The following is a 242,810-nucleotide window of genomic DNA, read 5'->3' as shown; positions in this document are numbered from 1 at the left end:
GATCAATTTGTAGTCATGCTTTGCATGGTGATAAGGTAACAAAATCAATCTCTTACTCTAATCTTGTGCTGCTATTTCAACCAAAAGAAAAATATTGTAATGACATTTTTCAATTGCTATTACTTAAAGTCATCTACAAATTGTTTACCTTAATTTATCCATACGAAAATAACAAAGAGTGATCCATGTAATTAATACACACTAGTACAAAAATCGCGTATAACGTCCAATATTTTGGGCTTTTAACGGCAAAATTGCATATCAGAAGACGTTAAATTGATGTCGAATTTAAAAAATTCGACGACGTTAATCAATTTTTTTAATTAATTGTAATCATTTTTTACAACTCTACGAAATCTTAAAAGTAGAAAAACAACAAATCTCAATTTTTGATATTTTATAAAGCATGAACTATGAACGTGTAGTGTAGTATCAACAACAAATAATAATAACCAACAACAAACAAGTTCAATCAAAAAACAACAAACAAGTTCAACCAAACAACAATAACAAACAAGTTCAACAAAAAAAAATAACAAACAAGTTCAACACATAAGTTCTTCAAAACGAAAACTAACCTTCAAAAGATGGGTTCATCGGAATAAAGTTTCGTCACCAGTGAGAGAGAAAGCAGAATGCGCCTATGAAGAACAAGAACACGAAAATAATCGGTTAAAACAAACAAAAATCATACATAAAGTAGTTAATTAACATGCATTTGTATCAAATGAAAGAAAGATTACATGTGATGCTCGCCAAACTTCGTTCGAGAAAAATTTGAGAAGAGAATAGGGTATTGCGCGCTAAGATAAAGTGAATGAATTTTCAATCTCCCGCTCAATTTTTTATTAAATTCACAAACCTTTTGACGTCGAATTTAAAGGGTATTTGACGTTTTATATCCTTTTAGGTCGAATTACAATTCTAAACACGTTTAATAATATTTATTTAAAAAAATGTCAACGCTCATTTTTAACGTTGGCTATTCAGTGGTTGGACGTTGAACGCGTGACGTTATACGCTGTTTTTGTACTAGTGTCATAAAAAAATGGACGATAAATAATATACAATGTACAAGACAGAAGAAGGAAACAATGTTTTTGGAGGTTTAAATTGGTTATACGTTGATAACAAATTACTCTCTCCTTTCTTTTTACTTGTCTTAATTTTATGAAAAAAAAAATTACTATAAGAAAAAAAAACTAGTCACTAATTGTGATTGGGGTGTTGCTCCCTCCACCACCATCCCTTGCTCCCTCCACCACCTCCTTCCTGTTTTACCCCTCTCTTTATTTTCCCATTTCTATTTTACCCTTAGTAAAATTTTAGGGTTAATATCTTTTAACCTCTACCCACTCCAATCATCTACATGTATGCAGCGAAAACTCTTCTTCCTCTTTATCGTTCGTCCTCTCATTGTTTCATTGTGTTCTTCTTCCTCTTTTTCACATTCCACTTCTTCCTCTCATTCTTTAATTATAATAGAATTGTGGTCTTAGAGTGTGGTGGACTTTCATTAGCTAGTGTGCTTAGTGAGAGATTGCAAGTGGTAGTGGAAGTAATTGATCAGCCATGCCAAGATCAGTGTGTGGTGGTGGTGTGGTGGCGCTTGAAGGATTCGTCGTGAAGGTGTGTAATAAACCCTAAAAAAATAAACGTATAATCTTTAAATTGGATGTGAGCATCCCTCAGCGGATGTCAACCTCCGTTTAAGGGAAAACGAATGTCGATATCCGTTTTGCCTTAAACGGATGTTGACATTCGTTGACGGATGCTCACATCCGTTTAAAGTTACATGTTTATTTTTCAGTTTATTTTGATTAGTTTATTTTTTTATATTAATTTTGGAGATATTTTAATAATGTAATTTATATGTTTTGATGTATTATTTTTTAATATATTTTTGATGTATTTTAATAATGTATTTTTGAATATCTTTATTGTTATTAGTTTATATTTATATTTTTTTGTATTTTGCAGTTATAATTAGTTTTTTGTTTTAATGTTTTTGTATAATATATATTTTTTATATATGGTTTTTGTATTCTTTAACAATATTATAATTATATAAAAAATTATTTATTAGTTTAATTATATGAAATATATAATTTTATTATATTAATATTTTTGTAATTAAAACAAAAGGATGTGATGGAGTTGGGGGATCTGAAAAGAGAAAGAAGGAGAGTTGGGAGGTGGGACTGAGTGAAAAGCAAAAATTGGGTAGAAAGATAGGGTTTGAGTTTAAAGTAAATAAATAGGGTTAAAAGTAATAAAATATTATTTTTGTAATTAAAATTTTTGTGTAGAAGGTTGGGGAGGTGGAGGGAGAAGTAGTGGTGGTAGAGGGAGGAACACCCTTGTGATTGAAATAGTCATCCAATAGTTGTAGTCGCAAATTAATGACTTAAATAGCGACTAAATTGGTGTATAGTAACATTTATTATACGAGGGTCAAAATAATGATAAAAAAACATTTGATCAATGAATCTAATCTTTTAATCACCAAATTAGTAATTAAAATAATATTGTATTAGCTAGCGATAAATTATTGGTCGTTACAAAGTAATTGACAACTGATAATGTGAAAATTAAAAAAATTATTTTAGAAGTGATAATGTTTTAATAATGATTTTCTATTATTTTTAAATATTAATAGAAATATCAGAAATCGGTCTTATTACTTAAAAACATTTCATCTCTCTATAAACTCTTTTCTAAGAGTTATTTTTCTTCTTTCTAAGCTTTTTCACAATCCTTTTGAAGATCGGATATTGTAACACTCCAATTTACGATATCACAAATCAAGTATAACGTATTTATGAAAATTTAAAATCAAATAACATCTCAAAAACTAACGGAATAAAAGTCTTAATTAATTGAACGTCAATTAAATAAAACATAAACAAAAATTTAAAACTTCCAAGTAATAAACTAAAATTGTCACATAACATCTAAATAAAAATCGTTTAAAATAATAAAAAAACTCCCGAACCTCTCTTCAAATATTGCTACTTGACTTATTAATTATGTTGAATATGGTAAAAAATTATATGTGAGATTAATCTCCTTTGTGTTGAATATATATACATATTATAGTAGAAGAAATATAAGTAAAGCCCAAAATACAAATAATAAAAAATCAATTAAAGATAAAAGATAAAGATAATATATCTAACAATCTTCCTGAAGCTTGTGCATGCAAATTGTATGTACCAATTTTGTTATAAATATAATCAATTCTCGGTCACCTCAATACCCAAGAAATATCTAAGTTTATCAATATCTTGCTAAGAGAAAATCATTTATACATCTAAACACTTTCATGTTTTGAAGTTTAACCAGATAACATTAAACGAAATAAGAATTTAAAAAGATCATAGGATGAAACATAAGACTAGGCTCAAGAATCCCCAACATAGAAAAAACTTAAGAAAACCTTTAGGATAGTAGAAATCATAAAAACACCTAAATCAAAATATCCAGACGCAATATTAAACGACTAATACGCTAAATGAGTGAGCTTACTATACTCAAGGGGTATTTAGTTGAACTCTCGAAAAAATGAAAAATGTCAAGACAGTGTATTCGAAAAAAAACTCTCTAAAAGCCTAAAACCTAAAATGCAAAAGAAAACATAACATGTTAAACGATGTTGCTCTGAAAAGGAGAAAATAACAAAAAGTGTTTACATCAATCTAAACGATATCATGAACTAAAATTGCTACTTTGTCCAACGATGAAGTTCTTTCTCAACGCTTGATATCTTTAGAAGAAAAACTTAATTTTTAAACGCTACCTTAACGATAGAAAATAAAAAACACTTTGTTGTTCTGAGCAAACATTAAATAACATAGAAAGATGACCACTTGTTGCACTTTCATTTTTAACTTGTATCATATTCCTTTTTGTCAAAGAAGAAGACTGTATGTAATAAATGAATGATATTTACAGCTCTTGCTTTACTTGTCAACTATTTAGGTTTCGTTTAAGGAGAAAAAGGAAGAGTTATTTGAGATGGTATGATTCACATCATGAATTTCTTTTTTAATAATTATATTTTCTTTTCTTGGCAAGATGACACGGTTCTTTATACTTTATTTATTCAACCAGCTTTTAATTTTTTCAAATGTTACTTTAGGTTAGCATTCTTGCATGGTTTGTGTGAATACTAGACTCGGAAGGTTGTCGGTTATTCAGCCGATCTTAACATTATCGGCAAGTCTGAAGTTGATAAGGTAATAACATTATTGTCTTGAAATATGTATTTGTTCTTTTTTAAAATTTATAATTATTTTAATTTTGTTCCGTAGTTTTTGGTATGCCACTACAATTAAAGTCAACTCTTTATTTACTTGTTAGCATTGGCAGTATACTTATAAATGTCTGTAAATATTTTTTATATTTTATTTTTTAATTTTAAATAAAATTATTTGAAAGTAAATTTAAATAAAAATTAATTTTAAAGTACAGTGCAAAAATCGTTGTATATTAAATATCAATGTAAGTAAATTTATTTTTTAAAAGAAAATTTAAATGAGTATTATAAATATAATTCAAGAGATTAATTTTGTAAATATTAACTTTTATTTTAGAAGTATAAACAAAATATAAAAATATATAAAATCAAACTTTAAAAATTTGTAAATAATTAACATTTTGTTTAGTAATTTTAGAAATTCTCAATTCACATATTTTAAACTATGATATCGCTATCCATTTCATCATAAAGAAATAATCAAATACAATTTAACACTCATTTTAGCTCTTTGAGAGTGTATTCTTTTTTTTTTTTTGCATGACATAGAGTTCACGACAACTATTTTTCATATCTTATTGGTAATATAATTTTTTGGTGATAAAGTTTACTTATGAGTAGGGATCAAACAAAAAAAAGGCTTGGGGTTGACGAAAATACGGTCGCTCCTGTTTTGATTCATGTCCTTCATCCACCACCCTATCAAACATATGAAGTTGTCGTGGAGGATGAAAAGTTCTTCTACAAGAACTCCTTAACACCACTGCAACAGAAAAGACCAACATGATTCAAACTAAGAGTTGTAAAACAATGATCAAGTGTAACAAGACAAATAATCTTTTAATTTGTCTCGACTATAGTGTGATATATTAGTATTTGGAAACTCCTAACTTTATTTATTATTATGTTTGAGTATTTATCAAGACTTTATTTATTAGTATTAGACATTTGTATTTTATAATATTTAAATTTTAGAGCTTTTATGTATGAAATTTGTTGTATATTGTCATTATTTCACTAGTGCAGCGAGGGGCTTTTACCGCGGTTGATTTTCACTATACGTCGCGGTTCTTGAACCGCGGCATATTCAGCCGCGGTAGTAAGTCAGACACTTTATGCCGCGGTTCGAACCGCGGTATATAGGCTGCGGAATATGCCGCGGTTGTCTAGGGAACCGCTGCCTAAATTCATTTTTTTAAAAAAAAAAAATTAAAAAAAAAATTAAAAAATGCACTATATGCTGCGGTTGTGGTTAGAATCGCGGCATATTCCCCTGCAGTTTTTTAAAATTGCAGGTCTGTTTTTGTGATATCCACTACCACAAAAACAGACCTGCATATAAAAACATTTACAGAAATTCAATTTCAACATAACAAACACATGTTCAAATGTATTTCAACATCAAATAAAGTAGAGAGTCTAAGAAAATTCTATCTAATCAAATGCATTGTTTAAATCTAAATCTAAGAACTACAAGAACTACAACACACATTACCAAAACTATAGCAAAAACCATATCATACATTACCAAAACTATAACAATTTCATGCACTATCAAAATTAAAGCAAAAATTATACCAAAACTATAGAAACTTCATACATTACCAAAACTATAGCATTATGCAAAAATTAATGAAGAAATCACGTTAAAAATGCAAATGGACATAAATACCTGGAAGAGGAACGGCGGCGGAGAGGGTGAAAAACGCAACACAACGGCGGCGGAGAGGGTGAAAAACGCCAGGAAATCACGATTTTGAACGGCTAAAACTCGTTTTTATCGTCAAAAACGAATAATGACCGAACAATTTTGAGTTTAAACGGTTAAAAACGCAAAATCTGAGATGAAGGGTGGTTCGGAGGAAGAAGAAACGCGAAAACAGAGAGAACGCGCGAGGAAGACGATGCACTGTTCCAAGTTTTGTTTTTTAACTCTGAACGGGAGAATCTACCGCGGGTTAACCCCCAACCGCGGCATATACTAATTTAAAAAATTATCAGAAATGGCATTTTTGAAATTATTTTCAAACTATATGCCGCGGTTCAGCGGGCAACCGCGGCATAAACCTCGAAATATTTCAAATAAACATTAAATTAATTTCATATAGGAGAATATGCCGCGGTTCCCCAGAGAACCGCGGCATATACCCCTGAAACGTGTTCAACACAACTGTCTCCCCAACTGCCTTTCACAGAATTCGAAAAGTTACAGGGGGTATATGCCGCGGTTCTCTGGGGAACCGCGGCATATACCCCCTGTAACTTCTGAAATTCTCTGACTGGCAGAGAAGTTGAGACGTTACAGGGGTATATGCCGCGGTTCCCCAGAGAACCGCGGCATATACCCCCTGTAACTTTTCGAATTCTCTGACCCAGTCAGCACCTGCAATAAATTGGCAGGGTATATGCCGCGGTTACCCTTAGAACCGCGGCATATACTCTGTTATTTAATTTTTTATTCATACGTGGCGTCAAAGGCAATGGTTGACTAGGGTATATGCCGCGGTTCCCATTAGAACCGCGGCATATAGGTTCGTTTTATTTACAAAACTGCCACCGCGCACCATTATGCTGCGGTTTTCGTTGAACCGTGGCATAATGTGCGCTGTAAAAACCCGATTTTTTACTAGTGTTTATTTAATAAGTATCTTTTAGATATAAATTGTTTGTTGTTTTAATAAGTATCTTTTATATATAAATTGTTTGTTGTTGTGTATTCCATTATGTCATAATTGTTCTAAAAAATAAATTGTTTTATCTGACGATTATGTTACTTATAGATTTTTTCATATATAATTACATATAAATTTTACCTATGGACTTATCCGTATGTAATTACTTACAGATTAATCCTTATGCAAGTTTATTTGATTGAGGTCGAAGGTCGACTTTATTCGTTCTGAAAAGATTAAGTTGAGTTTTCTTAGAAAAAAGCTTGTACGGTCAGGTCGAAAGTCAAGACAAGTCAATGTAAGGTAAATGTTAAGTTGATTCGACATAGGTTGAAGGTTAAGACAATTTAGAGTAGGTTGAAGGTCGAGCATATTTAGCCTAGATTGAAGGTCAAATTGATTTGATTGTGGATAAATAATGAGCCAAATCCTTCATGGTAAAAGATCAAGACAAGTAAGTTGGGCTAAAGGTCCACACAGATTAGCATAGGTCAAAGGTCGAGACAAGTGCACATGGGTCGAAGGTCGAGAGAGGTTGACTAAGCAAAGGTCGAGACGAGTTGGCATGAGTCCAGGATCGAAATGAGTCAAGTTGAGCCAAAGGTCTGGATGAGTCAGCCTTGGACCAAAGGTTGTGATATGTCAACTTAAGCCAAAAGTCGAGATGAGTCGGTTAAGGCAAAGGTCGGGATGAGTCAACCTGAGTCGATGGTCAATACAAGTCGCCTTGGGCAGAAGGTTGATAAGTCAGCTTTGCTCGAAGGTTGAGACATGTCCATCGTGTTGAACGTCAAAACGAGTCAATTTGAGCTGAAAGTCGAGACAAGTCATTTTGGATCAAATGGTAGTGTTGATGTTTCAAATATTTTTATAAAATATATTTTTTCCTTAAAAGAACAATTAAATCTCTTTATTTAGATAATAAAATTAAAATCTAAAATATTTTAATTAGTGCATCCAAACAAACTATTTAAGAAATAAAGAGAACGAAGAGAATTCAATTATAAACAATTTAAACACTATGTATTTCAATAAGAAAATTTCTAAAATTTCTTATGTAAACAATAATTATTATGATTATAAATGGATAATAAGCTCTGAATTTATTCAACGTGTAATTATGATTCTAATTATGATTCCAACTTACTCCGTTATACTTAACAATAGGAAATCATATAACATAATTAACACTATATTTTATTTTAATAAAAAAATTAATGTAACTTAACAATAGTAAGTCATATAACATAATTTGATTTTAATTGAATAAAGAATTTAATAATTACATGTGCGACATATTATGTAATGTAATGAATGAATCTTATTATATTATTATATCATATTGAGTAATATTAAAGTTTTTTAAAATAAGGTAAAATATATTTTATTAATTTTTTTTCGTACTCGTCATTCACAAGATGAATTATGATTATGCTTATAGAAGATATTTTGACGCTCAAGTCAACATTTCACATCTAACAATATTAAATATGTAATTGATGAGAAATGAATAAAATATTTGACTATTATGCTATTTATAATATAATTTATTATGTTTGTAGATCCTTACTTCGATGGCTTGGGCCTAGGTTCAATAAATTGACAAGTAATCGGTTAAGCTACTTAGTGGTAGAAATCATGGAAGTTAGATATCTTTAGGTGTAAACACTTAGGATATATTGAGTTGTGTTTTTATGTTATATCTTATTAAAACGAGATCAATATTGATATGGTTAACGAATACTTGACCATATACAATATAACTTATATTATATTATATGTGAAATATATCTTTAAGGAAAAAAAATGTATTTTACTAAGTATTAGCATTCTTGCACGGATATGTAATAGTATGTTGTTTGATTGTTTCTCATAAAAATCAAACTAAACAATAAATTAAAAGTATGATTTGATTTTTCTTTATAACAATCCATTTATGTGCTATTAAAAAAATATAAGAACATATATTAATTTTTTTTCACTAACTTTATTCTTAATTATGAGTCATTTGTTGAGCTCAAAGAACATTAAGTGAAATATATTAATATTTTGAACTTTTGAAAATCTAACTTTATTTTTAGAAATAATATTTCGAAAAACGTATTTCTATTATTCATATACACAATCAACGAAATTAAAACCATAAAAATGTAAATGATGAGATATAGATAAAGTGAATCAAAGCTAATGATAATGTTTTTAAATATCTTTAGTGTCGGAATAATTGTGAATAAAAAACATATAAGTTTATCATAAAATTAATTTTATAAATTTAATGAATTGATTAAATTGTATAAAATTTAACAAACGCGCAGAAAAAATTATTACAACACTGTCCATTGCTAATGTTTGAATGCATGTGCAAAACAAACAAGGGTTCGCTAAAAACTTGTTTCCATGTATTTGGATTAATAATTAAAAGTTAACTAATAATACTACATCAATTAAATGAAAATAATTATATATATATATATATATATATATATATATATATATATATATATATATATATATATAAAATGTTGGGAACGCAATAAAAGATGCTTGTGTTTGTATTGTGCAACTATTGCTAATTGTTTTGTCTCAGAGTTGCAGTTTGGCAGTTAAACGTCTTTTCTTCTCTTCTCTGCATCGATTTTCAGATCCAAAGTTTCTCGCGATACGGTACGATATGTTTCGATATCTCGTTCCTTCCGTAGCTCTTCGCAATAATCTAATCGCTTTCCATGCTAATTTTGTTTGATTCGTTGCTGAATTGGGAGGGGGTATTGATCCATGTTATTTGTATTGGAATCAATTGGGTCCTTACGATTATCTGCGAAAAAAAATCGGAAATTGTTGGTGTTTCGCTTTAGTGACAATATTGCAATTGTGTGTGGTGTGTAGAGGAAGCAATGTCGGAGGCTGAGGTTGGCGATGTGAAGCAAAAGGAGGAGGTTGGTGATGATTCTTCTAAGAACGAAGTTGACTGTGAAAAATCTGTGGATGATCGGAACGCTGACAACCCCATGCCCTCGTCCGAGGAGGAGGTAATTGTTATTCAGTGGAATGGATTTGTAATAAAAAATTCAGCATTTGAGAGAATAAGGTTTTAGTTTGGGGATGTTAGCTTTGGTTAATTGGTGTGGAGATGCTAAAATAAATAAATTGGAACACCCAATTAATTTGGGTCTGGCAGCCAAACATGATAACAGTGTCTGAAAGGCTAAAATATATCTTTGTTTTATGATGATGCTGTGTATTCCGATTCATGTAAAGTTTCATTGTTATAGAAGTGTAAAGTTGTATTCTTCTATGCTCACAATCCTATCCTTGTCTCGTGATCTTTTCTTTCTGTTTTTGTGGACTAAATGATCAGTATATGTATGAGAAATGTTTTAGACCTATCTATAGTGGGTTTTGTTATTATTGAATATTGAAATCACTTGAGCATTTGAACATATAATATGGGCATGTGTTGCTGTGTTCGGGTATCATTTCTGTAAATTTGTGTTTTCAGGAGCAAGCTATTAAGAAAAAGTATGGGGGGATGCTGCCAAAGAAGCCTCCACTAATATCCAAGGTTGCTAACCATTTTTTATCAGATCTTGCTTCTCCAATGCTTCTGTTCCTCCTGCCATCCGATCATCTGTGTGTTTGTTTGAAATGTTCTTTTGAAACTCCTTTTTCTTCTTGGCCAATCTTCATTTTGCAGGATCATGAACGTGCTTACTTTGATTCTGCTGATTGGGCTTTGGGGAAGGTATTTTCTGACCTTAGGCATAAGTTAATCATTATAACATGAACACTTATAATTTACCATCAGTACATTTTAAACGCATGATGCCTAATATATCTGCCTTTTCTTCTTGATTTTTCAAATAGCAAGGAGCACAAAAGCCTAAAGGACCACTTGAAGCACTCCGCCCAAAGTTGCAGGTACAATGCATTGTGAATGTTTTCTGTTTTCTGTTCTCTGTTTATATGAAAGTCAGTGACTTTATTTTGCTATATTGAGGGTGCTTTACATAACTGAGGTAATTTCATCTTTGTTTATCGCTTCCCTTCATGTCATTTTTAAGTTCTTTTCCAATAATTATTCAAACCTCCAAATAGATTCAGATTAAATTGCAGAACCATTATGTTGAAGAATCAGTTTTGCTGTTTGGAGTACATCTTTGCAATGCTGCAAATGTGCTAAGTGCTTGATGCAATTAACTTCGATGGGAGATAGTGTAATAGTCATTCTAGTTCCTTGTATTGCAGTGAAGGTTTTTATCGAAAATTTTGGGCTGAACAGGGAACAGGATTCATTATTCTTACATGTTAATAAAATAATGATTGATCCTCTACATGACTACATATGCATTGCAGTAATGTTGCTATTCTTATAGTTGAAATTTGAATGAATTTTGTTGACATTGATTTTTCTGTTTTCTTATCTTGTTGGGGTCGTACTTATATTGGTAATCAGCCAACACAACAGCACGCTCGTTCAAGACGCTCAGCTTATGCTCCAGCAGATGATAGTGAAGGTACTTTCTTTTTGTTCCAAAAGTTCAAATCTGTGTTAAAACTTATAAATACTAAAGGTGTCTCTGTTTTGACAGGTGAGGGCGGCCACAGTAATACATCAGCAGAAGAAGAGAGTGCCACTGAAGATGTTGGTGGTGATGCTCCTCAGGAACAAAGCCACCGTTAGTAGCGCATAGGTTTGACCTATAATTTTCCATTTTGACACAGTGATTAGAGTTGCTTGTGCTAAAAAACTAGAAGTTGGGGTTTTGAAGCAGTCGTAACTATGAATTAGATATAACTCTTCGCAAGTATGGGATTATATTATATGACGTGCTAGAATTGCATTGAGAGATCTTGATCTCTACATTCATTTGCGAAGGCACGATTGTGCCATTTGTAACATTTGACATCTTACAAAATATAATCATCTGCAATAAGATTGGATGTGAAACTTGACAATAATTTGTTTGTTAACTATCAACATGTAATCATATTCAAGACATATATGAGTAACTGATAAACAGGCCAGAAGAGTTATGTTGAATCAACAGTAAACTGATAATCATGTTGGTTTTGTCAGAAGGATTACCAAAAGACAACAGTGTCATTTCTATAAAACCTACTTACACCCCCTATGTTGTCCATGTTCTCTGATTCATACTGATCCACTAATGTTTCAATTTCTCATTGCGTTGTTTTTAATGGTCCATCTTCACACACCGACACTGTGTTGTTGCGACTGACATGTGTAGGTATCATGAGTGAGCTGCACCTGCATTTTATAAATGCATTGCATGGGTTCGTTTACCCAACAATATCTTGCGAATATGCAATTATCGTGCACCATTTTCACAAGGTTTTTCTTTTACTTCTCCCTTTTCCCTCCTTTCTCTTCCTTCCTCCATTTCGAACCATCCTCCTTGCTTCCTTCCTTCCCTCTCATTTTTCATTCATTTTCTCTCTTTTTCTCTTTTTTTTTTTTCTTTCGTGTTCATCATGGAGACGCGGTGGGGTTGGAGGGTAGTGGAAAAACACTTTTTATGGTTGGGTAATTTCCGATGTGGTGGTGATGAGATCGCCGGAAACAGTGAAAGGAGAAAGAGGAAAGAGACTAAGCAGGGGAGAAGAGGGAGAGAAGGCAATAAGATAAGGAAAACTTTAGTTTTGCCTGAAAAATATATCTCTAGGAGGAAGAAGTTTAAATATGATACAATGGGTAGGGTGTCTCTAGAATCATGCCCTCAAATCATGCTACAGGAGTCGATGACGAGAACAATGTCTTCGTGGGTGAGGAAAGAGCATTCAACGATCATAACCTAATAGCTTTTTAAGTTTCTTATTACATTTGGTTTCTTTATTTCGGTTTTGGAAGTATAGTTTTTTTGTTTTTCTGTAGTTTTGAAAAGGTTTCTATTGACTTTATAGATTTTTATATCCAATTTTACATTTTTTTTACCCTTTATCTCCTTTTCTTCTTTATCAATACTAAATTTTATTTGCCAGGCGGTTGTTGGGGTAAAAGAACATTTCCTTTTTTGAAAATAGATATCAACAACCATCATGTCAAATAGAAAAAGACAAGATATGAATGGGTATGTCGGAGTATGTTAAAGACTTGACATAAATTCAATTTTCCTTATACGAAAAGATAGATTTTGAGGAATTTTTTTTTTCTCCAGATTAAACCTATTTCGCAAAAAATATCCAAAAAGAACCTAATTTTACTTTATTTTCATGATTATAACATTTTATGTATGAGATAAAATCATGTTAATAAAACCCCATTTTTGAATTCAAATATTTTAAAATAGAAAATATTATTTATCGCAATTAATATATTGTATTAAATAATTGCTTAAATGATATCATTTAATTTGGTAATTTAGAATTTGATTTTTGAAAATTTGAATTTCAAACTTTGATCGAATGTTATAAAAATAAAATCAGTTTAAAATTTGGTTTCAAGAAAATGTAATTTCTAAAATTTAGATTTTTAAAAAGTGATTATTTTAAAAAATGGTTTAAAATTATTTTTCCTGAAAGTATTATTTAAAAAATAATTATTTGAAATATAACAATTTAGAAAAAAACTATTTGAAAAAATGATTATATACAAAAAAAATGTGCTTTAAGAATAATTTATTTAGAAAAAAGATATAAATAAGAAAAATTTATTAACGAAATTAAAATTTATAAGTTGTTGATTTTTGAACACAAGACATAATAATTAAAATATTTATTAATTATTGTTGTAAATAATTACTGAAAGAAAAGTAAAAATTTATGAAAATAATTTTTCCACAAAAAACACTATTCTCTATTTTTATACTGTTGTTATTATTATGATCATTTTAATAATTATGTATGTGATTAAAAATAAAGTTTAAAATTATATAAATAAAAAATTGAAAATTAACTTAAAATATTTTTAAAATAGGATTTATTTTTACATTTACAGTATTTATTTAAAAATAAATAACTATTAATATTATATATTTTAACTCAATAGAAAACTAACTAATTACTTCTCTAAATACTCGATTTTTTAATAAATTAAATTTCCACGTTTTTTTATTTTCCAATTGATTAGTTCTTAAAATAATTACAGTAACATTTTATTTTTAATAGTATAAAATTATTAAATAAAATGTTACAAAGATGATAATTAACAAGAAAATCTAAAGATTTTTTAAAGACAAAGTTTACACTTAATTAACGAACACCTAACTACGTAGTTGCTTTGCCGTCCACCCATGCTAGATCAATTGGAAGGACGTTCCCCACAACTCACACCATTTAAGATGATCATTGCAAAAAAGAAAAGAAATACACACATAGGCAAATGATAGCAATCCTCTAACTAGAACAATCCAAATATAGAAGGAACCAAGCCATGAATGCATGGTTTTGGAATGCGAAAATATGTGGTGGGGAGTGGATGATTGTGTCAAAGTTTTAGGTGTTTATAAGGTGTTGGATGATGTGTTTAAGGGTTCTTTAAAAGATGATGGGTCAACTCTTAAAGGAAGGTGGCGACAAGAGGTCACTTGGGTTGTTCTAGCTTAGGATGACCTTACTAAGAGTATAAGTGCACAAAATGACAGCATAACATTACTTTATTTCAAAGACGATTACATGAAAGAAAAAAAACTTATATTTACAGGCTAAGGTGTCTCAAAATGGGCAGGAACTTTAACCTAAAAGAGTTACCTTGATTGGCTTGGAGAGCAAGGAGAAATCCTCTCCAATAGGAGGGAGACAAGTAGTAAAAATCCTCTCAAATGAGAGGGTGACATGTGACCACTACCTATGGAAAAACTCTTATTCATAAAGTGAACATGACCACTAACTAAGAGGAAAAACTCTCCAATATGGTGCCTCCACATGTCAAGGCCAAATTGCTCCCTTGGTCTTCAAGCTTGGCCAAAAATGTTGACCACTTGATCAACTTTCCCTAAAGGACGTCCACCTTGGTCAATGTTGGGCTTAAGGTCCAATGTTGATTTAGGCGGTCAAAACCCTACTTTACTTGATCTAAAATACAAGGCCAATTAAAATGCTACACTATTAGGCCTAAATACAAAGCCCAAACACTATTCAATGATGGCCCAAGAAAAAAGAGCTTAACTTTGACTTCACCTTCTTTGGTTGACTTTTCTTGTATTTGTTTGGTCATGCTTCTTATGATTGAAGTACCTGAAAAACACTATAAGGGGGTTGAAAAGTGTTAATGGAAAAAATCTTTTTGTAACCCTTTTGATATAGCACGTGATCATGCTCTGAATGTACCTTATAAAAGCTTAAACGCTCGACTTAATATAAGTTGTAAACGATAGTTACTTTTAACGTGCTATTCAGAATGCACATTATAGAGTTTTATAAGAACTTCCTTAGTTGAAGAATAATTGTTTAGCTTGGAGAGTTCTTGTATTTAAAAATAAAAGCACAAATGTAGGTTTTTATAAGAGAAGCATTTAGGTAAGAGAAGAGATAAATACACAATTATTTTTATATTGGTTCATTATAACTGAGCTACATCTAGTCTCATCCGTAGAGGGCTCCACTATCATCTTCACAAGATTACAACTGAGTATTCTCACCACTCCTGGTCTGAGTATTTGCACCACTCCTGATACTAAACTACCGCAACAATATTTGCCTTAAGTATTTGCACCACTCTTGGTACTAGACTACCGCGCCTAGATTTCCTTTAGTATTCACACCACTCCTGGTACTAGACAATCTCCCCTCGATTTGCTTGAGTATTCACACTACTCCTGGTACTAAACTATCGCACCTAGATTTCCTCGACTCAAAAGAGTTCAATTGCAAGTGTTTTAATTCTCTCCAGAATTGCAATCAATGATTGCTTACAAGTCGTTCAGATTATTACTCTCGCAAAGAGGATTGAATACAATATTAAGCAGTCTAAACACTCACAAGTGTTTCTCTCTTTTCTTTCTCTCTCTCTCTCACACAATTAGTAAACAATACAACAATGAAGCTTGAGAGTGTTTCTTTTCTTCTCCTTTTCTACTCAGATATGATCTTTTTCTTGAGCTCTTTCTTTTCTTTTCTTTTGTACGCTTCTTAGGAAAGAAACCTCGTTGTGAGCTTTTCTTATTCTCTTGTTTATCCTCTTGATTTCTATTTCGAAAGCTCTTATATTTAAAGGCTCCTTGAATAAATGTTCGTTAGACTTAGCATTTGCCTTGATTTTTGTGCTTTCTCTTTCTTCGTGTACAATAAGTCATTGGATTAGAGCATGCAAGTTTTTTTAGTACTTTGCTTGAAGTAGGTAGTACGTCCTTTTATGCATGACTTCAAGTGAAGAACATTGTGTGAATATCTTTTTTGTCTCTAATGTTCATTTTCTGATATTTGATCTGAAGCTATGTGGATGCGTGTAGAATAACTTATCTACAAAGAGTAGAGTAAATTATGCATGCACTAGATACATCTTTTCTTATCACTTTTGTTATTTTTGAACGTTGAATATTTAATGTCATTTAATGCTAACTCAAAACAACAAAGTATTTTTTTTATTTCCTACCATTAAGGTAGCATTTGACAATTAAGCTTTTCTTTTAAATATACCAAACGTTGAAAAAAACTTCATTCTTGGACGAGGTATCATTTTAGCTCATGGTATCGTTTAGGCCAGTAAACGCTCTTTTTGATTCTTGTCTCTTCTTTAGATAGATAGTGTTTAACTTGTTGATGTTTTCTTTTATATTTTATCTTTTAGTCTTTTAATCTTTCAAAGTGTTTTGTCAAATTCATCGTTTTGACATTGTTTGTTTTCGAGAGCTAAATTGAATATCCTTGGGTAGATAAGCTTTCAGGTTATTTTCTCGTTTTAATGTTATTTGGTTAAACTTCAAAACATTAGAGCGTTTAGGCGCATAAATGATTTTGTCTTAACAATGACGAGACTTCTTCTCTATGTGGCGAGTTGAGTTTTCATTACTTTTAGGTGACTTTTAGTTGCCACAATTTTAATTACAATCAACCAATAAGTAACGAGATCATTATTAACTCATAGGTATCATTATTAGTTTAAGAGGAATGCAATTTCAATTAATCATATGTTGTAATTTTGATGGTTTAAGCTTTTATATAAGCAAAACCATTTTGATTAAATAGAGAAGAAGCTGAGTTTTATTCGAAAATCTTAGAGTTTATCTCTTTTATCTTAGTGAGAGTTATTCTCCCAAGTTCTTGAGTAATTTAAGATCCCCTTGGCTATATTAAAGGACTTTCTCATCCTTTGTGTCTTGCCTTTTGTGAAAAGAGTGATTTTTTTCTTCCACCTTCTAGACAATTTTTTTTTATGATCATAACTTTATATCAACTTGACCAAATTAAGTGGTTTTGTAGCCTAAATTGAGGTTTAAAACGAGAACTTTCACTTTATTTTCGAATCACCTCAATTGGAGTCTTACATCTCTAGATATTAATGTTTCCTAAATATTGTCTAAACCTAATGTTTGAGCCACTTTACGATCTACCTTCTCATTAATTTTCCAAATTTTCCTACAAAGTTTTAACCCTAAAGATGTTAAACCCTAAAGATGCTAACTTTTGGTTGCCATGATTTCACATGTGGTGGCACAACGATTTCATGGCAGTTTGTGAAACAAACCATAACAGTAACATTGTTAAAATCATGGAAAATTTTAGCATTATATGAGGTAAGTCATGAATGTGTTTGGTTAAGGTTTATTATTCAACATGTGTGACACACTTGTGGTCTATCATTGGGAAAATGGAATCAACAACCATATATGAAGTCAATAATGCTTTATTCAATTGAAAGGGTTATATAGAGATCCAAAAGATTTGTTCATGTGAGAATTTGACAGATTTATTTACAAAGTCTTTGTCAAGGAGACCTTTTGAATTATTGGTTCACAAGATTAGACTCTGTCATCTTAGTGATGTGAGTTTACATATGAAGGGGGAAAATAAAATATATGATGAACAATTGAAGAATAAAGAATAATGTACTCTTTCCTTTACTATATTTTTTTCCCAAAAGATTCTTCCTAATAAGGTTTTAATGAGACACATTTTTTAGTCAATGTACACCTAAAAGGGAGTGCTATTAATAAACGATGTCCATTGTTTTGTTACAATTACTTTTTATGAGGTTTAACTATTTTTGTTAACCCTTGAGTTGTATCCTTTGAAATATAACTACGACTTAAACTATTATATTACACAAACTTAAACTATTTAATTGATTGTTATATCTAAACTTAAACTATTTAATTGATTGTTATATCTAAAGATTGATACTTGATTGATCCTATACTACATTTTATAGGAAAAACTATTATTTGCATAAGCTTGAAGTGACTAAACAACATATCAAATATATAACACCAATGTACCATACTGATTTAATATATCAATGGTCCTAAATAAATTAAAACAAACACTTGTCAAACCAAGTCTTACTTTTAGAAAGTCAATGTGATCTCATTAGTTTAATATTCTTTTAGTATATAAAGAGTCTTTAAAAATTAAACATCTTATTAAAATTATTTAAAAAATAAAACATAAATAATAAATAATAAATTTTCTATTCAATTTATTACAATAGAAAATAAAATTCATTCTGTTAATTGATTACTAAATTTCATTAAAATTTACTAAAATAAGAAAATCAAATGACGTGAGAGCCAATAACTTGAAATATTTAGGCATAATACCCAATTTTGTCCCCACTTTGATTCGGAAATCTCAAGTTAGTCTCTTTATAGAAAAGTGAGTTGAATGGATCCTTACTTGTAATTAATTGACTCTAATGAGTCCCTTCCGTTAAATAGAAGGAAACAGAGTTAGTGGACTGATGATGTGGCAGTTGTCTTTGATGATGTGGCAGTTGTACCTCACTAAAGTATTAGCTTTCTTGAAAGTTGTTTGTGGGTATTGACTTTTTGCTCTTTGCCAAAGTTAAGTGTTTTTTTTTTTAAGGGATTGGGTCACGGTGGTTGTGTTTTTTTTTTCTCTGAAGAAATTCGAGCATTGCTTGTAGAAGGGTTGATCTGAAAATTGAAATTTTTTGTTGATGCTTGATCTGGGGTGCTGTGTCGAGTTTGTTTCTGGAAAGCATAGGAATTTGGAGTGATGGTGGTTTGAGAAAGTATCAGAGGAATGGTGATGGAAGTGTTTAACCAGTACATTTTGCTTTTGAGGGAAGATTTGTGTCGTGATGGCTTCAACCAACCCTTCTCCAAATGCTTCCCCTGTTGCAGTGCCTCCTGTTCTTGGTGGTATTTTATCACCACCACCTTCTTCATCTTCTCCAACCAATTCCTCCAACCCCCCATCATCTCTCAATTCTTCCCAGCCCCATCATCACCACAAAAGAGAATTAAAATAAATTAAAGAATGTAATAATCGAGTAAAACCTAAGCAACGTGGTTCAGAAAAAAAATGAATGAGTAAAAAGAGAGGGGAAAATGTTCGGTGGTGATGCTGGAGATGAAAGAACCCTTCTTAGAAGAGGGAAAGAAAAAAAGGGAGTGGTGGCGTCGGTGGAGAAGCAAGCTCCGGCGAGGGCAGCGGTGAATCTGGGCCGCGAGCGGAGAGAGAAGAAGCGTCGCAGCCATCTAGGTCCTGGTGACGTGCGGCGGCGTGGGATCCGTCCGCGGTGGCTGAATCGAGGCGCGGCAAGGATGGATTCGGAGCAGATCTGGGGCGTACGTGAAAAGCGAGGTCCTCCCTCGCACGCGAGAAGGAGGGGCTGGAGCGGCGTCCGACGATGGCCGTCCGTGGGTGTCGGAGATGGCATCGATGCCGGTTGGAATGCGGTGGCCATTTTTGGTTGGGAGGCCAGCGAACTGTAGGGAGAAGAAAGAGACTCTGGGTCTCATCCCGTTGGAATGGCGCGGAGAGAAGAGGAGAACCTGAAGCTTTCTGAACCACGTAAGCACGCAAACAATTGCGTATTGACACCTCACCAAAGATAACTGCCACATCATCAGTCCACTAACTCTGTTTCCTTCTATTTAACGGAAGGGACTCATTAGAGTCAACTAATTACAAGTAAGGATCCATTCAACTCACTTTTCTATAAAGGGACTAACTTGAGATTTCCGAACCAAAGTGGAGACAAAATTGAGTATTATGCCAAATATTTACTATCCAAAAACCGGGACTTTGGCGCAAAGTATGAGTGAGTAACAGTACACTCCTTTAGAGCACTTCCTGTTATCGTTCAAAATCCTTAAAGCCCTACACACTCTCACTTTCAAATGGTTCAAACGGCAACCCTATGAAACCCTCCCCGCTCCATTTCCAGAATCCCAACCTTCTCCTCTGCCCTAACCCTTTCTATTCCATGGCATTCTCTTCCGCGTTCCGCTTCCTCCGCCTCTCTCCATCCTACCCTCGTCTCCTCTCCCCAGCCCACCCTCGTCTCCTCTCCCCATTCCAACATCGTCTCATATCCGCCCGCGCCCCTCGCCCTCCGGCGGCGGCGGCCAGGGCCGTTAGGCGCAGCGACAGGAATGACAGTGTGACGGCCATAACGGATAGCGGTAACGGTAGTGAGGGAAGGGTCGTGCCCACGGAACTTCACAAGGAGGCCACGGAAGCTTACATGTCGTATGCGATGTCGGTGCTTCTCGGTCGGGCGTTGCCGGATGTTCGCGACGGCTTGAAGCCCGTGCACCGAAGGATTCTGTTAGTTCTCCGTTTTAAGTTTTTATTTTTTGCATTTTTTTTAATGTTTTCATTGTCTTCATCGAGGGGTTGTGGTTTAGGGTCTGTTTTGACCAAGAAGAAAAAAAAAGAGGAAATTAGCTTCTCACCAAGTTAAAATTTTGTTCTTAAAAAGCTTATGTAGCTTCTCCAAATTTTATTTTTATTTTGTGCATGTAAACTAATTTTAGTTCGAGAAATTATTTTTTCATATCTTTCTCTTCTAGTAGTCCTTATATCGTCCGTAATTTGAAATTAGTTCATTTGATGTTTTACTTGTACGTTTTTTCTCTTCTTTTATGAATTAAGGGGGAAAATTCAAAATTTATTTGGTTTTGGGTTTCGGTGGTTTTCTTTTGAAGCGTCTGTAGTTTACTAGTCGAGGGTTACTGGAGAATTTGAAATTTGTTCATTTAATGTTTTGCTTGTTTGATTTTTCTCTTAATTTATAAAATAAAGCGGGAATTTCAAAATTTGTTTATTTTTGGCTTTGAGTCTTTTAGTTGAAGCGTGTTTGTGGGTTGATAGTCGAAAGATACTGAATAATTTGAAATTAGTTCATTTGAGGTTTTTCTTGTTTAATTTATTATATTCAAACTAGCTCGTATAAAAGTAAAAATATAGATATTTTTCAATAAATTGATATGTGTGCATCGGTCAAGTGTCTGATTTGGCTAGAGGTAATAACTTAAACGCTCCTGCTAACAAAAAATAAATTTTTAATGGGACATGTTTGCGTCGGGGTCGGAAACATGTTTGACTGACATTGGTGATACTTCGTACTTCAGAATTTTACGAGTTTTCTTTTACTCTTTAAACTTCCAAATTTTCTTTCCCTCACCTTATGTATGAGAACATTGCTGTAACTGGTTATTTTAATAACAATGGATGAAAAAACAGAAGTAATTTAGTTTTTTTTTTTTTTGTGGGGGAAGAGACAGACTTATAATGCATTTCTGCCTGTATTCCTCGTGTCTCTGGTGGATTGTGTTTGGAATTCGGTATTAAATTTGTCACTTGCATTAGTCTGTCACTGTTTGACTTTTGCCATGTGGGAGCTTATTATGCTTTTACCATGAGTAATTCTATTGTGTGAATTATTGGTTCACAATATTAATGCAGTTCAAAATTTTAATACTTATTGAAACAGGTCTTTGTCATTTGTAGTGAATTTTCTCAATCATAACATCTTTGTGCTTGTCCTTCATGAATTGTATTTGTATTAAATGTTGCATTGATTCACGTTTAGTTTAAGCCCATCATCACTTCTTTTCATTATGTGAAGTTTTTGAGATGGTCACTTATAGTTTAAAGTGTAGCGTTAACAAAGTATAGGTTGTATTCCAAATTGTCTAATTGTACTCTTCTGTCTTCACTAGCCACTTTTAATAGTAATTTTCTGAATTATGCCAGTTAAATGGGAATAAGAAATAAAAATTCTAATTATGCTTATCTGAACACAATTTATTGAATAGAGTGAAATCTAGGAAATGTAATCCTAAGTAATTAAAGCTGATCTTGAATACACATATTTGGGAATGTGAATCATCCCACTATTCTAATATTGAGTTGTTGCATTTTGACAATTGTAGTTGAGATTTGATTTCAATATAATCTACTATTTTGAATTCAGATTTGCAATGCACGAGCTTGGTCTCTCATCCAAAAAACCTTTCAAGAAGTGTGCGAGAGTTGTTGGAGAGGTGACTATGTAGCCCTTGACGTTAAATTCTTAATGTTGTTGAATGATTTAATATGTTTGTCTTGAAGCAGTTTCGGACTACTCATCAAATTATTATCCCATTGCTATTTTCTTTTTGTTTGTTGTGGTGCTATATGATGCTGTTATTTGTAGGTATTGGGAAAATTCCATCCTCATGGAGACACTGCTGTATATGATTCCTTGGTTCGAATGGCCCAGGTATACATTTACCTTTCACTTTCCAGCTTCATACTTAATATATTGTTGCGTATGGCCTAGTTGTGGAGAAACATTTCAATAATTAAGTATGTTATAGTCGATTATTGTTATAATCATTAATTTGAGCATTTTTTTTGTTTGTTAAAAAATAAAGAAGGTGATTTTAATATAAATTGTTAAATCTAAAGTGTTGAGATTGTTTAAAAGTGTTGAGAATTGGAGAAACCAAGAAGGCATATGATGAATTCCATATGTTATGTTAAGACCACTAAGGAGCTATTTGATTTCTATGGAAGGAAACAATTGCAAAATTTCCCGTTATCATATTGTTGGCTAATAACATAAATATAGAATTAATCTAATTAATTCTAATCTCATGAATTGATTCTTATATCATGAGTTACTATATGTATAATATAGGATTCTACAAGATTATAAACAAAAAGAACTTCATTTTTATGTAAAATTATAGTAAAGGGCATGCATTATGGAGTTATTTGTAAAACTTAGTTTTGTACTTAAAAAATACATTTTGAAGATACAATGAGAAAACAAAAGATAAAGAGACTTAAGATTGAAACTGTAAAAATTCTAGAGGGCTTAATTGATCCCTCTCACAATCTTCTATTTATAAGAATAAATTGATACACAAATATATGATAAATAGGGTAACCCTAGACACAATATAATCATGATAAATGGAGTAATCCTAGACACAATATAATCATGATATATAGGGTAACCCTTGACACACTATAATGATGATAAAATAGGATAAATATCCTAACAACTGGCAACATACTCTCTCACATTCTCTTTTGAACACATCCTATACTAATGGCCAAAATTTATTGGAAAGCATTTAATTTTTACCATTTAACAACTCTCCTAATTTTGTAGTTTCCAATATTTTCTTAGGAATAGTGAAGTGTGTGTTAGAGAGAGTGTATTGCCAGCACTTTGCATGTGATAGAAAACCCTGTTCTACAGAAAAAAGTTTTTTTTTTTAATAGTATAATTTTTTTGGTACACATTATATTGATAATTTTTCCTAACATCAGATTTTTTAAAAGTTATTCTGCAAAATCAGTTTCTTCCCCTGAAATAGGTGCATATGAACATGCTAATATATTCTGGGCCGTTGAATGTTTTCTGTGGTATCAGTTAAGGTGTTTGATGACTGATAACTTATGGTAATTAAGTATTTTTCCCTTTGAAAAGTTCTCTATAGAAAGTTGCAAAAAAAGAAAATATTTTCCCATTATTGGCAATAACTGTTTCTTTAAAAACTTACTATTTTATTTGGATGAAATTTGTTTTTAACCCATGTAAATTTGATAAAAAATGGTTTATTCCTTCTTTTTTTCTTTATTTATGGTCCGTGTAAAGTTTAGTTTTTTTTTTCTTCTGAAAATCTTCTTTGTTATCACTAGATGGTGATGTGACCATGGTAGTAAGTATTGCATGATACACTATTTATATCTCACAATATGATATGAGTTGCAACCCCAATGATTTAATACTTTAGAAAACTTGTTTGTGCTCCCAAATTGGTGTAAAAAGACTTAATATGGTCTCTTATGTGAAATTGATGTTAACATTGTTTGAAAGTGTCACATGCCAAATTCTAGGTTTGCTACTTGTCAAAATCTGAGTAATTTTCTACCTTGGAACCTCTTTGATTTTGACATGTGGAACCTTCCAAGTAGGTGATCCAAATTTCTACACGTGATTGACCCATATGACATGAAGCACTTCCAAACGACATCAACGTTAATCTAACTGACGGGGTCTTTTCTACAAAAGTTGGTACTCAATTGAGTCTTTTAAAAAGTAGGTACTCAATTGAATACGAAAAATATTGGGATCAAAATGAATTAAAGACCTAAACATAAGGATCAAATTACTAATTAAATCTTATTTATCATTCCTCTGGAGTGTGAGATGGATTAGACCCTATGGTTTGGGTTTTTCTTGTATGATTATGACCTTAACCTTTTTGAGATTGTAGTTAATTTTTATCGAAGTTATTGTTGTTAAATGTTGGTTCCATGGAGGAATGGCATGGCAAATTTTTGCCCAATTTAGACAATTTGTTAAGGCATCCACTATGGCAGATGCCATAAGCTGCAATGGCTTGTTTGGGTGGCAGATATTTGGCCCTCTGCCATTATTGATAACAGTTGATTACATTTCCATTGCATCAGATGCTCAATTGAAGACTTGATAGCTATTTACTAAAATATGTCTCTAAAATGTTTGTTTTGGTGCATTAGTGTAATTATTTTAAATAAGCGCTATATTCTTGTTATTTTAGTTTTCTTTGATATTGTTGAATAAGGAAGTAATTTTCCTGAGACTGTCATGGTATTTTAGCATTACAAGCTTTCTTGATCAGCCTACCTATCTGTATATGTGTTTCCACTAAATTGGAAATGATGAAGTTCCTTTCACCTAAAGTGCTATTTTACATTTGTCCCTTTTGAAGGAACCATTGACATTATTATTTTATGTAGTTTATTTTGGGATATAATGGGCAGTTGTTAATTTGAAGTGTTGTATTCCATTTTAAAGTCTTTGTTTACTCTCTTTTCCTGTTGTCATGATGTATATGCTTTTCAATTTCTTTCAGGATTTTTCCTTACGCAGTCCTTTGATCCAAGGTCATGGGAATTTTGGGTCAATTGATGCTGATCCGCCTGCTGCCATGCGTTATACAGAGTGCAGACTGGACGTAGGTTTTAACATCTGATTTATTATTTTTAATCTAAACTGTCCAATTAGATCACTCTTGCTTTTATATCAGAAAGTGTCCATGCAATGTATATGTTTATATTTTTACTAAAAATTTGATGTCATTTTGGGTTCATACAAAGACGAGGAATTGTTTGCTTCAGAAAAAGATGAATGATTTAGTTTATGTGATGGATAACTTGAAGTTGAAATGTAGATAAATTCGAAAAACTGTCACTCTTCCATTTGGTGACATTGAATTAGATTATCAATGGATAACTGAAGAGGCAAATGATGTTGTTGGGATTGAGCAAGCTAAAGTTGAAAATGATGGTGAAAATGTTCACTTAGATGGAGCAACAACAGATCTTGCTCTAGATGCTCTTGATCTTGATAACATAACATTTGGGAACATTACAACACTTTCATGAGGGGAAGAGTTGGACGAAGAGGATGACGTAGATGATGAGGCCATTATTAGAGGATTAGAGGATTATACATAGACATTTTTGACATTTCAATTTTTGGTTTACAATATTTTTATAAACTTATTTATTTGAAGTTATATAATTTTGTGGACTTATTTGAATTAGGATGTTATTTATATAATTTTTTTTTCTTGTGAAGTAAACTCTTCTATGTAAACTCTCGAGGTTGACAATCTTAGTTTTATCTCTACCTGATATGAAATTTGGATTCTTCCCTATACACCACTCATGTCAAGCATTATTTGGCAAGGTATATGGATAATAACATGGCAGGTGACAATTGTTAGTGAATCTAGGATAAAATCTGATACCTTACATTTCATAAAAGAAAAGGAGAAGAGACTTTTTTTGGAGAAAAGTATGATATCATTAGTTATTTTGACTCTGTTACATCAATGAGCTTTATAGCTACCCTTAGAGTACTGAGAGAAAAGTATATAGTTTTATAGCTTCATACTAGAAATCTGGCTTGTAAAGTGGGGTTGTTATCCATTTATATTCTCTTTTAAGACATTATCTCTAGCAGATATAAGATTTGGATTCTTCCCAGTGTACTACTCGTGTCAAGCATTATTCGGTGTGGTATATGGATAATAATATGGCAGGTGTCCATTGTTAATGAATATATGATTACATTTGATACCATGTTACAGTTCATACAGGAAAAGGAGAAGATAATTTCTTAGAGTATCATTAATTATTTTGAATCTTTTACATCAATGAGCTTTACAGCTACTCTTAGATAGCTGGGAGAAAAGTATAAAGCTTTGTAGCTTTATACCAGAAATCTGGTTTTTAATATACACTTCTTTTAGGCTTTATCTCTAGCAAACGGGAGATTTGGATTCTTCCCATCACACGACTCATGTCAAGCATTATTTGGTATCGTATATGGGTAATAACATGGCAGGTGACCAGTGTTATTGAATCTAGGATAACATCTATACCATGTTACTTTTCCTAAGAGAAAAGAAGAAATTTTTTAGATAAAAGTTTGAAATCATTATTTTTTTTGAATCTGTTACATCAGTGAGCTTTATAGCTACTCTTGAAAGCAGTTAGTGACAGCTGTCTATTGGTAGCTGTCACAGCTGTCTTCCAACTACCCACTCTAGCAACTAAGTGACAGCATCCATAAGTAACTCCTAGCTACCCATACTAAGGACAAATGGAAGCTATTTACAATAATATATCACTTAGAAGCACCTTGTGGTCAACAAAACCCAATAACATGTACTCATCATTGGAACGTTTCTATGGGGGCCGTTTTAAGTGCTCTGTGAATACTGATTTAGTTATTAATTAAATTTGGGGTTAAGATATCAGTATGATGTTTGATTTGATCTAAGCATGTTGTTTTTTTTTCTTTTTTTCGTTCTGTTGTTCCTTGTTTGTTGAATTGATTTGACAAATTGAAAGATATTTTGATGGATGTTACTTTGTTTTTGTTCTGAATTTTCAGGATCTGACTGAAGCATTGCTGTTGGCAGATCTAGAGCAAGATACAGTTTGTCACTGCTGTTCTTTGCACTGTGATTTCTGTTTTTTCTTAATTAATTTAACATCCCTAATTGAAGTGCATTTTATGTTCTTATATTCCTGATTGCAGGTTGATTTTGTTCCAAATTTCGATAATTCCCAAAAGGAACCATCACTTCTACCAGCTCGTCTTCCAACTTTATTGTTGAATGGTTCTTCTGGCATTGCGGTGATTTTGGGTTTTCTTTCAAATACCTGAAACATGTGTTTTCTTGACAAATGACACATATACTCATGTGGATCTGTCCATCTTTTATCTTCATCAGGTTGGCATGGCAACTAATATTCCTCCTCATAATCTTGGGGAAGTTGTAGATGTCCTGCGTGTGTTGATTCATAATCCAGAAGCTACCGTGAGTGCTAACTCTCTCTCTCTTAAATGGAATCTCTTAAGACAGGAAATACAAAGGTTGTTCAACAGAACAATGAGTTCAGTTCTGTTAGAAGTGGACTTTAAGCTTAACTCAATCCCACAAAACTGGCTTGTAGGATGAGGTTTGCACCCACTTATAAACTATGAATTGACCTTATCTCTATCCAACACACCCCCTTCACGCCGAGATATATACATCTCGAGCGTGGGACTAGACATTTTTAATGGGTGGCCTAATAGCGGTCCGATAGCGGGTGAAACAATATGTCCAACAAACAACAAATATCGCTACGATAGGCTCTAACCATGACTCTGATATCATGTTAGAAGTGGACTTTAAGCCTAACTCATCTTCACAAAACCGGCTTGTAGGGTGAGGTTTGCACCCACTTATAAACTATGAATTGGCAATATCTGTAGTCAATGTGGGACTTCCAACAAGTCCCAAGGGATTGATAATTTAAGAACAAACGTGTGACTGACTCTAAACTGTTTATTACGCAACCCAAATATTATGTGAGTTAGCCTCTGAATTTGCAGCAACCATTACTATTAATCTTCTTTGGTACTGCTGTCCAGACAAGAGTTATCAATCCCTGAACGAGCTTTGGTTTTGCAAATAAATTTACCAATGATAAACTGTGAGGGGGCTAGGAAATATCTAGGAGGATAGTTTTTCCAAAATACTCCAAAAATAATAAATCATTTTCACTGCGTCCAACCAAATCTGGCATTGTTGAAGGGGAGAAAATGTAAAGGGGGATTTTAGCTCCCTCATTTCCCTTCCCTTCTAATGCATTATAGGTTAAGGTTATTCACTATTCGTGGGTTCTGGAGGGATTGATGAGATTTCTGAGAATTGTGTGTATTTAATTTTGGGTGATTTGTGATGAGCTGTAGGGAAAATTTTGAAAGAGAAAATGGAGCATGAAATGAGGAGTAAGTGATAGATATACCCTTGTATCTAATATTCTATTTTTAATATAATTCTATTTGTTGTATTTTTCTTTAATTTTTTATACTTATTATTGACTATTAATATATTATCTTTTTCGAATATATAATATTTTGTAAGATATTCTTTTTTATTTTTCTTTCCTCAACTAAGTTTTTTAACCAGAAAATGTTTATATTTTTAAAAATAAACCCAATGACAATTTTGACATTATACTAAAAAAACCCTGCAAACCTTCATTAATTGAATCACCCATATCAAGAAACGTTCTCTCAAATGTACTACTATCTTTGCATCAAAGGTATTTGCCTATTGTTTTTTTCTTACAGTGAAGTTGTCATTGTCAGTCAAATCTTTTACAATGTTCATAAATTTTTTCCTTGAAATTGGTTTGAAACATGCATGCGAAAGTTAGTGGAACACAATTTTCTTTTGTAAGTCAACTTTTTTGTGTAAGCTGTTACGAGATTTCAGTATCATTTGTGAGTACACATCAGTGCAAGACAAAATTGACCACTTGAGAGAGCAGAAATAGCACAGGACTTTTGAGGGGCCTTGTATCTCTCCCTCCAATTCCTCACTTGAACATTCCGTCCTCATATACTTTGTCCATAATATCCTCCTGGGATTCTAGGGATTCTAATACAATACACAGATGCAGTTCAAAGTTAATAAGTACTAATTTTCTTAAAAAAAAGTGGAGGAATTTCTGTGTTTTTTGATTTTAATATTCAACTCCCTTCCTCTTGTTTAATGTCAAACCTGGATTGATTTTGGTGTGTTGTAGTTGCAAGAATTGCTTGAATACATGCCTGGACCTGATTTTCCAACAGGAGGGCTGATTATGGGAAATCTTGGGTAAGTGTAACTATTTCACTATTCTTATTTATATTTTTTTTCCATTGTTCACTGGCCATTTTACACCATGTGTATACTACTGAAAACATTGACGATGACAATTTAGTTTTGAATTGTTTACTCATTTAGAAAAGCTACCAACAAACTTTCTTATCGGCTGAAAGTTTGTTGGAAATCACAAGAGATGCGGGTCCCACCCATACTTATTGAATCTCACTCATGATTTTATAGTTTAATATATATTTTAGCCAATAGTAGAGTGTATGATATATTTTGTTGCTAGCTTTCCTCTTTACTTTTTTGTGACAACATCAATCATCATGGGGTGTGTTCTGGTAATGGTATATGGATTGTTGATATAATTCATAAACAATTATATGCTCCTTCATTGCATGGACTTTTTTAATTAAGAATTGTTGATTACGTAGTAGAATGAGAAATTTAGGATAATAAAAATGATGTCACTTTGAATTTGAATCTTTATAACCCGTATTACCATGCTTTTAATCATTCTTTTTGGCTTCAAACATTTATAACCACTTGATATATCATTAGTTAGTTTTATTAGTTTTTCCTATGATCATGGTTATCAAACTTGCGAGTTATCTCGTTAACTCAGACTGAGTTTACATTCCTAGACAAAGCTTCTGTCTTAACTTGAAAGAAAACATGTTTTCGAACTAAAATCAGTAGAATTGTGTGTGGAATCGTTAGAGTCGTGTGAAATCATGAGTTAGCAACATTTTTGCGAGCTTGAAAGGAGGATAAAATGTGCAAAACAAGGTCATATTTAGGGGGAAACATGACCTGATTAGGGCTTTGATGTTAAGACCCTTCGTTTTTTTTGAGTTGCTGCATCGTTGTCTCTGGCCATCACATTACATCGTGTCGTTGTCCGTTCACCCTATCCCCCTTGCGTCAATCTCTGTGGCCATCGCACTCCTCTTTGCGGATCATCTTGCTGTCGTCCTTTGTTGCATCACTGTATGCGACTTTCACGCTTGCCGTCGGCCACCATCTCGCTGTCACAGCTGGTTGCGATTCCTTCTTTGGTCGCTCAGTCTAAATTTTGCTCCTGTGTGCACTGTTTGTTTGTGTAAGCAAATTTTTTTTTTACTGTTTGTTGGCCCTTTTAATTTGTAAGCTGCTTTGCACTTTGTAGTGAAAACATAGACCATTTTTTCTGGAAATGCATCAGACTAGTTGATACTAATCCAAGTGCATTCTCATGTGTTAAAAGTAGAAGTAAAAATGGTCTGAGAAACTGATTAGATATTGGATGGAAACACATGTTAGATATTAGGGACAATGGTAGAAAAGTTAAATGTAATTATTGCTTGTAATTATTGCTCAGATTGTGAGAGGAGACATATTTAGATTTAAACATGATCTTGTTGGAATGAGGGAGGATTCTAAACTTTGTGCTTTTGTTTGGGAAGAAGTGACAAATTTGATGATAAAAATAGTTGTAGAACCTAGGATGCTTTGTTAAAGAGAAAAAAGTTAAATATCATTGATGAAGACCATGAAGAGAGTGAGTGTGTTGAAGGAGGACATAAGGTCTTTAGTTTTAAAAAGTTGCCACTACAAGTAAGAATATAAAATAATTTGAAAATTTTTGAATTTCATTTTGGTAGAGGACTTTTTGGAATGGTATATGCAAAGGAATGCATGAAAGCATTAAATCCTAGTGAATGGTGAGAGATGTTTGGGGATGGAACTCTAGAGTTGAAGAGATTTGCTATTCAAATTCTAAGCTTGACCTGTAGTTTTTCGGGATATGAGTGTAATTGGAGCTCATTTGAAATGGTATTTTAAATGGTTTATAACTTATAATTTTCTTTATTAGGTTTATATTTTTATTGAAATTTGATATTTAATTTTAGGTTCATACACTTGAGATTTCTAGAGGACTTAATTGATCCCTCTCATAATCTTCTATTTATAAGAATAAATTGATACAAGAGTACATGATAAATAGGGTAACCTAGACACAATATAATCGTGATAAATGGGTAATCCTAGATGCAATATAATCATGATAAATAGGGTAAATATTCTAGCACTCCCCCTCAAGCTGGAGCATACAAATTGTATGTACCAAACTTGGAATAAATAAATTGAATCCAACAAAATCAACTTGTCTAAAATGTCGAGACAATAGACGTGGTAACTTTGGCTTCGAACAAGATACACACATATGCTTCAAAAATTGAACTCACAATCCAGCATAGCCAAAGAAACCCTTCTTGAAATATAGGACTCGTCTTCAAGAGTGTGCAGCAAATCGATGATAATGGTCAACGGATAACAAAAGTGCAAAAACACAGATTGACAAACAACTCACATCAGCTTAAGGAGAATAATATTGGCCATCAGTGGACAACCACAAAACTTCAACTAACACTACGAAACTTTAACAAGGATGACTTTGATAAATGAGATTTCCATTAAAAGTGGATAACAGCCAACAATGGTAGACAACGACAAACTGTAGGGACTAAAATACCATCACTGACTGATAGGGCCTGTAGTGGCGGAAAGCGACAAAACTACAGGAACTGCCATCACTGACTGATGAGGTGATGGGGGCCTGCAATGGTTGAAAGGACAAAACTGAAGGGACTGACATCACTGACTATGGGACATGCAGTGGCTGAAAACATATTGCAGTGGCTGGAAACATACTCCCCTCACGTAAACGACGAAAATGACGACGTGTCGATGACAAATCGTGAAGGTGGAAGATCATAATGGGCTCATTTATTCATCAAAGGATCCAAAAACAGATCTGACAAGGGACTGATGAAATTGTTTGACTAAGATTCTGAATCTTGATAGAAATAGACTCCCCTCATGTCATGAGGAACCTTCAACCTATGACTTTGGTGTTGAAATTCTTTGGTGTTAACCAACTAATAGCACTGACTCTCCTCGGAGACTTGTAAATAAATGACATAAGCCATTCGGAACATTACAACTGCTACAATATGCAAAGCTAAACACACATTATGAAAGAGGCTAAGGAACAATGCTGAAACATAGAATATTTTTTTCTTTTGGTCCAGCGAGACAGTGACGTGGTATGATTCTGACACTGGGAAGGTGACTTGTGACAAACACGCGTTGGAAGATGATCGGAGAAAAGTCGTTCATGACAGTGCGTGTGGAGGAGAATGAGGCACCGACTACCAAGGATGAGTCACGCTCCTTGAGGGGACAAAACCCCTAACTTTGTCGTAGAAAATGTGACGGTAGCGGCAGACGTCTGACAGATGTGTCGCACGTGGCGACGCTAGCATGAGAACTAGCCCTTGACACAAGCAGGGTTGACCATCGCTCAAGGAGGCAATCCAGATCCATTGGTCGCCAGACTAAACTGTGGCGGTGGCGAGCATTAGCGGACAACGTCAGAATGATAGGAAATAGAGGTTGATGGTGACAAACTTATGTGGACAGCTCCTCACAGTGGAAAAATAGTGCCAACGATAAATGGCACCAGACAGCGACAAACGACACCAGACAGCGGCAAATCGTGCCAGACAGCGACAAATAGTCCCGGACAATTGCGGACAACAACTAGGGTTTGGAGACTAGATAGAAACCAAAACAAGACTGCTCATTGAGGTATTTAAGAAAAGATGAAATTTTTAAGGCCGCCGGTGGCAACGGCCACTGCCACCGGCGACAACGGTAGAAAAGATTCAGACAACCTGCTCTGATACCAACTTGAGATTTCTAGAGGGCTTAATTGATCCTCTCATAATCTTCTATTTATAAGAATAAATTGATACAAGAGTACATGATAAATAGGTTAACCTAGACGCAATATAATCATGATAAATAGGGTAATCCTAGACACAATATAATCATGATAAATAGGGTAACTTTTAACACAATATAATCATGATAAATAGGGTAACCTTGATACAATATAATGATGATAAAATAGGATAAATATCCTAACACATACAAAGAGAAGAAATTGTTTGCATAAGAAAAAGATGAATGATTTAGTTTATGTGATGTATAACTTGAAGTTGAAAAGTTGACAAATTCAAAAAACGGTTGCTCTTCCATTTCATGACATTGAATTAGATGATGAATGAATAACTGGAGAGGCAAATGATGTTGTTGAGATTGAGCAAGGTGATGGTGAAAATGTTCACTTAGATGGATCAACAACAGATCTAGCTCTAGATGCTCTTGATCTTGATAACATAACTTTTGGTGCTAATGAAGATGCACAACTTTCATGAGGGGAAGAGTTGGATGGAGATGATGTTGCCATTAGAGGATTTTACATTTTTTTGAACTTATTTATTTGGTTATATAATTTGTGGACTTATTTCTATTAGGATGTTATTCGTATAATTTTTTTTTATGTAAAGTAAACTCTTACAAGTTTACTGGGCCTCATGAGTTTATGTAAACTTTCAAGTTTGTCAATATTGGTTTTGATACATTTTTTTTTCTTCTCTTTTACTTTGTATTCCTTTTTGCATTTGTTTTACTATGTGATTTTTGGTTTGATATATTCTCTTTATTCATAAGGATCTTAGAGGCATATCGTACTGGTCGAGGACGTGTTGTTATCAGAGGGAAAACTGATATTGAATTACTTGATTCTAAGACTAAACGGACTGCAATAATCATAAAAGAGGTGACGTTCTAGATTATACAAGATTATACTAGATTTGACATTAGAAAATTTGTTATATTTGCTTTGTTTTCTGTGGAAGATTGAATACTGATTTTATTTTATGATTGGAGTAGATTCCTTACCAGACCAACAAAGCAAGTTTAGTTGAGAAGATTGCTGAACTTGTAGAAAATAAGGTATTACCGTGTTGCAGAAAAAGATTTTCTCAAAATACTGTAATGTCAATACACTTTTATCTTCTTGAAGTTGCATGCTTGTATACTTTTGTGATAGTTAATGATATATTGAGAGGTGGAGGAGTGGTGATTATGGGGTGTTTGGAAACTTCTTTAGGAGTCGACATTTGGATGGTGTTAGGTTAGTTTTTTAATTTAAAAGTTTTGAAAATTTTATGGTCCTTATGAACAATATCTCCTCTGTTTTTGTCATTGTCTCATTCTCCCTTAAGATCTATAGTGGTGGTTATTGGATAATATGACATTTCTAAGTAGCATTAATGATTCTAGTGTTGAAGAAGCATAGTATTTTTTTGAATTTAAATAAATATGAAAACAGGTTATATAAAAACTGTTTTAAACAGTTTAAATAATCTGATGTTTGCTCTTTCATTTATTGAAATAAGGATCACATACGAAACTTTTCCCTAAAAGAGGGACCAACAAGTGGTGAAATTTTTTGAGGGACTAAAAGTGCACATTTTCCTATTTGTAAGGACTAGAAATAGAGTCAACCCATTTGAAAAATTGTATTATATTGATTCTATTGAGAAAAAGTGAAAGAATTTTTCTGAATGTATTTTCCACCTACAATCCTGTGAATTATATGCAAGTGTGTTACAAGTATTGTGAATGTCATAATTTACAAGTAGGGTGTCACAACTTCCCAAGATGCCTTGAACTCATCAGACTAAATATCTAGTCCATTTGGTGAAATAGATATTTAAGAAACTCTTATCTCCCAGATCATTGTATTTTTTACAATTTCTTTGATGTCTGCTGCTATACTATCATTTGGAGTTTTTAATGAAGTTATGGTTTTATTTTCTTATGTAATATGTTTGAAAAGTGATTCTGTTGGTGATAATGACTTACCTTTGGGAACATGATTTGGTTGGTTGAATATTACAAGGTTTTACGTTGAATCATTCATGTGTACACACACACACACACAATTGGACAAGCAGATAGCTTGTAAGTTGTTTCTCATACTTATATCTTGTGAATTATATGCAAGCATATGTTACTTTGAGCTCAGGTTTGATTTTTGGTTTTATGTTTCCACTTATGAAGTATTTTTTTTTATTCCAAGTTATTCTTTTGTTTAACTTGCATACTGCATCTATTATGCGTATTTTGTAATCTAATTTTGTTTTTTATTGTTTAACAGAGTCTAGACGGTATAAGTGATATTCGGGATGAGAGTGACCGATCTGGAATGCGTATAGTCATTGAGGTATTATACATAAATATGGCTCTACTCCTCTGCTATCTTATTGAATAGGCACATACATAAACAGAGAAAAATAGGAAAAGGAGAAGAGACTGTTGGGTGGGTGGGTTGATATAACAAATCTCTGTCACTGTGCAGCTGAAGCGGGGATCGGATCCATCGATTGTTCTGAATAATCTTTATCGCTTAACATCTCTGCAATCTACGTTTAGCTGTAATATGGTGGGGTAAGTTGTTTGTTGTTTACACTATTACACATGTTTTTAGATGGTGAATATACTGTTCTGAAATGCTCTGGTCAATGATACTCATTGTGGTGACACTTATGATGCTTTGACGGATCTCTATAAGATTTGTATTGGGATAGATAAATATATTTTACAAATATTTTGGTCTTGGATCTCCTTGGAGGCCTGTGAATCTTACTGGTACATAACTTGTTTAATTTTTGGTTTGGATATTTGTTGGTCGAAATTTGTCAGATGTCAAAGAGGGAGAAGTAATATAATTTTTTTGAAGATTATGTAATTGAGAAGAGTTACATTGTGACAGAAAACAGTATTTATACAAAGGGAAACCTAAATAGCTTGTAACTGAGCAAGCAACTAACTACTAAAGCTTAACAAGAAGGAACTTAAACTAGCTTGGGACAGCTATCAATTTGACAGCTATACCTCCTCTCTCCGAGCTCAAGCTGGGGTAATCAGTTGAAGCAGCATGCCTGTGAACTTTCACTGAAAATGCAGGAACTGTATTCAAGATAAGGGCTTGGTTTTCTGCAATGATCACATCATGACTTTTCCTCTATGATCTTGCCAAGTATTTTGCATAATCTTCCTCTTTGATTCTTCCCTTCTAACCTTAGTAATGGAAAATACACATAAATATGGTAAATTTAAGATATTTTTATATATTGTGACTAACAATATCTAACATTATCTTACAATATCTAAGACTAAATTTTTATATTTTTATAAGACAATCTATACTTACATGACAGTATCACTTTTTTGAAAGTGTCAATACACAATTGATAAGCGCCCCACTCAGTGGAGTATTTAAGCGCTTGGTTCTTCCTGTTCAATATCTAGCTTTTGAGAGTGAGTTTCTCGAGTGCTTATGATTTGGTAATTGAGCTGGTTGTCGGTTTTTTGAAAAGAAATAATGATGAAGGATTCTGACTGGAGGAGAGTTTTGACCTGCAAGAGAGTTGAGTGAAGTGTTATAGAGTGAAAGCCACTGAGACACCAACTCTTAGTGTGTGATTGGAAATTGGGTATTATGTGGTGCCTATGTTCGACATGGAGTTGTATGGAATGCTTGTTGGAGTGTGTAAGTCTTTGGTTCTCAAATAGCTAGCTTGCTTTTGAGGGTGGGTTATCGAAATATAAAACTTTATATTTGTGTGAAAACATTGATCTAAAATTATAGAGGGTGTGAGAGTCATTTATCTAGATTTCATAGGATGTGAATGCAATTTTTCCCAATAGATATTTCGTTTGCATTCTTGCAAATATTTAAAAACTCCGTTTTATTATTATATGATTTAGTCAAGGATTGAAGGTTGTGCAACTAATTAAATTTAGTATCGTCTCTTATAATTATTTCTATTCATCTTGCTAAAAAAAGAGGGATGCAGGAGGGGAGAAGTGGGAAAATAGTTATAGAAAGAGAAGAATGTAAGGGAGGAGAGAATGAGTGAGTTGGAAAAACTTTGTGGAACAGAAAATTGATAAAGTAACCTTGGACCATACATTTGATATTTCTGTTAATACTTCGTAATATTTTTTTAATGATGTTGGTATCTCATTGTTGGAGCAGAGGGCACTCTAATATTCATTAACATCAATATTAGCAAAGACATATTTGCCAAATGCATATGGTTGGTTCTTGTTCTATAATCTGAATTCAATCAATTTTTGGTCATCTTATTGCTTTGTTCTTTCTTATGTTGCTTCTCTAATTTATTTTTTACTCTTTAGAAGCTACATGTCTTAATTTGAATGTTATTTATTGACTGATTTCTTTGAAGCATTCTAAATGGACAACCTAAACAAATGGGGCTGAAGGAATTACTCCAGGTAAGTCCTTACTTGCCCAAGAACTCTATGGTGTTCTCTTCATCTCTTGAAATGTTTTTTTGAAAGACGTTCTTGATTTTTATCAAGCATAATATTGGTTTTCTTGTTAAGAACTTGTTGATATTCTTCAATAAATTTCTTGTCCCTACGAAAAACAAACCTTTATCCATGTACTGATTCAGAACAACTAATACGCCTTTATTTTTTAAATAAAAATAGATTCATTGTTACTACATTATTATTAAATCCAGAAACGGATTATGAAGTTTTTAAATTGAATTTCATCCTTTTCCTTTTATTATTATTAATGTCCCTTTTTGAACCCATAATATTTTTTTAATTGAATATAATATCTATGTTTTATTTCTCTCGGAACTGCATGAAATGTGATTCTAACAAGAATCACAGCGTGATTTGTGGGTGAAACCAAATTCTGGTCTTACTCCGAACTGGATCCCTTGCTTGACCCGGTTTAGGAAAACCCTAATTTGGTTTCTTTTATTGTGTGAATTGATCAGGAAGAGATGCATACTAGTTTGTGCTTTTCACTCCAACTAGTTCGTCCTCTTCCTTACTACGATGGCCATGAATGGTTCCCTTTAGCAACAACATAAGATCTTCTATCAAAGCAAGGGCTGCCTCTACTAAGCTCTAATGACTTTATTTTGCATTTTGAACCTGTAGTATCTTTTTAATTGAATACAATTTCAATTTTAAAAATTAGTATATTCATAATTCATGTCTTTTTGTCAATTTCTGTCTATATAAAACTCTAGTCTTGATTTTCTACACCAATAGGATCTAAGAAGATGTGTGGAGTAAAATATGTTTGAAAGGTTTACCATAGTTATTCTAGCCGGACTGGACTGCCCAGTCTAACTTGTCATATTGGGAAATGTGTGATGACTGATCTGTTAACTAACAAAACCTGGAGGATTTGAGAACCGGTATGAATAGGGGAAACTTGCACATATGATAGGAAGTTGAGAGTGTATGTAAGGAGGAAGAGAGGTTAGTTAACAGTTAGAGGGAGTTAGTTGCCTAACTGTGTTAACAGTTAAGAAGAGCGGGAATATACCTTTGTATAAATTGTTGAGATGGGGAGAGGAGAGGGACTTTTGGCGATTCAAGTGTTTGAACAGACTGTTTAGTCTTGTTGGGGGAGATTAGGCTCCCTTATTGCTTCGTTCTTGTGTTCTTGTATTCTTGTATTTGCGTGTGTTAGTTGGGTGAAAGATAAGGTTTCTTTATCAGAAACCTCTCAACATAACTGCCCAAAACTAATTTGAACTAGCGTTTATATTTTTTATTTTTAAAATTTTTGAAATTATTTTGAATTAATTTATAACTAAATAAAAAAACATATGTAATGAAAATTACAAAATAGGTGTAGATTATTTATTATTTAAAAACTATCCATTTTCTCGTTTTTATAATGTTTATAATTTTTTAAAACGTCATTTGTTATCATTTTATATTATATTGGTTTATAATTTTATTTTATTTTATAAAATTTAAATTTAATTATTATATGTTAGATTTGAACATTTATACATTTGATTGTTGTGATCTTGTAAAATGATATTTTATTATAGATATTAGGGATATAAATTAGCTTTACTCTACCTTTCAGGCATTCTTAGAATTCAGATGCTCTGTTGTTGAGAGACGTGCATTGTTTAAGTTATCACAAGCACGAGGGAGAAGACATATTGTTGAGGTACGTTACAGATACAACAAGATATATCTGTATATGCCTCTTTTAACATTTGCATTGAATGTACATTCATACATGTCCCAATGGTAGAGGTTGTATTATAAATTATTTGTGGTTTAGTTACTGTCAATGCAATAGCTGTGGAAACTAGTTCAAGAAAAAATTGTATTTAATCCCCCTGATGAAGCATGTTTTGTTTCTTATATTAGTTATGCTGATAGTGGTTACTGTAGTTAATAACAGGTCTACTTTATCACGACAAAGTGGAAGTGTCTAAGCTTGATTTTCATGAAAGTGTTTCATTGCATACTCAACATTGTTAAAGTACTTGCCATCTATGCTATATGGTTATGTTCCTGCTTAAGCTATTGGAGCTGATAGAAACGCTCAAGACTAATCTCTCTCTTTAATTTTGATGTCTTCTCTCTCTAAGAAAAGCTCCCTCTCTTTTCTCAGAATACCCTTATATTTGTAGGTGTCGACCTCAGTTAATTTTGCACCACTTAGGCTGTTATGCAGCCCATTAACCATTATAATAACTGTCTCCTGTGATTTGCGGTGCCGACATAGGGAGTGGTGTAAACTGATGAATGTGGGTAATGGCAAGACAACCAACTGCTATCGTCCTAGTTGAACACGGGATCCATAGCCCATCAACCGATGCTTATTAAACTGTCTATGACCGGTACATATCCTGTATCTTATTGACCTATATCTCATATACAGTCCACAGCCCGGCAGGCTCCAGCTTGCTATGACAAGCAAAGAGCTGAGGGGTAGGTGTCGCCCCATATCCGATATACAATATTTAATGCCCCTATTTAGGTTACAAGCTAGCATTACCTAGCTCGGGCATTTAATCATTAAGACGGAACATATTTGATTGTTTTGCTCGAATCTTGTTTCGAAATCAAACTGTTCTAGCTAGATCTGAAATGATACTTAGGCCAGAAACATTTGTTGTATTTATATCCTTTAGTGATAATGTAGAAGTTTATTTATAGAGGTAGAAGCAATTATTGTCCACTCTCCACTCTATTGATTAGGAGTTGTGGGGTGGTGGAAATGTCATTAGGGTTTATTGTTCTAAGGGGATCCAAATCTCATCAACTTTTTGTACTAGTCTAAAGACATAGATTCATTATCTCGACGGGGCAGTTTATATCCTTGATTGTTAATTTTTTTTCACTGGGTTTATTATTCCATTGTTTGCACATGTGCAAAGCAACTGTTATGAAATGTGAACCCAACTATTGTTTTTTACCGAAGGATATTTAAATGTACACTTGTGTACTGAAACCTAAAGTCTAATTTTAATTAGGAGATTGCAAAAAAAAAGTGGTAAAGTTAGTTACACAGAAGGAGAGAATATATCTTGTTCAGTTGTTTTTAATTTGTTATGGGTGCAAGGCCCTTACCTGCTTCTATTTCTATTAACTTACACTAATAGTGCCATATCCCTTGTTTATAGAAACATCAAATTGTTCTTAAAATTTGAATAAAAGAAACAAAGAAAAATAGTGTGCTTGAGGCATAGACAATCACATTTCTCGTCCACTGGTATTTTCTATTTGGGACTCTGTAACTAATTTAGGAATTCTGTAACTAACTTAGGAATTATGTAACTTGTTCAGTTATTGATAGCTATATCTATTGTAGTCAGCTTCCGAATTGTTGTTATACTCCTATATTAGGAGCACCTTTGTAAAGGTGACTTTTGTAATTTCTCTCACCGAATGAAATTGTGTTTTTTGTCGTGTCTAGAGTGTATATATTAAGTGTATTTAGATTCTTTATAAATAGAGTATGCAATTCAGTGGTTTTTGCTGTATATTTTAGCTAAAATAAACCCCTTTGTTACAACAGATGCTATAGAAACAAATTGGATTTTGGAAAATTGTATGCTCTAGGATTGAATGAAATGATGAGGCTAATTAGTGTAATTTAGTTTCTTTTTTGGATCTAATCTTATGTTTGCACGAATTCAGGGTATTCTTATTGGGTTTGATAATCTGGATGAGGTGATTCGCATAATTCGTGAAGCATCGAGTAACTCAGCTGCAACTGTTGGTTTGCGCAATGGTAAACTCTTTTTTAAATTTAATTTTTTTATTTTTTGTGATTATATTTCCTGGCATTATATGAAGAAGAGGATGCTTCTGATTTCCCATAGTTTGATACCCAGTTGGAAACTTTTCATTTTGAATCCCTATCTTCTGAACATTGTTATTGAAATGAAATCCATGTAATCATTGCTTGAAATTTGGTATCTTCAACCATTTAACGTGGGTAAGGAATATCCCTTTGCAGCATTTGGTCTCTCTGAGAAACAAGCTGAAGCTGTTTTGGACATAAGTCTAAGAAGATTGACCCTTCGTGAGGTTCTGATACTGAGTCCTATAACTACACTTGAATAACTCTTATGTTTCCTTAACAATATTTCTATAAATAATTAAATACATATTTGATGACAGCATATGTAGTATTATAAGCTTTGTATGGTGCAGAGTGGAAACTTTTTTGCTGAAAGTAAATCTTTGATGGAACAAATTTCAAAGTTAGAGGAACTGTTGTCCAGCAGGAAAAATATATTGGAGGTATAGTTTCAGTTTAAATCTGTTTCACTTGCTGTTAGTGTACACCGTTAATAGTTGATTTGTATCTAATAGTTAGGGGTTAACTATACTATGGTAAATGGTCAACTATAGTCAATAATTGACCATATTGTAACTCTACATCTTGTAAGTTGGTATTGTGAGCTTGTTTTCATTGAACTTGCTTCCGCTTCTTCTTGTTCGGCTTCATCTTGTTCGATGCTTCTTCAACCATTGGTTCACCGCTTTGTCCTTCCTTTGTGATTTCAATTGGCACCTTCTTCTTCAACCACCCTTTGTCGTTTCGTATCGTAATCATTCTTTTGCTGTCAGCGGTTTGGTGCAATCAATGCGTTCAGTGACATTTTTTCGCTTTTGCTTTCATGCATCGTGTTTGGTTTGTTGCAGTGGGTGCGTTCAGTCACACTTCTTTCGCAATTGCTTTTGAGCTTTGTTTTCGCTCCTATCTTTGCGTTCGGTGGTGCAGTCCTTGTGTTTAGTGTAGTAGTTGTGCTCATGTTCGGTTCTCTCGTTATGTGTTTTCGTTTCACACTATATACTTCTTCTTTGATTGTTCGCCCTTCCTCTTCTAGTTTCCTTCATCGTACTGCTGCAGTTATGACTTCCAATTCTAGTTTGTTGAATTTTCCAACCTTGCTGAAAAGTTATATGATACCATTTATCTTCAGTGGCAGCAGTATGTGGAACCAATATTCAAGTCTCACAATTGCAACGTTTTGTGGTAAATCCGATTATTCCTTCTAAATATCTCACTGCACATTATAGAACACTTGATATTGTCAATCTTGAATGCAAAGCTTGAGAAGTTCAAGATCATACTTTACTTGTTTGGTTCAATCAACTCACTCAAAGTCTGTTCTGTGCTTGGTGCAACTCACTCTTATGAAGTTTGGGACATAATTCATGAATATTTTGGTCTACAAACCAAATCTTGTGCACAACAATTGCACTTTGGAATGCGTGTTGTAGAAATGAAGTCTAAAACCATGGAAGAGTATCTTCTTAAAATTAAAGTTGATGTTGATGAACTTGCTGGTTTAGAAATGCCAGTTCGCAATGAGGAATGTGTGAACGTTCTTCAGTTATGGTAGGCAAGAAACATTGTTCATCCATCGCTGAAATTGAAGCTCTTCTTTGTGGACATGAAACTTGTCTTCCTCACTATGCTTGAGAATCGTGAAGTGTACTTTCACCTTCAATCAATTACACACTCAATCCTTTCGGTAGAGGTGTAGTGATTCTAGATGTGCATTTGGAACATCCTTTCACTGTGGTTAAGGATGACAACGGATCGGGTCGGGTACAGATAGTGTCTACCTACTACCCGACCCACAGAAGAAAATCGTACCCACTACTCATCCCGCTACACGGTGGATACTTGCATAAAAAAATTCTACGGATCTTTTCAACCCGCCGATACCTGTTTTCTACCCGTGAATATTGTTATAAAAATTATTTTATGAAGTTTTAAATGAGATTCAAAATAAATTGCAGAAAAATCACCAAATAATATTTAAAACATACATCTGATTAGAAGTTTATGACAAGTAAATAAAACTTAAAACATAAATTGAAATTAATAGTACGTAAAACATATATCCAAATACAAGTAATTTAAAAAATAATTCTTCTAAAAATGACACTCTAAGATCTATGTTTGCTCTCCAATATACCAACAAATGACATAGTGACATTATTAATAAAATTACATTAAAATATTAAAAAGAAAACTACCATCATTAATTATCTCTTCTAGTTTTGTATTAAGCTTCATGTTATCCACTTTCAATTCTGAAGAACTTGAAAAAGGAAAATAAATTCATTTGTCATACCCAACCATTCATTTGAATGAATATAAATATGTTATTTGAAGTGTTCATTTAATTACCTTCTGTGTCGTTCCACAACCAATCTTGAACGCATATCAATGTCTCTAAAGCGTCTGGGTGTAATCTACTGTGATGTGGAGTAAGAAATCGACTACTAATACTAAGAGAAGATTAAGAAGCAACGATTGAGATAGGAATGACTAGAAAATCTCTTGCAATTTTTTGTAAGATTGAATATTTTAACCCATTAGTCTTCCATCAAACTAAAATGTCAAATTCTTAAAGTTTATATGTGTAGATAGGTTTTTTGATACTAATATTTTTCATTTTTGGGGCTGACTTGTGTGACCTCAATCTCATATATTATTTAGCTTATAGAAGAAGAAGCAATTGAACTCAAGAATAAGTTTGCCAATCCAAGACGTTCTATGTTGGAGGACACTGATAATGGTCAACTTGAGGACATTGATGTTATTCCAAATGAAGATATGTTATTGGTATGTCACTTTTCTTCAATTAATAGGTATTGTTTGGACTCTTTTAATTTTATTTTCTTTTACTTTCAGGCACTTAGTGAAAAAGGTTATCTGAAACGGATGAAGCCAAGCACTTTTAACCTACAAAATCGTGGAACAGTTGGAAAATCTGTAGGAAAACTACGAGTGAATGATTCAATGTCTGATTTTATTGTTTGTCGTGCACATGATCATGTCCTATATTTCAGGTTATTTTTTATAATCTTGAATGAAGTAGTGTTTGCTGTGAAAATATCTTTTAAAACACTAAAATACGCTCACAGACCAGCCAGTTGGTCCACTTTTTAGCGGGGCCTGAACAGGCTTGAATGACATATTTTTCCATGCTTCGAAATTTAGTGTGGCGTGTTTAATGGTAGGAATATGAAAAAGACTGTTGAATAAGTCTTCTCTAATTGTTTAGTTTCAATAGATTTGTACGCCTAGAAACTCAGTCAACCATGTACGGAAACTCTAATCCTTGACATATTGCTGGAATACATGTTTCATTTCATTGTTAAACCATCTGCAATGAGGTTTGCTGTCACAGTACACTTTTGAAATCTTCATTAATGGGTGAAATCCAATTTTGATCCATCAAAATGCACTTGATCCATTCTGTATTAGTGGGGCTTTCAGCATGGAATTTCTTCAACATTAGTATTGGACTTGGAGAGAGTGTCAAAGCATGTTTTGATATTTGTTAGCATTAATTAAGAAAGAATGCATAGGCATTATTTCTCATCATGATGTGTATAGAACGTGTAGTTAGTTTTAATTTGGTGTTCACCTTTTTCTAGAGGATATTGCAGCTGATATAGTTAATTTGAATATGACATGGCTTGTGAAAATTTTCAGTGATAAGGGAACAGTATACTCAGCTCGTGCATACAAAATTCCTGAATGTAGCCGAACTGCTGCTGGCACTCCTCTTGTTCATGTATATCTCTTTGTCCTTTCTCTTTCTCTACTCATTCTTATACTTGCTAGATAAATGGGAATAGAGATTATATGAATGAGCTGTCTTCACTTAATCACTTAATATAATTGTTGAAAGGATTGGTGACATAGAGACAGGTAGTACCACTCTGGTACTGTGTCGAGAGGTGAAATACAATAATAGAGAAGAACTCTGTTGGGTACACCATGAATATTCTTATTTATAATGGAGAAGAAATACAATAATAAGGAACAAAAATCAATATCTAATAATAGAAAATATTTGGCAAGATATTTCCCTATTAAATCATATCATGACAATGTATTAAAGTCATATCACTAGCATAAAATCGTATCCAATGAATTAAAAGAAAGTATGTCCAATGAATTACTAATTACAATTTATTTTTCATATAGAGATAACTTTTTCTTAGGTATGGGTGACGACTTAGAATTCAGAGAAAATGCAATAGGACGGTATAAAAAGGGAAAAGTTAATTCTTATTTTCTCAATGATCAGGGAGTACAAATTGAAATTTCTAGTGTCTAGGTTGTTACAAGAGTTACTAATACCTGTGTCAGTAATTTAACAGCAAACTAAGATGTAATAAAAGCAAAGTTAACCAACTATTGAAAGATGCAGAACAGCCTCTGTTCATTACTACTGTAATAGAGACAGTGGAATGGAAAAAGAAATAGGCATTTGGATAAAAGATGGAAGTTTGTGCTGGTGGAAGCTCGTGCCAGAAGCTTGAAAAACTGCATGATCTAGTGAAGGATTTGGCCCATTATAGGTTATTACTAAGAAAGTAAAAGTTAAATGAAACTCAACATTATAAAATTGACTTAGTAATGAGAGAAATTGACTTAGTAACGAGAGGTTTGCACCTTATATATATATATATATATATATATATATATATATATATATATTATGCTTTGACTACATTTCTATATTTGATTTGAGATTTCCAATGCACCTCATCATGTCAAGGACTAGATATCTTTAGTGTGGAGCTAGGGAAGAAGAACCTGATAACATAGACCTAATAAATTTTACTAGGACAGAGTATGAATGACACTGGAAACATTTTAAGAAAATAGCATTTAAGCTTAACTCAAATCCACAAAGTAATCTTAGTAATATTCTAATTTGGATACATTTCTAGCTGATGTGGGATCTCTGAAAATTATATTGCAAGAGACTAGTTTCACTACCTTCTAGTCACGTGAAAAATAACAAATTATCTTCTGTTTGTTTTGTGTGATCCAGATTTTATCTTTATCTGATGGTGAAAGAATAACATCCATTATTCCTGTGAGTGAGTTTGTGGAGGATCAGTTTTTGCTGATGCTAACAATGCAAGGCTATATCAAGAGGGTATCCTTGAATTTGTTTTCATCCATCAGGTCTACCGGAATCATTGCTATTCAGTTGGTTTGTTCCCTTGTTTGAATTTCCTCTGTTTACATTACTACATTGTTAAGTTTCTTTGTTAACATCTTTTCCTGAGTGTTATTGATGCATACTGTTTAAATTTAAAGGTTCCCGGTGATGAGCTGAAATGGGTCCGTCTTTGCACAAATGATGACTTTGTGGCCATGGCTTCACATGGTGGAATGGTCATGCTGTGCCAATGCAGTAAGGCAAGTTGCTGACAGTTTCTATTTCTATTTCTGTAGTTAATGTTCAAATTCTGTAAACATAGAAATACAAGTGACTTACAACTCAACTAAATATGGAAATAAATTAATTAAAAAAATAAAAGCATTGAACTTTACTGCTTTGAAGTGATATCTTTCTACTTTTGTTTAGAATTTTTTGACGGGTTAATCCTGAACCTCATGCGATTAATGTTTTTTATAATTTACTTACTGGTTGTTAGCTAATTGATTTTGGCTATAGTATAAATAGTAATGAAGTGTGATACAATGTGTGAGAAGTAAATTTTCAAATTCAGCACCATAATATTTTGTTGTCTTGCTTTTCTCCTCTGCTTCTGTGTGTATTCAATATATGTTATAACTAGTGATATCAAGAGGTATCTTGCTTTCCACTAGCTTGAGCAGGACAAAGACTGTCTAAGAAATAATTTATGATCTTGAGAGCACTTCATGATCCCAAACATGTTCTCGACTTTTACTACCTTGCAGATCCGCACACTAAGTAGAAATACACGGGGTTCACTTGCAATGAGACTCAAAAACGGGGATAGTATGGCCAGTGTGGACATTATACCAGCGGCCATGTGGAACAACTTGGAAACTTTATCAAAATATCCTGATAACAGGTAGTAGTGATATAATCCTGAATACTGAATCTGTTGTTTTGATAGCTGTCAGTATTAAGTCTCAATTTATTTTTCTTTCATGTCTGGTGTTAGATTTGATCTGAATGAGAACAATCTCATAGGATTGTGTAATTCTATATGAATCATGTTCTTACCAGCTTATAACTACATGTTTCCTTGATGAAAACATTTAGCATTGAACGAATAAAATAATAGATTAAGCTTTGTCATGTGTTTTATGACTGCATCCTGTCTTTTCTGAAATTTGTATCAGTAATAATGAGAAGCGTCCAAACACTTGCTGAACCACCCTCAAAAGCTAGCTATTAAGTGAGAACCAAACTCATGTACACCACCATGCATCCCATGCTACTTGATGTAGGACTTTTTTTTCTGACACGGTAAAAGCAGCTTGTTAGCATACTATAGTTGACGTAGTTGACTTGTCTTAAGTCAGATTGTTTGTCCAGAAGTGAGATTATTTTCTTTCCTTTATATGTACAGCTGTAAGTTTCTGTTAGTAGAAATACCTATCTTGTTCATACTTCAAACTGTTTAGAAAGTAAGAAACAATTTCTATTATTCATACTCTCTCCATTCTCTTGTTCGAGTTCTCTAAGATGTTATCAGAGCCTTATTCAGCTTACAAACTAAGGACTTGTTAGGGACTTAATGCGAATAATGCAAATATTGACGGGCTTAACCACTGGAGAAAAGGTTTCATGAAAGTTAAAACCATCAAAGTCAAAACCATGAACTTGGTTGGAGATGCTCTTAGGCACCCTATGATACCCATGTCTCCTCTATGACCATATTATATTTTTGATGTTAATGACTAATGCCCTCCAATTTGAGTTCCTAGTAGATTTAAGCATTTTTAAATTGTTGAGAAATTTCGTCGGCTTGATTAGGCCTCTTGTATATTTTACAAAAGATTTTTGAGATCTATTTCTTTATTTTTTGTCCTTTATTAAGATATTTTTATCTAAATTGGGAAGCTATAAACTATAATTAAAAGTATTGTATATACGTTTATTCTTTCTTTAGCTCTAGAACATGACTCCAGATTAATGGACGAGAAGTCTTTTGACATTGTGATGAGTATTTTCCTTTTGAAGGCATTATGTGAGCAGTTTATGAGATATGTCCTTATTATATTCATTTACTAAATTCCCAGTGGAAAGGGCCAGAAAGGCCCGTGGTTGTTGTTCGTGTCTGAGAATGGTCATGGAAAGCGTGTCCCTTTGAGCAGTTTCAGGGTATCATCTTTGAATCGTGTTGGTTTGGTTGGATACAAGGTATTTTTTATATTAGAAAATTCCTTCTTTTGGCAATAATAGATGTTCTTTTATTTAAATGTTGGCATTCCATCCTGTGTATTCAGTTTTCCGCAGAGGATCGCCTTGCTGCTGTTTTTGTGGTAGGATTCTCACAAGCAGGTATTGTCTAAATGCTATGATTAGTTAAGTAACTTCAGTTACTGGTCTTATAGTTACCAGTATTAATTTTTGTACGGATATTAAATTTTTAGTTATTATGAGTTGTAATATATCATCATTATCTCTAACAGAGGATGGTGAAAGTGATGAACAAGTAGTTCTTGTAAGCCAGAGTGGTACAGTCAACAGAATTAAGGTTCGCGATATTTCAGTACAGTCTCGATTTGCAAGGTAAAACTGAATTGCGTCCTGTATGCATAGTTGCTACTTATTTATTCATTCCATGATTTTGTTTTAGTGCATAGTATAAGAACCTAAGTTTAATCTTCTATGGATATTGTTAGAATAATTACATCTATGTATTGTCATTAAGTCTAAGGTGTAGTGTGCTAAACAATTGATTAGTTGTATCTAGTTCTGCACCTAGATGTCTAGTGTAGTTCCTTAGTCTTTCATGTACTCTTGTATCAATTTTTCGTTATAAATAAAAGATTGAAAGGGATCTCTCAAGCCCTCCAAAATATATTTCTCTATTTTTAATCTTAAGTTGGAATAAGAGCAATATTTATTGCTTACTTGTTGTCACAATATAGTCTCATAGTCTTGGAAGTTCCACATCAACTAGAGATAAGATCAATTTATAGTATATAAATACGTGTAAACCTCACCTTACAAATCGATTTTGTAGGGTGGTGTTAAGTTTAAAGTCCATTTGTTAGGTCTATTGTTCAACCTGTTATCTGGCCGTTATTGAACGACCAATTAATGTTTAGTCCCACGCTCAAGATATATATATATATATATATATATATATATATATATATATATATATATTTGCAGGAATGGGGTGTGTTGAAAGTTCCATATTGACTAGAGATAAGTCTAATTTGAAGTATATATATGAGTGTAAACCTCACCTTACAAGCCGGTTTTATAGGGTTGAGTTATTCTTAAAATCTAGTTCTTAATACAAGCGTCTTCCAATTATCTTTAACCATAGTTTCACAAATCCCTAAAGCCATGGCTATAAATTCTGCCTGTGCACTTGACTTAGTCACAATTTTTTTTTTCTTGCTTTAGCAAGTGACTAAATTTCCGCCAAGTGACTAAATTTTCTTGCATCACAATCTTTTATCTTCTATAGAACCTGCACAGTCAGTGTCTGGGTAGGCTTTTAACATCATCTCATCATTGTTTGTAAGTAGAGAACTCCTTTTTCATGAGTTCCTCAAGTTCTGTAGAATGCGATAAACAACTTCGAGATGAATCTCCTTTAGATTATGCATGAAGTGACTTACATCCCTACAACATAGGCAATGTTGGGCCTAGTATGAGACAAGTAGATCAATTCCCTTACCAGCCAATGATAAGGTTGCCTATCCACAACCACATCTTCAATTGATTCACTAAGTTAGTGATTTTGTTCAATAGTTGTCTACTATTTTGCATCCTAATTTACCAGTTTCAACCAATAATCTAGTAGATATTTTTGTTGAGAGATGAAAAACCAATGGGAATGAGCCAACTATATCATCTACATAGTCAATAAAAACTTAGTGAAAATATATGGTTGTGCACTTGAGTGACACCAAATTGTTAATGATTTGTGAAGATAACATAGAAGAAGAAATACCAATCCAGAAGATTCTTGTTTAGCAACAAATTTGGAAGGTTGCTCCATATAAATCTATTCTTACAAATTGTCGTTGGGAATACATTGTTGACATCTAGTGGATAAAATGACCATTGTTGAAGAGCCATCTCGGCAATACTTCAGATTAAAACAGAAAAATATATTTCTAGAGGGCTTAAGAGATCAATCACTATGTTTCTTACTTTTCCATGAAATAATGTTTCCTCCAAGGAAAACACAATATTCAGTAGTAGATCGTTTGTTAATAGGCAAATATGTCCATTTTGCATAATAGTATCCATAGACCTGAATTCTTCATTTATCTTCATATAACAACCCTTGCCCAGAAGTCTTTTTGACGTTCCTTAGAATGCGAATGATAGCATACCAATGGCCAACACATGGAGCCTGCATGAACTGACTAACCACTCAAACTGCAAAAGATAAATCTAGCCTTGTAATAGTGAGATAAATCAGTTTATCAACCAACCTCCTATATCTCTCTAGATTGGAGAATAACTGACCTTCTGTCTGTTTCTTGTAAAATATCAAGAGCCTACTTCCTTTGGGAGTTTACAACTCCATCTTTTGACTGAGTTACTTCAATGCCTAAGAAGTATTTAAGGCTTCCAAGATCCTTGGTTTGAAAATGTCTACACAAGTACTCCTTCAGTTGAGATATTCCAGTAGTATCATTTCCTATAATGACTATATTATCAACATATATTATTAAGTAAACACATTTCCCGAGAGATGTATGGTTTTAAAAGATCGAATGATCCCTTTCACTATGTTTTAGCTCAAAGTTTTGAACAATGGAGCTGAATTTTTCAAACCAAGCACATGGTGATAGCTTGAGGTCGTATAGAGATCGATGCAATTTGGAAACCATACCAGACTCTCCTTGAGCAATAAACCCAGTAGGTAGGTTGCTTCAGATAAACTTCTTCCTCAAGATCTTCGTGGACGAAGACATTTTTTATATCTAATTGATGAAGTGGCCAGTGACAAATTGTTGTCATTGCAAAGACGAATGGTAGTCATCTTGGCCATAGGAGAGAAAATGTCACAATAATCAAGGCCATAAACTTGAGTATACCCTTTTGCAACTAACAGGACTTTGAGCCGATCAATTTCATCATCAGGATCGACTTTAATTGCATACACCTCCATCAGCAACCAACGACCTTTTTGCCCAGGAGAAGGGGCACGAACTCCCAAGTATTACTATGGTCAAGAGCATGCATTTGTGCAATCATGCCTTGTCATCCTGGAAGATCAAGTGCTTCTTTCACATTTTTGGGTATAACCGCAAAAGACACTGAGGATAAAAGAGAACAATAGGAGGGTGTGAATGTGTGATAGCTATGAAAATTATAAATGGGATGAGGGTTTTGAGTGGAACAAGTACCTTTTCTGAGAGCAATGGGCCAACCTAACAAGCCGTGGTAGGAAGTGACGAGGAATCTCTTAAGCCCTCTAGAAATATATTTTTTTGTTTTTGATCTTAAATTAGCTGTGGTAGTTTCAACCTTAGAGATATTGATTGTTTTTGAAGGAAAACCATGCAAGGAGTAGTAGTTTTCTTGGGTGTGACCCATGTTTTACAGTATGTGCACTGTAGACACCCTCGACCTCCACGTCCTCCTCCTTTAGTGCCACATCCTCCTCTTCCTCCTGTGGCAACCATGATAGACGGTTCCATTGGTTCATGGGCTTCCTGAGACTTAGGCATCGGGACACGAAGAAGGTGTGTGGTTAAGGTTTCCATGGAAGGGACTTAAAGACTGGTCAAAATTAATCTTTGATATGATTAAAGTCTAGATGTAAAGCACAAAGGAGCATCACCATATAATATTTGTAGAGCTTCTTCTTGATGTCCTTTGAAGATTTGACTTCCAAGAACATTCTTAGCTCTTTCACAACTCCTTGGGCTCCTCGGTAATAAAGGAAACCATATCATGGTGTGCCATTTTGAGACATGCAAGCTTGTTTACCGTATCATAGACACGTTGAATATAGTTAGCATAGATGTTGAGCTTTCTTCCAAAAAGAGTGACATATTTTGAACGCTCTAAGAGATATCAGAAGTCGTGGTTTCACAAATTGCGACAATAGGGCACACAATTGGAAATCTGCCAGTTTCCATTATTCAACTTTTTCAACAGGTACCTGGCTTCCATCTTGCTCAAGGTAGTCATAATGTTCTTGGCCAAGGATTCACTTTTCAACGACAGTAGACCAAGATAGATAATTTTTCCTATTTAGCTCTTCGGAAGTAATTGAGGGACTTTCGGAGAAGTGTTATTTATGATAAAAAGAGGTGATGGGAAACCGCAACATCATGGAGAGATGAACCAGATCTGGTGGTTGTCGGATGAAACTGTGACAAGGGACGACGACGAAACAATAGAGAACAATGGTTGATAATGTTGGACGATTACAAACTCTAGTGAACAGCTGCAAATAGAGGTAATGAAAATACAAGAGTACATTGAGAGATCCTTTTTACTATCTTCTAGTTGTAATGAAAATACAAGAGTACATTGAGAGATCCTTCTTACTATCTTCTATTTGTAATGAAAATACAAGAGTACATGGAATATTAAGGGACTACACTAGACACCTAAGTGCAAAACTAGGTACGATTAATAAATGATCTAGCAAACTACACCGTCCTTAGACTTAATGATGATACATAGATGTCTTTATTTTAACAGTTATAAATAAACTAACAAAAGTCATCCTTGTCTTTGGAGAAAAAACATATGGACGGGTCAAGTGCACTAGTGATATAAGAGAGGTCAGAAGAGACGGTAACGGAAAAAGTCATGGATGAACAGGAGACTGAAATCCTAAAAACTATGGAGAATAATATTGGACAACTATGGATAACCACGAAATGTCAGTTAAGATAACTTTGACAAAGGAGATTACCATCATGGACAACGACTTGCCATGGGCGAAAGTGACAACATAAGACAAACTTGGTTGTCATCAACAACAGATGATGGCCTACAGTCGTGGACAACAATAGATTGCAGGGATTAGATTGCCATCGATAATGGATGAGGCCTATAGTGGCAGGCAACGATAGACTACATGGACAAGATTAGACCTTATAGAACCAGACTCCCCCTCATGGCGAACGACAGAAGTTACGACATGCCGATGACAAACAGTGAAGGTGGAAGATCTGACTTTTAAAAAAAAATGGTCTCCTTGATTCATGAAAGCATGTAGAAACAGACCCCCCACGGGGAATGACGGTGGACAGTGGCAACCGACAACAAACAACATATCTGACTCTTCAAAAGAATGGTCTCCTTTGTGCGTGCTATTTCTCCTCTCCTTATCCATTTACTTGGCCTTTAAAACTTTGTTTATTGTAGAAATTTGCATATGTTTATTTATATTCAATTTTTTATTAATGTATTCTTAATTTAAAAAATAATGTTCGTATTTACGTGTTGTGTTCCTGTGTTGCATCGTGTGTATGGGCGTCATAACTTGCAGAATTTCATCATGACCCAAGAAACGAGGGATTTAGCTAAGCCTACAATTATGTTGACAGATAAGCAAACTCAATAACACAAGACAAAGAAGTATAAATGTTACAACTAAACCCCTATGATAATCCTCATGTTTTTTTCTACCCATAACAACTCTCCTAGAGTTCTTACTCGCTCATAAAAACCTAGTTTCATACAAGAAAAATCCTTTTAACCAAGAACTTCCCTTTCTATTTGAGACAAAAACTCATGATTGTCACGTAGAGTTCAATATGACCATGTTGACCATGTTGTTTGGACAAGTGTACCTGGGTAGCATAACAGCGCTTCATACTAGAGGACATGTTTAATAATGTTAGAGATCACACATTGATTAAAGATATGATCAAACAGTATATAAGTAGATATAAATCTTATTTTACAAGTCGATTTTGTAAGATTGAGATAGAATTAAAGTTTACTTTCTAAGATGATACCTCTATTCTAAAGGTTTGTTAGGCTTATCGGGCAACCTGATATTGGACTGTCTACAAATATTTGGTCCTATGTTCTGAGATGTCAATTTTTCAATGCAAAAAATGTGTTCAAGATTTTACATTAACTATAGATATAACTAAATTATAGTGGCATTAAGAATGTGCCTACAGATAACATACCTACAACCCACACACCATCATACCTCCTAGGCACCGACACACACTAATCACTACTTATATAAATTCTTCGTATAGTACACCTTCCAAACCTGTTCCCTCTCTATTGGTCTAACATATCTTGTGTTGATCGTTTGACAAATGTTTTAAATTAATGTATCTGTTGTAGCAAGGAGCTTATTAGACTGTCTTTTGTAATTTCTACAAAACAGGTGTTATATTCATTGGACCTATTCTAGATGCTAAGTTGTGAAATTAATGGCAATGTCGATAAATTGAACCCTTCTGTTGACATATCTCCCATAGCAGGATCTTTATAACACTAGAGTGCCCTTATTTTTCTTTTACACCAGGGTTGGAATTTAATATGTACTGAGGTCATGCTAATGAGAATTTATTATGACAGGGGAGTTATTTTGATGCGACTTGATCATGCTGGAAAGATTCAGTCTGCTTCATTGATCTCAGCAACGGATTGTGAACCGGAGGAAGTTCGTGCTACTGCTCAAGGCTAGTTGTAGAAGAACCTCCATATCTAAAAGAGCTTACCTTGTTCATTTGCCTTTGTTAAATGCTGTTGCTTGATCCTTGAATCTCTGTGCTTGGGTATGATCTCTATTGAAATCGTCCTAGTTTTTCTCCCTGCTCCGTTTATATTTTGTATCGGGGGTGCTTTTGAAAGATGGATGGGAGGTCTGTAGTTTATTCTTGATGCGTCTTGTAAATTATAGTAGGAAGGCAACTGAAAATCATGGACGGGGCGAAATGCCACATTTTAATCAGCTCTACATTTTTGTAACAGCTACATCATTAGGAAAAGGTTAACCATTATTTCATAGGTTTGAGTCTTCACTGTGATTGAGAATTATCTTTCCACATCAATTTTGCAATGTTATGTGAACTTGTTCTTAGACTATGTAGAAGAAGCCTTACATTTTATTATTGAAACAGATTTAATATGGCAATAGCGTGTAAAAAACGATGATAGACAAAATTGATCTTTATGCATGGATTGAGAAGGAAAGAGCAATTCATTTGTCCCCAAGATATCTACTGTATGGGCAGACTCTTTCCATCATCACCTCTTATTGTAATAATGAAGATAACAATCTTCATGATGTTTATTACAATTCCAATTAGATTGGTACCTAATTAATATTAATTATCTATTGTACGTGTTATCAATAACAAAACAATACCAGTGGGGAATTGGTGTGCAGCATATATTAACATGAAAAACAGATGGACATGAACTAATAGTTGAATCTCTCCAATGATAATATTTTAAAATACTTTTATGCTCAGCTTAAAGTCAAATTCTTCAATGAAAGTAATAGAAATTTATATAATCATATAAATAAATGAATTGAAGGAAAATGTGAAAACATAGAAGGGAATGAAGAAAATGCGATTAATAATATTACATTATTGTTAATTTCATACTTAAGTGGCAGAAATATAATGCCTAATTATAAAAATAATAATATAAATATTATGTGTTAGTTCAAGGGTGTAACGATTTTGAGCAAAAATACAAACACATAAGTGCAAAACACAACAACAATCATTGATTGTTGTTAATTTAAGACAAACATATTACTCATGATTAGACATTGTTTAAATATGAGAATTTTGCCAAACACATCGATGGTTTGGAGGATAATAAAAAATAATGTTTTGGTTATCTATCAAAATTACATAGTGTGTATATATTGCTCAAATATGTATGATTGGACGTAAGTCTTAGGTGCGGTATGGAGAAGAGTCCATCTAATACAAATATTAGAGGCTAGCCAACAATGCAAGGAAGATAAACACAAATCATATTAAAACTTTGGACTCAAGATGCAAAGATCATACGAAAGCTTACAAATGCTCTGGACACAAGATGCATACATTACACTTGGATTATTTCCAAAAATCTCCCCTCAACTCTTTCATATGGTATAATTTTCCTCAAGTATATGGTGGCATTTACTTATACTATTGTTGTGGTAGGTACGGGGTTATTGTGCTTCTGTTTTTGTTGCTATCATAATGATCTAAATTGGTCACCAAGATAAATAATTGGGTTTTGAAACCATTGATGAAAATTTTTGTGCTTTTTGAAAGCATTAAATATGTTTTTGTTCCCATAACTTTTAGTTGAAATTGAAATTAGTCTCTCTAAAATTTTGGACCAATTTAGTCTTCCATCTTTAGAACTGCATGTACTTAATTATTTTAACTAAATTTTATTAGGTTTATTTGATGTTTCAAATACGTTTATCAGATAACATTGAAGTATAAATGTGTTAAACAGTGTAAACAATTCAAATGCTATCATGAGACGTGTTTGAAACTCAAATAAACCTAACAAAATTTTATACATTTGTGACATCTTTCTTTTCCATATCTAAAGTTTTCTTTCAAAACTTCTTGAATATATAATTTGCATGATGGTTTATTAATAAAATTGTGCCTTTTAAAAATTTATCCTCTTTATAAAATGATTTTATAGAAAAAATCAATTCTTTTAAAATAAAAACAACAAAGATAAAGAGTGTAAGAAAAGAGAAAGTTGTACCAATAATTTTATACAATTTCGGTTAAAAGACCTTATGCCTAATTGTTAATTTCTCTAAAAAGGGATTAATTCTAAAAAAATCGTAACTTACAATCATAAAGAGCATATCAAATGTTAGAAAACATCTCTCTTGAAAACCTCCTAAGAGATAAATCACACCTCCTTTGACACACGAAGAGTGAACAACACCCCCTTTACACACAAAGGATGAACAACTTTTCTTGCAAAAATAACAACTCTCAATCATTTAACACACACTCATTGAAAGTTATTGTTCTACCCACATTAGGTTTTTCGAAGCCTCTTTGCACAAACACCGTGTTTTCTTTTGCAGCACAACACTAAATCTCTAAATGATAAGTTATCTTTGAAATTACATTTATCCATATATATATATACACACACACACACACACTCTTATTTTGAAAATTAGGTTAAAAACCTAAAGAGTCTTTTCACAACTGTCATTGATAATTAATTATAATTGATATTCAATTATTCTAGAAACTATTACAAAAATTATTTTGTTGTTGTGATATTCAATTACCAGCCGTGGTAATCTATTATTCCATAGGTTTTTATGAATAATAAAACTTTTCCTAAATGCACTTTTGCTTAAGTTTTGCTTATTGACTCTTGGTCTACAAATTTAAATAAAAACACATGTTACACTACTTCAACAGCTAAATTCTTAAGTTTTCAATGTATCTCTTGAATCCAAAAATTATTTAAATCTTCAACACTATTGCATGAGTCATCATTATCAAACTCTTTATTGAAATAAAATGTCAATCTTCTTTTTTTTTGTCAACAAATCCCAAAATTCTCAAGAAGATATCAAGATTATATAAGATAAATAAAAGATAAACTATTCCTTGTAACATCATGTGTTTCAACCAACAAACCTATAAGAGATTGAATTATAAATAATGATCATATAAAGCATATGACTCGATCGAGAACTTTCTAAGGAGTTCAACAAATCATATATTTCCCACAAGAATTTTTTCATAGTCTATATTTTCATAAAAAATAACATGAATAAATTATTCAATAGTTAAAGTTCTCTCACTAAAAACTGTATATACTTTATTATATGATAAGTAATCTATGAATGTAGTTTCGTAAACCTTCATAGATTTACCTAAGTTATTCTTAAAATTATTTAAAATAAAGTATTTGAAGTTAAACACTCTTTTTTTGAATGAAAATGTTTAAAAAAAAATTCATATTACACCAAAAAGAGATCAAGGTTGCTGCTCATAGTATACATAACAATAATGTTGTGTCTTTAATATTTTAATATTTATTTTATTTTATACAGTTTGAATAAACAATATGTTATAATTTTTACAATTTTAATTTACGCATATTTTTAAATAAAATATATAAACAATGTATAAAATGTAGAAAGTTAGAAAAAGATAATCAATTTTCTTAACGCAAACCTTTAACCTTAATTTTTACATATTACACTCCAAATACAATGTATACACAGTTCTTAAAAATTTTCTGAAGGCCAACAAATGAATCCAAGACATATACGAGTTCAATAAAAATAATTATATATAGAGAGAGATATGATAAAAGTCGAATTTTAATTATCTCACTGAAAGTATTCAAGATTTTGAGTTCTAGTTCGAATAATTTGAGCTGGTGTTGAATAAATATTAAAAAAGAAATCCAGTAATCTATTTTGTTTAAAAATTTTAATTAACTAAATTTAAAAACATGCAAAGTTGTTAGTTCTTAAAAATATCTCTGAAGACCAAGTACAAAAACTATTAAGTCAAGTCAACCCTTTTACAATAATAAATATAATAAGATGTTTCCTAGTAATTCAGAAGCTGCTGATGTTAGTTCATATCAATACATTGATGCGCAAGCAACAATAAATTACTAACAAATGTTATATATATAAATGTGTAATGGTTGAGTAAATCATAACCAAGCACATCTTGAAGAACATAAACAATTAAAAGTTTCATATCTAAGTTCTCTCTTTCCAAGAAACAAACATTTTTCTTGGCTTAGTTTGCTACTTTACAGAAATGGGGTTTCGACATAATCTTAGAGAATTTTTCTCTGCTTGTGGCAAACCAAAGGAGAAACTTGTTCCCAAAAAGGTTTTTAACTTGTTTCATTTTACATACACATATATCTTGCTGTGTTTTTTTCTTTCTTTTTTCTTCTCTCTTATGAAGAATCTGGTTTTTATAGACAGTTAATATCAGGGTGAAAATGGACTGTAAAGGTTGTGTTAGAAAGGTTAAACATGCAGTGGAGAAGTTAGAAGGTTAGCATCTCTTCATTATCTCTTTATTGTCTGTTAGCATTTCCACTGTCATATATGTTTCTTTTGCTGCTGTATTTCAGAAACTTTGTTTATGAATTGAACAAGTTATAACTTTAACTGAATCAAGTATCTTTTCAGACAAAATATCTTATCTATCATGTGTTTAGGGTTTAGGTTAAATTGCATATTAATTACACCAAGGTAGCAGAACAATATAGATTCATTGTTTCTTTTTTCTCTTAAAGAATATGGTAATAATCAAACTTTTTTTCACAAGCTAAAGAAATATATAATAAAAGGTACCACAAGTACCAAAGTACAAACAAAGATCTTGGATATACCCAAAAGTTAAAATATGGTAATAATCATATTATTTTAAGAATATGGTAATAATAAAAGCATTAAGCAATAAATATTTTGAGATCAATAGTTTGGTAAAAACAAATTTCTCTTCTTCCAACTCATTAAACTATAAATCTTGTACATGATGCTTAACTATTCTCTCTCTCTCTCTCTCTCTCTCTCTCTCTCTATATATATATATATATATATATATATATATAACATTTACTATAGAATTAAATTGGGTGTACTAATTAAGAAGTTCAAATTTGTCTACTACGTTTTTGGTGCTGATTCTTTTGGATAGATACTATTTTAAAACATATTAAAAACTATTTTATTATAGAAATATCATTTTAGTTTAAAGGTTCAACAGATAATCAGTACCAACAATAATCAATATACCAATATACCTATGTAATGAGAAAAAGAATTGTTTCAGGAGTGGAATCCTTTGATGTGAACCAAAAGCTACAGAGGGTAAGTGTGACAGGTTATGTGGATGAAAAAGAGGTTCTAGAAGCAGTGAGGAGCACAGGCAAGACTGCAGACAATTGGCGACTTGTTCCCTACAATTTAGCGGCATTTCCTTATGTGCAAGGGGCATATGACGTCAAGGCACCCTCTGGTTTCGTCAGAAATGTCCCTAACCTAAATGGTGACCCTGAGTCCCCAGAGATGAAGCTTATGAGGCTCTTTGATGATGAAAACCCAGATCATTGTTCTATCATGTAAACAAATTCTTCATCATAATGTCTTTTCTTTTTGTATATGTCCCTTATGTTTCATAAACAGAAAAAGAAAAAATTATTTCAAGTATCAACTTTTCTGGATCAAGATATGTCTTACTTTCAAGTGTTATGGGATTGATTTTGTGATAAAGTTAGGAGCGAATAACGAAAAGATTACGAGTTCAACTCTACGTTAAGAGAAAAATTGTAATTTTTAGTAAGTAGATTAAGAGAAAATTAAATATTTCTCGAACTACAACGAAAATTGAAGTGTATCTAATGCAATATGCAATTGATAATATACTATTAAAAAAATACTTTTTGTACTTATTATTTATATTAATTATAAGGTTTAAGGTTGGTCCTTATTTTCGTCCAGAATCTCAAACAGGTCTCTCTTTTTTTTCGGCGTCTCAATTGGGTCTTTATTTTTGAAAAATTAAAACAAACACATCCCTACCGTTAAATTGGGCCTAACGGTGTTATTGTTAAGTTGATATGGCATTGTCATCTTGGTTTTTAAATGACGTGGAATTCATTATATTCTGACATGTCTTTTTTATTTTTTTTTTCAAAAGAAATTGGCAACCACCATGGCATTGTCGTCATCTCCTCCGCACTGCCACCCTCTTTGTCACACACACATAAATCACAAAGCATAGAAACTCTCGCGCTGTTCATCTCCATTGCACCACTGCTTATTCTGCAGATCGGGAAAGATGTTTTTTGAATCAGGGTTTCGCCCATTCATTCACAGCGGCCAATAGTGGATGCCAAGGGTCTCTCATTTTGCGATTTGAAGGCACAGAGATGACTCTCTGATGGCTCTGTGGTTTTTTTTAGTTGTAGGGTTTCCTTGGAGGCTTCAATGGTGTTTGGGTGGCGGCATGGTGACCATGGAGGCTCGCGACTGACAGTAGGTCGATGGTGGCGTTTCGCGAACTAGGATTTATCGCGATTAGGGTTTAGGATGAGCTCTTTCTGATTTTGTGGTTTGCAGCTTTGAGCTTGGCGAAGGTGATGGAGGTGTGCAGTGGTGATGCGTTGAAGAAGACAAGGATCCCAAGGATTTGTAGTGCACGAATCGCAAATATGAATCGTCGATCAATTCTCCATCCAACGACAAAGATGAAAACTCAAAACTTGGAAGCACCTTCAATAAATACCTGTATATCTCCCTCCGAAAAATCATTTGAAATCTTAAATCAAAACAAAACCCTAAATTTTCTAGTTCGATCGAAATCCTTCTCTAGAGTCCCGTTCTAGTTCCAATTCAGACTAGCAGAAAACCCTAAATCCTCAAAGTAGATCTCTTTGAGTGCGAAAACTGTTGAGAAAATGTCTGGTCGTGGTAAGGGAGGAAAGGGATTGGGCAAGGGAAGTGCGAAGAGGCACAGGAAAGTTCTTCGGGACAACATTTAGGTAATGACGAAACCGGTGATTCAATGATTGGCGAGAAGAGGTGGTGTGAAGAGGATCAACGGATTGATCTATGAAGAGACCAGATGAGTGCTGAAGATATTCCTAGAGAATGTGATTCGTGACGCTGTGACCTATACCGAGCACGCTACGAGGAAGATTGTTACGGCCATGGACGTGGTGTATGCGCTGAAGAGACAAGGAAGGACTCTCTATGGTTTTGGAGGCTGATCCAATGCTTTGATGATTTCCTTTTCTTTGAAATTGTGTTGTAACATAGGTGTTACTTACTCTCTTGAAATCCTTGTGTTGTTCTTTTAAATTGTTGAAGATGAAATTGCTTAAGATGATGATGCTGTAAAGAAGGATCCCAATTTTTTTCTCAATTTTTTAATCTTAAAATTACCCAAATCCACGTCCTTTAGCCACGTCAATTAAAAATATACGTACCACGTCAAGTATATATTAACGTCGTTAGGTCCAATTTAACAGTAAGGGTCTAATTGATGTAATTTTCACAAAATAAGGACCCAATTGAGACGCCGAAAAAGAAGGGGACTTATTTAAAATTCTTGACGAAAATAAGAATCTATCGAAACATTAAACCTAATTATAATCCATCATATATAACAAATGGCGTAGTGACATAAGTGTAAATAAGATATCACTTTTTAAACCAGTTGTATTTATAATATGTATAGAAAGTAGATGCAATGACATTTTTGTAAATAATTGGTATAGAAAGTGAATAGGTGGTTTTTTTGTAATGAATAAGAAAACTTTCTATATCGGTCCAATTAAAACTGATATAGAAAGAATTTTTTATTATTTTATTTATAAACACAAGGTTACACTCAAACCCTTCAACTTTTGAAATCCTTATGACATAATTCTAAGATTCTCATTAGCAGGTCAGCGCACAACCACCGTGCATCACCATGGAACATCGTGAAGTAGCACCTCTAACAACACGGTCACTCGAACTCTAAAACATAAATCGAAGCATGCTCCAGAACAACTACGCATCTCCATTGAAATCACCACAGCTTCGTTGAAAAAGATATATATCCACCACACTAGAACAATGTAGCCACCACGAGTGCACTACTCGTGAAATCTAACCTTTGTGAGATCTGCACGCCATCATCGTTCATAACCAGATGCACACAACGCAACAACACTTCGTCAGTGTTCATTCATGCTCAACCAAAGACGCAACCCACCATATAAAAAATGCAAAACTATTAGCCTGATTTGGAACCAACTTAGATCAACTCTGAAATAGATCTAATGATAAACATTTTACTTTCTATACCAGTTTTGAAACCAGTATAAAAAATTAATACTTTCTATACTTTATACTTTTATACCCATCGTAAAATCGATATATAAAATAATTTTTAACTTATATAAAAAGGATGTTATACACTAGTGATAACTATTGTAAGAGTTGAAAGTAAAAGCAAACGTGATTTAGTACGTAAAATATAACTTTAATATACTTTTCTTAACTTTATTTCTCAATTTTTAATGACATAATAAATAGCCTAACTCTTTTATTTTCCTAAAACATGCATATGTACATGGAGTCTATGTGATGGCAATTGAAAAAAATCAATAAGGACACTTTTTTAGTTGTGATTAATGCATGTCATTAATTCATGAAGAAATCAATGATGAGTTAAAATTCTTCACCGATGGATTTATTGTGTTGATCATTAATTGGTGTATAGTATGACCGTGTGGTCAACTCAAGAACTGGGTGGTCAACCAGCCCACGATCCCATGTGAGTTGGTTGGGAAACTGAACAGTCGGACTAAAATACAAAATTAGTGTTACAGACAGTTATATTAATCATAAGCTAGATCATTACTGTTTGGACCGTAATTAGGTCAACACTAATCAGAAACTCGTCCGGAAATCTATAAATACAAGTTTATGATATTCAGGTAGTTGGTTACATTGATTACGCATTTATTGTCAACATTATCATACATTCACCGACTTTAGCATCGGAGTACCTTTTGCAAGTAACACCTTGGTTCGACCGAACGACCACTAGCCTGAAGTGAAGAAAGAACTTTGACCCGAGCTTGGAGTTTGGAGAAGTAGACTTAATCTCCACCCCTTAAACTGAAACAAATGGTTATCATAAAACGAACTAAAACTCATATTTATGATACAATGGTTGATGTTTTAGTTGTCATCATAACATGATAACAATAATAGTTATTAATATAATCATTGTTTTAATGTAATCTTTTTTTCAAATAATTGTTTTATTTTATGATTAATCTTGATTCGTGTGTATATATATTGAAATTTTTTTACACAATTTTAATCATTTTTAATTGAATTATTACCTCACTTTTATATTCATGGTGTGATCATATCTTAGAAAAGAAATTTTTTAATTTATTGATACATATCAATTTCAAACAATATATTTTAAATTTCAAAAAAAATTTGTCAGTATTTTGCATTGATCTTCAAGTTACACAAAAAGTGATCATCAATCATAATCAAATATGCACATAAATATCAATACAATATACAATTGACAAATATTTATGAATTTTAAGATATATATATATATATATATATATATATATATATATATATATATATATATAATTTTGCAAAAATTAATCCTTGTAAGCTTCGATCATTAAAAAAACTAAAGCACCTATAATAAGTCTTAGTTCCACTAAAACTTAAAGTCTAAACCTCTAAGTTTAATAATAATTTTGAAATTTTGTTAAACCTTTAAACTTTGACTATATAACAATTGAAGCTTTAACGTTTGAGTTTAGTAACAATTTTGAAATTTTAATCAACCTTTCAATCATTGTTTTGTAGAGCAAAACATATGTATGTCTTTGGTTGTGCAAAGACCAAAGCCTATAACTATGTGCCATGGTGAAATAATTAAAAGAAGTAATAACAATTAAAAAACTTTACACATTTATAGCTCGATGACTAGGGAACCAAAGTCAAACATGTGTATGATTTCAATTTTTTGCAACCGAAAATTATAAGTTTATAAAAATTTTAAAATTGTCACTGCATCTTTATATATATATATATATGTTTCGTATGTTTTAAAATCGAATCATAATTTTAAAAAGTAAAAACTGTACAAGTATGTAGACTTAAAGGCTCTAAAAAAATGTGCAGTTAATGTTGAAAATGTAGTTGATATGAAGTTTTGATATAAGGAATATGTTGAAGATTCTATGTTAGAAGTAAAATAAAATTATATTATATGAAGTTTTTTTTTAAATATATATTAAAAAACTCTCAATGTCAAGTATAATTTTATTATATAAATAGTATTGTATAAACTTGAAAAAAAAATCTTAATAAATTTAAGAAGACTCACAAACAAACAAAAGACAATACCTCCAAACATCACTCCATGGAAAATTTACTAAGTTTCTGTTACACCCACCCTCTAGTTGTACCATTAAAATAAACCTATTAAGAGTAAAAAAGTTGAATGTAATGCTTGTCTCACTTGCATTCTGCCTATAAAACTATTTCCTCTCCTTGACTCGTAATACTAAACAAAATAGAGAGATAGAGAGTTTTCGTTTCAAAGAAACTTCCCAAAAGTTTCATAAAGAAATTCAAAGAAACATCACTGCATAAATGTCATATCTTCCACCTCCGTCCATTCCTTCGAATCCATGGACACCATCTTTCCCAACATTTCCACCACCCACGTCGTTTTTCGCATCATCCGATGATGATTTGGACTCGTCTTCATCGTCCACATCGACCTTTGGCATCATCATCGGAGTTTCTGTTGGCGTGGTCGGACTTATTCTATTGGTCGGAATTTGGTACAAGTATCTCAGGAAGAAGTTCCGCAGTGACTCCTGTTCAAAGTAATTTATTCATATATTTCTTATCATTATTTCCTTTCAACAGCAAATGATAAAGTTTGGTTTCGTCGTGTGCACGTCAAAATGTTCATGACGAGGGACTGTGTTCAAATAAATTTATGATTATCGCTTGGTGAACATTGAATTTTCTAAGATCATTTGGCAATTGATGTGTATATATGTTCTATCTTCCATGATAATTTCACAATTTATAGGAAGTGCTTCGATCTTACAAATTCATATTCTTCTTCAGTGACGAATTCATTCTCTCCATCTACTACTTTCTGGAAGTTAAATTTTCTGGATAATTATTTTTTTAAACTCAAAGAACTTCATGAAAGTTAAAATAGATAAATAAATAATTATTCCCATCTTTATTTTTAATATGTACGTCTACACACACATATATAATTATAATTATAATTATAACATTAGCAAAATAAATGAATTCTTACTTTTGATATATATAATCCTTACTAACTTTACCTTTTAAATAATTATCATTCATTTTTTAACTTAGATATTTTTTAAAATTAAAATAACTAACAGTGCGTACATATCTACAATGAAATTGTTTAAATTATTTACATTTATTTTAATACATATAATAGTTATTATCATTATTTTTTATAATAAGAGAGAGAGAGCAAACACACATATGTAGGCAACGAAAAACAACAGAGAAAAAGTTTTCATAAATTCAAATTAGAAAGTAAAAACGTAAATAATTTTAAAGTTACACAAGGATAATATTACAATTTAATTTATGAATAAGTTTTTTTTAAATAATGTTTACTTCACTATAAATACCGACGTTGACTCATCGTATAATCGTATTTATATCTCATGTGTACAATATTACTGTACCATAAAAATGAAAAATGAAATACAAAACATTAGAAGTATAAAAATAAAAAATATATATACAAAAACATTAGAAGTTAGGTTAAAACCATGCAAACAAATCATACAAACTTATACATCAAGCCATTCAAATATATATATTAATTCAAATATATATATTTAAAAAAAGCTTTTTTTTAATATAGATTATTATGAGATATTTTAAAATTTATAAGAGTATATGTGGTTATTTCATGAATCCAACTTTCTCTAATATTCTAGGACCCATTATAACTTGTGAAAGTCTTAACATATATGAAAATTAAGTGAAAAAGTAAATGAACTTGGTGACGTGAAAGTAACCCGGCTCAATCTATCAAAATGAATGATTATTATGAAAAAGTCTTAATATGAGGCAATTCATCTCAACCTTTAGTTTTGGATAAGTAGTCTCAACTTTGGATCTATCCACTCCTTTTCGTCCTATTGTTTGGACCGACACGTCTCGATTTTCATCCCAGACCAGTTTGTTTTCACTTTCGGTTTGAGTCGACCTATCCCAATCTTTGATATGAGTAGGTTCGTCTCGATCTTTGACTTAGACCGATCTGTCTTAACGTTCGACCTAGGTCAACCCATCTCGACCTTTTAGTCTTAACTAGCCCGTCTATTCCAAAAGATTATAGATATTGATATTTTCTTAATTTTAACAACCATTTACTATTTAAATAATTTTTCGAATTTAATGGTAATTGAACTTTAATATTAAAATTTACTAAATTTAAATTTCTTTTTATCTAATTTGAAAAATAAAATAGTTTGAAATAAAATCAATTCAAATTTAATATATTTAAATGTTTTAAAAATTATAAAATCTTCTATACAAACACGTGTTACCTATAATTTTTTATTATTTTAAACCAAGTTTCTTTTCATTTTCTTAGAACAATAATAAGTTAATATAGACTTTTTAACAATATTTTAATGCATAAAAATATTTGTGTGAAAATATCTATTTCATATTGGTTTATTATTGTATCTTTCACCCGTACAAAACAAAGCCTGAATTAAGGATGGTGACTTGTCGTTTGATCGAAATTATTAAAATTTAAAAGCATGACTTGACTTTGTAACGTGATAGATGTTGACAAAATGTCATTCTTAATTAATTAAAAGAAAAGTAAATAATTTTTGGTGGTTGACAATAATGCGAATAATTTATACAAGGTTGTACATTTAAAATAAACCCTCTTTGTCATTTGAAAGCTCAGGTTAATATTTTACTTAGTACGAATAAATATTCTAAAATTTTAATCATTTGTTAGTTAAATGATTGATCAATTATGAGTTGCATCTATAACTTCGAATTTTCCAAGTCAATGAAGAACGATTAGTTTTGCAAAGATTTTACTTGTGTACACATCTCTAGTTCCTGAGTTAAATAATTTCAGTAAATAGTTTATTATATTTAAAGACTGGGGTCGTGGAATCGGACGAAATTCAATTATTTACAATAGCTTCCAAATTTCCAAAGCCAAAAGTAATATATATTTATATATATAAAATAGATGCCCTTTTTTCAACCATAAGTAGAACTGCTTCACTTCTTTTTCATATTTTTTTAATGAAACAGAAAAAGAATTACAATAGTTAATAACAATTTTCACAAAAGGATATTACTATTTTCATATAAGAGATAATTGTACATGTGACTTATTAATGCAAAATAAAATATTTACGTTTTAGAATTATTATATTGAAATAAAACATTTCTTATTTTAATTTAATTATTTTAACTCATATTTTTCACTTTTTAATTTTCTTTCTAACTCGTCATTCACCTAATTGCAAGAAAAGGATAGTTAAATAAAATAAATATTTTAAGCACTTAATATAACAAAATTTTCTAATAAGTACATAGTTAAAAATATCTAAATTTTAACTAAGCCAAAAAATCAAATTGTATAAAATTTAGTATAATTTAGCATAAGTTATATTAATAAAATTTCATCCTTCTTTTTTATATAGTCAAGTTGAAGACTGTGTCTTTTGGTCTACGTGGAAGAATATGAAGTAGTATTCTAAAGTCAAGTCTTCGTTTGCTCTCCAAGTCTATGTTGGAAAAGTATTTGTTAAGGATTTGGTTAAAGAGGCATAATTATATATTTCAAATCCATGAATCTAGGTGTTCAAAATGAGCAAGTAGGTACTATATCGTATAACCATCCGGTCAGTTATAGATCAGGCGGTTAATTATTGTTGAAACACACAAACAAACTTTCATCAGGACTAGATGATAGAGAAGTTGGATCGATCGGTTAATGTTTCAGGTGATTAACTTTAATGCTGAACAACTTAAAGGTAAAGTGTGATTACTAACAATTGGGTCGGTCAAAATACCACTTCAAAATCTATATATATAGGTTTGAGGTAAGAAGGTATGTGTTATGCATTTACTGTGCCATTAATATTTGAACTGTCAAACGTTGAGTTAACTTTGACATTGGAGTGCCTTCTGCAGGTACCCTTCGAACGGTCTGGACGAACGACTACAAGAGGACTTGGAGTTGAAGACTACTTTTGACCATTTAGCAATCTACTAGGCATTGGACCATTGACCTTGATCCTATACCTCGAAACATTTTGATGCACACTGTAAGACCGAGTATTCAACAACCAACAAAACCCTATGGTGACTCTAAGGAACATGACAAACAATGTCATGGCTGAAGTACTTGAAAAACACTAGAAGGGGAGTGGGGGTTGAATAGTGTTAATGAAAAAAATTCTTTTCGAAACCCTTCTAATATAGCACGTTGTAAAGCTTTATGATTTTCTTTTAAATGTTTAGACGCTCTACCTAATAAACGATTGTTTCAAGAAATACTTTTTTTGTACTATTCATAATGTACACTATAGGGTTTATAGGACTTACTTTGTTTAATAGTAATCATTTAGCTTAGAAAGTTCGTGTGTTTAGAAATAAAAGCTCAATTGCAGGTTTTGTTAGAGAAGCGTTTCGGCAAGAGAGGAAGTAATTGCACAGATATTTTATACTGGTTCACTCCAACTGAGCTACGTCCAGCCTCCTTCGTAGAGGGTTCCACTATAATCTTCACAAGATTACACTGAGTATTTGCACCACTTCTGGTCTTCTCAGTCAATAACCTCTTATTACCCTAAACTGTATGAGTATTCTCACCACTCCTGGTATCCTCAGTCAACGAATAATCTCCTATTACCCTAGACTGGATGAGTATTCACACCACTTCTGGTACTAAACAACCTTACCTAGATTTCCTTTAACTCAACTGAGTTTAACAAGTATTTTAATTCTCTTCAGAATTGCAATCAACGAGTCGTTCAAACTATTATTCTCATAGAGAGGATGTAATTATAATACAATTAAGTCTAAACACTCGCAGATGTTTCTATCTTTTCTCTTTCTCTCTTTCTTACAAACAGTAAGCGATATAATAATGAAGTTCGAGAGTATTTCTTTTCTTCTCTTTTCTCTTCTTCTCTTTTTCTGCTCAGATGTATTCTTTTTCTTGGGCTCTTTCTTTTCTTTTTGAACACTTCTCAAGATGAATATTTCGTTGTAAGTTTTTCTCTTGCTATCCTCTCTTTTTTTCTTATTTGAAAGCTCTTGCATTTATAGGCTTTTTGGAAAAATTTTCGTTAGACTAAGCTTTTGGTCTTGATTATTGTGCTTTCCCTTTGTTCATGTACAACAACCTTTGGATAAAGTCAACTTGACCCACTAAACTTCATTTAACCTCCCACCAAAAGGGTGACCCACTAAACTTTCTGCCAAATTGTGATTGTGATATCCATAAATGACCTTCAATATTCATTCGTCGTCATTAGAAGATGACTTGCCCCTTAACTTAAAAGGACACTCAAATTTTCGAGTGTCGTATATACTAGGTTGAACATTAGGCTTGTATTTCTTATACTTTTCACTTCTTTTACATCTTACTAATCACGATAAACCCTAAATGATATGCAACCCTTATGACCCATTCAATCAAAGCATTACAAGAGAAAAAAATTTCATTTGTGGTAAAATTATTTGTTAGATCTCCCTCTGCCACTACATATATAAAAGAAGAAAATTTTGATATGAAATTAGAATTTAGTTGAGAATCTATATCATATGAATATTCTTCCATTTTATATAATCACAAAATATTCACTCATGATTATCTAACATTATTCATTATAATCTACAACTTTATTAAAAAATATATAACAAATTTTAAATAAATTCTAAATAATAAAACACCAAAATAAAATAATTAAAATCTATCTAATATGCATTAAGAAAAATAAAACTTAAAAAAAATACACGCATATAAAAATACCAAAATAATTAAAATTATAAATAAATACTAAAAATTAAAAATTAAAATCAAAATATCCGAAAATTCGTTCGAAATTGAAGGATCCAAGATATTTTGAAATTCGTTGAAAGGTATTTTGATTTCCTTCAATAAAATTCAAAAATCGTTGAAAATCCAAATATAAAAACAGTACACCTTGTTCAACGAAGTGAATTCAACACCATAAACCACCAAAGCACGACCAACCATCAATGAAGAACACCTCCCACACAATGGTCCACCACGAGAAAGAAGGAACAAAAAAGAAGGTTCACCACGAGAGAGAAGAAACAAAGAAGAAGGACCACCAAATGAAAATGGAAGCCATGGAAGTAGAATGGACCACACACCAAAGAAGAAACAAAGCTTTCAAAGAATTTTGGGAATACAGAGTGTATAAAATCGAAAGAAGGTTGTTCGAAGTTGGTGCAGTTGACCAATCTCATTTACTGAATTATCAAACTCATTTACTTAGGGGTGTATATCCAGTACTTGTACTTGGAAGTGCAAGAAAAAGAATTTGGAAGTGCAGGAAGAATTACCGAACTACAAAACATGAGTTGGGCCATGTGACCAAAACTAACCCAATCTTACACCTACATAGGGTTGTTACTCCCTCCACCACCACATTTTCTCCCTCCACCTCCCTAATTCTATTACATATTTTTTGAATTACAAAACTAACCTTTTATAATTACAAAAATAACCTTTTTCCTTTTTAATCCTAATTATTTACTTTTATAATTAAACTAATAAATAACTTTTTATATAATTATAAAATTATTAAAGAATACAAAAAGTCATATATAAAAATATATATTATACAAAAACCCTAACTATATATAACGTGCAAAATAAAAAAAAATCTAAATATATACTAATAAGAATAAAGATCCTCAAAAATACATTATTAAAATACATCAAAATATATTCAAAAATAATATATCAAAAAATAAAAATTATATTATTTAAATATCTTCAAAATTAATAGAAAAAAACTATAAAATAAAAATCGTAATCTTTAAACGGATGTGAGCATCCGTTTAAGGGAAAACGGATGTGAGCATCCGTTTAAGGGAAAACGGATGTGAGCCGAGAAAACGGATGTGAGCCGGGAAAACGGATGTCAACATCCGTTTAAGGGAAAACGGATGTCAACATCCGTTTAAGGGAAAACTGATGTCAACATCCGTTTAAGGAAAAACGGATCCGTTTTTCCTTAAACGGATGTTGACATCCGTTGACGGATGCTCACATTCGTTTAAAGATTATACTATTTATATTTTAGGGTTTTATTACGCACCTTCACGCCCTCTCACGCCTTTGAACCAGCACTTTGAAGTACCACCACAGTCACGATTGAAGATGAATTGCTTTTCCCACTTTCAATCTTACTAAACACAAAGTCCACCACACTCTCACGTTACAATTCTATAAAAGAGAAGAAGAAGTGGAACATGAAAGACAACCCAAAGATAGTGGAACGCAAGAGACAACCTGGGAAAAATAATAAAGAGAAAGAGGAAAGAATGATAAAGAGAATGAATGTAAGTGAGATTTTAAATAATATTAACCCTAAAATTTTAATAAGGGTAAAATAGGAATTAAAAAATAAAGAAAAGGGTAAAAGAGAAATGGGATGGTGGAGGAAGCAAGTTGTGGTGGTGGAGGGAGTATCACCCCCTACTTAGTCCAAAGGTTTGATGAAAAAAAAAAGCTAACTAAATCCCAATATCTTACATAACTAACGACATTTCCCGCCAAAAATAAAACTAACCCTGCCATCCTTTCCTTTCTTGGCTCACAATTCCTTGGGTAAGGAGCAATGGCTTCTCCCACCACCTCCTTCCTCACTCTCTCTTCTCCTCCTCATTCTCCTCCCTTTCTCCTCCACCGCCTCCACCACCTCCACCACCCTCCTTGACGCCGTGGAGTTCCTCTCCTCCTCGGGCTTCCAATGCATGGCCCTGCACCTCGAACTAGCCTCCCAAACCCTCCAACCACACCACTCCCTCATCATATTCGCCCCCACCGACGCCGCCTTCGAACATCACCATCTCCATCAACAACGTCACCCTCGTCCCCTCCCGCGTCTTCCATCACCCCAACCTCACCATCTTCCCCACCACCAACTTCTTCGACCCACGCTTCCACCTCACACCCCCACACCCCCGTCCAAAACCAAACCCTCCCACCATCTGCGCCCCTTCTCCCCACAACCACCTCTCCCGCGCTGCCCGCCTCCTCCGATCCCACCGCTTCTCCCTCGTCGCCTCCCTCCTCGACCTCCAGCTTCCCTTCGCCTGCAACCGCTGTAAACTCACCCTCTTCGCCCCACTTGACAAGGCGCTGAGTCACGCCGCGCACAACCTCACCCATCTCTCTGCGCTTCTTCGCCACCACCTCGTCCCCTGCAAGATCGTCTGGCGCGAACTTGCAGAGCTCAGGGACGGAACCTTGATTGGGACCTACGAGAAAGGGTTTTCTCTCAATGTCACCGTGTCCAAGACTCACACTTTGTTGCTCAATGGTGTGCAGGTCGTTTTTCCCGACATGTTTCGCGGTGACTGCCTCGTGGTCCATGGCGTTCAACACGTTTTTTCGCGTCACAATGTGAAACAACATCACCATGCAAAGCACGACACGTATTGGGTTACGGATGCACAAGATTACGATGAACATGAAGTGTCTTCTCATTCTCCCGAGTTTGATGATGACAACCGCCACGGTGAGGGAAATTCTGCAGGGCATTACCACTTCTCTGTTTTTCATTAGCTGTGTGTTCTGTGGTGTTTGTTCTTGTAGTTTTATATAATTCGGTCTTGAATTGTTCTTTGTTATGTTTTCTTTTTTTCTTTTTTTTTTACTACGTGTTTTCTAGCTGACACAACATTGGTCTTGGTGAGTTTATTTGGAGAAGAAAAGTATACTAGTGCTGCATGAAATGGGACTTATACATGAATTGAATTGAACGTGCTTCTGTCACAATATAGCAGTGAATTAATTTACATGTTCATTGTGCTTGTTACTAGTAATATTTGAATAAGAGCCAAATTCAATTTTGTTGTCTATAACTATAAGGTTAGTTTCCGAATGGTTTTAGAGAATGTATACTTTTAGTTAAGGGATTACCGGAAGATGATGCAATTACTACATAATGATATAGATTCAGGAACTTACTACATGGTATAATGAACAAAGGCACAAAGGGGTCGCGCATTCTTTTGTTAGCTTGCTTGCAACAACGACTGAGTTTAGGTGAATTCTTTGGATAGAAAAATACTGGTGCATTTGATATTTCATGAAAGGGAACTTGGCAAGAATTGAATGTTCTTCTCTTACTGCAGATATGAACTTTATGAAATGGAGCTTCTGTTAACAATGAAAAACACACACACTCTTCTCTAGCTACTAGTCTTAAATTATCCATATTCCACAGTTCCAAATTTTGTTTGCTTCACTGTACACAAATTCAAACAATAATGACAAACAGTGAGCATGCATTGATCTCACAAAATGTTTCAGTTGACCTTAGGTGTCAACCTGTTTCATCAGTCTATCAATTTTTAGAGTCGCATATCAAAAGCCTTGGACAACAATATATTGCATGGTTCCACATAAATTGAAGTCTTACGGGTGTAGGATCTCCTTAACTTCTAATGATCCCGTAAATATACGCACGTCAAAACATCTGGTATCAAAACACTGTAAGTTATTTAGTTGGGTTTGGGAGTGTAATAAACACTTGAGTGTAATAGTCATTCCCTTACATGTGGAATCAAAGAACATGGACAAAAAATGGAGGAAACGGGTAGGCTTTCTGTACGATCTTACATGTCACAATTTTGAAATTTGATCAAGAGCTAGAAATGAAGATTCAACATAATAGCAACAGTTCAATGCAAGTTTACTGGACTTTCGATATTTTGGGGTGAGTTGTAAGCAGAGTCCGTGTTTCTCCCTCCATATTCATAAAAATGTCTTTGATCGTAACCGTGGTCCAAAGCAAATGTATCCAAAATATCAAGTGGTGCTAGGGAAATGAGTGAGAGCGTGGAAAATGACAAGCATATCCTATAAAGAATGAAATTTCTGTTCTAAAAGTCTAAAATCCCAAAGAGGGTGAAAAGCATACAGTACATACAATAAGATAATATTGGAAGCAGGGGCTGCAAGCTCTCATCATCGATCAAATGGGATGAAGACATCAGAGGATCCACTGGAAATATCAAGACCCCAAATCTCTAACATACTCCCTTCCCCGCCACAACTCTGTACCAGACTCCCAATAACTGCCACGAGAGCCTCATCAACCCCCTCCTTAAAAATTGAATTGCATTGGTGATCAAAGAATGTGCCCCATTAATAGCAGCTTCAACTGGTCAATGAAACGAGGTGCACAATAATGCATACCATTCCAAAGATATTTCTAGTCTTGTGTCTCTTCATTGGCAGTAAGACACTGATTCGTGTGTGAGCTCCAGTCATCAAGAAGGCTCGAAACAGAATCCTCGAGCTTCTTAGCCTGAGGACCTGGCTTCAGAATATTGACATCCTCACCCCATTGTGAGCATGGATCCACCCACCAGCTCCTCCGGCCTGAGCACCATGCACCTGGCACAGCATGATTACTCCCACGCTTAAGTATCTTTCTATCAATCATGTCCAAAACTGGGTCACCTACTTCAAATTGTCTAGCAAAAGCAGCACCACTTTCTGCCATCTGGTCATAAACAGATACATTAAGGAAGAGCGGCTCCATCTTCGGAGGATTGTCCCAGATCATATATCGTAAGTCAGCATTTACTGTTGTGTTCTTGAATTCCGGTGCATTGCAAATGACTGAGTGAAAATAACCTTCTTGGGATAACTTGACGTTTGTAAAATACATCAGGAGTGTTCGAGGTAAATTATCCCAACCAAAGATGCAAAACTCCAAGAAGGATCGGCTCAAGATGACCCATGGGGAACCTGCTAGGAAAGGAAAGAATTCAACATTCATTTGTCAAAGTCCATAGATTGAGTTTCTTAGACATTGTATGAAAGAATAGATTTGCCTGTGAAAAGGTTGAATGCATCAGGTGTATCCCGCTTCTGTGTAGCATGAAAAATTTGACTTCTCCTAGCTAAATATAGTCCTGGGTCAACTACAATAGGCTGGAATCTGTCTTTTCTGCATGGGTCAAAAAATACAAAAATATATGACCCAGAGCTTAAAATGTAGAATAACGCAGTATCACAATGAAGAAGCTAAAATTATCAGTAGTTCTCATTACTCTTTCCATCCAAGGTCACTCGTGTGATCAATGAAGTTGAGGTCCCTCTGAACAGAAGAGAAAACGTGGGCCAGATCTGATACAGACATAACATTATGGATTAGAAAGTTGGAAATTCTGCAGAAAGATAGATATATTGATAACTGAGAATATCATCAATGAGTTGTCCTTAAAAAGAAACATAGCACAGCATTATTCAGTGAATAAAGTTCAAAATATTGCAGTCATATACAGCATTTATTCACCTGTAAGATGATGTCCTTAAAAAGAAACATAGCACAGCATTATTCAGTGAATAAAGTTCAAAATATTGCAGTCATATACAGCATTTATTCACCTGTAAGATGAAATAAAATAATGACAGGAAATGTTCTTGATTTGGAACAATAAAACCATTACATGTTTTTACATCAGCTGTATATCTAAGTTTGTTTACGAACAGGGTTACGCCAGGCCAGATAAGTATAGCCAGTAAAGAGGTTTTGAGATTCCCCAGCCAGATAACAACATTTTCTAAGATTGCTCATCCCTTCCTTGTGTAGTAAGTCTTTAGCATGAACACTAACACTCGGGCGACAAGCACTCCATTCCTATGTCTAAATAAAAAGTATTTTCTATTGGCTTGAACATGCTCAAGATAGCTGAGGTATGCCTTGCACCCGGCCACACCTAACAAAGGCTTCTATAAGTCTGGACATTTGTATAAGTGATGTTGTTTGGATTGATGGAAAGAGAAGAGAAATCAGTGAAAAGTTTCTAATTAATTTGATTGATGAGATAAAATAACAAATTAAATTAATTTGGTAATATAATGAATGGGTATGAATTAAAATTGAAAGATGATTTAAAAATAATTAGATGAAAATATAAACTAAATTAACATGAATTTTAATTAAAATAAAATCATGAAATCTGAATAAATAAAAGGTCATATTTTATAATAATAATAATAATATTAAAATAAAACATTTATTATAAACTTTTAGTAAATAAAAAAATGTATATAAAATAGCAATATTAAAATAAATTATTTCATAAAGTACCAAAATTTGAATTATTTAAATTAATAAAAATATTATCTCACACACATTATATATACGATTCCCTGCAAATCTTCCCATGCATGCAAAGAAAGTAGGAAATGGGAATTTGATTTTGTTCTTCGGGTTTTCTAGCCATTTTACATTTTGTTTTTCATGCTTTCCCTTCTTTTCTTTGCCATCTATGTGTCTGGGCAAATCCATCACTAGAAACAAGTTTGTGCACTAGTGACCATGGTGGATTTTAAGCTCTTCTAGTTTTTTAGCTATTGGTGGGTTGCTCCTAAAGCTTATAGAACAGGCACAAAGTAGCCCTAGGTTTGTTTTGCATCCAGGGTCCGTGTTCGGGTCTGTTTTTTGTTCCATGCATGGTTCATGTTTGTGTTATGTTTCATCAACGTCATATATTGAAAGTTTCCCCTAAAAGAGATTGGGTGTCTTCACAGATTGCCTTATTCTATCATGTAAGAAGGATGAAGTTTATGAATTATTTCTGGAAATCCAAGGGAAGTTGTGTTGCACCTAGATGAAATTCTCTTTTGTTTGGTAACAAATTATTGCTACTCAAACTACGGTTGTTAACTGTGTGGTCAAGGTGATCTAATTGGTTGTCTTGTCTTGCTAAGAGGATAATATGTGATTGTTATAAAGTAATGCATACTGCTGAGTATGCCTATAGTAGTGTTATTAATAACTCAACTAGTAAGATCCCATTTGATAGTATCCATCATTTACTCCCTTGTGAGCTCACCAACCTGATGGTCTGATGTCTTCGCTTTTTCTTTGATTCTTTTGGACTCTTCCAAGTGTTATGTTACCCATATTCATGAGTTGCATGACAACCTTAGAGTTTTAGTGTGGGTTCAACTTTGTAGGGAAGCCTAGATATATCACACAAAATTAGAAACCCCATCTCCCCTCTATTTTTTATTAAATCACTATGACAAAGATTAATGTTTCTATGTTAAATCATGAACTAATTAAAATACCATACAAATGGAAGATATGATTTTCTTGCTTGTGAGATTAAAGCAACAAAAAACAGATATCAAGTGTTCATGGAACACATTACACATTCAACTCACAACCAATCTCTTCATCTACATCAAAGCATTTAGTCAAACATGCCAGTCCAAATCATTCTATTATTGTGGAGTGTGAAAGGTGTTATCAAACAAGATAAACAGCAATCACAGGCATAAAATAACCTAAAACATTCCCAAGTACAAGGAATCAAACCACACCAAGAACTTCAGCTTTGTTAAATTGGTCAGCCGAGTTCATTAGGTGCACCGAGGGAAGTGTTTTACAAATATGTAGCAACCTCAAAATACATTACTAATCTCTAACAAGAGGATCATTTCACATCCTCCACTCCAAACACCCTTGAACCCCAAATCCCCAATCCCCAAACCGGCCTTGAACACATGTTGCTACTAACTCAACCTCCACACTCCTCTCACTATTTGTGTTCCCTCTATATTAAACCTCTCCGTTTTCAACTCCAAACTTCTTTCCCCTTTCTTCGGGTCCTCTCAACTCATGCAAGGTTATATAACAACACATTATTTTATTAAGTACAACCAATCACCTAGAAATCACCTCTTTTCGCCTGAGTCCAAAAAAATTAAGACCAAAACGAAAGACCAGCAAACCGTCCACACAAACTTTCCAATGTTCAAAATCATCATGCCACTAACAGACAAGAACAAACACAACAGTTCACTCCCAAAACAAGCAACTCCACAGAGCAAACAAACCCATGATGCAAAACAGAAATTACCGTATTGGCATTACCATCCTGGGTGACAAGGGGATAATCCCGCGCACTCAAAGTCACAAACCAGTTCCACCCCCCATCAAGTTTCATCATCACAGAAGCAGCCCTCAGAGTGACAGCCACATTGGATGACCCCAAGTAGGTCACATAGTCAGCCTTCCCCACCACATCCACGTTCCGGAAGGCCCGAATCGCCGGCACCGACATAGCAGCGGCGCCAAGCTTCTGCCTCTCCTCATCCCTGGCATCCATTCCAAGGTGGAGCAGGTAGCGGTTTCTGGGGTGATAAACTGCCAGCAGCAACCGGAAGATCCGGTCACCGTCCTTGTTGCCACCGGATATGAAGTAGGCAAAAGCAGGAGGGTGGTGAGGACCATGGAGAACAATAGAGGGAAAGGGCATAGGAGAGGTGAAGCAAGAGAAGGAAGAGAACATGAGAATGGAGAGGGAGAGGAATGCTGCAGAGAAGAGGGTGAAGAGCCATTTTTTCTCAACACCCATTAATGGTAATAAATGGTAGTGCTGAAAATGGGAAGTGTGTGGTGTTGGAGCATATGGGTGAGTTCAGAAAGAAAGGACTTTGGCCGAATTCTGGGGTTTGAGATTGTTGGGGTTAATGGGTCAGTGAGGATCTTGTGCCTCTTTCATCAATGTGCATGAAAAAGGGAAAATTGCAAGTGTTGTGTTCTCTCTGTCACGATTTCTGTGTATGAAAAGAGGCCTGAGGATTAGGGTTTTTTCTCAGGTTTGATTTGATGTGATGTTGTTGGGGTCAAAAATGGAGGGGGAGATCAGCGGTTCTTTGCCTCCTTCGCTTCTATTTCTTTCTTCAGTTTCGATCTCAACCATTATTACAAAATCGGGTTAAGCATGTTTCTTTACTTTTAAATATTTTTAAAAATTTTGTTTGTTATTAAACTAAATTACACATTTATCTTTACATTTTATAAAAATCATATAAAACATTATTTTTAACTAACGGCGCATGAAACTAAACCGAATCCAATGATTTGATACGAGGTAAAACTATACCAATAATATGCTAATTCAATATTATGTTAAAAATTTTAAGTTTAACTTAATTTCATGAATTTTATTTATAAATTAAAATTTATACTTACTTATATAATTATTTTATATCTAGCGTGGGTTTTTTAATAAAAAGTCATAGATTTACATGTCATTTACGAAAAACAAAAACAAAAAATATTAAAACAAGATAGAAAATAAGTATATAATTTAATTTTAAAACAAAAAAAATGCTTCAACTTAGAAAAAGCTAACATCTTCTAAAGAATCTTGTTACATCTCTTTTTCACTATTGATTGTTTTCTTGTGTGTTTAAGGTTTATTAGAGAAGTTTTTAACATATTTTTTTATTATATTAATGATTTACATTTTATTTATTTATTTTATTAATTTAATTACTTTTAGTGTTATTAGTAAAAAAATTCTCATAATTTTTGTGAATAAGTGATTTTAATATTTATAAAGTTCTTTTTACATGTTTAATTTGTCATTTTTTCAAGGTTAAATAATTTTAATTTATTGTTAATATATCATCTTAAAGTGACACTAATACTATTTTCTTATTCATCAAGACATTAATACTAAAATTTAATAACAAATTTTAACACACGACTTTTGACAAACATTATAACACTTTTTCTTGAGAAGGGGCTTATACAGAATAGAATAAAATTATTTGATTTTAAAAGGATTTTTGGAGCATTTGTATGACCTATGAGATGGATTATACCACTTAAAATGATTAGATTACTATAAAAATGTGTATCAATATACACAATAATCCAAGCTTTTTAATTACGAGGATGCAATTTCCTTTCAAAATTATTAGAATTAACAAAATTTTGAACTGAAGTTATACTATTGTACTTTAGAAGATATATCTTTTGTATTTGGAAAGTTTGTATGAAAGGATTGTCAGTTTTTCGCTTTGGTCTTAATTTGTTCGACTCAAAAGAGGAAAGAGGTGATTTCTAGGTGATTGGTTGTATTTAATAAAATAATGTGTTGTTATATAATCTTGAATGAGTTGACAGACCTAGAGAAAAAAAGTATGGAGTTGAAAATGGAGAGCTTTAATATAGAAATTTATTGCTCTTATCGAAATTTGGAGTATGGTCTTTAGAGAGATGATAGGAATTGATTGGATTGGAGAATCCAAACATATACTCTTAAAGGTTGAAAAAGAGGAAAAAATCTACCTGTAAAAAGACTTTTGCTCAAGTTAAGAGAGTGAGATCTTTACATATAAAACACTAAGTATGAGTTTTATTATCCTTTTCTGATGAAAATGCATACGTATTTATAGGGTCTCAAAGTCCTATATCATTTATGTGGTTTAAATAAGGATATAATAAAAGACATATGTTTGTTAGAGACAAACTATTAAAAAACATTTAATGGTTTTTTTAAAGGATATAATAAAATTTTTGAGATTTTAATAATGGACCCTTGTTGGATCGCGCCACTTGCATATTTGGGTCGGGTATCTACATAAGCCCCTTCAGTCTCAGAAATTTGATTTAGACTGGTGGATTGGCCATTCGATCAAACATTGCCGACTTTGTACAGTTTGTAGGTGGATTGGCCATTCGGCTAAACTCATATATCATTTGGCACTTTGGTCGAGCTTGTTGGTGGATAGGCCATTCGGCCAAGCTCATATATCATTTGGCCCTTCAGCCGAGCATGTAGGAGGATTGGCTTTCAATCAAGCTCATATGTCGTTTGACCATTCGATTGAGCTTTGCTTGTAAACTGATCACTCGACCAAGCTTGCTTGTAAATTGGTTATTCGGTCGGGCTTGCTCGAAAGTCGTGATGTAAGAATAACCCTTCCATCTTGTGTTGTTGACTTGAAGAAAACTTTATGCTAGACTGTCAACATAGGCAGGTTCAATTATGTGTTGTCAACTATAAGAGACTTTTGTTGGGTGTTGTTAGTTTGGGCATATCCTTGTCTTCTCTTGAAATTGCCTACTGTAGAAGGAAGTGAACGTGACCAAGGTGAAGATTGGTCGACCAGGCCAAAAATTGAATGAGCAAACACCTGAAGGTGTGTCAATTGAAAGGGATCGAAAAAAGATGTTAAAATGAATCCTCAAATGAAAGTGACCAAAGTGAAGATCGAGATAGACGTCTTGGTCAGCTTGTGTATGGAGGTCGACCAAAAACCTGACAAGTTTGAGAATGAGAGGTGTGCCCTGTTTTGGGTCTCTTTGATACATACCTTTTTATTAAAACCAATTTATTTGTGGACCCGTGTCTTAAAGAGGGTAGGTTTTGTTTTTTTAAAATGAAAATTGGGCTTGAGGGATGTGCTACGTAATTTGGTACGTGTAGGGTGGTTTTAAGAGTATTGGTGGACCATGTGGGGTCCACTTGTGAGATTTTGTTAAGATTAATTATGAGTTTTGGTAAATTAAAGAAACTAATGAGATTTGTGTTTAAACCTAGTGATTGGTTGAGTAATGCATGTTATTGAAAATGTGTATGGAATTGTTATGTAAATATAAGCTACGTAATTTCCTTGTATTTTCATCGGATGTGAGAGTTTTTCGTATTGCGATGTGATAAGGAGTTTTGGTCTCACGTGGAGACAGAGATTCGAGTGTCACTCTTCCTCCTGCATGAGAAAACGAAAGGGTTGGATGTCTCGTCCAATAACTTCGACTCGTGTTGAATATAGTTCACCGGTGCATGTAGTATAAGTGTTTTTACTCGTTAGTCCTTGAGAAGTCAGAGAGATAGGTTTGAAGTTACGATAAAGGATAACTCGAATCGTCCTATTTTGCGAAACAGGTTGGTACGACAAAGTGCAAGGAAAAGACATTGGTTTATGAACGGTTTGGTTGTAATACAATTTCTGTGTTGAGATGTGATGTTATGACTTGTTATAGTCTGTGTTTAATATTATTATATCATGTTATATGCTATAATGTTTTTTTGGTTATTCACACTTGCATTTTGTGGCTGTGGTTTCCACCTGCGATGATCATACTTGTACGAGAGTAGATGAGGTTGCATGACGCTGGTTTGCAGTAGCTTGACGAGAGAAAGAGAAATAATTACTTTGGGGATTTGCTGTATTTATATTCAAATTTAATTTCAGACTTGGTGATTACTTTAAAATTTACGTTTGGAGTTTTCATGTTTATAAGAACATCGTTTATGTTTGTGATTTTTGCTTTCGCGATAGTATTTAAATAAAGATCTTTGAATATACGAAGAGTATGTCCTATCTCTTCCAGTTCACAAGATGTCACAAGATGTTCTATCTATACCTAGGAACAACACAAGCACAATCAGAACACACCATTAGAATCACTGATGAGTAGAGACTTATACATAAAAAAATTGAAAAAATGGACTAAAACTCAACTTACACAAATGAAGAAACTGATTAGTCCAAATTGGAGAGCTAGTCATAAAGATCAATTCTACAATCTCGGTTCTTCAATCAGACGAACAAAGATAAAGAGCTCTTAAAGAGAAGTCAGAAAATTTTAAAAAAGTGATTTTTAAAGATATGGTGTATTTTAAAATAATGAAACTCATCCATAACAAAATTATTTATTTTAAAAGCTTTTAATATTAAAATTTATTGAATCTCACCATTTTTAAATTATTGTTACTTTTAAATGTCAAATTCTAAATATTTGCATGTAATTTTGATGATTATTTTAATTATAAAAAATTTAATGTGAGACGTGAAAATTTACAATTCCAACCTTCACAAATATAATATTTTGTGTAATGTGACCTTTTTATTTTATAGCTTTCTTATATTTCTTGATAATTATATAATATACGAAATGAAAGGTTTGGTGTCAATTTTTGTCAAGAGTTCATTTGACCAGTCTTTTTGTATTACCGGTTAATTTGGTATTTTATGGTATGTTTAGTAAAAAAAACAAGGAAAGAAGTAAAAAATAATTAAACAAAGAAATGAAGAAAATATATGAAAATAAAATTATTCGATTGAAAAGAAGTAAAATGAAAATGATCTCCTGAGATTATTTTGATTTAGAAAAAAAGTAAATAAATTTACCATGGTAAAGTACATAATAAACTTGTTCAAACATTAAAATGAGATCATTAACTCAAATTGGCACACAGATGAGCGATTCTCCCTGCACCTCACCGGCTTCGTCCTGCACCTCCAAAACATATTTTAATTCTGAGGATACCCTTCGTCTTTTCACACAAAGACAATATGCCGCATCTCAAACATCTCAAACTCAAACCCTACACCCCCCTTCCAAATCAGTTCTCATTCTTTTTCTCTCCCTCATTCTGCTATTCTTCTCTCTGCCGTGTACCAGTACCTTCCATTTTTCTGGCGTCCAGGTTAGTACCTTCCATCTGCTTTCTTTGCGGTTCTATGCATGTGCTTGGTTGGGTGCCGGAGGTTAGTTCGTATTCGTCGGAGAGCGTTTGTTGGAGTTGCACAGGGAAACCGCAGTTGGAAGTGCGGTCAGGGAAACCGCATTTCGAACTGCGGCAAAGACAAACCGCAGATTCACGAACCCACTCACCGCAGTTCGAAATGCGGCACGGAGAATCCAATTATTTTTTTGAATTAGTTTTTTTCTTTTGTTAAATTTTGTTGAATTTGTTATTTTTCAATAAATTTAATTTTCATAATATATTATTTATTATGTATTTAATTTTATTTAAGTATTTTAATTTTTTATGAAATTGAAATAATTATTAAATTGTTTATTGAATTAAATAATAATTATTATCTGTATGTTAAATATTATTTTGGATTTATTTATAATAATTTAATTATTATATATGTAGTTAAAATGCTGTTAAAAAAATGCGGTTAAAAAATAAAATCAAAAAATAAAAACCACATTTTCGCACTTCGAAGTGCAGTTAACATAAAAACCATATAAACAACGCACTTCAAAGTGCGGTTACAGAGAAAACGCACTTCGAGGCCACTAGTTTGCACACTTCGAAGTGCGGTTAAGAGATTAGACATTAATTCTTTAATTAAGTTTGACTTTTTATTAAATGAAGGGTAAAAAAGTAGGAGGAAGGAAGTGAGGTAGGGAGAATCACTCCACACAGATAATCCTGAATTTTATTTGTGGGGGCAACATTATAGTCTTATTATGTGTGCATTATTTGATGCATTAAATTTCAGCATATTTGTGCACACACCTTTGTTCTCTATATAAGGGAACCCTTTGCTATAATCTGCCACCACCCAAAAGCTGGTCCTTCACAACAACATAGAATCCCTTCTTCTCCTTCAACCCCTCTCTTAGGACTATTTTTTCTTCTTTGTTGACAGAACCAAAGCCATGGGAGTTCTTGACTATATTTCAGAATTTTTCTCAGTAGCACCTTCCACCGGAAAGAAACGCAAGCCAATGCAGGTTTGCACTATATTTTTATTGTTATATATATGTATGTATATTTCGGGGTGTGCCTTTATGATTTTCATGTTTCTGATTTCTCTTGCAGACTGTAGAAATCAAAGTGAAAATGGACTGTGATGGCTGTGAAAGAAGAGTTAGAAACTCTGTCGCCCACATGAAAGGTGAACAACAATTTGGTCATTCTTTAGAGCAAGAAATGGAATACTAAACCAAACTATTTTGTTATTTTTTTTTAAATAAAAAAATAGTAAACTACTTGAATTCTTTCATCTCTGACATATTTTTCATCAAAAATAAGCAAAATTGTCTAACATATATAGCACTTTGTTTGCTTTATCATGCTTTCATCTCCTGATAGCATGACTTTGTCTGATATATATATATAGGACAGTAATTTAATGCAGTTCAAAGAGTAGGTCTTTTAATAATGATCTCAGGCTCTCCTCAGAAACAACAAAACCAAACTTCTATGTTTTTGTTTTTCAGTCTTTTCTTGTTTCTCAGCTGTTCATGATCACAAGGTGGAATAATAAATGCAACCTGCAGGTAAACCTAACAGTGGTTGCCCTGCAATTTAATATGTAAAAAAAGGATTATATTTATTATTTTTTAAGTTTAAAAGATAAAATATATTAAAATTTAGGACAAAATTTACTTATAAAATATTCTTCTTATGATGTAACGGTGAAAAGATAAGTTTTTGAGAGGTGAAGTAAAAAAGATAAAAAGAATATTGCAGGTGTGAAGCAAGTGGAAGTGAACAGAAAGCAAAGCAAGATAACAGTAACAGGTTATGTGGAGAGAAAGAGGGTGTTAAAGAAGGTTCAGAGCACAGGAAAAAGAGCAGATTTTTGGCCCTACATTCCTTACAACTTGGTGGCTTACCCTTATGTGGCACAGGCATATGACAAAAAGGCTCCATCAGGTCATGTGAAAAACTCTGCACAAGCACTACCTGCTCCAAACTCACTCGATGAAAAACTTACCTCTCTCTTCAGTGATGAAAACCCCAATGCATGCTCAATCATGTAAACCATTTTCAACTTCATAACAATTTTGGATCAAATGCTGTAAGAACTAGATTTCCAGATGTAAAACATGCCTAGGCACCAACTTTGTTATTGTGATACAAGACTTTCATATTGGCAATGGGTAAAGTGTATTTGCTTCCACCTTGAAGAGTAGGTGATGAACACAATCATTCACAGTTGCACTACGAGTCAATTCCAGAATAAAATTCCCTGGGCCTCAAAAACATATCAACCATACCAGCTAATAAAGTTTGAAGTATCCCACACCATTTCAAAATTATATATATATATATATAAACTAATTTTACATGATACTTATTATTTTTATTTTATGTTAAAAAAATAATTTTAAATTTAATTTAATCTTTTAAAATCAATTTAGAAAAATGTGAGATTTAATACTAATAAGAAATATATGAGACTTAATACCAAGTAATTCAACAGCAATATGAATGTGAAATAATGAACTTAATAAATAACTTAGAATAAATTTTAATTTATGATTCTCGTATCATATTAAAAAATTGACTTAAAATATAATTTAATTTTATAAAAGTAGTTAGTAAGATGAATTTTACATTTTACATGAAATAGTGAAAGTGGTGGTCATTTTCCATTCTATGACCTGGTTCTATTAGGGACCACCTATGGCCTTCACAAAGGACCTTAATATATTCACTAAAGTTGCTTAAATTCTATTATTCCATTCTTTTCCAAAAGCTTCAATCTTGTACAAAATGGCCCCAAAAAAAACTCAACTTTTCACATTCAACAATCACTATATCATGATGAGCTCAGGTTCCTCATTATAATGTAGAGAAAAATAATAGAAAATATGTGATAAATTAGTGCATGTAAATGTTCTACATGCATCTTTTCTCTATAATTTTACCTTGAGATTTTTAAACAACAAACTCAAACTCTCACTTTAACTTTATTAATATTAGAGGATATGTTTTTTAATTTAAAATTATTGAATATGATATAATTGATGGTTTTGTAGGAGAGTTTACTGAAAAAAAAATCAAACTTAAAATAACATAATGACATCCCTCTGATTAAAAATTATGTTAACAACTTTTTGACAATGAATTACGTATTACTATTTTATTGGTCTGTATATTTGAAAGAGACCAATCACAAACTACTATATAAATAAAAAAATTGTTAAAGAAACATTTTTCTTGAAAAAAAAAATTTGTAATTTTCTTTTTACATGTTACTATTTTTTTTATTTATATTTAATGTCATATTTGAATTTCCAACAACTATTTACATCAACATGTCATAATCCCATTGATACATTACAACTTATAATTTTATCAATTTATGGATAATTGTTAGTATTAGTAAAAACTATTTATCAACTTCTGATCATATATTAATTCCAATAAGATAATCTATCATTAGTTAAATTATTCTTGTTAACTATTTATTTTATTCACAAAAATTCAAAAGGTTTACTTAAACCAGTACCTCATTGATTATACTTTTAGAATTTGATTTACTGTTAATGTTTCTGACAAGAACCACTAGAATGCTGTTCTTTTTTGGAGTAAAATTCAGCATTATATACTTAAACCTTCTTAAGGTGAGAGTCTTGAATTTAAGATTTATTTTTTTAAATGAAAATTTCATTGCAGTAAGTTAATATAATATAATACTAATTAGTAATTTGGTTCTATATATTTAAAATTCCGAATCTTGTGAGTAAAAATAATATTTCAATACCAACAACTATCTTCCAAATATTTAACATATATCCAACAATTGTTTAAGTTAAATAAAAATTATAAAAAAATATATTTCAAACTATTTAAAGGTGACTAAGTATTGTAAAATTCGTTTGAAGTAAAATAAAACATCAAATAACATTTTATATGTATATTAATCAAATTACATTGATATAAATTGTATTATTGCATTGTTTATGTTATAATTATATGTCAAAATTAAATAATAACAACAATAAAGTGATTTAATAATTTTTATTATATTTTGAAAATCTTATATTGATTCAATTTTAATTTATTCAAAAGATCTAAGGGGGTCCATTTTCTTTAGAGTTTATATTCCATAGGGTGAAGTTGGAAAAAGAAAAAAGATGGAATATTATGTGGCACAGGATCCCATGAGATTAGAAAGAACCTCCCAAACCATTCTTCTTCTCTTGCCATTACATTGCATGACTTCATTTTTCTTAGCAAGGAAGAAATTTCTTTAGGAATTGTATGTGGTCACTCCAATTTCAACATTATTTAAACATTAAATAATGATTTTTTTAACTCATTAGTCATCCATTTATATTACTATTAGTCATTAAAATATCATAAATCTCCAGAGGTTCTAATCTAAAATGTTGAGGAAAATTATTTCGCTTTCTCGTTATCAGAAAAACAAAAGAAAAATGACAATAAAAAATTATCCTAGTTAAAATAAAAAAAATACTGATTACACTTACTCCAAAGAATCATGGATTGGATAATGGTAGAATATATATATATATATATATATATATATATATATATATATATATATATATATATATGAATAATGTAATAGAAAAATAAGATTTTTAAGAGTAGATGATGTGAACCATATGGTTTGACTATTTTTAGAATTAAAACCTGGAAAGAAATTTCGAAATTTAGTAAAAAAAAAAAAAGAAAGAAATGGGAAAAAAACTTTCAAAACTGGTAATATCTTAAGTTACAAAACTCTAATTGAAGTGTTTTCAGAACAATGTCAAAGATCACGATTTGAACTACAAATTAGGTTCAAGAAACATTCAATTAGATATGTAGAACAGTTATGAATATGAGATAAAACTAGACAAAAATTAATATTCTATAAATCGAGAAGAAGAAAGAAAATAAAACAAAGAGACAAAGATAAATAGAAAGAAAGAATCACTCATATAGAGGAAGCAATACACAAAGGATGAAAAGTCCTTTAATACAACCAAGATTCTTGAATCTCTCAAGAACTAAGAAGAATCACTCTCATTAAGATAGAAGGGATAAAACCTGTAATTTCTCTGCACAAAAAAAATCTAACTTGTTCAATTGATGAAAATAGTTAAACTTATAAGGGCTTATGTCTAAGTTTCCAAATTGGGTCGTTATTACGACTTGAAAATAAAGTCAAATTAAAACCCACTAATTGATTGGCTCACATACATAATTTGGTCAGCCAATTTTACAAAGTTTGAGCTAGTTTTAAAACAAACTAACTTATAAAATAAAACAGCAACAAAATGGAGTTTTAGTTATCTTCCATTTGGGTCATAATGCAATTCACCATCTTGGCCTTTTCTCCTCTAAATTTAAGCTTGTATTCAATTAATATATGGGCAACACTTGTTGAAGAGCTTCCTTTACATTTTTTGCTTGAACCCTTGTCATAGGTCCTCCAAGTCCTTGTTGTTGCTCATGGTCACATCCAATCATTGGTTAGATTTACATCATACCCTCCTTCTTCGAGAATATTTGTCTTGAATCTTAAAGCTTTATTCTCATACTATAGGAGTTTGTTATGTCCTTGTAAAGGATTTTATTTTTCAACAACTTGAAACAAATTCCTTTCCTCTAGGATCAAATATAATTTGAATAAATGTATATTTGTTCCTTTCCAATGGTGGCAATTTATGGAGCAACTCTCTTGCCAACACACCCTCACCTTCATATGTGACAACAAATAACTCCATGTGTCGTGTTTCATTATCTTCAATACTTTGCTTTTTATCAGCAAACTGGATACATGATAAAGTACTATGAACAAGCTTCCTTTTCAAACATGGGAGTTGGTGTATTTCATTCACATGTCCATCATTTTCTTTCTGTAAACTGACACCATAAATAGTATAAGAAAAATCATTAACAAGGAATTTTATATGGGTTGAGACAAAAAAAATCGTACGTCTAATTATTAATCACTCTTAAAAGAAGGATTAATCAAACACTAAATTAAATTGAATCTTACAATCACAATAGGAACATTTTAGAAAAAAAAACACCTCTCTTGAAGTCACAAGAGATGAAAGACAGACAGTTTCCTTAAATCCACAAGGGATGAACACCTTCTTTGAATTAAATAAATAATGAACAACTTTCTTAACAATAACAACAACACCTTATCACAAAAGATCAAAATTTTAGTAAAATTTACATATTATACCCACACTAGGTTTTTCAAAACTTTTTAGAGGAAGTTCACAAGTTCTATTATTGTCTTCCTTAACATCTATACAAATTGCATGACTTTAGAGGAAGTTCACAAGTACTAATTTAACTATCTTAAATAATATACAAAAATTGCATGACTTTAATAATATTATCAGCACATAAAACTACATCAATAATATTATATACTTTCAGTAATTTTATGAAATGAAGGCATGTCCAAAAACTATTTGTGACAACTCTTGATGTCTTGTCACACATACTTTAGTAGTGAATATACATGTCATGTCCAAACAAAATTATTAATTGTTGCATTCTGGTTCTTGGTCTTTATGATATTTGATATGCATACATTCCATTATAGACTTATTTCATAGAGGTGACTTTGTTCTCTTTTTAAGATTTTCCAAGTTTCACTAAATTCTTACTTGGTTCAACTATCCCAGATTGTTTATTAGATTTTAATCTTTAAACATATGAATAACATGTAAATGTACAATTATGATTATGATTCTACGTATTCCAATGCATATAAACTTTATTTTACATTCTACTCTAAAGTTCTAAATCCATTTCTAAAAAAAACAATCAACATTACCTCTTTCAATCACATATACAATTTTCAGCCACAAATTTCACCTTTAAAAAAGTATAATTTGAAAGATAAAAATTATATTTCACATTTTATAATCCAAAAATATCATTTTCAAGATTCAAATTACACAATCTTAAAGTTAAATTTATATTCTAGATTATAAATATCCAATCAATATTTTCAAGGTTTTGATTATACAAATAGAAAGAAGATACTGAACTTACATAAATGAGCTGCCACCTTCAAACTCTACAAATGCTTGCTAAATGAGCTGCCACCATACAAACTCTTAATCTTCAACTAATTCTTTTGCAAATTGATGTTCAAAATAACAGCTCCGATGAATAAAAAAAACATGAAAAATGGAGTTATAAAAGCTCGATACACGTAGAAAGTGTAAATGTTAGGTGTTAATCGAGAAGATATAATACTAATAAGATATAAGATATGAATTCAACCTTACAAATATTACATTAAAATCTTAAAATAATAAGTGAACGAATCTTATATTTTTATATAATACTATATTTTTTTTTGAAACTACAAAATATGAAATGAGAAATTTGAAAACTGCAAGATTGGGTGATAAAAGAAATTTGTTAGGAACTTAAGTGAAAGCCTTTAGTATCCCAAAGTTAAGAGTTAGTTTTTTTTGTTAATTTTGGTAAAATATGCCAAATTTTGTAAATAAGAAAGGAAATTGCATTATAAGTGTAAAAAAAGTACTGAATTCATACTTAGAACATTTTACATCCGTTTATTTTTTGTTGTTGTGTTGAGCGTGGTGAAATGGCAGTCACTCACACCCTTTCAACTCTCTCTCCGTCACTCGTCCGATGCTCCAACTCCAAACCAAAGCTTTCATGCTCTCTCTCTTCTCAATCTTTCAAGGTCTCTATCTCTTTCTCGCTTCTACTTTTCTGTTGCTTTAAATAAATTAATAAATAATAATCAGTGTTGTGTGGTGTTTGAGAATGATGCAGTGCAAGAGAGAGTACACCACCGTCATGATAGTGCCGACGGGGATTGGCGCCGCCATTGGAGGTTATGCCGGTGACGCTTTGCCTGTTGCTCGCGCTCTGTCCTCCGTCGTTGATTGCCTTATCTCTCACCCTAACGTAACCCATTCTCTCTCTTTTCATTCCACTTCTTTTTATCTATACCAGTCATGTAACTATATCCTTTGTTTACTATTTTGTCCTTCAAATAATTCCGCCATTCTACACTTTCGGTTTTTTTGTTAAAGGTTAATTGCATGTTTAGTTCTCTAATTATTCTAAATTAAGTCATTCTAGTTCACTTTAATCGAAAAATTTAATTGCACCTTGTCAACATTTTCTGTTAAAAAGATGACACATAAACAATGACTAAAATTACTTAATTTTAGATAATTAAATTACCAACTGGGCAATTAATTTCTTATAAGAATTAAAATTCTACATTTAACAAAAATAGAATTAAGCAAAAAATTATATAGATAAGGCACAAAATCACACCCTCTTCACTGTACTTTTTAAAAATGCTAAGTGCATAATTATGCAATCTTGTAGGTTAGCCTGTCTTGAATGATAGAAAAATAAGATTAAAATTTTGCAGGTGCTTAATGCTGCAATGCTATACTGGCCGATGCCTAATGCATTATACGTTGAAGGTTATGCTCTTGACCGTTTTGCAGAAGGGTTGTGGGCGTTACAGCCCGTTCACCAAAACAGGGTATGACTCAAACATATGTATATTCTTTTTTTTTTCTTTGATACTGAGAGGAAAGAAAGAGATATGTACATCCTGAATGTTGCTTTCTTAGTCATGCTATTTCATTCCGTTTAAATAAAGTATGTACCTAGTTTTATCTTGTGAAGCAGGTGGGATTAGTTCTTGATGCAGGAATAGAGGAGGAACTCCGGGTTCGCCAGTTACAAGTAGCTGATGCTGCAAGGGCTTCCCTTGGATTACCTGTCGTGGAATATACTGTCACAGACACTCCGTTGAAGGTAATAATAAATCATGTTGCATTAACTATCATAATGAAATATAAAGCATCCATTAAACGAGTTGAGTCCTCTCAGATGATGTATGAAGCCGACCTCACCTAGGGAGACAGGGCTCCTGTTGTAATGAAACTTAAACAATCCTATATTTTCTGCCAATTTTCCATTCACTAGACTTGTGTTTGCTGATAAAGTCTTAAAGTTTGGAATTAGTGATTTGGTTCTTAAGCCAATTGTTTTTTCTACAGTAAGAGTGCATGTGAGTGCTGTTGATCTTTTGGGGCATCTTGAAGTCATATAAAGCATGTGATGTTCCGCAAAAAGAATAATCTTCCATTTTGCTAGATTTTGTCATAATTTAATCAAACTTGTTTGTGTGACAATTGCTTATTTTGGATCTGGCAAGGGTTGAATTTTTGGTGGTAGGGATAAATTCTATTCAAATTAAAGTTATCGGATCTGTAGTCGTGAAAATTTGACAAGATATTCTATGTTGTGCACTAGAAAGAAACAAGTAATAAGAGTTTTAACGGGAGGAAACCTTGCCAGTTTATCTTATTGTTGTATCTGTTATATTTCTATATCTCTTAATTTATTTTGGTCTAGTTAAAATTGGAACACTTTTTGAGTCATTTCAGAATGTCTTATTCTCGTCTTTCAGACTTGATTATTTTTTAAGCTGGAGGTAGAAGTCTTTATGCAAGCCGATTCTATAATTTCAAGCATCTATTATCATGATCTGGAGCCATATAAAATACCTAGCCAAAGTTAGGGTGAGCTGTATCCAATTTAAAGCCTGAATTTGACTTGCATTGCATCAAATTTTACAGGTAGAGAAGTGGGAGGATCCAGAAACTGGCCAATCAACTGGGAGGATTAAGCACCCTGATTCTTTACTTAGAGCTGTGAATACATTAGTGAAGAGGTCGAAAGTGAATGCCATTGCTATTGTTGGACGTTTCCCAGATGATGAAATTGATGATGTAGATGACTATCGGCAGGGAATGGTATGGCAATAAATCTAGAAGATTATAATTTGATTCATTGTGCTAGTTCTATTAGATTAAAAGAAGTCATGGATGAGGTTGTTTCTTTTCCTTGGTTCTTTCATATTCATCATATTTGTGGTATGTGTTCTTGAAATGTAACCTGATGTTAAAAGATTCAGTCTGCATCTTATCACTGTCCTCTAAATTCCAACAAGTGTTTGTTCCTTTTTTCCTTAATTGTTCTTTTGAACATTCCTCAGTCATTTCAGTCATTCCTTTGAATAGTCAGCAGTTCAGGAATGAATCTTGTATTTGGTTACCAACACCGTGACACTTGCTTCCCCCTTTTACCTTGTTTAGGGAATAGACCTATTAGCGGGAGTTGAGGCAGTCATAAGTCATCAAGTAGTGAAGGAGTTCCAAATTCCTTGTGCACATGCTCCTGCAATGTCTCCACTTCCAATGAGCCTATCTCTTAGTCCGAAATCAGCAGCTGAGGAGGTTGGTAAATTCTAAATAACAGAGCATTTGGCATTTGTTTCAACTATATTAGAATGGTGGAGCTACCACTTTTAGAACTAACTGATAGGTTAAAGTATCATGTTAAAACAATTCATCTATGAATTATAATTTTAGTTATTACTTTGAACTGTGTTTTTCTCTTATCCAAGACGTATAATCTTTTAACAGAGTATGATTGATTTTTTTAGTGACTAGGCAAACATGACCCATGTTTAATTTGCTATTGATGTGATAAATTTTCCGAAGCATCTGTTTTAATCCATTTTTTTCATCCGTTAAGAGAATATGATATATTATAGTTTAGTGTATATTTTTTAATTAAGCTCAGCATATGTGTGTGTAGTGTAGATTTTGTAATTATGGGGTCGATAATCATACCAAAGCAAATAGTATTTAAGATTTTTAGTGGTTAGATTCTCAGTTGAGCATTAACAGTTTCAATAATGTAATTTATCTATGTCTGCACTGTCTGCTGATGGGAGATCGCATCTAAGATTCAGAACTCTATACCTTAAATATATCATACTGGTCTACTGTGTACTGTGTTGGTGGACCTCACTTATTTTGTGCTTTCTGAAAATTTTCTAGCAATTTAGGATGAATATATTTTCCACCGGTTTCAATGATTCGTGCTGCTCCTTTCTTACCTTCTCCAATAGATACCGGTTGTTGGTTTGTCTTGCGTGTGTTTGTATGAGTATATAAATTAATTACTGATAAATGTTACTTAAAACTCTGAAAACTGAAGATAACTTGAGGCTGTATAATAAAACTAGTAGGAAGTAAGGTAGTTTACCTAGTTCAGGATTTCTTATGTTTGTTGACTGTGAAGGTGTTAGAAATCGTCAAGCCACCTGCTTTGTTGAATCTGTTTTGTTTCAAATCTCTGTCCCAAAGTAGAAAATTTTAAAATTTTCAGTTAAGATGATTTTAAAATTGTCTTTTCATACACTGTTTCAATATACAAGAATTAGAAACTTTAATTCTAAGAAAAGGAAAATACAGTTATAAAGTATAACGAGGACAATACAGTTATAAAGTATCAAGAAAATGAAGATCCCCTTGCTTATTCCAAACATGGGCACAATTAATAACTAATCCTCTTCTTACTATTATTAGTACGGTGCAAGTTTGGGTAAATGGATTAGACCTGCTCAAAAACCAAATTTTAGTTAGATAAAGCCATTTTGAGTAACGTTGCTTTAAAGTTTGAAACCGTTTGCATTAAACTGTTCCTCATTCTTCCCCCGCTCATTTTACTGGATTTTTTTTTCCATGTCATTCATTTTCAAGATTGATGTGTCCATTAAATGAATGAAAGTTTAACATTTCTAGTAGGTGCTTTTTAACATTTCTTGTATTAAATTACTAAGACGATTTTGTTCTCATTATCAATTGGGGATTTCTCATTCTGCGCATATGATGGATAATAGTACTTGTGGATAACTTGCTCTTGTCAAGTAGATTGGGTACACTTTCCTACCATGTGTGCTTGCTGGCTTAAGTAATGCTCCGCAATACTTGGTCATGGACTCCAAATCCTTCGATAAAGGTTGCATACTGGCAAATGATGTGGATTCCGTAATCCTTCCCAAAGATGCTTGCGGAGGGGATGCATGTCTTGCTTTTGCTAGAAATAAAAGCAAAAAGGTATACATACAAACATATTATTGTTGTTTTGCCTTATTTTTATTTTTTGGTTTGATTAAACATATTAGCAAAAGCAACAATTATCTTCATATGGTAACTTAGCTTTCATCCTCGGCAAATCAAATTGTCCAACTAGAAATTTTGATGACACCATTATTTCGTTATACATGACGGTGTACAATTTTCTTGCAGCCACTTATAATTACTGTGGAAGAAAACGAAACTGTTCTTAATGATACTGCAAACAAACTTGGTCTTGAAGTGGTACGTGATTTTTATTCTCTAAACTTGTTATTGTAGGTGTGAATAAAAGTTAGGATCTTTATCTGTTTCATTTAAAATTCTGGAGAAATCAATTGACAAGAATTCAAGTTATTATATATACCGTTTGCTCACCAAAGAAAAAAAATGTGGGTTTGGACAAAAGTTAAAATTAGATAGATGCATAAGAATACAAGTAAAATGATAACATCTCCGTTTTGGGCCACTAAGTGCTAGATTTTTATTGTTGGTGCTAAAAGGAAAAAATAAAATTAAGTTTAGGCACCATCGAGACAGTCAATTTTTCTTCTATTACAATTGAAATGAGAACATTTTGGTTGATAAAATTATCATTCCGCAGCTGCATGTATCAAATTATTGGGAGGCCGTTGGAGTTATTGCAGCTCACAAGGCAGGGATAGATCCATTTTCACTTAGACGTGATAAAATTCTCAATATCGGGTGCAGTTCCTTCATGTCTGTCAATGGTCACTCCATTCCAAGATAAAGAATGGTTTCCTGATTAACATCTGGTCTAGTTCACAGGTATCTGTAGAGAGAGACAATTTTGTTTGAATCAATAGACTTATAACCATTCACAGTATAATACACGGCTAGCATTCCCAATGAAGACATTTTCCTGATTAACATTGGAGAGTTAATGATAATATATTGCTATTGTTATTAATCACTGGAGGCAATAGTGTATTTGGATTCTTGTATAGCCAAATGTATATTTGATTCACACATTTAGGTCCACTAAATTTACCTCGGTCAGTGTACTTAAAAGTTTGGTTTTTTTATGCCTATAGCTTTATGTTTTTTTATGATTTCATTCAATAGTTTCATTTTATTTAAACAATTTTGTTCCTTGTATGTTTGGATGGTAGTCTCTTTCAAGAGTACATGTGGTGACAAATTGCTGGTGTTAGTGACCACAATGCACACTTCTATTTCAGGGAAGGTACTGGACGTTTTAACTTCTAACTATCCTCTAATAGTGTGGGTCAGATTTGAGATATATACCTGAATTAGTTTAATGACAGGTTTAGCAGTCAGTGCAATCTGAAATCGGACTTTTATTTAGCTCTCTAAAATGTTTAGACTTTATTTGTTAAACCTGAAATTCAAAGCTTTACAGGAGGAAGATTTTCTACTCATTCTTGTCAAGCTGCTATAAAAATCGCCCTTTCCATGTGAAAATTAGTATCTCTTTCTTTTTCCTGCGATTGTATGGTAAATTAACTAATTTTCAAGTTGCATAAAATAAATAGTTCGTAGTAATTTAAATACACAGGATATGGATTTTGAAGGATGGCGGAAATTTGTACGAATTATTATTACTACTATAGATGACTCATTAAGTGAGATTAAATTATCATTTTTTCCTTCATTATTAGCTTTAAGAATTAGTTACTTAAGTGAAATTGATTTAGTAATAGAAAAGTGATGTGGTTTTCTTTAAAGAAATAAAGAACAATGACGTCTTTTTGCTACAAGCAAGGTATGAAGTTTTACCTCTTTTAATGAGGCCTGTTATTTTTACGTACGGTGAGGTTTGTTAAGGCTATTTATATCTTCTTCTAAGCTATTGCTTTCTGCAGGCCCTAATTTGTACTTGTCCCCCTAGTTTTATTTCAAACGGTCTCCTCTATGGAGACATGGCCTTGTAGTGGTTGCTGAACCTTGAAAGGGATCATTCCAGCAAGGGTGGTGGAGGTCGTCGTGATTTTCTCAAAGTCACTCAAGTCTAGGGTAGTTAGTTTTTATTGTTTTGTTGCTTGAAATGGTTTGCGGGTGTAACTAGAAATCAGAGCCTAAAAATAAGCTTTTGGAACACATAATTCGGAATGTGTTAAGATAAGAAGCATCAACTTTCGGATTGGCTATTCTAGAAGTGTGTTAGGAATATTCTATGGTACAAGCTCACGAAAACATGAACAAAAATTGACTATTGAGGTGGGTAAAATCATTATTATTAAAAACTTATTTGCATGACAAGTCATTCAAGAAATAACATGGAAATTTTAGGCATTTTCAAAGAACTCAAAACTAGCAATAAATAATTTAAAAGAGTAGAGAGTCTAGGATTCATGGAAAGAAGTAAAGAGAGAAGAGTAATGAGAAAATGTGTGTTTTTGGAGGAGAGTGAGCAATCTATTTATAGGTTAAGTATGGGGCACAAATCCCTTGATCAACATCTACAAAATTCACAAAGAAACCAATATTTGTGGAGTCCCGAATCTTGCGAATGAGGTACCACACCTTGTGATGGCAAGCTTTTAGTCAAGGGATCAACTAGAAAAAGTATGACTAAGCGCGTTGAAGAAGAGTTGGAATCATCTATAAAAGGTGAAGCCAAACTCTTATTCTCCTAGGCCATTTGGAAGACATCTATAATGACTCACTAAGCTTTTTCAAACTCCAACTTCTCGATATTACAAAATTTTCTTATCATTAGGAGGTACAACAAAGATGACACATCATCCAATGTCACCAACATCTTATCCATCGGGAAATAAAAAATGTTGGTCGCAGAGTGTCATCGCTCAATGAACGCCAACAATAAACCTTTATCAGTATAGTCATATGAAATATCCACTAGAGGCATCAAACCGAAATTCAACACAAATTATTGAATTCCCTCGTCACATGGTCCAAAATTATTTAACTTTTTTCATGAGACATCAACTTGATCTTCCCTCAATCCTATACAATAACATTTAATATAAAATTTATTGAAAGTAAATAATAGCCATTAAAATTCAAGTTTTGCACTAATTTGGCTATAAGGCATAAGCGACATGCTCAATATAATGAATCAGTAAGGAAATATCATGTGAACTTCTTGGAAATCCACCAACTTCCTCTTCTACTTGAGGAACATCCTCCATCTCCTCCTCATCAACATCATGTTGCTTAACTGGATGCTTCTCAACATGAACTTCAGTATCAATTTCTTTGTCTTTTACGAATTGAAGGTGTAGGTCATGTCCTCCTTTTACTTTGTGAAGAACTCTCTCCTCGATAAGTAGTGTATTTCGAGTTTTTGTCATATCAATAAAAAATTTATTCATGAAATAGAACACAATTAAAATATTAAACAACGTCGTAAATTAAGTAAATTATACAAATAAAAATTAATTAAAAATAAAATTTCATAAATTAAATATATTATAAAAACTAAATTTAATTAAAAAAAATTCGTTAAAGACCTTAACAGATTTCCATCGAGAACAAATTTCAAAATTTATTAAGATTTTTAATGGATTTCGAAATCCATACCTAAACATTTTCGAACCTATGCCTCTTCATACATTCAAACCAATTTCAAAGCATTTTCAACCAATGTTCAATGATTTTACTCCAGATTTCAAATATTTCAAACAAGATTCTCATATCACATCATACAAAAATCGAATGTTTAAAGAGAAGAAGAACTTAACTTAAGGTCACCACGGATGGGGATATTGGAAAAGGAGTCTGGACTGCGCGAGAAAGCAAAGAGAAAAAGTGAGAAAAAAAAAAAAAAGAGGTGCACGAAGGGTGGTGCGGTGCAAGAAGAAGATAGTTTTTCATCTTCATACACATTTTTTGTGTGTATAAACTGGTTTTGTTGTTGCATCCAAGTAAAGCTAATTATTTGAACACTATTTTTCAGTATATTTTTCCTCAAAAATTACTTATAATCACAATCAATTGTAGCTATTTAATTATATAATTGTTATTAAAATAAGGTTTGGATTATTTTGGGAATCATAAATGTGTAAATTTTGCATTATATTTAATAAACTTTTGTCACGTCTTGATCCTTGATAAATATTTTTTATCTTGGTTTTGTTCTCTATCATCTTTTGTATTAGCTAAGTGGTATGTCCGTGACATAGTAGAACTGACATGTGTATTTTATTTCTAGTTTTAGTCTTCAATAAATTTTACCAATTTCCTTTTGTTCTCAATGATTTTTTTTTCCTATTTTGGTCTTCCATACAAAATTTATCTATGTTGGTATAATGTAAATAGTGTCATTTTTCTTCATTTAGAAATTACGTTCTCTAATACTTCTGATCTTTACTTTTGCAAGATGAAACCAAAAGATAATAAAATTTCATTGGTATAATATAATAAGAGTTGATATTTTTCAAGGTAGGCTGATTTATTTCTCGCACTATTATCTCAAACACAATTTACTTTGCAAACAACTTATTGTAATTCGATTTTCTATAAAATTTAATACATAACATATAATTACACTTCAACCGTTAAATAGATTAAATTTTGTATAAAGTTATTATGATGTATTGACATAAACTACATGGAACGACAGTAAAAAATTTCATCCTTAAAAGATCTGGCTCTCACCAGTTTGTACAGACAGCAACAATCCATGGGAAAATTTATTGTTAATGCGAAATATATGCATATCTGAATAAATGTAAACATAACAGTAGCATGGGAAAAGGAACATGAAAAGGGTTGAAGAATAATATCACCAAGAACAAGTAAGAATAATCTACACAAAGATACACATCACTTTTCCTCCAATCGCCGCAGCACTAACTCAGCAAAGCTCTGTTGCCTACAGATGCATAATAACCAACAAGCTTAAGTAACATCAAAATCAAATGAACAAAAATATACATTATATAACACAAAAATCCTTCTATATGTGAAATTCTAACAAACGGAATTTGTTCCAACTTGCAAAATATCATGTTTCTAGTATTTAACCAATCCTATAAACATTATTGGAGAAAAAATTTAAGAGGCTCAAGTAATAAATTTGACACATCAAACTTGTTCCAGAAAATATTGGTGATCAGCAATATGCACCACAGCTAAGAAACCAAAACAACAATTTCTTCCAATTAGAATTCAATATGTATTAAGTCTTTGCTAATATTATTGTTCTAATTAGTCTTAAATGTGTTCTAAAATTTTGTTAATGTTATTTTGTCTGGTCCTGTTGAAAAGTTATGCAAATTGTCTATAATCAATGTTGTTAGAAACAAAAATGACACTACAGTTCAGCCAATTATCTGGTTTTGTTGAGAATTTATGATTTATGTATGACCTGTGAGAAACAAAATACATACAAAATAATAACAGAATTAATAACAGTTCAGCCAATTGTCAAGTTTTGCTGAGAAATAATGTAGATTTCCTATAAATAAAGATATAATATAATCCAACTTGTGAGAAACAAAATAAATATGAAATAATAACAAAAATGGATAATAGAATTCAATTATGCCTCCCTGTCCGAACTGCTGCAGACATATGAAATAGCCACTAACATATCAACATATCAGCATAACTATGAACAACATATTAACCCTCTGTGTGTGTCCTCCTAAGATGGAGGAAACATATCAACATATCAAAATATATATTTATAATTTATTTTTAACAGATAATATGTAAGTATTTTTTATATTAATTTTGTTAAATTAACGACTTTTAACTAAATATTATTTAAAAAGATAATTACATATATATCGTATTTATAATTTAAAAAAATTAGCAATACAATATATTATGACAACTACTTTTGAATTCTGCAAGTATAGAAAAAATAGTAATTGCTATTATTATATTATATTATATGCATTCTTCAAGATATTATCCTTCCTTTGTCCCCTCATAATAGTCTTTTAAAGCTTTTCACTCAAACCAAGAAAATATTTTTTTTTCTATTTCTAATACAATTTTAAGTCATCAACTATTACCCCTTTCAGTTTTCTTTATCATAACTAATATTTCAATGTACACTTACGTGTAAGTAAGTCACCTATTAAACACTAAAGTTAATGTCATTATATTTTCTCTCTGTTATCATAACTAATTTTACCCTTTCAATTTTTCTTATGCCAATTTTATTTGTTAAAAACTCGATAACTAAGAGAGTACTAAGTAATTTTCAAAATATAAAACATATTTTAACTTTATTTGTTTTGTCTTTGAAGATAAAGTCATTGTAAGTGATATATTAAGAAAAAAAAATTTATATTCATTCAAAATTAAAATTATAATATCAAAAGTAACATATTGAAAGTAAATTGTAAGTGTCTAAGTAAATTATATTATATTATATATACATATATAAGTACAATATTAAAAGTAAATTATTATAGTAAAAGTTACTGAATGAAAAGTAAGAATAATATTAAAGACTTAATTAGTACTTTAGTCCTATAATTTGTTGATTTGATCTATTTTAGTCTCTTTATTACTTTTGGCTTTAATTTAATTCTCTAATTTTTTAAAAAATTCTTTGGTCATTTCCGTGAAATTGATGTTAACTCGTAATCTTATCACAAGTCAATTAATTAAATTTTCAATTTTTTAAAATTTTCTTAACAATTTTAATTTAAAAAAGAAAACATAAAATACCAAGTGTCAAGTCATGATGCAGTAACACTGACACCTAACCTTATCACCATTCCTTGACACGCAATAATTTGTTTTTTTTTTAAATTAAAAATATAAAATTAAATAATTTTTTTAAAAAATTAACATAGTGACAAGTACGGATACGGTATTAACGTCAATAAAAATAATCAAAATGAACCTTTTTAAAAAAATTCGAAAACTAAATTGAATCCAAAAATAATCAGGGATCATAGTGAACCGAACTAAAAAAATTATAGAACTAAATCACTAATTAAACCTATAAAAACCATAAAATAGACTGTTGATAATATATTAAAAACTAAAATTAAGTTATAAAAGTAAACTATATGTAATTACCTTATTCATGCAAAATAGTAAATACGTCATTTAATTGAAGCTAAAATAATCTAATTATTTTAATTAAAAATATTGTCACCTTAATTATCTTAATTGGTAAATTTTCTGCTTTTATTCTAAAGTAGTTATAGTTAGAGGTAAAGATTAAAAAAACAAGGGCTACAAAGTGTCAAGATCTAAAAATAACATTTTTTGCAAAGATTAAAACAAAAAAATATATTATTTTTAGGAACCTTAAAACAGATTTAAACCTTCAAACTACAACACCCTAGTGACAGACCATATGACAGCAAATAGCACACTAGGGAAAAAGAACTCAAGAAATTTAACTTACTTCCTTTCTCTGTGCTTTGGGCTAGGACGAGAATATTTTAGATATCCATCCCAAGGAACCTTTTTAAGGCCAGCACGCAATGAGATTATGTCCCTCACCCTATATAGTTAATTAAACAGTGACTATCTCAAGACCAAGATAAAGCCAAACATATATCTCCCAGCATACAATCAGGATCAACATTATTTACCTTTCTGCAAACTCAATTGGTGTCTCTCCCGGCTTCAGATTTTGTGGCTCCAAGTACCAAACATCACAAACAACTGCCCAAGATGTCATTAGCTGCAACAAATGCATGGTGAATGATTGCCTGAAAATGCAGGAAATGCAAAGTCAAAGGCAGAAGTAAACAGCATTGCAGAAACATTTGATGTGAGAAGCATCTTCTTACTTTCTACTATTCCAAAAGGCATCAACAAAAATTTTATTGTACTTGATTGCAACTGGGCAAACTGTGCAGCCGAGTTCAAATGCACCCTAGACACCATTAAAAATTAGAGAAAGCTTCAATACAAATTTATTGAGTACAGAAACGGGAATAGAAGTCAGCAGGTACAAAATAGAAGAATAAAAAATCTATTCCTAAAATAAGATAGGAGAACATAGGCATTTTAAATGGACAGCAAATGCAAATAATTAACACACCTTCTTGAACATGACTGTATAGTGATTATTTACACAAGTTCCTTCAGGAAATATTAGAAGGGGGTTGTTATCAGCTCCCTGGACATGATCCCTCAATCTGAGACATGAAATATTGTGTAAGTAAAAAGGAACTAGATTTGAAATACATTTTATAACAACTTTATTTATACTCACTTCTTTGCAACAATTTCTCTATCCTTTGCCTCTGCACGGTTGAACCAGATGCACCCTAGACTCTCCAGAATGGTACTCTGCAACAATCCTGTACAATAACTAATTTTTTAAGAAAATTCACAAATAGTTTGTTTAAGATAAATTATGATACTGATTCAATTTTTTTTTCTCTCAAAAGATGGAAGTTTTATTAAATCATCCCTAATTGTTCTGCACTTTCACATACCCTATTCTTCCAGACAACCATTTAGACTGCCCAACAGCAAGTTTTTTTTTTCATTTAGACTGCCCAACAATTTAGAAGGGATATAGTGCTTAATTTTTCTTTTTTACGAATATTTTGGTGAACTATTTACCTTCTGTTTGTGGCTAGACTGTGTAATCACATACAAACATCAACGTACCAATGATTAGGAGTTAGTATATACAACTTGTTATGGATGAGGAAGGCAAAAGTTTGTGTATCATACTTCTATAATAGATGTCAGCTCTAAATGCTTACCAACCCATCCAGGATGCTTCTGCATAATAACAGCAAAAGCGGTCATCTGTTCTAAGACAATGAAATCAATCATGGATGTATGGTTGGCTACAAAAACCTGCTCAATAAATGAAGGGGAAGCTCAAATTAGTACAGATAACATTTACTCTTTCTTGAGTACATAAATAATGATAATACAACAACATTAATCAAACCTGTTTTGGTCGCCTACTAGGCCTTGGTCCATGATACTTAACAACCCCAGTCCAAGATGCAACAAAGAAACTGCACATCATCTCTACCAAAGACCTCTGAAGGAAATGAACAATTTACAACGTGCCAGTGTTAATACTCAGCACAGGGAGAAAAGAGAGTGTATGTCAGAGAGACCATTCCCAATTCATGCCATGACAACAAAAATAGAAAAATAACATGAACAATGTACTCCACTGCATACAGCATCTGTCAATCAAGTAAACCAATACATAGAGGAAAAATTCAAATAATGCTTACAAATAGAATGGCTAAAAACTATGGAACTTCAACGATAAAAGAAGACACCTTTACAGTAGTAGTTTTCAATTTCAACATTTAGCATCTATTTGTTGTCCCATTTAGTCTAATTAATCTAAATCATTTCAATTTTAAATTGTGGTCATTCAATATATTTTTCTTTTCCAACAAACCTGACTATTAATTGGAATGCTGATATTCTTCTTCCAAGAGGAAGAAAATCTTTCATTATTTACAGTGAAAAGGCAAGACCAAGTTTTCCCAAAAGATGAGGCAACATGTTGAAGCTAGATAATAGATACTTGAAACCAAATGCATAAGGCATCTGTCAATCAAGTAAGCAAATACATAGAGGAAACATTTAAATAATGCCTACAAATAGTAGTTTTAGTTTTCATCATTTAGCATCTATTAGTTGTCCCATTTAGTCTAATTAATCTAAATCATTTGAATTAGTTGTCCCAACGTCACAAGCTTATTTTCAGTTCATGCAACTAAGCTGCCTGAATGGTCATCAATTGTAATCTTAGTAATAAGATGGAGACCATTATTAAGCAAAATGTCAAACGGAAAAAGATAGAATAAGTTGAATATGCACCTCAATACTTCTCCTTAACTTGTCATGTCCTTTCAATAGGAAGTGCACTGGAATGAAAGATGAAAGAAATATTATCCATCCTAGTGTTAACCCTATAACCCTGCAATGTCAATGAGGTTGGCATCACTTAGACAAAAGAAAATGACTGCAAAGTAACTCATTAACTGTATCTCCTATTTAGAGAAAATATCTTCCATTCTGGTCTGTATATTTTCCCAGTTTCTTAATATTAGATACCGTAAACCATCTACTTATAGTTAGTCATGCTAAGGACTTCCTCAACCAGTTCAGAACAGAAAATCTTTTCATTATATCAACATGGAAAGTAGTATAGATCGTCAGACAGATATATAGACCAAATAGAAAGGGTATAACTCGATGTGGTCAAAGACAAAGTTCAAATTCCTAATAATAATATTTCTGAGACAGCTAATCTCAATACCTAATTCTACAAATGAAAAAGAGAATAATGTATATATATATATATATATATAAAAGAATTAAAAATTTGCTAGGAAGATTCCGGATTTCATAGTTATTATATGAGTATGATACATGGCACTTAGGAATAAGGCAAACCTGATAGGGAACAGAATCAAGTATCGAATCACAACTCCAAAACACCACAAAGGAAACAGATATAAATTCCAATTCCATGGTTCCGGAGGATTAGACTTGAAGCACCTTGTAAATGAGTCCTGCCCAACATTAAAAGTTCCAACCAATAAGCAAATCACCCAAGCCAAGACAAGGAGCAACACACGGTAGCAGGACAATGTTCAGCATTTAAAAGACGTAGAATTGATTATATAAGTTCTTGCTATAATAATACTATCAACATTAGTTCCTAATTTGGGTCTTTGAAAGAAAATACTGACACCTCAAAACAAGGAAAGAACAAATAAAAGATCACAGCAAATACTTACATCTACAATAGCACCTGCTGCCTCAGATAAAGTAGGGGATATATTGAGTAAATCATGCCTGACAAAGTATCAGAAAGAAAACTGGGAATATTAAATGATGCCTGAAAATTTCTTCTCTAACAGATCTATTGAAGAAAATACTGTTCTTTCATTTCAAGCTTATATTCAGTATCAAGTAACAGTACAAGCAACACAAGGAAATAGTGATAGCATACAGAGAAAGCTTTCCATGAGGTTCTTGTTGAATGGTCGATCCAGAAGGGAGGTAATCCTCAATGTTTGGTCGATCAAGGTCTAGTTCAGAACTAGAAGACTTGAGTCTCCCTGTGTTATTCATCCGCGCTGTGATATTACTTCTTCCAGCGACTTCTTGAAGGGACAAACGAGGTCAATATACACTTTTGATCCTGAACATTGATCCACTTTCCACTTTAGTTACTAAAAAATTAATTAATTCAACTTGCAAAAAATTCAGAAATTTCAGGTCCAATTCCAAAACAAAATAGTCAATTGGTAATTTATTTCTTACATTCAGAAACCAATTACGCATAAAGTTGTGATTACATAGCAAAATAATTTCTGAAAAACTTATTTTTCAATGATGATGACTGATTGGTCATGTGTTTAAATCCAGACACATCCTCTTTGCATATGCAAGGCTAAGCTGCATAATACAACCCTCTTTCATACCCTTACATAGCAAGGACCCTTCTGGCACTGGGATACACTATAGAATATATTATATTACAGTAGAGGGAGAACATTTTTAAACCCCGAAACAGCTGCCACCACAGTCGTTTGCTGTGAGAAACTGAAGAAAACTCACCTAATGTAGGATTTCACTTTTGCATCAACTTTTGTGTTCGTTCTTGGCTTAATCACGTGTTCCCTTGCTGTGCTGATGTTCACTAGCCGCTCGTCACACCACCGTCGCTTCTCACCACTCTATCACGTCTCACCGTGCTGCAACATTTAGGAGAGGAAGGAAAGTGTCACGTCACACTGTTTAGGAGAAAGAGAATTTTATTGTGGTGTTAAGCTGCAATTTTTAGGAGAGAAATATAATATAATATATATTATATTATCTATAAATGATTTTTTTAATTGAATTTTATAGTTAGGAATTAGGGGTTTCAGTTTAAGATTTTAATTAGGAATTATTTTAATTAATTAATAATTATATAATATGTTTCTAGTTGAAAATTGAAACTAGGGATCAATTTAAAGTATCCTTGGAAATGGATACAATTCAATTGAAAGCAATTGTACATTCTTATATATTAAAAGTAGAAGTAAAATTGTTATAGAAAATAGGTTACATATTAGATGGAAACACTCGAAAGAAGAAAAGTGGAATTGATTATTGGTCAAAGATTCTGAGTAGAAGAATACTTAAATTCAAAATTCATCTTGCTAGAACTAGGAAGAATGTTTTGGTATTCAGATTATGATTAATCATTCTATTGTAATATTTGAATTTATAATTTCTTTTTCTTACGAGTTTACAAGACTTCCACAAATTTACATAAACTCTCAGATTTGACAATCTTGGCGGGGATAAGATATCCTATAAAAACAGGAAAGTTGAGGAAAGTTCATGTCTTATTCTGGAGAAGAAAAACTACTAATTGAAGAAGGAAGAAGATAGGGACCAAGAGTCTTACCAGTCATCACTCAACATGATGATAACTCACTCATTTTCTTACTAAACTTTTACGGTTATTTGTTGTTTTCTTTTTGAGTTTCATAGAAAGAAACTTATTCTACTGTCCATGCCACCTGTTCCCTAATGAGCTGTGAGCCTCTTGAACATGGCATGTGGGTATTAGTTGACTCTCTCTTACTTATGGAACAGTAACGTACACTTCATTTTATACAACCAAAGGTTAAAATGTAATCGGTAAGGCATTATTAGTAACAGAAGGGAGTCTCAGTTATTGCAGCAAAAAGCTAGAGAAATTAACCTCCTATATCCAGCATAACAAGCTCCTACTTCCCAAAATGACAGAAAAATACTCAATGGTCTCTCTCTACCCTCAGCATCTGTATCTATAACAAAATGCTGTGCAAGCAATACCTACCAGACAGCCAGCACAATCCTAATGAAGATGATTATTGCATTATACATAAAATAACTGTTGAAAGGCTTTTTGGCCCCACAAAAAGTCAACAAAACCTAGTTCCCACTAATAAAGTATAGGGCTGACCAGGGTATCAATCCAGAGACTCAACAAAATTAAGTTTAGAAAATGTAAAGCTAATATTGCTTTTATTTACTACCTAACTAAATACTAATGCAAGGTGGGGACAGTAAAAAAATGAAATTAAAAGGAAAAGAATTAAAATTAAAATCTGTTTAAAGAAAGACAAAAAATAAAGTGAAGTAAAAGAATAGGAAATAGAAATCTAAACTACTACAAAATGAACCTGTAATGTACAATGAAATGTGATATGAAACAAAATTGAAACAACACTTAGAATTAGACAATAACAGAACCTAGTCAATACCTCTACAAAATAAGATTCATTACTCAAAAAATCAAATTCAATTGAAAAGAAAATATGAAATCATTACCTAAGCTAAACTAATCTACAGTGTATTCATCAAGTATAAAAGCTAAGAAACTAACTAAAGATGGAATCAGAACCTGAAATCAGAGGCAAATGCACATTAGTTTGGATGAAAGAGTCACAAATGCACTTACAGGGAAGACACCTGTTAAAATTAAAATCCACTTTGGGTATTTTTGATTCATATTCCAGAACCTAAGTTGGCACTTTTCAACCATTCATCCAACCAATATACATCACACCTAATTCCAAATTTTGATTGAAGAAACAGTAAAATCAGCAAAATACTAGTAACAGTATGATCTAAAATACAACTATCCAGAAAAGACAAATTCATAATTCCAATTCAAATTACACCTAAACTAAATCAACCAAAGCATCATAAACCAAAATCAGATTCAATTATTACTATCAAATGCAATTAAACAAAATAAAAGTGCAACTAAACTAGAAACATAAAAGACATTGCATAAAATTCCTAAACGGAATCAGAATTGAATGTAAAATAGAACAAATGCACGAAACTGAAAAGCACGATCGAGACGTCCACGGGCTGTCACCACCGTTAGCCTCGATCAACAACCAAAGAATCCAGCAGCTACACTAAGAAAAGCGCATAAACCCTAAGTACTTGCAATCACGATCTCAAAGTCTCTCGAGTGGAGTCTGTCACCCTCCACAGTTACAACACTCTCGCGGAGCCTCTCACCCTCTGCGTTACAACTGTCTACTACTGTAGATGTCCTTTTATAGGGTCCAAAAATAGAGGGAAAAGGGAAAGGGGGAAAAACCTAACCCTTCGACCCTTCGAGCTTCAATCCAACGCTCCTTTTTATTCTTGCTCGCAATCCACGCATCTCGGCCCTCCGATCATCTTCGACCTCTCCACTGATTCAATCTCCTCCGCACACTCTGGTCCACAATCACGAGCACAAGCCAAGCCTCTTCCTTTCTCGTTCTCTTCTTTCTTTCTCACTTTTCTCTCTGAAAAACCCTAGCATTGGGTTCTGTTTTCTGCCAAATGGGAAATGAAATGAGTCTTCGAACACTAGTCCCTCCAATGGCAGCAATTGCTAACTAAACTAGGCGTTTCATAAATCCCAAACGGCGTCGTCTTCTGTAATCTGCAGGCCCAATCCCAGCGGCCCAGAATGTACACTCAATGAGAGAAGCTCCCTCCACCACCTCATATTCTCCCTACACCTCTCTAAATTTTTTAAATTCCAAATTTATTCTTTTTACTTTTACTTTTACCAATTTTACTTTTTATATTTTAAAATCATAATCTTAATCTCCTCTCACTTTCACTTTCCCTTTCACTCTCAGTTGCTTGCAAGCCCCATCCGTTAATGGTGCGTCGTTCGGTGGTGGTTCATGGTGATTCGTGGCATTTTGTGACGGTGGTGGTTCGTGGTAGTTCGTTCGTGGGTCTCCAACAGGATAGTGTTTGTTTCGTTATGCATGATAGATAATATATTCTTTGGTGTGTTATGTGTTGTCTTTGCTGTGATGTTATTGGTGTTGTTATTATGTACATTGTATATGCCACAGTTTGAGTTTCTGGCCTGAACAAAAACTACGAAAGCCACAACAAAAGTCAAACCGATATCCGACATCCGTTGTACCTTTGGGTTGTTTACTTAATTTTTTATTTTTCTTTACTAGGTTCTGTGTTTAATTTTTAATTTTTAATTTTAGATTGAAGAAGAAGCCAACTTCTTTTAGGGAATAAATAATTTGGATAATAAATTATATATATTTTTACGTCCAGATCTGCCTGATGCAGTATCCATAACTTGTAGACTTGTTATTCTGCTGGATACTTTACAAAAGCATTGCAGAGTATTAAAAGCATGTTGCTTTTGTTTCTCTTTATAAAAACATGCAGCAATAATATGGGTTTTGTTTATTTTCCCTCAACCCGAGAGATTTTGGTCACATTGAATATGAAAATAATAATATTGAAGTTGGCATGCATATTCTTTTCTGTCATTTTCTCACACTACACCACCACACTTTCATCAAACAAAAATTAGAGGGAGAAGAAGATTGAGAGGAATTTCGTTCAAGCAAAAGCAGTACCCTGTTGTGGAGGTGCATTGATACATTGGTGGGAACCATTAATGAAAGTGGTTGATTGTTGAATAAAAATATAAAAGCAGAAATTAAATATTACTGAAGGGAAAAAAATGAACGAAGAGATACAGGTAGCAGTGATGGAGGGAGTAACAATTGCACTCAATTGCCAAAAACACAACCCACTCATATATGGTTCAAAATAGAACAGCCCAATGCCTCTTCTGCTGACCAATGGTCCAGTTGACCAGGTTTCAAGCACATTTGACCAAAGAGTATGTCATCTTACATCTTCAAAGATTTCATCCGACACCTCTAAATTTTTTAAAATACGTATTATGCTTCCAATTAAAATGTTATTAATTTTTAAATAACTGAAAAGAATTTTGACCAGATTCTTAACGGTTTTCTCTTCCTTTCACCCTCTTTTCTCGCATTTCTTTTTCTCTTTAGATTTCAACAATTACCAATATTTTTAAGATGGTCCAAATATTTATATTTGAGAAAAAAAAGTTAAGGTTTGATATTTTTTATTTATTTAAATATAACAAAACGTACAACTATATTTATAATTTAGTTACTGTTGAAATAATTAGAATGATTAAAGTTAAATAATTGAGGTACATTCTTATTTGAAGTGGTATTTTTATTGTTCAAAATTTAAGAAAATGAAAATTAAAAACTGAAACAAATTTCACATAAAAAAATAAAATAAAAATAAATTAATAAATATATACTTTAAAGTCATTTTGTTTGAAGTAGTTAATAATTCGAAAGACTTAATAAAACATTAAAATTTAATAAATATTCAATTAAAAATTTCGAAAACCATATTTAAGTCTTTATAATTAAACATGTAAACTTTATTTGCTCTTTTGATGCATTTAAAAAATCTACTTTTTCATTAAAATTGATTTCATTAATATTATCAATGTATGCTTTTCAGTATATAAAACTAAATCATTGAAATTATTGTAAATTATAAAAATAACATTGAAGCATCGGATGAAAAAATCCGAATTTGACAAAACAAGCATTGGATGTAGAAAGTCGAATGTCACTTCATCACATCTTGATATCTGATATGTAAAATGTCGAAATTCGTTTTTCTCTCTATGGATGTGAAAATTCGATTTTCCTTTCATTGACACGCGATGAAGGATAAATCGAATTTTGATATTCGATCTAAATTTGATATCTGATTGAGTTTTCATCGAATTTCGACATCCGATTAAATCCTATAAGTTTTGCAATTAATTTATGTACTTGTTTGACACGAGAAGCTTAGAAAAAATCATTTATCAACTCTAATGGCAACTACCAAGACAGCAACACTTCCACCACGTGCCTAAAACACTTCTAAAAGAACAATTTCTCTCAAATCCCTTTTAAGGACCATGAGAAAGGAGAAAATAAAAAAGGGTGCAAGGAGATACATAAATGAGAAATGAAAGGGTGCAAGACAACAAAAGTTTATAAACTTCGATGTGGAGGGTTATTAAATGAATTTGTTCAACCACTTAATTCGTTAAAAATCATTTACTTTTGACCAACCTCATTAATCACACGAGGGCAATTATGAAAATTGGAGGTGCAGAGTCAAACTTTTGGAGGTGCAAGACGAAACACCCTTGACCAAATTCAATCAGCCCAATCTTTCTGCAATTAAATAAAAATGAATTAGGACCCATCAACAATTATAAAAGGACATTTCAACAATTAAAAATATTAAAAACAAAATAAAGAAAAAAACTTTTTATAAAAAATATTCAGAGAAAGATTAAATTTTCTACTTATTTACAAAAAAAATACTAAAAATACATCTAAAAACCTATTTTTGACTAAAATTCTTCAAATCTAAATATTTAATAGAAAAACCTAAAAATAACTTAATTCTAGAAACTAAATTGGACTAACATGGACTTTTAAGCACAGAAAAAAAATGATAAATTGGGGAGTTATCAATAATCCTCACGAAATCACCGTAATTAATATCAGAGCATAAAAAAAATTAAAGTGTTTTGGGAAGCTTTTCTACCAGAAATAAAGAACATTTTTCAGTAGAGAAACCCTCAAAAGCACTTCTAACTTTGAAATTAAACATAGATACCCTAGCTCATATTGTGATACCCTAGTCAATGTTGTATTTACCATTTAACATCACTTAGGCTATATGTTGACTTCAATAAACCAGGCAAAAAGCAAATGTCAACCAAACTGAAGATAAAAATCCTATTTAAACACAACAAAATATTCAATTGATAACATAACAGTTGTGTTCTAGAACACCTAACAAAACAAACCGGTTTTAGTTGTCCAAATTGAAGAGTGGAATGACAATCACTATCCAACAATGCAAAGACACTATTTTTCTCTATTGACTCTGCAAAAGCAACTCAACAACCTTCAGTAATGTAAATTCCCAGGTCTCAAAGGTTGTACGAGATCATCTACTACAGGGAGATAAAAGTGAATGAAAGATTGCCCCAAAAAAAGCAGGAAAGAAACACTTTGTCAAACCATTACTACAAGAAACTGTTGTTATAAACTCAGCTTGCACAAAAGACAAGGTACCAGTCTAAAGCCATTTTCTTCCAGCAACTCACAAATATAACATAACAACGATATTTTCAGTTACATCTTCCAAATGAATTAACAAAAAGCAATGTAGCACACACCAAATGCTAAGCACGGAAACAAGTTTTATAAGGAGTCTCCATGATATAATCCAGCAAAATTCTATTTAGATAAATTTCTCCAAGCAGAAAAATAGAAAACAAAATAAATCAAACTTTTTTTTAACTACCATAAGTTTGGGTAAAGTTAAATCAGAGACCTATGTAAAAATTGAAATAAAAAAGATAATTTTAACATATACCACAGTTTAATTCATTCTAGCTTTTCGTTTTCTTCTCCACAAAGCATCTATCCGACGAATAATGTCCAACAAATTCAAAGTCGAAGACACTTACTTACATGTAATAATACAACAGATTCTGTTTCAACTCAACAGATTATCCATTTTACATATTATTATTCTCATATACAGTTAACCCTTGTGCTAACTGGGTGTAACCTAAATCTCAAACCCTCTTGATTTTTACTTAGATTTGTCATATTATTTTGCCTGCGAGAGTTCTTTTCATTTGCTTTCATGGTTTAGTGCAACTTCGAGCTAGATTCGTGTACGATTGAACCAATATTAATTTAGTGGCAGATATGAAAACGAAATTTGAAGAGAAAGATCAAATTCATATCAATGAAGGCTTATAAAACACTCAAAATCATAGCCAGTAAAGAAGATTAGAAGAAAATTTACCTTTCACGGGTTGCGATTTGGGAGCTTCTTACAGAGGTTGGAGATTCGAGATTGAGTTGGAGTATCAATGAACCAAATCCCTCTCTTTCACCTTTTTTTTATTTGATTAGTCAAGTTAATCTTCTTCCAGTACATTTGTTTTCTACTGTTTGATTAAGAAAGTGACAAATAAAAAAAATATTTTTTATATAAATTTTACAGACAGAATAGATTTAATAAAAAAAATCTTATAAAAAACACGACAATTGTACCCTAAAAATAATAAATATTAGAGAAGTAGACTTCTTAAATTGATTCAGAATATAGGAAAAATGTTAAACTCACTAATGATAGTAAATAGAATAAAAAAATTATTAATCTTTAAAATTATACCTATCAATGATTGCATTAGTTATAAAACATTATTTGTAAATTAATTCCTTGTATTTTTTTAGGCAAAAACTACCCTTAGCTAATATTTGATAAAGACTAATTTTATAAAACACATAATGTTTTAATCCAATCTAAATATATTATTTTAGTGTTTACTTTTTAAAGACTAAGTTTAACAAATTCATAAAAAAGTTTAATAGTATTGATCGTTGAACAAAATTGTATATACTTATATATTTTATATATAAATAAAGTCTTCAACATATATTTATGTATATTTTATATAAGTTTATTTTCTAATTAACTTCTCGTTTAAAAAAGAATTTCTCCCCATGTAATATTTAAAAATTATCAATATATCCTTATCACAAAATCTCAATTAATTCAAAATTATATTCTACCAAGTTTAAAATACTCATGAATTATACACTTTAAAGATATTTAGAATATATTATGAATTATATAATGTAGAATAATTATACTAGTTGAAAATATATTTCAAATTATATAATTTATAATTACAAAATTATATACATATATATATATATATATATATATATATATATATATATATGAGTTATGTAATTTAAAATATATTTTGGATATACTATGACAAGAACATATTTATTATAGGTTTAATCACGGTACAAGTTCTTATTTTGTATAACTTTTTCCAAACGACTTCTTCAGTTATTTTTTTGTCTCAATTAGATCTTTAATTGTGAAAAATTAATGCAATTGAGTCTCCACCATTAAATTAGTTAAACTGACGTGGATTTAATTATGCATCTAGAACAATGCTTCTAAACATTTATTCTCATGTGACCAGTAAATTTTGTTTTGGGTGTTGCTCCCTCCACCACCCGAAGTGTTTCTGTACCTCTCCACTGTTTTCTTTTATTCCAAAAATACTCTACACATCCCCACTATTTTCTTTTATTCCAAAAATACCCTACATCTCCCCACTATCCTCAACAATCTTTCTGTTTCTCTCTCCACATTAATGGAGCATTCATATGGCTTAGATTTAAACTTGTGATATATTGCAAAATTTTATTTACTCTTTCCCTTAAATAAGTTTGATTCAATCTTATTTTCACCATTCAGTATATTTTTTTTCTTCAAATTACTTAATAAATGGTAAAATTTTGTTCTAAATTTCTAGAAAAATGTTTATATATATGTGTATTTTTTTTTAACATTATATTATGTTTTAACTTACCGACATGTTTGACTCAAATAAATTGAATAAAGTATTTAATTTATTAGATAAATAATATAAAAATATTATTAAATACTTAAAATATAAAAGAAAAGTTATTTGTTAAAAATTTGGAATTTATTTAGTTCTTTCATCATTATAAAGTTAGTATATAATAATAATAATATATTATTTACTATTAATATTATTATGTTTATTATTTTGTATTTGCATCTAACTTTTAAGTTTATAAAATGGAAGTGGTAGAAGCACTGATATTGAAGTTTCCTCTATATTTTGCAATATATCACAAGTTTAAATCTAAGTCATATGAATACTCATTAATGCAGAGAGAGAAAGAGAAAGATTGTTGAGGATAGTGGGGAGGTATAGGATATTTTTGGAATAAAAGAAAATAGTGGGAAGGTGTAGAGTATTTTTGGAATAAAAGAAAATAATGGAGAGGTGCAAAAGCACTTGGGGTGGTGGAGGGAGCAACACCCTTTTGTTTGAGTAAAGGTTTTATAAACTGACCCATAAGACCTCCTCCATGATAACAAGTTTCTTGATGGATCCTTGAGATATACAAATTTTTTCTTTATTAAAAAGATAGAATCCATCAAAAGGTTTCTTAAGACATAATGTCTATGCGGACACAAATGTTTCATCATGCTCATACAACTCTTTTATGTCATCAAACCATATTATTTGAGATCCTAAGAAAACTAATAATGTGTGTCTCTTAAACAATGGATCAGCTACAACATTATTACTTCTTTTTGTGTTTGATAACATAAGGGAAGTGTTCCAAATACTCCACCCACTTTTCGTGTCTTTTATTCAACTTTTTACGCTTTTAAATGCTTAAGTCACTCATGATCAGTATGAGTAATAAATTCACTAGTCACTAAGTAATGCTCTCATACGTTAAGGGATACAATTTTTTTATCACAGGTAGGATAGTTCAAGGTACATCCTCTAAGTTTTTTTACTAAAATATGCGACAAAATTGAAGTATCTGAAAAAATACTAGAAGGGAATTGAATATTATTATAGGAAAACTTTTTTCAAAAGAAATAATATAATAGTTTTGTCAAGGATTAAAAAGTTTATGCAAGTTATTGAACGTCCAACCTTAAAGATCACTTTAAACCATGAGTTCTAGTATTTTAATAAAACTAGCTTTAATAAATAATTGTATGGTAAAAGAATTTTTTTTAAAAGATATACTAAATTTTAAGTCATTTCTGGATGACTATTTGAGAAAATTTGGTATTTAACTTATTTTTCTACTATAAAAAATAGTGGATAAACTAAAGTGCTTTCTAAAAATCTCAGAGTATTGAAGATTTCATTAGTCATGTGAATTTTGTCCATGGGTCATAAACACCATAAAAGCTTTTTTATGGATTTAATCCTTTAATCTTTAATGATTTGTTACTTTTTCCTACTAATGAGGCGATAATATGTAGTGGTGTGGCTAAGAAAGCAAAATCAATGAATGATGTACCATCCAAGTTTGAAAAAATAAAAAAAGAAGGCAACCTACTAATGCAAAGTCAACTAACAAAAAAAGAAAATCATCTTTCTACTAAATAATTAAGTCACATTTTAGGAATGATAAACTTTCTAATAAAAGAAAGTCAAAGATGGTAATTTCCAAGTTCTAGAAAGGTTAAACGATAATGCATACAAATTAAATTTTCCTAATTATATCGTGAGTAATAGTTTGAATGTAAATGACTTATCTACTTGTGATATAGATTTTGCAATTTTGTTGATGAGTTCTCTCCTAAAAGGAAGGATAATGAACATGATAGAAGGATAAGCAACTTAAGGAGAAAGATAAGGCTTTGGAGGGAAAGAAGTTTCTCATATAGTCTCTAAAGAAACATGACCAAAGAAAGGAAAGATGATAAACTAATAAATAAATTCAAAGAAAAACTTACAAGGGGAAAACTAAAAGGTTTAGAAGAAGAAATCAGAAAGTACAGTAAATTGTATATTTTGGAATGTCCTGTAATGTTGGCATGTGTATATGAAAGAAGTAGAAAAGAACATACAAATGATTAACTAACTCATGATGAAAGCACGTTGCAAAAACATAACTACCTCTTCATACAAAGGTTGTAACATGTCACTTTCATGACATATAAAAGTTTTAACTTTTTTTATTTATCAACATCAAAGGTAGGTTAATGATAAGTGTCTAGAATAAATTTATTTTCATATGAATTTAACACTTATCATGCATGGTAACTAGATTTACATTATTTTCTCAGTTTAATTTCTAAAATATATATCTAGCAATGCTTACATTTTAGACTAGCTAGTGCTAATAATCCTTTTTTACTCAATAAAAATAAATAAATAACATGTCAAACTATTTAAATAAATAACATTAATTTAATCGCTTATTTCAAAGCAATATCAAACTTTTTTTACGTACGTTAATAACATTTTTTTTGTTTCTTCAATTAAATGTAGATTATGCATTCAATTTATTTTGAGTATAAAAAGAAATTAATAAAAAATACTAAACAAACCTTTAAATATGTTTATTAATATTTATTTACTATATTTTTGTTTGAATTTATACATTCTATCATTCCACCATTATTAGTTAAATAAAGAACAGAGAGCAATACATATTCTTTTAAATATCTCATGATAAAAAAATTGGATAAGTTAAATTTTGTTTGTTTGCATGTATCTTTTAAAAACCATTGCACACAAATGTAAAACAATTCGTAATTTAAACGATGAAAATGTTGTAGGTTGGTAGAAGCAAGTATATAGTTTTGTGTATATGACACATGTTTTCCTTTTCAAAGAGACTGTTAAAATTTTTGTGATGCAAAATTTGAGAAAATTTGTGTTTGTGCTAAACAACCTAACGAGTAGAGGAAAGAGAAAATGGAGATAGTGATAGAGGTTGAGCAGAAATTAAGGGGCTATGACATGCATCCCCCAAAAGCTAGAATTTCAGACGGCATGCAAAAATCTCTCAGAAGCCATTTTGGAGCCATGAGATTTCTCTCCTCCAAAAACAATGTTCCTTCATGCTTTTGCATTTCTCAGCCAATCTAATTAACCTCTTTCACGGTTGCATGCAGGCATACATGGAAACTGGTGTTCCCATAATTCTCCACGTACAATAATAACAAAAGAAAAGAAGACAAGTGCATTGGCGGAGATCAAACACTTAAATGTGAGAGAAAAACATTGGCAGAGATGAAAGGTTCATCAAATTCTTCAAACAAATCATCCTCTGCGGGTGCAAAGCAACAGCAAGGAGTGAAATTTACAAAACGTACTTCAAGTGGGAGGACTATGAGCCTTTCAAGAGATGATGACATTGACATGTCTGGTGATAATTCAGGCTCAAATGACTACATCAATTACACTGTGATGATGCCTCCCACCCCAGATAACCAACCTGGAGCCTCTGATTCCAAGGTTGATGGTGGTGCAACTGGGACCTCAAGGTTTGCTGCAGAATCTCAGCAGGAAGGAAGGCATGGCTTGAATTCAGTGAATAACAAGTCCATGCTTTTGAGGAGCCAAACTCAAGATTTTGATCACAACCGATGGTTGTTTGAGACCAAAGGGACTTATGGCATAGGGAATGCATTTTGGCAGGAAGATCAGAACACTTTTGAAGAAGGAGTGAGCATGGCAGATTTCATGGACAAACCTTGGAAACCACTAACTAGGAAGATTAGAATCCCTGGGGCTATACTTAGCCCTTACAGGTATACATCGATCATATATATATATATATATATATATATATATATATATATATATATATATATATATATATATATATATATATGTTACCATTTTTCATCATACCAGCAGATTGTGTCTTCACATGTTTCTCATTCTTTAGGTTACCACTGGACCATGTTGTGCTGTTACGAGATTTGAGACATGCATAATGTTTCTTTTGTTCAAACAACTTTGCTTTCTTAGACCTTAATTTGTAAGAAACGTTGGAACCTTTTAGAGTCCTTACATTCATTTACATGACAGAGGAGCTATATATAAGGTTAGTCTGGTTGTAAAAGTTGGAAGAGAGGATGGAAATGATTGTGAGTTCAATTTTCTCACTAACATTTGACAGATATAACATTTGAGAGATATAAGGTTGGTTTGAAAAGTTTGGAAGAGATTGTGGATTCAATTTTCCTATTAACAAAAATTAAGAACTAACATTAACTGAAAAAGAAAAAGCATTTTCATGAGGGCATAAAACTTTTGTAACAGTTTAACATTGTCAAAAATTGTTACTTGGTGTTATCAACAAGGATCAAAACTGAACTGCTATGCAGGTCTGGACATTAAGACCTATAATTTTCTTGTGCATGGAATAAAACATTAAAATAGAGGGAATTGAAAGAATTATATACTAATAATTTAACCTTTTTCATAATTATAATCTTATAGGAACTTGTGGGATGGAGACTTTTGATAATTTCCATTTTCTGACATCCTATTCCAATTTAAATCAGCTTTTTCGAACTGTATGTGATATTAATTAAGTCTACTACTTCAAACTAGTTTTGTAAATGACACGGTATCAGCAATTGCTGCACTTTAGTTTCTGCAATTGCTGATGCTACTCAATTTTAGGATCTTAATTAGTTGCAGGAATGATTAGCATTGGAGTTCTTATAAAACTTTCTGCAACATGAATTCTTTTTTGTTCTGTGAACAGGTTGTTGGTGGTTATCCGTATAGTAATCCTAGTTATGTTCTTAACTTGGCGAGTTTCGAACCCTAACCATGAAGCTATGTGGTTGTGGGGAATATCAATTGTGTGTGAGCTTTGGTTTGCTTTCTCTTGGCTTCTTGATATCTTACCCAAAATGAACCCAATAAACAGAAGTGTAGACCTTGGTGCATTGCATGACAAGTTTGATCAACCAACTGCTTCCAACCCAACTGGTCGCTCAGACTTGCCAGGGGTTGATGTTTTTGTGTCCACTGCTGATGCTGAAAAGGAACCCCCTCTTGTCACAGCCAACACCATTCTTTCCATTCTTGGTGTAAACTATCCAATTGAAAAAATAACATGCTATATTTCAGATGATGGTGGAGCCATACTCACATTTGAAGCCATGGCTGAAGCTGTCAAATTTGCTGAGGTCAGTTTACAATTTTTTTTTGCACTGTTTATTTACTCTCTTTTTTTTCAAAACAATTTTTCTTTTCCAACCATTTTTAGTAAAATGTATTTTCATTTTTAAAACTTGAACATCCAATTCCTCTCATTCAGGAAATGTCTAAAGTACGAAAAGATGCTGACTTGAAATAAACTTCCATCATTTAATTAAGGATGGATGTAAACTTTTCTACTTTATAATATAGTATTTTTGCAGCTAGATTTTGCAAGGTCTAAGTTGGTATTTCAAAGATTTAAAATTTTGAAGCAGAAGATTTAGGATAAAAAATAAAGATAATTTAGGTGCTGAATTGATCTATTTGATATTAAGTTTCATGTGTGGTGTACCTTGCCGACCAAGAATAAGATGACTGATATGTAAGAAAAATGATAAAAAAAGTTAATTTTATTAAGAAGTAGATTTTAAGCCTAACTCAATCCTACAAAATCGTTTTTGTAAGATGAGACTTCCAATACACTCTTGATATCGAGGTATATACATCTCAAGTATGAGACTAAACATTAATGAAATGGTTCGATAATGGATGGAACAATATGCCCATAAATAAGAAATCTCGCTAGGATGGTCAACCTACCTTAGTTGATCCTCCTGCAAGTTGGTTTGTTGGTGGGTGCATAGGGCCTCAAGCTCAAATGTCATGTTGCCTGCATTGTTCATAATTCTGTTGTATGAGCATATGCACTTGTTGTTGAAGGGTGGCGACCTAGTTGACTTCCATCTCATTGCACTTGCTGTTGAAGGGTGACAACTTAGTTGACTTTCATTTCGTGGGAGAGTTGTGCGGATCTTCGAGTGGTGACCATAGGAAGGTGAGGCCTGGAAATGTTTTATCAGGGTTTATGGTGAACGCCAAATGATCTTACCAAGATCTTGAGCATGGACTTGCAAACAGGTAGCAAGATCCTAACCATGTTTTTAGAGCTCTCGTCATCTCGAAAATGCCTCTTTGCTATTGAGACGAGGGAGAGAGATCTACTTGCAAAAGACTCTCTAATGCTCAAGTCACTAAAAGAGTTAGTATCATTGTAAATTTTAAGTGTATCAGTGTTTATCAAGTTGGTATTCCTTGAAGAATAGTACTTACATAAGGAGATGAGTATTGTATAATAACAGTGTAGTAAATAATAACATATTGATAAATAATAACCATCACACTAAACTATCGAAATTTAGTTAGAATATGTGAATATGATCTAATTAGGTGTGGGTTTGGGATTTTCCACAATAAAGAAGTTTAAAAGACCTTATTAAACTGTGTTTTTTAATATGTTTATTGGACTGGATAAGAGCAATATGTCATAAAATTTTGAATAAAGGATGTTACATCAAACATGACCAAACAAGTTTTTATTCAATTTAGGTTAATTATGAGATAACATGAACTATGTTCTTGATATGCATATACACAGGTTTGGGTACCCTTTTGTAGAAAACACAACATTGAACCTAGGAATCCCGATGCTTACTTCAATTTGAAGAAAGACCCCACCAAGAACAAGAAACGACACGATTTTGTGAAAGACCGTAGATGGATCAAGAGAGAGTATGATGAATTTAAGGTCAGAATCAATGGACTTCCTGAGGTAATACGTCAAAGAAGTAAAACACACAACTCTAAAGAGGAAAAAAAAGCAAAGCAGATAGCTAAGGAGAAAAATGGAGGAACTCTACCATCAGATTACACCAGTGATGTCCCTCAAGCTACATGGATGGCCGATGGCACTCAATGGCCAGGCACTTGGTATAGCCCTACACCTGATCACTCTAAGGGTGACCATGCTGGAATCTTGCAGGTATGTAGTCCTTACTTTTTTCTGCTTCTGTGTTTGAATTCAATTCAAATTTGGTGAAATTTGGTTTTAATCATATTAAGTTTTCACTTGTTAGTTTTGATTCTCATAAATTTTAACAAGTATGAAATTAGCTATATGATGGCATGATATCATTGGCTTGTTATTTACCTTACTCATGCCAAAATAGTTAACAGTATTTTTCAAAAGAATTGAAAGAAAAATTGTCAAATAGATGGACCGAAGAAATCATAGTTCAAATATTTTTTTAAACTTCAGGATTGATTTATACACTTTAGGAAGTTTGATTTCAAGTTTCTATAGTTTCTTTCATGGTCCAGATTCAGTAACCAAAGCCAAAGCACATGTAAACATGATAGTAGGGTCAATTCTCTAGTAGAAAGAAACTACATAGATTCAGTACTACATTTGTAACCATAGAAACAAAAACAAAATTTGAGAAAGACTATAAGTAAAACGTAGTTAAACCTTCTTTCTTCTGTGTACTTTGTATTCATATTAACTTGATTACATGGAGTTGGTCATAGATAATTAATTCTGAATGTGCATGTTTATTATATACAGATAATGAGTAAGGTCCCAGATCATGATCCTGTAATGGGCATTGCAGATGAGACAAAGTTAGATTTCACAGGTGTAGACATCAGGATTCCAATGTTTGCATATGTCTCAAGAGAGAAGAGACCAGGGTATGATCATAACAAGAAAGCAGGAGCCATGAATGCTATGGTTCGAGCCTCAGCCATATTGTCTAACGGACCATTCATTCTCAACTTGGATTGTGACCACTACTTCTACAATTCCCTTGCTGTGAAGGAGGGAATGTGCTTCATGATGGACCGTGGTGGTGATCGCGTATGTTACATACAGTTTCCGCAAAGGTTTGAAGGGATTGATCCTTCTGATCGATATGCAAATCACAACACAGTCTTCTTTGATGGTAAAAACAACCCTGTCACATATATCTTGCTAGCCATTATTCATTTGAAGCAAACCATTAAGTTTAGATAGACTTTTCCATAACGAAATTCTCTAATATAGTTCTTTTAAAATTTGATTTTTAACTTCTGCATAAGTTAACTTATGCAGAAACTTGTTTCATTCTTTCTCTTTTTGAAGAAGTTATAGTTCTGACACGATCATAGTGATTTGTCACTTGCCATGATTTCCTTTCCTTTACTAGGATGGACTTGTATTTAACAATGTGTAATTCATCAGGAAATATGAGAGCACTGGATGGTCTCCAAGGTCCAATGTATGTAGGAACAGGTTGCATGTTTAGGAGGTATGCACTGTATGGATTTGAACCACCGAGATTCATTGAGCACACTGGTGTGTTTGGAAGAGTGAAAACCAAGGTGAACTTTAAAGCACCACATGCAAAAGCTGACGATGACACGCAACCCCTAACATCTGATTCAGAAATGGGTTATCCAGAAAAATTTGGAAGCTCAACAATGTTCACAGATTCCATAACTGTGGCTGAATACAACGGAAGGCCACTTGCTGATCACAAATCTGTGAAGAATGGAAGACCACCTGGGGCACTTCTCACACCACGTCCACCTTTGGATGCCCCCACCGTTGCTGAGGCTATTGCTGTCATCTCATGCTGGTAATTTCCTTCGCTATTACCTTTCTACTTACAAGTCTCATACAGCAATTTTCTCATAAAACAATCCATCCCAAACATGTTTGTGTATAAGTCAAATAACTTATTATCTTTTTCCTTTCATGATATCATGCACAATGCAGGTATGAGGACAAGACCGAATGGGGGGACAGGGTAGGTTGGATTTACGGGTCAGTAACTGAGGATGTGGTGACTGGTTACAGGATGCACAACCGTGGTTGGAGATCAATTTATTGCATTACAAAGAGAGATGCTTTTCGTGGCACTGCACCAATAAACTTAACTGACCGTCTGCATCAAGTGCTGAGATGGGCCACAGGTTCTGTGGAGATTTTCTTCTCAAGAAACAATGCCTTTTTCGCTAGCAGACGCCTCAAGTTCTTGCAGAGAATTTCGTACCTCAATGTTGGCATCTACCCATTCACCTCATTGTTTCTGGTGGTGTATTGCTTCATTCCTGCACTCTCCCTTTTCTCTGGACAGTTCATAGTGGAAGGCTTGAATGTGGCTTTCTTAACGTATCTGTTGCTCATCACCATTTGCCTCACTCTCATATCTCTCCTTGAAGTGAAGTGGTCAGGCATTGCCCTTGAGGAATGGTGGCGCAACGAGCAGTTTTGGGTCATTGGTGGCACCAGTGCTCACCTTGTTGCTGTCATACAAGGTTTGCTAAAGGTTGTGGCTGGCATAGAGATTTCCTTTACCTTAACGTCTAAGTCAGCAGGTGATGAAGAAGACGATGAATATGCCGATCTTTACATTGTCAAATGGACAAGCCTCTTCATCATGCCACTAACAATTATCATCATTAACATCATTGCTTTGGTGATGGGGTTCTTAAGGACTGTGTTCAGTGTGATTCCACAGTGGAATAAGCTCTTGGGAAGCATGTTCTTCAGCTTCTGGGTGCTGTCTCATATGTACCCTTTTGCTAAAGGGTTGATGGGAAAGAGAGGAAGGGTGCCCACAATTATTTATGTCTGGGCAGGAATTCTCTCCATTACCATTGCACTGCTTTGGATCACAGTTGACCCTCCAAGTGACACTGTTCAGACATAGAGATGATACCTATGAAGATGCATTTGGAAACCAGCATAAAGGTCTATCACAAACACTTTTGAAGGAACATCATGACAAAAATAAAGGATTGTGGAGCCTTTATCTTCAATTCTTGCTGATAAAAATGCAAAGGGAACATTGCTGACTCCTCCTATGAAAGTGATGAGAAATGTACAATATCCAAGTTCTTCTGAAATTGCTCATGGTCTGTACAGATAATTTTATGTTTATTTATAAATCTGTAAATTTTCATTATGAGAAAGTATATACAGAAATAAAGAATAGATGGCACCTTTCACTTCTACTTGTATAGGTAGAAGTGCACAAGGAGACATTACTATGTAGGTGGAAAATGTATAATAGAAAATGAAGTTCTTTTGCAGTTGCTTATGTCCTGTTCAAATATTTAAATCTTATTTATATACACCAGTACTTTTTCAAGACTACACAGCAATATGTACCCATATGGAAGCAAAGTGTAAGACTCATCAATCTTAAAATAAGCAAGCAAAGTGGGCTAATTGATATTTGAACCAAAAGATCTATATAACTTAGTTTTACTTTCAACTCTGAAACTTACTGAATGTATATAGATACTAATAAATCAGAGTGTTGGAAGAGTAAAAACTATAATTGATGTTAACTTTTTTACTCTGAAACATTAAAATAGAAAACTCACTTAAATAATCATAAATTTTGAATTTTCTTTATATAAAAAAAAATCAGCATTGGGCAAACAGATAAATAATATATAGAAACACAGTTGTGCAGAGAAATGATCCTTTCAAATAATATGTCCAAATATAAGGGAAGCAAACCCTCTGAAACCTCAACTCAACAAGAAAAGGACCTGTTAGTTACAAACAAAGAAATACACGTGTCTTAATTATTTTAACTTTTTCATGTCCCTTTCCTATCACCTATTTTAAATTATTTATACTCTCTATAATGTTTCATTAGGGTTACAACTGGATCAAGATTATCAAAAGAGGTACTCTAATTTTTTTCTTCATGTTAGTTAGCTGTGCACAAAAGATTCCATCAATTCTGAATGTAAAAGGTGCTGTTAAGAAGAAGAAAGCTATTTAATGAGTAGTTGGTAGTATAATTTTTTGTATTTTTTTCAAAAGAAAGAATAAAAAATAAGTAAAATAATATAAAAAATTTATGTAGTATATTTTTTTTTAAAGTGTTCTCACAATCACTTTTAGAAGAGAAAAGAAAAAGAAAAAAACAAGTAAATGTCTTTATTGTTAAATTTAATCTATACACAGAAAATTAGAAATAGTATATGAAATTTTTATTAATTAATTAATTTAATTTATGAAGAAAATATTTCAATTTTTCTCCTTAAAAATACTTTGGAGAATTTTGCTTTATTTATACTAAAACATGCCATATTTTTCTTCTTAATAAACATAACCGAGTTTTCTTCTAATTAAATATAGCCGATTTATATATATATATATATATATATATATATATATATATATATATATATATATATATATATATATATATATATATATTAAGGTCATCATAATAACTATTTTACTTTTTGATATTTTAAATATGCAAAATTGTTTCCATAAGCATTTGTCAGGGTTGTCCTGGCGCCGGCAGGACCTCATAAGTCAAGGGTGGTGTTTTATTAATTTATAAATTCGATCTTTCCAATATATTCAATACAAATTAATTTATAATAAATTTGAGATAAAGGAAGGTTTTGATTTTTGGTTTTCTTCTTTCTTTCTCATTACTTGAGAACACAAGTTGCATAGAAGAAGCCTCTGCAATTTTCATCTTTGGGTCCAAAAAGTCACAAAAACAAAAGGTATGCCTTCTATATTTATATTTATGTCTATACATATTCTATATATATATTAAGAGAGTTTACATGAATTACATTAATTTGAATCATGGGACGTTTGTTTGATCTCTTAATTTACTTTTTAATTTAAAAGAATCATTTTTCTTAGGACTGGACAACCTGAGGCAAACAAATAACAAATTTTAAATGTGTTTTTAATATAATATTGCCATAATCCTAATTATTATAAATAAAAATAAGAATTTCCATTGTTGGGAATGGGTGAGAAACAGAGGAAGAAAGAGTTTATTTTGAAACAGTTGAATTTATTCTAATTTAATTTCTATATGCTAATAATATAGGGCAGAACAAAGTTAGCATGTAAAATGCATGAAGAATATATACAATTGATAAAGTTAAGAGCATATTTGGTGAGAGGAAATTTTGAAGCTCTGTTTTGAGGTGGAAGAACGCATTGAATGAGTTTTAAATACATGGTTTGTTTTGGGAGAGAGATAATTAGAGTTGGGTAAAAATAGAGATTGTTGAAATATCTTACTTGAATAACTTGTAAATTGGATTTGGAGTAAAAAAGAAAAGTGTTTTTATTGACTTAAATAGAAATAGGTCATTTCTAATTTGGAATCTAAATAGATTTACACTTTCTCTATTAGATTTTTATTGTTATTTTTAATCATAATTTCAAAATATATGTGTATATTGATTTTAATGTTTTAAAATATATTAAAAAGTTTTTTAACATATTAAAATTAATATATTTTGAAGATATAATAGAAAGAAAATATTAAAAAATCAAGATAGAATGGATTAGGTTTGAATTTATCCTAAAATTTATTAACAAATGTGTTTTTAAAAGTGATAAGGGTAATTTTAAAATGTTAAAAATAATATTATTTAACACATAAAATTTATGTATGAAATTATTGTAACTAAAATTTAAAACTAATTTCATTAATATGACTTAAATTTAAATAAATAAAGTATTTTTCAACTTTTCAGATTTAGAATTTATTTTTTAAAATCAGATCAAAGTATATATTCATTTAGTCTAATATAAGACTTGGTTAAATTATTTAGTCTATTTAAAACATTAACTTCATCAAAATAACTTGTTTTTCCATATAGAGATAATGTAATCATAATACAGATTTAACCTCTTTTTCTTTCTTTTTTTGTAAAATAGAAGACATTAAATAAATAAATAACACTTGGTCAAAACATTAGACTAGGTACTGATGTTGAATAGATTAAAATTAACTTAATAATAAAGTTAATAAATTCTCTAAACTTATAAAAATATAAGAGAAATACAAAATAAAACAATTACGAGAAGAGAATAGCAATATGGCTAATAATAGATATCTTTTTTAAAGAAGACCAAAGTCTTCATAAGAATTTAAATGCTTTAGTAATGAGAATGAATTATGTCTCTCCAGTAATGAAAAAGCTACACACATTTGTAGTTGAGGTTTATATGTCACAACTCTCCTTGCAAAATTAGTGAAAAATTCTCACTAAAATCAACATCCTATCTTTGACTAAAATCTTTTGTCACTAATTTAGCATTGTACACAACAAACACAAAATTTCTCTCATACTAAATCCCAATAAGTCCACCAATCATCAAAGGCCCTCTTAACCTCAAACAACTTCACCAAATAAAATGTATCATATCATGTAAGGATCATGTATCATATTTCTCATCTTTAATATTCTAGTTTTTTTTTTCATACCTAAATTTATTAACCGACAACTATCATATTTTAACAACATTTTGAGAATAAATTATGTGTGAGTGTATTATTGATTTGTACATTTGAATAAGGAGAATCACGAACTATGGTATGGTGACGTTGGTGTAAATTTTTTTTGTTAAAGACACTTTTTCCTTCCGAAAACTGCAACTTGTCTATGTACATGGACAGGGTCACCAACATCACTTTCTAAGCGAAAAGTATCTCAAGAAAATGCAACGAGGTTGCTAAAAGAGTTCTACACAATAAATTTTATTAAATTTTGGTTGGTAATGGTGCATCAAGTTATCTGTTTTCGTGGAGCATGCAGAAGAACCAATAATGGAGGGAATCGACGAGAACAGAAGGTACTCTGAGGCTGTCACGTTGGAGTCGTTCGAGAGCTTATCAAAGTACAAGAGAGCGTTGTTGGCGACGCCGTGGAGGCTAGTGGATCGAATGACGGGTCGGTCGATGGAGGACGTGGAGTTGGTGGAAGTCAAGCGGCGCAGCCACCATGAGATGAAGAAGACTCTTACGTGGTGGGATCTCATATGGTTCGGAATGGGCAGCGTCATAGGTTCCGGCATCTTTGTCCTCACCGGCTTTGAGGTCAGGAACCACGTCGGACCCGCCGTTGTTTTGTCCTACGTTATCTCCGGCGTCTCTGCCATGCTTTCTGTCTTCTGCTACACCGAATTCGCCGTCGAAATTCCCGTCGCTGGTATCTTTCTTTCTTCTTCTTTGCACGTGTTTTTCAAACCTCACCCAGGTATATAAATGGATAATTATTAGGCGGTTCGTTTGCGTACCTGAGAGTGGAGCTCGGCGATTTCGTGGCGTACATTGCATCCGGCAACATCCTTCTGGAGTACGTGGTGGGCGGCGCCGCCGTGGCACGCTCCTGGACCTCCTATTTCGCCACTCTCTGCAACCAAGACCCCGACAAGTTCCTCATCCATGCCCACCACCTCTCTGCCGACTACAGCAACCTCGACCCCATCGCCGTCGCCGTCCTCTTCATCATTGGCCTCTTCGCCGTCTCCAGCACCAAGGGCTCCTCCCGCTTCAACTACCTCGCCTCCATCCTCCACCTCCTCGTCCTCCTCTTCATCATCGTCGCCGGCCTCACCAAAGCCAACGCCGCTAACTACTCCTCCTTTCTTCCCTTCGGATCCCGCGGCATCTTCCAGGTAAAGAAAACTTTGATCATTTGCATGATTCAAAACCAGTTTGAGTAGTTGAGATTGATTAGTTGATTCATTATCCAATTCTTTGGAGCTAGTTTTACTGTAGTTTGGTTGATGAATCTGATCCATCCTACTTGCAGGCGGCGGCGGTGTTGTTCTTCGCGTACGTGGGGTTCGACGCGGTTTCCACGATGGCGGAGGAGACGAAGAACCCTGGCAGGGACATTCCGTTGGGGCTGATAGGGTCGATGACGTGCACCACGCTCGTGTACTGCATGCTGTCGGTGACCCTGTGTTTGATGCAGAGGTTTTCAGAGGTTGACGAGAATGCTGCTTTCTCGGTGGCGTTTGAAGCGGTAGGGATGAGTTGGGCGAAGTACATAGTTGCATTTGGGGCGTTGAAAGGAATGACAAGCGTTCTCCTTGTTGGTGCTGTGGGACAAGCCAGGTATCTCACTCACATTGCTAGAACACAGTTGCTACCTCCATGGCTTGCTAAGGTACGTAACAACAAACAAATGTTGCCAAAATAACACAAACACAACAACACAATATAGACTTCTCACAAACAACCCTTTTTACTGCAAGGTAAACGAGAGAACTGGGACACCCATCAATGCCACGGTTGTCATGCTTGGTGCCACTGCCATTGTTGCATTCTTCACAAAACTTGATGTTCTTGCTAACCTTCTTTCGATCTCCACTCTCTTCTTGTTCTCCCTTGTGGCGCTGGCCCTGTTGGTTCGCCGCTACTGTGCAAGAGGTGTAGCTACACAAGCCAACATTGTGAAGTTCGTTCTCTTCGTTGCTCTCATATTGGGTTCTTCTGTTGCATCAGCTGTTTACTGGGCCAACACCACGAAATGGGTTGGTTACACCATCATGGTGCCGCTTTGGCTTGTGGGAACAGTGGGTATTTGGCTTTTGGTTCCGATGACGAAGAAGCCAAAGGTTTGGGGTGTGCCACTGGTGCCCTTCCTGCCATCAGCTTCCATTGGCATCAACGTTTTCCTTCTTGGTTCGTTGGATAAAGCTTCGTTCAGAAGATTTGGATTCTGGACTGCGATTCTGCTGGTGTATTACCTGTTCGTGGGATTGCATTCCTCTTATGACATGGCACAGATACTGAAGAAGGAGAAAGTGGAGAGCTTGACTGAATCAAAGTTGGATGAAGAAAATGTTGTTCCATCTCTGACAGAGTCTGGTACAAAAAACGAAGATCATCATAACTTAAACAATTGATTTGGCTGCTGTTTATATTCCACTCTGTTGTGTTGTTTTTACAGAAGATATAAAATCAAGTTCTTTTAAATTCCCTGTAATAAAATGAAGAAGTCACAAGACCAAGTCACTTAGTTTTGTATTCGGAAAAATCACAGGACCAACTTTTTTTTTAATAACCTTTAAAAAAATAGAATATGTGTCACTATTTAGTATATTTAAAATAGATCAATCATGAGCTACTAGCAGTTATAAAAAAGAGTTATTAAAAAACATTTTCCAATCCATTAATATCATCTCCAAGGTGCACTATAGAATTTTATAAGTTTTAGCAATATTGTTTTTTATTATATTTATTAAAAATGTTATTGTCTATATCCTACTACTATAAATAATATTAATTAATTTTTAAAAAATATTATCGTAGATAAATTAATTTACTCTATAATAGTATTTTACTAAAATGTTACTAACACTGTAAAAAATTAATTAAATATAGACTAATTTGAAAATTGATTATAATATTAGTTATTGTAGTAACAAAAAATTATTTTATAAATTAAAAATTATTAGTATCTAAAATTATTATTATTATTACTAAAATTGTATAATATAAATTAGATATTATAACTTTTGCAAAAGAAGATGAAAAAGATGGAGATTTTAATAATGCAGAAAGCTCGGACATTGTGCTCCTAGAAAGGAGACCTAGGATTGGATAAGTTGGGTTGTTTGAAGCTAAGCATAAGAAGATCGGGTTGTTTAAGATTGAGCAAATACATATCAAGGTGTCTAGAGTTGAGCAGTAGAAGATTAAGTTGTCTAAGGTAGAGGAGATGTTTTATCAAAAGCTAGAGAGTAGCGTTTAGCTATCATATGTGCATATTTAATAAGATTAAATATGTTTTTAGTCCCTAAACTATTGGCTGTTTCTGATTTTCGTCCCTCTTTCAAAATAAGGTACAATTTGGTCCTCATTTTTTTCGAAACTCAAGTTTTAGTCCTCGAAACTTTGGTTTTAGTCCTCGAAAACCACCACATTTTTAACGGTGTTAGTTTTCGAGGACTAAAACCAAAATTTTGAAAAGAATGAGGACCAAATTACACCTTATCTTGAAAGAGGGACGAAAACCAGAAACGGCCAATAGTTTAGGAACTAAAAACATATTTAACCCTATTTAATAAGATACTAAGACAATCTTTTAAGCTTCAGTGTTTATCATTTCTTGTTCATAAAACGCTAACTTATTTACTTATATCATCTATTAGATGATTCATTTTGAAAAATGTTTTCTTTCCTTATACGTTATTCATAAACTTTGTTCATTAGACAATTTAATTTAGAAAATGTTTCGGTAGATACTTTTGGGGACCGAGAGACTAACCTGCTGACGTGTTTGGGCCGCTCGTTCGCTTCCAAACTCCAGCTGTTGGCCGATCGGTGTTGGCGCAAGCCGATCGGTCTCCTTTTGGACGGGGGTGGATGTACCTGCAAAAGATACTCCGACGCTCAAGTTAGGCGTGTGATTTGAAGAGCCTCGGCTCTTGGTTGAATATTTAGTGAATAGTTATCACTATTGAGTATTTGAGAGTAGCGTAGAGTGAATAATGCGTGAGTGGAACGTACCTGGCTTTCGGCCCTGCCTTTGTATTTATAATTTACTCATGGATCCTAAGCTGATATAAGCCCAATAAAATATAAACAAAATAAGATATAAACAGATTACCTGAATATCCGGTTGGTTGTTTGTAACCACTCGGTTAATATTTTATACTGTACAGAAAACATTATCACAAACTTTATTATTTGTGTAAAAGATGTTACAAAATATTTTTCTTTTAGACCTAATTTCTTTAACATGACTTTTTGTAAAAAACAATACTTCGTTCAATGTCTTTTGTTAAACTTCAAAACTTGAGGTGCTTAGGCAGTATAATCTCTAAACGATCTTGTTTAAATACAATTTGGAGACACTTTAAGCCTATAAATAGATATATCTTCCCCATGTAAATTAACTTTGAGGTTAGTATTGTTATGCTGCTAATTTATTGTGTCATCTTACTTGCCTCTAAAGTCATGGCTAGAGCATCCAATGTGGTCTCTCCTCTAGCCATCTTCCTTGAGAATTGACCCAACTTCTCTTAAGAGCACCAAACATCACCATTTTCCACCCTTCTAACATCTAAATCGAGAGCATCCCCACTATACAACCCTATTTCTTTCACACACTCACCTTCATAGCTTAAGGAGGAGGCTATCAACTCTTTATGGTAAGAAGTGCAGAACACCTTTGTGTTACTATTAGATGGAGAGTCCTTATTGGTAGGACCCGAGTTGATACAACAGACCACATAGAAAGTAAGGTAGATACAGGGTAGAATGAAGGCATCACAAAGACAGAAGTCTTATGATGATTAAAGAAGAAGACATTTGGATTTGTAGTTGGGGAATATGTTTTTCTGAGGGTGACTCCTTTCACTAGCGTGAGAAGAGCTAACCATTCTATGATATTATCTTCAAAGTTCATTAGACCATATCAAACTTTTGGGAGTTTTGGTCCACTAGCTTATGAAATTGCTCTGTCTCCTCCAGTAGAAAATCTCTAGAGTGTGTTCCAGATATCTCAATTTAGAAAGTATGTGTTTGACCCTAGTCATGTGTTAGAGTTAGATGAAGTGCAAATAAATGAGAATTTTTCTGTGGAAGCTTGGCCAATAGAAATTGTGGACCATCAAAGTAAAGGTCTTATGAGATGCTAGATCAAATGATTCTACATGCTAGATAGTAAAGGATATGAAGAGAGCATATCCCTCACTTATTATCTGATGAATAAATTTTCAAGTATTAAAATTTTTTGAGTTAAATATATTTTTATTCCCTTAACTTTTCAATAAAATTTATAATTAATCAATTATTTAAACTTTGTTCTAATTTTAGAATTAGTCCATTGAGTTTATTTAAAAAATCTTATTATCTCTCTAGAAAAACCTTTCTCTTAAATCTCTTTGTTTTTTCTATAAAATATAAAAGTCATCATTAATGTGTTATTCAATCAAAGACCATCTATCTCCCAAACTCATTATTTCATTTATCCTTAATAATATATTTATTGTATAGTTTAAGAACCTTATACGTAAAGTAGCTTCTCCGACATGTATCTTCCTAAAAGTTTAACTTCAACCTATAACAAGACTTTCCATTTTATATTTTATGTTTTGGTCAAATCATCTTCCTTCTTCAGTTTTCCACCTACCTCACTTAAATCTTTTCACTACCTAGACATATATTGCTTTTTATTATTTTCAAGTCTCTCTAATTCCTATATTTTGATTCTAAAATATCTTTTTATATTGGATAAGATTTTAAAATATATGCATCAATTAAGGAATAGGATTATTAGAGTCTCAATTACCATTTGTGTTACTATAGGCTTATAGCCGACCAAACGGTAAAGGTGCAAGAGAGCCTCTAAGTTATTTTGAGCTCATGGCCGACCGATGGTACCTCTTAGGCAAATGAATTGAGCGGACAAACAGTTAACCGCTCCGTAAAATGGGCTCGTAAAATGGGCTCGCAACCAACCAAACGATAAATGAGCAGAAGAGTCAGCAGACTGATGATACCTCTCAGGTCAATAAACCGATCGGTAAAAAGAGCCGTTAAGGTAATCAATAGTAATAACTATCGTGGAGTTAATGAAAATAATTGTCATTTATTGACAATTAATATTGTCATTCGTTGGTGGTTAATGAGACAGACCTAACGATAAGCTCATTATAATTTATAAATATATTTCTGGCAAAGAGACAGGTAACTTAACTTGAACTGAAACTAAGAACTCAGATAACTAAATCTTGATTACAAGATTATTACGCAAAGTCACTGACTTGAGCGTCGGAGTGTCTTTTGCAGGCACCATCCCCCGCGGCTCGGACAAGGAGAAGAGTGAAGACAACACAACTGGACATTGGAATAGACAACTTTGGATGTTTTGGATTAGGGTTCTAAATCCTGCCGAAACAATTTGAATATTTTTTCTTGTTATTATGTATTACAAAAAATCCACAAAAAGATGTACAATTTAACAATTATAAGGTGCCCAACTAAAACCCAACAACCTATTGGAATAATTTGATCAGTTAATTTTTGAATACAAATTCTGGAAGTTTCAGTTACACGAATATAAATAAAAACGATTGTCAAAATAAACTATAAACTATGTTGTTTTTAATACCTACTTATCAACTTTTCTACTTTTATGCTAACTTTTAAAATTTCTGCAATGCTTGTGTTTAATAATAAGCTGTGACAGCAAATGTTTCTAGTCAAAATTTCATAATGTAACCCTTATAGGACTAATTTATATGGGTTGTTTAAAATGCATAGCAAAACTGCTCTTCGTCATTGATTCCCATTATGGGAGATCCAAACAAGTAATATAATTTAATATTCAATTTTTAAATATTTAATAATTATCCATTTATTGGATATGTTTAATAAATACTGGTTAATGAAACACCATTTTTAAGCATTAAATTAGTGCATGATATCTCGATGGTATTAAAAACTAGCAACCCAACAAAATGAGCAGGTGAGGTTTGAAAATCGGTTGTTGTTGGTGTGAGTATCTAGAAGAAATATAATAATATATACTTTTGTTTTCGTGTGAATTATATTATTATTATTATTATTATTTTAATTTCTTACGTAGTAATTTTAGTCTCCCTTATTCTAATTATTAGGTCAGTTATTCCTATCACATATATCAGTTGTACTAATTTAGTTCCTTGATTAATTGAAATCTATTGATGTCATGTACACTCACTTGATAAAAACTAAAATTGCACCTTTGAATATTCGGGAATCAAAGCAATATAGCTAAAGTCTGAAGAATAATGCTTGAAAACAAACTTAATTTTGGTATACCCACTACCTAAAAAATAAAAATAAAACATATTTAAAACACTAGAAAAAAAATTCAATCAGTATAGTTGAGTTTCAAATATAAAAATTGTTTACTTTTTTATTAAAGGATGACTTATTATTATTATTATCCTGGTCTAACATATTTTTATTTGGCAACCTTTCAATATTTAAGTTTTCGATTTACTTATTTATTTTGGTTTATCCTTATTGAACACAATTTTGTTTTTATTTCCTTTTCAATATCACTTTCTTTTTCAATTTCTCAATATTATATTTAGATTTTCATTTTTTTTTTGTTTACTTTCATTCAACAAGACCACATTAATTTTGTATCAAGAACAAAATTACATCATTTAATATTAACACAAAATAACATATAAAAAAATTAAGATAATATATAAGTAGTTATGTAACTCAGTTAATAGAAAAATAAAAAAAAATCAACTGAAAAGTTATAATTTTTTAATACTTAATAAACAAACTAAATTTATGAAAAACATAAAATTTAATTAAACATAAAAAAAATCACATAATTACAATGTTCTTTTTAAACCCATTAAAGTGTAGGAGGAAATAAAACTATAGCAGAAATTGAAGTTGAGTTGGCTATGCTAAATTACCTTTTGGAGCGTGTTTGGCTTTGGACTAAGCATGCTTCACTTTTGAATAAAGTAGTAACAAATTGTGCATTTTATTCCAAACACGTGCTTGTTCTTTGCCCTCACTTCTTCCTACATGGAGAAAAAGGGAGGGAGGTTTGTGTCATTTTAGAAGCTTCCAATTATAGATAGATATAAAGATATATAGATATGATTGTTTCATGCACAGTGAGTCAGCCAAAGAAGAAAGCAAAAGTGTAACTTTTCAACATGAAGTGAAAAAATTCACACTTTGCCTAATATAATGTTTGACTAATGCACCACTTCTAATTTCATCAGCCACCCATCAATTTGGACTTCACCTTTGGACTTTAGTTTCTAATCAAACTTTAAATCATTTATTTATTTCAAGGGTAGTAATCCTTTTAGTACAATAAATACTAATATATTTCACTTTAATTTTATATAAATTTTGTTAATAGTTAATAAAAATGAAGAAGCTTTTTGTCAGTAGTTATTATGTGTTTACTAAAGAGAAAAAAATAAAATTATTGTCATTAAAATTGAATGAATTTTAAATTTAGAAAGTAAAAAATAGAGGACAGAAAGTTTCTTTAAGATGAATTGTATTTTAATTTTATTTTTTTAAGATATGTAACAACTACTGTTTCGGTTGAATTGGTCCGATGGTCGGTCGTTCTTGATTAACCATTAGTGCAGTATATTTTTGGACAATATAATCTGTCAATCACTCACAAATACCATATATTCGTCTTTAATATATGGCCATTAAACGTATTAATTGGCCATTAATGATATTTACATTTCCTGATTAATTTGTATGACAGCCGGTCGGTTGTCAGGTATAGTACAATTACTAAAATTAATGAGATATTTAATCATTTGAATAATTGATAAAAGTAAAATTTTATACTAAAATTGTAATATTTTTTAATATATTTGTTCTTTCTGATTCACAACTTTTTCTTTCACTTTGAAAAAATGTCACACATTGCTCTTGAAATTCATGCTTACTTTATTTGAATTTTGGAAGCACATTTCTGAATATTGTGAAGAAAGATTGATTTGAACCTAAATCACTTTTGAACTACTCTCAAAGCCCTTTGGTGGTGAAATTTAGAGTGTTCCAAAGATACCTGCAAGAAAAAGGTCAACCAATCCACTGCACATGTATATCAATTAAAGTGGAATAATTGTGTTTTCTGTGTGGATGTTTGGTTTGAGTTTTCAAAAAATCAACACGTTTGCAGAACCGACAAATTCTAGCTTCTACTTTGATTGCATGACATACATTGTGAAAACAAAACAAAATGAAATCTTTACTCAATGAAGATATGCTATGTAAAGAAACAAATTTATTATATCCTTAGAAAAATCACAAATAACAAACAAATCAAATTTGATAGACTTTCCTGTAAAATAAAATAACATATTATATATATATATTTATATATGTGATGAAATGTTTTTTACTAAATTAAAATTAATTTATGCTTGAGTTCATTTACAAAATTTTATATTGTTTCTTCAAATTTTATTTTGTTTTGAGTGACATTAAGAAGGTATCCGTGGGAAATTTGGTTCTTGGATTTTTTAAATTTTTTTCTTCTCTTTTTTTGTATAAGGGTTGTGACAACCCAATTATCTCTCTTTAATTATATTTGTTATTATTGTGGTAAAAAAAAATTAAAGAGTTAAACACAACATCAACACCATATTATATTTCATTTGAATAAAATTTCATCTTCTTGTGTTGATCTAAGCATGGTGTTATTAGAAAATTTGTTTTGTTCTTCCGTGATTGGCGTTTGTGGCCTCGTTGAAGAGATAAGAAGATGAAAGCAGAGTTGTTACAAAACAACCAAACCCCAACCCAGAGAGTCTCACTGTAGCAATTCTTCTATTTTTCTCTTCATAATTTAGTGTTTTCCATTTCACAAACATTAATCAATCATACAATAAATTATACAATTAATTTTAATTTAGGTCCATTTATAAAAGTTGTTTCAGAGCTAGTATATTGGGTCTGATAATTTCCTATGTATGCTTCAATACTTATTTTCATAAATAAGTAAAAAAGATAAAATTAGATTTACTGTGAGATGAAATTAGTGCATACATAAATTAAAAAGATTTACATTAAGAAATTATATAAATTAGTTTATGTTTTTGGGGAAATTTATTTCAATTTCTCTTCTTTTTTATGAAAATAGTTAAATATATGTATAATATTTAAAACATCTTCTATATTCATAATATTTCAATTTTACTAGCAATGTTTTATTTAAAACATATTTTGTATATCTTTACATTATTTTTGCAAGTTATATTAAAATAAAAATTTAGTGAACAGAAAATCATGTTTTTAGTTGATAAAGTTATGAATAATTGTTTTAAGTGTTTGCTAAAGCAAAATGAGTTAAACAAGAGAAATTCAAGCTTCACTTTTTTAGGTTTAAAGAAGTTGAAACTTTTAATAAAGTTGGACTATATAAATAATAAAAAATTTACTTTGACTCTTTAAGTTGTTTTATAGGAAAAATCCAAAACTTTTAACAACTTTATTAGTTTACACTTAGATACCTGAATAATAATACTATCAGAGTTTTACGTTCATATGACATAAGATAAAATGATTATGTAAATTTTTATATTTAAAAAAAAGTAAATATAATATCAAATAGATGTAAAAAATTTAGGTGTGTAAAAAAAATATTTTTCTATATACCTGTATTCATATCGAGTTTTCTTTTAAATTTTTCACCTTTTGATCAAATTGTATATATGCGTGTGTGAATCCTTAATATGAAACCGAGTTTGACCTAGATAATTGAGTGTAAAATTACAGTGTAACAACCATGTTATCGATTATAATAAGATTTTCAAAAGACAGCCTCATTTTATTGACCAAACATTACATAAATCTACAACCACCCACGAACACATACACATACACATACACACTCACACCCTCCAAGTCCAACTTTCAACACAACCACCACCTCCCACATGTGAGTCTTCCATTGTAATCAAATAATCAAGCTTTCACTTCATAAAATTCCAATGGGGAATGCCTTGGCAGGAAAGAAAACGACCAAGGTCATGAAGATCGACGGCGAAACCTTCAAGTTGAAGACTCCGGTCAGAGTCTGCGACGTCCTCAAGGACCACCCGGGGCTCGTGCTGCTGGAATCCGAGGCGGTCAAGCACTACGGCGTCAGGGCCAGGCCGCTCGAGGCCAACCGGGAGTTGGCGCCCAAGAGGCTTTACTTTCTCGTGGAGCTACCGCGCGAGGCGGCGGTGCTGCCACGGAGGGTGCGGTCCGGGATCAACATGAGCGCCAAGGACAGGCTGGAGAGCCTGGTGCTGGCGCGGAGGTCTGCGTCGGACCTCACCATCATGAAAGGGCAGGGGATGGAAGCGGCGGAGAACGGCGCAGTACGGCTGAGGATGCGGGTGGCGAAGGCGGAGGTGGAGAGGGCGATGCGTGGGTGCGAAACGGACGCGGAGGCGGCGGAGAAGATCGTTGGACTCTGCATGGCCAAAAGCGGCGAGGGTTCAAAAGCTCGTCAGGTACGTTATTCTTCATGCAAGTAAAATGTAAAATTATTATAAACATCTGTATTTTTTTTTATCTGATGTGAAATTTTTTAAATTAGTTTAATTAGTACCATTAATTAATTTTGATTGACTGACTCTAACCTAATAATAGCAGTCTGTGTTTTTTAACTGAATATATCATTTTAAGACATGATGATGTAATTTTAAGTATGAAATAAGTTATTGATTATTTTTATGGATAATTAAAAAATAATTTAGTCAGAGTATAACAAATACAAGAGTTAACTTAAAGACAGATAAATTTAAAAAAAAAAACTACGTTAGTAACAAAAGTAATGCTTCTTCATGTCCTTTTTCTTGTGCAAGAAACACGAGTTGATTTTTTTTTTTCCATGCAAGAATATATTTTTAAATGTATTAGTTCTTAATATGTAGCATTATTGAATATTATCACTGTTTAATCATTCGATTTTATCTGTATTCTCGAACAGATTAAATTTAATGGACTTGAATATAGGTTTTTCTAGTATAAATCATCGAATTTTGTATTTGAATTTTTCATTTTGTTTTGCTGATGAAAGCATTAACAAATTTTCCCTTATTTTACTGTTTAAAATCTTGTCTGAAAAAATTTAAGGAGAAAAGTGAAGTAAAAATAAAATTTGGTAATTTGTCAGCGACAAAAGCATATCTAAGTATTATTTAAATTATTGAAATTTATATCAGAACATAAGTATTTATATAAGTATTTATAAACTGCTTTCAATAATTTCTTTATGAAATTACTTATAATTTAAATGAAAATAATCTGTCTCTACTGTTTTGAACAAACCAACCTCACTTATGTTTTTACAATAATTTTACTTTTAGTGATGTTGTAATATTCTTTTGAATCATTCATGAACCAAATTTCAGATTAAGCAACGTCTTCTTACCTTAGAAAGTTTTAGAGAAATAACTTTTTATTTATTTATTTATTTATTTAACAAAATGGAGTTGCATAACATAAACTAAGTATATTTTCGTACATTATTCGACCTGTGACGTTAGGGTCAATGCATGTAGTAGAATTGTTCTGTGAATAAGTTGACGTAGGGGGTTCAATCGCCTTTTATATTATTAAATGGAATTTATTTATTTTTCTTTTATATATCATTATTGCTGGTCACATGGTCAACGATTTATAGAAAAATCCTAAAACGGACAAAAACATAAAGACGTTTTTGTCAATCATTATCTATATTTCGCAACAAAACAACTTTATTAGTATTTATTGATTTATTTATCATTAAGAACATTTCTTACTTTAAACATTTAACTTTTAGTACATAAAATTATAATTTCTATTAAAATACTTGCAATTTTTATATACGAAATATTAATTGATCATGAATGACTAGATGTAATAAGTGACAAGTTGTATTGGTTTCACTATAATACTTACTCTCACGTAATTTAGACCTTTTCTTTATAAACTTTTTACACCAGCAATCATTTTAGGACTTTCCTTTTCTTATGAAAGTTTTTGAGATATTTTATGAATATATAAAGCTAACTTTGAACATTTTAGCTATTAAAAATAATATTTTCGTTAATATTTGTTTTTATTTAGAATATTACAATTATAAATTCTTTCATCAAGCTAGATTCACGTACCCATCAACTAAAATTAAAATTAATTTATAATATATAAATAGAAACAATTCTAATTTTATATAAACTAGTTTTGTGATAAAGATGAGTTAAACTTAAATTTATTTTCTAATATAATATATGAGTATATCATAGGTATATATCATGATATAACATGATTATTATGTTGGATATCTCACGTTAAACAAAAATAACATAATTTTATAATGATGAATTAAAGTTATTAAACTCATTTCCTAAAAACAATTTATAAATGAAAGATAACACTTATATTTTACTAAAAAGAATTATTGAATTTGTAAAAGTTCAGATATATACTTAAACTCTCGTATACTAGAAGGGTTAAATATGTTTTTAGTCCCTAAACTATTGGTTGTTTCTGGTTTTCGTCCCTCTTTCAAAGTAAGGTACAGTTTGGTCCTCATTCTTTTCGAAACGTTCGTTTTAGTCCTCGGAATTTTGGTTTTAGTCCTCATTTGTTGCTAAATGAGGACCAAATTTTTAAACAGTGTTTAGTTTTTGAGGACTAAAACGAACGTTTTCGAAAAGAATGAAGACCAAATTGTACCTTACTTTGAAAGAGGGACGAAAACCAGAAACAATCAATAGTTTAGGGGCTAAAAACATATTTAACCCATACTAAAATGGTTAGGTTTATCAAATCATTATAAGACCTGTAACTTTATTGTTCTTACCTTAAAGAAACCTAAATTCAAATTCAAACAAAATATATATATATATATATATATATATATATATATATATATATATATATATATATATATATATATATGATAAGATTTTATATTCCCAGTTTTTATAAATTTGAATCTCCATCTGTGCTATGTAATGTATTGAACATACATCATAAATGAAAGAGCATGACATATATAGTTGTAAGAAAACACAAGAAGAGATTCCTCAGCATTCACATTGATATAGTTGACGACAAGCAAAACAGAATGGATAAGAAAAGCAGTTTAAACATCATTTCATGCGAACAAAAACTGATATCAAAAGGGTTAAGCGCCATGTCCTTTTCAAGTTGTTGGGTCTGCACAGAATAAAGATTTTTCCACAGATATTATATATAACATTTGCTTTAATAAACACAAACTTCCATGCTGACTATCATTCTTTATCAAAGAGTGGTTGTCAAAATTAAACTATTCCATGCAAGTTTGTCTGCATTTTAAATTTAATTTAATCGTACAAAACTTACTAATAAAATAAACTTTTTACACTAATTTATATATTTAAGTAAAATATCTAATACATTTTCTTAGATCAAGTTATATGTATTTTAAATTGAAACTAATTATTATTAATGGTCCCGTCTTATTTATTTTAAGTGGGAAATTTATTATTAATAATGATTCAATAATAAGTGATGAAATAAGTCTAACTAATAATAAATATGGCTATGATGATTCTGATATTATTTTAAAAAATAAACTTTAAATTTAATTTAATTTTAAAAAATAAACTTGTAAATATTTTTATAATATAAGAATTTATCTTATTTTTTTAGTGAAGGTTGGATTATGAATTGAATGTTTGGATGATGAATTGTTGCAGAAAAGAGTGAGTTTTATGGCAATCAGTGAAGGAGGGAGTCCTATAATAGGAGTGGCTTCATGAACAGTTATTTTACATGAATTAGCCTTCATGAGAAAATGAGCTTCACGGTGCTTTTATTATTTAATTATAAGACTGATATTGTTTACATTTTCTTGCTATATATATATATTTTTGTGTATGAGTCACAAACTGTTGCAATAATTATATATGGGTGTTTCTTATAAACAGTACCTTTGTAGTTGTGAATAACAGTAGTGAATGTACATCGTTTCAAATAACACCTCGTCGTTTTTCTTTCTGCATCTTAACATTTTCAGAATTTATTTTCCAAAAAACAAAAACAGTTCTTGAAATTTGTAATTCTTTGGTAATTAATTTGTCTTTGGCTGATGACCGGGGGACAAAAACCCTCACTTGAGAGGTACTCCATAACCATAACTTTATATATATATATATATATATATATATATATATATATATATATATATATATATATATAATTTTAAATTGGTAGGTAGGTTTAATGTTTCAATAGGTCCCTATTTTTGTTCAGAATTTGAAATAGGTCCCTTTATTTTTTTGGCGTCTGAATTAGGTCCTTATTTTTGTTAATTTGATGCAAATAAATCCTTTCCGTCAATTTCATCAAACGGCGTTAATGAATGTGTGACATGGCCTTACACGTGTCAATACTGTCCTCAGGCCACGTCACACATTCATTAACGCCGTTTGATGAAATTGACGGAAAGGATTTATTTGCATCAAATTAACAAAAATAAGGACCTAATTCAGACGCCAAAAAATAAAGGGACCTATTTCAAATTCTGAACAAAAATAGGGACCTATTGAGACATTAAACCTTGATAAGTACGTATAATATTACATGATTCAGTATATAATCGTAAAACTTCACTATTTGTAAAGGTATTTGCTTATGCTAAAATGGGACGAGATACCTCCCCGTACCATACTTTTACCTTGGATGAACATGTGTTTTTTGTGTCAAGTCAGATTTTTTTTTGGAGGTCTAAAATAATTCGATTATGAAAAAAATCTCCTTATCTCGAAATTAAATCTCTATTTATAGAGTCTACAAAAATATGATCAATTAATTTATTTTTTAATGGTCATCAATACCAGCTTTAACCATAGTTATCGTAATGATTGCGCTTTAACTCTACCAACGGACCGACTATGAAATTTTTTCGGTCCATTTGACCCAGCATGCAGTTATGTCTGACCGGTCGAATCTAATCCTATAATAACAATATTGTTTTTAAAAAGAGTTTGAATATAAGAAAGAAAAAAAAGAGATTAAACTTACCAAAGTTAGTATAGCACATTTTTTAATATTTAAAAATGTTTAAATTTTGCAATCCATATCCATTTCAAATTATACTTCATTTTACTAAACTTTTAAGTTTAATTAATTGGTCCCATTTTCATAGACCACATTTTTTTTTTACAAAAATATATTGTTATTTGACCATGTATAAATGAGTGACAAGATCTTCTTACAAATGTAATACAGCGTTAAACATATCAAATTTGAGGTAGATATATATTTCTGATAAAGTTAAAACAACTATATTCTAAAATTCAATTTGTGTTTGTGATGTGCAAAGACAGTTGATACTGTGAAGTCTTAGTCCGTTTTCAATGAAATGAATTTCATTTTATAATAAAAGTAATATTTTAATATGATTCCATAAATATGGGATGTTTAAACTATAAGAAGATTGTCTATACAAACAACTATCTTTATAAAATATTAATGAAAAGGAAACCATATAAATAATTATTATTAGAGATACCCTATAGATCTTAGTTTACTTGTACATTACATTTTAGTCCGTATAGTTTGCATATAAAAATTATTTTGATTATATATAATGTGTTTGGTTGTTGATTTTATTATCCTTTAAATTTATTTTTATAATTGGCTAAAATTTAGTGAAAATTGTTGTAAAATTTTGGGAGCCTCCCTTTTTATTTAATAGTAATTTTTTTATTTTTACTCATTTCAATTGGTGATAAATAATATTATAGTTTGTTAACACTCCTAAGTCGCCTCAAGTCAATTTCATAAATTTTAATTTGTTTTCAATGTATATTTTTTCCTTATTTAAAAATTTATCTCACTTTTCGTTTTAATTTTTCATAACATTTTTTTCAAAATGATAAATGAAACTGTAAGCTTTAATCGTAAAACAGATAAACGATGCAAATTAATTTTACTGTAAGAATACATATTAGTCAAACAACATTAACATATTTTTTTCCCATGCTCACAAACTATATATTAATTGCAATTTTAATAAGAATAATTGATTAAAATTATTTAATGATAGAATTATGATATATATATATATATATATATATAAGATTATGATGTTCAAACCTTATTATGTAGGAGTGTTGACTTAGTGTTTTCATGGCTGTTTTTGTTCTTTTAACAGTCTGACTGATAAAAAAAAATTGTTAAAGGTATTTAAATATTTTTGATACGGACAAACCGTAAATAATTTTTTATATTACTTTAATATTTTCAATACATTAATATTTGTTTTAAAATTCACAATACCAACACTATTTAATAGTGGAAAAATATTCATTTCACATGCAATCTGCTTAATTTGACTTGATAACAAAAATACAAAAAGGTTCACCTAACCATTATCATATATGAATTAATATCAACTTGTCCCATTTAAAAACTTTTACATTATATATATATATATATATATATATATATATATATATATATATATATATTATCAATATAACCATTAAATGTAAACTCGTTAAGCAGAAGAAATTTACAAAATTCTTAATTTTCTCCACCACACTTTTTAAAAACATAGCTTACTATTTGACATGCTGTTGCTTGTAAATGTACGCTAAACCTAAAGCCTAATCTTGACAACACTAAATTTTTAATACATAGTTCATGTCATTCACAACCTTTATTTGTTCTTTTATTGTAACTACTATAATTGAAGTATTAGATTTAACATGAACTTATTATTGGGAAGTATTAGACTTGTATGTAAATTCAGAGTATTCATAACACTAATCTTTCTTCCTTTAAAATTTAATCACATACTTTTCTTTAAGAAGGTATATGCAAGACTTGCTTCACTTCTCTCTGAAACTCAACATAACTTACTAAGGTCATGCAATAGACCAGTTTGTAGAACTTTTTTCTTTTTACTTATTTACTATTTTCCTGAATTTGTATAAAGAATTCAAAACAAAATTTAAAGTATTATATTAAATAAAAGTGGCCGAAATAAATAATACATAAAAAAAAACTTAAAATTTTAAGGTAAAAATGATGTCATGATTTCATATAAGATTAATTCATCATATTACTACTTATATATCTTTTTTATACAGAAAACATTAATTAATGTCATTTGTAAATATATTTAAGAAGTAGATTTTAAATTTAATTCAACTTTACAAAATTAACATGTAAGGTTCATCTCTCACATGGAGACCTATAACCTTATAATACCAACTTGTAAGATAAGAGATTCAATAGAGAAACACATCACTAATAAAACCTGAATCCAACACATATAAAAAATTAACACCATTTTTAACTCAATTTTAAATTAATGAATTTATAAGTCTTTATCTTTATATAATATTTAACTTTCTTGTTTTTACTCAATGTGAAACTTATACTCATACTTGTATGTTTAATAATATTCCACTAAGCATATTAATATGAGTTTGTCACTGAAACTAACTATTAACCTCATTAAAAAATAAACTTTAAATCTAACTCAATCTCATGAAATTGATTTGTAAGATAAGATTTTCACCTATATATCATAAGTTGACATTATCTATATAATTGATATGAGATTTATTACGTCACATGGATTTGGTCTGATTGTGATCAGGTTTATACTCTACATATACTAAGTATATGATCTTCTGTTAAGAACATGTTTGAGTACATAATATTTATTGATAATCCGAGTACAATGATGCTTCGTCATTTCTAATATTTGTAATAAAAGGTACAGGAATAACAACATGTTATAAAAAAAATATGGTTTTAATCTCTAAATTATTATAAATAATTGTGTTTTCTCCTAAAATTAAATTATAAAGTATTTCATCCGTGTTTTATAAAAATCATGTAAAACATTCTCTATAACAAATAGCACGTAAAAATTATATTATAGTCCAATATAAAACTCCATTTCTCACATTAGAAATACTCTACATATAGTTTGTTGAGAGGATATTTTATATGACTGTCACATAATACAAGAACTAAATACTTTATAATTTAGTTCAAGGACAAAACATAATTTTTTATAATAGTTTGGAAATAAAAAAAAAACATATTTAACCTATATGAAAATTACTCTATTTCTGATATGTTTTTATGGTGTAATCTAAGCTATCTTCAATTAACACAAATGTTTTCAGGACAGGAACCACTGATACATTGTTTTATTTGAGAAGCAATTCGTTACTTGAAAATTCACAAAATAGAAAAGAAAAACTGATACAAAAAATACATGCAACAGAATGAGAACCAGCTCAAAGAAAGCATACATGTATTGATAGATGATAACAACGTAAGAAGAGACTAATCAAGCTCGTCCAGTGCGCTTTCCAACTTTGAGTGCTAATTCGGTGTCTATTTTGAGAGAGATGTCTAGTGCTTTCACTGAATGAGTCAATGAACCACTGCCACAAAACAAGTCACAAGCATGGTAAATTTTCACTTTTAGGAAATATTACAAAAAGTTTCTTAAACAATTGCAACCATGCTATACCAAAATAGAAAACAACCATAGTAATTATTTTGCTTGAAAAATGCAAGAAAGGGATTCCCACATACATGATGCAGGAGATTGTAATTTATAAGAACAGGATATTTGTTCACTCATTGGCCAAGATTGTTGAAGAGTTGAACCCCATGTATTATTTATATTAAGCTTAGATATTGTGATCTTCAAATATGATTTTTTTTAGATTGGATAAATGGGTCAATCTTGTTTTGGTCTACATATATATGGACAGGGTTAGGCTAACCTGCTTTCTAAAAAATAGTTCAGATGTGAAGTAAAAGGAACTCATTAACGGAATCAATCTGAAACAGACTACTTGAGACACAAGTTCCAAAAACAGAATAACTCTGAATGAGGTCATAATACCAGATACTATGAAATGATGTGGAACTACCAAACTTAAAAGTTTACCTAGAAATGTAGGTCACTCCACTTTGCCCGATTTTATGTACAGTATCTAGTGTGACATTGCCTGATGCCTGAGATCACAAAAATGAAACTAGAAATTAGCAACTAGAATTATCCTCATCCAAAATTTATGGTATCCACAAAATAACTGAGATTCTGAAATTATTAAGTAGTCCAAATTAATAATGATCCCAATAATGCAAAAGAAGCTAACTAGTTCAAAGTAAATATGGATTATGACTACGCAAGCTGACAACAACCTAAAGAATATCTTTCACAGCATGAACCCATAAAAAAATTTACCACAAGGTATAAGTGTAAACCCTTAATTTGTTTTACATATCGCTTAGCATATTCCCATATATGTCTTTAGATGATCAGACAATTGAGAAAGCATGCCGGTTCATCAATAACTTGACAGAAACAAAGAAAAATGATAGAAATAAAAAAGGATATAAAATCCGTACCAAAATATTGTGCATTGTTTTTTCTAACAAATAATTCAAAATATACTGTAAAGATTAACTAAGAAAATTTAGTCGTGATCGTGAATACCTCAGTCTCATATCTCCCATTGATCAACTGCACAGCTTCTTTAAGCATGGATATGTCCACGTCCCCATTAGGTAGAGGTACAACCATATTGTCTAACATAATTCGAGTCAAAGAAGTCTTTGTTTGGGATGAATAATGTAACACTTCTTCCACTTCCTCAAGAGTCCTGGTCTCAACCTGGAAAAAAACACAAATGGGACACCCTTGAAGTTGCGTCAACTGTTATAAGACATCTTCCCAAACCTTCACATTGATAAGACGGTGAATTTTGGATGAGAGCATGTTAGAATATAAGAAGGGGGGAATTAGTTACGGTAGTTAGAATATAAATGAGACAGTTAGTTAATCAGTTTGAGGGGTTAGTTAGATTTAAGTAAAGGGGAGAAGAATAATAGAGTTTCTGATTTGTTGTCATTGTAAACTGAGCATTGACATTTTGTGAAGGGAATTAGAGCGTTTCTCTTCTATTCATTGTTATGTTCATCCCTTTGAATAGAAGAATATTTCTTCTTTCTTATTTCAAATTTTTGGTTCCTAACAGAGTATCATTACACAGTTACAAAGGCAGTAAGGACAAGAATTTCAATTGTAACAACTACTCATGTGACAGGTAGGAAAGGAGACAACAGAGCTGTGAAATCTGGTAAGGGAAATGATAAAAGGGCTGGCTAGGGGAAGAAAGGAAACCGATCAATCATTCAATAAGGAGTTATGGCACTAGGGTGGCACTAGACCGTCAACAATCCCCAGGTATTTCTTTTTATCCATGTTTTTTTTGCTTTTCAGTGTGATAAAGCAGGATTTTCCCTTTTGTGATGATTTATCTCCATTAATACTTATCAGTAAAATATGGCCCCATCATATTGTTTATGCATCAACAAATAATTTGTTACACAAATAGTTATTAAATTATCCTATAGCACATCACTAATAAGTCAGTTGGAACCTGGCAGGCAAAACAATTTCCCTGAACTTTCAAAGAAATGGAAAAAGGAAAAGAAATGAGTAAAACAATGAGAGAGAACACTACCTCAACCTCCATTTGAAGACTATTTTGCTCCAGATAAAGGTCAACAGCTTTAAGGGCACCTGTAACACCTCCAGCTGCTGATATGTGATTATCTTTTATCATCACCATATCAAACAAACCCATCCTATGGTTCCGACCTCCACCAATTAATACCTGTAAAAGCAAATGTTCGTCGTTTATTAAGTAAATTTTATGCTTTAAAGCATAAGATTAATAATTGAAAGGAAGTGATCCAAAGGGCCAGACCGCCCACTTATCCACTAAACGTAAAGCTGGAGCAGTTTTTCTAGTCTCCAACATATATGCAGGGTATGCTGCATTTGCCATTGCCTGTGGAAAAACACAATCTGTAAAGCAATCAAGAATTCTAAGATAATAAAGGACAATTTCTCTAATTACTGGGCCAGTAAAAGGTAACACAGTGCTATATTTTATATTCAATCTGAATTCATAAGTCAACTTATTTTCCATATTTGTGACGGTTAGATATATTATATTATTAGGTATCTTAGACATCTTTATCTCATCTTTATATTTTATCTTTAGTTAGTTTGTTATTATTCCTTATTTGTATTTTGCATTTAGCCCATATTTCTTCTATAATAATTATAGTATCCTATGTGTATATTCAACACAAGGAAGATTAATCTCATATATAGTTTTTCACTATATTTAACATGGCGTTAGAATCATTGTTAGAGTCTATCCTAACGAGATTTGTTGTTTTGTTGGAAATATTGTTTCACCTGTTATCGGGTCACGCATTTGATAGGTTGAAGGGAAACGTTTATGTCAGAAGAAATAAAAGGGACAAACAGTTATAATTGTCACTGTGTGTAGGTTTTGTTGTGTCAGACTATTATAAAAGTCTGTTTAGGAGGTGGTTTTCGGGAGTTTTTTCATTCATTGCAATTTTTGTTAAGATAATAAGGTGAGGAGAGTTCGGTCCTCTCAAAAGACCAGAGTATTATCTGTGTTGGGTTCCTCTACATTGGTGGAATTATTTTGTGTTGTTCGAATAAAGATCCCAAGAATCTAAGGGATTCTTCGATATAGGTCTGAATACCTATCAGCATTTAAACTCGGGACGGGCAAGTTTAGATTTTTCACCATTGATATGGCAAGTTTAGGTGTTGTGTACTAAAAGAGGTTACTATGGGTAGATATTCTCCCTTCTCCGTTTCGCTCTTCCCCCTTCCTCGATTTCATCTTTCCTCATTTCCAATTTCATTTTTCCTCATCTCCGATTTCCTCTTCCCCGATTTCCTCTTCCCCCTTCTCCAATTTCCTCTTCTAACACCATTTGAGAACATAACTATGCTCCCAAAACAGCTAATCAATTTTTTGATTAATCATTCTTATGTGTTTATGTTCCCAGACTTGGAAGGACTCATCTCCAAGAAGTGAAAGACTTGTTGTTTCATCTCGTAAAGTACTGGACATATTTTTAATTAAGCAACAATCAGCCCATTGCCACACTATACATGCATCATAGTGCAAGAACCTATGCCATTGAACACTATAGCAGTTATAATGGCATGATATTAGCAACTATGCTCTACACAAAAGCAACAAATCCAAGTAAATCATCTTCAGAAATCTATCCAATTCAGCCATTTTGCAAATACGATTCAATATTCTCTACACTTCCAATAATTGATATCAAATTTTTTAAATAGCCTTACAGACCTTTAACAGAATATAGTGTTAGGTAACTGTGTTAAATACGATTTTTGTCTAATTCTGTTAGGTAGTTGCAAGCATAGAAAAGAATAGTTAACAAAAGAAAAAGGATAAAGTAAACAACAGATTACCTTAGTTAAAGTTGCAATACCACTCATCCTCTGCATAAAGTTTAGTACTACTCTTTCAGCTACAACAATGTTATGTGCCCGTCCTGTCGACAACTTATTGAGAATCAATAGAAGCCGTTCATGAATTAAATAGAAATGAATAATGTTTTCATTCCAATTGCTTTTGCAATTTTGATTTCCTAATAATTATCTCACCGTGAACTTTTCCAAACTGTAGGCCTTTATGGACAAAATCTCCATCATTTCTACACCACTCCACCTGATATTTGCAAGTAATAATACAGTAATTTAGCCAACCACATATATAATGATCGACATTCTGTGAATTGCTTCTATACCTTCAAAGAAGGATCAATCTCACGAAATATCATCTCTGCAAGCGCAATTCCAGCAATGATGCCGTCCTCCTTTGCCAAAAAATAAGCTTCCACTGCCATGTCAGACGGAATGGTGGCCTTGCATGTTACATCACCTACAATTGAAATAATACAGATACCATGAATGCATTATATATGTTAAATATATTGTGTTTTATGTTAATTAGAAAAACATAGATGTTAGATATATTACATTTTATGTTAATTAGGGAAACATGTTAAATATATTGTGTTTTATGTTAATTAGAATAACATAGATGTTAGATATATTACATTTTATGTTAATTAGGGAAACGTAGACTTTTGATATTGTTTGATATTGGTAGATATTGTTTTTAACAATATCTTCTATTTACCATATATTACCCTATGTGTGTTTTAGACACAAGAGAGATTAACCTCATACATAGTTTTTCACTATATTTAACGAGGTATCAGAGCCCAAGTTCTTTTTAGGAAAATATTTTCGTCGCCTCTGCCACCGCACTTGTCGTGGCTGTCGACGACGGCACCATCTATCGCCTTCGCCGCCGAAGTTCTAGTTTCAACCGGCAAGCACATGGTTTTAATCGTCTCAGCTAGGTGACCATTGTGCCTTCAGTAATACCTTCATTTGAGCTCCTACACGCTCTCAGCGCCTTTCGAAGTTGTAGATTTGATCCCTTTTCTGCTGTGCATGGTGGCGTCCCATCTCCTCTCAAACAGCAATTCAAGCGTCGATGTTGCTCTTTTTCCTTTTTCAGGTTCGTCGTGTGTGTTCGCACATCCCGTCTTGATAACTCCATCCAAGCGCAGAACTGGAGCTATGGAACAACTCAGACTATGCAAAAACGAAATGGAAGCAGCGGAAGAATGAACATAGCAAAGGAGTGGCTTGGATTGAAGTGTTTTTGTGGTGTAAGGTGTGTTTCAGTGCAAGCAAGCTAGCCTAGCAATGAAAGGAGGCTAGAGAAGGGTAAAACTCACTCAGGACGGTGACTAAGTGCAAAGGGAAAGAGTCGGAGTCATCTCAACAACATTTCTCTATATCAACTCAAAGTGATTTACAAGAGGGAGAGGAGGTGAATTTATAGGTGCATTCAACCCTCCTCTGCCAGCCTAGGGTGCCCCTAATCATCAGGCACTATACATGAATCAGATGACATGTGGATAGTCACACAATTCATACATTAGTCACATGGAAAACAAAGCATAAAACATGGAGAGCCATGATGTCTGCTAGTGCTGGGCATGCGCGGGTTTGGGTTGAGCGCGATGTCTCTAGGTGAGTCTCCAAATATGTTGAGCGAGGCTTGCTTGGTCCAAGTGAATAAAGCCTTCACTTCTCCTCCCTTTGATGCCTCTTCAAGTCCTTCATTAACAATTTGGTGTCGCTCAGTCCAAAAGTAGATATTTTCACTAAGTTTTTATTGATTATATTAGTAACAAGCTTGGTACATACGATTTGTATGCACCAGCTTGAAAAGGGAGTATTAGATATATTAAATTATTAGATATCTTATATAGATATCTTATCTTTAATCTTTAGTTATATTGTCATTATTTCTTATTTGTGTTTTGGGCTTAGACCATATGTCTTCCATAATAAATTGAGTATTGTATATTCAACACAAGGAAAATTACTCTCAGACATAGTTTTCACTATATTGAACAATATCTACCAAATAAAAGTGTGTGTACAGTATCATTTATCTACACAAGCCCAACTGCATGGAAGAATTCACATTTTCTTATAATAACCAGTGAAGAATAACAATTCAAAGTGTAAATTATACATTTAAAACTCAGGAAGAAACATGGCAGCTCGTAAAAGAAATAAAACATGAAAAGTACAGAAATAAACCTCGATCCCCAGCATCTTCTGCAAGCGCTAACTTGATAATGCCCTTCAAATCATAAGTTGGGTGCTCAGGAGGCTTTATGGCCAGGGACTCGTATGATATCCTAGAGCCTGCAGTTGCAGACATTTGAACGACCGTCCTGCAGTTGTACATGATTTAAAACAATTTGATCAGAAAATACATAATGTGTATAAAGTGGCACATGAAAAAACTACCATCTACGATGAGTAACAAACACACTCTTTAGTGAGTTTCCATGCATTTAGGATCTGTTTAGAAAAACAGTTGCATTAATGTCTTATTGAACAAGTACTTTCTGTATAACCACTTAGGTATAAGTTGTTATCACAATCAAACGGGTAATAGGGTTAAAACTATTTTTATATTAGTGGTAAGATAAGAATTTCTTAAACCAGAAAAAAACGATACCAGAGCTCTTCAAAACACAAGAAACATATATCTATAATGGAAAACATAGACTTTCTAAAACCACCTAAGACAAGTCAAGTACAAGTAAACTAAAATATATAAGTTTTTAAGGATATATCTATAATTCAACAAGAGTCTTACCAGTCATCACTCAACATGATGATAACTCACTCATTTTCTTACTAAACTTTTACGGTTATTTGTTGTTTTCTTTTTGAGTTTCATAGAAAGAAACTTATTCTACTGTCCATGCCACCTGTTCCCTAATGAGCTGTGAGCCTCTTGAACATGGCATGTGGATATTAGTTGACTCTCTCTTACTTATGGAACAGTAACGTACACTTCATTTTATACAACCAAAGGTTAAAATGTAATCGGTAAGGCATTATTAGTAACAGAAGGGAGTCTCAGTTATTGCAGTAAAAAGCTAGAGAAATTAACCTCCTATATCAAGCATAACAAGCTCCTACTTCCCAAAATGACAGCAAAATACTCAATGGTCTCTCTCTACCCTCAGCATCTGTATCTATAACAAAATGCTGTGCAAGCAATACCTACCAGACAGCCAGCACAATCCTAATGAAGATGATTACTGCATTAGAATATTATACATAAAGTAACTGTTGAAAGGCTTTTTGGCCCCACAAAAAGTCAACAAAACCTAGTCCCCACTAATAAAGTATAGGGCTGACCAGGGTATCAATTCAGAGACTCAACAAAATTAAGTTTAGAAAATGTAAAGCTAATATTGCTTTTATTTACTACCTAACTAACTACTAATGCAAGGTGGGGACAGTAAAAAAATGAAATTAAAAATAAAAGAATTAAAATTAAAATCTGTTTAAAGAAAGACAAAAAATAAAGTGAAGTAAAAGAATAGGAAATAGAAATCTAAACTACTACAAAATGAACCTCTAATGTACAATGAAATGTGATATGAAACAAAATTGAAACAACACTTAGAGTTAGACAATAACAGAACCTAGTCAATACCTCTACAAAATAAGATTCATTACTCAAAAAATCAAATTCAATTGAAAAGAAAATATGAAATCATTACCTAAGCTAAACTAATCTACAGTGTATTCATCAAGTATAAAAGCTAAGAAACTAACTAAAGATAGAATCAGAACCTGAAATCAGAGGCAAATGCACATTAGTTTGGATGAAAGAGTCACAAATGCACTTACAGGGAAGACACCTGTTAAAATTAAAATCCACTTTGGGTATTTTTGATTCATATTCCAGAACCTAAGTTGGCACTTTTCAACCATTCATCCAACCAATATATATCACACCTAATTCCAAATTTTGATTGAAGAAATAGTAAAATCAGCAAAATACTAGTAACAGTATGATCTAAAATACAACTATCCAGAAAAGACAAATTCCTAATTCCAATTCAAATTACACCTAAACTAAATCAACCAAAGCATCATAAACCAAAATCAGATTCAATTATTACTATCAAATGCAATTAAACAAAATAAAAGTGCAACTAAACTAGAAACATAAAAGACATTGCATAAAATTCCTAAACGGAATCAGAATTGAAAGTAAAATAGAACAAATGCACGAAGCTGAAAAGCACGATCGGGACGTCCACGGGCTGTCACCACCGTTAGCCTCGATCAACAACCAAAGAATCCAGCAGCTACACTAAGAAAAGCGCATAAACCCTAAGTACTTGCAATCACGATCTCAAAGTCTCTCGAGTGGAGTCTGTCACCCTCCACAGTTACAACACTCTCGCGGAGCCTCTCACCCTCTGCGTTACTGCGTTAATTTATAAAAGTTTTGACCTATATTCTCTATAAATTTTACTTTTAATTCATGCAGAAGCTATTTTCAGTCAGAGATTTATTTTTATTTTTCTAGGAAAAGTACTTATGATCATCCAAACATATTTCCAACAAAATAAAAAAGCATTTTCACCTTAGTTTTGAAAGTAATTGCGGTGGAAGTTTAAGTGGGAGGCTGTAACAAATTCACCAAATTATGTAAAAAAAAACGTGAGAATGTTTCAAAGAGAGACATGTTTCTTACAACAATTCAGAAGCAGTGAAATGAAACGCTGCGTTTTGCTATAGGACAAGGAAGAAGAAGAAGACCTTAACGCAGGTGCAAACGCTGCGGTGCGAAAAGCAGATTGTAATGGAAACCCTTGAACGCTGCAACTTATAGCCATTTTTAAACGCGACTTGAGGCTATTTTTCTCTTTTCATGAGTTGCGAAAACTGAGTAGTGTTTCACGCAACATTAGAATTAAAAAGTCTGTGTATTTTAGCATCGACTTTTCCTTTGGATCTTCTTTTCCACAAAGGCTATGAAGGAAAGTTGAAATTTTTATTCTGATTCTGAAATGGAAAAGCTCATTCTTTGCGTGACAAAGCTACTCTTGCGAGAAGGGGTGTGACTGTGTACTGTGTATGTATGCGTCCTCTGTTATGGGATGATGGGGAATTTTTTTTATTATTATTGTTTTAAAATTATAGAAGAAGAAAATATCATGTCCTGCTATTTTCTTTTATTCTAAAAATATATTACACTTTTCTATTATTATTTTTATTCTAAAAATATCCTATACCTCTCTATTATCCTCAATAATTTTTCTCTTTCTCTTCTTACATTAATGTTGTGATTTAAACTTTGATATATTACAAAATATAAAATTCAGAAGAAACTTCAATATGTTTCTACCACTTCCATTTTATAAACTTAAAAGTTAGATGGAAATACAAAATAATAAACATAATAATATTAATAGTAAATAATATATTATTATTATTATATAGTAACTTTATAATGACGAAAAAACTAAATAAATTTCAAATCTTTAATAAATAACTTTTTGTTTATATTTTAAGTATTTAATAATATTTTTATATTATTTATCTAATAAATTAAATACTTTATTCAAGTTATTTGAGTCAAACATGTCGGTAAGTTAAAACATAATATAATGTTAAAAATTATAGATATTAAATGTAAAAAAAAACACACATATATATAAACATTTTTCTAGAAATTTAGAACAAAATTTTACCATTTATTAAGTAATTTGAAATATATATATATATATATATATATATATATATATATATATATATATATATATATATATATATATATATATATATATTGAACAGTGAAAATAAGATGGAATCAAACTTATTTAAGGAAAGTGTAAATAAAATTTTGCAATATATCACAAGTTTAAATCTAAGCCATGTGAATGCTCCATTAATGTGGAGAGAGAAAGAGAAAGATTGTTAAATATAGCGGAGAAGTGTAGGGTATTTTTGGAATAAAAAAAATAGTGGAGAGGTGAGAGCATTTTTGGAATAAAAGAAAATAATGGAGAGGTGCAGGAGCACTTGGGGTGGTGGAGGGAGCAACACCCAAAATATTATTGGGAAGCAAAATAAAATGAAATTTGTTATGAATTAGCACAATTGTTTAACAGGCAAGATAATGATAATAAGTTCTTTAACTACCTCTTCCTTTCAAAATTAAAAAAGAAAAAAATTAAATGATTAATAAAATTAAAAACTTAAATTTTGTATTTGGTCTTTCATTTTCAAATTAAATTAGAAATATAAGACCTAAAAAAAGTATTAAATGCAATAGATTGTTTTAAATAATGATATTCAATTATTTTATTTCAAAAATATCTACAATATAAATAGAACTTTTAATAAAGAGTTTTATTATCTAAAAAATTTATCTCTCTAAAACTTTTTCTTTAAAATTTTCTCTATCTTTTTTCTAAAAATTTTAACTCCTCACTCATCTATTGGAATATCAGAGACCATATGAGGATTTATTAAGGTGAGATCTTCACTTCTAGTCGATTGATTTCAGCTATAGGGAGCAAATAAAGATCTTGGAGTCGTAAGAGGAATTTTAGGGTTCTTAGAATTTTTGGATCATCAACTAGGCAAGGGAAGCTAGTTTATTTGGTTTGGATTTTGTATGCATGTAATATTTCATGTTTGTATGATGATCTGATGATTGATTTGTGAACTTTGATTAAATCGTGAAATTTGATATGTAGACCATTAAAATTAATTAATTAAAGGATTTATGACCTTGGTTGGATCCATAACCGAGGCAATAGATCATTTTTTGCCTCAATTTTTATCAGAGCTGTTGTCTAAAGTATGTTTTTTAAAGAAAAAAATAATCATTTTTGTAAACATTTCATATCACATAAACCCAAAAATATAGAAACCGACCTGCACATAAAAACAAGTATCCACAACCCAAAAATAGAATCCTGCATATAACTATTTAATGTGATTTTTGGTTTTGATAGGTATAGTTATTATTTTTGAACGAATTTTGTTTACCACTCTTTTAAACTCTTATTTCAAGAGAAAAACATCAGGAGCCCTTATGAAGTTTAAAAATTATTTGGATTGCAGATCTTAAAATGACCCTAATTTTCACTCTATTAATAGTTTTTGCATTATTATATATGGATCTATGGTAGAAAAAAAAATTGATATTGTGGTAGCTCACGTAGCCAACTAATCCTTCTAGACTTTCCAGAAAACTTTGTTTTTTGTTTTTTGGAAATTTGTTTTTTTCAAACTTTTCACAAATATTTAAAATAGTTAGACTTTGAATTTTAAGCTAAAAATTTTTGTGAGCGGGTTTTCATGATTTTTTTGGTCATTCCAACAAATTTTCAAATCATTTGTAGTTCGTTTGAGCATACTCTCAGTTTTACCTATATGAAGAACAAACAACCAAACGAAAACATGAAAAACTTGAAACGAAACTAACTTTGAAGTGAGTTTGGTGCTGAAACGCAACGAAATGAACATCACAAAGCACATATCCAAAGAACACCTATGCACAAAATCAATCAGTTAAAACGAAATAAAATCATACATAAGCACTTAATCAACGTAAAATTAAAGAAAAATGGAAGAAATGTTGAACATGACTATCGTGAAAATGGAAGATGAGAGAGACGCAGCAGAGAAAATGACATTTGTCTTAAATGTGCAAGAGACATGTGCAAGAGACTCTGTTCACGAAATTTAACCCTAGAAACATGTTATTACTTCAGTTATTTATTAACCGATACAACTCTATGGCCTTGGTTCTATTAAGAACCGGTGCTTAAAGCATCTAAAAAAATATTTTCAGTTATTTTATGTTTCGATTCGTGATATAACTGAAACATAAATACTTTATGACCTTAATTCTCTAAACAATCGAGATCATAGACCCCTTTAAGTTTCGATTCTTTGTGAACCAAAATATATATATTTGTGATAATTACAAAAATGTCAAATAAGCCACTTAACATCCATATTTTTCATTGTGAAAATGAATTTCCAGTTTATTATCACCAACACACAACTTCGTAATATATAATATAGCTTCAATTTAGAGTGGTCAGCTCTTTCATTAATGCTTTGATTATTTATTTATTTATTTTCTTTACTTACTTAATGCGGATTAAACCAATGGTTATATTAATAAAAAATTATTTTACATCCAAGTGACCTTGCTCATTATTTCATTAATGTTTTATTTATTTATTTTTTCTACATAAGTTAGACTGATGTTTGTATTGATAAAAATTTACTATGTTTAGAGTAGGTTTGGTCCAGTTTTTTATTAATATTTTTATTTTTATTTTAGCATTTGATAAACCGAACCATATACTAATGAAAAATATTTTATAAAAACTGGATCACATTGTTAGTTTATTTATTTATTTATTAATTTGCGTCCACTTATTAACTCGTTCTAATTTTTATATTTTATTTGTGTCTGACAGAATTAGATTGATTAACTTTATTAACGTATTTTTTTCCACATTATTTGATGACATTTAATACAATCATTCTAATAGTCTATTGTCTTTTTATTTCATTTTATGAAATCATAGTATTATCGTGTAATCACACATGAAACATCCATTTACTAAAAGTAGAATATTGACATACGATTGATTAGAAAGGTGAATCCTGGTGTTGAGTTGTGAAATTTGAGAAAAAAGAATCGTTACTTTAGTGAATAATTATGAAAGTTATAATTTATGAGTTCTAATTCAGGTAAAATTCTGTCATGTACATATTAGCTAAAAAATGTTATAAAAGATAAAAATAGTTTATCTTAAAATGGAACTAATCAAATGATTCCTTTTCTTAATAACATTTATTGATATTTTAAATTTGGGGAATTTATCTCCCTATTTATAAGTATTTCGAAACATATCTATGGATAACTTATCAAAGTAAATTAATTGCTTTATAATAAATTATTATGAATAACAAGTGCAATATAATTAACAAAATATCTTAAACCAAACCTAATTATATTTTTGTTATCTATCTTTATTTGTAAAAAAACTAAAAAATCTATATAAAAACATATCCACTAAAGAGAGATTATTATGACTTCACATTTCATTCTCACCCATCATTCTTTAATATCTCATTAACTTAAGTATTAAATTTTTTTTATAAATGATCATTTGTTATTTAAACAAGATCACTTGAAATTATTTTAAATAATAAATTCACCTTTTCTCTTTTTCAAATTCTTGGTTAAAGACAACTCACATTATGAAAAAATCAGAATCAAAATATAATTGTTTAGATTGATAGGATGAGAACTATACATTTACATTTTAAGTCATTTCACTTTGATTAGCTTCACTCTTTTTTTCAAAGATTTTATCAAGTCTTCCTCTTTAAGGTTTGAACTGGAACGAGTAGGTAATTATCAAAGCACTCCGACGCTCAAGTCAGTTTTTAGTTATACTATCGGTTATCACAATTAAGTCTTAAATGTCCAATAAATGCAATCACCTACCTATTTACCATACCTCTATATTTATAGGTTCTGAAATGAGTTTTTGTTTAGGATTAACCCAATTATGATCCAATGTTTTATAAATATATTTTACTTTACTAATTATCTTGAAGTATTCTTAATATATGAGATACGTCACTAATGTTGATAATAATCGATCGATCTACTTTGTTTTGGAAGATTAACCCACTATTCGCTTTAGGATTGTGTCCACCTATCAATGCATACGGTACAATAATTGTATCACATCATCGTTATGGACTTGTGTCACAAAAATGTAGAATATGTTCAAATTGAATTCAAGAGCACACTATACGGTTCACGTTTGGTGAACATTAGTTTCAAAAGTTCCATTTTTATAAACTATCGCCATGTTTTCTAAATCGGCTGCTGCAATAAAGCCATTAAAATATTCCAATCACCACAACCTTTTCAAACTCTCATAGACAACACACTTTGAACAACTCTTTTTAAATCTCTAAAAAATAATAAAAAATTAAAGTAAAATTATTTGTAACTAAAAATAGCTATTATATAAATTATAATATGTAAATTCTCTTATAATTTATTTATTTTTAATTTTTAATTTATAAATAAATTCATTTTTAACGATATTTAAATATACCATAAAAGCTTCTTTTTGATGTTTTATGATGTGTGGTCGTTGAAAATCGTTTTCCTTGTTGGACAAAAATTCAATGCCCCATCTCCACCGTTTTCTAATCAATAGTGTATGCATATATATATAAATTTATATATATTCTCCTTCACAAAGCATAGATAGAGTTGGCCATTGTCTTGTTCTTGAGAATTTGAAGAAAGCACAAGAATCTAACTAACTAGCTATGCCATGTTTGGGGAGATCATGTTTGAGTGTCTTTCTTGTAGGAGTTTTGGTACTCTTGGGGGCTTTAAGTAGAGGTGAGTGCGTGAGAGAATTAAGGGACTTCAAAAGCACGTTTGAAAGCCAATTAGCAAAAGGGCCAGTGCCACCTTCTGGTCCCTCTCAATGTCACAATAAGCTTGGTCCTTACAAAGACAACAAATCTTCATTCCAAGACGAGGATTACTATGTTGTTTGTCCCTAGCACTTGTCAATCATGACAAATATATATGGTGTGGTTAGTTTTCATTTTCTTTACTTTTTGTTATATCATCATAGTAAGAGGACAAATTCAGCTTAAATATGTGTTCAATTGAGTTGTAATAAGTTTTTTTTTTTTATCTATTGTTATTAGCTAGGTATATCATCACTACATTATCAAACAAGGCATTTACTTTTTTTCATCTTTTTGCTGAAATATTTTGCCCAAATTAATATTTGAGTTTGAGCCTTTTTTTTCTCTTCTAGTTCTTGTTTTTGAATGTTTTCCTCCATTTTAGGATGATGAGAAAGAAAGTGAGAGGTAGTGCACAAGAGAGTATGGTAAGAAAATAGAGATATGCTTTTACATATTATTCCAAATGTCTTTATAAACACATTCTTCTTTTAATTCATAAAAAAATTCAGAACAAAATCATTATTACATTCTGAAAGTGAAAAACAATTTGAATGTATTGATTGATTCTAACTATATTATCTTAAGTTTCTTGGTTTCCTGTGTTGGAAAAAATATCTATAATTGTGTGAGTTTGAGGAGACTATACGAATCGTGTGCAAAATATTAATTAATAATGAAGTGGTTTAGAATTAGGGTTTCACGGTTGCAGATTTTAAGAGTTGGGAGACTAATAAAGGATTTACAACATGAACTTTTCAACTTGCTAGTGTGATCAATGACCCAAAATTATTAGCATCTTAATTTTGATAAACAAGTTAGCATGCTTAACAATCAAAATTATTTTTTCAATACATAATAACATGGTTTTTGCTTTTTATAATAATAGGAGCAGAACTTGGCTTGAAGCACATGTTCAACCTTAAAAAATCTTGCTCATAAGAATTTAAACATCCTCAGCTAAAACCCTACAACTCATCCACTTAAATAAACACCACAAAAGTCCTTAAATAATAGTCGACTATAGTGATAAAAAATAATTAATTATTATATAAGATCAATATAAATATTAATTTATAAACTAAAAATTATTAGTAACTAAAATAATTTTAAAAAATTATAATTAATCTAAATTGATAACTAAAATAATCTATATTATAAGTTAGTTTCTAAATTGGTTACTAATATTTGTCATTTAGAGACTATCAAATGGATTGGTCTTCAACTAAAATATTAGTTTTTAAATTGGTTTCTAGATATATTTTTATCATTAAAATCGGTTATTATTTATAAATTTTTTAAATAAAATATAATTCTAATTCTTCTAAAATATCTAAAATTTACACCGTGTTTACTTTGGTGATGGTACTATTGAGAAGGAAAAGCGAAGACAGAATTGAGAGATAGCTAGTGTTTGCTTTGGACGATTTGTGAGGACGGAATGGAGAGGATTTGCGAGATACGTCCTTCTTGTATCACTCGCAGATATGGGATGATTTGGAGTGAAATGAAAGCAAATGTCATCTTTGCTCTTCCTAGATATCATAATACCACGTGAGAAAAAGAAAGTTATTCGATTTCAAAGCTGGATAATCGATTCCAACCATGCTTAATAAATAATAATGCACATAGTTAAATTCTGAGAAATTACTTTCGTACAGTGTGACCATCATCACGAGTATGTTACTGTGGCTGCCTGCCTTTGCTGGCTTATGCGTTCACGAGTGCAATTTTTTTACTTTTACAGCCCAACTTTTTTACTTTGGCAGCCTAGCAATGCAGAGATTCGATTCTCTAGTTCTCTGATTTGCACAACTACACACAAGCATTCACAACCAACACATGAAAGATTCTTGGCAATACAGTGTTTGGTTTGAATTTCAAACAGTCTTGAAGACCATAGACCATTTAATAAGAGACTTGGTTGGTGTTTGTTTAGTTTGTGTCTTAAGTGCAAGTTGGTTCGTGTATTATTTGAGGCAGAAGTATATCTCATCTCATTTCTCCTTTATCATTCGTGAGCTGTTGTTTGTGCTTAAGAAGTGTCGCTTGTTCTGTGCTGAGTGCATTCAAGACTAGAGGTTCATCAAATTCATCAGGTTAGTAAATGTAGTTATCAAGGTATGTTAACTATTTGCAGGCTTGAGGCATGCATGTAGCATTTTCATGATGACCACGAATGGAGAATGATGTGTGGTGATGCCTGGAACGTGACTGCTGCCATATTTTAAACGTGAAGATGCGTTGAAGATGGAGAATGAAGCAGGAAGATGCGTTGAAGATGGAGAAGCAAAGCTTGAAGCATGGTTGTGTATTTGGTTCCAGAAGTGTTGTATTCGGTTCCATTGCTTAGAAGAAATTGAGGTAAAGGGTGCATTCGGTTATGGGGTGTGCGTATTTAGTTACGTTGCAGTATGAGATAACCAAGCAACATGGCGAATGTGTTGCAGTACCGATTGGAGCGCATGGTGGATGAGCTTGACGACCTCAACAACACCATTGTGGGATAGCCACAACCACCAAGTACGCAATTTTGATGTCCCAGAACTGTGGTGAGTGTACCTATGATAATGGTGCAGGTCAAGTGATGGTGGTGGTGTAGTGAGGAAGAAACAAATGAAGGTAAAAGAAAGGAAATGAATAACATAGGGGAAGTGAAACGGAGATGGGGAAATTGAGATCCGTGAGATGAGGTGCACTTCTGCATAGAGAAAATAAAGAGAAGAAGGTTTCAAATAAATTAAAATATCTAAATGATAAAGGTAAAAGTAAAAAAATTTAATCTAAGGATAAAATTATAATTAAAAAATTTAGAGAGGTGGAAGAAGGTGATGGAGGAAGCAATGTCCGTTTTTTATTCTACATTATGTCATTAAAAGTCGTGTTAAAGTGATTGTTTTTGGATTTATTAATACATGTAATTGATTGAATAATATTTTCACATAATCTTAATGAAAAAATGGGTTTTAGTAATTAAAAAAAATAAACGAGAGTAATAAATTATCATGTATTGAATTTATTATAATGTGTCTATGTTTAAAACATCTATACCAAATATTGATTTCTGTCTGTTGATGCTTTTGATTTTGATTCAAAGTTCCATTGCATTTTATATTGTTCCGTTTATCTTATCTAAATATTTATATTTTAATAGTGAAAAGTATAAGAAGTTTATTCTTTGTTATAAATCTCTCTCTCTATATCTCTATCTATATCTATATATATAAATATGGAGAGATTTCTTATTTTTTTAGTTTATTTCTTTTTAATTTTGTCATTTAAATAAGCATTAATTTTTAAATTAAAATAATTATTTTATTAATTATCATTTTTATAAATTTAAACATTTTTCAAAATTTAATTATAAAATTATTTACAAAATAAATAAAAATGATTTATAATAAAATAATAAAAATGAATTTAATTTTAAAATTATAAAAAAAATAATAATTTTGTTAATTTTTAGGCTTAATACCCTATTTTATCTCTAGTTTTGCTCGACAATGTCAAATTAGTTCTATGAAGTGCGTAAATTACGTCCTTACTTAATAAAATTTATATGAATAAAATCTCTTTCGTTAAATCCGTACAAACAACGTTAATTATTTTTTTCTCTCCTCTATTGCTTTTCTATGCAAAGCAGCAACTTTTTTTCTCTCTCTTCTATACCAATCATTGTATGTTCCCTATGAAATATGAAAAAAAAATCAGGCTTAGTTTCATCTTAATGGATTTAAAAAAAATCCCCGTTTACAAATAAAGATTTTAAATTTTTTTATATTTTAGTTAACTGTTTTACTTTTGTATATAGACATCTAAATATATATATATATATATATATATGTGTGTGTGATCATTCTAATTTATTTTTCATCTTGATATTTGTGTATTTTAATTTAATAAATTGATATTCTAATAAAGACTCATCCAACAGCTAACTACCAAATCGATCTGGTGTCAAACATTTGGAAGTACATTTACCTAAATAAAATGTTTTATGTACCAAAATGATTGCCAAAATGAAATATCACTCCAAATAGCGAAATGACAAAGCAGTAAACTTACTCAGATCTTCTGAATCTAAGATAAATAACATAATGTTCCTACCTATTAGCAAAAAATAATACTATATGATATATATCTTTTTTAATTTTATTCAAATTTGACAGTGTTACACTTCCATGCAATAGTCATATATATATATATATATATATATATATATATATATATATATATATATATATATATATATATATATATATATTGTAATAATTATTTTAGGAATTATGATTTCTAATAAATTGACATTTTAAATATTTTTACACTGTATTAACATTTAAACTGTGTTATTTTTACTGTAACATTTTTGTAAAACTACTAAATAAAAGATAAGCATAAGTAAGATATATAATTACATTATTATATTGTCATCTTTAAAACAGACAGTGAAGTTCATGGTAACCATTGTATTACAATAATCCCAGAGCTCATGAAGAGGGTTATTTGACGAAAGTTCTAATAAGGTTCCATTAATCAACTTCAGTTTGTTAATGAATTTAAGCGCAAGAAATATTATAATTTTTGTCATCAACAAATAAGAGTCAATAATAAAAATTGGATTTTCATGGTAAATGAAAAAAATAAGAGAGTTTAAGATTTTGTGTAAAAATCACTGTAGACATGAGAAAAGAAAGAATAAAAAAAAGAGAAAGGGAAATCAAACATTTCATATTATTTTAGTCTTTAGACTGTGTAAAAATGATCAATATATTAACATAAATAATATATACACAAAACAAAATTTATATAAAACTGTGTAACTGAAAAAACTGGTCAAATTGTTATAACTGCAACAAGGAAAACTATCTAATAAGAGCAAATTTTTAGACTATTGAATTTGTAATTTATATCATCTTTCTCACTTTAACATTTTATATCCCATATTAAAAATGTTATTAAATAAGAAAAGTATAAATTTTCTCCAACTTAAAAGTGTTGATAAATAAGAAAATGATAAATTTTCTTAGTCATCCTTAAAAGTTTATCTTTACTGAATATAAAACATTTTTTTTAAAATTATTTTGTCATATTTGTTATTATTTTCAACAAAATGTCAAATATGGCACTTAGAGATGTAACACTTTTAAAACTTTTCAACTTTTTAAAACAAATACTATTTTTTCATGTAAAATAAATACAAATTGTTAGAATTTTTTTAAATCTCTAATTTTGTGAACTGTTTGTATTAATTAATAAACAAAATGTTAAATTTATATATTTTAAGATTGTAAAGTTTAATAAACTTATCGCATGTAATAATTTGTGATTGAGTAGTGTTGTAAAAATGTGTAGTCCTTTACATTATAATTGCATGTTTTTCTTTAAAAAATTGATAGTTTTTTTAAACGACGACTTAATACAAATTTATAAATAATGAAAAAAATTCAAATTATTTAACTGGAGAAATAAACTATAACATGTACATTTTGAATTGGTGGAAATATCAATAATATATAAATCCTAATTTCAGTTGGAAAGATTGAATTTACTTTCCTCAGATAAATTATTTATCAACAAAATAGATTTCTATAACGTGATTCGGTCTAAATCATTTATTTTGAAAAATAAATTATAATGATATATATATATATATATATATATATTTTTTTTTAGGTTGATTTTTTTTTCATATTTCATAGGGAACATACAATTAGAAGAGAGACTATAAGCTGCTGCTTTAAAAAAAACAAAAAAAACAGAAAAAGTAGGAGAAAGAGAAAAATAATTAATGCCGTTTATACAGATTTAATGAAAAAAATTTCATTGATATAAATTTTATTAAATAAGAACGTAATTGACTCACTTTTTAAAAGATAGACTAATTTAACATTGTCGAACAAAACTAGATATTAAGCCTAATTTTTATTATCACTTGTTCTCACATATAATTTAATTAAAAATAACCCTATAATTTTTTTCACAATATTGGAAAAAATTAAAAAAAATAAAAAGGAAAACTAAAAATGTCACCCTTCATATAATATTGTATATTGTAAATATTTACTTAAATATGAAATAGTCTGATTAACAAAATATATAAACCACATGAAAGAATTTATCCTACCACATCAAACAAAACAATATTGCCACAGTTCCAGAAAAATTTATCTTATTTTCGCGAGGAACCACCGCGACAGATATATTCCTTCCCTCTTCACATTGGTTCAGGCTGTATAGCAGTTATCCACGCTGGTGAAATCATGTTGGCCTCCACACTTCTACCTCCCTCCAAGCTCCACCCTTCGCATCTCGTCCCTCCCATCACCGTCGCAGAAGCTCCTTTGAGAAACAGAGTCGCAATCTTTTCCAAATCCACCCGCAAACTCGCTTTCGTTGCCAGGGCCACCAATGACGCCCGTGACGGCACCGTTGACGCAACCTCTTCGCCGGTACACATCGTTTTGTTTTTCACCTCCCTTTTCTATATTTTTTTGTTTGATTTTGGTATTTAACCGTTCTTTTGGTGCTTATTGGGAAGTTTTATTGATTTCTGATGTATGTGTGCTCCGGTCTATGATTACTGATTGACATTATTTTTGTGTTTTAATTGAATCATCGGGTTTAATATAGAAGATGCTCATGTGAAGTTTGAGTGCGTGTGGCAACTTATTTTACAGAAATAATAAATATTCTTTTTCCTCCTGCTTTCGAGATTTTTTTTGAGAAAGGAATAAATTTTAGGTTTAAATTCTTTGTCAAAGTTGTTGGATTATCTCATCGGTTGCGGTTTCGTAGCATTTCTTGATATGTAGGAAGTTACGGGCAAGAGGAATGCTTGGAAGACATTTTCAAATTTACTGGAAAAGACAAAAGCAGGGTAGAGAGAGAAAGAGAGTGAGTCGTGTATAAATTGTAGGACCTACTGAATTTTGTGATTTCCAATAATTTGAACCAACGAGAGTCTCTTTCTAGATTTTTCTTATGGACAAATGTGACGGATATGATCATATATCCACCAGCCAGAAATCTTGATGCAGTGGCCAAAATCGTGGTTGCAAGTGGTTTAAACCCTCTATGTACAAATGGTTGTTGATGCAGTGTGTAGATGCTTGCCACATCACTACTAAATGATGATAGGAGTTGCTTTTGCTTAAAAAAATGAATTACCATGGAGCAAAGCCAATAAACATTTTCTGAAGGATTTAAATTAAAATGTGTCGTTTTCGTTGTAATTAAAAGCATATTTAAATAAAAAAGTATATTTGTAGCATTTTTAGAAGACTTGCAGACATGTGCATAGTTTCAGATTATACCTGGTTTTGATTGTTGGTTGTATCCATCTTGTTTTGAAAGTAGTTTTGATTACTTTTGATATTTGTCTGAGATGTTATGCTTTGTGACCATACAGGGGAACAATTTAGGCAGCTACAATAATAGATTTTCAGAACGTTTCATGTGATGTCCAATGATTAAATTTTGCTTTCAGGGTTTTGATGCAGTAACAAGTACATCTTCTGGCCTTGGTGATGGTTATGTGGCTTTGTTTGTTCGTATGTTAGGCCTTGATCGTGATCCTCTGGATAGAGAACAAGCTATAATTGCTCTCTGGAAGTATTCACTCGGTGGAAAGAAGTGTATAGACACTATAATGCAGTTTCCTGGTTGTATTAATCTTGTTGTGAACCTCCTCAGATTAGAGTCTACGTCAGCATGCGAGGCAGCTGCAGGCCTTCTGCGATCATTGTCTTCAGTCAATCTGTATAGAAATTTTGTAGCTGAAAGTGGAGCGATAGAAGAGATAAATAGATTGCTGAGACAATCTTCCTTGACTCCTGAGGTATGGAGGGTATACGGAAATTTGGGTTCATGTGCACATATTTCTTTGGTGTAGAAAATTAGAATATCTATAACCCTTTTTGCAGGTAAAGGAGCAGAGTTTGACTACACTCTGGAATTTATCTGTTGATGAGAAGCTCTGGATTAAAATTTCAAAGACTGAGATCCTTCCTGTAGCTATTAAGTACCTTGAAGATAAAGACATTAAAGTGAAGGAGGCTGCAGGGGGAATTTTGGCAAATTTAGCACTGAGTCGTGTTAACCACAGCATCATGGTTGAAGCGGGTGTTATACCAAAATTGGTGAGACTTTCTTTGGGTTTTTTAATTGGAAGTTGGTTATCTTTGCATGCTGTACTGGTTTACATGCTTATCTATCTATGAGCAGTATGTAATTTCTATTTAGATTAATTCTGCTAGAGATAAAGCAAAAATTCTTAGGTTTTGGCCTAAAACACTAGGATTTTGATGATATAGCTCTTCACGTTGTAGCCTCATTGGTCAAGTGATGAGTCCATTCGATGTCAACCTGGGTTCCCAAATTATCTATGAACCGTGTTTGATTCATGTTAAGATCAATTCTGCTATGAGTAAACAATAATTCCTGGATTTACACTAAGCTCTTCTCAGAATGGAAGTCTTTTTGTCAAATTGGTGGGGAGTCTCATTCCATTTCAACCTAGGTCCTCTACTGCTCTTTAGAAACATAACTTTATATTTTGCAGAAAGAAAGACACAAGTTACCTTATATTTGGAATTTGTGAAAGAATTCTCGGTCCAGTAAAAGGAGGATGTGTGTGGAAAATATTGAATAATTATATCAGATCAGAGATAAAAAAGAATGACTCAACTTTTAAGTAACAGTGAATGAATTTACAGTTATTCAGTTTCTCATCACTATAAAAAGAAATAGTATATACACTGTTTTTATTTTATTTTTTAGTCTTTTTCGTCTCTAGCTTTCAACTTAAACCATGGCAGTAATGTTTTCCAATTGAAACTTATTGATATTTGCATTGTAGTTAGCGAAGTTCCTTTCTCTTGATGCTCACAATAGCTTAATGTTACTTCAGGCAAAGTTCTTAAAATCTATGGAAGGATCAAAAGTTCTTAGGAAGGAAGCAAGGAATGCATTGTTAGAACTTTTTAAGGACAATGATTATAAAATTCTTGTTATGGAGGAAGGTCTGGTTCCTGTCCCATTAATTGGTGCTGCAGCCTTTAAGTCATTTACCCCAGCACATTTGAGGCTCACATTACCTGATGGTACAGAAATTGAAAGGACTTCTAGACCGCCATCGCGATTTGGTGCTTCGGAATTACTTCTTGGATTAAATATTGATGACAAGAATGCTAACTTAGAGGAAGCAAAGGTCAGTGCAATTATTGGCCGAAGCCAACAACAATTCCTTGCTCGTGTTGGAGCCTTAGAAATGGAAGAAAAAACTATACCGAATTCTGATTGCTCAAATGATCAGAGGTTTACACTTTTACCTTGGATGGATGGTGTTGCTCGTTTAGCACTGATATTAGAACTGGAAGATAAGTCTGCATCAATAAAGGCTGCAAAATCAATTGCCACTTCATGTATCAATGAACATATGCGTATTGCATTCAGGGAGGCTGGAGTAATTAAGCATTTAATAAGGCTTTTGAACTGTGACGACGATGCAGTCCAGTTGACAGTAACACAAGCTTTGGAAAGGCTGTCTGTTAGGTAAAATAATAAAAATATTGTTCATAGCTTTCATGATATTGAGGAAAATTGACTCTTCTTTTCACCTAATATGTATTGCTATTTTATTGTTCTATTGTAAATTGGAAATGGTGTCAAATAGTTAATATCGGTGTATAGTAAAGAAATTAATAAATAAAGGTAGAAAATAGATATGTGGTTAAAGTATGTATTTTTTATATAGCATTTAAGAAATATACATGGAAAAGAAAATAGGAAAAAGACAAAAATAACATCATATGGATAATGTTCATGAAAATGATCACAACTTTGAGTGAAATAAGACTTGCTTGTAAAATTGTTGCTCTTAAACCTTAGGGAAGAGAGAAACATTGAGTTGAAAATGTGATTTTGAGACCACATGAGGACTTTATTTATATTGAGAGAAATGAATCAGTATAGTTATTAGAATACAATAGAATAAAAGAAAATAAGAAACTTGAGATTGAAAAGAAATAATTCTTGAGAGCTTAATTCTCATAATCTTCTATTTATAAAAATAAATTGATATAAGAGTATATGATAATTAGGGAAACCTTAGACACAATATAATAACCCTAGACACAATATAATCATGATAAATATGGTAACCTAGACACAATATAATCATGATAAATAGGGTAACCCTAGACACAATATAATCATGATAAATAGGGTAAATATTCTAACAAAGAGGTTTCTTTCTCTCTATGTATGTTTCTGTTACATTGTTTCTCTCTGTGGTTTGTGTTAGATATTAAGATGTGTGTTTTTGTTATTTGGGCTTAGTCTATTCTGTATTAGGGCATTGGCCCATATCTTACAATATAAATAAACTACCCTATGTGTATGCTAAACACACAAGGGATATTTTCTCCCAATCTTCTCTATTTCTCATATGGTATCTAGAGCACAGGAATAGTTCCAGTCAACTCCACGGTCTCCGGCACCTATCACTGTCGCCGTCGTCACCGCCGCCGCCGTCGCAGCCGCCGTCGCCGCCGCCGCCGCCGTCGCCGCCGCCGCCGCCGGAGTTCCAGAATCGACCGGCGACCACACCATCGGGATCGTCTCGGCCGGGCGACCACCGTCGCACGAAGATCGCGGCGATCGGAGCACCCACGCGCCGCCACGCGCCGCCGCAAGATTCGCCGCTGCCGCCGCGCGTGCCGGCGCGTCGCCGGAGCTTTCCGCCGCCGATCAGCACCGCCGTGATCGCCTCCTCGCCCTCTTTCCGGATCTGTGGTCGTTGCGTCAATCGGAGCACTTTGAATTTTTAGGGTTTCTCCCTCTCTATGGCGTCTTCCTCGTCTACAAACACCTCTGTTGGTGGCTCATCTTCTGATCCCTCAATATATACCAATTATGTGAATGTACACTTGTCCATTGACAAGTTAGATGGCACAAATTATGCAACATGGGCGTCCGACATCAAACTTTGGTTGAAGAGTCAGGGGTACTTAGATCATCTTACTCAAAATGTGACTATTGCTCCCATAGATGACACTTCCCGCTGGATGAAAATTGATGCTCAGTTATGTATTGTTATAAAGTCCACCATTCACTCCTCACTGAAACAAATGTTTCGATCCTATGAAACATGTTCAGAAGTATGGGCACAAGCGAAGTTGTTATACACCAATGACACTCAGCGTCTTTATGGTGTTTGTCAGGACCTATTAACTGTTATTGGTCCGCGCAATCCTGGTCCCATGGCAGATTATTTGGGTAAAATTCATGCCCTTCTTCATGACTTTAATGATATATTACCTCCTGCTTCCACTCCTGCTGAAGAATTGGAACAACGGTCAAAGTTCTTCATGTTGTTGGCATTATACGGACTCTCTGATGATGTTTCTCATGTCCGTGATCAGATTTTGGGTTCTCCTGTCATACCCAACTTTACTTCTACTTGTTCTGCTCTTTTGCGTATACCGAGCAAACCCGTCACTGAGACATCCTCCCATACTGATGATTCCTCTGTTATGGCTGCTCAACGTGATGATCGAAGTCGGTCTCGCAAGCCAAGTAAAGGACGTCCAAAATGTGACCATTGTGGCAAGTTAGGCCACAAGATTGATAAATGTTATGCTCTCCATGGACGTCCTCCTCGATCTGTAGCAATGGCAAATTCTGATCCACCTCCCCGATCACCGTCTGCAGACCATCCTACTTCATCTAATACCATAGACAAACCTGCACTCTTCAACGAATTTCTCAGATGGTATGAGGATCATCAGCACTCTGGTTCCACTACATCTGCATCTGTTGCACGTACAGGTACACCTTTTGTTGGTCTAACTCACTCTCTCGGACCTTGGGTCCTTGACTCAGGCGCCACTGATCACATCACCGGTAACAAGTCTTTGTTTTCTTCCTTGTCATGTCCTGATAATTTACCCTTGGTAACAATGGCTGATGGGTCTAGAGTCTCATCTCATGGTATTGGTACTGTTAATATTTTTCCATCCATATCCATTGATCATGTACTTTATGTCCCTGGGTCTCCCTTCAACTTACTGTCCATTAGTCGTTTAACTCGCACTCTTAATTGTGTTATTTCATTTACTAAAGATTCTGTTTGGTTGCAGGACCGGAGTTCGAAACACATGATTGGCACAGGATGTGAGTCTCATGGCCTTTATCATCTTCGTCCTTCTCCACATGTTGGCGTAGTCATGGAGTCACCATCCCTTCTTCATGCTCAGTTCGGTCATCCTAGTCTTGCCAAACTACAACAACTTGTCCCGAGGTTGTCCACATTATCAAGTTTGTCGTGTGAGTCTTGTCAGTTAGGGAAGCATACTCGTAGTTCCTTTCCTCGTAGTGTCTCACAACGGGCGTCGTCTCCCTTTTCATTGGTTCATTCTGACATTTGGGGACCTAGTCGTGTTAAGTCCATTTTAGGTTTTCAGTATTTTGTTACTTTTATTGATGACTATTCCAGATGTACTTGGTTGTTTTTAATGAAGAATCGTTCTGAGTTGTTTTCTATTTTCCAATCTTTTTTCAATGAAATAAAAACACAGTTTGGGGTTTCTATTCGACATTTACGTAGTGATAATGGCCGTGAATACCTTTCTCAACAGTTTAAACAGTTTATGGCTTCTCATGGCATTCTTCACCAAACCTCATGTGCTTATACCCCTCAACAAAATGGGGTGGCTGAGCGCAAGAATAGACACCTTATTGAAACAACTCGTACACTTCTGATACACGGTCAAGTACCCTCACGCTTTTGGGGTGATGCAGTTCTCACAGCATGTTATCTTATCAACCGCATGCCATCTTCCGTCCTAGATAACAAAATCCCTCATTCTATCTTATTTCCTCAAGACCCTCTGCATCCATTACCTCTTCGAGTTTTTGGGTCTACATGTTTTGTTCATGATTTTAGTCCTGGTCTTGATAAGTTGTCTCCTAGATCTCACAAATGTGTCTTCTTAGGATTTCCCCGGTCACAAAAGGGCTATAAGTGTTTTTCCCCATCTCTCAATCGTCATTTTATCTCTGCTGATGTCACTTTTGATGAGTCTTCTTTTTACTTTTCACATCTATCTTCTAGTTCTGTACCTCTCCCTGTTACTGTTGATATTCCTCTTGTCTGTGATCCTCCTGGTGATACTCCACCCCTTTTGTCTTCTCCTTCTTTAGACTCTCATTCACCACAGGCTCATCCTTCACCTCCACCACTTCAGGTTTATAGTCGCCGTAATTGCCTACCTCATGACTCACTTCCGGTGCCGCCTCATGTGTCTCCTCCGGCTCCAGCAACTGAGTCTGACTTGCCTATTGCCCTCCGTAAAGGTATACGCTCTACCCGTAACCCTTCCCCCCATTATACTGTTCTTAATTACCACAGATTATCTCCATCATTTTATACTTGTCTCTCATCCATTTCTTCTGTGTCAATTCCCAAATCTGTGGGTGATGCCTTAACTCATCCTGGTTGGCGTCAAGCTATGATGGATGAATTAAGTGCCTTACAGGAAAGTGGAACTTGGGAGCTTGTCCAATTACCATCTGGAAAGTCTGTTGTTGGTTGCAGGTGGGTGTATGCTATCAAGGTTGGTCCTGATGGTACAATTGATCGTCTGAAAGCTCGACTGGTTGCCAAAGGCTACACACAGATTTTTGGTTTGGATTATGGTGATACTTTTTCTCCAGTGGCAAAGATGACCTCTGTTCGCCTATTCATTGCCATGGCCGCTCTTCGACAATGGCCTCTTTACCAACTTGATGTCAAAAATGCTTTTCTCAATGGTGATTTGCATGAAGAAATTTATATGGAGCAACCGCCTGGCTTTGTTGCTCAGGGGGAGTCATCTGGATTGGTATGTCGTCTTCGCAAATCCTTATATGGCCTAAAACAGTCTCCTCGGGCCTGGTTTGGTAAATTCAGTTGTGTTGTTCAACAATTTGGTATGTCTCGCAGTGAAGCGGATCATTCAGTGTTCTATCGCCACTCGAGTGCTGGATGTATCTACTTAATAGTGTATGTCGATGATATTGTTCTCACAGGAAGCGACTATCTTGGCATCTCTCAGATGAAACAACACCTTTGTCATCATTTTCAAACCAAAGATCTTGGCAAACTTCGGTATTTTTTGGGTATTGAAGTAGCACAATCCAGTGATGGTATTGTCATATCTCAGAGGAAGTATGCGTTAGACATCTTGGAGGAAACAGGGTTAATGAACTGTAAATCTGTTGAGACACCTATGGACCCTAACATCAAACTCCTACCAAATCAGGGGGAGCCTTTCTCAGATCCTGAACGGTACAGAAGACTAGTTGGTAAATTAAACTATCTTACTGTTACGCGTCCTGACATTTCCTTCGCAGTTAGTGTGGTGAGTCAATTTCTAAACTCCCCATGTGAAGACCATTGGGATGCAGTTGTTCGCATACTGAAGTATATTAAAAGATCACCTGGGAAAGGTTTGCTATATGGCCCCAACAACGATACAAAAATCGTTTGTTATTCAGATGCTGATTGGGCTGGTTCCCCTTCTGATAGGAGGTCTACTTCTGGATATTGTGTCTCTATTGGTGGCAACCTGATATCTTGGAAAAGTAAGAAGCAAAGTGTTGTGGCAAGGTCCAGTGCAGAAGCAGAATATAGAGCTATGGCATCAGCTACTTGCGAGCTTGTGTGGCTTAAACAATTGTTGAGTGAATTGAAATTTGGAGATGTCACTCACATGATACTTATATGTGATAATCAAGCTGCTCTCCATATTAGCTCTAATCCTGTCTTCCATGAGAGAACCAAACACATTGAAGTTGATTGCCATTTCATTCGAGAAAAAATCATATCCGGAGATATCAAGACTGAGTTTGTTAATTCAAGCAACCAGTTGGCAGACATATTCACTAAGTCCTTACGAGGACCTAGAATTGATTATCTTTGTAACAAGCTTGGAACATATGATTTATATGCTCCAGCTTGAGGGGGAGTGTTAGATATTAAGATGTGTGTTTTTGTTATTTGGGCTTAGTCTATTCTGTATTAGGGCATTGGCCCATATCTTACAATATAAATAAACTACCCTATGTGTATGCTAAACACACAAGGGATATTTTCTCCCAATCTTCTCTATTTCTCATAGTTTGTTATTTCCAGCTGTCACTTTTTGGTGAATCTGCTCATGTGTGTGCCAAATATATTAATTTTTCAGCCAAATATATTAATTTTTCAACCAGCCTGTGATACATCCTTTTGTCTATTACTGATTCCTCTTCAGCCAGACGTAACTTGTGATTGGGATCCATTGGAGTTGACACCGGTCTGCACCCAATTTTCTCAGTTACTACCAGAAAATTAGTTATATAGTTTTGTTGAGATATTAAAATTCCATGGTTAGAGCAGGCTCTTTTAGTCCTAATTCCTGAACTAGTCTCTATTTCAAGTCTTCTTTCTCTTTTTCATCATTTTCTGTCAGTATAATATCATCAACATAAAATAGAAGTACTATTATCCCTTCTTTCCCTGAATGTTTAGTAAACAAAGTGTGATATCCATGACTTTGTTTGTTGTCAAATCCCTTCATAGCTTTTGTGAATAAACGAAACCAAACTCTAGGAATTGTTTCAGTCCATAAAGAGCCTTGTGTAGTCTACACACTTTATTTTTTGTGTCCTTCGAATCCTAGTGGAATATTCATGTAGATTTCTTCGAAGTTTCCAAAGAGAAATGCATTTTTAACAATTTATTTTAGAAGTTTCCAATCAAAGTGGGCAAAAGAATGCATACCGTATTCATCTTAGTAACTGGTGCAAGGTCTATTCCATAAGCTTGAGTGTATCCCTTGAGTCTATTCCATCAACCTTATATTTTTTTGTGCATATCCATAAGCACTGTTCTTTTCCGATGCATTCATCTCCACTTTCTTGGTCAAAGCTTCAATAACAATGTTAGGGACAACAAAATTCAAACTCACAGTAAACTGATAATCTATCCAGAGAAATGTAATTTGATATAGGGAGGTTGTTTTGTGTAGTTTCTAGTACTTTTTTTATGGCTATTGGCAGATCAAGGTCACATGGAGAGTTGAGAGTGTTCTCAATTTTTGGTTCAAAGTATTGGATTCAGAACTTGGATTGGATTCATGGATTTGCCACATGTCTGGAATGCTCTTCTTTTGGAAAACTATATGTACTAATTTTGGGGCTGAATATCTTATTGTTCCAATATTTTATGGTCATCAATGATATTATCCATTACAGTTTCTAATTGTGCCCCAAAATTAATTTTCTGAGCTATAGGTTCATTTGTGGAGAAAAAAAAATATTTAGTTTCAATGAAGGGATGTTAGTGGAGATATACAATATTTGATATGATGGGCTATAACACTGATTTTGTGATCTTAAAGTGAGGGAAAAAATTTCTTCAGGGTTTCAAGATGATTTTTGATCTCTAGTATATGTGAGGGTAGTCTATTTAACATATATGCAGCAGTGAGCCCAATAATTTTTTGGAGCTTTCCCTTAAAAGAGAAGTGCTTGGCTGGTGTTAAGTAAGAAACTATTTTTCCTCCTTGCCACTCCATTCTATTGGGGAGTATTGGGGAGTATAGGCACATGAAGAGTCATGAATAATCCCTTTGGAGTGAAAAGCTTGAGAAAAATACATTAGATACAATGAATGAAAGAGAAAATGAGAGAATTCTAGAAGATACAAAGCATGGTCCTTCAATCTGGATCATACAAATTCTATATACCAAGTTTGGAACAAATAATTTAAATTTGAGGACTCTTTGTTAATAAATTTGCAACTTGATCATTTGATTTGACAAATTCAGTGCAAATTTCTTTAGACAACTTTTCTTGAATAAATTGAAAATCAATTTCGATGTGTTTCTCTTATGTAACCTTGGATCGGAAGCAATGTGGAGAGTAACCTGATTATCAAAAATCTAGTTCTTGTAAGAACTGGATCTCTTATGGTCATAATAAGGTTCTGTTTGGTTAAGTACATGTATGAAACTTGGATCCATTGATGTGTCTATAGAGACTTCAAATTTATCATCTTTTTTTCTTCTGGAATATTGATAGTGTATTTTCATTGAGATATGACCAAACCATCCTTTGGTTGTGCCATTTCTATACCAAGGAATAACATAGGTGTCCATCATGGTTTTGACCATACAGCATCTTGATAGAGATCTATACTCAAGGCACTTATCCTCTTCCATTATTCAGTGAAGACCAAGGGCAAGAATCCCATTGGAGTACTCTTTCAGAGGCACTCCTGCCTCTGCATGCAAATAAATTTCAAAGATATTAGGTGACTAAGTGAAAGTGAACAACTTTTAGCACGTCTTGTAGAGGGCATAGAGAGCACACTCCTTGTAGCCAAAATAAAATAAAATAGATGAAAACATCTATAATTGTGGTCAATAAAAAAATGAGGTTTTCGGTTACTAATGGTGGATAAGGTATTAGTTTTAGTGGCAGACATTAAGTTTGCATGACACATAGATAGTATGAATCATTGACAATGATAAACACGAAGTTTCTTCAGCATGTTGCAGTAAGTCATGCTGGAGAAGATGGTGGTGGATGGGACAGTATTGAGACACTGTGTGGAGGGAAATGTAAAAAGAGAGGGAAAGAATCTAGAAATCTAATATCATATTGAGAGGATTGGCTGTAATTGTTTGATCTGCACACGAAATCCTCTTATTTATGATGAAGAAAAATGATACAATAATAAGGAACAAAATAAAAATATAATAATAGGAAATAGATATTTCTCTATTGAATCATGTCATATCTTCCTATTTATTATAATCAATTCATATACTAAAGTAGTCAAATCATATATCTAACAAGTTTTAATAATTGCTTTGTGATTTTCTTGGTGCAGCGATATTGTTTGCCAGGTAATTGAAGCTGAAGGGGTTTTAGGTCCTTTAGTTAGTATTTTGAAATGCTCGGGGACAGTGGGAACTATTGTGGAAAAGGTATTGTTATTTCTTTTGTGTTTATTAAGTCTGGCAAGGTTCTAGAACATAAGGATAAAAACTGAATTAGGTTTATCTGATGATTTAATATTCCTCTACAGTCATTGAGTATACTAGCAAGGATATTTGACCTCAGTAAACAAAAGCAACTGGAGGTTTGTATTGCACGTCTTGCAGGAACTTTAGAGTTTTTTTTTTTCTAATTGATTGTCAAGTACATTGATTCCTTTCTTTTTTGATGGACCAGTTAATGGATTTGAGAAAGCATTTGGTGGAGCAAAAAATGACTGTTTCAACCAGGTTTAGTAGTACTGAACAAACTGTATCAAAAACATTCTCTAGGTTATTAGAGGGACTGAACCAGATTTTTGAGTTTAACATTGATCTTTATATTGTTTGATCCAGCAACAAGTCATAAGTGTTCTACTTAGTGGTAGTTAGCACTGATTGTTTATGTGTTAAATCTTTCAGGAATAATATACTGGATTCTGTTTTCATTGCACACCTTGTTGAGATTCTGAAGTCCTCTCCTCCCAATTTACAAGGAAAAGCTGCTTCTGTGCTTGAATTTGTGGCATTGAGTGACCCAACTCTAGCTCCAATTTGTTTTTTGGATATCGAATGTGGTCTCAGTTCTGCTTTTCAACAAAAGATTTTGAAAATTTCAGGTAAATAATATCTGCATGCACTCTGTTACAAGTACATATTCTTTTCAGTTGCTTTTTATGTCTTCTATTTTTGTATGTGGATGTATAACATGTTCATCTCAATGACCAAACATCATTATTTCTGTTTCAAAATGTATGGTTTTTGCGAGATGTGAGGGTACGGTTAAGAGACGAAATTGGGTCTCTTACTTTTTATTATCACCAACCATAAGTTGGATCTGATCAACTGGTGCATAATCAGTGGCATTTGCCATTGTTTATTTTTAACTCTTCTTTTACCCACATTGTGTTCTCATTTTATTTATGCTTGATTCATATTTTTCTTCTTGCTCAAGTATTATCTTATATAATATCTATTGTCATATACAAGCCACCTTTAATTAATTAATGAAAAATGAGTCATCATTATTGAGATTTTTTCTTACTTGAGATCAAAGTAAAGCAGATTTAGAGAAAAAGTATCACTGTAATTTGTGTGTGACCTTTGAGATGGGCTTTGAGACGATTAATAGTACTACTAAGACCAACTTTGATAGCAAAGATCTATCTAGACCCTCCAACTTCACTTGGACTCCAATACAGCATCCCCTGGCCACCTTCTTCTGTCCATCACCTAAGCACACTTTATAAGGGGGTGTATCAATACTCTTTAGCCTTAATTCCTCCACCAAGCTGGTGGAAATAAAGCTATGACTCGCCCCACTGTCAATCAACATCAAAACTCTCCTTCCCTACACCCAACCTTGTAGCTTCATTGTATTAGATTGTGTTAATCCTCCAGTAGACAACCCAGACAGCTCCATGGTTGTTTGTTCCATCTCGACAGTCTCCTCTGCTTCGTCTTCTTCATCTTCTTCAGCCAATATCATCACACACATGCTTCTCTTTACGCATCGATGGCCAGGACTGTAAGGTCCGCCATAGTGGAAACAATGTCCTTTTTCACGTCTTTTAATATACTTTGGATATGGCAGAGTTCTTACTCCCCTTCCTTGGGCGTTTCCTCCCCCGCTATTGTCTGCTCTGGAATTCAAGTTATTGGAAACACTATCTTTCTTCATCCCTTGCCCTCCGCCGGTGTTCACAGTCCCTTCTGATGAACGTCGATAGATTTTCGTGCTCGCGATGGTCCTGGACCTCTCGTAGTATCTTCCCCACGTTGCCCCTCCTTTTCCTCCCGTTCCGCCACTCCCTTGCGATACAAACCCAGCTTGTTCGACGTCTCGAGCTCGTTCCATTGCCGTCAACAAGTCGTGTGGGTCGTGCGGTCTCACCATATTACATAGTCCCTCCTGTAATCCAGTAATTGCTCTTCATTTACTCCTGATGCTTGCGCTACCAGGATTTCGAACTCTTGGATATACTTGTCGACGCTCCCTTTTTGTCGCAAGGCGGCCAGTTTCTCAAAAACGGTGCCGCTATTCAGTTTGCCAAACCTTTTCATCAGAGCATCAGTGAACAGCTTCCAAGTTGGATGCCTGGTTTTCTTCAGCCAAAAGCGGAACCAGTAGCTAGTGCCTCCCTCCATACAAATATAAACGAGCTTCGTCTTCTCTTTCTCTGACACGCTCTGGAGGTCAAAGAACTTCTCAGCCTTTGCGATCCAAGATCAATACCTTCAAATGTAGGTAGTTCAACGGGCTTCATCCAACTGCGTTGTACTTTGCCTTGTCATCTTCTGATTCATCCTCCGAGCTCTCCGATGGTCGTCGTTCGCGTTCAACACTGACGGAATCACGACTTCCTTCAGAGCTTCGATCCTGGCTCCTGGAGCGTCGTCCAAAAGCACGATTAAACGACTGGAGTTCGTGAGTCACCGCTCGCATCTCCGCCTTCAATTGTTCCATCGTCGACTCGATCGTCATCACTCGTCCCTCCATTTTTCTTCTCTACCGCTCTCTCCTCGCTCTGCTTCCCTTTGATACAGATCCGACAGGTCGGACCAAATTTGGTACATTCCTTTATTCAGGGAACCGAAACAGATGTCTCTCTTCTTACCCACACTCTAAACAACAGAAAATAAACTGTATGTATATGTATTTTATTCAATCTGTAATGTGTAGAAAGAAGAAATACAAGTAAATGTCCCAAGGAAGCCTCCCTTCCTCCACTGGAAAAGACATCGACGAGTCTTAACCTCAACAAAAATATCTGATACCCTTTTCTCTCTCTATTCTGTTTGTTATTTACACTCTCTCTTTACTAACAAACTAACCTCCTTTCCCGCCTCTAATTTCCTTCCCTTTTATTCCTCCTCACGTATACCTTTAAATGTCTAAAAGTAAGGGAGGTTGATTTGGACGATTCCAAGATAGCTACAACAAGAAAAGGTTAGGAAAACAAAGGCAATAAGATAATCTAAATTCTGATTACCAAATGATGGGACAAGCTGCTCCAAGCTATATGACTCAAGCAAGGTGAAGACTTCCAAGTGGGTTGGTGGTTGCAAAAGCTTAATGGTGGTGGAAATTTAGGCATATGGTTGTTTTGATGTGATGACTTCTTTTCCAAGCTATATGACTCAAATAAGGAGGAGTTGTGGTGGTGTTTGAGTGTTCTCAAGAGAGGTTGAGTCAACTCTTAAGGAAGGATGACTAGAGGAAACCCATAAGGTGTGTTTCGACCTTGGTGACCTAAGTTGAGTAATATGGCACAAATTTGGCAGCATAATAATGTTCAAATTCAAAGGTGAATTTACATGGGGGAGATACCTTTATTTATAAGCTTAGGTAATCCTAAAGGTGTCTCTAAATTGTAAAAGCAAAACTCTAATATTTTAACTTGGAGACCAAGGTAAAATCCTTTTCATTAGGATTGACACATGGCTACTACTGAGCATGACACATGGCAAGAGTATGTGTCTAACAAAAGAGAGCAACTTGGGGACCACTCTAGCCAAGGGCCCACAAGCTTCTAGAAGGTTTGCTCTCCAAGCTAGGTTTTTATCTTAGATCCACGTGTTTCCTTAGGGCCATCTTCTTTAGGCCCAAAACCTTACACTACAACCTGAGGCCCAAATACAAGATCCAAAAACTATTTGATCCATTATACAATTCTTAAAACAAACATAATCTATTAAAAATTCACTCATGGTCCATGATGATAAGAGTTTAGGTCTACATTCCACATATGACTTCACAACTCTTGAGTATATTTCGCCATGGTTAGGGGTATGCCATCATGTATGCTAACAAAGTTACATATTTTAACTCCATTTCTAGTGAAGATTTTTTTCATTAATAAATAATACCATATTTATTGATTACATTAGCGTGCAAAATTTTAATCCTAAATTTAGCGAGTATAATCAAATTATCTTAAAATCACAGAAAGATGGCATATTTTCCCTAATGGTCAATACTCTCTCTAATGCACCAAATATCTTCCCCACATATTTCCTCATATGGTCCATGGAGTGTATATATATATCCGTTCAGCTCTTCACATATATACATATGTTGTTCTAGGTCTGTGCGAACGTATGTCATTATCCTTCTTCAAATGGTACTCTCTGTAAGTAAAAATAACTCAATATCTTACGCCTATGCAGGGGACATGGAATCTGATGCAGAAGATCAATTTTATGAAGCATATGCAATTGAATTTGAAGAAGCTGGTCTGGCAATATCTGCAGCATCACGATTGCTGACTATACTACTCGATTGCGAGCAGTTCCGCAACCAAATAAATGCCTCCTACTTCATTGATATGCTTCGCGAAATCCTCAAGTCCAATATTCCTCTCCGCAGCAAAGAGTCGGTAGCTGCATGCCTACTTAAACTGAGTTCTTTCTCTGCCTCCATCACCAGTGTCTATCCAATCAACGTGGAAGTTACACTTTACGAGACAATCCCAAGACTTCTAGAACAGATCAAAACTTCATTCTCCCCAGAAGCACAAGAAACTGCTGTTGTAGAACTTAATAGAATAATATCTGAAGGAGTGGTAGATTCCACAGACGAAGCTATTATTTCAGAGGGGGCAATACGTTCATTGGTGATGCTGATTGAAGAAGGTAGTGAAAGGGCTGTTGACGCAAGCTTGGCAATACTGCACAATCTGAGTAAGAACAATGAGAACCACTCAGCACTGGTGACTGCTGGAGCCGTGCAGGTGTTAAAAAGAATTGTTCTTGCAAACAGACCACACTGGGAACGGGCACTTCTTTTACTCAGGATTTTGCAACCTTGAGTGATGAGTTCAATGGTGCAAATCTTGAAACAGTTTCCTCGTAGTATAATCCACTTTTTTTCTTTTCTTTTTTCTTTTTGTACAATTGTATAATTTAATACTTTAAATGTGTAGAAGAAAATTCTATACTTTATTTATAATGCGCGCAGTAGGCTTTTGTAGTCTTAGATTTGATAATGCGTGCAATAGTCTTTATTTTAAAAAACAATGTATTTATTCTTTTATTTATGCCTAATTTAAATAAAAACAGAAACACACATAGTAGATCAAACAAGTTGAACACTTACAACCTATTTGAAAGTTTAAATTGGTATTTTAATTATTGTTTTGAAGACGACATTTTGAGATAATGATTAAGAAATCAAAATTTGAAAGACTTTATTGAAAAATACAATATATAATGTGGTATATACGTTTTAACCATGAGTTTGTGGTAAATTATTTATTTGTAATAGTTACCATAAGGGAGTTTGGTACTAGATCATATCTGAAAAAAATGGTTATTTTTTCATTATAATATTTTAGAACTATGATAGTTTAGTGGACGAAATATATTTACATAACTTTTTCAAATTTAAAAGGTACTATTTAGTTTTATTAAAATCTTAAACTATTGTCTCATTAAATAATTTAATGAGAGTAACAATGTTTTATTAAGTAAATATTTTATTTTAACTTAAGAAAATTTGATTATTACCTCTTTTATAGTATGACTAAAACTATTATTTAACTCTTATCTTTACTTGTCCTAAGATAGATGATTTTGTTGCTTAAGTACTAACCTAATTATTTGGACACTTCTTTTTGCATTAATATTTTGTTGAGTATTGTTTAACAAATTTCAAAATATAGATGATTAGATATTTTGATTTTGTCTCAATATTAATTAGTCGGATGATTCTCCTTCTGGTAGGCGTATGTGAAATTGGTTCCTACTTTAAAACAATTTCAATTATTTCTTAACTTTTTTGAAAAATGTTCAATTAGGTTTTTTTTTTGAAAAAACAAATTAATTATAAGTTACGTGTCAATCTATGATTTTTTTTAATTTTTTTTAATTCTTTAAAAATAATTAAAACAATTTTGTAAACATTATTATTATCACGTGTCAAGTCCCTAGTGTGACACGTGACACATGACAACAACTTCAAATGATCCCGTGTAATCAATTATTAGAATCAAAAGGTCTCCAATATTTCATTTGAAATAAAAGAAATCTTATTATTGGATGACCAAGATGCTTCTTAAAAATTGAAATTTTTAATTAATGGATGAACAATGTTACCATTTTTGTTCAATAGGATACCAAAGTGGATGATTGACTCATTCTATACAAGAAAGAATCACATAAATCTTTTAATAACACATACTCTTATTTTTCAATGATATCTTCCTACTCAAATTGGCTCAATTTCATGAAACTTTTTCATAGAAGTTCATTGATATACATAATTGACTTCAATTAATCAATATCACTTCTATATGTTATTGTCAATGCTAAGTGTTATTGTCTTGATTTCAATTTAATCTCTTTTGATTTAATTTAATCCTTTTTTTTAAAAAAATGGAACAATATTATCTTCCTCTAAACAAAATTTATTATTTGTGTATATATATTATACTGATATTTTTATTAATTAATGATTTTGTTAATTCAAGTCTTTTTATAAGATTATAATTAATTAATAATAAATATTTTAAAAAAACAAGTATTTAAAATTAATATATTATTAATTCATATGTTTTTTAAAACTAATATATTATTTATAATATATTATTGTTGGTGGGTGTATGTCAAATTTATTATTCATATAAATATAATATTAATATTTAGGTTTAATTAAAATTTATTGGTTAAAGTCATTATTAGAAAAAATAAATTAATAATATACAATGTAATAGGTTAAAACGTTATTTTTAATAAAATAATCAGTATAAATAATATATTTTGTCTTAATTGAAAAAAAGAATAATATCATTTTATTCTGAAAAAAATTGAAATTAAATTAAATTGAAAAATATATATAAAGATTAAATTAAAATCAAGATACTTATGTGAATATCGTGTGACGTAAAATTGACAAATGTCATATGACATTAACGTATCACGTATCATAGTGCAAACGTTATATAATATTTTACAATTGTAATAAAAAAAATTTAAAATATCTTTCAAAAAAGATTTAATTGAAACACTTTTAAAAAAATTAGGATACATAGAAAGGCGGAAATCAACTTTAGGATACATAGAAAGGCGGAAATCAACTTTAACAAATGTACAACAAGTGTAATTAAGCTATTAATTAATAATTAAAATAATGATGGGGACGCACAGCATGGCCAGTGAGAGCAGCCAAAGAACAAAACTCCTCGCTCATGCGGAAAGAAACGTTCCATAGACCAACAAACTTTCAGTTCAGTTATTATTTATTTATTTATTTTATTTAACTCACGAATTTCTTCACTTTGTACTTTCATTCCTTCAACCCAATCAACGGTTTGAACTTCGAACACAGCCATGGCCACTCTTCAGAGTTGGAGAAAAGCCTATGGCGCTCTCAAAGACACCACCAAAGTTGGTCTCGCTCATGTCAATAGCGATTATGCGGTATCATCTCTCAATTTCAATTTCATTTTCATTTTCGTTTTCGTTTATTCATTCATTCTTATATCGAATCTCATTGAATTTTTTAATTCATCGTTTTTTGTTCAACTTATTAGGAGTTGGAAGTTGCCGTAGTCAAAGCAACCAACCACATCGAGTGTCCTCCCAAAGAGAGACACCTTCGCAGTGCGTCACTCGTAATAATTGTTCATTTTCTTATTTTGTGCCTTCGAATCTTTTTTGTTTATTTGTTTATTCTAAAATGGTGAAACTGCATTCCTTGTAGAAATTTTGCTCGCAACTTCTTCTGTACGGCCTAGAGCTGACGTTGCTTTCTGCATTCATGCACTTTCGCGACGGTTGGCGAAGACCCGAAACTGGACGGTATTTTTTTTTTTTTGTGATTTGAATGTTTTTACGACGTGAAATGATTGTGATCATGGTGTTTTTTCTTTTTAAAAGTAACCATATATGGTGTTTTTTTATTTGAGAGTTATTGATTGTGATGTCAAAATATTTGTTCTTTTTACTGGAGCTTTGAATTCTTGATAACCTCATAATAATATCTAGTATACGTTTACTCGCTGGGTCAAATAGATAATTAGTCTAATTGGTTTTGAGTTTGTGCTTTGCAATATTGTTCTTATGAATTTATATATATATATATTTTTTCTTTGATAACTTTCAGTAGTTGGTTGCTTTAGTCTAGTTATATAGCTTATAACCTTCTGATGGTTAAGTACCCTTATATTTCAATTCTTTTGGTCTTGTTAACAGGTGGCACTGAAAACATTAATCGTAATTCATAGGTTATTGAGAGAGGGTGATCCTACTCTTAGAGAAGAATTTCTTAATTTCGTACAGAGGGGGCGCATACTACTCCAACTTTCTAAATTCAGAGACAATTCTAGTCCAATAGGTTAATTTTTAACTCTGTCTTCATATTTCTAGGTTTAATTTATCTATTGGTCCCTTTACTTTTTATTTGATCTCCATGTATTAAAGCTTGTAATTGGGCCCATAGAGTTTAAGAAATTTCTAATTAGGTCTATTAAATGTAAAATCCTTCATAAGCCATCCACCTGGAAGCTTATAACCTTCCTATAAACTCTTTTAGTACATTTCAATACTCGTAACAGAGAAGTTTATCAAAATAAACTCTTTCGTTAGCTTATATTAGCAAGATTCACTGATGTTTTTGAATAATTTCATAAGAGCTTGAATAATAACTTAAGTTGTCTCTCATTTTGAATAACAACCTTAGGCGACTACATATTACCGTTGCCTTTCTAACTGTGTGGTGTCGAAGAGTTCTATCCGTTTCTTTTTTCTTTCCTGGAGTTATAGGATTTGGCTGAGGGAGGAAAAGATAGAACAAAGAATTCAAATAGTATGATATTGTGTATATTGAGGTGATATAAAAATACAAGAGATTAATTCTTATTTATGTAAAACTCACATAGTGTATACAAAACTGTGTTTCTTCAAGAGAATGATCTTATAAATACAGCTTAAATGCGAGACATACATCAATCTTAATTAAAGAGAAAATAATAGATTTAAAAAGTTACAAATATATAACTGAAAAGACGTTGCTGCTTTAAATGTCCGGCAGCTACATTATGAATTTTCTGGTTTTAAATCACCAGTAAACTGTCAGTTAATTGCATGGAATCTGCCATAGTCGTCGGAAAACAGCAGTAAACACCAGAACTTATTCAAGAAGCAGAATTTCAGAGCTTCAAACAGAGAAGTCGGAAAAATAAATTTGGGGTGGTATGAGTCATAGTTGTCATGAGTTAGCACTGGAATGATTGTTGAGAGAAAGTCACCACAAGTGTAATCCATGGGAAAGGAGGCACCACCAGAAGATTGTCAGTAGGAGGTGAAATCACCACTAGTGTAGTTCATTTGTGGGAAAAGTATGGCATGGTAAATGCCTTTCACTCTACCCCTCCTCAATGCTATGTTTGTTTTGTAAGAGAACCAGATAATAATCAGGACCAATTATCAAGTAGGGGTAACTACCGCTAAGATTGTTAGGAAATGGGAAATCATACCAAATCCGCAGAAAAAGGAGAATCCCTCAGATATGATCACCAGCCCATGAGCCAAGCAGCCACAGGTTACTGAACAGGAAAAAGGGGGCTGAATTTGACTATTAGTGGAATGAATGACTAGGGAAGACAATTGGAGTGAGGTGGTCAGAAAATGGGGAAACACATTCCCATGTACCACCACAAGGATGTACAAACCCGAATCAACAACTGCAAAAGGAGAGATGGCGCTAGATAAAGAAGTCCAATTGGACAGGGTGAGATCAGATCAGAACTGAGACCGGTAACGGTCGGAAAGATTAATGGATGCACTCTTATACATGGCTAAAAGGAGATATGTGGGTGTTGGGGTAGAATCTTCAGATGGTACGTGTAAGCCTGTGAAATATCTGACAGTGAAAGCAAGCTGCTGCTGATAGACATGAAAGGACAGACAACGTGATGTCGGACTTAGAAGAAAATATAGGGTTTGAGAAGCTGGAATTTGTCCTCATTTAACAGGGAAGAAGAAGACAGTTGCTACAGAGTGAAGTTCGGTAAAATAGAATAAACCAGAGAGAACTGGGTAGTTGAATAGTAGCAGGACAGGTTGCAAAGAATGGAACCTCTCTAATTCCGGTTCAAAATATAGGGTTTAGTCAGGGAAGGTGGGAAAGAGAGAAAAAAAAAAGACTTCGGGTACTATGATCCTGTGTTATATTTACATTAGTACTAGACTTCTAGTCCTAATTAACTATAATAAAGAACCAAGAGAAATATAGTAAAACATGAAACCACTATTTAGAGATCATATGAGATACTCTAGATAATTTTGATACTATCAACATATTGTGTGATATTTTCTAGCAATTTGTTGGTGGTTAATGTGTAAATGCCATAGTGAGCACTCTTTGAAACTTAGGATCTCTCCTGACTTTGGTGAGTCTCCAGGACGATCCAACTAGCCTAAACTACTTTGTATAAATAGAAAGTTATATTTTAACAGGTGGGCTTATCCTGTGCATTGTTCACAGTTCAATCCCAAATGGCTCTTAGGTGACGGTGTTTGAGTTGTACAATAGAGTTCAAGCTTTTGGGAAAGTTGGTCATTTACTTTAAGTTCCTTATTGTTGTTATTAGAAATTTCTAATGGTAAGCTAGATCCGATGACCCAGTTAGAAAACTTTTAAACATTGAGGATCTAGTAAATTTATAATTGGTTCCTTTTGTTTCACGAAATTTCAAATGGTTTCTTGGAATCAGCATACCGTTAAAAGTTCTTTAGCAGAACTACAGAAGGGATCCAATCAACTAGAACTTTTGAAATTTACAGACCCAATTAACAACTTACAAATTATAAATGCCTTATTGGAAATTCCTAAATATTATTGGGACCTATAGATCAGTTTAATCCTTTTTAACTACGGTTGAAGCTTTAACAAATTATCTTAGATTTGTGTTTTTGTTTCAATAACTTAGTTGCATATTTTGACTTTGAGATGTCACTTGCTTGCAGCTTGGGACTGTTCTGCCTGGGTTCGTACTTATGCATTATACTTGGAAGAAAGACTTGAATGCTTCTCGATTCTGAAGTATGATATTGAAGCTGAGCGTCTACCTAAGCCTGTTGCTGGTCAAGACAAGGTAATTTTCGCTCTCTTAGATAAAAATAAGAGATTTATTGCAATTAAGTGAGAGGCAAGGTAATTTTATTAAAATTGTGATTATATTTTTGTAAGACTAAGGAAAAATAATTATCTGGACAGTGGGAGTGGGTATCATGAAACAAAATAATGAAAGATAAGTATTGTCATTAGTGATATTTGTTGTGCACTTGATAAAAATTAATTAAAATGGGGAGAGTGAAATTAACGTATTAATTAAGTAGTTTAGGAAAAATTAAAATAAAATATATTATGTATGAATTTATGAGAATCAATTAGAATAAAAATATTGAGATAAAATATATTATTTATAGATTTATCAAAATCAATTAAGATAAAGATAATTTTATTTTAATATATTATGAAAATAATGGGCTTTTACACCGATTTCAGAAAATAAACCCAATAGGATCAGGTATGGTATGCCCTGATAGGACTTTAAAGGTGTATGTTAGGACGAAGAAATTCCAGCCAAGTTATTTAGCATTATAATTTATGGACTTCTTATTTACCATGAGACACCGTCATCCTGCTGGATATGATCGTAATTTATTTTATACTTACTATCTTCTGTTGTATTTTCTGCGCATCAACACTTAATTTGATTCATGACCCTTTTTATTTGACAAATCACCTAGTTGTATTATGTATATCATGTTCCTTTTGAGCTTGTTTCAATTATTATTAAATGAATAATTCGTAGTGTGCCTTTTTGCAAGTGATGCAGGATAAATAAAGCCTGAACATATTATACAATACACGAATGGAAGTAGATAGAAAATAGCAAATGATGTTTCTGCCTTTATCCTGTTACCCTGATTTAGTGAATGGTTTTAGGGAAAGGAGGCTGCAGTACCTATTAAAATAAGAAAAAACCTATTAAGATAGAATGGAAAAGTGAGGATTGAAAGAAGAGAGGACAGGGATGGGGAATACAAAGGAGAGAAGAGTCAGAATCATAGTAATCAATGAGAAAATATGAAAAATTGAGAATAACGCCTTGTTTATAGCGAGGGGGCTACTAACCTTGTGGTGGTCAAAATTCAATTTGAATAGTTTTCATAATTTCTGAAATGTGTGCTTTCATTTTTGTGAACTATTTTTGTGAAGTTTTCTTGCCATGCTCCAAGCAGGGGTATAGCAGGACAAGGGATTTGAATAGTGAGGAGCTATTGGAGCAGTTGCCTGCTTTGCAGCAGCTTCTCTATTGCCTTGTTGGTTGCCGTGTAATATTCTGAACCCTGTGGAGATTCATTGTCCTTTTTCTATAACTCCCTCTCTTTCTTCCAAAATTGTTCTATCGGTATTGTATTCATTTTTAAATAATGGCTAACCAATTTTGCTGTGACTTTTCAGCCAGAAGGAGCAGCTGTTAGCAGCTATGTGATACAATATGCCCTGGCCCTGGTATGTATTGTGTCAAGATATTCATTTAGAACTTTCAAATCAACTAGAAATAAAATTAGTGTGTTTCTAAGAACAATTTTCTAGGTGTGACATTTATAATAGATTTCTATCAGTACTCTTATATCGCCATAGCTTGGGGGAAATTATGATATATTATTGACAATATGTAGTTTCTTGGTCAAACGGTTGTGTATGTCTCATTAAACTAAATTGACAAAATTTTATGCTTGATAGCTTAGAATATATATAACAATATATTTCTTTTGTTTTATTTTCTTTTATATCAATTGGTCCAATCATTACTTTTTCAATTTGATCGATCAAAGTAACATGTTATAAGAATCTGAGTAGAAGAGGGTGAAAAAAAAGTTAATTAAGTGAGTCAATGAGCCAACCCGTTTAACCCACCAACCCGTGGTGGGTCGGGTCGGGTTCAAATTTTTTCGGCTCGCTAATAAATGAGCCGGGTTGGGTTGTCTCACTAAGTGATCAACCCGTGGTGGGTCGGGTCGGGTCGGGCCGGGTTACCCGTTTTGACAGCTCTAATTATTGTGTAGTTGACTGATGCATAATTTGGTTGATCACTTGATCTTCGAAGTTATGGAACACTTTCCTTTGGTTTTTGTTTATGTGGATGACAACAATGGAAAACTAAAAATTGTTGGGCAATGAAATTCAAGAATTATCAGGAAAAACAGACACATCTAAACTATTTACTGCTTCCTTGAAAAATGGTGGTACTGGTAAAATCCTTCTCCATGTTCCCTGGTAATGTGGACTGACTTTCAATAATCTTCATCTAATACATCCTTTCAGTAAAGGCACAACTGTTATAGTGACAATTTGTTTGTAATGATGGCTCATTTGTAGTTGTAGATTCTCTTAATTTCACTGATCACACTCTTGTGTTTATATCTTTCATTTGAAACATTTGTTCGGTTATATTGAAGTTAAATACTTTTAAAGATTCATTTATTAGATGGCTTTGGAATCGGTTAGTTTTGCTATTTATGTGCTACTTATGATCATTTTAGGTTCTAAAAGAGAGCTTTAAAATTTACTGTGCTATTAACGACGGCATTATCAATCTTGTTGATAAGGTAAACGGACATACATCAACCTACGCTATTGATTAAATAAGATCTGTGCAACAATGGCAAGAGATAATTTTTTGTTTCCTTGTAGTTTTTTGAGATGCCAAGGCATGAAGCTATCAAAGCCTTTGATGTCTATAAACGTGCTGGCCAGCAGGTTATTTGTATGCCACTCTGCTTTTGTAATATATTTTTCCATGATGCTTGTATTGAGATGCCTGGTGATTACAGGCAGAAAGTCTCTCTGATTTCTATGAAATATGCAAAAGATTGGAAATTGCTAGGAGTTTTCAGTTTCCTGTTTTAAGAGAGGTATATATATGTTATTGCACCAATTTAGTGTAACGAGTTCTCTTTCATTTTAATTTTTCTCACTGCTTACATTTTGATGTTTTCAGCCTCCAGTATCATTTCTTGTTACCATGGAAGACTACATAAAGGATGCACCTCGACTGCTTGCAGTTTCAAGTGAGCCATTAGTGAGTACATAATTCATTGTTTATAAAGGAATAGTTGTCAGGGTTTCTTTATCATTGGCATTTTTTATTAATAGATTTCAGACATCAATGCATTATTTTCCGTTAGATTGAGCTTTTAGATTAGATTCTAGCTCACTAATACTCTTCTTTATCAACAGTTACTGACTTACAGACCAGATGATGTTCCCACAATAGAATACGATAAATTATCTCAAGAACAGGAGCCCTCAGTGCCTGTTGATGATGTTGTCTCCAATTCTGAGCCTGCTCCTCCTCCACCGTCTCACAACTATTTTGAAATTGGAGACTTGCTGGTGAAACATTAATCGAAGGTTCAGTTATTTCAGATTATGTTTTTCTTCAACTTTCTTCATTCTTTATCGTGGTTGCAGGGGTTGAATGACAGTACATCTGAAACATCCTTGATGGAAGAAAGAAACGCTCATGCCCTAGTCATAGTCCCTGCCGAAATTGGTGAGCTTTGTTTATAAGCTTTCAAAATCCTACAATTTAGTGAGGTTTGGTAGATAATATGTACGACTGTTTTGTGCATACATATGAATTACCGCTTTAGATTCACGAGCTGATCCTGCCAGAGATTTTGATCCAACCGGATGGGAGCTTGCTCTGGTCTCCCCTCCAAGTACAACTATTTCTTCAAACAATGAGACACAATTGGTAGGTCGTTCTTACCTTTTTACTGTGTTTATTTCCCCTTAAATTTACTATCTTCCTAAGCTTTTTCTTTTCTTCAAATTATTCTCAGAAATAATCAGATACTAAACATGAGCATTAGAATTCATTGCCATAGTATAAAGTCAAAATAATGCAATTGATACCATTCACTAAATTCAGTTGGATGTTGGATTTTGAACTGGACCTATTTTAGACCACAGGCAGGATATTTGATATAGTTAAAAGTTACTTCGTATTCTATTATTGGCTTGCAAGAGTAATGCATCATATGGTTTTTAAACTACTATTTTAATCTTTTTTAATTTTATACTGTTGAATATTAAAATAAAATTAAAAAAAAACAAGCATTCATCATGATTGATCAACTAATGGTGTTTCATGATTCAGCAGTTTGGATCATTGGATGACACGTTCAGGAAATTATTATTTGTAGTCAAATGTGATGTATCGCGGAAGTATAGTGTATGTCTGCAGCTTGCTTATCTTTGTGATATATAGGATTTGTAGTGCTGTTTCAGAAGACATAAATATAAATTACTCGCAAGAGGAGTACGTTTTACATAATTCTAGGATGAAGTTTGTTTAAATCTGCTCTTCATCTTTTATTGCATAACACCATTTTTATCATGTTACACATTGTTTTCTCTTTTCTCAAGGTCGCCCAGTCTTTGTACTACTCAACGTCACATTGATTAGTTTGTTTAGTGAGTTGCAGGCGATTCCTCTTTTTAGGACACCAGATTAGTGTTTCTGATTTAAGAGTTCTTTTTTCGGTTATTCACATGCTAGATTGTTTAGTAAAAACGATTAGCAGCTGTGTTTATCAGTTTTTTTTTTCACTGATTATCAGGTTGGTAGGCTGAATTCTCTCACCCTCAACAGTTCATATGATGAAGGAGGATATAGATATCCACAACAATCTGCTTTTGGAGTGCCAGCTCCAAATCCATTTGAAATTCAAGATCCTTTTGTTTTGTCAACTAGCATCCCTCTCCCACCCAACGTACAAATTGCAACAATTTCTCAACAGCATATAGATCCTTTCGATCATTACCAACCATATCAGCCTCTGCAGCAGCATATGCTGATGAGCCGAGCAAATCCTTTCGAGGATGCAGGATATGGGGCATTTCCTGTGCATCCTGTTTCTCACGTTCATAATAGCAATCCATTTGGAAGCTCTGGCATGATATAAGAACACATTATTTCGGAGATTCAATGTAAAGCTGGATTTTGTTAGATAGATATGATTTGTAGGATGAAATGTTTGAGATAATAAGGTCACAATGTCAATCATTTTATAATAAGACAATGGTTGGATTTTATTTTTTTCTGGTTAAATCTCCATTCAAATTCGTACATGCATACGTTTTCAATGTTCACATACATATCTTGAATAGAGATTGTATACATAATGTGCCTCATTACATCTAGAAGGTTGACACATGATTTTTACATATCTTTTTTAGCAGTATTAGGAAATTGAGGAGGAACATCTTGGGGTTGTGATCGTTCTGCAGCAAAAATATCACTGATGCACACCCTCTTCTAATACCTAATATATCATTCATTTTTCTTCCCCTACCTTCAACTTCAACCTTTTCATTTTTCACACGGAACCGTTCACATTGCATAGACCTTTACTTCATGTACTTCAAGATTGTTTTCCAACAACCCTCTTTTTTAGAAAAAGCTTGATTGGTGCTTTGTTAGTTCTTGATTTGTACGTAGAATATGGCAAAAAAAGTATTATCAGAAGTCATGGTTTGTACATATAACAGATGTTTTGTACTTTCTACAAAATACATCCACATTTAGAGTTAATAGCACATCAAATAAACCCTTAAACAAGATAAATACTCAATCTAACAAAAATAACTTAATTAAGGGTGTGATCCTTTTAAAATTAAAAAAAAAAATTATTTTGATAAAATAAATTTATTAAAGTGGTACTTATTTTGATCTTCATCTACCTATTTTACATTAAATATATATTTCCCAAATGAGAAATTAATTTTATTTTTATGTCAAATAAACATTAAATAAGATGTGACAATATATATAAAAATCAAAAACTCAAAACAAATAAAATTATTATGACTCGCAATAAGATAAGATACAATTATCTCATATCACTAAACCTCTATAAAAGATTTCAAAAAGTTGAAAACTCATACTCATTTACTGTCTCATTCTAAATAAAACCATTGTTACTCTCTATTTATGTTATATTCTCTCAGATATTCTACAATATTCACAATTGAATTTTGTCAATCAGTCTTAAAATTCTCTCTCATAACATTTTTCTCTAAAATCATCTGTTTGTCTGTCTCCATTCGTAGATTACAAATTGATAATTGTTTTCTTCTGAGTAAAATTTTTCTTTGTACATGGCTACCAACAAGTTTGCAACCATGTTGCATAGAAATACCAACAAAATCACAGTGGTTCTTGTCTATGCCATCCTTGAATGGATTCTCATCATCCTCCTTCTTCTAAATTCCCTCTTTTCTTATCTGATAATGAAGTTTGTGGATTACTTTGGTCTTAAAAGGCCCTGCATATGGTGCACAAGGATTGATCACATCATAGAGCCTGAAAATAACCAGTGTTCTTGCTGGGATCTTGTGTGTGAAGCTCATGCTTTTGAGATTTCCAAGCTGGGTTTCTGCTTGAACCACAGAAAACTAGCTGAAGCACAAAATATGTGTGAGAATTGTTCATCTTCGTGTCAGCCAGAGTTTGTGAACTTGCCTCAGAGTTTTGGCCACTTTCCATGGATGCAGCAAAAGGGTATGACTCATGGTGCTGATGGTAATAACAAGGTACTTGAAAATGGGATGGAGCCTTTGAGGTGTTCTTGTTGTGGTGACAACTTTGTTAGCAAGTTTTACCTGATCAGAGATAAGCCCTCTTCGAGGGTTTTGGATTCTACCCAGAAAGAGAATTTGATTACTGAAAGTGAGGTTGAGGCAGAGGTTGATGAGGGCCATCATAACTCAGATTATGGCATAGATGATTTTGTGGTGCTTGAACCACTTGAAGAGGAACAGAACACTGTAGAGAAAAGGGGAAGCGACATTGTTTTTTATGCTGCGGAGGGCTCAGGTAGAGGAGGAAAGGAGGAAGATGATATGAGTATTTGTTTTGTGCAAGAAGATGTTATTTTGGATTTTGATTTAAATTCTAGTGCAGAATCTGAACCTGTTATTGAGAATTGTTACACTCCATTGCATACTGTGTCAGTGTCTTCAAGTCTAGAGTGCAGAAAGGCATTCAAGACCAATGGGATTGAGTTAACCCCAAGGAGGATTAGAGCTAAGAAATTAGAATCAATAGTAGAAGAAGAAAATTTGGAGCAAAACTGTCAAGAAGTGAAATTAGCTCCAACGATTGAAGACTCAAGAATGAATGGTAATGTTGATGCAAATATGAAAGGAAGAGATGAGGAGTTATCTTCAGTTGTACCAAAAGGTTTCAATCTCTTATTCATCAATCTCTTGTCTTATTTTTGTTCCATTTTCTTGGTTGAGCTTACAATGTTCCAATATTTTTCTCTTCTTTCAGTGTTTGAAGATGCAACACTAATGCGCGATGATGAATTAGGAGAAGAAGTCTCAACTCAAAATCAAGATTTTATTCTGAAATTCAATGAAGAAGTGCAAGAAATCTCATCTTGTAGCACAACTACTTTTACTGTCCAAGATGATAGTGGTAAGCCTTGTCTGTTTTTCTTCTTTCCCACAAGTCCATAACAAACAATTGTTTCATCTATAAGCTCTACCATTTTCCTTCATTTTCATTTGAAAATATATAATGAGGTTTCCTCAAGAATAATAAAGAATTTGTAGAATTTAACACAATGTCACTTGTTATGAATATGGCCAACTGTAAATAACCATTTTCATAATCTTTAGAGCTTAATGAGATGAAAGAAGGAACAGTTCCTGATACACCCACTTCTGTCTGCAGAGAATCTACATAAGCCACACAAGATGCTAATACTTCTTGAAAGAAAAGAATCGGAAACAGAAGTATCATTGGAAGTAAGTTCCATATGTGATACAGAATGTGGTGAGTTGACAATTGAGAAGTTGAAATCTGCACTGAAAGCTGAAAGGAAGGCCTTAAATAGTCTATATGATGAACTAGAAGAAGAGAGAAGTGCATCTGCTGTTGCGGCAAATCAAACAATGGCAATGATAAATAGGCTTCAGGAAGAGAAAGCAGCAATGCGGATGGAAGCTTTGCAGTATGAGAGAATGATGGAAGAACGATGTGAGTATGACCAGGAAGCTTTGCAGCTTTTGAATGAACTTCTGATAAAGAGGGAGAAAGAGAAAGTTGAGCTAGAAAAGGAGCTTGAAATATATCGAAAAAAGGTTCATGAATATGAGGTTAGAGAAACTATGATAGTACCAACAAGAGAAAGTAACATAAGAAGCATAACTTCTCCTCCTTGTAGCAATGCTAGAGATAGTGATCAACATGAACTACCTATTGATAAGAGTCGATACACAAGCCAAGAAAATGTTGTTTATAGCCATCAAGAAGAGTTCAGAAGCCAGAGCACTTACGAAGATGGCGTTATATATTTGGAGGAATCATTGGAAAACTTGGAGGAAGAGAGGTTATTGATTCTAGAACACCTGAATATGCTGCAAAAAAAGCTAGTTATCTTGAATTATGAAGAAGAGTATTTTGATGGTATTAAATCAGAACATATTTGTGAAGAGAATGCAAACGCATAACAACAAGACAATAATGGTTAAATAGGTCAGATAAATGGATTAGCAAATGGTAAGCACCGTGATGGAACAAAAGCCAAAAGGGTTCTCCCACTCTATGATGAAACAGGCACAGAAGCAGAAAAAAAGGGGTCATGAGCAATGGTTTAGATTTTACTTCCTTGCATAATAGTTCAGATGAAAAGATCCACTTATAGAAGAAAAACTTCAAAGTAGAATGAAGGTGGATCATGTTCAGGAGAGATTCCAAGCTTCCAAGCTCTGGAGGCAGATAAAGGATTTTTAAAGCACTGTATCATATTCTTGAGGAAAGGGGATAAGGATTTAGATCTTATCCAAGAAATTTTGCAGCATCTTCGTGATCATAGGAATGTGGAACTCAGAATCATGAACATTGGAGAAACTCCTGTGTAAGAACTCAATTAGTTATTCCAAACAGATAATTGGTGAGACAATACATTAGAGTATTATAGATTTATATTGTTTATAATTTAAGAGAGCATTTACTGATGATGTATTGAGGCCTTGCTAATCGTAGCTATAACATCTATGCTATGTTGGAAATGATGTAGAAACTGGAAATGAAGCATGCATACACAAGAACAACTTTTGTCCCTACATAGATATGGACAAATGAAAGTAACTGATGGAAAGAGAAGAATCATGGTATGGCCAAGTTGACACAATGGTCATGGAAAAAACTAACTTTTGTGGGAAATGTCCATCATTACCTTATGGAAAAAGGTTGATGATATGCATTATTATATGTTTCTATGGCAAGGTGAAACCACCCTGGCACTTGTATTTTATGAGTAAAGGCCAGGCTAGCAAAGCAGGAGAAATCCAACTAAGATTCTGGGGCAGAATCCAAGATGTTGTTCATTAGACAGACAGAATTAGGGACACTTTTTGTCAGGTTCTCTGTATCATCCTTTTGCATTATTTCATCGTAGAGCTTTGTTTGTTTTTAAGTGGGAAAGAGTGAGTCACTTCACTCACTTGTGGTGAAAGTGTTACTTGTGTAGCTTGTCGTAGAGATAAGTGTTAATGTCTAGTTTGTTAGAAATTCAAGTGTAAATTCAAGTTTTACGTTAGATAAAAATAAAAAAGTAGATTAGTGTATAAAGGTAAAACATCTATTAACCCATTGTGGGTTTTGAGTAGGAGTAATATTAATTTTTATATGATTGGACTCATAACCTTGTTTAGGAGTTCTTCTTTTAAAATTATTTATCGTGTCTAAAACAAATTAAAGGTGAAAAAATTTGTATTCTTACAAGAAAGATCAATAAATAGAATAAATTGTGAGTTTTGAGTAGAGAATGATATTAATACGTGATTGGACTCAAAATCTTATTTTGAAGTTCCTTTTTTTTAAATTATTTATCATGTCTAAAACAAATTAAAGGGGGGAAAATTGTATTCTTACCGGATTGACCAATAAACAAAGAATAAATTTCAAATGGAAAAGATAAGTAAATAAGAAACTAAAATTTTATAAATTAAAATTAACGTAGATAAAATTAAAATAAGAATTTAGAGAAATTATATAAAATAGTTATTATAATTAATTTATTATAAATATTATTTTACATTTTTTCTTTCTGATAAAGTTTATCCAAATATATTCCTTATAATATACTATGTCCATATAAAAGGCTATATGGATCATACGAACTAAAACAAGAGTTTAGAATTTATGTTATTACTTGTATTTTCAAATTTAAATTATATTTAATACATTATTTCTTATCATTAATAGGAAATCTAGAATATAATTTTAAATTTTTTATTGTTATCGATTATACTCTCCAAAACAAACAGAGTTGCACAATGTAAAGTACAATCCATAGATACAATGGTAATATTCAGTAATATAACATTGGAATCAACTTAGATTGTGCAATGTAAAAGTCCTTTTACAAAATTCTATATAGAATTAATTGTAACGTATTTTTTAATCACATATAGAGTCAAAAAATTTATTACATTTTTTTGTTTCTAAGAAGTAATAATTATTAAAGGATACTTAGAAAAAAATGGATGTAATGAAAAATATTATCATTTATAGTCTTGAATTTAACTTGACTCAAATTATATTTTATTTAAATATAGATAGAGATGATGCTTTGTGTGGTCTGCACTTAGAACATGTATCACGTAATAATATATTTAGATGTATAATTTTATATAGTTGAGTGTTCCAACAATGTTTTATTTAATATGTGTTACTATTCTAGGTGTTTTCTTTTATCTAACAGTAATGTACAAGTATAATAAACTTAAAAAAAATTCAACATTTTCCCTTATAAGTATTTATTAAATAAATACAATAATTGTTAATTAAAATTAGTTATAAAACTTATAAATATTAAAATAACAATCACTTTTATTATGACTAATGTAGTTTAATATTATATAGGTTTCATTTATGTGAGGACATTTGTTTCTAATGTTGAAACAAAGAGTTGATTACGAGAAAGGCCGGAAAAAAATACAGAAGCATAATTACTAAAACCAAAGTGAGAAATAAAATAAAAAATTGATCAGAAGTTTATTGAAAAATATATTGCATTTTCCTCTTCTCTTTCATGTCATCTATCACTATAATTTAAACAAAAAATTGCGACACATAATAGAAACCATTACTCAGAAAATAGATATAAGAAAAACTATTTAGTGTATAGTGATTGAAGATAAAGTTTATTTAATAATTTTAATTCCCAAAAATAAAAAAGTTACTAAATTACTCTCAACTATATTTATTACATGTGATAAGTACTATTAAAATAATGGAATTAAATATGTTTGACTCAGATTTTTTTTTAATATTTAAGTTGATTAAGCATAATATTTTTATTATATATTTTCAAAAACAAGATGAATAAATAAAATATATATATATTTATTAACAAAGTTAAATATATGTAAAAATATTGCATAAGAGGATTATTTTCTTCTAAAAATTGATTTAAAGAAAAGTAAAAAACTGTAATAAAATCACCTAAGAACAATGAGATATTTTGCCGTCATATTTCCACTAATCCCATCAATTTTTGTGCATGTAGCGAGAACAAAAATCCTTCGTTTAGGAATTGATTGAAAGTTGTTTTAACATCTAAAATATTTCATGAGATAATTGCTTATGCTTAAAAAGTGATTACTTAAGTTTTGTTATTGTTTTAGCCAAGTAAGAGAGAAAACAATACTTAAAAGGATGAAATCAGTAGTATACTTGTACATTGTGCCATTTATGTTTGTGTTGACATTTTCTCCTGAAAGCGACATGAGTGAACTAAATGATTCATAATGGATAAAATTAAGAATTCAGTATCCATATGATTTGATATACTAAAATGACTTGTGATTGTTATTTTGAGGATGTTATGAATCATGTAACCTAGAATTGACACTGATATTGAGGTTACAAGACCTAGCAACTCGTTTTGGTGAAGTAGAAAAGTCATCACGCGTTATTTGCACCTCTTTGGCCATCAGGAAAACTTCAGCACCCTCCTAGGTTACTTGAGCCAACAAAACCATTAAATGTTTTAACCTTAACTTTAGAGATAAATTTTAATGGCTCAAAGAAGTGGACTTTATTTTTAGTCGATACAAGACATCAACAATGATTTAAAAAAAAATAAAGATTTAAATAAGTTTATAAAAAGATAAATAAATCCACAATAATAAAGAACATAAAAATAAATAAAAGATTAAAGAATAAAATAAAAAAAGATAGAAATAAATAAGTTTATAAAAAGATTTAAAAAAATAAAAATAATAATAAAGAAAATATATGTTGATTTCATTGCTTTTTCAAAATAGGATTCATCATTACTTATATTTAAAGATTATTGTTCAATTAATTATTATCTTATACTTTCAAATTAATGAAAGTAAATTCTAAATTAATTTGTTGACATTCCCACCCTCAACCAAAGTACATTCTCAATTAAAAGCAAGAACTTTCTAGATTAATTATGGTAAATTTAACCAATAAATTCTCAATTAAATATGACTATGTCTAATCATGTTTTACCTAATTAACCAAAGTCAAAGTACATTCTTGATTAATTCAATTACATTCTCAATTAAATATTACTATGTCTAATCATATTTATTCTTTTACCTCTTATATCAAGTAAAAGGTTAATTAACCAAGATACATTCTTGATTAATTCTTATTAAAGTTTTTACCTCTAATCAAAGTACATTATCAATTATTGAAAAAAAAAACTCATTGAATCACACGAAAGTTTCTAACTTTAATCAAAGTAAATTTTCAACTAAAATTAAAAACTCTTGGACTCCTATGATTGATATGTTATGCAGATTTGACATTATGCTAAATTATTATAACTTAAAAATAATTTCTTTTACTTGATTAAGAAGCAAAAAATATAGATAAAAATAAATCATAACAAGAATCAAAACAACAAATAAATTTATTCATCTAACCTCAAAATCTAATTAAGAAATTACAGTAGAATCAACCTCAAAGGTTTAATACTCCATGGAATATAAAAATAACATGAAAAAAAAAGAGGATGGAGAACAAGAGGATGAAATTTGAACTACCACAGGATTTCTCTAAGCTCCCTAGTGTGTTTCCCTTTCATATAAGAATTAAACTGAGGTTTGTTTTGGAATCTTTTATTACACTAGTACAAAAATCACATACAACGTTGAATATTTTGGGCTTTTAACGGCGAATTCGCGAACGACGTCATATCACGAGAAGTTAAATTGACGTTGAATTTTATGAATATAGGACGTTAATTTAACTAATCTTTTATTGAGTTCACTAATCTTTTAATGTCTAACGCTAGTACATTCGACGTTTTATATCTTTTTACGTCGAATTACAATTATAAATAACGTTTAATAATTACATTTATTTACAAAAATGACACCGGTCATTTTTAACGTTGACTATTTAGTGGTTCTAAACGTGTGACATTATACATTATTTTTGCACTAGTGTTATTATTGTAAAATAAAAATAATAAAGAACATAAAGATAAACAAAATATTAAAGAACAAAATAAAAAATAAAAAATAAATTTATAAAAATATTTTAGAAAAATAAAAATAATGATAGAAAAAAATAGGTTGATATAGAATACATTATCCGTGTTCTTGTTTATGATCTAAACTTTAATTACATTTAAAACACTCTTCTTTGCAAGGTACTTTCATTTATCGTTAAACCAAGTTTAAGAAGTGAGTTTTTTTCCATTGAAAACTTTATGTGCACTCCAAGAAGGCAGAGAATTTTCAAAATATTAAAAAAGAACAAGAATATGAAACAAATGAAATTGTCGAAAGTCAATAATGGGTCAACGCGAACAAAAGCAACACGCCTCCCCTATAAATTATCAATTCGCGTTTTCGGAACCGTTTTCCTTCATTCATAGGAGAAAAGCTTCGTTCCATTGCGAAGCAGTTGATCATCTTTTTCAGTTCCCAAATTCGCATCTCTCACTTTTCGCTCCAAAAATTTCCTCTATCTTTGTTTCATGGGCTCATTTTGGATGCCTTAGAGCGCCATGACCAAACCCAACACGTTCTTTCACAATCTCATCAAGCCCTTCAAATTCAGTTCCAGTAAAGGTAAAGCTACAAAAAGAAATCTAATTCCTTTTCTTTTTCCTTCTTGAATAACTTTTTGAATCTCTTTTCCGATCATAATAAAATTGTACACTTTTTGTGCATGATTAGAGGAACATAGCGGAGACGATATACAAAACTTAGCTGCACAGGAGAATAAGGTCTTCTCTTACGAAACATTGGTCGCTGCTACAAACAAATTTAGCATTCTTAACAAGCTTGGTGAAGGGGGATTTGGACCCGTCTTTAAGGTAATTCAATTGTCAATCTTTATTGATTTTTCCTGTTTGAGTTCATTAAGATCGAATTATCTCAAGGAGAAAACTCAAGTATAAAAATACTATTTGGGTTGTTCTTCGATTAGAATCCAAGTTTAATTTCGCGATTTTTCGTGACCTTTTAACATAAATCTGTATGGTTTAAGTGGATTAAAGTACATGTTTGGTTCTGATTTGACAAAATGAAAGTATATGATATATATTTTTTACTCAATTTCCACACGAAACATAGAAGCTTCGTATGCTTGTTTCAGAGTAATGGACGAGCGTGTAGACACACAAAAGTGATGTTGCCTTTAAAATTTGAAAAGCATTTTTGTGAATTCCAACTCATAATTATGAGTTTCAATGCGAAAATGAAGAAGAGCAAGTTGTTGCTTTGAAAGAAAAAGGGAGAAATATGTCCTGTTTAGCTGAAATTGAGTTCAACAAGAAGTAACACGACTAAAATGATTTTTGGTTCGTCGTACAGAAAATATACAGAGACTTGCACAATTAGCTTTTGTTTGGTCGGATGAAAAAATTTGGACTGAGAAATATCCACATGAAATTTCTGAATTTCAGCTGATGTAAGGGTTATGTGGACTCTTTCCCAAATGGTATATAATAGATTGCTTTTCCCTGGTAAAAAAAAGTAGCCCTTTTGTTGTATACTTCTGCTGTGAACGTATGTTTAGATGGGTTAAAACGGATTTCCAAACTAAGGCTAAATGCTTCTGCAAAATGATTTTACTGGGGAAACACCTGTGTTAATTTTCTGTACCCAGAAAGCAGTAGAGATTGAAATTAGAATAATTTTGGAGAAAGTTCAACACGGAAGGTTTGCAACTAGTTTTTGATTTTACTTGGTATACAAAAAATGTTAGACTTATTCTGATGTTTGTGCAATTTTGAAGGGGAAATTGAGTGACGGGAGAGAGATTGCAGTCAAAAGGTTATCGCGTAGATCGAATCAAGGGAAGACGCAGTTCATCAACGAGGCCAAGTTGTTGGGTCGTGTGCAGCACCGAAATGTGGTGAATCTGATCGGTTACTGCACCCATGCCTCCGAGAAGCTTCTTGTTTATGAGTATGTCCCTCACAAGAGCCTTGACAAGTTTCTCTTCAGTGAGTCTTTCTCTCCAAACCACCCTCTTAATTACATCAATTATTTTCTTATACAGAAGAACTTCTGGTAAGAAAAATTTACCTTCAACAGTTTTCTTCTGGTTTTGGGAAGACAAAGAAAAACTGAAGAATGACAGAGTAATAAAATTTGTATGTCTCTTTTTAAAAATAGTTTAATTAGTTAACATGATAGGTTTTCCCTTCAGTTGACGTTTCGTGGTGTCCTGAGAAACTTGTTCTGTTTCAATACTTTTTTTTTGTTGCTTCCATTGGCTAGATTAAGTTTTTGTAATCAGCCAAACCTATGGGTCCCAAAACATCATTTTTTTTCATCCCTTCTCGTATAAAGTATTTATTGTCGTGAGCATGTGGACACTGGAAAGGGACAGGACTAAATCATCTTGACCTTCACAAGCATTAAATTATTAATTTATTTGACAAACATGTAACGTTCTAATAAATTAAATAGGCGCACAACTTGCAACTGGAAAGTTTCCAGATTGTAGCACACCTCCACCTTCGAAGAAGAGTCAAAGAAACTTCCCCACGACGGAATTCATTTTTATTTTACCAGGACAAAAAATATTTTACCCAATTAAAAATTAGACGATTCATCAAGTGTTTTTTTTATGCAGAAACGGGGAAGAAAGAAGAGCTAAACTGGAAACGTAGATTTGACATCATCAATGGGGTGGGAAGGGGTCTGCTTTATCTTCACGAAGACTCTCACAACTGCATAATCCATCGCGACATAAAGGCCAGTAACATCTTACTTGATGAAAAATGGGGTCCTAAGATAGCAGACTTTGGTCTCGCCAGACTCTTCCCCGAAGACCAAACCCACGTCAACACCCGTGTGGCTGGAACCAAGTGAGTTTGCATCACTGTTCTTCCTTAATGAACTTTTCTACCTCCCAAAAGTCTAAACTCTAAAGTCAATATCGTACTATTCAAAACTCAATCAATGAAGGAAACTTGAAAATCATTTATTAGTGTGGCCCTTTAAGGGTACAATAATAATGATGATGATGATGATGAAAAAATAACTTAGGAAATATGATTTGATATGCAGCGGGTATTTGGCACCAGAATATTTAATGTATGGCCATTTATCTGTGAAGGCAGACGTATTCAGCTATGGAGTTTTGTTGTTGGAATTGGTCACTGGCCGGAGAAATTCGTCGTTTGATGCCAACTCCAGTGCGCAGAATCTCCTCGACTGGGTAATAAGTTTTTTTTTTATTATTATTATCTCCTGCCTCTTAGTTTCTTCGTTTTACACTAACTATCTTAAAAATCATATCTATAATGAATCTTGATTAATTTTTAACCAAAAAAAATATTTATGGACATCTTAACAAATATTACTGTTGTAAGATTCTTAACATCTTAAAATTATTTGTATTTACAATTTGGCTATAATTTACGAGTTAAAAAAAAAAAAAAAGAAAGCGTAGAAACAATGAAGATTGTACCCTTAAAATACCGTATGAGCAATAATCTACATATTATTTGATTTTATCTACATTTATTACAGATTTATTTTTTTCTTTTTATCTTTTTATCACATCATATAATTTGTAAATTTGTCATTTTTCTCTCTCTCTAATTATATATATTAAATGTTAATGCATCTTTTTAGTGGAATACGAAAATACATACTTGTCAATAGTTTTTCTTAGGTTTAATAGGTTCGGAGGTCCCTATATTTGTGGGTTCGTTTTAATTGGGTCCTCCAATTTTGAAAGTGATCAATTTGGTCCCTAATTTAACAAAATTGAGTCAATAATACCCTTTCCGTTAAATGCAATGGACGGCATTAACGTTTTTAACATGTGGTATGTTGAAGCATCCTTCAAATAAAACTGTGCAACCTGCAAATAAAAGGATGCCTCAACATGCTACATGTTTAAAAAGTTAACGCCGTCCATTACATTTAACGGAAAGGGTATTATTGACTCAATTTTGTTAAATTAGGGACCAAATTGATCACTTTCAAAATTGGAGAACCCAATTGAAACGAACCCACAAATATAAGGACCTCCGAACCTATTAAACCTTTTTCTTATTATAATTAGAACTGTCAAAAGTTTGACTTGATCCAACAAATTAAAATATGAAATGAGTCATGTCAAACTAGTCTAATTTTCACGTGGATTACCTTGTTTTTTTCCTATGTTATTTTATATTGTTCTAAAATATGAAATGAGTCATGTCAAACCTAGTCTTATATGTCAAACTTCTTGCACCTTCATATATTTCTTCCAGTACTCCCATAAATTCTTATATTTGGACGATTCAATTTAAAATGTATATTTTGTATTCCAGAAAGAACAAACTTAAATATAAAAATGATATTTTAGATTAAACAATCTTAAATATATTTGTATTCCAAATGGTATGAAATTTAAAATATTTTTTATTTATATTTTACATTGTATATTCTCATCATATATGATGAAAATATGAAGGTGTAGAAGGAAATGACATGTTTTACAAAAGTTAAAAACAAAGTGGCTGAAAAGGTTGTTGGGTCTATATTTTACCAAACCATAAGACACGAGGTTACATATTTCAGAGTATGGCTAATCCATATTAGGTTGTTTAAATTGCATCATGACACTAGCATGTTGGTCATTTCTTGTTATAAGGTCGAAAAATTATACTTTGCTATTCATATTTTCTACTACTTCCACTTTACAATCCCTTTTAATAATAAAATATTATTTAATAAATAAAAATAAATATGACAAAATATTGAAATAAAATCATAATAAACCATTTTTTATAGCTGTAAGATAAAGTATTTCCAGTAATAAATAAAATGCAGATAATTGGATCTCCTAGAAACCTAAATAAAAGGAGAAAATTTGCCAACCTTATTCTGTTGATCCTTTGATATTACAGGCATACTGGCTATACAAGAAGGGGAGGGCTTTGGAAATGGTGGACCCTGCATTGGGGTCTTCAGTGATAACTGAAGAAGTAGAAATGTGCATTAAACTGGGTCTGTTGTGCACTCAAGGTGATCCAAACCTTCGTCCAACCATGGGACGTGTGGTGGTGATGCTGTCAAAGAAACCGAACCACATGGAAGAACCAACAAGACCAGGAATGGCTGGTTCCAGATTCAGAAGAGTGTCTCACAGACCCTCTGCAATGTTTTCTTCTGGGGTTGATGATGACTCTCATTCACACACTGACACTGGTGATTCAAGCAACTATGCCACTAATAATAATACTACTTCTGTAACATCAACAACACCAAGCTCCAGTGCAACTGCAGAAGTAGACCCCCGAGGGAAACGACCGATGCAAGGTTAGCCACATGCTAATCAGTTTTTTCAATTTTCGTATCATTAATTTTGTGATGTAAGTAAATATTATCATGTAAATAATGTCACCAGGAGTCGTAGGGTAATTTTTTTCCACTGCCACTGGAGTAGGTCCCTTTTATCCCCTTTTCATCACTGTATATAAAACCCTTTTCAAAAAAAAATTTAAGACCATTTTCTAATGCTAATGATCTCTTCTTAAAATATTTTTAATTAATTAATCAAATATTAATTAAGTAAATGAGAAACAATTAGAAATGACTTTGAAAGAATAATATAAATGTTAATCAATTCAATGTCACTAATTAAATTAATTAATTTTTAAAAAATATTTATTAGTTTGAAGATATTTTACGTACAGGTATAGAAATGACTATATATGATGTAAAAGAGTAAAAAGACTTGTAATGAGAAATATTTATTGGTTAGGAATTAAACTATGATTTTAATGTAAGTTTTATAATTTTAAAAAAAATCATATTAATATAATCTATATTAAAGTAACATTTTTATTTTTACATAATACTATTTTTTCGCTTATAATGTCTGAGCTAGAGTTAAAAGTTAAAGTTAAAAGTGTATATATGGATCATTTAGCCTTGTAAATTTTAGTATATTATTATAAATAAGATGTTAAATTTCCATAAATAGTTTCAAGGGAAGGAATAATAAATATAAAAATGTTAATTTTCATTAATCTTAAAAGTTTAAAAGAAAGAAAAACAAATTATCAGATGAACCTTAATTTTTTATGTGCAAGCTCTTATTTTAAGGTTATAAAAAATAAAGTGTCAAGTTATTTTCAAAATCAAATTGATTATTGATCGAGTCAGCATATTGATTAAGATTTAATACTCGATTAAAGTTTATACAAATCAATAATAATAAATATAATATCATACTTTTCTACCACTTTCTTTTTACAGAGAAACCTCAACCATAAGCTTATTACATCTTCCATTTTCAATATTTATGAGTTGGAGTTATCTCTCCACAAATTCTTTTCAAAATGAGGTGGCTTTGCGAGAATATCTCTCCACAACTTTAATTTTTTTTTTAATTTACAGACTCAATCGTTTTCTTTTGTAATATTAAAATATTGAAAGTTATATATAATGTTAATTAATATGTACCATGTTCCTTTTTTTTATGATAATAATAAAATTATTTCATTATTTATAATTATGTTATAAAATTAAAATAATTTTTATAACTTTATTATAATAGTTTTTATTTATTTTCGTTAGTAGTTTTATCATTAAAATAATAATTAAGTTTTATAAAAATTATCAGATGAAAACAATAATTAAATTAAATTTTATAGAAACAATTACTTAAAAGATAAAATTAATAAAATAATTATATTAATTAAAAATATTTAAAAGATAAATTTAAAAAAAATATGAAAAAACAAATTCATATCTCTTATAAAAAAAGTTACTTCTTATTTTAACTAAAATTTGTTTGGTAAAAATGACTATTTCCACGACATTCTTCTTCTATCGAAAATAATCGCAACAATATCTGAGAAATCAGAAGTTGATGGAGACAGTATCACTAGAGTAGACTCTAGAACCAACACAAAAATGGGGAGCATAACCACCACGACCACCATTGTGGCCGCCGCCACCGCCACCGCCACCACCCCCCCGCCTTCCCTACTACCGAAACCAAAACCACGTTTTCTCACTCCTTCCAATTTCAAATTCCAACCCTTCCCTCTATCCATTTCCTTAAAACACCACACCCAACTCCCCATCCCCAAATCCATCCCCTCTGCCGCCGGCGCCGCCGTCTCCCCCCTCAACCTCAAGTCCCGCCTACGCAATGGCGAAACCCTTTACGGTCTCTTCCTCCTCTCCTTCTCCCCCACCCTCGCCGAGATCGCCTCCCTCGCCGGCTACGACTTCGTTGTCGTCGACATGGAACACGGCCCCGGCGGCATCCGCGACGCTCTCCCTTGCCTCCACGCGCTCGCTGCCGCTGACACCGCTGCCATCATCCGCGTCCCGGAGTCCACCGCGGCGTGGGCCAAGAAAGCCCTCGACCTCGGTCCACAGGGCATAATGTTCCCCATGATCGACACCGCCCAATTGGCCCACCAAGCTGTCTCCTTTTGCCGCTTCCCCCCCGCCGGTTGCCGCGGCGCCGCCCATCCCATCGTCCGAGCCTCGAAATACGGTTTCGACGATGGGTACATCGGTAATTACCTGGACGAACTTCTGATCATGTGCCAGGTGGAGTCCAAGGAGGGAGTGGCGAACGCAGGCGAGATCGCGGCCGTTGACGGCGTGGACTGCGTGCAAATGGGGCCGTTGGATCTGAGCGCTAGTTTGGGGTACTTGTGGGACCCGGGGAACAAGAGGGTGAGGGAGGCGTTGAGGGAGGCCGAGAGAAAGGTGTTGGAGAGCCGAAAGGACGACGTCGAGAGCGGAGCTTATCTTGCGGGCTTCGCCACGGCGTTTGACGGGGCGAGGGATATGAGGTCACGTGGGTATCACATTGTGAGTGGCGCCGTGGATATCGGGTTGTTTCGCAGCGCCGCGGCGGAGGATGTGATTGCTTTCAAGACGAGTGTATCGGAGAGTGAGGAGGAAGAGGAGAAAGATGTTGATGAGAAGTACTGGAGTGAATGAATGACAGAACAAGAGATCTTTCCATTTTTTGTAAATTTAGTTCACGTACTATGTGTTTTTGACCTTTCAAAGGAAAAGGACTCGTTGATTTCATGTTTTTCATTGTTTTTTCAAATGAAGAGTTTTGGTATTTTGGCTTCTTCATTCTTGTGTGGCTTGATTTGGTTCATTTGCACTGGTTGTCATCTTTAATGCCACAACGAAAATATGCATCGTGTGTCACTCTAGAACTGTGGTTTTGTGCTTTTGGTTGTTTAACTGAATGTGTCAGCAATTTTACTAATCACAATTGGAATGTAACTGCATTTGAAACCGTGGCTCTACCGATTGAAAGTAATTACTGATGTGCAGATATATGTACGAGAGGTTTCAGATGCTGGTTTAGATTTCAGCATAAGAATGGAATTCTGTTTTTGGAGTTGTGTGTTTTCATTTGGGTTTACTCTGTGTCTTGTTGACAAGACATGTTTAATTTGGTTGTTTATGGTGCTTTGCCTTCTACTTTTGATGTAAATACATGTTTTGTGTTGAAATTGTATGATCTATTGTGTGTCCTTGTACCTGTAAGACACTACTAAGGTTTTATTGTGGGTGTGCAACTGCTGTATCATGTTTTGGATGTCTTTGCAATCACACCACTGCAATCACACCACTGCAACCACAGTTTAAGACCTTTTAAAGGCTAATTTTTGAATGATTGATGATCTTCATCAATGGGGTGTGTAGGATAATGCATGAGGTAGTGAAGGTTAGCAGTAGTAGCCTTTTTGAGATGAAGAAAAAAGTAATATTGATACTTAGTTGTTAGCCCTACTGCAAATATGTATTTTGAACTTTACTTTCTTTTGAGAAGTGGTGCAATTTCAGAAAGATTGTATCTTCACTTTCTATAAATATTTGTAGAGTGTTTTAAATTGCTTTATATTATCTATGTAATGATTTGATCAAGTCTATCTATATTAATCGGGTAGTTACAAAGGATATAATAAATATTTTTCAAATGTGTATATATATATATTAGCTATTGAATTAAGTAATTAGCAACTCATTAGTGATCATGTTAGGATTCATAATACGATAAGAATAGAGTTCATTTTAATACATTTTCCCTCTAACACTTGTGAGCTCAAAGGTTTTTTAGGGGCCAGCAACTCTTGCCGTCTTTGCAGCAGTGACTTATCAATCTCACCAAATAACATTACAACAAGAAAGAAAAATAATGGAAAAAAGAAATAAAATACTAAAAAGGATATTACTCAACTTTTGAAATTAATGGTTCAAAGTTTATTAGTTCATTACTGAATTAAGACTTTTTTTTTCTCTCACCGAACACATAAACCTATGAATTATTCTGAATACATGGCGTTTAATCATCGTGTAAATCTACCAGAATATAATATTAGGATTGAATATAATAATAAAATATATAATATTAACATATCACAAAAATATACGATTCAAAATTTAAATGAGTTGAAATTTTATATTAAATGAAAATCAATAAAATAAATTGTATATAATATATTGTCTTATATTATTTTCTTTTTATGGGTTTATAATTTTTTAATAAAATGATTTTTTCTAAAAAAATTTAATATGAAAAGAATCATAAATGTGTGTTGTATATTGATAATAAAAAGTTAAATAATAGTAACTTATATGAGTTTTATATAACAGGTCCTACATTTTATAAATTAATTAACTTAAAATTCATTTTTCGATATTTAATTTAATTTTAAAAAACAAAAATATAATTATAAGTGTTGAGAAAAAGGGTTTTGGAAAAAGATGGTCGCACATTGTCCCATAAAATGAAAGTTGGATAAGTTGTGGGTTGTATTGTATGACATTGTCCTATGATCAATAAAGGAAGTTGACTTGTTAGATTATTTGGATCCAACTAATTATCTTCCTTATAATGTTATGACGCCAAGACTTATGGCTTTTTTTCACCAAATACCTTCCTTCTTTCCCTCCATAATAAACTTTTATTTTCTATCACTCCTATGAAATACCTCTTAATTATCTCCAAAACAAAAAATAATTTGGACTTAATTTTCTAATCTCAACCGATTATACTTCCCACCACCATCCAATTCAATTTTGTTTCAACAACTCTACCTGTAAAAATCCTACACTCTTCTCTCTCCCTAACTTAAATTTTCAAGTTACATCAAAATTATTCTACTTATTTTTAATCAACTTATTTGGCCACTACTATTAAATCTTTTCATTCGTAGATATTTATTCTCACTAAGTATAATTTGAAATGTTTTAAACTAAAATTATGTCATTTTAAGATGACTCTATCTTCAAAATACCAAAATTTTATGTAAAATTTTTACGGTAATAATAGTTAAAGAGAGAGAAAAATAAAGAGTTAATAGAGATACAAAAATTATAAAACTAAATTACTATATTTTGAAGAGAGATAAGACTAGTAAGCATTCACACACACAAAACCAAAAGGCAAAATAAACAACAAAAACGACAGAGACTATTCGTTTTCAACTGTGACAGATTATAACTTATTAGCGAAACCGTTCACCAGCGCCAAAGCATTGCTTGTGAACTTCTTCACTCTGGTTACTCGATCGCATACGCTCCTCTTCACGGGACCTTCTTCTACGCCCTCGAACCCGTCCGTGCACGTTTCCTCGTCCGTCAGCGCCGCGCTCATCCACGTCAGCACGTTGCTCACCCCGAACCGGACCGAACCGGAGTCCTCGTTCGGTCTCAGTCGCCGCATCTGCTTCAACGAGCCGCGGATCTCGTCCACAGCGTCCTCCAGGTTAGCGAAGCAGTCGTTCACGGCGGCGCCGGCACCTGCGCCGGAATCCTCATCGACCACCGTAGCGGTCTGGTGCGAGAGATAGGCCGCCGCGCCGTGCGCCTTAGCAAGCGCCACGGCCACGGCCACCCGCGCGAGGCCGCCGGGGCTACGTTGCACCGCGGCGGCGTAGCGAGAGAGCGAGGAGAAGCATAGGTCAGGGTACAACGTTGCGTTGCAGCTTTCGCGAATGAAGTCGGTGTCACCGGAAGCGTCACCGGAAGTGAAACCGGAAGCGTGGCCGGCGGTGACAGTTAGGACGAGACGAGAGAGTGTGGACGCAAATAATAACAGAGAAAGGAGGAAATGACGTGTCATTTTGGGGGGAACTTGTTGAGTTGTGTTATGTGTTGAGAATGGAACTGGAATATGTATGCACGAATGAATGCGTGTAAGAGGGTTTATGTAGGAGTTGGATTTAAAAAAAAAAAATAGTTTAGATATTGTTGAGTTCGATATTCATGTTTCCGACTGAAATAAAATTCTTCAATTATTTTAATTTAAATATCAATTATGTCAGCGCGCTTACAACATTATAAATCTTGAAGTAATATTTACTAGTATTATGGTAATAGGGAAAATGTTTAAACAATATTTTAATTGAAGTACTAATGTATTGTTAATCAAAATTTTAGCTTAATACTTTTATATTTAATTACTTTTTCTTTGAAAGAAAGTACTTGCATACCTTATAAGTAAAAATCTAGGTATAAATATATTAAAGAAATAGAACTATTATGATAAATATTACAATACTTGATGAGATCTAATCCAATATAATAGCTAAATATATTTATTGAAGTAAAAAGCGAAATAGAATTTGTATATAAGGAAATAAAATATCTTGATTTGTTTTGAGTTTAATGTAGGAATTTTAACAGGTTGAGAAAGTGACTAACAACTTATTGATGCTGTTTAATTGTTCATACTTGGGTTGTTTTTGATAAATAAAGTTAGAAAATGACTTAATCATAAAATAACTTAATGTTTAATTTTTAACTAATTTGGTAATCTTTCTCTTATAAAGTGGAGTGAGTTAAAAACTTAGATAAGATTGTTTAGACTGAAGAAAAGTTAGTAGATTTGAGTGAAAAAGTTGTCAAAAATATGATTGATGCGACTGAAATAAAATTAAAAATAATTATATTATTCAATGAATTAATAATATGTCCTTTATTATATTTTATTGAGAATGAATAGAAATTAAATTTGAATAATGAATAGTTATCAAGTGATTAGTTTATGTTAAGAAAATATTTAAATAAATTTATTTAATTAATTTTATATACTTAATTTAATTTTTGAATGAGTACGAATTAAAATTAAAAAATTATCATTTTGTTAATAACATTTCACAAAATTTGCATGAATTTAAAAGTAATTAAATTTTTAAAACAATTTTATACTTCTATATAAGTTTAATTTATTTTATTAATATTATTTTACGAGAAAATAAAATCAAAATCATTTATATGAAATAGATATTTAATTAACTTGTTTTAATTTTTATCTGTCACATACTTTTATCATATTTAATTTTCATCTTAATTTATATATATATATATATATATGTGTGTGTGTGTGTGTAATTTTTAAAATTCAAAGTAAATGTAAATTACATTAAAATATTTTTAAATGTGTTACATTTATGATGAAATTCATTAAAAACCTTTATTAATAATGTAAAAAAGCGGCCATAATCTATTATGTGCATAATGGATTAATGTTTCATGACATAACCATTCTCTTCACATTATTAATAAATGCAAATAATTAATTTCGATCACTATAATTATATTAAATTCTTCTCATTCTGTTTCGATATAAATATTTATTACACCAATTTGTTATTTTCATTTCATAAGTGTGACAATTTTGAAATTCACCTGTGCAATCCAATTTTTCACTTCTTCTGTCTCACTTAAATAATATTAATTTATGTACAAGACTTTGTATAACTCCTTTATTAATATTTTTCTCATTTTGCATATTAAAGCACTTAGATTTTAGAGTTTTAAAATTTTTCTCTAGTTTCTCTTCACTTTACAAACTTGAATTAGTTCTCTTTTCCGTTTTTCTTCACATTTCAACATTCAATAAACTTTTATGCATTTTTAATTTTCTCTGAGTGTGTGTGTTTTTTTTATATATTTGGTTTTGTCTTATTCAGTAATTGTAATTAAAATTCCCTATACAAAACTAATAATAAATAATAGGCTTAATACCCTATTTTGTCCCCAGTTTTGCTCGAAAATATTAAATTAGTCCATCCTTTAAAAAATGCGTCAATTATGTCCTCATTTAATAAAATTCGCTCGAAAATTAACGTCGTTTGTACGAATTTAGCGAAAAGGATTTCATTGATGCAAATTTTATTAAATGAGGACGTAATTGACGCATTTTGTAAAGGATAGACTAATTTGACATTTTCGAGCGAAACTAGGAACATTAAGCCTAAATAATAAACAAATGTTACCGTTACTTTGTTCGCATGCTGAATCGCCACTTCAATTTTGCGGCAAGTGCGCCAAAATCGAAATTACGGTGGTTCCCCCACTCACTCGCTCGACAACGATATTAACGGTCGGCCACCCAATCAAATACATAAATATTATTTGGATAAATCTAAGTTTCTTCTCTTGAAAGTAGTATATTTAATAGTTAATTGTTTTTCTCTTTGAATCAGGTGGCGTGATGTCTAAAAGTATGTATTTAAGGATAAACATACTCAGTATTTGTTTTTTTAATGATAATGGATCATTTCCTAAAATACATTGCCAATTGATTATTCCGAAATAGTATTAATAAAAAGAAGTAAAAATACATAACTATAAATTTTGGAAATTCTATCCCTTTTCAAGCTTAATTAATTGTTAAAGATAAATTAGGAAGGACTGGTTACTTAAAAAAACATTAATTTAATAAAATGTTCTAATTAATTTTGGAGAAAAATCCTAAGTCTAAATTATATACTGCATAGAAAAGTTGTCTTGTAATTCTAGTATAATGAATTAGTTCAACACATTAATGTTGTAAAATGAAAAAAACTAATCTATTTATTAGACCAAGAAAAAAGTTGTTAGGACAAGTTAAATTTTTATAAGATGTAGGCTTTTTTATTTTGAAGTATTGTCTTCTACATTAAAGTTTTTATTATAATAAAAAAGTAATCTTGGTGTGCGTAATTTGTATTCAGAAAAGTTATTTTCATAGATAATCACATTTCCAGAGTCTTTTATGTTATGATTAATCAAATTAAGCACTAGAAACCTTTAGTATTGACTTTAAAACATTAAAATACGAGTCGGTTAACTCTTGAGTCCAATTTATTCCTGTGAGCATTAATGGTACTTTTATACTATCAATATTGCTTAATTTTTCATAAGTGGAGATAAGGTATAGAAATTTTATTTATATATAAAAAAAAGTTTAATGTTTCTCTCTCTAGAATCTGAAATAGGTTCCGTACTTATTCGGTATCTCAATTGGATCTTTATTTTGTAAGATTAAAATAAGTAGAGACTTACTGTCAAATTAGACAAACACCGTTTAGGAGGTCCTGACGTGACATACTGACAATATACTTTTAATTGACGTGACAATAAAGATCGGGTGATCGGTCGGCCTGGTGGGTGGTCAGTTTGGTAGTGTCTGAACAAAGGTCAGTATTTGTGCTTTATTGACTTCGTTTTTATACAGCTTGACTTCATTTTTGAATACCATACAGTCTCTTGGTACCACCAGACCGACCACCCACTAGGCTGACCGACCACCCACTAGGCTGACCGACCACCAGACCGTATGGCCGACCACAGTGCTGACAACCAAGCCGACCACCCTCCAGACCGACCACCAAGTTTTTACTGTCACGTCAATTAAAAGTATATTGTCAGCATGCCACGTCAGGGCCTCCTAAACGACGTTTGTCCAATTTAACGGCAAGCCTCTATTTGTTTCAATTTTACAAATATAAGGACCCAATTGAGACATCAAATAAGTACGAGACCTATTTAAGATTCTGGAAGAAAAAAGGGACCTACGAAACATTAAACCTAAAAAAAACATGTTTAACAGCATAGCATCAAAATTGTCTACTAAGATTACCTTGATATAATAAAGATCTAACAACATTTAAGATGAGATGATGTTTTCTTTCAATAATCATATTTTGTTCAAGTATTTCAATAGTTTGATGAATGATGTCACGTGAATATAAAAATTATGCATCTTAAATTCTAGAGAATTGTAAATTCTTAAGCATTTTATTTCTTTTTGGAATTGAGTAGTAACATATTGAACAAAATCAATCAAAATCTTCCTAGCTTCAGATTTAGTATACATAATAAAAAGTCAAGTAAAACAAGTGTGATCATCATAAGAAAATATTTATTTCCATTCATAGAAACAAAGAAACATAAATCCCATATATCAAAGCTATGAGTAGTATGAATTTTACTAGAAGCTTTCTTTCTTTAGCTAAATGAAGGGTATTACAAATAACACTTTTGTTGCTAATGATGCAATGATAATGCTTTTTCATTATTTCAAGTCTTTCTATTGAAAGGTGTCCAATTCTTAGATGTCATATGTCAAATTAAGATCAGTTGCCAAACATAAAACATACATTCCATTTCTAATATCAATTATATGAATCCTCTCTTTTTCAGTGTTTTGTAGGTGCTTTTAAAGTTCCTTAAGCTCTAAGCAAAAGTTCAGTGTATATAGAGCTCCGTTGTTTCGATGCAAGGTAAGGGAAACTAGTTAAATTCAAGTTTGATTAACAAACAAGTTATAATTCATGAGTTTATGATAATGATTTGCCTAAAATGTACTATTAAGTGGTTGAAATTGTTATGGAATGATGTGAAAATAGAGAGGGGTGAGGCATGTCGTGAGAATAGTAGGAGGTCCTAGTCTAGGGGTTTTACATTGGCCTAATGCGAGTGATAACGGACTAACCTTGTATGATAGCTTGAGGTGGGCAAGTTGTTTCACCATGACAGGTGCACGAATTGTCATAACTCAATATTCATACTATATTCGGATGAGTCAAGTCTAATATAATATATGATGGAATTTTATTTTATTATGATAAATTATTTTACCATTAGCTTACCCTTGTTTTTGTTCTTATCGGTCTATATGTTATTTTCTCTTTTACGATGATCACTTAAATTATGTGAACTTAGGGACAGGTGAAATGGATGGGTTGTTAGATGCTTCTATAGATGTAGATATATTATCTTTTGTAGGTTTATTTTCATCTAGTGAATCTGTTATCATATATGTAATGTTTTATATAATTTTATATTATTAAAATGGAATGTTACACATAGTCCTAAAATCATGAAGAACAAAAAATGCTAAGAGAAGTTTCTCATGGTTGTTCTCATGATCAAAGAAATATGTACTCCAAAGTTAATTCCGAGATTTTCTAGCTTCTCAAATACTCGTAAAATATGTATTTTTAAATCTTTCAATGTGTTGGGTGAAACTCCTGTTGCTTAACCTATTGTAATTTTGTTACTTTTAACATAGACCAGACATTTGATATCCCATGTGTTGAAGGTACTTTCATTTTTTTTTTCATCTTTTTGTAGATTATGCATTTGTAAGTGTTTCAAAATCCTATTTTGATTAGTATTTATAGAATCAAAATTAGTGCTTTTGAGTTGGCTAGTGATGTTATCACTTTTTTAAAATTTTAGATTAGTTTACTTTTTGCACTTAACCCCTTTTACATATGTAATTCACTTAACAAACGTAAATTTATGTCGAAAATTTAACTTATGTCTTTCCATAAAACAAATGCGAAAAGTTTAAAATAATACATCTAAATAATTTACCGTATGTTACAAGAAAATGAATTTAGTTTATAAGAATACGGCATTTATGAAATATTAAGATTAATATTCTAAATTGATTGTTACAAGAATTGCAAAAGTAGATTGATTCCTCCCAAAATCTAGTATATGTTTTGGATGTGATTCTTAAAAACCTATTAAATTTTTTTTGTTTTATAAATAATATTTTTTAATGTTAGATAAACTATTGTTAAGGGAAAATACTACTTTAATAATAGATTGTCTGTACGTTGTGTTTACACTTTCATCTGTAAGCTGTAAACCAAAATATTCACAAATTGTCTCTTTCATTGTCTGAAACTTAAATGAGACTAATAAATGGAGTCACCCTTAACATGTTATTCTCCAAGTATGTTTCTGAAATATATTTTTAATTTGGTTCTCCTTCTATTAGTCACTTTATTTCCGGAGACAGAAAATGAATGAAAATGTAATATTTTTATGCTTTGAATGATGAAAATAGTTTCCAAAATTAATAAATTACTATTTATTTGGTATTTGTCGAAATTAAATTGTGTAAAATAATTGAAGATGTGATTAAAATTTCTGATAGGAAGAAGGAAGGCGAAGTTGAAAAAGCAGTATATGGAAACACAATTAATGAGCGAAAAGCAACAAGACTTTTTAGAGAAAGAAAGAGTTTTCATCACAGTGTTCACACTTCCTAATGCTTCTTTCTTTTGGCCCCACCATGTGTACACTTTTCAATTCGTTAATAGATTCAATTTTTAGTTAAATTATTTAATATTCTGTCAAATTAACAATTCAATATTCACTATGTATTAATTTATGTATATATATATATATATATATATATATATATATATATATATAAGGCTTTATACTACTTTTATCCTTATATTTGTAGTAAAATTTAATATTTTATTTATTTTTTATCAATGTTGTCTTTATATCTTTTCTAAAAATTTAACGTCTGTTTTCTGTCAGGGTTAAATATGTTTTTAGTCCCTAAACTATTGGCCATTTCTGGTTTTCGTCCCTCTTTCAAAGTAAGGTACAATTTGGTCCTCATTCTTTTCGAAACGTTCGTTTTAGTCCTCGGAATTTTGGTTTTAGTCCTCATTTTGTTGCTAAATGAGGACCAAATTTTTAACGGTGTTAGTTTTCGAGGACTAAAACGAACGTTTTCGAAAAGAATAAGGACCAAATTGTACCTTACTTTGAAAGAGGGACGAAAACCAGAAACGACCAATAATTTTTCTGTCAAGGTCATTTCGTATTTGGATTGGACAATAAACTTATAACAAGAATAGATGATTATATTAATAGATGTCATTTTATCATCTTTTAACGTCATTAATATTAATATAAAGAAAGAGAATACATTGAGGGTTTTTTTTTTAAATATAGAGTCATATAAATTAAAAATAAATAAAAAAACATTAAATCATTATTACGAGACAAAAATGTATTAAGTTTAGAAAACTCAAATAAATTTCTTATCTTAATATTTTCGAAATTTTAGATTGAAAACAAAACAAAAATCATTTAGATAGATATATTTATGATTTACACTTTAATCTTATTCTTACGAAGAACAAAAATATTGACTTTTTAAAATACTAATCTTTTTAATAAATTTAATTTTTCTAATAAATTATCTTATATAAAATATTAAAGGTTTAATTATTGTTTTTGTTTTTATATGTTTGGTTTTTATTTATTTTGATCTTAATATTTGTTTTCTTTTAATCATATTATGTATTGAATCGATTTAATTTTAGGTTTTTAGTTAACTTTTCATACGAATCAAATAAAAATAAACAAGTTAAATTGATTTAATATCTATTGAACTAAAAACAAAAATTAAAACCAAAATAAATCAAAATTAAAAAAAAAGTAATAATTAATATTAAATTATTTATTTAAAATTATCGGTAATTTTGGTATGTGTTTTTTTTTTCTAGAAAAAAAGTTGAAATTATGTAAATGGTAGAGAGAAATATTTTCTTTTTCAAATTACATTCGCAATGTAGTGTTTTTAAAACTTTAGTGAGTGAGAAAAGTTCTGTAAAAGTTTCTAATATTATAATTTTAATGTAATTTAAGAAAACTTCAAATGTTGGTGTTTTTTAAAAAATATATTTAAAATTTTTAAAACAAAACTAAAGAGAAAAAAGGCGAAGAAGAAAAAATGCAGCTTAAAATCAAATACTTGAAAAGTAAATCATACGAATGTACATAAAAAAAACAGGTAAGTTTTTTTAAAAGATAAATGAAATTTATTTTAAAAGGGGAGCTTATTTATGATTTGATTAAACCTGTAATCGTGAGTGTGTTAGATTTGTCAGATGTTATATTTCACAAGATATATATGAACTCTAGATTTATAAACTTAAAATTTATCCCTAGTAAATGGGATTCTTTTTTAGAAAAAAAAAAACTTAAAATGCATAATCTAATTTTGACCAGAAAAATAAATGTAATTTAATTTATTTCTCACTTTTTGAATAAATATTTACAGAAAAATACAAGGAATAATTTTTTTAAAAGATAATAAAAATTCATATAAATTAATATATAACTTTTAAATCATTTTTTTTTAATTTTAATATATTTGAAATCTCAACAATTTTATACATTTATATAAGTATTGACATCTCTAAATTATTTGTTGAACGTCAGTCACTAATTTTATCCATATATATATATATATATATATATATATATATATATATATATATATATATATATATGAATGAACATATGATAATATGTATGATAGACGATTTAGTCAAATATAAAAATAACTTTAACTTTAATGGTGAAGGAACTGATCCTGATGTCCATGGAATCGATTATGAGAATTTCAAACTAGGGCTGCCATTGGACGCACTATGTTGACATGAAGGAAATTGGTTTTGATTTTTATACTACCAATTTGCATAAGTGATTCTTTTGTCCACCTTCAATACACCAAGATCAATAATATTAATAACAATATTAACAGTAATAGTAATGATAGTTGTATAGTAGGATATCTGAACCGAGCAGTTATCAACAATGAATCGAACGGTTACCAATAGTGAACCGAGCAGATATCAACAAGTAGTCAAATGATCGCTTTGTCGAACGGTCGGTTTGGTAATTATAACAATCACTTGTAAGTGAAAGATCGGGTAAAACCAACTCAACTTGCGAACGATCGTCAACCACCTAGACCAAACGATCGCCATATCACTGAAGATAATACTAATGAGACGATCGGTTATATTATAGGTTCGTCAATGTCGCCTTTAACAGCGATCATCCACCAACTAAACAGAACGATCAGCAAGGGTCAAATATAATACAACGCCAAATCAACCCAGTCAAACTATAGTCAACAGACGCTCGATTATGTTTATTCAGGCTGGATCAATTAATCCGAATAAACCAAGGAAGAAGCAGTCAAAAATATGTAACCATGATAGCGCAAGTTACGGAACTAACTAACCAAGTATCAAAGACGAGGATCACGACCAAGCGACTGGATTTTCCAACTAACCGGATTTTTAGGTAAACGGTTTATCTTACTTCTAGGTTAAATACGAAAAACCTAAAAGAAAAAGGTACGTTTGGATGATTCCAAAAGAGGAGAAAATATTGATTTTATTACGGAACAAAAAGATTTCATCATTCACTTCTGACTTGAGCGTCGGAGTGCCTTCGCACGTACGCCCTCCATTCTCCTCGAAGAACACTGTGCAAGAAGTAGGAACAAGGACAACAGTAGCGTGAGAAGGTTCAGACGTCGTCCATCATGTTCATATCTCGGTCCCAAAGATTATACCGAAACAATAGTTATAATTAATATTAATAAATCAATATTAATATAATAAATAGTAAATAACATTATTATCAATTTTATTAGAATTTAATATTAATGTATAAATTGTGAACATAATAATTATTTTATATACTTTTAGTTAACAATAATTTAAATGATAATATACAAATTATTATTTAAGAAAATATATTCAAAATTTATTCATACAATTTCCTTTTATAAATTTAAATTTTATTTCTATAATTGTATTTATTTTTATTATAAATAACAAATTTAATTTAATTTTAATATAATTTTCACTGCTTACATTTAAATTTACATCACATTTTTTCACAAAAATAAACTGATAATCATATATTTTTATCACTTAAAACATTTTTTTAATCACATATTATTTATAAACATGTCCTTCTAATTATTTTATTTATTCCTTTAAACCTTTTAATCCAGACAATTACACACGCTCATAGGTAAAATCTATCCGCTAACTTTTTTTTTTAATTCATTCACTCAAATTTATTTTAATCGAATTCATTCAAACAGTAACTAATGGGAAATGTGTGAATGATGAAATAAAAAAAGTTAGTTTAGTACTACTTGTCTTTATATTCACACAGGCAGTCACTTCAATATTTATTAATTCTGCGTCTTCTTCACCATATTTTCATTCACATTTTTCTTAACCAAACATTATTTATCATAAACATAAAATTATTAAAATCGTTTCTTGTCATACTTCTTTAATATCAAATTTCAAACATATTAGAGTATTTTACCATCAATTATTAAAATGAGTTATTTTTCTTGCTCTTTCTTAAGAGTAATGTTGGATATATATATATATATATATCACCATTCGATAGTTTATGCGAGTGTGTATATTTATTATTTTGGTAAATTTTGAAAGTAGATTTTTTTATTTCTAGTTTGTACAATCCGAATTTTTACTTACGGATCCTTTACAGGTAATTTGTATCACCAAAATTAATTAAGCTTAAAATCTAATACTTTTTATTTTTATTGATTATCACAAAGCCTAATTCAATCCAAAATTTATTTTGTTAGTTATCCCAAAAATCCAAGTTCTTTTTTTTTTCTTTTATTGGTTGTACATAGGATGACAACGAGTCGGGTCGGGCACGGATAGTGCCTACTCGCAATCCGATCCGACAAAAAAAATTCACCCGTTACCCGACCCACTATCCGCATGAATTCCTGCTTAAAAAATATCCGCGGATATTTTAAAACCCGCGGATACCCGTGGATATCCGCGGATACCAGCAAATATTTAAAAAAAAATATATTTTAATAAATTATTAAAATAAAATTTAAATAGAATTACAAAAAATATATAAAATATAATATAAATTAAATTAAATATAAATTTAAATTCAATTTTAATTAAATTTAATCTTGTAAAATATAAATTAATGTTAATTTTAATTAAATTTAACTTAATAAAATATAAATTAAATTTTTATTTTTATTTTTTGCGGATAGCGTATCCGCGGGTACGGATAGTATAATACCCGCACCCGATCCGTTTATAAGCGGATATTAAAATATCCGCTACCGCGGGTTGCGGATAGTAAATATCTGCAGGTATCAACTATCGGTCGTGGATTTTATCTGCGGATACTTGCGGGCTCGAAATTTTTTGCCATCCCTAATTATAAATGTGGATTGACTAATTATTGTTATCAGAAAAAGAAAATGCTAAAAGATATCCCAATATATGTGAATTTATAAGAAGTAAATATACAAAGAGCGTTCACATACATACATCGCAAAAGTTGCATATTCCATCTTGACATCATTTATGTGGATTTCAACCAATAATTATACTATTTTAATCAAAATATTGTATCTTTTTAACCAAAGTATCAGTCTTTTAGTTGCATCAAACCTAGTAATTCTTATATACTCACAAATTTATTGTAATTGATTCTTTATGTTATCAAAAGGTTAGTGATAATTATGAAGATTTCACAAAGATTTTTAATGGTTATGCAGTTTTTGGATATGATAGAATTGACATATTGGTTCAAACATAAATTTAATAAAAACATTATATTAATTATTTAATCAAAACATTGGACTAATTTAACGAGTATGTTGTGGTAAAAGAATAACTAAATAGCATATAAAGATATAAAATAAATGTATACCACATGAAGATATATTTTCATTTCTGTATACTGATCTCTACTTGGAGTATCACTCTTAATATATTACATATAAAAGAAATTACTAACCTAATTCTAATATTTACGATTGCATTTCTTTTCTATAATCTCACATAACTTGAGTGTATTTTAACCTCATTTCACTAACACTATAAAAGGAAGAAAAGTTCACAACCATGCTGGAGACAACTTTGATAAACATTGTTTGAACTCAAATTATTGTCTTTATTTTGAATCTCTGCCCTTATTTATTATTTTATGCCCTATGTTTGGTAATGCATATTTTTGAACCCTTGAGTGGCATGAAAATAGAGAATTGGGAATGAAGTTGAGTGTTGACTTTTGAGATATTGAAGGCAAACAGCTGTAGGTGAATCCTTTGTCAACAAAATATTTTTTAGTTCATCATGGAATCATGGCGCAATTGCCTCTATCTAGAACTAAGAAAATAATGAAGGAATAACCTTAAAAAATATTATGTTTGATTTCTTTTTTAAAAAATTAAAAAATTAAACCAATCTACCTTCAGTTGTTCATTTCGACAAAAAGATCCTTGCATTTCTAAAACTTGCACAAATCAACAACACTCTTCTTATTTTATAATAATGAAACGTGTTACATTCACATTAAAAAGATTACTTTTAGGGATAGAAAATAATTAAAATATAAACTATTAGTCATATGGAACAAATATTTTTTAAAATAGTATATTAAGAATAGCACAACGCATATTTTTATTAATTTCATTCTTAATACTTTTATTATTTGGTCTAATTTGTTTTAGTTCATATACTTGTTTTTTATTTAATTAAATTTTTATTTTTTTCAAAATAATTCATTGTGGTTCTTTGTATTAAATTAATATTAACACAAAGTATTAAAATTTAAGCATGTGAGTCTCAAAATTTAAGTTATTTTCTATTTTGGAACCTAATAATCTCATTTTCAATCTACGTTGAATCAAAATAAGAAGATGAAGCTATGGAGGTAGATGTGATGCAGAAACAATAGAGATGAAGGGAATGTATCTCGATTTGGATAAAGGAAATTTGTCTCGGTTTGGATGTTTAAGTGGCAAAACAAAAATTATCAATAATACTCTTAGAAAAGTTGAACCAACTCTAAAAATGTGGTTAAAGAGACCTCATAACATACTCTAACCATGACTTAAGACAAGTTAAGAAGGACATCATTACACCTCTTTCTTTTTAATAAATTTTGGATTGGATAATCTTAAAATAATTTTAGATTTGAAAACATGTGTCAAAATGTGTATTATATGATATATTAAAAAATAAATTCTGAAATAAACATTTAAAAATATCTTTCATATTGTAAAATCTGAAATATATTTAAAAAAAATACATTCCATAATGCATACTTTGAAAGATATTTCTATATTAAAAAATATGTTCCAAAATGTATATTGTAGAATTCACTAAATGAAATCTATCGGATTGAGTGTTTTAAAAGGTATTTTGGAATTGGGTGCTTCTTTTTCTGGATTGGTTGTCTTCTTCTCCTACCTTCCTCGGGGTTGGAACGGAGGTTCACTGCCTTTGGAAGAAAAAAGGGAGGTGTAGGAAGAACCAAACTTCCAAATGGGCTACAAATGCTGCGGCCCAACTTAATCTTTATTTGGACCCTGGTTTAATCTTCTTACAGTCTACTACTGTAATGATTTTTAGGGGTGTCAAAAGAATATTTTCCGTACAAAATTATCTTTAAGAAGAACTAATAAACTTTATTTCTATAATTTATATAATTAAGATAATAACGTCATTTAAATATAAACTTTCTCATATTTCCAATTTTATTATCAATTAATTTTATAAGTTTATAATACTTAAAATATATTCAAGAAAATCTTAATACTAATTATATTAAAATTTTATTTCAATCCTTAGAATTTGAAGTATGGGAAGGTTGTAAAATATTATTTATTTCAAGCAATATTTAATTTTATTTCTAATCTTGAACTTTTATAATTTTTTTCCTTCATTTTTTTATTTTTTTTAAAATCTGACTAGAAATTCAAATTTTCAGCTTGTTTTTCCGTTGAAAAATGAAAGGAGCCTCAAAGATCAAACACTTGTATTTCAAAGGTCATTGTTTTTTCTGCAGCGATGAGGGGATCAATTAAAAGACAGAATTGCTCCATGCTGCCGTCATTTCTTGTTTCCCTTACAGTCATTGTTATCCTTATCTATGTATTGTGTCATACATACATGAGCAATTCATAAGATCATTCTAGCATGCCAAACTCATTTTTAAAATGAAAAAAAGCTTGAGTTGTGTTATTCGAAAGATACTTCACCTTCATACAATTCCAACTTTTTTTTTATTAAAACATGACTTTCAGATCAAGTAATACAAAAACTTCTCTTATCAAAAAATAACTTCTCAATTGTAGATAAAAAAACTTTATACATTGCGTAATCTAAAAGTCAAAATGATTTTTAAATTATAAAATTCATAAGCTTTTGTTTTCATAAAAATAATTATTTTTTATTGTACAATTCAGAAGTAAAAAACATTTATGTATGATAGGCTCTTCTCAAGTTAGGTTCAGTTAAAACATGAAAAGATGTTATAGTAATGATGTAGGTATGAAAGTTATGAAGGATAAAAGGCAAAACTCACAACCTTTGGTGTTTGAATAGTGATGGGTGGGATGAAGGCGTTTGATTTTCTAGCATTGACTTGAGATAAGATATGATTGTAGAAATATTTTGACAACTTAACATTATAATTCTCAAATTGGGTTTCAAAGGGAGAAAACACCTCTATTTATAGATGAAGATGTCTCCAAAGTAAACCAAAAATGATATCTTGCACCAAACCCTAAAAATCTTATCTTGGTGAAGGAGACCTTCACATGTCACATGTGATACTCTAACTTTTAAAAAAACTCTTCACTCCTAGAGAGTCATTGAAAAACCACTTTCGCACAAGTTTCACATTAGGAAAATGATACATGACCACTACTTTTGTAAGAAAACTCTTCACTAAGAACATGCCATGTGACCACCATGTCTCATGTGGGACATCTCCACCAAGCTAGGGTTACAAAACTAATCACTCGATAATAGATTAAGTTAGGTGTAACTACTACCCTACAACTTAAGCAAGATTGTTCAAAAACCCTACATTACTTGGCCTTTAATACAAGTCCTAAAAAGAAATCCTACACCACTTGACTTTTAATACAAGGTCTAGAAATGCTCCACGATGGACCAAGTGAATAAGAGTTTAGCTTCACTTTACATAGATGATTCTAACTCTTCTTGAATTTTCTTGGTCATGCTTCTTGTGATTGGAACCTTGGTTAAGGGTTTGCCATCAATGTATGAATCAACAAAGAATATTTTTTAAGGACAAAACATAAATTTCCTAATTGTAGTGGTATAGAATAAAAATGAGGTTGTAAAAAGAAATACCTTTTTCAAACTGCATTAACCGTGTAATCAAAAGGTACACTATCAATCTTGATGTTCCATATTATTCCAAAAGAACATTAAATTAAGGATGATTAATGATAATTTCTTCCTCAGAACAAATCATTTGCATCTTTCTAACCAGAAACATTTCCTCTCCATAATGGCAAAACCAAGTATTAAGTCGAGATTAACTATTTATTGCTTAGTGTGTCTTGAGAGTCCAAGTCCTTATCTTCGTCACCTTTTGTCTTGGTTATTTGTTTGGTCAAACTAGGAGGTTACCTGCACAAGGTACTCTGATGTCAAAATTAGTAAAGATTTGTCCATTAGGGTAATTAATGTGTATTAATGGTGACCTAATTGAAGCCCAATAGCTGATAATCACACTTTACTCTAAACTAATTAGTGTTAGTGGTAATTTTGGGATTAGAGTCTTGGATCCATCAATGGTGAATGATCGTCCAGTCTCTGATAAAACCTGACTATACAATCATACAATACACAAACCTTAAAATTGTGATTGTAACAATCATTCACTTAAGAGATTGGGTGTAAGGAGCCTCAACTTTGAGTAGTAAAAAAAAATTAGCTTCACGTCAACAAGACAACAAAGTTTGAATTCCATAAGCTCATTAAGTTTGTTCATGATAGACTTATACGTGAATATGTTGAAATAAAAATAAAATTATGGATTGTTTTTGTATATGTTGTTGATTAAGAATATAATGTTAAATGCATTCAATAATTTACTTAATCACGATGTATAAAAAAACATTAATAACAACTTCGGAGGACTCACCAAACCTGCTTAAAATATATGTCAAACTCGAGCATCATTCTTAAATGTTTCATTTTAATTTAATACTTTTTTTATGATATCATATATGCACACTTAACATTGTACACTTGTTCAATAGTTATCATATTATCTTTAATTGTTTTCCATTAAAGTAAGTAAAATATTTTTCAATTTCACTAAACTTTTAGTTATGACCACCATCATGGAATCCTTATTAGATTTTAATTTGTTAACATGTAGATGACCTATCAATGTACCAGCCAACTCATTATTATAATTCACACATTTAGCTTCTTAATTCACTTTTTTTTTCCATTGCTTACTGGTTTACCCATCATTTAAATAGATAGTGACATTTTCTTCTAGTTATAGTTAGTTGTAATTCCTATTTGTATTTGCTATATTTATTACATCATTTACATCCTAACAACACGTTTGTTTTTCTTTTTTATTGTTCATTTATCGTATCAAACCTCGATATCACAATTTCAAATTCAAGTTTAAATGCTCCTAAGCAGAACTATTCATATAAGTCATCACATTCTCAGATAACTACATAAATACATTACAATATAAATATATGTCCCTTATCATATTTTTTACACAAATAATAATATATTTCACTTACCACATATTGAAAAATTTTCAACACAACCTTTTTAACCAATTCAATGTTTGTTGCCCCAAAATTTCACAATATCATACATTTCATATGTGAGACAACATATCAATTTCATACAATATTTTGCTCCAAAAATTGGATTTCATTTCTATGAAAAAAAAATCAACATCGCACTATGCAACAACAATGTACACTTTCAACTTTCATATTGTGTAATATGAAAATTCTCTTCTAGATTATACAATCTAAAATACAATTTTCAAATTAAAATAACATAATTTGAAAGTGAATTGCATTTTAAGTTGTGTAATTTATAATACAATTTTAAATACCAAACTATATTTAAAATTATATAATCTAAAATACATTAAATTATAAATTACATGATTTGGAAAAAAAAATCACTTTTTACTTACGAAATATGAAAGACTTTCAAATTTCTAAAAAAAAATCTAAATTTCACGACCTAAAAGAAACTCCAAACCAAAATGCTAGAATTACTCCAAAGCAAAAATGGAAAATGTAAAACTCAAACATGTTCCCAAATCTCACACTATAGTGATGTTCACTTCAAAATTTAGCTCTCAACATCTCCTTCATGAAATCTAAATACAATAACACAAACTATGAGCATTCTGTTTCAGTCGTTGTCGGGCCACTATCGGACAACCCATTAATATTATTCTCACGTTCGAGATGTCTATACCTCGGTATGAAAGAGGTGTGTTGGAAGTCTCACATCAACTAGAGATAAGACCAACTTATAATATATAAGTGGGGTGCAAACCTCACCATAAAGCCAGTTTTATGGGATTGAGTTAGGCTTAAAGTTCACTTCTTAACATGATATCCGAGTCATGGTTGGAGCCTTTCCTAGCGAGATCTATGTGGGCATTCTGTTCCACATGTTGTCGGATCACTATCGGACCACCCATTAATTTTACTCTCATACTCGAGATGTCTATACCTCGACATGAAAGAGGTGTGTTGGAAGTTTCATCTCAACTAGAGATAAGACCAAATTATAATATATATAAGTAGGGTACAAACCTCAACATACAAGCTGATTTTGTAGAATTGAATTAGATTTAAAATTCACTTCTTAACACAAACCATCGTTCCTATAAAAACCTTTGTTGTCATTTAATAGAAAATCAAAGTGAGAATTTTCAAATTTACAAGATTACAGAAAGAACTTATGGTGATGCAAAAGGTAATTTCTTTAATTAAAGTGCACCATATCTATCTATCTATATATATATATATATATATATATATATATATATATATATATATATATATATATATATCACAGAAGTGTCATGTCAGAAAGAAAAAAAAATAACCTTTTGTTACATGATACAATACTATTTTTAAAAAATAAATAAATGAACAGCTGCGCCTCTGCATTTTATTTTTTAAAAATGTAACCATAGATGAATAAACTCATTGTGCTCATTATAATATTAATCTAAATATATATTATTTCATTTTAGCAAATTAAAAAAATAGTAGTACGGAATCTTATTAAAAGCAATAAAATTTGTTCCAGTAAGTCCATTTCAATCTAATTAAATAAGCTTAAGGTGGTTCCTGGTAACTAGGAGAAAGAATAAATTGCACGGCAAACAGCGGACGAAATTGATAGTTTTCTTCTTTTATTTTAGTTAACAATTAGAAGTTGAATCTTAACCAAAACTAAAAAATTGAATCTTAAGATGTGAACATTGAATACCAAGCATATTCCTAAGATGGATTCCGTTGATATTAACATTGATTACATCAACTCAAAGTCAATTTTTTGTTCATAAACATAGTATTTTAGACAGACAAAGATATGGTTCATGCCAGAACAAAAATGAAGCATGGTTCATGCCTTCTTTAGTTTAAATATTCCATATTACCTACTATAGTAACCACTCCACTTTCTTTAGTTAGTATATATAGCACACATAAGTGCTTAGGATTGAAGCATAGCAAAGATGGGAACTGAACTTCGAACAGATTCCACAGACTACAGGACAGAGCTTCTTTCCCCAAATATAGCAGCAGAAAATGTGTCCATGGCAAGGCAACCTTCATGGAGGATCAACATGGATGAACATCGGATACCAGAAAGGCAAATGGAGTCTCATTTTGGCTTTGGATTCTTCATCAAAACCCTAAGTATGTATATATAAACTCATGTACATGAAGTTGACCGTTTTTCTTTTAGTATTCTCTTTTGTGAAATTGCACTTTCTGAGATGAAATTTGCATGTTTATGATCTCAGAAAGACAAAGGAAACTTGCTGAGTATTACAAGAGGCAGGAGAGGCTTCTTAAAGGGTACCAAGAAGTGGACTCATACACTGATTTGGGCATGTTACCAGGAACTATATCAGAGGTTTTGAAAACAAAGATGAACTTTTGCTCATTTATTGACTTTTTTTGGGGGAAGAAAGTGCTTTTTATTCACTTAATTTTCGTCAAATTTGGTTTTGTTTCTGATATTTTCAAATTGATGAATGGGTTCTTCGAGTTTTGAAAATATGTAATTGTGACTGTTTTCTATCTATCAACTTATTATTTAGTGATGATAAAAACCAGATTTAGCAAATAGTAAATGACCAAGAACATTTTTCTTTAAAAGGGTGTGTTTGATGATGCATATTTGATTGAAAAATTTTGATTGTTCAGGATGATATGAAGGAACTTCAAAGGAGTGAAAGGGTGGCAATCTATGCATCTAACATAGGGAACATGGTGCTGTTTGCAGCAAAAGTGTATGCTTCCGTTGAGAGCAAATCCCTGGCTGTTATTGCATCAACTCTAGACTCACTATTGGATCTCTTGTCAGGATTTATACTTTGGTTCACTGCTTATGCTATGAGAAAACCAAATCATCACCAATACCCTATTGGCAAGAACAGGATGCAACCTGTGGTAACTGTTTTTTTCTTTCATTTAGAACATTGACATTTTGACATTAGATTAAGTTCTTCGTATATATAAATTCATTTAAGCTCATTTGGTCTCACAACAATTTTATAGATGCAAGTATTGTTTTATGCCAATATTCTAAATATTTCTATCTTGGTACATAATGCATTCATCTTTATTACTGTTAGTTCAACTTATTCAAGGAAAAATAATTACTTGTATCAGATAACTTCTTTTAAGAAGTTCAATAAACAAACAAAAAAGGCTTCATATATATATATGCAATACCAAACATGCATGAAGAAAAGGAACTTGAACAAAGATAAGTTTCTTATTATGATGACAAGTTTTGTTTATGTTTAGGATTCAAGTGTGAGTTTAATTCACATCTTAAATAAAAATGAGAGAGTTAAACAATATATAAGGAAGAAGATACACAAATCCATAGATTTTAGGTTAAAAGTGGTATCAATCCCTAGACTCATCTCATTGTTTTTAATCTCCCTAATGAAGCTCTCCTCAAAAGAAGAAACTCACTTTGAAAGAAAGATTCTTAAAAATCTAAATGAAAGTTTAAAACTCACATTGAGTATAGAATTGAAAAAGTTAAGTAACATGTAAGAAAAAAGATTCATGAATCCATTGTCAAAGTTTTCAGGTTGGAAATGGTATCAATATCCTTCAATTTGATGTTTTTTTTACTCAATTCTTACTTAGATATATTTGTACAGGGTATAGTTGTGTTTGCAGCAGTTATGGCAACTCTGGGATTGCAGATTTTGTTTGAATCAGGAAGAGAAATCATCGCAAAGGTACAAATATAAATTAAAGTGAACAAAAAACATGATGGAGATTGAACAATTTATGTTTGATCTTTTTCAAGAATCTAGGGTATAAAATAATATTTGTTGAAAAAATGAAAGAAGATTAGCATATGTAATTAAGAAGCATTGCTTGATAGATTCTGTGTCTTAACACAATCTATGCTTCATTTATAACAGACTCAACCCGAGAGGGATCCAGTGAAAGAAAAGTGGATGATAGGGATTATGGTGACAGCCACTTTGGTAAAGGTTGCACTAATGACTTACTGTCGCAGGTTCAAGAATGAAATAGTAAGGGCCTATGCTCAGGACCATTTCTTTGATGTCATTACAAACTCCATTGGTCTAGCCACTGCAGTTCTAGCCATCAAATTCTACTGGTGGATTGACCCTCTTGGAGCCATCCTGGTATAAGTTCTTAAATTTTTGAACATTTAATCACAAAAACAAGTTTTGAATGCAAATGTCGAATATATTTGAGGCTATGATGAAAAGTAATAACATGAATGGAATGGAACAATTGAAATGCATGCAGATAGCCTTATATACAATCAGTAACTGGGCAAAAACAGTGATGGAGAATGTGTGGTCATTGATTGGTAAAACAGCACCAGCAGAATACCTTGCAAAGCTAACATATCTTTGTTGGAACCATAACATGGAGATCAAGCACATAGACACTGTGAGAGCCTACACATTTGGGTCCAATTACTTTGTGGAGGTAGACATTGTGGTGTCAGAAGAAATGTCACTTGCTCAAGCACATGACATTGGAGAGGCACTTCAGGATAAGCTTGAAAATCTCCCAGAAATTGAGAGAGCCTTCGTCCACATTGACATCAACACAACTCACAAACTCGAGCACAAGCCCAAGGGGGTGGTGTAGAAAACCGAAAGAAAAATATTAGGCCATGGGTTTTGTTAGAATGTAGGATTTAAATTTTGTTTAGTAATTGTGGAATATCATTGTCCTCGTGAAACAAATGTATTTTGTGAAGTTTTCTTGCAAAAATATTAATGAGGGCTAAACGAGTGGAATTTTAATGTACATTTGTTTACTCACATTATATTCATTATCGTTAAATAAAAATTTTCTCCCTTTCATTTTAGTGACTACTCTTTCTTTTTCTTGTACCAATGTATTTTTTGCTATCATCAAATGTAAGGAAATAAACCCAAAATAATGACTTATTATATTAATCATCTCATGACTAGTTCATCTTCAAAAACCAACACATAAAATATACTATTGTTTCAAGTTAAAATAGGACCTCTATCTCATATACACTTATTAAACACTTACTTTTCTTATCTTTATTATCTTATCACGTCATATATTTTATAAATTTATAATATTTTTTAAGTTGATAAATATTTTTGATATACATGAATATTTTTCTTTAAAATATAGCCAAAAAGAATAGTGAGTTGTGACTTGTTGATATTTATTACTAATATGTTGGTGAGTTGAAATAAGCTACGAAAATAAAATCTAGGTTTAGAAGATATTTGATACGGGAAAATGTCAGTAAAAACTAAAATAAAAACAAGCATGGAAATAATTGTGATTAAAACGATGGCATTTTGCTTCCTGCACCTGTATAATAATTACTAATTGCATCCCACACTAACATGACTAGCATACCCTTCCCCCTTGTGTGTGGATAAGAAATTTTAACAATTCTAAAAAATTGAAATATATTATATTTGAATTATTTGTGATTGAATTTTCTTCATTTTTCAAATTGTTTGTTTAGACATCATTTTTTTAAATTGTTTGTTTGGATTGAATAATTGAAATATTTTTAATTTCAATTTTTTTTATAAACCAAATCAATTTCTCTTTAAAAGTAAAATTTTATTTTTAAAATATTTGACTCGACCTTTGGATCGGATTAATTCGGCTTGACCTTCAACTTGAGTCGATTCATCTCAACATTCGAGCCAAATAACCTCGTCTAAACCTAGACCATAGTCGATCCCACTCATCCTTCATCCCAAGCTGAATTGGCTCGACCTTTAATATTGAAGGTTGAGTTAAGCCAATTTAAGTTCAAGAGTCAAGCGAAGTTGACTAGTGTGAAGGTTGAGTCGAGTTGACTCAGGAGGAAACTCTAATTGAGTCAAACCTGACCAAAGTTCGAAATTAGTTGATTATGTTCGAAGTTTGAGACAAGTTAACCTTGGTCTAAGTTCAAGATAAGTCTGCACAGGCTAAAGGTTGAGTCGAGTATGACCATGTTAAAAGTCAAGTTAAGTAGACCCAAGCAGAAGGTCATGTCGAGTCACTCGGGCTCAAAGGTCAAGTCATGTTGGTTTGAATCAAAGGTTGAACCCAGTTGTCAAATCCAAAAGGTCAAACTGAGTTGACTCGAAAGGTTAAGCTGAGTCGACCTGACTAAAGGCTGAGACTAGTTAGTCTTAATAAGAAGTTCAAATAAGTTGGCCTAGACTAAAAGTCAAGCTAAGTCAAAACAAGTTAAAAAAAGATCAAACTTACTAGGTCTAAACCAAAAGTAGAACCAAATCACCAAGACGAAGATCCAACTCATTAACATGAATAGAAAGGACAAACTAAGTCAATTCAGGAAAAAGGTTAAGCTAAGGTCAAGACAAATCAAATTTGGTCAAAGTCAAGTTATATTAGTTTGGAGTCCTAATCGAACCGAGTCAACCTAAACTAGATATTGATAGGACTTAATCTAAGGCATGTAAACTTACTTTTCATCCTAACCAATGAGGAATTTCATAACTTATAAAATTTCAATTTCTTTTTTATTTTAGTAAATTTCAAATTTTATTATTTTAATTATTTGAAATACCTTCTTAAAATTCCTCAATTTTAATTTTCTTTTAATTTTCTCATCAAACAAATCATTTTAAAAATTGGAAATTATTTTAAATAAATAAAATAATAGAATTTAAAATTCACTAAAACAAAGACAAAAATTAAAATTTCACCTTCCCTCCTTATACACATTTATTAAAAAAATTAAATTGTTAAATATTATTTTATTATTTAAATTTGATTAATATATTCTTTTTTAAATTTGAATTTTAAAATGAAATATTATCTTCAGAGAAAATTTCAATTATTTATCCAAACAAAAGAAATAAAATATTTATTTTATCCAAAGAAAATATAAAGGATAAAATAGTCATTTTAAAAAATATAAGGGTCCAATAATCCAAGACCAAAAATACAACCCAAAAAGTGTTGGTTATATCACTTTGCATATACAATAAATCATGTTGAGAAAAAGAAAGTATAGAACATGGACACTTAATCTCCTTAAGGATGTTTCGTTACTTTTTCAACAATCATTAATTACTACTAATACCACAGTTAAAAAACAATGATTTTATTATCAAACAAAATATACTTCAATTATTTTTGGAATTATTATAATTATATATATATATATATATATATAATATGTGTGTCTGTGTGTAAAATAAAAACAACAATCATTACTTTTTTCATTTTCTATTATAATGGGATTCAAAACTAATATAAAATATTTATTTCATAATAGGTAAAATATCTTTTTGTTACTAATTCCTTACATATAAAATAATAAATATATATTACTGTAAAATAAAAATTGTGTGTAATTACTTCCAGTAAACAATATGGTAATAAAAATAACTATTCAAGAAAAATAATATCAATTATTGTTCACAGTTTATTAAAAATAAATTATGTCATTATCTTATTCATAAAAATTAACAAATACATTACTTAATTATGCATGTAAAAGTAATCTAACTACCTTAGCTTAAAAAAAACCATCATTACATTAATTTTCTTAATTCCTTTTTTTCATTTCAACACTTAATTAACTATAGCTAATAATAAAAAAAACAAAAATTATGCTAATGTTTTTAAGAACATAGAACATACTTAAACCCCCTCTTTTAAATATTTTTCAAGAGTTTATCCCTTCTGAATAATTGAAGTTAGTTCTGTTTCTCATTTAATTGCTCCATAGTAGAATGATTCTCGCCTATTCATTGCCGTAGTTTATTTCTTCCCAAATTAAAGTGTTTGAAATATAGCTGATCGCTAACAATCGCACACCTCTACCACTTTGTCAATGGTGCTCCCTAATTCTATTACTTTTCAGGGCCACTGCAATATGTTTGATAACATGCCCGAGATAAAACAAGTGTATTTTCTTACACGCATTACAAGTAGTAAAAACTTATGTCTTTCAACCAAGTGATGCAAGTTTCGGATCTAGATAATGTAATTTCAAATATAGAATGAACTGTTAGAAGAAGAATACTCACATGGCGCTAACATGCCCCCCACTAAGCAGTTGCCAATGGAAGCACTGAAAGAGACAATTATTCAGTGTAAAACAATTTTTGTACAATACTCAACTTGAAGGTATAATACTGCATTAAATAGAAATTAAACAGCTGAAAAGAGACAATTATTACAACCTCTACCAAACAAATACTATACCTCTGTTATTCTTTATTGATACCAATTGAACTGGACCACAAACACCGACATGGACATGGTCAAAGTAGGCACCATAGTTATGTTTGAATGAGGAGATCACTGATAGTTACCAAAAGAACACCAATGCTGACATAATTAATGCCTTTATGAGATGTGTGCTTGTTACTTGCAGGTAAACCAACAGTGCCACTGAGCTGTTATCTCTCATTTTCCCTAACCTCAAATTGATCTAGACTCCTAGGTGAATGAATAAGTATTGCTCATTTTGAGCATACAAGTAATCAGGGAGTACACACATGAAATGAAGAATATATGATTTCAATATGGTGAGCTTCTCTTATAAAAATGAGAAAGTG

At 31.9% G+C, this 242,810-nt stretch overlaps 20 protein-coding genes and 1 pseudogene across 34 annotated transcripts in view; 16 read left to right on the top strand and 5 right to left on the bottom strand.

Annotated features, from left to right (window-relative positions):
* The first annotated feature begins 9,453 nt into the window (after positions 1 to 9,453).
* On the top strand, positions 9,454 to 11,889 carry LOC124839929 (uncharacterized). 2 transcript variants are annotated; one of them, XM_047315872.2, is made up of 7 exons: positions 9,454 to 9,594; positions 9,817 to 9,959; positions 10,430 to 10,492; positions 10,625 to 10,672; positions 10,795 to 10,848; positions 11,384 to 11,444; positions 11,520 to 11,889. In XM_047315872.2, the coding sequence occupies exons 2-7, from the start codon at positions 9,825 to 9,827 to the stop codon at positions 11,609 to 11,611; spliced, it is 453 nt and encodes a 150-aa protein (XP_047171828.1). In that variant the 5' UTR covers positions 9,454 to 9,594; positions 9,817 to 9,824; the 3' UTR covers positions 11,612 to 11,889. The 2 variants fall into 2 exon arrangements, with proteins under 2 accessions (XP_047171828.1, XP_047171827.1); XM_047315871.2 differs by having other exon boundaries at positions 10,430 to 10,672.
* An 8,227-nt stretch (positions 11,890 to 20,116) lies between these two features.
* GYRA (DNA GYRASE A) lies at positions 20,117 to 55,759 on the top strand. The gene is made up of 27 exons (XM_088111004.1): positions 20,117 to 20,622; positions 22,274 to 22,343; positions 22,496 to 22,561; positions 25,194 to 25,295; positions 27,245 to 27,289; positions 27,392 to 27,490; positions 27,588 to 27,674; positions 29,437 to 29,507; positions 34,062 to 34,170; positions 34,284 to 34,346; positions 35,557 to 35,622; positions 35,758 to 35,846; positions 37,652 to 37,700; positions 39,334 to 39,420; positions 41,406 to 41,499; positions 41,728 to 41,798; positions 41,925 to 42,014; positions 44,233 to 44,358; positions 44,428 to 44,585; positions 45,235 to 45,316; positions 46,589 to 46,753; positions 46,861 to 46,962; positions 47,470 to 47,606; positions 48,784 to 48,904; positions 48,991 to 49,045; positions 49,177 to 49,276; positions 55,250 to 55,759. The coding sequence occupies exons 1-27, from the start codon at positions 20,213 to 20,215 to the stop codon at positions 55,356 to 55,358; spliced, it is 2,823 nt and encodes a 940-aa protein (XP_087967130.1). The 5' UTR covers positions 20,117 to 20,212; the 3' UTR covers positions 55,359 to 55,759.
* Positions 55,760 to 59,295: 3,536 nt separating this feature from the next.
* Positions 59,296 to 60,884, top strand: LOC124839931 (heavy metal-associated isoprenylated plant protein 22-like). The gene is made up of 3 exons (XM_047315874.2): positions 59,296 to 59,535; positions 59,630 to 59,705; positions 60,490 to 60,884. The coding sequence occupies exons 1-3, from the start codon at positions 59,461 to 59,463 to the stop codon at positions 60,780 to 60,782; spliced, it is 444 nt and encodes a 147-aa protein (XP_047171830.1). The 5' UTR covers positions 59,296 to 59,460; the 3' UTR covers positions 60,783 to 60,884.
* A 478-nt stretch (positions 60,885 to 61,362) lies between these two features.
* On the top strand, positions 61,363 to 62,564 carry LOC124839926 (histone H4-like; annotated as a pseudogene).
* Positions 62,565 to 72,947: 10,383 nt separating this feature from the next.
* LOC124839917 (uncharacterized) lies at positions 72,948 to 75,217 on the top strand. The gene is made up of 2 exons (XM_088109694.1): positions 72,948 to 72,986; positions 73,297 to 75,217. The coding sequence occupies exons 1-2, from the start codon at positions 72,948 to 72,950 to the stop codon at positions 74,086 to 74,088; spliced, it is 831 nt and encodes a 276-aa protein (XP_087965820.1). The 3' UTR covers positions 74,089 to 75,217.
* Positions 75,218 to 75,359: 142 nt separating this feature from the next.
* On the bottom strand, positions 75,360 to 80,262 carry LOC124839922 (beta-glucuronosyltransferase GlcAT14A-like). Its single transcript, XM_047315862.2, has 4 exons — positions 79,427 to 80,262; positions 76,590 to 76,665; positions 76,371 to 76,486; positions 75,360 to 76,284 (listed from the first exon to the last, which is right to left on the bottom strand). Exons 1-4 carry the CDS (start codon positions 79,908 to 79,910, stop codon positions 75,743 to 75,745), a joined length of 1,218 nt encoding a protein of 405 aa, XP_047171818.1. The 5' UTR covers positions 79,911 to 80,262; the 3' UTR covers positions 75,360 to 75,742.
* A 5,377-nt stretch (positions 80,263 to 85,639) lies between these two features.
* On the top strand, positions 85,640 to 87,003 carry LOC124839924 (heavy metal-associated isoprenylated plant protein 22-like). Its single transcript, XM_047315867.2, has 3 exons — positions 85,640 to 85,828; positions 85,917 to 85,992; positions 86,571 to 87,003. The coding sequence occupies exons 1-3, from the start codon at positions 85,754 to 85,756 to the stop codon at positions 86,861 to 86,863; spliced, it is 444 nt and encodes a 147-aa protein (XP_047171823.1). The 5' UTR covers positions 85,640 to 85,753; the 3' UTR covers positions 86,864 to 87,003.
* Positions 87,004 to 92,369: 5,366 nt separating this feature from the next.
* On the top strand, positions 92,370 to 97,883 carry LOC124820503 (uncharacterized). Its single transcript, XM_088108443.1, has 9 exons — positions 92,370 to 92,529; positions 92,622 to 92,756; positions 93,235 to 93,351; positions 93,501 to 93,629; positions 94,457 to 94,633; positions 94,976 to 95,116; positions 96,602 to 96,787; positions 96,980 to 97,051; positions 97,410 to 97,883. The coding sequence occupies exons 1-9, from the start codon at positions 92,428 to 92,430 to the stop codon at positions 97,554 to 97,556; spliced, it is 1,206 nt and encodes a 401-aa protein (XP_087964569.1). The 5' UTR covers positions 92,370 to 92,427; the 3' UTR covers positions 97,557 to 97,883.
* Positions 97,884 to 101,370: 3,487 nt separating this feature from the next.
* LOC124820504 (glycerol-3-phosphate acyltransferase 9) lies at positions 101,371 to 115,565 on the bottom strand. Of its 5 annotated transcripts, none has more exons than XM_088111001.1 (15): positions 115,436 to 115,565; positions 113,671 to 113,775; positions 108,296 to 108,471; positions 107,685 to 107,876; positions 107,470 to 107,527; positions 107,123 to 107,241; positions 106,544 to 106,643; positions 105,648 to 105,743; positions 105,454 to 105,550; positions 104,952 to 105,039; positions 104,778 to 104,874; positions 104,524 to 104,609; positions 104,323 to 104,442; positions 104,133 to 104,231; positions 101,371 to 101,627 (listed from the first exon to the last, which is right to left on the bottom strand). In XM_088111001.1, the coding sequence occupies exons 4-15, from the start codon at positions 107,804 to 107,806 to the stop codon at positions 101,579 to 101,581; spliced, it is 1,131 nt and encodes a 376-aa protein (XP_087967127.1). In that variant the 5' UTR covers positions 107,807 to 107,876; positions 108,296 to 108,471; positions 113,671 to 113,775; positions 115,436 to 115,565; the 3' UTR covers positions 101,371 to 101,578. The 5 variants fall into 5 exon arrangements, with proteins under 5 accessions (XP_087967127.1, XP_087967124.1, XP_087967126.1 ...); XM_088110998.1 differs by having other exon boundaries at positions 108,296 to 108,432; XM_088111000.1 differs by lacking the exons at positions 113,671 to 113,775; positions 115,436 to 115,565 and adding an exon at positions 110,832 to 111,917 and having other exon boundaries at positions 108,296 to 108,432.
* Positions 115,566 to 120,242: 4,677 nt separating this feature from the next.
* Positions 120,243 to 129,046, top strand: CSLD1 (cellulose synthase-like D1). Its single transcript, XM_047315580.2, is given in 7 exon segments — positions 120,243 to 120,763; positions 121,732 to 122,161; positions 123,610 to 123,993; positions 124,576 to 124,951; positions 125,230 to 125,626; positions 125,767 to 126,683; positions 128,976 to 129,046. Coding segments are annotated over 7 exon segments (3,096 nt in total).
* A 1,418-nt stretch (positions 129,047 to 130,464) lies between these two features.
* Positions 130,465 to 132,804, top strand: LOC148202881 (cationic amino acid transporter 1-like). Its single transcript, XM_088110997.1, has 4 exons — positions 130,465 to 130,991; positions 131,063 to 131,460; positions 131,598 to 131,957; positions 132,046 to 132,804. Exons 1-4 carry the CDS (start codon positions 130,610 to 130,612, stop codon positions 132,697 to 132,699), a joined length of 1,794 nt encoding a protein of 597 aa, XP_087967123.1. The 5' UTR covers positions 130,465 to 130,609; the 3' UTR covers positions 132,700 to 132,804.
* Positions 132,805 to 141,168: 8,364 nt separating this feature from the next.
* Positions 141,169 to 145,246, top strand: AT17.1 (plastid movement impaired protein). The gene is made up of 2 exons (XM_047325668.2): positions 141,169 to 141,798; positions 145,018 to 145,246. Exons 1-2 carry the CDS (start codon positions 141,289 to 141,291, stop codon positions 145,078 to 145,080), a joined length of 573 nt encoding a protein of 190 aa, XP_047181624.1. The 5' UTR covers positions 141,169 to 141,288; the 3' UTR covers positions 145,081 to 145,246.
* A 4,219-nt stretch (positions 145,247 to 149,465) lies between these two features.
* QPT (quinolinate phoshoribosyltransferase) lies at positions 149,466 to 158,724 on the bottom strand. Of its 3 annotated transcripts, XM_088111003.1 has the most exons (11): positions 158,406 to 158,724; positions 158,230 to 158,271; positions 155,868 to 156,004; positions 153,986 to 154,119; positions 153,843 to 153,906; positions 153,648 to 153,730; positions 152,080 to 152,163; positions 151,834 to 151,986; positions 150,804 to 150,980; positions 150,252 to 150,319; positions 149,466 to 149,736 (listed from the first exon to the last, which is right to left on the bottom strand). In XM_088111003.1, the coding sequence occupies exons 1-11, from the start codon at positions 158,480 to 158,482 to the stop codon at positions 149,640 to 149,642; spliced, it is 1,116 nt and encodes a 371-aa protein (XP_087967129.1). In that variant the 5' UTR covers positions 158,483 to 158,724; the 3' UTR covers positions 149,466 to 149,639. The 3 variants fall into 3 exon arrangements, with proteins under 3 accessions (XP_087967129.1, XP_047181622.1, XP_047181623.1); XM_047325666.2 differs by lacking the exon at positions 158,230 to 158,271 and having other exon boundaries at positions 158,406 to 158,722; XM_047325667.2 differs by lacking the exon at positions 158,230 to 158,271 and having other exon boundaries at positions 158,341 to 158,476.
* An 11,540-nt stretch (positions 158,725 to 170,264) lies between these two features.
* Positions 170,265 to 187,282, top strand: LOC124848056 (ARM repeat superfamily protein). 2 transcript variants are annotated; one of them, XM_047325665.2, is made up of 9 exons: positions 170,265 to 170,581; positions 171,619 to 171,969; positions 172,055 to 172,270; positions 173,041 to 173,684; positions 182,053 to 182,149; positions 182,251 to 182,304; positions 182,397 to 182,449; positions 182,621 to 182,817; positions 186,368 to 187,282. In XM_047325665.2, the coding sequence occupies exons 1-9, from the start codon at positions 170,393 to 170,395 to the stop codon at positions 187,006 to 187,008; spliced, it is 2,442 nt and encodes an 813-aa protein (XP_047181621.2). In that variant the 5' UTR covers positions 170,265 to 170,392; the 3' UTR covers positions 187,009 to 187,282. The 2 variants fall into 2 exon arrangements, with proteins under 2 accessions (XP_047181621.2, XP_087967121.1); XM_088110995.1 differs by lacking the exon at positions 170,265 to 170,581 and adding an exon at positions 170,696 to 171,026.
* Positions 187,283 to 189,398: 2,116 nt separating this feature from the next.
* LOC124848061 (putative clathrin assembly protein At2g01600) lies at positions 189,399 to 198,330 on the top strand. Its single transcript, XM_047325670.2, has 15 exons — positions 189,399 to 189,616; positions 189,730 to 189,799; positions 189,900 to 189,997; positions 190,391 to 190,532; positions 193,166 to 193,293; positions 194,447 to 194,539; positions 194,670 to 194,720; positions 195,755 to 195,820; positions 195,906 to 195,971; positions 196,046 to 196,126; positions 196,213 to 196,293; positions 196,452 to 196,607; positions 196,686 to 196,767; positions 196,868 to 196,971; positions 197,840 to 198,330. Exons 1-15 carry the CDS (start codon positions 189,527 to 189,529, stop codon positions 198,182 to 198,184), a joined length of 1,653 nt encoding a protein of 550 aa, XP_047181626.1. The 5' UTR covers positions 189,399 to 189,526; the 3' UTR covers positions 198,185 to 198,330.
* Positions 198,331 to 199,164: 834 nt separating this feature from the next.
* On the top strand, positions 199,165 to 202,921 carry LOC124848055 (myosin-binding protein 2-like). Its single transcript, XM_088110991.1, has 2 exons — positions 199,165 to 200,703; positions 200,962 to 202,921. Exons 1-2 carry the CDS (start codon positions 199,380 to 199,382, stop codon positions 201,738 to 201,740), a joined length of 2,103 nt encoding a protein of 700 aa, XP_087967117.1. The 5' UTR covers positions 199,165 to 199,379; the 3' UTR covers positions 201,741 to 202,921.
* Positions 202,922 to 207,132: 4,211 nt separating this feature from the next.
* LOC124848053 (cysteine-rich receptor-like protein kinase 43) lies at positions 207,133 to 215,179 on the top strand. 2 transcript variants are annotated; one of them, XM_088110992.1, is made up of 7 exons: positions 207,133 to 207,353; positions 207,462 to 207,601; positions 208,525 to 208,735; positions 209,371 to 209,605; positions 209,808 to 209,958; positions 211,643 to 212,054; positions 215,058 to 215,179. In XM_088110992.1, exons 1-7 carry the CDS (start codon positions 207,290 to 207,292, stop codon positions 215,162 to 215,164), a joined length of 1,320 nt encoding a protein of 439 aa, XP_087967118.1. In that variant the 5' UTR covers positions 207,133 to 207,289; the 3' UTR covers positions 215,165 to 215,179. The 2 variants fall into 2 exon arrangements, with proteins under 2 accessions (XP_087967118.1, XP_047181617.1); XM_047325661.2 differs by lacking the exon at positions 215,058 to 215,179 and having other exon boundaries at positions 211,643 to 212,166.
* Positions 213,584 to 214,850, top strand: LOC124848060 (Phosphoenolpyruvate carboxylase family protein). Its single transcript, XM_047325669.2, has one exon. The coding sequence runs from the start codon at positions 213,657 to 213,659 to the stop codon at positions 214,704 to 214,706; it is 1,050 nt and encodes a 349-aa protein (XP_047181625.1). The 5' UTR covers positions 213,584 to 213,656; the 3' UTR covers positions 214,707 to 214,850.
* A 1,913-nt stretch (positions 215,180 to 217,092) lies between the features above and the next one.
* On the bottom strand, positions 217,093 to 217,995 carry LOC124848054 (pectinesterase inhibitor 7). Its single transcript, XM_047325662.2, has one exon. It carries the CDS (start codon positions 217,852 to 217,854, stop codon positions 217,228 to 217,230), a length of 627 nt encoding a protein of 208 aa, XP_047181618.1. The 5' UTR covers positions 217,855 to 217,995; the 3' UTR covers positions 217,093 to 217,227.
* An 18,000-nt stretch (positions 217,996 to 235,995) lies between these two features.
* LOC124819499 (metal tolerance protein 10-like) lies at positions 235,996 to 239,092 on the top strand. Its single transcript, XM_047291029.2, has 6 exons — positions 235,996 to 236,403; positions 236,511 to 236,623; positions 236,917 to 237,162; positions 237,891 to 237,971; positions 238,161 to 238,391; positions 238,519 to 239,092. Exons 1-6 carry the CDS (start codon positions 236,220 to 236,222, stop codon positions 238,867 to 238,869), a joined length of 1,206 nt encoding a protein of 401 aa, XP_047146985.1. The 5' UTR covers positions 235,996 to 236,219; the 3' UTR covers positions 238,870 to 239,092.
* The window catches only part of LOC124819500 (uncharacterized), a 10,097-nt gene continuing 5,535 nt past the window's right edge, over positions 238,249 to 242,810 (bottom strand). For 2 of the 6 annotated variants that reach the window (XR_015785286.1, XR_015785289.1), the window contains 2 exons: positions 242,455 to 242,810; positions 242,225 to 242,320 (listed from right to left, as the gene is read on the bottom strand). The exon at positions 242,455 to 242,810 is cut by the window's right edge and continues 100 nt beyond it. The gene's annotated coding sequence lies outside the window, so the exon portion shown is untranslated. Of the gene's footprint in view, positions 238,389 to 242,224 lie in introns of those variants that run through there. The other 4 variants (XR_015785288.1, XR_015785290.1, XR_015785287.1 and 1 more) reach the window with 3 other exon arrangements.

This window comes from Vigna umbellata, chromosome 3, assembly GCF_029865625.1.
Source record: "Vigna umbellata cultivar VRB3 chromosome 3, Vumbellata_1.0, whole genome shotgun sequence".
Lineage (NCBI taxonomy): Eukaryota > Viridiplantae > Streptophyta > Magnoliopsida > Fabales > Fabaceae > Vigna > Vigna umbellata.
Note: the sequence above shows the minus strand (reverse complement) of the source record. Positions and strands in the feature narration are given on the sequence as shown.

Coding starts and splice junctions, on each gene's coding strand:
- LOC124839929 (XM_047315871.2), top strand. CDS start 9,825: ATGTCGGAGGCTGAGGTTGGCGATGTGAAGCAAAAGGAGGAGGTTGGT. Junction 9,960..10,429: donor TGCCCTCGTCCGAGGAGGAG/GTAATTGTTATT, acceptor TTGTGTTTTCAG/GAGCAAGCTATTAAGAAAAA. Junction 10,673..10,794: donor CTGATTGGGCTTTGGGGAAG/GTATTTTCTGAC, acceptor TTTTTCAAATAG/CAAGGAGCACAAAAGCCTAA.
- GYRA (XM_088111004.1), top strand. CDS start 20,213: ATGAAACCCTCCCCGCTCCATTTCCAGAATCCCAACCTTCTCCTCTGC. Junction 39,421..41,405: donor GGAGAAGACATATTGTTGAG/GTACGTTACAGA, acceptor GCACGAATTCAG/GGTATTCTTATTGGGTTTGA. Junction 41,799..41,924: donor GAAGATTGACCCTTCGTGAG/GTTCTGATACTG, acceptor TGTATGGTGCAG/AGTGGAAACTTTTTTGCTGA.
- LOC124839931 (XM_047315874.2), top strand. CDS start 59,461: ATGGGGTTTCGACATAATCTTAGAGAATTTTTCTCTGCTTGTGGCAAA. Junction 59,536..59,629: donor AGAAACTTGTTCCCAAAAAG/GTTTTTAACTTG, acceptor TGGTTTTTATAG/ACAGTTAATATCAGGGTGAA. Junction 59,706..60,489: donor TGCAGTGGAGAAGTTAGAAG/GTTAGCATCTCT, acceptor GAATTGTTTCAG/GAGTGGAATCCTTTGATGTG.
- LOC124839917 (XM_088109694.1), top strand. CDS start 72,948: ATGGGATGGTGGAGGAAGCAAGTTGTGGTGGTGGAGGGA. Junction 72,987..73,296: donor AAGTTGTGGTGGTGGAGGGA/GTATCACCCCCT, acceptor ACCTCGAACTAG/CCTCCCAAACCCTCCAACCA.
- LOC124839922 (XM_047315862.2), bottom strand. CDS start 79,910: ATGGGTGTTGAGAAAAAATGGCTCTTCACCCTCTTCTCTGCAGCATTC. Junction 76,666..79,426: donor TCCCCTTGTCACCCAGGATG/GTAATGCCAATA, acceptor TGTCTGTATCAG/ATCTGGCCCACGTTTTCTCT. Junction 76,487..76,589: donor AGTGACCTTGGATGGAAAGA/GTAATGAGAACT, acceptor TGACCCATGCAG/AAAAGACAGATTCCAGCCTA.
- LOC124839924 (XM_047315867.2), top strand. CDS start 85,754: ATGGGAGTTCTTGACTATATTTCAGAATTTTTCTCAGTAGCACCTTCC. Junction 85,829..85,916: donor AGAAACGCAAGCCAATGCAG/GTTTGCACTATA, acceptor TTTCTCTTGCAG/ACTGTAGAAATCAAAGTGAA. Junction 85,993..86,570: donor CTCTGTCGCCCACATGAAAG/GTGAACAACAAT, acceptor AGAATATTGCAG/GTGTGAAGCAAGTGGAAGTG.
- LOC124820503 (XM_088108443.1), top strand. CDS start 92,428: ATGGCAGTCACTCACACCCTTTCAACTCTCTCTCCGTCACTCGTCCGA. Junction 94,634..94,975: donor ATGACTATCGGCAGGGAATG/GTATGGCAATAA, acceptor TACCTTGTTTAG/GGAATAGACCTATTAGCGGG. Junction 97,052..97,409: donor ACAAACTTGGTCTTGAAGTG/GTACGTGATTTT, acceptor ATCATTCCGCAG/CTGCATGTATCAAATTATTG.
- LOC124820504 (XM_088111001.1), bottom strand. CDS start 107,806: ATGAATAACACAGGGAGACTCAAGTCTTCTAGTTCTGAACTAGACCTT. Junction 106,644..107,122: donor TTGATTCTGTTCCCTATCAG/GTTTGCCTTATT, acceptor TTGACATTGCAG/GGTTATAGGGTTAACACTAG. Junction 105,551..105,647: donor CTAGTAGGCGACCAAAACAG/GTTTGATTAATG, acceptor TTTATTGAGCAG/GTTTTTGTAGCCAACCATAC.
- LOC148202881 (XM_088110997.1), top strand. CDS start 130,610: ATGGAGGGAATCGACGAGAACAGAAGGTACTCTGAGGCTGTCACGTTG. Junction 130,992..131,062: donor CGTCGAAATTCCCGTCGCTG/GTATCTTTCTTT, acceptor GATAATTATTAG/GCGGTTCGTTTGCGTACCTG. Junction 131,958..132,045: donor TACCTCCATGGCTTGCTAAG/GTACGTAACAAC, acceptor TTTTACTGCAAG/GTAAACGAGAGAACTGGGAC.
- AT17.1 (XM_047325668.2), top strand. CDS start 141,289: ATGGGGAATGCCTTGGCAGGAAAGAAAACGACCAAGGTCATGAAGATC. Junction 141,799..145,017: donor AGGGTTCAAAAGCTCGTCAG/GTACGTTATTCT, acceptor GAATTGTTGCAG/AAAAGAGTGAGTTTTATGGC.
- QPT (XM_088111003.1), bottom strand. CDS start 158,482: ATGGCTATAAGTTGCAGCGTTCAAGGGTTTCCATTACAATCTGCTTTT. Junction 151,987..152,079: donor GTTTAGTGGATAAGTGGGCG/GTCTGGCCCTTT, acceptor TTGCTTTTACAG/GTATTAATTGGTGGAGGTCG. Junction 149,737..150,251: donor GGAGTGACCTACATTTCTAG/GTAAACTTTTAA, acceptor GTTTTGTGGCAG/TGGTTCATTGACTCATTCAG.
- LOC124848056 (XM_047325665.2), top strand. CDS start 170,393: ATGTTGGCCTCCACACTTCTACCTCCCTCCAAGCTCCACCCTTCGCAT. Junction 170,582..171,618: donor TTGACGCAACCTCTTCGCCG/GTACACATCGTT, acceptor TTTTGCTTTCAG/GGTTTTGATGCAGTAACAAG. Junction 171,970..172,054: donor AATCTTCCTTGACTCCTGAG/GTATGGAGGGTA, acceptor CCCTTTTTGCAG/GTAAAGGAGCAGAGTTTGAC.
- LOC124848061 (XM_047325670.2), top strand. CDS start 189,527: ATGGCCACTCTTCAGAGTTGGAGAAAAGCCTATGGCGCTCTCAAAGAC. Junction 195,972..196,045: donor ATAAACGTGCTGGCCAGCAG/GTTATTTGTATG, acceptor TGGTGATTACAG/GCAGAAAGTCTCTCTGATTT. Junction 196,608..196,685: donor TTGAAATTGGAGACTTGCTG/GTGAAACATTAA, acceptor TCGTGGTTGCAG/GGGTTGAATGACAGTACATC.
- LOC124848055 (XM_088110991.1), top strand. CDS start 199,380: ATGGCTACCAACAAGTTTGCAACCATGTTGCATAGAAATACCAACAAA. Junction 200,704..200,961: donor TACTGTCCAAGATGATAGTG/GTAAGCCTTGTC, acceptor TTCTGTCTGCAG/AGAATCTACATAAGCCACAC.
- LOC124848053 (XM_088110992.1), top strand. CDS start 207,290: ATGACCAAACCCAACACGTTCTTTCACAATCTCATCAAGCCCTTCAAA. Junction 208,736..209,370: donor CCTTGACAAGTTTCTCTTCA/GTGAGTCTTTCT, acceptor TTTTTTATGCAG/AAACGGGGAAGAAAGAAGAG. Junction 212,055..215,057: donor AGGGAAACGACCGATGCAAG/GTTAGCCACATG, acceptor ACTGATGTGCAG/ATATATGTACGAGAGGTTTC.
- LOC124848060 (XM_047325669.2), top strand. CDS start 213,657: ATGGGGAGCATAACCACCACGACCACCATTGTGGCCGCCGCCACCGCC.
- LOC124848054 (XM_047325662.2), bottom strand. CDS start 217,854: ATGACACGTCATTTCCTCCTTTCTCTGTTATTATTTGCGTCCACACTC.
- LOC124819499 (XM_047291029.2), top strand. CDS start 236,220: ATGGGAACTGAACTTCGAACAGATTCCACAGACTACAGGACAGAGCTT. Junction 236,624..236,916: donor TACCAGGAACTATATCAGAG/GTTTTGAAAACA, acceptor TTGATTGTTCAG/GATGATATGAAGGAACTTCA. Junction 237,972..238,160: donor GAAGAGAAATCATCGCAAAG/GTACAAATATAA, acceptor CATTTATAACAG/ACTCAACCCGAGAGGGATCC.